Source organism: Nelumbo lutea, chromosome 1 (genome assembly GCF_056320005.1).
Source record: "Nelumbo lutea isolate HS-2025 chromosome 1, American lotus-T2T, whole genome shotgun sequence".
Classification (NCBI taxonomy): Eukaryota; Viridiplantae; Streptophyta; class Magnoliopsida; order Proteales; family Nelumbonaceae; genus Nelumbo; species Nelumbo lutea.
In genome coordinates, this window is record NC_142684.1 from 39,507,954 (window position 1) to 39,751,746 (window position 243,793).

At 40.3% G+C, this 243,793-nt stretch overlaps 4 protein-coding genes across 6 annotated transcripts in view; 2 read left to right on the forward strand and 2 right to left on the reverse strand.

Moving 5' to 3' along the window:
* Positions 1–13,019, reverse strand: part of LOC148874350 (uncharacterized) — a 14,896-nt gene extending 1,877 nt beyond the window's left edge. Inside the window, exons 1-4 of the mRNA XM_088960860.1 lie at positions 12,863–13,019; positions 7,611–7,696; positions 6,184–6,346; positions 1–384 (exon numbers count right to left, since the gene is read on the reverse strand). The exon at positions 1–384 is cut by the window's left edge and continues 1,877 nt beyond it. Of these exons, the coding sequence (XP_088816986.1) occupies positions 1–384; positions 6,184–6,346; positions 7,611–7,696; positions 12,863–13,019 (790 nt within the window). The remainder of the gene's footprint in view (positions 385–6,183; positions 6,347–7,610; positions 7,697–12,862) is intronic.
* Positions 13,020–25,110: 12,091 nt separating this feature from the next.
* LOC148874351 (pectinesterase inhibitor-like) lies at positions 25,111–66,951 on the forward strand. The gene is made up of 2 exons (XM_088960863.1): positions 25,111–25,267; positions 66,464–66,951. The coding sequence occupies exons 1-2, from the start codon at positions 25,111–25,113 to the stop codon at positions 66,949–66,951; spliced, it is 645 nt and encodes a 214-aa protein (XP_088816989.1).
* Positions 66,952–125,075: 58,124 nt separating this feature from the next.
* Positions 125,076–126,898, forward strand: MYB80 (myb domain protein 103). Its single transcript, XM_088963580.1, has 3 exons — positions 125,076–125,395; positions 125,555–125,684; positions 125,984–126,898. The coding sequence occupies exons 1-3, from the start codon at positions 125,263–125,265 to the stop codon at positions 126,726–126,728; spliced, it is 1,008 nt and encodes a 335-aa protein (XP_088819706.1). The 5' UTR covers positions 125,076–125,262; the 3' UTR covers positions 126,729–126,898.
* On the reverse strand, positions 126,755–229,442 carry PA200 (proteasome activating protein 200). 3 transcript variants are annotated; one of them, XM_088963576.1, is made up of 35 exons: positions 229,104–229,442; positions 223,376–223,478; positions 223,155–223,267; positions 216,724–216,846; positions 188,561–188,662; positions 188,243–188,408; positions 180,869–180,985; positions 180,632–180,699; positions 180,433–180,534; positions 180,121–180,337; positions 179,669–179,902; positions 179,450–179,574; positions 179,193–179,310; positions 178,864–179,082; positions 178,631–178,786; positions 177,899–177,975; positions 177,598–177,806; positions 176,134–176,350; positions 175,962–176,041; positions 175,744–175,861; positions 175,483–175,653; positions 171,552–171,720; positions 171,424–171,467; positions 171,254–171,296; positions 171,036–171,178; positions 170,694–170,788; positions 169,659–170,557; positions 154,176–154,457; positions 153,993–154,088; positions 135,755–135,933; positions 134,929–135,010; positions 134,270–134,394; positions 133,747–133,839; positions 127,728–127,881; positions 126,755–126,944 (listed from the first exon to the last, which is right to left on the reverse strand). In XM_088963576.1, the coding sequence occupies exons 1-35, from the start codon at positions 229,262–229,264 to the stop codon at positions 126,903–126,905; spliced, it is 5,442 nt and encodes a 1,813-aa protein (XP_088819702.1). In that variant the 5' UTR covers positions 229,265–229,442; the 3' UTR covers positions 126,755–126,902. The 3 variants fall into 3 exon arrangements, with proteins under 3 accessions (XP_088819702.1, XP_088819703.1, XP_088819705.1); XM_088963577.1 differs by having other exon boundaries at positions 223,155–223,262; positions 229,104–229,406; XM_088963579.1 differs by lacking the exons at positions 223,155–223,267; positions 223,376–223,478; positions 229,104–229,442 and adding an exon at positions 202,354–202,447.
* Positions 229,443–243,793: the final 14,351 nt, after the last annotated feature.

A 243,793-nucleotide genomic window follows, 5' to 3' on the forward strand; every position in this document is an offset into this window, starting at 1 on the left:
GTTCCTCGGTAACACCTTTAGGTTTCATGCTTGAGCATACTACGTGGAATTCTTTGAGGTGCTTGTGAGGGTCTTCGCCTGTAAGTCCATGAAAAGTAGGGAGTAAGTGTATAAGACCTGATTTAAGTTCAAAGGGTACCACTAGATCTGCATATTCGATGCAGAGAGGTTGTTGGTGCAGATCCGGTGCAGCTAGCTCTCTAAGGGTTCTTTCTTCATTGTTGGCCATGACTTCTTCTTCAGAATGGTTGGATGGCTCAATGATTTCTGCAGCCGACTTCACTCTAGAAGTGGGGAGTGATGTTGATTGGTTGCGGCATTGCTTGGCTTCTTTCCTCAAGTGGTGAACTGTGTTCTCGATCTCAGGGTCGTAGTGGAGTTCACCTACATGAGAAGAGCGAGGCATAAACCAAATAAAAGGAAATAAACCTACTTAGGACGTCAATCCCTGGCAACGGCGCCAAATTTTTGGTGGATGCCGAACCCAACCAAAGATAAATATTCTTGCTCTGGGTTAATAATTTGCAGATAGTGATGAGCAAGGTCGTTCTCCACAGGGATTGGGTGGATTTATTTCCGAGTAGATGGATTAAGGGGGGTTGTAAAGCTAACGAAAATAAGAAAATAGCAGAAAATAATAGAAAACAAAGATTAAATCGATGGGAGATGGTTTCCGGTTGAAGGGACATGTTCAGCTTTGATTCATAGCATTGATCCTTGATGCAAAGATAGATTCATATGTTTATGAATAAATTGGTTATAGCTATTAACAAGCTCTAACAACCAACCTCTACTCTTATTATTCGACAACCAAAACAAGCTCTTTGATTGCTTCCCTTATTAATAGGCAGTCCTAAACAAGCTCTTTGGATTTAACCTATTATTAGCATTAAGAAGAGAGAGACCCAATTGTGGTCAGCGATCTCACAAGCTCGGATCGTTTAAACCAGATCATATATTTTCCTAACATAGATCGAAAACTTTTTTTGCAATCAATTTATGTTAACTGCCACCATGATCGAACCTACCAATCATATACGAAACTGGAGGTTTAATCAGCCATAGATTATTTCCATTGAATGAGCAAGGGGCCCTTCTTGCTTAATCAACAAAAATAATCCTCACAGTTAATTAGCAGAAAACATATGAATACCCATAAACAATGAACTAAAATAAAAAAAATCAATTAGATCTTACAATATTACAGAATCAAGGCTTCCCTAACCCTTCAACCAGAAATAAAAACTTACAGACACTTCATGATGAAGACGTAGCTTCTAGATGAGAAAGGGGGGCGAACTCTTGCTTCTTCCTCCTTGGTTGCTGATTTCCCTCTTTGAAGATTGAAGCTCTCTTGGAGGAATTGATGCCTTGGGGGCTGGTCCGCCCCCCTTTATATAGATTTGGGGAGAGGGCTGCTCTCCAACTCCCTTAAGGAGATTATCCTCAAACTGGAAAGTCCTAGTCTAATTTGAACTTATCCTATCTAACTCTTATCTCTTATCTTTATAGGATTATGATTTGAGAATTTAAATCTGGTAAAACTCTTTTATTGAGATTACATTCAACTTCTAATCTAATGGGACTCTTGGATCTTGAATTCTAACTGGGCTTCTTTAACAATTCGGGCTTGCTTCAATACTCTCTGTGAAATGGGCTTCAATTTGTGAAATGGGCATTGCTGCGAAATTGCTCTGACTTTGGGCCCGAATTCTTCTTCGATACGGACCGATTCTGCCAAAACCCAAAACATAAAAGTTGTGGGCCTTTTCCTTATCTTTCCAGTGCTTATTGAAATATCCAAATCAGAGTCCGGAATTGAGAGTTAGACCCATATCACTAATCGGTGCCGAAACTGTACAAAAACATCCGATTAGCCTTGTTTTCTTCCAATCACCTTCTTGTTTGCCCTGAATCGAAATACAAGAGTAATGAGTCCAATTAGGTACCAATTAAGTGTAAAATACTGAATATTGAGGGATAAACATATGGCAAATTTTATAGACCGAATTGAGTAGAATAATGCTGCAGGGTGCACAGTTCTTGGCGCCAATAAAGATTTCGATCTCCACCATAAGAACAACCCAAAAATTAAGAAATAAAAATAGAACAATTCTATAATTATTTCAGATAAATAAAGAATTAATTTTCATACCATATGCCCAAAACTGGGAATCAATTCCCAGAAAAACAACAATTTGCGCAAATCGGGTAGAACCAGTTCTACCCATTTGCACAGGTTCAAATCAGGTTTGATTTGGTTCAAGAATTAAACCCGACTCTGATATCACTAAAAGAATGGGAGATCCATCATATGGATGGCCGAACCAAGTAGGGTGGCTGGGCAAAATTTCAAAAATTTCTTTCTCCCATCCGGGAATCCTATTCCATGATTTAGAAAAGTTGCATTTTTCAAGGTTCGTTCTTGAAACAAACCAGACCAAATTTGAAACCAAGATAAGTGAGAGGAATACCTGATATGGACTTTACGCAAGAAGCTCCTCCCAAAGTAAGTGTTCACACCCAAAGAGGGTACCGAATCCTTCCTCCACTGAAGATGACATAGGTTAGGGTGAGGCAGGATCAGCAAGTGGATTCTTCAGCAAGAATTGTGTAGGGATGTGAGCACAACTTCAAGATTGTTTCTTCTACCAAGAAACAATATCAAGATACAGAAAAGTCAGTCAAACTGTGCCTTATTTCGGTTTGCTCTCCTCCTTTATATAGACCTTAAAGAGTTAATCTCCTAATTTGATTAGGATTTTCTTGATCCAAATCTTTATTTGGATCTGGACTCTTTAAATGATAAGGCTTATCCCTTATCTTATTTGTAGATCAGAAACAACTTCTCCTAATCCAATTAGAAGTTTCCTAATCCAAATCTTTATTTGGATCTGGACTATTTAAGTGGATAAGAGTTATCCTTTTATCCTTATTTGCTGATCCATACCTAGATTCGTCCCTTACTTAATTAATCCAATTAACCCAGTTCGAAATGGGCTTTAGGCCCATTAAGCTTTCAGGCTCACTTCCTTTAATACTAGCTAGCTTGGCCTTCTTTGTATGGCATGGAACCCTATCATTGATTTCCACATAAGCCACATGGGTTTAGCCTAGCCTCTGTTATAAGGCATGACCGAATTCACTATTAAATACAGTGAACCCCTGAGTCCATTAGTATGGGCTCTTAATGGGCCCAACATTTACACTAAATGGTCTTTGGGTCCAGCCATCTTATGAAGGCCCAAGGACTGTGGGTAAATTTGAGATTAGTCCATCAGGTTTATTATGCCAAAATGGTCATACACTTAACCTCTCAGCCCTTAATGATCATACACTACCCAACAAGAGAGGACCTCTCCCTCGGGTGCAAGGTACAGTATTGCACTCTCTAATCACATGGATACCGGGAATTAAAACCTTTTTTTAAACAATTTGTGAAACCATAATATATATATATATATATATATATATATATATTTATATTTATATCTCTATATAAATATATTTTGAAAAATAAATTTCAACAAGTTTGAAATCAACTGCCAGTAGTTTAGGTTTCCATCAGAGAGAGTGCATTCCCCGATCATTCACTTTATCCAACAAAGGGGCTGATCCTGTCATTATAATCACCCACTTAGGTGAATTCTCGGACTGCCCCAACATACACAGGTTTTGACCCTCTCTAAGGATCTCACTGATTGGCATATCAAAGACAGTCCAATCCGGCACCTAGTGCAGTACCATAATCGAGTCTAAGGGTTAGATGTAACATTCCAGTTTTGTCCATCTGTCTCCAAGGTATAGGGCAATACTGGAATTTGGTCTTGTTCAGTATTTAAGAAAACCCACACTGCATGTGCCTCATGTCTCACCCTGGCAGTTAAGACAAGCCACCCCAACCCACTTATCGACACATTAGTGTCAACATTGGTAGGAAAAACCTCCCTAGGTTTATCCAATGATTGTGAAGATTCTAAACTAACACGAGCCTCATTAGTATCCAGTTTAAGGGTATTACATAGAAACACACCATATAACATGAGTCAAATATGTATTTTTATTCATTTACAATAAATGTCATAATGTACATCAAGCTGATTGGAATTAAGGGCATATACTATCTAACATGTGCAAACAACAAAGCATCTCGCAAAGCCAGACATTCAACAACCATATCGAGTTATTGTGAAAATAATTTGTAAAAGCAAATAAAAAGTCACCTCATTCCCCTCTGAAAATCTCACCACTACCAAAAATACCTGGGTTGCCCCTTGCAGCCCCATCCCCGTTTTCTTTCACCCAGCCCCTTGTAAGGGACAACACACATCACAAGGCAGGTTCTCGGTACTTTAGGGTAGGTCACTTTGAGATTCCACACCCTCTAAGGACTTTGTCAGAAAAAGTCAAATCTTTCCTAGGAGATGACCAGTTAAATTCCTGGAGCCAAACATATATATATATATATATATATGAAACCAGCAGTGTGAGCTCTACCCTCCATATATATATATATTAATTATGAAACCAGCAGTGTGAGCTCTACCCTCCATTCTTTTGAAACAACTCTTTCTAGATTTCCTAATAAATAATAATGGTAGTGGTTGTTATTATCTCATTCACCTGTGACGAATGAGTCTGACCAAAGGAAGCCAGAATAACAACCTGGATCGAGCTGTCTGATTCGAAATGGTGGGAACGACCAATAAAGTAATAAACTCACCCTAAGCCTTAGTGGCGAGAGTGGTAAAGATAAATAGATGATCTGTGGTTTCCAAACATCTTTATGCATAATAATTACAAGGTGAGACAAGGGGAATGCCTAATTTTCACACACTATCATCAGTTGGAACATTACATCTAAGACATTTCCATGAAAAGAAAGCCATTTTTGGTGGGATTCTTTTATTCTAGATTGCCTTACACCATGGACAAATAGGAGAAGGGGTTCAGATAGGCTACCAAGCGGACTTACAAGAGAAAAGCCCGTTAGATGTAAGTTTCCAAATCCGAATGTTTTTTCCTTGTCTTAAAGTTATGTTTTGGGAACTAATTTGAGTCTTTACATATTCTAGGATGTTGTTCCCTATTTTTTCCCAATGCTAAGCACCGGTGTTATCTAAAATGCCATTTACCTTAATATCGGGGTCCAGGGCATATCTAAATAAAGGCTCATCACCACGCTAGTTTTCAAGCCAAAATGGAATATTACCTTCTTGGATGTGCTAGGTAGAGTTGGCCATGAGAGTGTTCAAAAATTGAAGATTTTTCGCCAAGAAGAGGAACCTTTATACTCCTAACCCAAGCACCAATGGTTAGCTAATTTGGCTTTAAAGTAAATCGGCTAGCACCCATTCTCAGATAGAGCCTGCCATAAAGCTTTCAACCGAAAGGTTTCACCCAGCTCAACTAGATATTTTAATCCAAGCCCACATTCCTCCAAAGGCTTACAAACCTCTGACTAAGCAACCCAACTATGTTTTCATGTTTCCTCCACTTCGAACCAAAGAAAATGTATGCAAATTTTCTCTAGTCATGTGAGGATGCTCCGAGAGAGGTCAAAAGCCATAATGAGATTGCATAGAAGAAAGGACAAATCTAAGTAGAACAATTCTACTTCCAACAGAGGGAAACCTCCCTTTCCATGATTCTACTTTAGTGGAGATTTTACTGAGAATCTCTTCAAACACATATTGGCGGGCCTTCCCTTTGTGAATGGGAACCCCCATATATTTTGAAGGTAGCAGATGATTTCCAAAACCAAGAGCCCCTTGGATAATATTTATTCTACAAGGAGAGGCCTTTGAGGAAGTATAAAAACAACTTTTCCTTTTGTTGATACACTATCCAAAGTAAATCTCATAAAGATTGAGAAAATTCATTAGCTTCTGTAAAGCACCCCGACCACCATTACAAAAAAAATTATTGTGTCGTCAGCATAAAAGACAATGTTATGTGGATCGGCAACCTCTGGGAACAATGTATAATATATCTGAATTTTGAGAAAATAAATATGAGAGACCATGGCTCAGAACCTCCTTAGCAAGAATAAAAGGATACGAGGACAAAGGGTCCCCTTGAAGGAGACTCCTTGAAGACTTGAAATAATTTTTAGAGAGAACTAGCAGTTATAGACAACCTTACGAATGAAATAAATCCAATCTGTAGAAAAACCAAACTGACCAAGCACAGAGAAAAGGAAATCCCAGTCAAGCCGATCATAGGCTTTAAGCATATCCAACTTAGTCACCACATTATGCCCTTTTACTTTTCTATCAATTTCTTGCATAAGTTCCCCCACAAGGTCTATGTTATCCAAAATGTTTCGGCCTTCAATGAAGGCCACCTGATGCAGAGATACAAGTTTATGGCAAATACCGACAAGTCTACCAACTAAAATTTTAGCTATAGCCTTGCAAAAGAAGTTACAAACACTTATGGGCCGATAATCTAAAAAGGTTAGAGGTTTCTGACCTTTAGGAACAAGAGATATATATGCTCAAGAATAACTGAGAGGAAGCTCACTCCCCATGAAAACTCCTACACTACAGAGATGACATCATCCTTCACAATATCCCAATGGTGTGTATAAAAATATTTGATGAAACCATCAGACCTAGGGCACTATCCTTTGAAAGTGAGAAAACAACAATTTTTTATTTCTTCCTTGGAGGGAAGAAGAATCAGAATATCATTATATGATGGAGAGATAATTGCTGGAATAAGATTCAGTAAATTAGGATTTGCACTGCACCGCTCAGCTCTAAGGATAGAACAAAAGTACCGAATGCCTTCCTGAATGATTTAGGGGTCATCTATGATCATTGAGCCATCATCCAAAGATATCTTAGAAAGAGTAGAAAATTTTTTGTTCACCTTAATCGTAACATGAAAAAATTTTGTGTTTCTATCTCCATCTGCTAATCATTGAATCCAGTATTTCTGTCTCCAAAAAATTTCCTATTGCAAAAGCTAGTGATGAAGATTCAGCTTGGCGTTTCGAAGAGTTGTACAACTATCAATGGAGTTATGCTGTGTGTGAGCAAGCTCCTTTCGAAGGATTTCATCTTCGGCCTGCTTGACATTTTGAAACAAATCCCTAAACACATCCTTGCTCTAGGTACGAGATTAAACTAGTGTTTAGAAAACCAAACCAGACCGGCCGGTCAGACCGATTGAACCGTGACCTAGGACCTTGGCTGGTTTGGTCATTCACCAATAACTTCTTTGGTTAAAAACTAGTGAAAACTGACTGGCCAAGCGGTTTAACTGGAAAACCGGTCCTGGTTTCAGGAAACCGCTCAGGTCCTTAACTAATAGAAAGTTTAAAATGTTCTCAATAAGATTCAAACCTATAGCCTCTTATGTTCATATATTACTTAATTACCATTAGTCTACCTCTTAACTTGTGTTACTTAATGACTTTATTATACATATTACTTTATTACGCATGTATTTAAAGAAAATGTAAATTAAGAGACTTGAACCCTAATCATTTACTTTAAAAATTAAAGAACTTGCCATTAATACACCAGATTTAAGTATATTAAAAATTATAAAATGTATTATATATAATATTTATATGATCTTTAATATATATATGTATATGCCACATCATCATGGTTCAACCTCTGATTCGACTCTGGTTGAACCTCTAACCCATGAACCTTTTCCCTCTCTAGTTCTATGCTTGGTCCTGTTCTCAGAACATTGGATTAAACATTAAAGTCTGGACAAATTACAATACTTTTGAAAATAGGTAGTAAAATCCTATTACTGAAAGAGGTGGTTGAATTTTAACATGTTTTTTGTTTGTTGTAGGATCTATTGTGAATGCCAAACAATACATTTTTGGCGTAAATAAAAATCAAATTCTCTATTGAAGTTAGCTCTTACTCTTAGAGCAATAGACATGTTTAATATATTCAGTTAAAAAGGAAAAGAAGCAAAAACTCTTTCTCTCTCCCCCATTACATGCCATGATTTTACTTGTGTTGACAATTGACTAATTAAGGCACATGTTCACCATAATCATTTTACTTACATTGAACAATTATATGCCATGATCTCATGATGTCAACTTTTTATATGTTCTTTGGATTCATTCTTTAACACCACAGTTTTAGTGGAATCTATAATATGGGGTTCATCCTTCACGATTCCACCTAGATTGTAATAACCATGCGAACAAGACAACTCCATTGTTCCCTCTACTTGTCTTTACCATCTTGCATGTTGTTGGAAAGTAAGAAGGGAGGTCATTCCATGGAGTCAAGTAATAGTTGATGAAAATAAAATGGACAACTGGATTGTCATAAATGCAACAACTATGTATAATAAAAAGAATAACAATTCCAAATACCAATACATCTTTGCTCGCCTAAAAATTTCAATCTCCCTATTTAAAACTTCAACTTGTACATGTAAAACCTGAAACCACTCTTCCAATACCCTAAGTACTTCACGCTTCAACCTCTTCATCAAATGTAATTGGATTGCACCAAGAAAAAATTGCACCCCTCATTTTTTGTAGGGCAAATTTTTTAAAGTATTCCTATGGTTTAGGAAATTGACTAATTATACCCTTATTATTTACATATTGCCTTAAAAGGTACCTTAAGTTTTCTAACAATTATCTAAAATATTTCTTATCGTTAACTTTCCGTCACACTCCATTCACATGTGATGTCACATAACTGATATATTTTTTGAAAATTCCTAAAATATCCTTTCTTGGCATTTTCTCAGAAACTAGAAAAGCGATGCACCTACCAGTAATGTGAATCTTCTGAACCATAAACAGGGGAACTCAATCTCCTTCCCCCTTTGTAACTACAAGAAATGATTATATATGTTTTTCTTTTGTAAGAAAGAAATGTTTATGTTTAAGTGCTAAGTAATGTTCAACATTAACTATTAAAATCTTTTCGTTCTTTGATATGGGTTTGCATTTTCAGATGGTTGTCCTCGCCACCAGAATATTGGTTTTGCGGAAGGTGAGTCGTAAAACGATGCTGGTTATGCATCTATCAGTTTCAATTCTCCTTGTCTCAGTGAAGAAAAAATCGTTTGTTAATGGCATCAGCTCCTGACTGAAGAAGAAAGGGCTAGGATTTAATCTGCAATCCGGTTACCCTCTCCCATCTCTCGAACTAGTAGTCTTTTTCTTTTTCATTTTGTTTGTTATTTATTAAATTTAAAAAATAAGATATGAATAATAGAGAGATATATATTTAGGACTTTGGTTTAGGATTTTGATTATCAAGAGAACTTGGCTATAAATTGAAAGACATTTTTCAAACAGTCAAACAAAGGAAGGATATAAAGAAGAGATGTGCAATAGTGAAAAAATGGAATGATCTCTTGCAAATGGAATGGATGAATATTGGAGAGAAAATTGAAGAAGAAAAAAATAATTAATATGGTCTAAGACTACTCTGCCTTCAATCGGTGAAAAACACAATGGATTAATTGCTGAGTCTAAAACCATTTTCTGTCATTAGACTACCACCACTCATGGATTTGAACCCTCTCATGAGTGTTATTTCAGCTCCCATTGTCCTGACCCCACAATAAAATATTTGCAGTAAAAGTGGTACTAGGTCGAATTCCACAGGGAGCAAGTCAATAATCTCTTAGCCGAACGATTAATATAACTGAGTGGGAAAATAAAATAATTAAAATTAAAAGAATAAGAAAGCAATAGCAAACTAAACAAACAAGAGAAAATCAGTCTTACCGAATTTTGGTTCAAGGGTTCGGGTTGAGTCGATTGGCCATCGATCCTAGGTAAATTTCAGCATTCTTGCCATTCAAGCATTTAACCTTAAATTTATTAGGATAGCCATGATAAACCTTGTGTTTTTCTAATTCAGTTGACCAAACCCAGCATTCGATCAACACTTATCTTTAATCAACTGGGTATGATAGCGTTCCATATTAATTAATGATAGCATTAAGCTTTGTGAAAACAATTAAACCAAAATAACAATAATTGAGATAGCTGCAATTATTGAATCTTGTTCCATCAATTCCCTTTAGGTTAAAACATGTCAATACATTGGTCAAAGACTATCACGAACAATTGACCCAGAAAGATATTAACATAATAGCTACTTGTACCACTATTCATGACAATTATGGATCACCAAAATCATGGATAGTAGTAGGAAAATCAACATTAATTTAGTTTGTCAGACTAATTAACATTAACATCCAATAAAAATGTGCAAAAGAACCAATGAATACTTGAATTAAAAAGCAAGAAAATAAATTAACAATAGAACCTCACAATGGCACAATCGAACCTCCCCCCTTGAACCAGAAAAGAAGTTTAACTGCTAATGATCTGCACAATTTCCATGCTTTGCTTCTCCATGGCCGAACTGCTCTCTTGAGTTTCTTGAGTTGCTTGGTGATCTCTTGAATCTTGGAGTGAGTGATGCTAAATCTGGTTTTCCCCCCTCTTTATATAGCCAAAGGAGAGGGCTGTTTTCCAACTCCTTATAGGAGATCATCTTATCTTTAGGGAGTCTTGATCTTTCTTGAAATAATCCTATCATATCTATCTGATGATCTAATTTCAATCTTCTTATCTCTCTAGGATTACATTAAAGACTTTAGATCTGATAAGACTCTCTCTTTGGAGATTACATTCGAGATTTGGACTCTTGACTCTTAAATTCGAGTTGGGCTGCTTTAAAACTTGGGCTGCTTCAAGGTGCTTCTGCGAGTTGGGCTTAAGTTGTGAAATGGGCCTGGCTGTGAACTTGCTCCGACTTCGGGCTCGTTTTAGTACATGATACGGGCTGAATATATGAAAACCTAAAACATAAAAGTTGTGAGCCTTCATTTCATCTTTCTAATGCTTCTTAAATTGTCCAATTCGGAGTCCGGAATTGAGAGTTAGGCCCTGATTACTGGCTGTCGCCGAAACTGTGCAAAATCACCCGATTTGCCTTATTTTCTTCCAATTGCCTTCTTTATTGCCCTGAATCGAAATACAAGAGTAGTGAGTTTATTTAAGTGCAAAAGTAATGTAAAAAGATAAAAATTATTGGACAAAAATAAGGTTCTTTTCAGTCTCATCAAATCCCCCCACACTTAAACTTTGCCCATCCTCGGGCAAGGCAAAAACTCAAGTAACACAAAAGAAACCAACTATTGATTTTCAATCTTTCTTTTTCTCTACATGAGGCTTGGTTCATTGCATGCTTTAGTCCAGACTTGGTAACCTTCCCTCTTTATATCTCTTTCTCCCCTTCTTCTCGTTCAAGAGTGATTGCAAATCACCATTTCCCATGGTCCCAGGTTAAATCGATAGTCTAGGAGACAAGCCTCCCCGGTTGAAGCATCCTTGGCTGAATGGGTACTCATTGCTTTAACAAACCAATACAGCCAGATTCACTTACATTTCTTTGTTTCTTAAGCCAAAACAAGGTGTGCTTATTGCCATAAGCTTTATATATCATATCTCCACCACTTAGTATGAATTCCTAGGATCTGAAGGTGAGAATGGGGTTGGGGTCCTAGGGTGAGTGCATTTTATGTTCCATCTCACCCTTGCCTTTGTTTCAAGATGTGAGTGCATTTTATGCTCTATCTCACACTTGTTTTTGTTTCTAGATGTGAGTGCATTTTATGCTCCATCTCACACTTGTTTTTGTTTCTAGATGTGAGTGCATTTTATGCTCCATCTCACATTAGTCACAATTTCATTTTTTTTTCTCAAGAATCAAAGGGTTTTACCACCTGATCCATGAATTCATTGATCGTGGTCTCTATATGCCTAACACAACAAGTTCTAGATCAACCAACCCATGTTTGACTGATAATTATGTGAAAATCAATCAAACCCTTATACATCTTGCCTATTGATCGATTAAAATCATGAGGTACCATATGCAGCCAAGGAAGATTCAGTTAGTCATGCTTGCATCCTATCCTATCCATTCAGCCTAAATACATGATTCCTGATAAGTTGAAATCGTTCAAGGATAAGTTTCTAGGGAGCAGAAATTTCAAGAAGGTAAGGTATCCCGAATTTCCATCAAATTTCCCTAATCCCCCCACACTTAAGTTATACATTGTCCCCAATGTATGTGATTATGCATAAAGTAGAAGGGTTTGGGGGTACTTCCCTATTTGTCTTGTTGGATTCCTGCTAAACACAAAAAATCAAAACCAAAATAACAAAATTAGCTAAACACAATGGGTTGCCTCCCACAAGCACAATTGTTTAACGTCATTATGCTCGCTGTCCTCCTTTGCTATTTTAACTCTCATGGTTGTAGCTTTCGGTGTGCTCCCCTTCCATCCATCATGGGCGGGTTCAAATCTGGAATAGGGGCCTTCATATCCAATTGTGCACTCGATTCTAGCACCTCATTCATGTATTTTTCAAAAATTTCCTACACAGTTGGACCAATAGTGTCAACCAAATAGATCAAATGGTCTTCATTTGGGTACTTCATAGCTTCAAAAATATTAAATTTAATAGTCTCCCTGTCACATTCGACGGAGAGGGTGCCCTTATCCACATCTATTTTGGTCTTAGCCGTTTTCATGAATGGCCTGCCTAAAGTGGGGTTGAACCTTTGATCGTGTTCTCCTCCATCTTCAGAATGTAAAAATCAGCTGAAAAAATTAAATTGTTAAACTACACCATTACATTCTCAACAATCCCTTCTGGGTAGGTGTTAGAATGATCAGCTAATTTGATAACAGCTTTAGTTTCCCTTAAAAGGACCTAATTTCAAAGCATAGTAAATTGAGTATGGAATGACATTGATAGATGCACCTAAGTCTAGCATGGCATGCTTGATTTGCTTATTGCTAATCACACAAGGTAGGGTGAACATACCAGGATTAGCATGTTTTTCTAGTAAGGTCCTCTTGATCACAGCTGAAATGTTCTCTCTAACTCTTGAGTCCTGTACTGCCTCTTCTTCCTGTCCTTTATCCACCTTCCTTGGTGAGGTAGGTTCTAGCTGTAGTTCCTTCCTGTTTCTCAGCACCATTGCACTTACATTCTCCTTGGGGTTGACTACCATTTTTTATGGTAGTTTCCCGGAGCTCTGCACCTCCAACTTGCTACTGGCAGTGGCAAGTTGGCTGATTTGGTTCCCCAAATTCTGAATGCTGGCTCTTGTTTCCTATTGAAATTGCTGAGTATTAGTAGTTAGAGCCTTAACTATATCTTCTAATGACATACCTGAATTCGGGGGTTGGCCATGCACTGTGATGGGTGCTGAATACTGGGACTGTCAACTGAAAAAATGGGGCTGATATTGCTACTATCCTCCTAGGTTCTTGTAGCTTAGATTTGGATGATCTCTCCACCCCTGATTGTAGTAATTGGAGTAGGGATCATACTTTCATTGGGGCTGGCCTGGGAATCCTCCTACGACATTCACTTGCTGAATCGATCCATCCTGTAATGAAGGACACATGTCCGTAGGATGTCTAGGGATCGAACAGATACCACACACCCTAACAATTTGTAATTGTCCTGCAATGAGTTTTCTTACCAATGCACTTAACTCAAAAATCTGATTTTCTAAATTTACATGGCTTACCTCATTTGCATGCCTAATGGGACCATACTTCTATGAGGGTCACCAAGGCTCCTCCACTGGCTGCATCGACCATACTTCTATCCATGGGCTGCAGCCCTTCGTAGAAGTAATGGATTAACAGTTGTTTGGGTATTTGGTGGTGTGGACAGCTAGCAACAAGTTGTTTTAATCTTTCCCAATATTCATATAGCGTCTCACCACCAAATTGCCGAACTCCACATATTTCTTTTCTTATGTTTGTAGCCCGGGATGCAGGGAAATATTTATAAAAAAATATCCTATTCATCTTATCCCATGTGCGTATTGAACCTGGAGGAAGAATATACAACCAATCCTTTGCTTTATCACGCAAAGTAAATGAAAAGACTATAAGTTTTACCTGGTTCTCGATCATACCATGGGGTTTCATGCTTGAACAGACAACATGGAATTCCTTCAGATGCTTATGAGAGTCCTCACTTGGAAAATCATAAAATAGAGGCAATAATTGTATCAAACCAGATTTCAATTTAAAACCTACCTCAAGATTGGGGTACGTGATGCATAAGGGCTGTTGGTTCATAATCGGTGCAACCAACTCCCTCAATGTTCTCTCTCTGCCAGCCATTCTTTCTCCTTCTTTGAAGATGGAAACATCACAAGTGGGCAATTCGCAATCTGAGTTCACCATTTTTGGTGAACGATCCTTCCTTTGCTTAGCCTCTTTCCTTAAATGATGGGTGGTCCTCTCAATTTCGGGGTTGTACTTGAGTTCACCTCGTTGAGAAGCATGAGTTATAAACAAGAAGGGGTTAACAAGAGGAAGGTAATAGCTAAGAAATTAAAGTTGCTCCCTAGCAACGACGCCAAAATTTTGACGGGTTGTCGAAGCCCTCAAAATTAATACTAGTCCCACAATAAAATATTTGCAGTAAAAGTGGTACTAGGTCGAATCCCATAGGGAGCAAATCAATAATCTCTTAGCCGAACGGATAATATGAGTGGGAAAATAAAATAACTAAAATTAAAAGAATAAGAAAGCAATAGAAAATTAAACGAACAAGAGAAAATCAGTCTTACCAAATTCTAATTCAAGGGTTTGGGTTGAGTCGATTGTCCATCGATCCTAGGTAAATTTCAGCATTCTTGCCATTCAAACATTTAACCTTAGATTTATTAGGATAGCCATAATAAACCTTGTGTTTTCCTAATTCAGTTGACCAAACCCAGCATTCGATCAACACTTATCTTTAATCAACTAGGTACGATAGCGCTCCATATTAATTAATGATAGCTGTAATAATTGAGATAGCTGTAATTGAGATAGTTAAACCAAAATAATAATAATTGAGATAGCTGTAATTATTGAATCTTGTTCCATCAATTCCCTTTAGGTTAAAATATGTCAATACATTGGTCAAAGGCTGTCATGAACAATTGACCCAGAAAGATATTAACCTAATTGCTACTTGTACCACTATTCATGACAATTACGGATCACCGAAATCATGGATAGTAGTAGGAAAATCAACATTAATTTAGTTTGTCAGACTAATTAACATTAACATCCAATAAAAATGTGCACAAGAACTAGTGAATATTTGAATTAAAAAGCAAGAAAATAAATTAACTACAGAACCTCACAATGGCACAATCGAATCTCCCCCCGTGAACCAGAAAAAGAAGATCAACTGCTCATGATCTGCGCAATCTCCATGCTCTGCTTCTCCATGGCCGAACTGCTCTCTTGAGTTTCTTGAGTTGCTTGGTAATCTCTTGGATCTTGGAGTGAGTGATGCTAGAGATGGTTCACCCCTCTCTTTATATAGCCAAAGGAGATGGCTGTTTTCCAACTCCTTATAGGAGATCATCTTATCTTTAGGGAGTCTTGATCTTTCTTGAACTAATCCTATCCTATCTATCTAATGATCTAATCTCAATCTTCTTATCTCTCTAGGATTACATTCAAGACTTTAGATTTGATAAGACTCTCATTTTGGAGATTACATTCAAGATTTGGACTCTTGACTCTTAAATTCGAGTTGGGCTGCTTTAAAACTTGGGCTGCTTTAAGGTGCTTCTGCGAGTTGGGCTTAAGTTGTGAAATGGGCTTGGCTACGATCTTGCTCCAACTTCGGGTTCATTTTCGTATATGATGCGGGCCGAATCTGTCAAAACCTAAAACATGAAGGTTGTGGGACTTCATTTCATATTTCTAATGATTCTTGAATTGTCCAATTCGGAGTCCGGAATTGAGAGTTAGGCTCAGATTACTGACTGTCGCCAAAACTATGCAAAATCACCCGATTTGCCCTATTTTCTTCCAATTGCCTTCTTTATTGCATTGAATCGAAATACAAGAGTAATGAATTCATTTAAGTGCTAAAGTGATGTAAGCAAATGAAAATTAGAGGACAAAAATAGGGTTCTTTTCAGTCTCATCACCTCTATGACGTCCAGTAAGTGGGCACCAAACCTCCTTCTCGAGACTGCTAGAGCAATCATAGATAAGAACTGTTCCCGTTTCAACAACTAATGTGGATGCTCAATGAACTCAGCTCCCCATATGGTGACACTGATCAGAAGCAAGCTTCATTCTTCCTCTAGGCCTTGTTCAGTCATATGATCGATTCAGGCGAGTCATGCTACTGGACCTTAGCATCAGCGTTGAATAAGACGTGTTCTTTTGTGTTAGACAGTCATTGTATGCCCTTAGCTCCAATCAGAATGATATACTTTTGACATTTATTGTAAATGAATAAAGTGCATATTTGATTCATGTTCTTGTGGTTTGTTTCTATGTTATACCCTTAAACTGGACACTTAATGAGACTCGTGTTAGTTTAGAATGTTCACAGTCGGTGGGTCGGTCTGGGGAGACCTATCCTAATAAGGCTGACACTGATGTGCCAGCAAGTCGATTGAGGTGGCCTGTCTCAGTTGCCAGGGTGAGACCCAAGGCACATGTAGTGTAGGATTAATTGAACCTTTGAATCGGACCAGATTTCTAGTATTGCCCTGGACCTTGGAGATTAATGGGTAAAACTGGAAAGTTACATCTAACCCCTAGACTCGATTATGATACTGCACTAGGTGTTGGATTGGGCTGTCTTTGATATGCCAATTAGTGAGATCCTTAGCGGGGTCAAAACCTAGGTATGTTGGGACAGTTTGAGAATTCATCTGAGTGGGTGATCATAGTGACAGGATCAGCCCCTTTGTCGGACAAAGGTAATGATCAGGGATGCACTCCCTTTGATGGAAACCAAGATTGCCGGCAACCGATTTCAATTGTTGAGATTTTTTTTGCAAAATATATTTTATATGAGATATAAAAGTATATATATTACGGTTTCTAAAATGTTAGCAAAAGTTTTTAATTCCTGGAATCCATATAAGCAGAGAGTGCAGCACTGTTCCTTGTAGCCGAGGGAGAGGCCCTCTCTTGTCAGGTAGTGTTTGATCATTATGGGCTGAGAGGTTAAGTGTAAGTCCACTAAGGGTCATGCCTGATGGGCTAATCTTGCATTTGCCCACAGTCCCTAGGTTTTTATAAGGTGGCTTGGCCCAAGGACCACTTAATGTAAGTGTTGGGCCCAATAGAGGCCCATGTGATGGGTTTCAGGGGGTGCACTATCCACAATAGTGTATTCGGTCAGACCTTGTAACAAAGGCTGGGTCGAACCCATGTGGCTGATGTGTATAGATCAATGCTTAGGTCCCACACCATACAAAGAAGCTCAACTAGGCAGCAATTTGGAAGTAGTTTTGAGCACATAGACTTATTGGGCTTGAAGCCCATTTAAAACTGGCCTAACTTGATTAGTTAAATAGAATGAGTGGATCTGGGATTAAATCAGCAGATAGGATAGAGTCCTATCCTATCCACTTAGAGAGACTAGATCTGAATACAGATCTGGAAACCTCCTGATATGATCAAGAGAAGGCTGATCTAATCTGCAGATAAGATAAGGGTCTTATCCTTATCACTTAAAGAAAGTCCAAATTTAGATAATGATCTGAATTAGGAAACTCCTATTAGGATTAGAAGCGGGTCTCTTTAAGCTTGTAAAACACGAAGGGGGCGAACTATCCAGATCATCCCAGAAATTCCAAAGATATCAGATCTCGAATTACAGAGAGAAGAATATCCAGTGTGACTGTGCCCTCTCCCTGTAATCCCTTCCTTCCGTTGCCATACTGCCAATTCATTCTCCAACATTGTAGGAGTGGTCAAGATTGGATCTTGACATGTGTCTTTGCTGAAAGGCTGATAGGAGTCGTACTCACTGCCTCCATTGGGTTCTTGCTGAAGAATTCGATTCGTGGGACGGACCCTGCTGATTCTACTCCTCCATCCTCTGTGTCATCTTAAGTGGGAGCAATCTTTGGTGATCTTCTTTGGGTGTGAACACCTCCATTGAGAGATATTATTTCTCTGTATCAAGTATATCCCTCTCCTACTATTTTGTTTCAAATCTCGTTCGGTTTATGGTTCAAGATTGATCATTGAAAAATATGATTTTTCTAAAATAGGGAATGCGATTCCCAATTGAAGGGAGAGAAAATTTTTGAAATTCGCCCACCCTATTCTGCAAGATTTGGGCATCCATGTGATGGATCTCTCATCCCTTCATTTTGATCATTTGGTTTATTTTGAAAATTTGAAGAATAGTGAAGGGCAAATTGGATATTTTTCTTTTTTTGTTAGTTCTTAACAATGATGTCAATTGTCAAAAAATTTAGGAGGTAACTTAAGACAATATTTAAACAGTAGGGGTAGAGTTAGTCAATTTCCTAAACCACAATGGTACTTCTAAGAAATTTGTCCTTTTTTGTATTTCTTTGACAAATAACAAGATACTCAATATTTAATAATAGTAAATCCACCCTATAAATTGCAAGTAAAAATGAACATATTCCTATATTCTACTCAAGAAAAAGCAAGAAAGTTTAAGCTCAACAACAGTTAGGACTTACTTATGCACATTTCTTACCTTTTCATTTGTTAATTTGCATTGATATATATATATATATATATATATATATATATACATATATTATTGGTCTAACAAATTTTCTATAATAAATCTCTTATACTGCAAGAAAACTTCAACATTATTTGTGAGATTGTATTATTTCATGTGGAAAATATTTTGACATTAAATTTGATTTGCAACATAGAACATTGGTTTCCAAAATTGAGCAAAATGACTTGGTGAGTAAAAATATCATCATTATTTTAATACTCTAAAAGTAGTTAATAAAGAAAAAAGAATAGGGAAAATTAAATTAATCTAGAGAAAACTAGATGAAATGTCAAAATCAAGAAAAAATATAATATAAAATAGAAAGAAGATGAGATGAAAGAACGGAGACCACCATAAGTTGTTTGTAAAAAATTTACAAATTAAGAAATCATTGACAAAATATTCCTCAACATATTCAAGATCTAGGGGTGTGTTTGGTTTGTGGACATGACCGGAATCGGAATCGGAATCCACAAGAATCGGAATCGGAATCACCTATCCTTGGCATCTATTTGGTTCAGTTACGAATCGGAATCGGATTTCAATTGTTGCTGTTTCGTTCAACTAGAAGCTGGAATCGGAATCAGCTAAAATTTCCAATTCAGCCCCTGTTAAAAGAACCTCAAAATCATCCACTAATTATATTTTTTCAACACATACACACATTGGAAATCTGTTACCAAGTGCATATATGGAGAAAATATGAAAAAGAAAGAAAAGAAAAACACAAACAAAAAAAATCACAAAAAATCATTCTTCATAAAAATGAAAAGAAAAACACATAAATAAACAAAAATCTCTCATAACGGTGGAAATATTACTAGTACAACATGAATGTTGAAAAGCAAAAATCTTGCATCTATAATATAATGTCACTCCTACATTTCATCTTCTACAAATGAACTTAAGCTCAAAAGGTTAGAACTTCGTTGTAATTTGGTGATTGGTGAATAAATCCTAGCCTTCTAGCATCTGAACCCATATTTTTTACAGTGAGTTCCATCTGAACCGTCTAACCTCATGAACCAATTGTGGGTTGAGATAAGTAAGAAAGTGTATAAACTGAAAGATGCATCTGGGTTCCATGATTTTCACTTCTAAAATCCAAAGTCAAGATTAAGAGCAACCCCTTGAGCGAACATTTTCTGCAACACTAAACTGCACAAACAAACTAAACAAACCAAAGGAACCTACCAATTAGACATGTATACATCAACCGTCAGAGCAAAAATTGAACGGATCATACAACCAACAAAACAAATAGAAAAGCATCATGTAGATAAGGGCATCTTACCAGCATGTCTGTAACAATTTATCAAACAATTCAATGTTCTTCTCGTAATACAAGGCCATTCACAATGAAACTTCCTGCTCCATCCAGTAACAAAATCTTAGATGGGTTCGAGCTTAGTCCAGAATTCAACTATGCTGATCATTGGCTAATGTTACTCCATTGATTGGTCGGTCTATAAATTCAACTAGGCTATTTGATTTTGAAGGTTCTATCTGGTTTTTGGTACAGATAGGATAAAAGAGTAGACTGAATTACTGAAATACTATTGGGAAGTGCGAACCATCCTTTTAGGTCTAAAAACATTGTCATATTGAGATGAATGTAAAGCATTGAAAGAAGTCAAAGCAATGGGGCCCACACTTTTATTTTATTCGGACTGCGAGACACATGGCCTCCCAACTATTGCCTAGTCACGTTATCCTAGGTCGGCCATGTTGACACAGTTCAATAATGTCGGCATAGCTCGGCCACATGGGCCTAACTCTGCCACGTCGGTCTAGCTTTGCTGAGCTATGCTATTACTGTGTCCCCCCATCTTATCCTTCCATCCATGTCAAATGGATGAGCACACCTACAGATAAGGAAGAATGAGGAAAGACGACTCCACTGGGGAATGGGACTCTCCCGAATACCTCGGTGATTAACCTCATCCAGCAACCCCAGAAGCCCAATCCAACTAGGACATGAATCTTTGGCTATAAAAAGGTACTCCATGCTCGAGGTATGTGATTCAACTTTTGAGACCCGTACTGCTACTTATCTTGGATCAGCTTCATCATAACTCGGCCCGACCACCCATTACCTCTACTGACTTGAGCGTCGGAGTACTTACCCAGGGATAATTCCTCGGGCCTCTAACTTCTTTCTTGATCACAGGTCTTGAAAAGTGGCCTCGTCCTTGTAGCTCAGCCTCATCCTATCAACAAGGACTGAGTTGGCTGATATTTTGGGTTGCAAAGTTGGATATTTGTCTTCAAAATACTTGGGTTTTCCATTAGGGACTGTGTACATCAAAAGCCATTTGGAACCCAATTCTTGAGAGGATAGACTTGAAGCTGGCCGCTTGGAAATCTTGGTATCTTTCTAAAGGAGTTAAGGTGACTTTGATAAAAAATGTGTTGGCAAGCATTCCAGCTTATTATATGTCCATGTACTCGATCCCCTTACAGATTGATTGGAAAATGAGACCTGTGTGGAATGGTTGGAAGGGCTCAACCAAATATCATTTCATGAACTGGGATCAGGTTTGTAAACCACTATCGAATGGAGGTGTAGGAATTAGGAAGGTAAATCTCTTTAACAAGGTACTTTTGGGAAGATGGTTTTGGAGGTTCTCTACAGAACCCAAATTGTTTGGAGGAAGGTCATAACTGAGAAGTATGGAATAAGTAGTAATGGCTAGGAGCCTAGGATGAAAAAAATTCTCAATTATCCTAAGGGTGTGGGGTGTGGAAAGGCTTTCAGCTTAGGGTCTTGGGGTCTCAATTAAGATCTATTAGTATATTTGAGATGTAATGTATGCTGAGAGGCTGTTCTCAGCCTTTGCTCCCTTCTAGGTGTTTTTTTGTATGGTCAGGCAAAGGTAATGATCGGTGATGCACTCTCTTTGATGGAAACCAAACTGCTGGCAGCTGATTTCAATCGTTGGAATTTGTTTTGCGAAATTTTTATATATGATATATAGATATGTACAGTTTCAAAATGTTTGCAAATGGTTTTAATTCTCGGGATCCATGTGAATAGAGAGTGCAACACTGTTCCTTGTAGCTGAGGGAGAGGTCTTCTCTTGTCGGGCAGTACTTGATCATTATGGGTCGAGAGGTTAAGTGTAAGGCCATTTAGGATAATACCTCATGGGCTAATCTTGCATCTGCCCGCAGTCCCTAGGTTTTTATAAGATGGCTTGGCCTAGGGACCACTTAGTGTAAGTGTTGGGCCCATAGGGTCCATGTGGTGGGCTCAAGGGGTTCACTGGGTTCATTGGGCCGAACCCATGTGGCTGATTTGGAGATCAATGCTTGAGTCCCACACCATACAAAGAAGCCCAACTGGGCAGTAGTTTGGAAGCTTATTGAGCACTATTTATTTATTGGGCCTAAAAGCCCATTTTGAACTGGGCTGATATGATCACCCACTTAAGGGAGTGAATCTGCAGATAGGGTTAAGATTAACCTCCTGATGTGATCAGGAATGGGTTGATCTAATATGCAGATAGGATTAAGATTATCCCCTATCCAAATACATATTTGGATTGGGATAACTCCTAATAGGATTAGGAGGTTTCTTAATCACCAAGAAAGGAGAAAACCCTAATCAAGAATTACAAGAATTTGACCTAGGGTTTTGCAGAAAACACTCTATGCAATCTGAGATAGGATCTCATCTTCCCTAAGCTAAAAACTACATTCATGCCACTTTCAGCCTTATGGATCTCCTCTAGCCACCGCCACTCCATTGAAGGGAGAATCAAGAAATTTGTTCTTGATATCGGTCTTTGCTGAAAGGATGATTTGGTTTGGTCCTCTAAGCCTCCAACGAGTTCCCGCGAAGACTTCAGTACGTGAGACGTACATTGTTGGTTCTGCCCCACCATCACTGCATCATCTTCAGTAGGAGAAGATCTTGGATCTTTCTTTGGGTGTGAACACCGACGTTGGGAGATTTTGATTCTCCGTATCAGGTATAGCCCTTCCCTTGATCTTTGGTTCAGATTTGGTCCGGTATGGTTTGAGTATATCCTTGAATATTTGATTCTAAAATAAGGGAATGCGATTCCTAGTTGGAAGAAAGGTAGAATTTTTTTTTTGAAATTCACCCACCCATTCCGCAATCTTTTTGGCGTCCATATGATGGATCCTACCATTCTTTCACATCCACACTAAGTTTACAAGAGAAGAATGATTCTCATGTCTGAACCCTTCTAATGGAGATGACGAGAATGGTGATGGAAGTTGAATGACCACCACTGGTTGAGGTGGTGGAGGTGATGTTGGAGGTGGAGAAGAGAGAAGCTACTGGAGACATAGAGGTAGTGACAATAAGAAGGTGGGGACACTACTGGAGGGGGTGGTGAAGGCATAGGGGGTTGAGGAGAAAGAGGTGAAGGAATGGAAAGATCCATCGTAAGGACGCCCGGATAAAGCGGAACAGAATGGGCAAATTTCAAAAATTTCTTTCCTTCCTACAACTGAGAATCGCATTCCCTACTTTATAAAACTAATTTTCAAGGATCAATCTTGAATCAAGAACTGAACCAGATCTGAAACCAAATAGTAGGAGAGGGAAATACTTGATACGGAGAATTAGTATCCCCCAATGAATGTGTTTACGCCCAGAAAAGTTACCAAAGACTGCTCCCACTGAAGAGGGCACAGTGTAGGATGGAGCAGAATCAGCAATGTTCTTCACAAGAACTGGATCCTTCACAAGAACCCACTGGACGACAGGTGAGCACAATTTCTTTTCAATTCTTTCACAAAGAAATGAAACCAAGAATGCTTCTTGATGACTCCCACGTGAATGGAGATGAACTGCTAATGGTGGCGGCGGTAGGAAGGAGGCGATAGAGAGAAATTGGCACAGTCTCACTGTATGCTGATTTGTCTCTTCTGTGTTGTATCTGTATGAGGCTGCCACCCCCTCCTCCTTTTATAATGCTAAAGGGATCAGCTCCTAATCCTATTAGGAGATGTTGATCCCCTAAAGTGATAAGGTAGAGTCCTTATCTAATCTGCAGATCATGATCAACCCTCCTAATCTGATTAAGAGTTTCCAGTTTTGAATCATATTCAAATCTAGACTTTTACTAAGTGGATAGGGACTTTCCCTTATCCTTTAAGGCTGGTCCACATCTCAGATCCACCTCATTCAAGCTAATCTAATTAGCCCAGTTCGCATTGGGCTTTTGGCCCATTAAATGTATATGCTCACTTAAGCCTTCAAAATTGCTGCCTAGTTATGATTTCTCTGTATGGCATGGGACCCAAATGTTGATCTATACATCAACCACAAGGGTTCGGCCTAGCCTCTACCACAAGGCTTAGCCAAATTCATTGGAAAAACCACTGAACCCCTTAAGCCCATCATATAGACTCTATGGGCCCAACACTTACACTAAGTGGTCATTGGGCCAAGCCACCTTGTAACACCCATTGACTGTGGGCAGATGCAAGATTAGTCCATCAGGTTTAACCCTCAATGGTCTTACAATTAACCTCTCAGCCCATAATGATCAAACACTACCTGACAAGGGAGGACCTCTCCCCCGATTGCAAGGTACAGTGCTGCACTCTCCTCTTACATGGACCCCAGGGATTCATACCTTTTGCAAACAATTTTGGAAACCTATATATATTATATCACATAAATATATTTTGCAAAACAAAATTTCAATGGTTGAAATCTACTGCCGGCAGTTTTTGTTTCCATTAGTGAGAGTGCATTTCCCCAATCATTACCTTTGTCTGACAAAGGGGCTCATCTTGTCACAATGATTACCCACTTAGATGGATTCATGAACCATCTCAACATATCCAGGTTTTGACCCCCTCTAAGGATCTCACTGATTGGCATATCAAAGATGCCCCAATCCGCCACCTAGTGCGATACCATAATCGAGTCTAGGGGTTAGGTGTAACATTCCAGTTTTGCCCACTAATCGCCAAGGTCAAGGGCAATACTAGAATTCTGGTCCGGTTCAAGGTCTCAAGCTCATCCCACATTGCATGTACCTCGAGTCTCACCTTGGTGGCAGAGACAGGCCATTCCAACGGACTTGGCGGTACATCTGTGTCAGCCTTATCAGGATAGGTCTCTCCAAACCGATCCACTGGCTGTGAACGTTCTAAACCAATACAAGTCTCATAAGTGTCCAGTTTTAATGGTATTACACAGAAACACACCACATAACATGAATCAAATATGCACTTTATTCATTTACAATAAATGTCAAAAGTACATCAAACTGATTGGATCTAAGGGCACACAAAATTGTCTAACAGCTCCCACTTGCACTTAGGTCCAATCTGGAATAAGACGGAGTCCCATACTTTCTACGTGTTTCTCAAACACTTTCTGTATCAGTGGCTTAGTCAATGGGTTTGCAACATTCTCTGCTGAAGTTACCTTCTAAATCAGGACATCCTCTCTACCAACAATCTCCTGCAGTATGTGGTACTTCCTCTCGATGTGCTTGGACTTCGAGTGGGCTCGTGGCTCCTTAGCCTAAGCAATGGCCCCATTGTTGTCGCACAGCAATGGGATTGGTGATGTGCTGGATGGAACTACTCCCAACTCTTGGATGAACTTTCTCATTCACATGGCTTCCTTGGTAGCCTCACTTGCGGCAATGTATTTGGCTCCGGTTTTGGAATTCACCGTGGACCCCTGTTTGTTGCTTTTCCAACAAACAGCACACGATCCTATCATGGAAACATAACCAGATGTAGACTTTCTATCATCTGGGTCTGACTAGAAATTGACATCAATATACCCTTGGATCTGTAGTGATGTACCATCGAATAGTAGACAAAACTCTTTTATCCTTCGAAGGTACTTAAATATGCATTTCACAGCGATCCAATGCTCTTGCCCTGGGTTGGCCTGAAATCTGCTTACTACACTCACTGTGTGAGCAATATCAGGGTGGCTTAACAACATGACATACATGATGCTCCCCACGACTGAGGCATAGAGAACATTCTTCATGTCCTCGATCTCCTCAGATGTCTTGGGAGACATTTTCTTGGAGAGAGTAAATTCGTGCTTGAAAGGAATGTTTCCCTTCTTGGAGTTCTCCTTGCTATACCTTTTATCGATTTTGTCAATGTAAGTAGATTGGGATAATCTTAATATTTGCTTTGATCAATCTCTATAGAGTCGAAGACCCAGTATATAGGAGGCTTCTCCAAGATCTTTCATGGAGAATTGCTGTGAAAGCCATACTTTGACTGAGGTCAACATTCCCACATCATTCTCAATGAGTTGGATATCATCCACATACAGAACCAAGAACGTAACCTTATCCCCACTAGACTTCCTGTATACACAGGGCTCATTTGGGTTCTGCTCAAAATCAAACATTTTGATGGCAGAGTCAAACCGGATATTCCAACTCCTATAAGCTTGTTTAAGTCCATATATGGATCTATTAAGTTTACATACCATGTGTTCTTGACCAGCAGCAACGAAGCCTTGCAGCTGCTGCATGTAGATATCTTCAGTAAGATCTTCATTCAGGAATGCTACAGCTAGCAGAATCCTAATGGATTTAAGCATGGCCATGGGCAAAAAGGTTTCCTCATAATTGATGCCCTCTTTCTGAGTATACCCTTTTGCCACCAAGCGAGCCTTGTAGGTCTCAACATTGCCATTGGGGCCCTTCTTCCTCTTATAGATCCATTTGCAACCAATTGCTTTTACCCTGACGGGCGGATCTACTAGAGTCCAGACTCCATTGGCCTTCATTGATTCCAACTCAGCTCTCATGGCATCTACCCAATTCTAGGATTCTATGTCTAATATAACTTCCACATAAGTTGAAGGGATGAGAGATCCATTGTATGGACGTCCAAATCTTGTGGAATAAAGGGGGCGAATTTCAAAAATTTTTCTCTCCCTTCAACTGGGAATCACATTCCCTATTTAGAAAATCATATTTTCAAGGATCATTCTTGAACCATAAACTGAACCTGATCTAAACCAAAAGGAGTAGAAGAGGATTATACCTGATATGGAGAAATAGTATCCCCCAACAAAGGTGTTCACACCCAAGGAAGGATCCAAAGACTGCTCTCATTGAAGATGGCGCAATGCAAGATGGAGCAGAATCAATAGTATTCTTCTCCAAGAATTCTGTCCTTTGCAAGAAATAGTAGGATGGCAAGTGAGCACAGCTTCCTATCAATTCTTTCTCAAAGAACTGATGTCAAGATTGAACCATGACTTCTCCCACAACTAGAGATCGAACTGGCAAATAGGGCGGCAAGAAAGAATTCTGCAGGGTTGCTTAATTCTTTCTTCTGTGATTTCAACTCTGAAGAGGATCTGATTGTGTGTCTTCTCAAGGCTGCCGCCCCCTCCTTCTTTTGTTAACCTAAAAGATCAGCTCCTAATCCAATTAGGAGCTGCTTATCCAAATCATATTTGGATCAGCCCTCTCTTTAGATGATAAGGATAAACCCTTATCTTATCTGCAGATTAGATTAAGTTTCTCCTAATCTCATTAGGAGGTTTCTAGATCTGAATCACATTCAAATCTGGACTCTTTGAGTGGATAGGGTCAAGACCCTATCCTACCTACTAATCCATCTCAGAATTCGCCCCATAATTAACTAATTAAATATCCCAATTCAAAATGGGCTTTAGGCCCATTAAGCTTATGTGCTCACTTAACCTTCCTAACTGCTGCCCAGTTGGGCTTCCTTGTAGGGCATGGGACCCAAGCATTGATCTAGGCATCAACCACATAGGTTCGGCCTAGCCTTTGTTACAAGGCCTGGCCGAATACATTGTTATGGACAGTGCACCCGCCGAAACTCATCAAATGGGATCTATGGGCCCAACACTTACACTAAGTGGTCCCTGGGCCAAGCCACCTTGTAACACCCAGGGACTGTGGGCAGATGCAAGATTATCCCAAAAGGTATTACCCTTAATGGTCTTACACATAACCTCTCAGCCCATAATGATCATACACTGCCCGACAAGAGATGACCTCTCCCTCGGCTGCAAGGAACATGTTGCACTCTCTACTTATATGGATCGCTGGAATTAAAACCTTTTTGCAAACATTTTAGAAACCATAATATATATACTTTTATATCTCATAAAAATATACTTTGCAAAACAAATCTCAACGATTGAAATCGGCTACTGGTAGTCTTGGCTTCCATCAATGAGAGTGCATCCCCGATTATTACCTTTGTTCGACAAAGGGGTTGATCCTGTCACTATGATCACCCACTCAAATGAATTCTTAGACTGTCCCAACATACCCAGGTTTTGACCCTCCTAAGGATCTCACTGATTGGTACATCAAAGATAGCCCAATCCGACACCCAGTGCAATATCATAATCGAGTCTAGGGGTTGGGTGTAACATTCCAGTTTTGCCCATTAATCTCCAAGGTCCAGGGCAATACTGGAAATCTGGTCCAGTTCAAAGATTCAATTTATCCTACACTATATGTGCCTAGGGTCTCAACCTGGTAGCTGAAACAGGCCACCCCAATCGACTTGGTGGCACCACTGTGTCAGCCTTATTAGGATAGGTCTCCCCAGACTGACCCATTGGCTATGAACATTCTAAACTAACATGAGTCTCATTAGGTGTCCAGTTTAAGGGTATTACACAGAAACATACCAAGGGAACATGAATCAAATATGCACTTTTATTCATTTACAAAACTGTCTAACATAAGTCACGGGATCCTCCTCACTAGTCAAGGCTTCCACTAGGTAACTATCTTGGTCATAACCATAACGGACTGGAGACCTGGATACCTGGGAAGATCTTCTAGGTTGGTCACTACCTGGAACATGTGGGACATCTCCCACTACTTCTAAGCTCTCCTCATCAAGAACAACTTCCTGATGATGATTGTTCAAGATGTAATCCTCCTCCAAGAAATGGGCATTTCGACTACAGAACACCTTCTGTTCTCCTGGGTCATAGAATAGATAGCCCATAGAGCTTTTGGGGTGGTCTACAAATAGGCAACGACTGGTTCGGGATTCCAATTTGTCCAGGCTCATTCTTTTAACATGTGTCGGACAACCCCAAATCTTCAAGTGTCTGGCACTTGATTTCTTTCCACTCCAAAGTTCATATGGAGTGCTCGAAATTGATTTGGTTGGAACCCTATTCAGCACGTAAATCGCAGTCTCTAATGCGTATCCCCAAAAGGGTGTGGGTAACTCTGAGTGTGCAAGAAGTGACCGGACCATATCAAGTTAGGTACTATTCCTCCTCTCTAAAACACCATTAAGTTGTGGTGTAGCAGGAGGAGCTAACTGTGATACTATCCCGTTGACCTTCTAATAGTCCCTAAATTCGTCAGAGAGATACTTGCCACCCCGATTGGATTGACGGGTCTTAATTTCTTTCCCCAACTATTTCTCGACCTCTTGTCTAAACTCCTTGAACTTTTCAAAGGATTCAGACTTGTGTCTCATTAGGTACACGTAACCATACCACGAATAATCATCGGTGAAGGTGATGAAGTATACATGTTGGTTACGACTCCTAACATTTAGGGGCCCGCATACGTCACTATGTATGAGGTCAAGCGTGCCTGTACATCTTTCAGGCTTGCCATCAAATGGCCATTTTGTCATCTTACCATGAAGGCAAGGCTCATAGGTGGGAAGATCTTCTACAGTTAGAAAATCTAAAGGACTATCCTTAACCAACCTTGTGATTCAGTCAATATCGATATGGCCAAGATGGTAATGCCACAGGCATGTGGGACTAACGGTATCATGAGTTCTCTTGGGAACGTTAACCAATGTAGTTTCAACTATGTTGCTTTCTAGAGAAGGATGTAGAACATAGAGACCATTCTCCAGTTCTCCGTATGCGATGAATTTGTTGCTTATAGTAACCGTATTAATAAAGAAAACATAATATCTATCAACACCCAGTTTTGATACAGAAATCAAAATTCTTCTTAAATTTTGTACATAAAGACAATCTTTAAGTACAAGCGATCCTTCTCTAAAAAATAATTCTACGGTTCTGATGGCCATGGCCGCAATGCTTGTAGAAGTTTCGAGAGCGTCACCTCTCCCTTACTCAGTCTTTTGCTTATTTTGAAACCCTGCAATGTGTTACATGCATGAGTCGAAGCCCCAGAATCAATACACCAGGAAGCAGAAGTAACCAATAAATTAGTTTTTATGACACATGATTTGGGATTACCTTTCTTGGATTCCAGGTAGGTAGGACAGTTCCTTCTTTAGTGGCTAGTCTAGTGACAATGGTGACAAGCATCGAATGCTTTGTCCTTCTTCTGTCTCTTGGATTTGTTGCCCTTTTTCTAGGGCTTCTTCTTCGACCTCCTCTTCTTGCCACGCTTGCCTGCTTCTATAAGCATGGTGACGGGCTCATCCTTATGAATCAATTCCTCAGCTCATTGCAACATATTGATGAGCTCTTGTAAGTTGATGTTTAGCTTATTCATGTTATAATTCATGATAAACTGATTGTAGGATAGAGGTAAAGAATTTAGAATGGTGTCTACTTTGGTGACGTGGTCTAGCCCAGACCCTAGGACTTCCAGCTCGTTTATGCTGAAAGAAAGGTAGGTTCCATCATATGGATACCAAAAAGGTTGCGGAATGGGTGGGAAAATTTCAAAAATTTTCCCACCTTCTTCCAACTGAGAATCATATTCCCTAAATTTAGAATGCAATATTCAAGGATCCTACTTGAACCATAATCAAACCAGATCTGAACCAAAAGATAAGGGAGGAATTATACCTGATCCAGAGAAGTAGTATCTCCCAGAGTTGGTGTTCACACCCAAAGAGGACACCAAGATCCGCTCCTGCTGAAGATGACACAACAATATGTGGAACGGAACCAACAGAGTGCGTCCTACACACTGAATCCTTCGCAAGAATCCTCTAGAAACTTTGAGCACCAAATCTTTTCAGTTCTTTCTACTAAACTGATATCAAGAACTGATTTCGCAATTTCTCTCCTTGAAATCAACTGCAAGCAGTTTGGTTTCCATCAGAGAGAGTGCATTCCCGATTATTACCTTTGTCCGACAAAGGGGTTGACCTTATCACTATGATCACCCACTCTGATGAATTCTCAGACTGCCCCAACATGCCCAGGTTTTGACCCCCGCTAAGGATCTCACTGATTTACAGATCAAAGACAGCCAATTCGACACCTAGTGAAGTATCATAATCAAGTCTAGGGGTCAGGTGTAAGTTTCCAGTTTTGCCCATCTGTCTCTAAGGTCTAGGGCAATACTGGAAATCTGGTCCGGTTCAAGGATTCGAGTAATCCCATACTACATGTGCCTTGGGTCTTACCCTGGTGGCCGAGATAGGCCATCCCAACACTTGGCAGCACACTAGTATTAGCCTTGGCTGGATAAATCTCCCCAGACTTATCCAATGGCTGTGAAAAAAGGTAATGATCGGGGATGCACTCTCTTGGACAGGACAACAGATGCTTGTCACTTTTGCAAACAAACTGGCCACTAGAAGAGGAACTGTCCTCAGTACCTGGAATCCCAGAAAGGTAATTTCAAATCTTGTGTCATAGAAACCAACTTATTGGTGGCTTCTGTGTCCTAGTGTATTGACTCTGGGGCTTCAACTCATGCATGTAACTCACTGTAGGGGTTCACGGTAAGCAGAAGGCTGAATGATGGAGAAGTGATGCTCTACTTGGGGACTTCTGCAAGCGTTGCAACTACGACAATAGGCACTGTAGAATTAAAATTTAGAGAAGGAAATATTGTACTCAAAGATTGTCTTTTTGTGCAAAATCTAAGAAGAAATTTGGTTTCTGTCTCAAAACTGTGTGCGTATGGATATTCTATCTTTTTTAGTAATACGATTACTATTAAAAGAAACAATAAATTCATCGCATATGGGGAACTGGAGAACGGTCTCTATGTTCTACATCCTTCTCTAGAAACTAACATAGCCGAAACTACGTCGGCCGAAATCCCCAAGAAAAGAGCATGTGATACAGTTAATCCCACGTGCCTTTGGCATTACCGACTTGGCCATATAGGTATTGACCGAATCACAAGACTGGTAAAGGACGGTCCTTTTGGATTTTCTAATTGTAGAAGATCTTCCCACTTGTGAGCCTTGCCTTCAGGGTAAGATGACAAAGATGCCATTTAACGGTAAGCCTGAAAGATGTGCAGGCACGCTTGACCTTATACATACTGATGTATGTGGTCCCCTGAGTGTTAGGACCGTAACCAACACGTGTATTTCATTACATTCACCAATGACTATTATCGGTATGGTTATGTGTACCTAATGAGACATAAGTCTGAATTCTTTGAAAAGTTCAAATATTTCAGACAAGAGGTTAAGAAACAGTTAGGGAGAGAAATTAAGCCCCTTCGATCAGATCGAGGCGGCGAATATCTCTCTGATGAATTTAGGGACCAATTAAAGGTAAACGGGATAGTATCACAGTTGGCTCCTCCTACTACACCACAACTTAACGGTGTTTCAGAGAGGAGGAAAATGACCCTATTAGATATGGTCAGGTCACTTCTCATCCATTCAGAGTTACCCACATCTTTTTGGGGATACACATTAGAGACTGCGATATACGTGCTGAACCAGGTTCCAACCAAATCGGTTCCTAAGACTCCCTATGAGCTTTGGACCAGAAAGAAACCAAGTGTATGACACTTGAAGATTTGGGGTTGTCTGGTTCACGTTAAAAGAATGAATCCGGACAAATTGGAATCCAAGACCAGTCATTGCCTATTTGTAGGCTACCTAAAGGGCTCAGTGGGCTACCTATTCTATGATCCAAGTGAGCAGATGGTGTTCTGTAGTCAGAATGCAGAATTCTTGGAAGATGACTACATCCTGGACAATCTTCGTCAGGAAATTATTCTTGATGAGGAGAGCTCAGATGCAGTGGGAGATGTCCCACAAGCCCACAAGTTCCATCATTGTGCTAATGACAGAAGGCCTTTAGATAATCCATCATATGGATCTCTCTATCACATGCACTCATATTTGCTGAAGGGAACAAAAAATTACACCCTAGTTCTAGTTTAGGTGAAATCAAAGTGGCTCCCACTAATTTTCATAAAGTCAGATTTTTGGTGGGCCTTAAATGGCTAGGGTTTCCACACACATTCCTTTTCAGGGTTATGGGGCCCACCAAGCAAGAAGGGGTCATCCAATGACCTTATGGGACACCATGGCAATGATGTGCATTCAGCCATGGTGTGCGCAAGAGCCACTAACGAGTCATCACGGGCCAAGTGCTTATGGCCCATGTTTGTAGCACATCAAACATCCACACATCACATGCAATGGAAGAAATTGATCCAATCAAAATAATTACTGTAAAGCCCATTAGCCAGCCCATTTAAATCATACCATTAACTATTAATGTTGTCTAGGTATATGGGCTGAATCGTAGTTAGTAGTTCGGCCCATATAGTTTTTCTTACAAGAGTGGGATTTTGCAGTTTTAACCCTTTAAAACTAGGCTTTATAGGTGGGCCGAATTAATCCCTACAATTGAACATCATATTTGGAACAGAAAGTGTGAGAAAATTGGACTGAAAACAGTCCCCTTCGAACCTTAGATTCGGTCTAAACAGTTTTGGTCCAATCTAGTCCGAAATTGTCCGAAACCTATTTTCAATTCAAGAGTTAATTCATGAAAGATCTGAAATTAATAATTTGATTTTAGACAAACACAAATCAAATATGGATTGTTCGCACCACCTGCAAAACAGAGGTTAATTTCTAGGGTTGCAGTTTCGCAAACTGGAAATCATAGAAAGCGATCTCTTCATCTGCAACTCTCTAGCGTCGCCTTCTTCTTCAATCAAGAAAATAAAAAAAAACAGAAATCCTATTTCTATTAATTAATTATATTCTTGATCAAATCTTATACATACAGTCTAGAAAAAAAATAGTTTATAGACCGAATTGAATGAATAATAAAAAAAAGAATTGCGTAGACCATCTGCGCCAAATCTTCACTTCGATCTCCATGGTTCAAACAGTCCATTAAATCAAAATAAATAAAGAATAGTTCTAAATAAATTTTGGATTTAATAAAAATTAATTTCAGATCAATTGCCCTCAACAAGAAACGATTTCTTGAAAAAGAAAATAATACGCTCAAATCTTGGTAGAACAACTTCTGCCCATCTGCGCAGGTTCAGATCTGATTTTCTTGGTTCAAGATTCGAACCTGGCTCTGATACCACTGAAAGAAAGGTACGTTCCATTGTATGGATGCCAAAAAAGTTGCAGAATGGATGGGCGAATTTCAAAAATTTTTCTACCTTCTTCCAACTGGGAATCATATTCCCTAAATTTAGAATGCAGTATTCAAGGGTCCTACTTGAACCATAATCGAACCAGATCTGAACCAAAAGACAAGGGAGGAATTATACCTAATCCAGAGAAGCAGTATCTTCCAAAGTTGGTATTCAAGCCCAAAGAGGACACCAAGATCCGCTCCTGCTTAAGATGACACAACAATATGTGGAACGGAACCAGCAGAGTACATCCTACACACTAAGTCCTTCGCAAGAATCTTCTGGAAACTCTGAGCACCAAATCTTTTCAGTTCTTTCTGCTAAACTGTTATCAAGAGCTGATTTCTTGATTTCTCTAGAGAATGGCGGCAACTAGAGGAGAATTCCTGAGATGAAGATGGCGAATAATGCTTCTCTTCTCTTTGAAGAATGTATGAGATCCTATCTCAATTCTTAGCAAACTATCTTGCCTAAAACACTAGGTTCAAATTCTGTTGTATCTCTCTTAGGGTTTCTCCTCCTTTTTTTCTTGATTAAGAAACCACCTAATTAGAATTTATCCCAAACCAAATCAACATTTGGATAGGGGATGATCTCAATCCTATCTGCAGATTAGGTTAACTAACTCTTGATCTTATCAGGAGATTACCATATTCAAATCTGATTTGAATTTGGTCTCCTAGAGTGGATTAGGTTAAAGGCCCAATTCTTTTGCTAACCTTAATCTCAGATTCACCCCTTAAGTGGGTGATCATATAAGCCCAGTTTGAAATGGGCTTTTGGCCCATTAAATAATCAGTGCTCAATTAGTTTCAGTCTGATGCCCAATTGGGCTTTTTTGCATGGCATGGGACCCAAGCATTGATCTACACATCAGCCACATGGGTTCGGCCCAACCTTCATTATAAGGCCTAGCCAAATTCACTGAGAAGCCCAGTGAACCCCTGAGCCCATCATATGGACCCTATGGACCCAACACTTACATTAAGTTGTCCCTGGGCCAAGCCATCTTTTAAAAACCCAGGGACTATGGGCAGATGCAAGATTAGCCCATCAGGTATTATCCTTAATGGCCTTACACTTAACCTCTCAAGCCATAATGATCAAGCACTGGCCAACAAGGGAGGACCTCTCCCTCGGCTGCAAGGAACAATGCTGCACTCTCCACTCACATGGATCCTGGGAATTAAAACCATTTGCAAACATTTTGAAACTATATATATATATATATATATGTATATCATATATAAATTTTGCAAAACAAAATTCCAATGATTGAAATCAACTGTCAGAAGTTTGGTTTCCATCAGAGAGAGTGCATTCCTGATCATTACCTTTGTCCGACAAAGGGGCTGATCCTGTCACTATGATCACCCACTCAGATGAATTCTCAAACTGCCCCAACATGCCCAAGTTTTGACCCCCGCTAAGGATCTCACTGATTGGCAAATGAAAAACAACCCAATCTGACACCTAGTGAATCATAATCGAGTCTAGGGGTCAGGTGTAAGTTTCCAATTTTGCCCATCTATCTCTAAGGTCCAGGGCAATACTGGAAATCTGGTCCGGTTCAAGGATTCAAGTAATCCCATACTACATGTGCCTTGGATCTTACCCTGCTGGCCGAGATAGGCCATCCCAACACTTGGCTGCACACTAGTATCAGCCTTGGCTGGATAAATCTCCCTAGACTTATCCAATGGCTGTGAACATTTAAAACTAACACGAGTCTCATTAAGTGTCCAGTTTGAGGGTCTTACATAGAATCATACCAAACAACATGAATCAAACATGCACTTTATTTTTTTACACTAAATATCAAAAGTACATCAAATCAGATTGAAGCTAAGGGCATACAAAACAGTCTAACATATGTATCCCATCATCCGAAGACAATGGTCATGCACTTGCTGTCCCTTGGTCATTTGAGCAGTCGTGAACTGGTTCAAGACCTTCTACCGAGTAGAATGATTCTACTTTTCATACATTATTTTCAGACTGTCCAATATGTCATTGGCCAGTTCGATCTAATCAAACTGCCTCTGTATTGGATTGTCTAGAGAAGCTATGATATAGCAACGGGCCTGGGAGTTCTTTTCCTCCCACTCAAGGTAGTCTCTTTTGTGGGCCTCAGAAGCCCGATCACTCGAACGCTTTGCGGTAGGGTTTTTGGTAACTTTATCCAATTTTTTAGAAGTTAGTACCAGCATGAGGTTACAGTACTAGTCAGCGTAATTAGGTCCTTTAAATTTGTTGTCATCAAGAAGCTTGGAAAATTGTCTGTTAGACAAGGTTCATAACCGTTTACGGGTAAACCTTTCTGTCCAGTGAGTGCTCACCCATCATATTCGACCATGCCAAGGTATCATGAGAGAGTTCCCATTTTCTAGTGAAGCCCCTCCCACATCGGTCTATGACGTCCCTATCATCATATGAAACAATCCAACAGATCCAGCAGCAAATCGGTTGACCCATTTTCTGGTGCTTCCCCTCATCACTTGAAGGACCCGTCTTCATGCTAATGATGGAAGGCCTTTAGAGAGTCCATCATATGGATCTCTCTATCACATGCACTCATATTTCAGGAGGGAACAAGTTATGCCCTAGTTTTACGTCAAACCTGAGTGGCTCCCACTGGCTTTCATAAAGCCAGATTTCTGGTGGCACAATTTGGCTAGGGTTTTCACATGTGTCTTTTTCAGGGGTGTGGGGCCCACCATGAAGGGAAAGTCATCCAATGACCATAAGGGACACCATGGCAATGATTTGCATTCAGCCTTGGTGTGCGCAAGAGCCACTATCATATTTGCCTGGGCCAAGTGCTTATGGCCCATGAACGCATCACATCACACATCCATACATCACATGCAGGAAGAATTGATCCAATCAATTAAATATTTGTAAAGCCCATTTTAAAGCCTATTTAAAGGTCCATAATATTAACATTTAATATTATCTAGGCATATGGGCTGAATGGCAGTTAGCAGTTTGGCCCATATAGCTTTCATGCGAATGGTGGGCTTTTGTAGTTTTAACAATTTAAAACTGGGCCTTTACAGGTTGGGCCGAATTAATACTTGCAATTAAACATCAATCCTTGACCCAAAAGTGGGAGAAATCAGGACTGAAATCATCCCCATCGAATCGTAGATTCGGTCCAACTGATTTGTTCCAAATCTGGTTCGAATTGGTTTGGGTTTGATTTTTAATTCAAGAATTAATTCAAGACTAATGATCTAAAATTAAATATTGATAAAGAAAAACATAAATCAGTAAAGTAGGGCTGTTCGCACACTTATCCTACAAAATAGAGGTTAGTTCACAGTTTGTAGTTTTACAAACTACAAATCACAGATAATGATTTTTATATCTGCGAATTCTTCTTCTAGCACCACCAACTTCGATCCAAAAAATAATATAGAAATAGAAAAACCTAATTTTCTATTAATTATTACATCAGATCGAATCCTATACATTCAATCTAAAAATAAAAAAAAATTATTTACAGACCAAATGTAAAGAATAAACAAGAATCTGCAAATCGCAGATATTCACGTGCCAAGAATAAAAGATTTCGATCTCCATTGTACAAACAGCCCATAAAATCAAGTAAATTATAAAGAACCATTCCATATAAAATTCAGATTTATATAAAATTTAATTCCAGATCATTCGCCCAATTTTATGGGAACAATTTCCCAAAAAACAAAAACTGTGCAAATAGGGTAGAAGCCTTTTGCCAATTTGCGCAGGTTTAGATCTGAACAATTTTGATTCAAGATTTGAACCATGGCTCTGATACCACTGAAGGAATGGAAAGATCCATCATATGGACGCCTGGATAAAGCAGAATAGAATGGGCATATTTCAAAAATTTCTTTCCTTCCTACAATTGGGAATCACATTCCCTATTTTAGAAAACTAATTTTCAAGGATCAATTTTGAATCAAGAACCGAACCAGATCTGAAACCAAATAGTAGGAGAGGGAAATACTTGATACAGAAAATTAGTATACCCCAATGAAGGTGTTCACTCCCAGAAAATTTACCAAAGACTGCTCCCACTAAAGATGGCGTAGTGTAGGATGGAGTAGAATCAGCAACGTTCTTCACAAGAACTGGATCCTTCGCAAGAATCCACTGGACGATAGGTGAGCACAACTTCTTCTCAATTCTTTCACAAAGAACTAAAACCAAGAATGCTTCTTGATGACTCCCACATGAGTGGAGATGAACTGCTAATGGTGGCGGCAGCAGGAAGGAGGCAGCAGAGAGAAATTGACACAATCTCATTGTATGTTGATTTCTCTCTTCTGTGTTGTATCTGTATCTCATATGAGTGTGTTTAGAGGCTTCCGCCTCCTCCTCCTTTTATAATGCTAAAGGGATCAGCTCTTAATCCTATTAGGAGATGCTGATCCCCTTAAGTGATAAGGTAGAGTCCTTATCTAATCTACAGATCATGATCAGCCCTCCTAATCTGATTAGGAGTTTCCAGTTTTGAATCATATTCAAATCTGAACTTTTACTAAGTGGATAGGGACTTTCCCTTATCCTTTAAGGCTGGTCCACATCTCAGATCTGCGTCATTCAAGCTAATCTAATTAGCCCAGTTCGTATTGGGCTTTTGGCCCATTAAATGTATATGCTCACTTAAGCCTTCCAAATTGCTGCCTAGTTGGGCTATCTCTGTATGGCATGGGACCCAAATTTTGATCTACTCATCAGCCACAAGGGTTCGACCTAGCCTATGTCTCAAGGCCTAGCCGAATTCACTTGAAAACCTAGTGAACCCCTTGAGCCATCATATGGACTCTATGGGCCCAATACTTACACTAAGTGGTCCTTGGGCCAAGCCACCTTGTAACAACCAAGGACTGTGGGCAGATGCAAGATGAGCCCATCAGGTTTAACCCTCAATGGCCTTACACTTAATCTCTCTGCCCATAATGATCAAACACTGCCTGACAAGGGAGGACCTCTCCCCTGACTGCAAGGTACAGTGCTACACTCTCCTATTACATGGACCCCAGGGATTAAAACCTTTTGCAAACAATTTTGGAAACCTATATATATATATATATACACATGACATAAATATATTTTGCAAGACAAAATTTCAACGGTTGAAATCAACTGCTGACAGTTTTGGTTTCCATTAGAGAGAGTGCATTTCCCCGATCATTACCTTTGTCCAACAAAGGGGCTGAACCTGTCACTATGATTACCCACTCAGATGGATTCATGAACCATCTCAACATACCCAGGTTTTGACCCCCTCTAAGGGTTTCACTGATTGGCATATCATAGATGCCCCAATCCGCCACCTAGTGTGGTACCATAATCGAGTCTAGGGGTCAGGTGTAACATTCCAGTTTTGCCCACTAATCACCAAGGTCTAGGGCAATACTGGAATTCTGGTCCGGTTCAAAGTCTCAAGCTGATCCCACACTGCATGTACCTCGGATCTCACCCTGGTGGTAGAGACAGGCCACCCCAACCGATGTTGTACAATAGTGTCCGGTTTTAAAGGTATTAAACACACCACATAAATTGAATCAAATATGCACTTTATTCATTTACAATAAATGTCAAAAGTACATCAAACTGATTGGAGCTAAGGGCACACAAAACTGTCTAACAAGAGGAGGGGATGATGGTGGAGGGACTACAAGAGGGGGAGCAGTAGGTGGTGTCTATGATGGTGGCGATGGTGTTACCCGGTGAGTAGTAAAAATAGGTGGTGGGTTAATTTGGAGGAGAAGGACTTGTGGATGAAGGTGGTGAAACTGTTGAAGAGGAAGGTGGTAGGCTAGTTTTTGAAACTATAGGAACTACAAGAGGAGGCGAATTTGGAGAAGGTGACACCATTCCAGCTGTAACTTCCTTCACCAGTCAAGAGATCCAAATTAAGAAAAAAGCAAAATTAGCTTGCCCAAATTTAAAAACCTAGTTCACCATATAACTTTTTGAGTAAAATCAAACCCAACCAAATTTAAAAATAAGCTTCAAGAGTAATAACGTAGACGTCCATGGGCTCATGCACGCCTACGTAAATCTTCAGGCCCATCAAGAAATCCTAACCATCTAGGTTCTCCTAATCCTATCTCAAGATAACAAACTAGGATAATCTTAATCCTACCTCTAGATAAGAATTATCTTAGATAACTGTAAACTAACTCAGATAAGCTTTATCTCTTATCCTTGTTCAGTCTCACTGTAACTCAACCACTGTAACTATAAATAGGGTTGATTCAGCCCTAGTATACTCCAGTTAATCAAATCCTTTTCCTAATATTTTTATTATTTTATTTTCCTATTTTAACTTGGTATCAGAGCCACGTCAATAGAGATAGGCACACATGGTAGCAGCCCAGTAGCATCCAACAATGGCTCAACATCAAGTAATGTGCTCCCTTCAATCCAGAATGTTACCCATTATCTTCCTATCAAATTAGGAAGTGACAACTACCTACTGTGGCATGCTTAGTTCCTTCCCATCCTTCGACACCACCATCTGTTGGAATTCGTAGAAGGGAAGAAGAAGCCACTGCCCAAAGTTATACCCAATCCAAATGGTATAGGGATGATTGTGAACCCTAAATTTGAAAAATGGACAAACATTGATCAGCTTGTGTTGAGTTGGATGTTTTCCTCTCTCACTAAAGGAGTTATGGCGCAAGTGGTAGATCTGTCGACATCATCTGAGGTATGGACTTCCCTTGCTCAAAGTTATTATACACACTCTCAATCTAGGGTATTACAGTTGCGAAGACAATTACAAAATATTAAAAAAGGGTCTCTTTCTGTTTCTGCCTATATATAGCGAGCAAAATCCATTGCTAACAGTCTTTCTATAGTATTTGAACCAGTTCTCAGTATTGCTGATATTATGGGAGCACTTTTGAACAATGGGAGCTGGCTTGAAGACCTAGCTGTTGCTTCAGACACTCGAATTGCAAATCTGGCCGGCATCCCTCCTAAGAAAAATAATCTTTAGAAGCCCCCGCAACAATTCTCTCCAAACTTCAACATCAACAGAGGTAAAGGGCGTGGAGGTGGTGCTCCACAATATAATCACCAATCATTTCAAAATCAATCTCAGCAATTTTGTAGAGGATGCGGATGTAAAAATAATGTCACTTGCTAGATCTGTAATAAATTTGGAATGATCCTTTGGTTTTTCTAATAATTCTTGCGATGATCCTTTTGCTTTTCATGAAGGGGTAAATACACCCTAGAATCAGTATGAAAAATTTTTTGATCCCAATTGGTACATAGACTCTAGGGCTACTCATCACATGACCCCAGATCTAAATAATTTGCAGAATCATACTGAGTATAATGGACCAGATCAAGTGAAGGTTGGCAATGGTCAAGGTTTGAATATTCATCTCATAGGATCTTCTTCTATGATTTTTAATCGGCATGCTTTTTTTTTGAAAGGTATCTGTTATGTTTCTTCTATCTGCAAGAATTTACTTTCTGTCAATCGATTTACAAAATGATAATGATTTGTTTTTTGAGTTTCACTGTGGTTGTTGCTATGTGAAGGATTATATGGGGAGAATCCTCCTTCGAGGGGCCAATAGAGATGGGTTATAAAATTTTCCTGTGTCAGCCACAATCACACAGGAAGTGCTTCTTGGAGAACGTACCTCACTTCGTGGTTGGCATCATCGCCTTGGTCATGAAGCTATGCGAAATGTACAGAAAGTTATTTCCAAGTTTGGTCTTCCGTTCTTTAGATCTAGTGTTAATGAGTCTGTTTGTGAGTCCTGTCAAATGGGCAAGAGTCATAGAATGCTCTTGAAGTTGTCTAGTTCTTAGTCCAAATGTCCATTAGATTAAATCTTTTCAGATGTATGGGGATCTGCTCCTGTTAAGTCCAATAATGGATTTTCTTATTATGTTATTTTTATGGATGATTTTTCAAAATTTTCTTGAGTGTATCCTATGACTCAAAAATCAAATGTTTGTGATTTATTTATTAAATTTAAGAGACATGTAGAGATTTTGTTCGATGGCAAAATAGAAGTCCTTCAATCCGATTAGGGAGGAGTGTGTCGCTCTCGCTCTCGATACTTAGATTCGCAAGGCATCACACATCGATTGGTGTGAAGGGATAAGAAATCCATCACATGGATGCCCAAAGATTGCAGAATAAGGGGGCGAATTTCAAAAATTTTTCTCTCCCTTCAACAGGGAATCAAATTCCCTATTTAGAAAATCATATTTTCAAGGATCATTCTTGAACCATAAACTGAACCGGATCTAAACCAAAATGAGTAGGGAGGGATAATACCTAATACAGAGAAGCAGTATCTCCCAATGGAGGTCTTCACGCCCAAGGAAGGATCCAAAATCTGCTTCCACTGAAAATGGCACAATGCAGGGTGGAGCAAAATCAGCAATGTTCTTCCAAAAGAACTTGACCCTTCACAAGAATCAACTGGACGGCTTCTGAATACAACTCCCACCAATCTTTTCTCCAAAAGATTGATATCAAGATCAAATCTTGATTTCTCCCAAGAACTGGAGATCGAACTACAGGAGGCGGAGCTGCAGGAAGGAGGCGGCTTTTGAATACTGCCCAGTTGGGCTTCCTTGTATGGTGTGGGACCCTAACATTGATCTACACATCAGCCACATGGGTTCGGCCCAACCTTTGTTATAAAGCCTGGCCGAATACACTGTTATGGATATTGCACCCCCTGAAAACCATCTCATGGTCTCTATAGGCCCAACACTTACCTTACGTGGTCCCTGGGCCAAGCCACCTTGTAACACCCAGGGACTGTGGGCAGATGCAAGATTAGCCCATTGGGTATTATCCTCCATGGTCTTACACTTAACCTCTCAGCCCATAATGATCATACACTGCCCAACAAGGGAGGACCTCTCCCTCGGCTGCAAGGAACAGTGTTGCACTCTCTGCTTATATGGATCCCGGGAATTAAAACCTTTTGCAATCCTTTTAAAAACCATAATATATATATACTTTTATATCTCATATAAAATATATTTTGCAAAACAAATATCAACGATTGAAATCGGCTGCCGACAGTCTTGGTTTCCATTAGTGAGAGTGCATCCCCGATCATCATTACCTTTGTCCAACAAAGGGGCTGATCCTGTCACTATGATCACCCACTGAGATGAATTCTCAAATTGTCCCAACATACCCATGTTTTGACCCCTGCTAAGGATCTCACTCATTGGTACATCAAAGACAGTCCAATCCGACACCTAGTGCAGTATCATAATCGAGTCTAGGGGTCGGGTGTAACTTTCCAGTTTTGCCCATCAATCTCCAAGGTCCAGGGCAATACTGAAAATCTGGTCCAATTCAAAGATTCAATTAATCCTACACTGTATGTGCCTAGGGTCTCATCCCGGTAGCTGAGACAAGCCACCCCAACCGACTTGGTGGCAGCACAGTGTTAGCCTTGTCAGGATAGGTCTCCCCAGACCGACCCACTGACTGTGATAATTCTAAACTAACATGAGTCTCATTAAGTGTCCAGTTTAAGGGTATTACACAAAAACATACCAAGGGAACATGAATCAAATATGCACTTTTATTCATTTACAATAAACTCATAAAGTACATCATTTCGATTGATGCTAAGGGCATAAAAAACTGTCTAACAACACCCATTTGCACTTAGGTCCAATTAGGTACTAGCCAGAGTCCCATTCTTTCCATGTGTTTCTCAAACACTTTCTGTGATAGTGGCTTTGTCAATGGGTCTGCTACAATTTCCGCTGAAGCTACCTTTTGAATCAGGACGTCCCTTCTACCAACAATCTCCCTTAGTACATGGTACTTCCTCTTGATGTGCTTTGACTTTGAGTGGGCTCGTGGCTCCTTAGCCTAAGCAATAGCTCCATTGTTGTCACATAACAATGGGATGGGTGATGAACTAGATGAAACTACTCCCAACTCGTGAATGAACTTCTTCATCCACACGACTTCTTTGGCTGCCTCACTTGTGGCAATGTACTCGGCCTCAGCCGTAGAGTCTGTAGTGGACCCCTATTTGCTGCTTTTCTAGCAAACAACATAGAATCCTATCATGAAAACATATCCAAATGTAGATTTTCTACCATCTGGATCCTACTAGAATTGGCATCGGTATACCCTTGGATCTGTAGTGAGTTACCATAAAAAACTAGACAAAACTCTTTTGTCCTTCGAAGGTACTTAAGTATGTTTTTCATAGCAGTCCAGTGCTCCTGCCCTGGGTTGGCCTGAAATCTGCTTACTACACTCACTGCCTGAGCAATGTCAGGACGAGTGCACAGCATGACATACATGATGCTTCCTACGCCAGAGGCATAGGGAACGTCTTTCATGTCATCAATCTCCTCAGAAGTCTTGGAAGACATCTTCTTGGAGAGAGTGACTCCGTGCCTGAAAGGAACATTTCCTTTCTTGGAGTTTTCCATGCTATATCTTTTGACTATTTTGTCAATGTAGGCAGATTGGGATAATCCTATTATCTGCTTGGATCTATCTCTATAGAGTCGAAGACCCAGTATATAGGAGGCTTCTCCAAGATCTTTCATGGAGAATCACTGTGAAAGCCATACTTACACCGTAGTCAACATTCCTACATCATTCCCAATGAGTAGAATGTCATCTACATACAGAACCAAGAAGGTAACATTATCTCCACTGTACTTCCTGTAAACACAGGGTTCATTCGGATTCTGCTCGAAGTCAAACGATTTGACAGCAAAGTCAAAATTGATGTTCCAACTTCTAGAAGCATGCTTGAGTCCATAAATGGATCTATTGAGTTTACATACCATGTTTTCCTGACCCGCAACTATGAAGCCTTGCGGCTGCTGCATATAGATATCTATAGTAAGATCTCCATTTAGGAATGCAGTTTTGACATCCTTCTACCAAATCTCATAATCATGGTATGCTGCTACAGCTAGTAGTCCTAATGGATTTAAGCATGACCCATAGGCGAAAAGGTTTCCTTATAATCGATGCCCTCTTTCTGAGTGTACCCTTTCACCACCAGATGAGCTTTGAAGGTCTCAACCATACCATCGGGGCCCTTCTTCCTCTTGTAAATCCATTTGCAACCGATTGCTTTTACCCCAGAGGGTGGATCTACCAGAGTCCAGACTCCATTGGTCTCCATTGAGTCCATCTCTGCTCTCATGGCGTCCACTCACTTCTGGGAATCTATGTCCTATATAGTTTCCACATAAGTCACGGGATCCTCCTCACTAGTCAAGGTTTCCACCAGGTAACTATCCTGGTCATTACCATAATGGACTGGTGGCCTGGATACTCGAGTGGATCTTCTAGGTTAGTCACTACCTGGAACTTGTTGGACATCTCCCACTTCTCTTGAGCTCTTCTCATCAAGAACCATTTCCAGACGATGGGTGTCCATGATGTAATCGGTCTCCAAGAATTGTGCATTTCGACTGCAGAACACTTTCTGCTAACTTGGGTCATAGAATAGGTAACCTATAGAGCCTTTTGGATAGCCTACAAATAGGCAATGGCTGGTCTTGGATTCCAACTTGTCCGCACTCGTTCTTTTAACGTGTGCTGGACAACCCCAAATCTTCTAGTGTCTAACACTTGGTTTCTTTCCGGTCCAAAGTTCATATGGAGTGATTAGAACCGATTTGGTTGGAACCCGATTCAACATGTAAATCACAGTCTCTAATGCGTAACCCCAAAAGGATGTGGGTAACTCTAAGTGTATGAGAAGTGACCAGACCATATCTAATAAGGTCCTATTCTTCCTCTCTGAAACACCGTTAAGTTGTTGTGTAGCAGGAGGAGCTAATTGTGACACTATCCCATTGTCCTTCAAGTAGTCCCTGAATTCGTCAAAGAGATACTCGCCACCTCGATCAGATTGAAGGGCTTTAATTTCTCTCCCTAACTGTTTCTCAACCTCTTGTCTAAACTCTTTGAACTTTTTAAAAGATTCAGACTTGTGTCTCATTAGGTACATGTAACCATATCGTGAGAAATCATCTGTGAAGGTGATGAAATACACGTGTTGATTTCATGTCCAAACACTCAGGGGACCACATCCATCACTATGTATTAGGTCAAGTGTGCCTATACATCATTCAGGCTTACCGTTAAATGGTCGTTTCGTCATCTTGCCTTATACGCAAGGCTCACAGGTGGGAAGATCTTCTACAGTTAGAATATCCAAAGGACCATCCTTTACCAACCTTGTGATTCGGTCAACACCGATGTGGCCAAGTCGGTAATGCCACAGACACGTGGGATTAACTGTGTCATGGGCTCTCTTCTTGGGGATTTCAGCCAACGTAGTTTTGGTTATGTTATTTTTTAGAGAAGGATGTACAACATAGAGACCGTTCTCCAATTCCCCGTATGCAATGAATCTATTATTTCTTTTAATAGTAATCGTATTACTAAAGAAGACAGAATAACATCTGCACACAGTTTTGAGACAGAAATCAAATTTCTTCTTAAGTTTTGTATACAAAGACAATCTTTCAGTACAATAGTTCCTTCTCTAAAAAATAACTCCACGGTTCCTATGGCCGCAGCTGCAATAGTTGCAGTAGTCCCCAAGTAGAGAGTGACTTCTCCTTCACTCAGCCTTCTGCTTACCTTGAACCCATGCACTGAGTTACACGCATGAGTTGAAGCCCCAGAGTCAATACACCAGGACGTAGAAGCAACCAATAAATTGGTTTCTATAACACAAGTTTCAAAATTACCTTTCTTGGATTCTAGGTAGGCTGGACAGTTCCTTTTCCAGTGGCCGGTCTTCTTGCAGAAGTGACAGGCATCCGATGCTTTGTCTTTCTTCTGCTTCTTACCCTTAGTGGCTTTTTTCTGAGGCTTCTTTGCCTTCCTCTTTCTCTTGCCTGTCTTGCTAGCTTCAACAAGCATAGCTACAGGCTCATCCTTTCTAATCAGTTCTTCGGCTCTTTGCAATATGTTGCTGAGCTCTTGCAAGTTGACATTCTGCTTGTTCATGTTATAGTTCATGATGAACGGATTAAAGGAATGAGGTAAAGAATTAAGGATAGCATCTATCTGGGTCGCAAGGTCCAGCCTGGATTGAAGAGCCTCCAGTTCATTGATGTATCCCATCATCCGAAGACAATGGTCGTGAACTTGTTGGCCCTTGGACATTTGTGCAGTCATGAACTGTTTCAAGACCTTTTGCCGAGTAGAACAATTATGCTCTTTATACATCGTCCTGAGTTAGTCCAATATGTCCTTGGCAAGTTCGATCTGATCGAACTACCTCTGTATTGTGTTGTCCAAGGAGACAATGATGTAACTCCGGGCAAGGGAGTTTTTCTCCTCCCATTCCTGATAGTCTCTCCTTCGGGCCTCAAAAGCCCTGTCTCCCGGATGTTCCGGGGCAGGATTCTTTGCCACTTTGTCCAGCTTTTCAGAAATTGGGACCAACATAAGGTTCCTATACCGGTCGGCATAGTTTGGGCCCTTAAACTTGTTGTCATCAAGAAGCTTTGCAAATGATCTGTTTCCCATTTTCTAATAAAAGAGCAAACATCAGTCCACAACCTAATTTGATTCATGTTCATTTCATAGATATGGATTTTAATCTAGGATCCATTTCCATTTAGGAATCTCTGTGATTTCCCTCTTTTCTCAGTGACAAATACTACGGGTTGTCTCTGAAAATGTGGGAAATCACATAGGTGCACGGAGCCAACAGTTTTAGCTGCATAACCCCACCACCTTTCTATGAAGGATCATATCCACTCATCATATGAGTTTTCCCTTTGGCCTCTGTCAGACAAGGTTCAGAGCCGTTTTTAGGTAAACCTTCTGTCTAGTGAGTGCTTATCTATCATATTCGTGAACGCCAAGGTACCGTGAGAGAGTTCTCATTTTCTGGTGAAGTCCCTCCCACATCGGTCTATGATGCCCCTATCATCTTATGAAACACTTAGACAAGTCCAATAGCAAATGGATAGCCCATTTTCTGGTGCGTTTCCTCATTACTGAAGGACCCATCCTCATGCTAATTATGGAAGGCCTTTAGAGAGTTCATCATATGAATCACCCTATCACATGCACTCATATTAACTGGAGGTAACAGTTATTATGCCCTAGTTTGATTTAGGTCAAAACAAAAGTGACTCCCACTGACTTTCATAAAGTCAGATTTCGGTGGGCCTTTAATCAGCTAGGGATCCGTATGTAACCTCTTGATGAGGTGTGGGGCTCACCACTAAGGGAGGTCGTCCAATGACCAAAAGGGACACCATGGCAATGATGTGCATTCAGCCATGGTGTGCGCAAGAGCCACTATCGAATGAGCATGGGCCAAGCACTTATGGCCCATGTACGTAGCACATCACACATCCAAACATCTCATGCAGCGATAAATTGATCCAATCAATTAATTATCTGTAAGGCCCATTGGAATCCCATTTTAAATCCATAATATTAACCATTAATATTATCTAGGTATATGGGCTGAATTAGGGTTACCCAGTTCGGCCCATATAGCTTTATTCTTTGAAGTGGGCTTTTAGCACTTTTAACTATTTAAAACTTGGCCTTAATAGGTTGGGCCGAATTAACCATTTAATTAAATATCAATCCTCAGGCCCATTAGTGGGAAAATTAGAGCTGACTTTTAGCCTTGATTAAACCCTAGATTTGGTCCAAACAGTTTGAACCAATCTTGGTTCGAATTGGTCTAGGGTTTGATCTTTAATTAAATCTTTAATTCAAGAAAATAATCAGAAATTAAATAATTGATAAAAGAAAATCAAGAATCCGTTAATCAGGGCTTTTCGCATAATCTATCCTACAAAATAGAGGTTAGATCACAGATTGCAGTTTCACAAACTGCAAATTGCAGATTCTATGTCTCCCATCTGCGATATCTCCTTCTTTGCGAAATCTCCCTTTCTGTGCCACCATCTTCGATCCAAAAATAAATATAAATAGAAATCCTATTTCTATTAATAAATACATCAGATCGAATGCCTATACATTGAGTCTAAAAATAAAAAAAATTATTTACAGACCAAATGTGATAAATAAATTAAGAAACTGCAAATCTTGCAGTTCTTCCTGCGCAAACCAAGAATTCGATCTCCTCTTGTACGAACAACCCATAAATCATGAAAATCATAAAAAACTATTTTAAACAATAATCAGATTTATATAAAATTAATTTCAAATTATTTTCCCATCAATTTTTGGAACAAATTTCCCAAAACCCATATCTGCACAAATTGGGTAGAACGCCTTCTCCCTATTTGCGCAGGATTAGATCTGAAAGAGAATGGTTCAAGATTTGAACCATGGCTCTGATACCACTGAAGGGATAGGAAATCCATCACATGGACACCCAAAGATTGCAGAATAAAGGGGCGAATTTCAAAAGTTTTTCTCTCCCTTCAACTGCGAATCGAATTCCCTATTTAGAAAATCATATTTTCAAAGATCATTCTTGAACCATAAACTGAACCAGATTTGAACCAAAAGGAGTAGGGAGGACATACCTAATACAGAGAAACAATATCTCCCAATGGAGGTGTTCACGTCCAAGGATCCAAAATCTGCTCCCATTGAAGATGGCACAGTGCAGGATGGAGTAGAATTAGTAGTGTTCTTGTAAAAGAACTTAACCCTTCGCAAAAATCAACAGGACGGCTTGTGAATATAGCTCCAATCAATCTTTTCCCAAAAGACTGGTATCAAGATCAAATCTTGATTACCCCTATAGAGAGTAGGGGATCGAACTGCTGGAGGCAGCGGCTGTAGGAAGGAGGTGGCAAGAGAGTATTCACAGGGTGCAGAATTCTCTCTTCTTGTGATTTCAGCTCTGAAGAAAGAGTATTTTTGGTTGCATGTCAAAAGGGTACTGCCCCCTCCTCCTTTTATAGACTTAAAGGGATCAGCTCCTAATCCCATTAGGAGTTACTGAGCCAAATCATATTTGGATTAGAAGTCCCTTTAAGTGATAAGGGATAACCTTAATCTTATCTGCAGATAAGATCAGCCATCTCCTAATCTAATTAGGAGGCTTCCAGATCTAAATCTTATTTAGATCTTGGACTCTCTAAGTGGATAGGGTCTAGGCCCAATCCTATCAGCTGATCCATCTTAGAATTCACCCCTTTTTAATTGACTGGTCAAACCAGTCCAGTTCGAAATGGGCTTAAGGCCCATTTAAGGTTATGTATTCACTTATCCTTCTAAACTGCTGCTCAGTCGGGCTTCCTTGTATGGCGTGGGACCCAAACATTGATCTACACATCAACCACATGGGTTCGGCCCAGCCTTTGTTACAAGGCCTGGCCGAATACACTGTTATGGATAGTGCACCCCCTAAAAACCCATCTCATGGACTCTATGGGCCCAACACTTACCCTAAGTGGTCCCTGTGCCAAGCCACCTTGTAACACCCAGGGACTGGGTAGATGCAAGATTAGCCCATCAGGTATTATCCTCCATGGTCTTACACTTAACCTCTCAACCCATAATAATCATACATTGCCCGACAAGAGAGGACCTCTCCCTCGGCTGTAAGGAACAGTGTTGCACTCTCTGCTTATATGGATCTTGGGAATTAAACCTTTTGCAAATCATTTCGAAACCATAATATATATATACTTTTATATCTCATATAAAATATATTTTGCAAAACAAATCTCAATGATTGAAATCGGTGCTGGCAGTCTTGGTTTCCATCAGTGAGAGTGCATCCCCGATCATTACCTTTATCTGACAAAGGAGCTGATCCTGTCACTATGATCACCCACTCAGATGAATTATCAGACTGTCCCAACATACCCAGGTTTTGACCCCCACTAAGGATTTCACTGATTGATATATGAAAGACAACCCAATCTGACACCTAGTGCAGTATCATAATCGAGTCTAGGGGTCGGGTGTAACTTTCTAGTTTTGCCCATCAATCTCCAAGGTCCAGTGCAATACTAGAAATCTGGTCCAATTCATGGATTCAATTAATCCAAAATTGTATGTGCCTAGGGTCTCACCCTGGCAGCTGAGACAGGCCACCCCAACCGACTTGGAGGCACCACAGTGTCGGCCTTGTTATGGTAGGTCTCCCCAGACCGGCCCACTGGCTGTGAACATTCCAAACTAACACGAATCTCACTAAGTGTCCAGTTTAAGGGTATTACACAGAAACATACCAAGGGAACATGAATCAAATATGCACTTTTATTCATTTACAATAAACTCATAAAGTACATCATTTTGATTAAAGCTAAGGGCATACAAAACTGTCCAACAAGATCCTTTTGGAAGCCTCACACTTGGTTCAAAGGTGTGCTGAATTTTAGGAAAACTTGTAATTAGTTTCCATAACTGGTGATTGGTGTCTAAGGAAAGAGGTTAAACAGCTATGCCAAAGCGAGTTTTGTGGTTACTTAATTAAATATGCACTTTTATTCATTTACAATAAATTCATAAAGTACATCATTCTGATTGAAGCTAAGGGCATAAAAAACTATCTAACAGCACCCACTTGCACTTAGGTCCAATCAGGTACAAGTCGGAGTCCCATGCTTAGCACGTGTTTCTCAAACACTTTCTGTGTCAGTGGCTTAATCAATGGGACTGCCACATTCTCCGCTGTTGCTACCTCTCAACATCAACCTCCTGTTGTCACACAACAGTGGAATGGGTGATGTGCTGAATTCCAAATTCAGGAATGAACACTTTCATTCATAAGGCAACCTCACTTATGACAATGTGTTCGGCTTCGGTTGTGGATTTTTAATTTGCTACTTACGACCCCTGTTTGCTGACATTCAAGAAACAACACAATCCTATCATGAAAACATATCCAGATGTAGACTTTTATCATTTGGATCCAACTGGAAATCGGCATCTGTATACCCTTGGATCTGTAGTGAACTACTATCGATACTAGACAAAACTCTTTTGTCCTTCGAAGGTACTTAAGTATTCTTTTCATAGCAGTCCAGTGCTCCTACCCTGGGTTGGCCTGAAATCTGCTTACTACACTCACTACCTGAACAATGTCTGGACGAGGGCACAGCATGGCATATATGATGCTTCCTACGGATGAGGCATAGGGAACGTCTTTCCTGCCATCAATCTCCTCAGAAGTCTTGGGAGACATCTTCTTGGAGAGAATGACTCCGTGCCTGAAAGGAACATTTCCTTTCTTAGAGTTTTCCATGCCGTATCTTTTGATTATTTTGTCAATGTAGGCAGATTGGGATAATCCTATTATCCTCTTTGATCTATCTCTATAGAGTCGAAGACCTAGTATATAGGAGGCTTCGCCAAGATCTTTCATGGAGAATTGCTGTGAAAGCCATACTTTCACCGTAGTTAGCATTCCTACATCATTCCCAATGAGTTACATACAGAACCAAGAAGGTAACCTTATCTCTACTGTACTTTCTGTAGACACAGGGTTCATCCGAATTCTGCTCAAAGTCAAACGATTTGATAGCAGAGTCAAAACGGATGTTCCAACTTCTAGAAACTTTCTTAAGTCCATAAATGGATCTATTAAGTTTACATACCTTGTTTTCCTAACCTGCAATAATAAAGCCTTGCGGCTGCTGCATATAGATATCTTCAGTAAGATCTCAATTCAGGAATGCAGTTTTGACATCCATCTGCCAAATCTCATAATCATGGTATGCTGCTACAGCTAGCAAGATTCTAGTGGATTTAAGCATGGCCAGGGATTTAAAGGTTTCCTCATAATTGATGCCCTCTTTCTGAGTGTACTCTTTTGCCATTTGAAGGTCTCTACCCTACCATCGGGGCCCTTCTTCCTCTTGTAAATCCATTTGCAACCAATTGCTTTTACCCCGGAGGGTGGATCTACTAGAGTCTAGACTCCATTGGTCTCCATTGAGTCCATCTCAGTTCTCATGGCCTCCACCCAAGTCACGGGATCCTCCTCACTAGTCAAGGTTTCCACCAGGTAACTATCCTGGTCACAATCATAATGGACTGGTGGCTTGGATACCCGAGTGGATCTTCTAGGTTGGTCACTACCTGGAACTCGTGGGACATCTCCCACTGCTCCTGAACTCTCCTCATCAAGAACAACTTCTTGACGATGGGTGTCCAGGATAAAATCGGTTTCCATGAATTGTGCATTTCGACTGCAGAACACTTTCCACTCACTTAGGTCATAGAATAGATAACCTACATAGCCTTTTGGGTAGCCTACAAACAGGCAATGGCTGGTCTTGGATTCCAACTAGTCTACACTCATTCTTTTAACATGTGCTAGACAACCCTAAATCTTCAAGTGTTTGACACTTGGTTTCTTTCCAGTCCAAAGTTCATTTGGAGTATTCAAAACCAATTTGGTTGGAACCCGATTTAGCACGTAAACCATAGTCTCTAGTGCCTAACCCCAAAAGGATGTGGGTAACTCTGAGTGTATGAGAAGCGACCAGACCATATTGAATAAGGTCCTATTCCTCCTCTCTGAAACACTATTAAGTTGTGGTGTAGCAGGAGGAGCTAATTGTGATACTATCTCATTGTCCTTTAAGTAGTCCCTCAATTCATTAGAGAGATACTCGCCACCTCGATCTGATTGAAGGGCTTTAATTTCTCTCCCTAACTATTTCTCAACCTCTTGTCTAAACTCTTTGATCTTTTCAAAGGATTCAGACTTGTGTCTCATTAGGTACACGTAACCATATTGTGAGAAATCATTTGTGAAGGTGATGAAATACACGTGTTGATTTTGTGTCCTTACACTTAGGGGACCACATACATCAGTATGTATTAGGTCAAGTGTGCCTGTACATCTTTCAGGCTTACCGTTAAATGGCCGTTTTGTCATCTTGCCATGTAGGCAAGGCTCACAGGTGGGAAGATCTTCTACAGTTAGAAAATCCAAAGGATCATCCCTTATCAACCTTGTGATTCGGTCAACACCGATGTGGCCATGTCGGTAATGCCACAGACATGTGGGATTAACTGTATCACGGACTCTCTTCTTGGGGATTTCAGCTGACATAGTTTCAGTTATGTTAGATTTTAGAGAAGGATGTAGAACATAGAGACTGTTCTCCAGTTCCCCGTATGCGATGAATCTGTTATTTCTTTTAATAGTAATCGTATTACTAAAGAAGACAGAATAACCATCTGCACACAGTTTTGAGACAAAAATCAAAATTCTCCTTAAATTTTGTACATAAAGACAATCTTTTAATACAATTGTTCATTCTCTAAAAAGTAACTCCACGGTTCCTATGGCCAAGACTGCAGCAGTTGCAGTATTCCCCAAGTAGAGTGTGACTTCTCCTTCACTCAGCCTTCTGCTTACCTTGAACCCCTGTAGTGAGTTACACACATGAGTTGAAGCCCCAGAGTCAATACACCAGGATGCAGAAGCTACCAATAAATTGGTTTCTAGAACACAAGTTTTGAAATTACCTTTCTTGGATTCCAGGTAGGCAGGACAGTTCCTTTTCCAATGGCCGGTCTTCTTGCAGAAGTGACAAGCATCCGATGCTGTCTTTCTTCTGCTTCTTGGGTTTGGCAGCCTTCTTTTGGGGCTTTCTCTTTGCCTTCCTTTTCTTGCCTGATTTTCCAGTTTCAACAAGCATGGCAATGGGTCATCCTTTTTAATCAGTTATTCGGCCCTCTGCAACATATTGCTGAGTTCCTACAAGCTGACGTTCAGCTTGCTCATGTTGTAGTTCATGATGAATGGATTAAAGGATGGAGGCAGAGAGTTGAGAATAGCATCGATCTGTGTTACCAGATCTAGCCTGGATCCAAGAGCCTCCAGTTCGTTGATATAACCCATCATCTAGAGACAATGGTTGTGAACTTGTTGGCTCTTGGACATCTACGCGGTCATGAACTGTTTCAAGACCTTCTACCGAGTAGAACGATTTTGCTCTTCGTACATTGTCTTAATACTATCCAATACGTCCTTGGCAAGTTCGATCTGATCGAACTGCCTCTGAATTGGATTGTCCAAGGAGGCAATGATATAGTAGTGGGCAAGGGAGTTTTTCTACTCCCATTCTTGGTGTTCTCTTCTACGGCTCTCAGAAGCCCTATCTCTCGGACGATCCAGGGTAGGATTCTTGGCTACCTTATCCAACTTTTTAGAGGTTAAGACCAACATAAGGTTCCTGTACTAGTTGGCATAGTTTGGGCCCTTAAGCTTGTTGTCATCAACAAGCTTTGCATAAGATTTGTTTGCCATTTTCTGATAAAAGAGCAAGCATCAGTCCACAACATAATTTGATTCATGTTCATTACATAGATATGGATTTTAATCTACGATTCATTTCCATTTATTCATCTCTGAGATTTCCCTCATTTCTCAGTGACGGAGACTACGGGTTGTCTCTGGAAATGTGGGAAATCACATAGGGTGCATGGAGCCAACTGTTTCAGCTGCATAACCCCACCACCTTTCTGTGAAGGATCATATCCACTCATCATATGAGTTTTTCCATTGGCTTTTGTTAGACAAGGTTCAGAGCCGTTTTCAGGTAAACCTTTCTGTCCAGTGAGTGCTTACCTATCATATTCGTGAACGCCAAGGTACCGTGAGAGAGTTCCCATTTTCTGGGGAAGCCCCTCCCACATCGGTCTATGATGCCCCTATCATCTTATGAAACACTTAGACAAGCCCAGCAGCAAATGGATAGCCCATTTTCTGGTGCGTTTCCTCATTACTGAAGGACCCATCCTCATGCTAATGATGGAAGGCCTTTAGAGAGTTCATCATATGCATCTCCCTATCACATGCACTCATATTAGCTGGAGGGAACTTTTATTACGCCCTAGTTTGATTTAGGTCAAACCAAAGTGGCTCCCCTTGACTTTCATAAAGTCGGATTTCGGTGGGCCTTAATCGGCTAGGGTTCCGCACGTAACCTCTTGATGAGGTGTGGGGGCCCACCACTGAGGGAGGTCATCCAATGACCAAAAAGGGACACCATGGCAATGATGTGCATTCAGCCATGGTGTGCACAAGAGCCAATGTCGATTAAGCATGGGCCAAGCACTTATGGCCCATGTACGCAGCACATCACACATCCATACATCTCATGCAGGGATAAATTGATCCAATCAATTAATCATCTGTAAGGCCCATTGGAAGCCCATTTTAAATACATAATATTAACCATTAATATTATCTAGGTATATGGGCTGAAGTAGGGTAACCCAATTTGGCCCATATATCTTTATCCTTTGAAGTGGGCTTTTGGCAGTTTTAACTATTTAAAATTGGGCCTTTATAGGTTGGGCCAAATTAACCATTTAATTAAATATCAATCCTCAGCCCCATTAGTGGGAAAAATATGGCTGACTTTTAGCCTTGATTAAACCCTAGATTTGGTCCAAACAGTTTGAACCAATCTTAGTTCAAATGGGTCTAAGGTTTGATCTTTAATTAAATTTTTAATTCAAGAAAATAATCTAAAATTAAAGAACTGATAAAAGGAAAAATAGGAATCAGTCAAACAGGGTTGTTCGCACAATCCATCCTACAAAACAGAGGTTAGATCACAGTTTTGCAGTTTCATAAACTGCAAATCTCAGATAGCGAATGTCCCATCTGTGAAATCTCCTTCCATGCACCGCCATCTTCGATCCAAAATAAAAATAAATAGAAACCCTATTTCTATTAATGATTACATCAGATCGAATACCTATACATTGAGTCTAAAAATAAAAAAAAATTATTTACAAACCAAATGTAGTAAATAAATCAAGAAACTGCAAATCTTGCAGTTTTCCTTGCGCAAACCAAGAATTCGATCTCCTCTTGTACGAACAACCCATAAATCAAGAAAATTAGAAAGAACGGTTCTAAATAATAATCAGATTTATAGAAAATTAATTTCAGATTATTTGCCCATCAATTTTGGAACAAGTTTCCCAAAACCCATATCTGCACAAATTGGGTAGAACGCCATCTGCCCATTTGCACGGGTTCAGATCTGAAACAAAATGGTTCAAGATTTGAACCCGTGGCTATGATACCACTGAAGGGATAGGATATCCATCACATGGATGCCTAAAGATTGTAGAAAAAGGGGGAGAATTTCAAAAATTTTCTCTCCCTTCAACTGGGAATCACATTCCCTATTTAGAAAATCATATTTTCAAGGATCATTCTTGAACCATAAACTGAACCAGATCTGAACCAAAAGGAGTAGGAAGGGATTATACATGATACGGAGAAACAGTATCTCCCAGTGGAGGTGTTCACGCCCAAGGAAGGATCCAAAATCTGCTCCCACTAAAGATGGCACAATGTAGGATGGAGCAGAATTAGTAGTGTTCTTCCAAAAGAACTTGACCCTTCGCAAAAATCAACATGATGACTTGTGAATACAACTCCAATCAATCTTTTCTCCAAAAGATTGTTATCAAGATCAAATCTTGATTACTCCTGTATAATAGGAGGTTGAACTGCTGGAGGTGGCGGCTTTAGGAAGGTGGCGGCAAGAGAGTATTCACAGGGAGCAGAAATTCTCTCTTGTTGTGATTTCAGCTCTGAAGACAGGAATTGTGTATTGCATATCTAAAGGTTGTCGCCCCCACCCCCTTTTATAATCTTAAAGGGATCAGCTCCTAATCTCAACAGGAGTTGCTAATCCAAATCATGTTTGGATAAGAAGTCCCTTTAAGTGATAATGGAAAACCCTTATCTTATCTGCAGATCAGATCAGCCATCTCCTAATCTAATTAGGAGGCTTCCAGATCTAAATCTTATTTAGATTTTGGACTCTATAAGTGGATAGGGTCTGGGTCCAATCCTATCAGCTGATCCATCTCAGAATTTGCCCCTTTAAATGACAAATAAAATTAGCCCATTTTGAAATGGGCTTAAGGCCCATTTAAGGTTATGTATTCACTTAGCCGTCAAAATTGCTGCCCAGTTGGGCTTCCTTGTATGGCGTGGGACCCAAACATTGATCTACACATCAACCACATGGGTTCGGCCCAGCCTTTGTTACAAGGCCTGGCCGAATACACTGTTATGTATAGTGCACCCCCTAAAAACCCATCTCATGGGCTGTATGGGCCCAACACTTACCCTAAGTGGTCCCTGTGCCAAGCCACCTTGTAACACCCAGGGACTGGGCAGATGCAAGATTAGCCCATCAGGTATTATCCTCCATGGTCTTACACTTAACCTCTCAGCCCATAATGATCATACATTGCCCAACAAGAGAGGACCTCTCCCTCGGCTGTAAGGAACAGTGTTGCACTCTCTGCTTATATGGATCTTGGGAATTAAACCTTTTGCAAATCATTTCGAAACCATAATATATATATACTTTTATATCTCATATAAAATATATTTTGCAAAACAAATCTCAATGATTGAAATCGGTGCCGGCAGTCTTGGTTTCCATCAGTGAGAGTGCATCCCCGATTGAAGCTAAGGGCATACAAAACTGTCCAACACTAACCTCTGTTTTGCAGGATGGATTGTGCAAACAACCCTAGTTGACTGATTCTTGTTTCTGCTTTATTAGTTCTTTAATTTCAGATTATTTTCAGGAATTAAAGATTTAATTAAAGATCAAACCCTAGACCCTTTCAAAACAAGATTGGTTCAAACTGTTTGGACCAACTCTAGGGTTTAATCAAGGTTGAAAGTCAACCCTAATTTTCCAACTAATGGGGCTAATGGTTGATATTTAATTAAATGGTTAATTCAGCCCAACCTGTAAAGGCCCAATTTTAAATAGTTAAAAATGCCAAAAGCCCACTTCAAAGGATAAAGCCATATGGGCCAAACTGGGCAGCCCTAATTCAGCCCATATACCTAGATAATATTAATGGTTAATATTATGGATTTAAAATGGGCTTCCAATGGGCCTTACAGATGATTAATTGATTGGATCAATTTATCCCAGCATGAGATGTGTGGATGTGTGATGTGCTGCGTACATGGGCCATAAGTGCTTGGCTCATGCTTAATTGACAGTGGCTCCTGCGCACACCATGGCTGAATACACATCATTGCCATGGTGTCCCTTTTAGTCATTGGATGACCTCCCTCAGTGGTGGGCCCCACACCTCATCAAGAGGTTTCATGCGAAACCCTAGCCGATTAAGGCCCACCGAAATCTGACTTTATGAAAGTCAGTGGGAGCCACTTTGGTTTGACCTAAATCAAACTAGGGCATAATAATTGTTCCCTCTAGCTAATATGAGTTTATGTGATAGGGAGATTCATATGATGAACTCTCTAAAGGCCTTCCATCATTAGCACGAGGATAGGTCTTCAGTAATGAGGAAACGCACTAGAAAATGGGCTATCCATTTGCTGTTGGGCTTGTCTGAGTGTTTCATGAGATGATAGGGGCATAACAGACTGATGTGGGAAATCTCAGAGATGAATAAATGGAAATCGAACGTAGATTAAAATCCATATCTATGTAATGAACATGAATCAAATTAGGCTGTGGATTGATGTTTGCTCTTTTATCAGAAAGTGGCAAACGGATCTTTTGCAAAGCTTCTTGATGACAACAAGTTTAAGGGCCCAAACTATGCCGACTGGTACAGGAACCTTATGTTGGTCCTAGCTTCTAAACAGCTAGACAGAGTGGCAAAGAATCCTGCCCCGGAGTGTCCGGGCAATAGGGCTTATGAGGCCCGAAGGAGAGACTATCAAGACTGGGAGGGGAAAAACTCCCTTGCCCAGTGTTACATCATTGCCTCCTCGGACACCCCAATACAGAGGCAGTTCGATCAGATCGAACATGCCAAGGACATATTGGACAGTCTCAGGATGATGTATGAAGAGCAGAATCGTTCTACTCGACAAAAGGTCTTGAAACAGTTCATGACCGCACAAATGACCGAGGGCTAACAAGTTCATGACCATTGTCTTCGGATGATGGGATACATCAATGAATTGGAGGCTCTTGGATCCGGGGTGGACCTTGCAACCCAGATAGATGCTATCCTTAATTCTTTGACTCCTTCATTTAATCTGTTCATTATGAACTATAATATGAACACGCTAAATGTCAGCTTGCAAGAGATCAACAATATGTTGCAAAGAGCCAAAGAACTAATTAGAAAGGATGAGCCTGTAGCTATGCTTGTTGAAGCTAGCAAGACAGGCAAGAGAAAGAGGAAGGCAAAGAAGCCTCAGAAGAAAGTCACTAAGGGTAAGAAGCAGAAGAAAGACAAAGCATTGGATGCCTGTCACTTCTGCAAGAAGGCCGGCCACTGGAAAAGGAACTGTCCTGCCTACCTGGAATCCAAGAAAGGTAATTTTGAAACTTGTGTTATAGAAACCAATTTATTGGTAGCTTCTGCATCCTAGTGTATTGACTCCGGGGCTTCAACTCCTGCGTGTAATTCACTGCAGGGGTTCAAGGTAAGCAGAAGGCCGAGTGAAGGAGAAGTCACACACTACTTGGGGACAACTGCAACTGTTGCAGCCACGACCATAGGAACTGGGGAATTATTGTTTAGAGAAGGAACAATTGTACTAAAAGATTGTCTTTATGTACAAAATTTAAAGAGAAATTTGATTTATGTCTCAAAACTATGTGCAGATGGTTATTATGTCTTCTTTAGTAATACAATTACTATTAAAAGAAATAACAGATTCATCGCATACGGGGAATTGGAGAACAATCTCTATGTTCTACATCCTTCTCTAGAAACTCACATAACCAAAACTGCATCGGCTGAAATCCCAAGAAGAGAGCCCGTGATATAGTTAATCCCATGTGTTTGTGGCATTACCGACTTGGCCACATCGGTGTTGACTGAATCACAAGGTTTGTAAAGGATGGTCCTTTGGATTTTCTAACTGTGGAAGATCTTCCCACCTGCGAGCCTTGCCCACAAGGCAAGATGACGAAACAGCCATTTAACGGTAAGCTTGAAAGATGTACAACCACACTTGACCTAATACATACTGATGTATATGGTCCCCTGAGTGTTAGGACATGAAATCAACACGTGTATTTCATCACCTTAACAGATGATTTTTCACGATATGGTTACGTGTACCCAATGAGACGCAAGTCTGAATCCTTTGAAAAGTTCAAAGAGTTCAGACAAGAGGTCGAGAAACAGTTAGGGAGAGAAATTAAAGCCCTTTGATCAGATCGAGGTGGCAAGTATCTCTTTGACGAATTCAGGGACTACTTAAAGGACAATGGGATAGTATCACAATTAGCTCCTCCTGCTACCCCACAACTTAATGGTGTTTCAGAGAGGAGGAATAGGACTTTATTGGATATGGTCCGGTCGCTTCTCATACACTCAGAGTTACCCACATCCTTTGGGGTTACGCATTAGAGACTGTGATTTACGTGCTGAATCGGGTTCCAACCAAATCGGTTCCAAATACTCCATATGAACTTTGGACCGGAAAGAAACCAAGTGTCAAACACTTGAAGATTTGGGGTTGTCCAACACACGTTAAAGGAACGAGTGCAGACAAGTTGGATTCCAAGACCAGACGTTGCCTATTTGTAGGCTACCCAAAAGGCTCTGTAGGTTACCTATTCTATGACCCAAGTTAGCAGAAAGTGTTCTGCAGTCGAAATGCACAATTCTTGGAAACCGATTACATCCTGGACACCCATCGTCAGGAAATTGTTCTTGATGAGGAGAGCTCAGGAGTAGTGGGAGATGTCCCACAAGTTCTAGGTAGTGACCAACATAGAAGATCCACTCGGGTATCCAGGCCACCAGTTCGTTATGGTTATGATCAGGATAGTTATCTAGTGGAAACCTTGACTAGTGACGAGGATCCCGTGACCTACGTGGAAGCTATGTTGGACATAGATTCCCAGAAGTGGGTGGAGGACATGAGAGCAGAGATGGACTCAATGGAGACCAATGGAGTCTGGGCTCTAGTAGATCCATCCTCCGCGGTAAATGCAATCGGTTGCAAATGGATTTACAAGAGGAAGAAGGGCTCTGATGGTAGGGTTGAGACCTTTAGAGCTCATCTGGTGGCGAAAGAGTGCACTCAGAAAGAGGGCATCAATTATGAGGAAACCTTTAAATCCCTGGCAATGCTTAAATCCACTAGAATCTTGCTAGCTGTAGCAGCATACCATGATTATGAGATTTGGCAGATGGATGTCAAAACTGCATTCTTGAATTGAGATCTTACTGAAGATATCTATATGCAGCAGCCGCAAGGCTTTATTATTGCAGGTTAGGAAAACAAGGTATGTAAACTTAATAGATCCATTTATGGACTTAAGAAAGTTTCTAGAAGTTGGAACATCCGTTTTGACTCTGCTATCAAATCGTTTGACTTTGAGCAGAATCCGGATGAACCCTGTGTCTATAGGAAGTACAGTGGAGATAAGGTTACATTCTTGGTTTTGTATGTAGATGACATTCTACTCATTGGGAATGATGTAGGAATGTTAACTACGGTGAAAGTATGTCTTTCACAGCAACTCTCCATGAAAGATCTTGGAGAAGCCTCCTATATATTGGGTTTTCGACTCCATAGAGATAGATCGAAGTGGATAATAGGATTATCCTAATCTGCTTACATTGATGAAATAGTCAAAAGATATAGCATGGAGAACTCCAAGAAAGGAAATGTTCCTTTCAGGCACGGAGTCACTCTTTCCAAGAAGATGTCTCCCAAGACTTCTGAAGAGATTCATGGCATGAAAGACATTCCCTATGCCTCTGCCGTAGGAAGCATCTTGTATGCCATGCTGTGCACTCGTCCTGACATTTGTCAGGTAGTGAGTGTAGTAAGAAGATTTCAGTCCAACACAGGGTAGGAGCATTGGACTGTTGTGAAAAACATACTTAAGTACCTTCGAAGGACAAAAGAGTTTTGTCTAGTATTCGATGGTAGCTCACTATAGATCCAAGGGTATACATATGCCGATTTCTAGTCAGATCCAGATGATAGAAAGTCTACATCTAGATATGTTTTCACGATAGGATCGTGTGTTGTTTGTTGGAAAAGCAGCAAACAAGGGTCCACTGCAGACTCCACGATCGAGGCCGAGTACATTGCCGCATGTGAGGCTACCAAAGAAGCCGTGTGGATGAAAAAGTTTGTTCACGAGTTGGGAATAGTTCCATCCAGCACATCACCCATCCTATTGTTGTGTGACAACAATGGAGCCATTGCTCAGGCAATGAGCCACGAGCCCACTCGAAGTTGAAGCACATCGAGAGGAAGTACCATGTACTGCGGGAGATTGTTGGTAGAGGGGACATCCTAATTCAGAAGGTAGCGTCAACGAAAAATGTAGCAGACACATTGATGAAGCCACTATCATAGAAAGTGTTTGAGAAACACAAGGAAAGCATGAGACTCTGGCTTGTACCTGATTGGACCTAAGTGCAAGTGGGAGCTGTTAGACAGTTTTGTATGCCCTTAGCTTCAATCAAGATGATGTACTTTATGAGTTTATTGTAAATGAATAAAAGTGCAAATTTGATTCATGTTCCCTTGGTATGTTTCTGTGTAATACCCTTAAACTGGACACTTAATGAGATTCGTGTTAGTTTAGAATGTTCATAGCCAGTGGGTTGGTCTGGGGAGACCTACCCTAACAAGGCTGACACTGTGGTGCCACCAAGTCGGTTGGGGTGGCCTGTCTCAGCTGCTAGGGTGAGACCCTAGGCACATACAGTGTAGGATTAATTGAATCTATGAATTGGACCAGATTTTCAGTATTGCCCTAGACCCTGGAGATTGATGGGCAAAATTGGAAAGTTTCACTCGACCCCTAGACTCGATTATGATACTGCACTAGGTGTTGGATTGGGCTGTCTTTGATATACCATTCAGTGAGATCCTTAGCGGGGGTCAAAACCGGGGTATGTTGGGACAGTCTGAGAATTCATCCGAGTGGGTGATCATAGTGACAGGATCAGCCCCTTTGTCGGACAGGATCATAGTGACATGATCAGGGATGCACTCTTACTGATGGAAACCAAGACTACCGACAGTCGATTTTAATCGTTGAGATTTGTTTTGCAAAATATATTTTATATGAGATATAAACGTATATATATTATGGCTTCGAAATGATTTGCAAAAGGTTTTAATTCCCTGGATCTATGTAAGCAAAGAGTGCAACACTGTTCCTTGCAGCCGAGGGAGAGGTCCTCTCTTGTCAGGCAGTGTGTGATCATTATGGGCTGAGAGGTTAAGTGAAAGACCATTGAGGATAATACCTGATGGGCTAATCTTGCATCTGTCCACAGTCCTTGGGTGTTACAAGGTGGCTTGGTCCAGGGACCACTTAGGGTAAGTGTTGGGCCCATAGAGCCCATGAGATGAGTTTCAGGGGGTGCATTGTCCATAATAGTGTATTCGGCCAGGCCTTGTAACAAAGGCTGGGCCGAACTCATGTGGCTGATGTGTAGATCAATGTTTGGGTCCCATGCCATACAAAGAAGCCCATCTAGGCATCAGTTTGGAAGGCTAAGTGAATACATAACATTAAATGGGCCTTAAGCCCATTTCAAACTCGGCAGGTTTGACTAGTCAATTAAAAAGGGGCAAATTCTGAGATGGATCAGCTGATAGGACCCCAGACCCTATCCACTTAGAGAGTCTAAGATCTAAATAAGATTTAGATTTGGAAGCCTCCTAATTAGATTAGGAGATGGCTGATCTGATCTACAGATAATATAAGGGTTATCCCTTATCACTTAAAGGGACTTCTAATCCAAATATGATTTGGATCAATAATTCCTAATGGGATTAGGAGCTGATCCCTTTAAGTCTATAAAAGGAGGAGAGGGGCGGTAGTCTTTTGACATGCAACCAATATATTCTTGTCTTCAGAGTTGAAATCACAAGAAGAGAGAGTTCTACACCCTGCGAATACTCTCTTGCCACCTCCTTCCTGTAGCCGCCGCCTTCAGCAATTCGATCTCCTTCTCTCTACAGGAGTAATCAAGATTTGATCTTGATACCAATTTTTTGGGGAAAAAATTGATTGGAGCTGTATTCACAAGCCATCATGTTGATTCTTGTGAAGGGTCATATTCTTTTGGAAGAACATTGTTGATTTTGCTCCATCCTACACTGTGCCATTTTCAGTGGGAGCAGATGTTGGATCCTTCCTTAGGCGTGAATACCTCCATTGGGAGATATTGTTTCTCTGTATCAGGTACATCCTCCCTCTTACTCCTTTTGGTTCATATCTAGTTTGATAATGGTTTAAGATTGATCCTTGAAAAATATGTTTTTCTAAAATAGGAAATTCGATTCCCTACAAAGATGGGAGAAATGTTTGAAATTCGCCCAGTCCATTCTGCAAGATTTGGGCATCCATATGATGGATATCCTATCCCTTTAGAAAGTTGGGGTCACCAGAATGCCCACTAAGACGTAACCCCAACATTTTGAATAGAAGAAGCAAGGATTTGAGACTTCATTTTTTATCAATATATGGATGGTTGATAAAGAAAATTAGATGACAGTCAAATGACATTATGTCTTTTCAAATGTCACTTAATGGTTGGTTAACAGATTAGTTAATAACAGGTAATAGATTGACACATTTTGAAAATTCGGATACTAAATTGTCGCGTTTTAAATTTCGGGGACCAAAGTGGCACTAAGCCCAAAGTACAGGTACTAATCGAGAAATTTCCCTTTTTCTCTTTTCTTTCTCTTTGTCTGTTGTTTTGGTTTGTTCTTGTCTTCTTTCTCAATTTCTGTTTTCTAAAAAAAACAAACATGGCTTATGGGCTTTGCAGGTGAGGTCCACCTCGCTGCTATGTGAAAGCCCACCTAAAACGAACAGAGACCGAATCTTCTCCTCACACAGGGTACCTCAAACCGACTTCACACGCACATTCTACCATGCATTGGTAACATCTCCATACTTTTACTTTTAAGTTATTATTAACCGGAGATATTCCCGATGCATGGCAGATGTGACTATGAGGCGCCCATTTGTGAGGAGCAGATCCCTTCTCAAACGGACACTGATTTGGATTTGAATCCATGGGAGGGCGTTGTAACTTGCCACCTGTCCTAATCCACGGGTGACGTGTCACCCTAAAGATTAACTTTAATACCTAAATACTGAGCCAATTAATCCCGATCATATTTATCAATTCTCTTCCAAATGCACCGGAATTGGTCGTATTCTAAATTTCTAACTTCTAAACAAAGCAAAAGAAATAACCAACCTGCCAGCCTAATACTGATCCCCTCTTCCAAAACGGGGTAATCAGCAGTTACTTCTTTACTAATTTTTCTTTTTTTTACCATTAAATTTGTAATTAACAGTTATCAGAACGGTTTACTAATTTTCTTTACTAATTTTCTTTTTTTCATGTTGTTGTTGCAACTATTGAATTAACATCATCAATCAATACGCGCCTTTTCCTGTACTAAACAAATATAAATTTAATTAAACTAGGACCTATTGCACTAACAACAGAGAGAGAGAGAGAGCGCCCTGAGCTCGCCCTACATCAGAATTGAGAAAGAAAAAGATCGTATGGCCTCTCTCCTCTATTCTCGTTTTCACCTCCTCCTTCTACATCTCCTTTTCTTCCTCTTCCTCCGAAATTCATCATCATCATCATCATCGGTTTCAGCATTGGGTACAACCATAACCGATCCCCCTTCGTTGGTTGAGAGTGTGTGTACCAAATCTAAAGACTACACATTTTGTACGAAGGCTCTTAATTCTGATCCACGTTCCCCGTCGGCAGAAGTTACAGACCTCGCCCGCATCTCTGTGGAATTGGCTGAGAAAAACGCAACGGAAACCCTAGGATACATAAAGCAATTGCTGAATGGCACTAATAATAACAATAATACTGATGATAACCTGAAGAAAGCGCTCCTCCTGTGTGAGACCGAGTATGAGAATGGCGTTGCCTCCCTTCAGACTGCACTCAACAACCTAGAAACAGGTTCTTATGACGATGTGAACGTGCTAGCTTCGCTTGCCTATGAAGCCATTCAAGCTTGTGATAAGGCTTTTGGGGAAGGAAAAGTTCATGAGCCGACGCTGTCCCCCATGAATCAGAATACGATGCTGCTCTGTGACATGTCAACCGTCATCTCCAGTGTTATTTGATTGACCCACATTATTTGTTTCACCATCTCCACTCATCATGATATATACATATATAATTTTCAGGTTTCTGTCAAAACATTTTCAATAAAGTATCCTTGTTTATAGGCACTAGATGCATTGTGAGCATCCCACAAATGCGTATGTGTTCTTAGAAGCCAACAACCAATATATATAAGATGTCATTTCTCCTCCACTAATGTTTTCAATCCTATACAATGTTAAATTGGGCTTAATTATTGTCAACCGTCATCTTCACTCATCATGATATATACATATATAATTTTCGGGTTTCTGTCAAAACATTTTTAATAAGGTATCCTTGTTTATAGGCACTAGATGCATTGTGAGCATCCCACAAATGCGTATGTGTTCTTAGAAGCCAACAACCAATATATATAAGATGCCATTTCTCCTCCACTGATGTTTTCAATCCTATACAATGTTAAATTGGGCTTAATTATTGTCATCGAGTTGATCTCATTGATAAAGAAATGCTAGCTCGATTTATAAAGAGAAAGAAGAAGAAATTGTACTTTTTCTTCCCTCCATGTGGCTATACAACCTGGGGAAGATAGAGGGGTAGCCCATCCCCAATCTTATAAAGGCAGGACTCGACCCAATACTCCATTACAACCAGCTAGGAACCTTGCCAATTGAGCCAGTTGGCATCTTCATACCAAATTGTACCTCTTGATGAAATCAAGAAATTTAGGGTTGTTTGTTTGTTTGATTCCCCTCAATTCTACCTCCAGCATTTAAGGGTGAATGAATTTTTACTTCCCCAAAGTAATAGCCAATCTCTTAAGCTGCTGAGTGCTGGCCAAATTCCTTACTCTTTGATCCAATGCGTTTCTCTCTTCTATAAGCATTTTTTGTTGGTATTTACTCATTGAAATATCCAAAGGTTTCCTCAGAATATTTCCCTGGCAGTGCATATATGTGTAGGAAGTGTAAAAGGATACTGCTCTTAAACAAGCAAGGATGGAATAATTAAAAAACTTTTCTACATATTGAGAACATTGTAGAATTTCATCTTTTCAAAATCAAGTTAGCATGTATAGGGTTGTAGACATTCGGCTATAGGATTCAAATAATGTTTTCAAAATATTATTGATTCCGACAGTTGAACCATTCAACCCGAGAATCGGTCATCTTATGTATGAAATGCATGGATGCTGATGTTGCGCGATCTAGCTGCTCCCTGCTGGAGGTGATCTGGCTTCCAGGCAGATGGCAAATAGTTGATTTGCAAGAGGATCAGAGAACCCGGGGTTGCTAGCCTAGTGAGGTTGCTCCGATGCTTAAGTCAGTATACTTGTTGCGAGCTAAAAATAGCTTAAGAATGTAGAGAGCTAGAGAGCACATAAATCACGTGTACCTTGAACCACCGGGGGTGGAATCTTTATATAATGGAGTCATCGTAGGTTTTACGGATCGGTTCCAGGATCCTCGTCATGATAGGATCCATTTTCGTGTAAGTTGGAAGATAATGCTAATTGGGCGGGGGGATAATGCTAGCTGTTACACGGCGTGATCTCGTGAAGCCCAGGATCCATTGGAGGGGTTTTCAGGATCACCATGTAGTGGCATGTCAGTAACCCCGAACTGATGTCTTTAAGTCCCGAACTGGGTTGAATGCCGAAGTGCCTTGGCATCGAGGTGTTCTTGTTGCGATCTGGTACCGAGTCGATCTCGTCTCAAGGTGAGCTTGTCCTGAGGTCATTTTAGATCGGGATGGTTGGGTACCCGAGCTCGATCTGCTACGGACTGGCTATGTTAAGCTGAGTTGTCATATCTTGGTCAGGTTGTGTCCATGTGTCCTCTCTTTACTAGGTCAGGCCAAATCACCCTTCATCAATTTCCCCCGCTCCCCGAGTCAGGGGTTTCGACCTGGTGTGGGGAGTTCATGACAAGCGGATTTGGCCCGAATTTTGGGTGGCTTGTTGGACGAATCACTGGTTAGACTTGTTTGGCTATTCGGCTCAACCAGAAGTAACCCAGGTCGCGTCTAGTGTATGTGCGGATGTCACGCGATCTATAAACTCCGCATATGTAAAAAAATGTGCTAAACTGATTTCAACCTCGGGGGTCACACAGCCGGTTTTCCTAGGAGCCATTAGATTGCTTCAATCTCGACCGTTGATTTTTGGACATACTGGCTATAAATAGGGGGCCCGAGGAAGCTTCTTAGCTCGGTTTCTCTAGTCCGATGTCTTCTTTCAGTTCGGTCTTTCTTTGGTTAGTCTTCCCTAGCTCTCCTTTTTTGATTTGTCTTTTCTTCGTAATGTCTAGTTTCGATAGTATTTTAGATGAACGTGGTGATTTCGCATGGGCCGAGGTGGATACCTCAGCTCAGGTCATAGATCGCTTCATCGAAGAAGTTACTTCGGGTCAAGGAGCAGTCCGCGGTCCTCTCGAGGTGGAATCACTTCGGGAGGCGCAAGAGGCCTTAGGTGGTTTGGCGTCCACCTCGCATCGAGGTCGGCAGCCAGACAACTTTGGTCCAACGATGATGACCGTGGACAAGCTCCAGACCTTAGTAGCTCGGTATAGGCTTCCGAGCGATAATGTATATAGCCTTCCCTTGGGTAATTTTCCCTCGGAGCACGGTTACGACAAGATCGTGATCTTAGATGAACAACTCGCGGCTGGCCTTCGTCTCCCACTTCACCCCCTGATCATAGAGGTCATAAAGATCTTCAATATCACCATAGATCAGTTACATCCGAACTCCATTCGTAACCTAGTAGGAACCATCTCGCTCTTCCATGATTATAACATACCCCTTGACCTCGACATCTTCTCTTCCATCTTTTCAATAAAAAGGAATTCCTCCTATGTTCTACCTGAGCACAAGCAAATTTACTACTTGTCCCCACGTTCGGGCTACAAGCTTTTACACGAACTCCCGAACAGAGTCCCGTCCTGGAAAAGGGGCTACTTTTTAGCCCGTAACACTGAGGGGTGGCCTTTCCCGACCCACTGGATATTAGATAGTGTATGCCCTTAGTAGTGCACAACCCAAGCCGAACACATTGTCGTAAGTGATGCTGCCTAATGAATGAAGGTGTTCATTCTGGAATTTGGAATTCCGCACACCACCCATTCCACTGTTGTGTGACAACACTAGATCTACAGGAGATTGATGTTAAAAGGTAGCATCAGCGGAGAATGTGGCAGACCCATTGTCCAAGCCACTGACACAGAAAGTGTTTGAGAAACACGAGGAAAGTCTAGGACACCGGCTTGTACCCGATTGGATCTAAGTGCAAGTGGGAGCTGTTAGACAGTGTATGCCCTTAGCTCCAATCAGAATGGTGTACCTTATGACATTTAATGTAAATGAATAAAGTACATATTTGATTCGTGTTATTATGGTGTGTTTCTGTGTAATACCCTTAAACTGGACACATATGAGACTCGTGTTAGTTTAGAATCTCCACAGTCATTGGATAGATCTAGGGAGATTTATCCTGCCAAGGTTGACACTGATGTGTTGCCAAGTTGATTGGGGTGGCTTGTTTCAGTTGCCAGGATGAGACCTGAGGTACATGCACTATGGGTTTTCTTGAAACCCTAAACCGGACCAGAATTCCAGTATTGCCCTGGACCTTGGAGATTGATGGGCAAAACTGGAATGTTACACCTAACCCCTAGACTCGATTATGATACTACACTAGGCGCCGGATTGGGCTGTCTTTGATATGCCAATCAGTGAAATCCTTAGAGGGGGTCAAAACCTGGGTATGTTGGGACAGTCTGAGAATTCATCTGAGTGAGTGATCATAGTGACAGGATCAGCCCCTTTGTCGGACAAAGTGAATGATCGGGGATGCACTCTCTCTGATGGAAACCAAAGCTGCCGGCAACTGATTTCAATCGTTGAAATTTGTTTTGCAAAATATATTTATATAAATATATACATACATATATATATTACGGTTTCAAAATATTTGCAAAAGGTTTTAATTCCCGGGATCCATGTGAGTAGAGAGTGCAACACTGTTCCTTGAAGCTGAGGGAGAGGTCCTCTCTTGTTAGGCAGTGTTTGATCATTATGGACTGAGAGGTTAAGTGTAAGACCATTGAGGGTAATACTTGATGGGCTAATCTTACATCTGCCCACAGTGCTTGGGTTTTTATAAGGTGGCTTGACCCAGGGACCACTTAGTGTAAGTGTTGGGCCCATTAAGAGCCCATGGTGATGGGCTCAGGGGTTCACTGTTTCCTATAGTGAATTCGGCCAGGCCTTGTAATAGAGGCTAGGCTGAACCCATGTGGCTGATGTGTAGATCAATATTTGAGTCCCACACCATACAAGGATATCCAACTAGGCAGCAGTTTGGAGGATATGTGAGCACATGGAATTAATGGGCCTAAAGCCTAGTTTGAACTGGTATAATATGATTATTTAAAGAGTAGCGGTTCTGGGATTTAGATCAGCAAATAGGATAGGGAGTTATCCCTATCCACTCAGAGAGTCTAGATCTAAATAAAGATTTGGATTATGAAACTCCAAATAAGATTAGGAGGGCTGATCCTTATCTGCAGATGAGATAAGGATCTCCTAAAGAGAGTCCAGATTCAAATAAGGATTTGAATTAGGAAACTCCTAATGAGATTAGGAGAAGCTCTCTTTAGGCTATAAAAGGAGGAAGGGGGTGAACCCCAAACACACAATTCAGATTATAGAGACAAGAGAGAAGACAACTCTAGTGACACTGACGCCGTTTTCTGCTCTTGCCTTCTCCTCCTGCTGCCACCATTGCCAGTTCGTTCTCCACTTATAGGAGCGATTAAGAAGTGCTTTTGATATTAGTTTTTGGTTAAAAACTGATATGAAGTCGTGCTCACTCACCCTCCATCAAATTCTTGCTAAAGAGTTCGATTCTTGGGAAGAACCACCTATTGATTCTGTTCCACCCTACACTGTGTCATCTTTAGTGGGAGCAGTCTTTGGCATTTTTCTTGGGCATGAACACCTTCGTTGGGAGTTACTGTTACTCCGTATCAGGTATATCCCTCTCTTACCTTTTGGTTTATAGATCTGGTCCGGTTTAGGGTTCAAGACTGATCCTTCAAAATGTAGTTTTCTAAAATAGAGAATGTGATTACCATATTGAAGAGAGAAAATTTTGAAATTTAGCCATACCTACCTACAGGGTTCGGCTATCCATATGATGGATCTCTCATCCCTTCACTGGAGGGCGGCCATCTAGGATGAAGGAAAAGGATATCCATCACATGAACGCCCAAAGATTGCGGAATAAGGGGGCAAATTTCAAAAAATTTTCTCTCCCTTTAATTGGGAATCGCATTCCCTATTTAAAAAATTATATTTTCAAAGATCATTATTGAACCATAAACTGAACCAGATTTGAACCAAAAGGTGTAGGAAGGGATTATACCTGATATGGAGAAACAGTATCTCCCAATGGAGGTGTTCACACCCAAGGAAGGATCCAAAATCTGCTCCCACTAAAGATGGCGCAGTGCAGGATGGAGCAGAATCAGCAGTGTTCTTCCAAAAGAACATGATCCTTCGCAAGAATCAATAGGATGGCTTGTGAATACAGCTCCAATCAATATTTTATGCAAAAGATTGGTACCAAGATCAAATCTTGATTACTCCTATAGAGAGTAGGAGATCGAACTGCTGGAGGCGGCAGCTACAGGAAGGAGGCGGCAAGAGAGTATTCGTAGGGTGCAGAATTATCTCTTCTTGTGATTTCAGCTCTGAAGACAAGAATGTGTTGGTTACATCTCAAAAGGCTGCTGCCCCATCCTCTTTTTATAATCTTAAAGGGATCAGCTCCTAATTCCATTAGGAGTTGCTGATCCAAATCATATTTGGATTAGAAGTCCCTATAAGTGATAAGGGATAACCCTTATCTTATCTGCAGATCAGATCAGCCATCTCCTAATCTAGTTAAGAGGCTTACAGATCTAAATCTTATTTAGATCTTGGACTCTCTAAGTGGATAGGGTCTGGGCCCAATCCTATCAGCTGATCCATCTCAGAATTCGCCCCTTTTTAATTGACTGGACAAACCAGCCCAGTTCGAAATGGGCTTAAGGCCCATTTAAGTTTATGTATTCACTTAGCCTTCCAAAATGCTGCCTAGTTGGGCTTCCTTGTATGGCATGGGACCCAAACATTGATCTACACTTCAGCCACATGGGTTCAGCCCAACCTTTGTTACAAGGCCTAGCCGAATACACTGTTATGGACAGTGCACCCCCTAAAACCCATCTCATGGGCTGTATGGGCCCAACACTTACCCTAAGTGATCCTTGGGCCAAGCCACCCTGTAACACCTAGGGACTGTGAACAGATGCAAGATTAGCCCATCAGGTATTATCCTCAATGGTTTTACACTTAACCTCTCAGCCCATAATGATCATACACTGCCCGACAAGAGATGACCTCTCCCTCGGCTGCAAGGAACAGTGTTGCACTCTCTGCTTATATGGATCCTGGGAATTAAAACTTTTTTGCAAATCATTTCGAAACCATAATATATATACTTTTATATCCCATATAAAATATATTTTGCAAAACAAATCTCAACGATTGAAATCGGCTGCCAGTAGTCTTGGTTTCCATCAGTGAGAGTGCATCCCCGATAATTACCTTTGTCTGATAAAGGGGCTGATCCTATCACTATGATCACCCGCTCAGGTGAATTCTCAGACTGTCCCAACATACCCAGGTTTTGATCCCCGCTAAGGATCTCATTAATTGGTACATCAAAGACAACCCAATTCGACACCTAGTGCAGTATCATAATCAAGTCTAGGGGTCGGGTATAAATTTTCAGTTTTGCCCATCAATCTCCAACGTCTAGGGCAATACTGGAAATCTGGTCCAGTTCAAAGATTCAATTAATCCTACACTGTATGTGCCTAGGGTCTCTCCCTGGCAGTTGAGAAAGGCCACCCCAACCGACTTGGTGGCACCACAGTGTCAGCCTTGTCAGGATAGTCTCTCCAGTCTGACCCACTGGCTATGAACATTCTAAATTAACACGAGTCCCATTAAATGTCCAGTTTAAGGGTATTACATAGAAACATAGCAAGGGAACATGAATCAAATATGCACTTTTATTCATTTACAATAAACTCATAAACTACATCATCTTGGTTGAAGCTAAGGGCATACAAAACTGTCTAACACAGGATCCTGATGTCAGGCTGGACTTGAAGACAAGGGAAGCGCTCCAATCCTGGGCAGAGCTCAGTCTCAAGTTCGCGGACTATGTGACTGAGGACAAGCTCGTGTAGGCCGGTCTGAGTCCTTCTAGGTTGTTACTTTTGTACTGCTTTTGTTTTGTTTTGATGTTGTTTGTGACCTTTTGCTTATGTTACAACAACCATGAAGCTTCCTATGAATGACCTCCTCGGAAGGATGAAGGGGTAGAAAAAGTGAGCTGTCAAAAAACCTCACATTGAGTCTCCGCAGGCTACCGTCCCTTAGCCCGAGCAGCCCTCTACTGTGCAACCTCCAATGATCAATCTGATGGAGGAGGAACCTGGAAGGGTCTCCCTGCTCTGCGTGCCTGAGGAGGAAACATCTTTGGAGCCCACCCCTGCTGTTGCCACTTCTTCGGGTAGCAAGGGGGCAGTTCGGAGCATCCTAACTCTGAAGTACAACCTCCTCAAGAGCAAGAGCGTGGTATACACCGAGGAGGTCGCCAACTGGGCCGAGCTATTGGTCGTTCAGCTCGGAGCTCGAGTTGTTAGAAAGTTTTGTATGCCCTTAGCTCCAATCAGTTTTGTTGTACTTTAGACATTTAGTCGAAATGAATAAATTACATGTTTGTTTAATTTTATGTGGTATGTTTCTGTGTAAGACCCTTTGATGAGACTGAAAAGAACCCTATTTTTGTCCCCTAATTTTCATGTTTTTCATTATTTTAACACTTAAATGCACTCATTACTCTTGTATTTCGATTCAGGGCAATAAAGAAGGCAATTGGAAGGAAACATTCCAATTCGGGCGATTTTGCACAGTTTCGGCGATAGTTAGTGATCTGGGTCTAACTCACAACTCCGGACTCTGAATTGGGAAATTCAAGAAGCATTAGAAAGAAGAACGAAAGACCCACAACTTTTATGTTTTCAGAATTGACTGGTTCGGTCCGCATCGAGTACGAAACTGGGCCCGAAGTCGGAGCAACGTCGTAGCCAGGCCCATTTAACAGCTGAAGCTCAACTCGCAGAAGAACCTGGAAGCAGCCCAAGTAGCAGAGAAGCCCAACTCGGATACAAGAGTCTAGAGTCCTAATAAACTTTGAATGTAATCTTATAAGGATAAGAAGGTTGGGGATTAGATAAGAGATATGATAGGATTAGTTCAAAGAAGATAAAATCAAGACTCCCTACAGATAAGATGATCTCCTAGAAGGAGTTGGAAAATAACCCTCTCCTTTGGCTATATAAAGAGGGGGGCGAACCAGCTCTAGCATCACTCATTCCAAGATCCAAGAGATCATCAAGAGGCCAAGAAGCTCAACAAGGTAGTTCGGCTATGGAGAAGAAAAGCATGGAGATTGCGCAGATCATGAGTAGCTAAGCTTCTTTTTCTGGTTCAAGGGGGAGGTTTGATTGTGTCATTGTGAGGTTCTGTAGTTACTTTATTTTCTTACTTTCTAATTCAAGTATTCATTGATTCTTGTGCATATTTTTATTGGACATTGATGTTAATTAGTTTGACAACTGAATTAATGTTGATTTTCCTATTGCTATCCATGATTTCGGTGATCCGTAATTGTCACGAATAATGGTACAAGTAGCAATTAGGTTGATATCTTTTTGGGTCAATTGTTCATGGCAGCCTTTGACTAACGTTTTATCATGGTTCAACCTAAAGGAATCGATGGAACAAAATTCAACAATTGCAGCTATCTCAATTATTGTTATTTTGGTTTAACTGTTTTCACAAATCTTAATGCATTCATTGTTTAACATGGAACGCTATCGTACCCAGTTGAGTGGTGATAAGTGTTGATCGAATGCTGGGTTTGGTCAACTGAATTAGGAAAACACAAGGTTTATTATGGCTATCCTAGTAAATCTAAGGTTAAATGCTTGAATTGCAAGAATGCTGAATTGTACCTAGGGTCGATGGCCAATCAATTCAACCCGAACCCTTGAACCAGAATTCGGTGAGACTGATTTTTCTCTTGTTTGTTTAAGTGCTTTCTTATTCTTTTAATTCTAGTTATTAAATTTCCCCACTCAATTATAGTATCCATTTGTCAAAGAGGTTACTGATTTGCTTCCTGTGGGATTCGACCTAGTACCACTTTTACTGCAAATATCTTATTGTGGGACTAGTACTAATTTAGAGGGCTTCGACAAACTCATCAAAATTGTGGCGCCGTTGCCGAGGAGCAACGTTAATTTCTTAGCTATTACCTTCTTTTGTTAATCTTCTTGTTTATGACTCGTGCTTCTCAACGAGGTGAAATTCAGTACAACACCGAAATTGAGAGGACCACCCGTCGTTTAAGGAAGGAAGCAAAGCAAAGGAAGCATCGCTCACCTAAAAGGGTGAACTCAGATATTGATCTACCCACTTGTGATTTTCCCATCTTCGAAGAAGTAGAAAGAATGGCTGATAGAGAGAGGACATTAAGGGAGTTGGCTGCACCAATTATGAACCAACAGCCCTTATGCATCACGTACCCCACTCTTGAGGTAGCCTTTGAACTCAAATCTGGTTTGATTCAATTATTACCTCTGTTTCATGGTTTCCCAGGTGAGGACCCTCACAAACATCTAAAAGAATTTCATGTCGTCTGTTCAAGCATGAAACCCCACGGTATGACTGAGGACCAGGTAAAACTCATAGCCTTGCCATTTACTTTAAGAGATAAAGCAAATGATTGGTTGTATATTCTCCCTCCCGGTTCTGTACGCACATGGGATGAAATGAATAGGATATTTTTAGATAAATATTTTCCTGCGTCCTGGGCTACGAATATAAGAAAAGAAATATGTGGAGTTCGTCTGTTTGGTGGTGAGACATTATATGAATATTGGGAAAGGTTTAAGCAACTTGTTGCTAGTTGTCTCCACCACCAAATTCCTGAACAATTGTTAATCCAATACTTCTATGAAGGGCTTCAGCCCATGGATAGAATTATGGTCGATGCAGCCAGTGGAAGAGATCTAGTGAACAAGACACCTGAAGCGACCAAGGAATTAATCTCCAATATGGCCGAAAATTCTCAACAATTCGGTACAAGGATAGAAGGTACCATTAGAAGTGTTAACGAGGTAAGCCATGCAAATTTAGAAAACCAGATTTCTGATTTAACTGCTTTGGTTAAGCAGCTCGTAGCAGGACAGTTACAAACTGCTAGGGTGTGTGGTATCTGTTCGATCCCTGGACATCCTACGAACATGTGTCCATCATTATAAGATGGCCCGATGCAGCAAGTCAATGCCGTGGGAGGATTCCTGGGCCAGCCCAAACGAAAGTATGATCCTTACTCCAATCATTACAATCCGGGGTGGAGAGATCATCCAAACTTAAGCTACGTGACCCAAGGAGGACAACAGAAATATCAGCCCCAATTTTTCAATCGACAGCCCCAGTTTTCAACACCCATCACAACGCAAGGCCAACCCCCGAATTCAGGTATGTCTTTGGATGATATAGTTAAGGCTCTCACTACTAATACTCAGCAATTTCAATAGGAAATGAGAGCTAGCATTCAGAATTTGGGGAACCAAATTAGCCAACTTGCCACTTCCATCAGCAAGTTGGAGGCGCAGAACTCCGGGAAACTACCCTCACAAACGGTAGTTAATCCGAAAGAGAATGCAAGTGCGATGGTGTTGAGAAGCGGAAGAGAGTTGCAGTCCCAACCAAGTTCACCATCGAAGGCAACCAAAGAAGAGGAAGGACAAGGGTCAAACAACAGCCCCATTGAGGTAAAATCGGACCCCCCTCTCCCTAAGTTTACTAATGTTGTACCACCTTTTCCTAGCATATTGGCAAGTTCAAAGAAAGAGGAATATGAACAAGAAGTGTTAGAAACCTTCAGGAATGTGGAGATCAACATTCCCTTGCTAGATACAATAAAACAAATCCCTAAATATGCAAAATTTTTGAAAGAGTTATGCACTAACAAGAGGAGGCTACGAATTGAAAAAAAGGTAAGAGTGGGAGAGAACGTTTCAGCCGTGATCAAGAGGACCTTGCCAGAAAAGCGTGCTGATCTAGGTATGTTTACCCTACACTGTGTGATTGGCAATAAACGAATCGAGCGTGCCATGATGGACTTAGGTGCATCTATTAATGTCATGCCATACTCGATTTACTGTGATTGAGACTAGGTCCGTTAAAAGAGACTAGAGTTGTTATTCAATTGGCTGATCGTTCTAACGCATACCCAGAAGGGATTGTTGAGGATGTATTAGTGCAGGTTAACGATTTGATCTTTCCAGCTGATTTTGACATCCTGAAGATGGAAGAAGACACAGCCACGAGTTCAACCCCACTTCTATTAGGTTGGCCATTCATGAAAATGGCCAAGACCAAAATAGATGTGGACGAGGGTACCCTCTCCATCGAGTTTGACGGAGAGATTGTAAAATTTAATATTTTTGATGCAATGAAATATCCTAGTGAGTGTCATTCGATCTACTCTATTGATACTATCGATTCAATTGTGCAGGAAGTTTTTGGAGAGGAGGACATGGACGATGAGTTGGAATATAAGGCACAATCAGACAGGGAGGAGGAGATCAATGCATCCTATGATACTCCGGAACCTGAACAGGAGGTAAGTACTTCTGATGTTCAATCGAAGGTTTCTCATACAAAGTTGCTACCCTCTATTTTGCAAGCTCCGGAGCTGGAACTAAAGACCCTACCTGATCACTTAAAATATGCCTACTTGGGCGAAAAAGAGACATTGCCTGTGATCATTGCAAAAGGGTTGACTGAGGAGCAAGAGGAGAGGCTCATCAAAGTCCTAAAGGACCATAAGGAGGCGATTAGATGGACCCTAACCGACATAAAAGGGGTCATCCCCTCGATTTGCATGCATAGGATCCTTTTGGAAGATGATGCCAAACTAGTTAGAGAACCACAAAGGAAACTCAACCCGGTAATGAAAGAGGTAGTAATGAAAGAGATGCTTAAACTGTTAGATGAAGGGATAATTTATCCAATTTCAGACAGCAAATGGGTAAGTCCTATTCATGTTGTGCCTAAGAAAACTAGGATGATTGTAGTAAAAAATAAAAATAATGAACTAATTCCCATGAGGGTACAAGGTGGCTGGCGAATGGTAATAGATTTTCGAAAGCTCAACTTGGCCACTCGAAAGGACTATTTTTCCCTACCCTTCATTGATCAGATGCTAGAGAGGCTAGCAGGTAAGGCTTTCTTCTGTTTTCTCGATGGATTCTCCAGGTATTATCAGATTGTTATTACGCAGGAGGACCAAGAGAAAATGACATTCACTTGTCCATTCGGTACCTTCGCCTACAGACGAATGCCCTTTGGTTTGTGTAACGCTCCAGGCACTTTTCAAAGATGCATGATGAGCATATTTTCTGATTTTATTGAAAAATGCATTGAAGTGTTCATGGATAATTTTACTGTTTATGGTGATTCATTTGATGACTGCTTGAATAGTTTAAGTAAAATTCTGAATAGGTGTGTGGAAACAAATCTTGTCTTAAACTATGAAAAATGTCATTTTATGGTGAAGGAGGGTATTGTGTTGGGACATGTAGTTTCAGCCAGAGGAATAGAAGTCGACAAGGCAAAAATTGATTTAATTGAGAGTTTACCCTACCCTACAAATGTTAGGGAGGTTCATTCTTTTCTTGGACATGCAGGCTTTTATCGCAGGTTCATCAAAGATTTTTCAAAAATTGCCCTGCCATTGTCCAGTTTGCTGCAAAATGATGTGCCTTTCGATTTTGATGATGAGTGCAAGGAAGCATTTAACAAGCTTAAAAATTTATTAACCACTGCACCCATCATTCAACCACCCGATTGGAACTTGCCTTTTGAGATCATGATGGATGAAAGCAATTATGCAGTAGGGGCTGTTCTAGGGCAGCGAATAAATGGGAAGAGCCATGTCATTCACTATGCTTCCAAAACGTTGAATGCTGCACAGAGCAATTACACAACCATTGAAAAAGAGCTATTAGCTATTGTGTTTGCTTTAGACAAATTTAGGTCATATTTGCTTGGCTCTAAGGTGATTGTTTTTTCTGACCATGCGGCTTTGAGATACCTACTAGCAAAGAAGGAGTCGAAACCGAGGCTGATAAGGTGGATACTCTTGCTCCAAGAGTTCGATCTAGAAATCAAGGATCGAAGGGGAGCTGAAAATTCGGTGGCTGATCACCTAAGTAGGTTGGTGAAAGACGAGGACTCCTCTCCCATCTGTGAGTTGTTTCCTGATGAGCAGTTGTTCCACATGAGAGGTATGACTCCATAGTATGCTGACATTGTGAATTACTTGGTCACGGGAATTTTGCCTAATGACCTTAGTAGACCCATAAAGAATAAAATCAGGTATGAGGCGAAATATTATGTATGGGACAAACCCTACCAATAGAAATTTTGTTCTGACCAAATGATTAGGAGATGTGTCCTTGAAAAGGAGCAGATGTCGATTCTAAGATTTTGTCATAATTACGCTTGTGGGGGCCATTTTGGGCCAAAGAGGACTGCTTGAAAAGTCTTGGATAGTGGGCTTTATTGGGCCACCCTATTTAGAGATGTCTACTTGTTTTGTAAAAACTGTGAAAGATGTCAACAAACAGGTACACTATCTCGCAGGAATGAGATGCCCCAAACCCCCATTCTTATATGTGAAATATTTGATGTTTGGGGCATTGATTTCATGGGACCCTTTCCCCCCTCTTATGGTTTTTCTTACATACTTTTGGCAGTCGATTATGTCTCAAAATGGGTGGAAGCCAAAGCCACCAAAACTGATGATTCTAAATGTGCTGTAGGGTTTATAAAGTCTAACATCTTCAGTAGGTATGGCATTCCTCGGGCCATCATAAGCGATCAAGGGACCCATTTTTGCAATAGAACAGCTGAAGCCTTGTTGAGAAGATATGGGGTGCATCATCGAATTGCCACTGCTTATCACTCCTAAACTAACGGGCAAGCTGAAATTTCCAATAGAGAGGTAAAGTCCATCTTGGAAAAGACGGTGAATCCAGGAAGGAAGGATTGGAACCTACGTCTAGATGATGCTCTCTGGGCATATCGGACAGCTTACAAGATCCCAATAGGTATGTCCCCTTATAGGTTAATTTTTGGCAAATCTTTCCACTTGCCAGTGGAAATTGAACATAGGGCCTATTGGGCAATCAAGTAATGCAACATGAATATGGAAGAAGCAGGGAAGGAAAGGAAGCTCCAGTTGCAAGAGTTGAAAGAGTTGAGGTTAGAGGCATACGAGAATTCACAAATCTACAAAGAAAAGACCAAATCATTCCATGACAATGCACTCTTAAGAAAACAATTTAAAATTGGACAAAAGGTCTTATTGTATAATTCTCGACTTCAACTCATGCCAGGTAAGCTGCATTCCAGGTGGATAGGTCCGTTTACTATGACTAATGTTTTTCCCTATGGTGCAGTAGAGATCAAAAGTCTCGACACAGGTAAGATCTTCAAGGTGAATGGACATCGATTGATGTTGTTCCACGAGGATGCAAATGTCCCCTCTACGGTAGACATCTCGTTGGACATTCCTCGGTATTCATTGGATCAAAGGAGCAAAAAGAGGACGTCGAGCATAACGACGTTAAACAATTGCGCTTGTGGGAGGCAACCCATTGTGTTTAGCTAATTTCATTATTTTGTTTGATTTTAATTTTTTTTAGCAGGAACCCAACAAGACAAACAGGGAAATACCCCCAAATCCTTCTACTTTATGCATAATCACATACATTGGGGACAATGTATAACTTAAGTGTGGGGGGATTAGGGAAATCTGATGCAAATTTGAGATACCTTACCTTCTTGAAAGTTCTGCTCCCTTGAAGCATATCCTTGAATGATTTCAACTTATCAAGAATCATGTGCTTAGGATGAATAGATAAGATAGGATGCAAGCATGACTAACTGAATCTTTCTTGGCTGCATATGGTACCTCATGATTTTAATCGATCAATAGGCAAGATGCATAAGGGTTTGATTGATTTTCACATAATTATCTGTCAAACATGGGTTGATTATTCTAGAACTTGCTGTTTTAGGCATATAGAGACCACGATCAATGAATTCATGGATCAGGCAATGAAACCCTGTGATTCTTGTGCAATAAAAAAAAATGCACTCACATCTAGAAATGAAAGCAAGTGTGAGATGGAGCATAAAATGCATTCACATCTAGAAATGAAAGCAAGTGTGAGATGGAGCATAAAATGCACTCACATCTTGAAAAGAAGGCAAGGGTGAGATGGAGCATAAAATGCACTCCCCTAGAACCCCAACCCCATTCTCACCTTCAGATCCTAGGAATTCACACTAAGTGGTGGAGATGTGATACATAGCAAGCTTATGCCAATAAGCACACCTTGTTTTGATTCAAGGGAAACTAATTGCATCTGGCTGAATTGGTTTGTTAAAAGCTATGAGTACCCGTGCAGTCCAAGGAGTTTCAGCCCTGGAAGGCTTGTCTCCTTGACTATCGATTTAACTTGGGACCATGAGGAATGGTGATTTGCGATCACTCTTGGACAAGAAAAAGGGGAGAAAGAGATGAAAAGGGAAAGATTACCAAGTCTGAATTAAAGCATGCAATGAACCAGGCCTCATGTAGAGAAAAAGAAATATTGAAAATCAGTAGTTGTTTTCTTTTGTGAGTTTTTGCCTTGCTCGATGACGAGCAAAGTTTAAGTGTGGGGGGATTTGATGAGACTGAAAAGAACCCTATTTTTGTCCCCTAATTATCATATTTTTTCATTATTTTAACACTTAAATAAACTCATTACTCTTGTATTTCGATTCAGGGCAATAAAGAAGACAATTGGAAGGAAACATGCCAATTCGGGCGATTTTGCACAGTTTCGGCAATAGTCAGTGATCTGGGCCTAACTCACAATTTCGGACTCCGAATTGGGCAATTCAAGAAGCACTAGAAAGAAAAATGAAAGGACAACAACTTTTATGTTTTGGACATTGACTGGTTCGGTCCGCATCGAGTACGAAACTGGGCCCAAAGTCGGAGCAACGTTGCAGCCAGGCCCATTTAACAGCTAAAGCCCAACTCGCAGAAGAACCTGGAAGCAGCCCAAGTAGCAGAGAAGCCCAACTCGGATACAAGAGTCTAGAGTCCTAATTTGAATGTAATCTCCCAAGAGGGAGAGAGTCTTATTAGATCTAAACTTTGAATATAATCCTATAAGGATAAGAAGGTTGGGGATTAGATAAGAGATATGATAGGATTAGTTCAAAGAAGATAAGATCAAGACTCCCTAAAGATAAGATGATCTCCTAGAAGGAGTTGGAAAACATCCCTCTCCTTTGGTTATATAAAGAGGGGGGCGAACCAGCTCTAGCATCACTCATTCCAAGATCCAAGAGATCATCAAGAGGCCAAGAAGCTCAAGAAGGTAGTTCGGCTATGGAGAAGAAAAGCATGGAGATTGTGCAGATCATGAGTAGCTAAGCTTCTTTTTCTGGTTCAAGGGGGAGGTTCGATTGTGTCATTGTGATGTTCTGTAGTTACTTTATTTTCTTACTTTCTAATTCAAGTATTCATTGATTCTTGTGCATAATTTTATTGGACATTAATGTTAATTAGTTTGACAACTGAATTAATGTTGATTTTCCTATTGCTATCCATGATTTTGATGATCCGTAATTGTCATGAATAATGGTACAAGTAGCAATTAGGTTGATATCTTTTGGGTCAATTGCTCGTGACAGCCTTTGACCAACGTTTTATCATGGTTCAACCTAAAGGAATCGATGGAACAAAATTCAATAATTGCAGCTATCTCAATTATTGTTATTTTGGTTTAATTGTTTTCACAAATCTTAATGCATTCATTGTTTAACATGGAACGCTATCGTACCCAGTTGAGTGGTGATAAGTGTTGATCAAATGCTGGGTTTGGTCAACTGAATTAGGAAAACACAAGGTTTATTATGGCTATCCTAGTAAATCTAAGGTTAAATGCTTGAATTGCAAGAATGCTGAATTGTACCTAGGATCGATGGCCAATCGATTCAACCCGAACCCTTGAACCAGAATTCGGTAAGACTGTTTTTTCTCTTGTTTGTTTAAGTGCTTTCTTATTCTTTTAATTCTAGTTATTAAATTTCCCCACTCAATTATAGTATCCATTTGGCTAAGAGGTTACTGATTTGCTCCTTGTGGGATTCAACCTAGTACCACTTTTACTACAAATATCTTATTGTGGGACTAGTACTAATTTTGAGGGCTTCAACAAACCCGTCACCCTTAAACTAGACACTTAATGAGAACCGTGTTAGTTGAATATGTTCACAACCAGTGGGTCGGTCTGGGGAGACCTATCCTAGTAAGGCTAACACTGATGTGCTGCCAAGTTGGTTGGAGAGGCTTGTCTCAGTCGCTAGGGTGAGACCCGAGTTACATGCAGGGAGGGTTCAACTTGAAACCTTGAACCAGACCAGATTTCCAGTATTGCCCTGGATCTTGGTGATGAGTGGGCAAAACTGAAAAGTTACACCTAACCCCTAGACTCGATTATGATACTGCACTAGGTGGCCGATTGGGCTGTCTTTGATATGCCAATCAGTGAAATCCTTAGAGGGGGTCAAAACCTGGGTATGTTGGGATGGTTCATGAACCCATATGAGTGGGTGATCATAGTGATAGGATCAGCCCCTTTGTCGGACAAAAGTAATGGTCGGGGATGCATTCTCTCTGATGGAAACCAAAACTGCCGACAATCGATTTCAACCATTGGAATTTTGTTTTGCAAAATATATTTATAATATATATGTACGGTTTCAACTCGTTTGCAAAAAGGTTTTAATCCCCGGGGTCCATCCTAGAGGAAAGTGCAACACTGTTCCTTGTAGTCAACGGAGAGGTCCTCTCTTGTCGGGTAGTGTTTTGGGTCATTATGGGTTGAGAGATTAAGTGTAAGGCCATTTAGGATTATACATGATGGGTAATCTTGCATCTGCCCATAGTCCCTGGGTTTTAATAAGATGGCTTGGCCTAGGGACCACTTAGTGTAAGTGTTGGGCCTATAGAGTCCATGTGATGGCTCAAGGGGTTCACTGGGCTTTCCAGCGAATTCGGCTACTAGGCCTTGTAACAGAGGTTGGGCCGAACCCATGTGACTGATGTGTAGATCAATGCTTGGGTCCCACACCATACAAAGAAGCCCAACTGGGTAGTAGTTTGGAAGCCTATTGAGCACTTGATGCACATTGGGCCTAAAGCCCAATTTGAACTAGGCTGATTTGATCAGTCACTTAAAGGGGTGAATCTGATGTTAGGTCATGCCAAAAGGATTGGGTCTTAACCCTATCCACTCATGGAGACCAAATTCAAATTAGGATTTGAATATGGTAACCTCCTGATAAGATCAGGAGTGGGCTGATCTAATCTGCAGATAGGATTAAGAAGACTCTTAATCCAAATACAAATTTGGATTAGGATAACTCCTAAACAGATTAGGAGGTTTCTTAATCACTAAGAAAAGAGGAGAAACTCTAATTTTGAATTACAAGAATTCGAACCTTAAGGGTATTCACAGAACACACTGCATCTTGAGATAGGATCTCAGAGAAAACCCAAGAGAGAAGAAATCTATTCGCCACCTTCTTCTCTAGCCATCTCCTCCAACAGCTGCCGCCATCTACTGCCAGTTCCTTTTCTCTATAAGGGAAAGATCAAGAAAGGTTCTTGATATCAATCTTTGTTGAAAGGTCGATCGTGTGTGGTGCTCATTGCTTCCATCGAGTTCTTCAGAAGGACCTGGTTCGTGGGACGAACACTGCTGGTTCTGCTTCATTATCACTATGTCATCTTTAGTGGTAGCTATTCTTGGGAGTTTCTTTGGGTGTGAAGACTGACATTGGGAAATACTATTTCTCCGGATCAGGTATATCCCTTCCCTTCTCTTTTGGTTTAGATCTGGTTCGGTTTTGGTTCAAGTCAGATCCTTGAATACTGTATTCTAAATTTAGGGAATATGATTCCCATTTGGAAGAAAGGTAAGAAATTTTTGAAATTCGCCCACCCATTCCGCACCCTTTTGGCATCCATATGATGGATCTTACCATTCTTTCACGAGTGGCTACTCGCTGTATGGTGGTAAGTTGCCTTTACTTCAATTTTGTACTTTGAGAAATTTTCTTGTATTAACTGCTATTCTTCCTATGGTAGGTGAACTCCACTGTGCATGCTCTGACATACTAGTTTGAACTGCACCTGAAGTGAGCTATTGCAATTGAGCCCTCATCTCGCAAAGCTCACACCGAGCTGAATCTAGCCCGTAATGAAATCTGCCAGTTGAAGAATGATGCACGGGTTCAGAAGGAGCTGATGTCTGAGAAGGAGGAGCTCATGAGGGAGCAAGCGGCTTTAAAGCAGGAGGTGGAGAACCTCGAGGCCCAAGTCAAGGAGTGAACTGAAATACTCCTCCAAGGAGTGGAGGAGGCCAAGGCCAAAGCCATCAAGGAATATAAGAACTCAGAGGAGTACAACGGAGAGCCGATTGAGGCGGGGATGGAAGGCTACAATAAGGGCTTTAAGCTTAGCAGGTGGATGACCTGACATAAATTTTCTCAGCTCGATCTAGGTGCCATCACTACCTCAAGGGTCACAGATGAGATGGCTGTCGAAGCTACCGAAGATCCAGACTCCAAGGTGGAAAGTGATAGTGAGCTGCTCATCGACATCGAAGAGACCAGTGTCAACGAGAGGGTGAACCCTCTTGCCGAAGCCTCGAGCAAGGGCGAAGAGTGCCTAAACAAATAGACTCCATATTGTATACCCCGGGCCTGCGAGCTCGGTTTAAATGTGCAAATAATTCCCTAACTAGTGAACTAACCAAATAGGTACAGGTTACCGCAACCCGTCGAGCTAGCGAGCTGGACTACTAGTAGAGGTAACTTCGCATGATGTACGCCAAGGTGCGTGGACATTGTAGGTCATACACCTGACCTATCTATACCTTAGGCATGAGATGAGTTATCCATGCCGAAGAGACAATTAGGTCTATGACACATCATATTGTGAATGCCGAGGTGCTTACCCATCATATTCATGAACACCAAGGTACCGCGAGAGAGTTCCCATTTTCTAGTGAAGCCCCTCCCACATCGGTCTATGATGCCCCTATCATCTTATGAAACACTCAGACAAGCCCAACATCAAATGGATAGCCCATTTTCTGGTGTGTTTCCTCATTATTGAAGGACCCATCCTCGTGCTAATGATGGAAGGCCTTTAGAGAGTTCATCATATGAAGCTCCCTATCACATGCACTCATATTAGCTGGAGGGAATAGTTAATTACACCCTAGTTCTAATTTTAGGTCAAACCAAAGTGGCTCCCACTGACTTTCATAAAGCCAGATTTTGGTGGGTCTAAATCGGCTTGGGTTCCGCACGTGACCTCTTGATGGGCCTAAATCGGCTAGGGTTCAACTAGGAATCGCATTCCCTATTTAGAAAATCATATTTTCAATGATCATTCTTGAACCATAAACTGAACCAGATTTGAACCAAAAGGAGTAGGAGAAGATTATACCTGATACGGAGAAATAATTTCTCCCAACGAAGGTGTTCACGCCCAAGTAAGGATCCAAAGACTGCTCCCACTGAAGATGGCACAGTGCAGGATGGAGCAGAATCAGTAGTGTTCTTTCCAAGAACTCCGTCCTTCGCAAGAAACAACAGGATGGCACATGAGCACAACTTCCTATCAATTCTTTCTCAAAGAACTGATGTCAAGATCAAATCTTGACTTCTCCCACAACTGGAGATCGAACTAGAAAACAGAAGCAGCAAGAACAAGGAGGCAACAAGAAAGAATTCTACAGGGATGCTTAATTCTTCCTTCTGCGATTTCAGCACTCTAGAGGATGTGAATATCTCATTCTATCTAAAGGCTGCTGCCCCCTCATTCTTTTGTTAATCCAAAGGATCAGCTCCTAATCCAATTAGGACCTGCTTATCCAAATCATATTTGGATCAGACCTTTCTTTTGTTGATAGGGATAAATACTTATCTTATCTGTAGATTGGATTAGCTTTCTCCTAATCTCATTAAGAGGTTTCTAGATCTGAATCACATTCAGATCTGGACTCTCTGAGTGGATAGGGTCAAGACCCTATCCTATCTACTAATCCATCTCAGAATTCTCCCCATAATTAACTAATTAAATAGCCAAGTTCGAAATGGGCTTTAGGCCCATTAAGCTTATGTACTCACTTAACCTTCCTAACTACTACCCAGTTGGGCTTCCTTGTATGGCATGGGACCCAAGCATTGATTTACACATCAACCACATGGGTTCGGCCCAGCCTTTGTTACAAGGCCTAGCCGAATACACTGTTATGGACAGTGCACCTCCTAAAACCCATTAAATGGGCTCTATGGGCCCAACACTTACCCTAAGTGGTCCCTGGGCCAAGACACCTTGTAATACCCAGGGACTGTGGGTAGATGCAAGATTTGAAAGAATGGTAAGAACCATCTAATGGATGCCAAGAAAGGTGCGGAATGGGGCGAATTTCAAAAAAATTTCCTACCTTCTTTCAATTGGGAATCATATTCCCTAAATTTAGAATACATTATTCAAGGATCCTACTTGAACCATAAACAAACCATATCTAAACCAAAAGGAAACAGGAAGGATTATACCTGATCCGGAGAAATAATATCTCCCAAAGTTGGTGTTCACGCCCAAAGAAGTAACCAAGATCCGCTCCTACTGAAGATGACATAGCTGTGGATGGAACGGAACCAGCAGGGTGCATCCTACACATTGGATTCTTCACAAGAACCCTCTAGAAACCTTGAACACCGAATCCTAGTGTCTTTCTTGCAAGACTATTGTCAAGAACTGCTTTCTTGGCTTCCTGTTAATCTTCCAACAGGTAGTGGCGGCAGCTAAAGGAGGAGAAGTCCAGGGACGAAGAGGGCAAAATTGTCTCTTCTCTCTGGAGTCTGTGAGAGACCAAAAATCAGATTGCAGGATGTGTTTCTTGCTTACTCAAACCCCCTGGTTCAAAATCGGATATCTCTGCTAGGGTTTTCTCCTCTTTCTTCTTGATTAAGAAACCTCCCAATATTTTTGGGAGATATCCCAATCCAAATCAGTATTTGGATAGAGGTTAATCTTAATCCTATCTACAGATTAAGTTAGATAACTCCTGATCTTATCATTACCTTTATTCGACAAAGGGGCTGATCCTGTCACTATGATTACCCAGTCAGATGAATTCTCAGACTATCCCAACATACCCAGGTGTTGACCCCCGCTACGGATCTCACCAATTGATACATCAAAGACAGCCCAATCCGACACCTAGTGCAGTATCATAATCGAGTCTAGGGGTCGGGTGTAACTTTCCAATTTTGACCATCAATCTCCAAGGTCTAGGGCAATACTGGAAATCTGGTCCAGTTCAAAGATTCAATTAATCATACACTTTATGTGCCTAGGGTCTCACCCTGGCAGTTGAGACAGGCCACCCCAACCGACTTGTTGGCACCGTAGTGTCAGCCTTGTCAGGATAAGTCTCCTCAGACCGACCCACTGGCTGTGAACATTCTAAACTAACACGAGTCTCATTAAGTGTCCGGTTTAAGGGTATTGCACAAAAACAAACCAAGGGAACATAAATCAAATATCCACTTTTATTCATTTACAATAAACTCATAAAGTACATCATTTTGATTGAAGCTAAGGGCATACAAAACTGTCTAACATATAGTACGGAGCCACTCTTTGCTGGTAGGCTGCAGTCCGAATGTATGCCAGGTGTCGTACTTCTTCCACCAGGTCGAGGTTGGTATGAAGCTCGTCGTCATTTGCTTCCTCGTTGTAGGCTTCCAAACGTAGTGTAGGCACCTCGATCTCTGTTGGGATCACCGCTTCTGTGCTGTAGGTGAGGTTGAAGGGGGTTTCACCCGTGGCGGTCTTAATGGTAGTTTGGTAGGCCCATAATACACTAGGCAACTCGTCTACCCATAGTCCCTTAGCTTGGGTTAAGTGGGCTTTTAGTCCATGGAGTATGGCTCTGTTCATGACTTCTGCTTGCCCGTTTGCCTAAGGGTGTGCCACCGAAGTGAAGTTTTGTTGTATCCCCATCTCAGCGCACCAATTTTGGAACTTGATGTCCTTGAACTGCTTTCCGTTGTCAGAGATAAGTACCCGAGGTAGCCCGAAGCAACATACTATACTCTTCCAAAAGAAATTTTGTATGTTGTGGGTTATGATCGTTGTTAGGGGTTCTGCCTCCACCCACTTCGTGAAGTAGTCCATTGCTACCACCAGGAGTCTCCTCTATCCTTTCGCTGGCGGGAAAGGGCCAAGAATGTCAACTCCCCACTGTGCGAAGGGCCATAGGTTGGTGAGAAATTTGAGGTCAGCAGCAAGTCGGTGGTGGATGTTGGCATGCCTTTGACATTGATCGCACTTCTTGATGAGCTCAAGTGCATTTGTCTTCATTGTGGGCCAATAGTACCCCTGTCGCAATGCTTTCTGGGCAAGAGCCCTACCCCCCAAGTGTCCGCAACACAAGCCTTCATGAGTGTTGCAAAGAATGAGCTTGACCTCTAAGGGTTGCAAGCAGGCGCAAGTAGGGGAGCCTGAAGGATCTCCGATACAACTGCCCATCTATGATGACGTACTTCACTAACTGGCGCTCTACCCTTCGGGTTGCATTATGATCTGCAGGGAAAGTCCCGTGAAGCAGGTAGCCCATGAGTGGGTCAATCCAATTCGGCTCTACAAGAGCGACCTCTTCTGCCCACCCCCCCCCCCCGAGAATGTTACGCCGAGGTAGGTCCTCTATGTACACGGTCCTCATTGTGTTACTACTTGTGTTGGCTAACCGGGACAGGGTGTCAGCCTCAACGTTCTCAGACCTTGGGATCTATCTGATGAAGTAGGATAAAAAGCTGCACAAAACCTCTCCAACCTTAGCTAAATATGCAGCCAGGGTGGGGTCACGAGCTTCATTCTCGCCGTTGATTTGGTTGACCACGAGCTGGGAGTCACTGCAGATGATGAGGTGTTTAGCTTTTACTTCTTTGGCTAAGGTGAGCCTGGCTATCAACGCCTTGTACTCTTCTTCATTGTTGGATGCTGCAAATCTGAACCAGAGCACGTATTCTAGTTTCACCCCGCTTGGTCCGTGAAGAATTATGCCTGCTCCGCTTCCTTGTTGGTTAAACAAGTCATCAACGTGGAGGATTCAGGGCTCCTCGTCTCAGGTTTGTCTTGCTCGAACCGAGACAGGTGCCACGCTGGTTTCCTCCGCATGCCCGAGCTCAGCTAAGGCTTGGGCCTTAATTGTTGTCCGAGGTTCGTACTGGATGTCGTACTCACTGAGTTCGATGGCCCATTTCGTCAGCCTGCCAGATACCTCGGGCTTGAGTAGGATTTGCCTCAAAGGCTTGTTGGTGAGGATGATGACGGTGTGGGCATGAAAATAAGGACAAAGCTTCCAAGCTATTGTGACTAGCACGTATGCCAGCTTTTTGATCTCTGGATACCTTCTTTCAGCATCCTGCAAAACCTTGCTAACATAGTAGATGGGTCATTGGACCCGATCTACCTCTTTTATTAGTACCGAGCTGACTACCTCATCGCTCGCGGAGAGGTACAAATTTAAAACATCTCCCTCCTCGGGTCGGTTCAGAACCGGATGCTAACTAGGTATTTTTTCAGCTCGTCGAAGGTGAGCTGGCACACTATGGTCCATAAAGTTAGCTAAGGCTTGGGCCTTAATCGCAGAGTTGAACGTGCATTCTGCCACGAAGTCAGCTAAGGCTTGGGCCTTAATCGCCGTCCGAGGTTCGTATCAAATGTCATACTCGCTGAGTTCGATGGCCCGTTTTGTCAGCCTGTCAGATACCTCGGGCTTGAGTAGGATTTGCCTCAGAGGCTTGTTGGTGAGGACAATGACAGTGTGGGCTTGGAAGTAGGGACGAAGCTTCCAAGCTGTTGTGACTAGCACGTATGCCAGCTTTTCAATCTCTAGATACCTTCTACCAGCATCCTACAAAACCTTCCTAACATAGTAGATGGGTCGTTGGACCCGATCTACCTCTTTTATTAGTGCCAAGCTGACTACCTCATCACTCGTGGAGAGGTACAGCTTTAAAACATCTCCCTCCTTGGGTCGGGTCAGAACCGGGATGCTAACTAGGTATTTTTTTAGCTCGTCGAAGGTGAGTTGGCACTCTGTGGTCCACTCGAAGTCTTTACTTTTCTTAATAGCCTTAAAGAAAAGCAGGCAGTGATCTGCCAAATTGGACATGAAATGGCTCAGAGCGGCTACCCTCTCATTTTGTCTTTGAACCTCTTTTAGCTTACGAGGTGGTCTCATGTCCAAGATGGCCCTTATTTTCTCGGGATTGGCTTCGATGCCACATCAGTTGACTCTGTAGCAGATGAGAATAAAAATTATCATATTTTTATCCCTTAATATTCAGTCTTTTATACTTATTTAGTACCTAATTGGACTCACTATTATTGTAATCGATTTAGGGCACGAAAAAAGGCATAGGGTGAAAATCAAGGCTAATCGGGTAATTTTGCACAGTTTCAGCGCCGTGCAGTAATCTTGGCATAACTCTCCCATCCGGACTCCGATTGAGATGATTCAAGATGCATTGGAAAGATAAGGAATAACTTTAAAACTTTCATATTTGAGTTTTGATAGATTCAGACTACATCAAGGTCAAAATCTAGCACAAATTATAAGCCAATTCTTAGAGAAGCCTAGTTCACAACAGAAGCCCAATTCGCAGGGAAGCCTTGCAGCAGCCCAATTCGTTGAAGAAGCCCAATACGAATGCAAGAATAAGAAACATCAAAGATGTTAGATAGTTTTGTATGCCCTTAGCTTCAAACAAAATTGATGTACTTTATGAGATTATTGTAAATGAATAAAAGTGCATATTTGATTCATGTTCCCTTGGTATGTTTCTGTGTAATACCCTTAAACTTGACACTTATTGAGACTCGCGTTAGTTTAGAATGTTCACAGCCAGTGGGTCGGTCTGGGGAGACCTATCCTGACAAGGCTGACACTGTGGTGCCACCAAATCGGTTGGGGTGGCTTGTCTCAGCTACCGGGGTGAGACCCTAGGCACATACAGTGTGGGATTAATTGAATCTTTGAATTGGACCAGATTTCCAGTATCGCCCTGGACCTTGGAGATTGATGGGCAAAACTAGAAAGTTACACCCGACCCCTAGACTCGATTATGATACTGCACTAGGTGTCAGATCGGGCTGTCTTTGATGTACCAGTCAGTGAGATCCTTAGCGGGGGTCAAAACCTAGGTATGTTGGGACAATCCGAGAATTCATCTGAGTGGGTGATCATAGTGACAGGATCAGCCCCTTTGTCGGACAAAGGTAATGATCGGGGATGCGCTCTCACTGTTGGAAACCAAGACTACCGGCAGCCGATTTCAACCGTTGAGATTTGTTTTGCAAAGTATATTTTATATGAGATAGAAAAGTATATATATTATGGTTTTTAAAATGTTTGCAAAAGGTTTTAATTCCCGGGATCCATATAAGTGGAGAGTGCAACACTGTTCCTTGCAGCCGAGGGAGAGGTCCTCTCTTGTCGGACAGTGTATGATCATTAAGGGGTGAGAGGTTAAGTGTAAGACCATTGAGGATAATACCTAATGAGCTAATCTTGCATCTGCCCACAGTCCCTGGGTATTACAAGGTGGCTTGGCCCAGGGACCACTTAGGGTAAGTGTTGGCCCCATAGAGCCCATTTGATGGGTTTCAGGGGGTGCACTGTCTTTAACAGTGTATTCGACCAGGCCTTGTAACAAAGGCTGGGCTGAACCCATGTGGCTGATGTGTAGATCAATGCTTGGGTCTCACGCCATACAAGAAAGCCCAACTGGGCAGCAGTTAGGAAGGTTAAGTGAGCACATAAGCTTAATGGGCCTAAAGCCCATTTCGAACTGGGCTATTTATTTAGTTAATTAAAGGGGCGAATTCTGAGATAGATTAGCAGATAGGATAGGGTCTTAACCCTATCCACTCAGAGAGTCCAAATCTGAATGTGATTCAGATCTAGAAACCTCCTAATGGGATTAGGATAAAGCTAATCTAATCTACAGATAAGATAAGGGTTTAACCTTATCACTAGAAGAGAAGAATGATCCAAATATGATTTGGATAAGCACCTCCTAATGGGATTAAGAGCAGATCTTTTCAAGGCAACAAAAAGAAGGAGGGGGCGGCAGCCTTGAGAGACCAAGAAACACATCAAATCCTCTTTAGTGCTGAAATCAGTAAGAGAGAATTCTGCACCCTGCGAATACTCTCTTGCCTCCTCCCGCTCTTGCCGCCCTGTTTGCCAGTTCGATCTCCAACTGTGGGAGAAGTCAAGATTGGATCTTGACATCAGTTCTTTGAGAAAGGATTGAAAAGGGAAGTTGTGCTCACGTTCCATCCTGTTGTTTCTTGTGAAGGACAGAGTTCTTGGGGAAGAACAATGTTGATTCTGCTCCATCCTGCACTGCGCCATCTTCAGTGGGAGCAGTCTTTGGATCCTTCCTTGGGCGTGAACACCTTTGTTGGGAGATATTACTTCTCCGTATCAGGTATCATTCTCTCCCATTCCTTTTGGTTCAGATCTGGTTCAGTTTAAGGTTCAAGATTTATTCTTGAAAATATGATTTTCTAAATAGGGAATGTGATTCCCAGTTGAAGGGAGAGAAAAATTTTTGAAATTCGCCCCTTATTCCACAATCTTTGGGCGTCCATCTGATGGATCTCTCAACCCTTCAAAAGAGTCCTATCAGATTCAAATTTTTATTGTATTTCTAGAAGGATAAAAGAGATTAAGATTACCGGTTAGGAGATAGGAGTAGATTAGATCTAATCTAGGCATTATCTATTAGAGAACTAAACTTCCAATGAAGAAAGAACTCCTTGGAGGAGTAGGAGACAGCTCCCTCCTAAGTCTATATAAAGGGGGCAGATTATCACCCAAGGCACCACTCAACCTTGGGGAAGAAGAACTAAGCAAGCAAGGAAGAAAGAGAGCAGATTGGGAGGAGCCAAACCTCTCTTCTCTTCTCTTCTCTTCTCTCCACCCATCTCTTCTTCATTCTCTGATTTTCTTGAAGTTTTCACCACGACCATGTGTAGCTAAACTCTTGTACTTGGTTGAAGGAAGCAGAAGCCTCAGAATTCCACCAAACTATGAGATCTAATTTGGTTTTTATTGTTTAATTCATGCTTTGGATATCGAATGTTCTTCTATATTTATATCTATGATTGTTTCGCTTGATTGCTAGGAAGGCCTACTAGTTTATTATTCGTTACAATCTATTGCTATATTAGATATCAAATCCGTAATTGTTTGATCCCTTTAATCTGCGAAGCAACTAGGGTTTAATGATTTGCTGCGTTAGAAATTGTTAGATCCTAGGAAGAACAGTCGACTAAATTAAATGCAACCGCTTGTGCTTGTGCTATTTAGCTTCATCAATCTCTAATGTTTAATGCTATTGCTGGATTAAATCTTTAGTACTTGTTTAGGGGTTGTTCAGTAGTAAGGGTTAAGAGGATCGCTTGTTTTCCGATCAACTAATAGTAGGAAGATGTAGGAAATTAATTCTTACGATGAATATTCAAAGTCTGAATTGATTTATCTTTGCATCGATGAGCAGTAGTGTAATTCTGATGGTGGATGTTATCCTAAATTCTCATTTAAATTGCGTTCTTTATTAATTCTGATTTTCCTTATTTTAAATCTGATTTTCGTTACATACACCCCCCTCCATCTTTGATTCATGTAGCACATAATTTGGGTTAGATACTCTCTGTGGGAATGATCCCTACTCGCACTACTACATTCCATCTTTATGAGTAGAGGTTTACTTTTGGGTGCCTACGACAACACGCCAGTAGCCCAAGAATTTACCCGATGTGACACCGAAGATGCACTTGTTGGGATTCAATTTCATGTTGTACTTACGCAAAATTTCAAAAACACTTTGTAAATCATTCAATAAAAAATTTGAAAACTCGGTCTTTATGACCATATCATCTACATAACATTCGACCTTGTTACGCAAAATTTCAAAAACAGTTTGTAAATCATTCAATAAAAATTTTGAAATCTCAGTCTTTATGACCATATCATCTACATAACATTCAACCTTGTTGCCGATTAACGGATCAAAAATTCTATTTATAAGTCTTTGGAAGGTCGCCCCGGTATTTTTTAGCCCGAAGGGCATAACCTTGTAACAGTACAGTCCAAGCTCGGTTATGAAGGCTGTTTTCTCATCGTCGGCAGGTTCCATCCTGATTTGGTTGTATCCTGAGTACGCATCTAGAAAGCTTAGCAACTCATACCCTGAGGTCGCATCCACTAGACGATCGATCTTAGGGAGTGGGAAACAATCCTTTGGGCAAGCTCAATTCAAGTCGGTATAATCGACGCACATGCGCCATTTACCGTTGGCCTTTTTTACCAAAACTGGGTTAGCTACCCAGCTTGGGTAATGGACCTCTTTGATGAAATCGACTGTTAAGAGTTTCTCGACCTCCTCGTTGACTATCCTCCAGTGCTCCAGGGCAAGGTTGCCTTTTTTTTGTCTAATGGGCCTGACTAAAAGATTAGTATTTAACTTATGAGTTAGGATTTTAGAATCTATACTAGGCATTTTTGCTGTGGACCATGCAAATACATCTAAATTTTCAATTAAAAAGCTTACCAGCTAAAAGAGGAGTGGTTCCTCGATCGACGAGCCAATCTGGAGAGTTCTAGCTAGATCTTCTATTGAGACCAGGATGTGGACCGTCTCTTCTGTTGGCGTAGCTCACTCCTTGGGATACTCCACAGATCGCTCGAGCTAAATAAGCCGCTAGCTTGGCTTTCTCCTTGAGAGTGGCAACATAGCATTTGTGAGACTCGAACTGGCCGCCTCGCACAACCCCTACTCCATAGTTCATCGGGAACATCATGGCCAAGTAGTAGGTGGACACTACCGCATGTAATGCATTGTAATAGGCTAACCTACAATGGCGTTGTACAGGGAGGGAGTCGCGACCACCAGGAATGTGTGCTCGAACCTCGCATTGTTAGACCACGTGCCGACCTCTACGGGTATTGAGACTCGCCCTAGCAGTCTGACCTCTTCACCGCTGAAGCCTACCAATGGTGTATCTATCGGCTTGAGATCGCTTTCTTGGAGTTGGAGCTTGTCGTGGCATCCTTGAACAGAATGTCAGCCAAACTGCCCAAATCCACTAGGATGCACTTCACTTCAAAATCATTCAGTCTCATCTTTATTACCAGGGCATCATCATGGGTGTATTGGATCCCACGTGCATCATCTTCTGTGAAATAAATGGGATCTTCGGTGGATTCTGCTCTTCATGCTCTAGTTCACACACTGAAGCTTTACTCACCGCTGAGGTGCAGCCTGCGATAATGGACCCGCCAGTAATCATGTTTATTACTACGCGGATCAACCTTTCTTTCAGTAATTGTCTTTGTGGCTGCTCATTTTGCCTACCACTGGACTCAGGAGCATTCCTTCTTTGCTCCTCCTACCGATCTGCCTAGTTTTTACTTTCTTTTTGTATGAAAATTTTTAAATATCTATGATGGATGAGTTCTTTGATCTCATCGCGGAGGTTTCTACAACTTTTAGTACTATGACTATGATCTTTGTGAAAGTGACAATATACATTTTTGTTTCTGGTGGCAGGGTCCCCCTCAACCGAGGTGGCCACTTGACGTAGGAGTCCTTGATTGCCATAAGAATCTCTCTCCGTTTTGCGTTGAGGGGCGTGTAGCTTGTTCTTTTGACTGGCGGAGTTTGAGAATGCCGACCTGACTTAGGAGATTGGCTCCCAAACTTGTTTCCTCCCCTGGTCGGGACTAGCTTTTTCTTCGTTTGTTGCCACCGTTATTTGAGTTGTCAACTTCTCTTTTCCTCTTCTCCGCTAGATTTTCGCTCTTCTGGTTCATCTCCTCTTCTATCGCGATGAACTAATCGGTGAGCTTGAGGAATTTAGTGATGTCCTTGGGCTTGTTGGTTACCACGTTCCACTTGAATTCCCTGTGAGTAATTCCTCTTCTTGCTACTATGAGTCATACAGTTGGATCTAGGTCGGGGATCTGTAAACAGGTGTCATTGAAGCGTTTTATGTAGCTTCGGATCGACTCCCCTTCTCTTTGGACTATGCTGAGGAGGCCTTCCTAAGACATCAGGCACTTCTTGCTAGTGATGAAGTGCAAGGTGAATATCTATATGAACTGCGCCCAGCTTTGATCATCCCTGGCGTGAGGTTCCTGTACCATGTGTGAGCAAGATGCAGGACTCGTCAGCCTCAAATAGATGCATTTGGGACTGGAATGAGTCCACGTGATCATTCAGATCAAAGGATCAGTCGTACTGGTCCAGAGGAGGCATTTTAAAGTCTTTTCGCATAGAGGCCGCCAGGAGCTTGGATGACAAAGGAGATGACACTAACAGGAGAGGAGTAGTCTAATAGCTATAAATATATAACCCTAGCAAGTCCACTAGTTATCAAGTAGTATAAAAAATATTGTTCCCACGAGGATTTAACAAAATAAGTATTAGAATCACAATTTTCCCTAATTATTTGGACAACTAAAATTTATGATTGAGCAAGAACTACTGAAAATAAAACTGGAACAAAGAAAATAAAAACAGGGTGATCATTAATCGAATATGCAAATGATGAAATCACTAGGACCTTTGGTCCACCTAACCAATGTAATGGATATTGATGGGTTCAATTAACCAAGACTAATTGTTGTTCCCATAAGCTGAGATTTTCCCAAATTTTTTTAATATTTTCTCTCGAGATATACTAAACCTACATCCATCAGGTAACCCTTCGATCTCTCGAGTAGAGCTCTCAAGATGGAAGTGCATTAAGTCCAAGAAAACCATTAAATTCAAATGAATCATGTATATATATATCTCTATATACCATTCAATTCACACTATGAATTATTCTGTCAATTATGTGAATTCCACTCTCAATTCATTTACATAATCCAAATCAATTAAGAGGTGGCCAAGCTCTTAGTTTCATTAAGCACAATAATTCATAGACTATATGGAAATCACAATCTTGGATAAATCAAGAAGATAAAAATATATTCATTAATAAGGTTAGGCTTTCCATAGCCTTAGCAAGAAACAAATCAATTCATGATGTAAGAATTAAAGCAAACAAAGGGGAAGAAAGAACTCTTGAATTCGCCCATGGTGCTGAGATCTCCTCTTCTTGCCGCCACCTTCTTCTTAAAGTTTCTTGAATTCTTGAACCTTTCTTGAACCATTTTTGACTGATTGCTCATTGTTTCTTGATTCAAATAAAAAATTGACTGATTCAGTGATGCCCTTAGCTGGTCTGCCCCCTCCTTTATATAGCTTAAAGGGGAGGGGGTGGTCTCCTACTTCCTCTTGAAGTTGATCTTTACAAGAATAGAAAATCCTATCCTAATTCTAGTCTTATCTTTTTATCTAATGAACTCAATCCTCTTATCTCTCTAAGATTACATCAAGAATTTAGGTCTGGAAGGACTCTTCTCAGTTTCTTGTTCTTGGATTCGTAATAGACCTCCTCTGCGAATTGGGCTTCAGCTAGGCTTTTCTGCGAGTTGGGCTGTAACTGCGGACTGGGCCTTCCTACGAAATTGCCCCGATTCGGGCCCAGATTTGACTTCGATACAGGCCGAATCAGTGAGTCCAATATACAAAAGTTGTGGATTTTTCTCTTATCTTTCCAATGGGTCTTAAATTAGCTCATTCGGAGTTCGGAGTCGAGAGTTAGGCCTAGATCACTGAACGATGTCGAAACTGTGAAAAATCATCCGATTTGTCTTTCTTTGCTCTTGATGCTTTCTTTCATGCCCTGAACAGAAATATGAGTCCAATTAGGTGCTAATTCAGTATAAAAGACAGAGTAACTGGGGATAAAAATATGATAAATTCTCCTCTCATCAAATCCCCCGCACTTAAACTCTTGCCTGTCTTCGGGCAAGACAAAACTCAAGCAAGAAGTAAAGCAAGAAAAAAACTAACTTTCCTACTGATTTTTAAACTCAACTCTCCTTCCTCTTTCTCCACAAATATTCTAGGTTAACTATTACAAACCATTAAATCAACTCAACCAAGTTATACTCAACTCATATATCAGCCAATCCAATTCTTGCTACTACAAACAAGGTAGTAAATCAGGGAAAACGACTCTCTTTCTTTTTCTTTTTTTTTTTTGGAGTGAATGCATTTCATGCTCCATCTCACTTTTGGATCACTCGGCCAGTAGGTGCATTTTATGCTCCATCCTACTGTTGAATTTGCTGGATAGTAGGTGCATGTTATGTTCCATCCTACTATTGAATTGCCTGGTTGGTAGGTGCATTTTATGCTCCATCCTACCATTGAATTACTTGGTTGGTAGGTGCATTTTATGCTCCATCCTACCAATTGTAGCAATAGTCAAACAACTACCCCATTTACTTAAACCTGAATTTAGGACTAGCTTAACTGGAAATGGCTTTAGATAAGTCACGTACCCCTTGATCATACCTCATTACTAGGTTCACAAACGTTTTCCTAGAACATTGTTTCAATTGATTTCAAAAGAGTTGAGGTTTTGATTTTTTTTTTGTATGAATCATAAAAAAAAACAACCTAAATCAAAAAAATTCTAACCTAAATCCAAAATCCAAAATCTTAAATCCCCTCCCCCACACTTAAATCTTACATTGTCCCCAATGTGAGGTTAAATGTAAAGAAAGGGCAGCAAAACTAAACTAGAAACGTAAAAAACAAAAAGAAAAAGGAAAAAAACAAACTTCCCTATCATGAATCAGATCCTCTAACTCTCGTGGTTTCAGATTTCGGTGTGCTCCCCTTCCATCCATCATGGGTGGGTTTAAATATGGAACAGGGGCCTACCAAACAGAGGGTAACGATCCCTTATTAGAAATCAACAACATATTATAATGAACCTTACCTTGTCTTGGCTTGCACCCTTCCTAGCCAGCCTTCAAATTGTTCAAAACCTCCTTAACTTCCTCATCCAAGTTAGCTTTCAAGACTCTTTCAGGGTAGGGGAGAGGAAGTTTAATAGCATCTGAACTCAGTTTAGGTGTACTCCCTTCGATCTCCTTTTGCAGATCGGCCACATCAGCTTCCTTATCATCCTTCTGGGGTTCGCCAAATGGGGTTCGCCAAATGTCTTCCCACTTCCTAAAGCTATGGCGTTTACTTGCTCTTTTGGATTCTTCTCCATATTGCTGGGCAGTTGTTCCTCTTTTCTTTCCGGCAACAAATTTATAATCTGCCTCACTTGAACTTCTAAGTTCTTAATCGATGCTTCATGGCTTTGGAGCCTTGCTTTAGTGGCATTAATGAACTTAGAAATCATTTCCTCCAGATTGTTCTTTTCTTGTGGGGGTGGCTGTGGTTTGAAACCCATGGGTACCTTTTGCTGATTGTTACTCCATGAAAAGTTCAGGTGATTCCTCCACCCTAGGTTGTATGTATTGGAGTATGGGTTGAAGTTTGACCTGCCAGCATGAGGATAAAATTAGCATTCTCATGGGAAATAAAAGGACTATTTAATTGACAATCAGAATTAGTATGTTCTATTTGACCACATAAATCGCATGAGATGCTAGATGGTGTATTCATGGCTGCAATACTAAAATTATCCAATTTCTTATTTAGGTTGGCAATTTGTGCAGATAGGGATGCAAAGGAATCAGTGTGGTGTACTCCCCTCTGATTGGTTCGATCATTACTCCATTGGTAGCTATTTGATACCATCTCCTCCACTAGGTCAAATGCTTCTTCTAGAGTTTTCCACATGAATATACCACCTATGGCTGCATCAATAATAGATCGATTGGGGGGGTAATGCCATTATAAAAGGTCTGATTTTGATACCAAGCTGGTATTCTATGGGGATGATACTCCCTAAGCATCTCTTTAAATAAAGAAGGGTTCTATCTATTTCAGGATCGAATCTCACTAGTCCTTCTCTTCTAGTGTGTGTCATGCATTAAAAAATCTGAACCAGCAAGAATTCAAAAAAAATAAAAATAAAAATAATAACCAAAAATAGAATAATAATAAAAAATATAAATAAAAGGTCCAAATTAATCAAGGTTAACAAATTCTAATATTATTTTAGGATTAAATCCCTGGCAACGGTGCCAAAAACTTGATAGCTATAAATATATAACCCTAGCAAATGCACTAGTTATCAAGTAGTATAAAAAATATCGTTCCCATGGGGATTTAACAAAATAAGTATTAGAATCACAATTTTCCCTAATTATTTGGACAATCAAAATTTAGGATTGGGCAAGAACTACTGAAAATAAAACTGGAACAAGAAAATAAAAACAAGGGTGATCACTAATCGAATATGTAAATGATGAAATCGCTAGAACCTTTGGTCCAGCTAACCAATGTAATGAATATTGATGGGTTCGATTAACCAAGACTAATTGTCATTCCCATAAGCTGAGATTTTCCTAAATTTATTTAATATTCTCTCTCGAGATATACTAAACCTACACCCATCAGGTAACCCTTCGATCTCTCGAGTAGAGCTCTCAAGATGGAAATGCATTAAGTCCAAGAAAACCATTAAATTTAGATGAATCATGTATATATATCTCTATATACCATTCAATTCACACTATGAATTATTTTGTCAATTATGTGAATTCCTTTCTCAATTCATTTACATAACCCAAATCAATTAAGAGGTGGCCAAGCTCTTAATTGCATTAAGCACAATAATGCATAGACTTTATGGAAATCACAATCTTGGATAAATCAAGAAGATAAAAATATATTCATTAACAGGGTTAGGTTTTCCATAGCCCTAGCAAGAAACAAATCAATTCATGATGTAAGAATTAAAGAAAACAAAGGGGAAGAAAGAACTCTTGAATTCAACCATGGTGCTGAGATCTCCTCTTCTTGCTGCCACCTTCTTGAAGTTTCTTGAATTCTTGAACCTTTCTTGAACCCTTTTTGACTGATTGCTCCTTGTTTCTTGATTCAAATAAAAAATTGAGTGACTCAGTGATGCCCTTATCTGGTCCGCCCTCTCCTTTATATAGCTTAAAGGGGAGGGGGTGGTCTCCTACTTCCTCTTGAAGTTGATCTTTACAAGAGTAGAAAGTCTTATCCTAATTCTAATCTTATCTTTTTATCTAATGAAGTCACTCCTCTAATCTCTCTAAGATTACATCAAGAATTTAGATCTAGAAGGACTCTTCTGAGTTTCTTGTTCTTGGATTCGTAATAGACCTCCTTTGTGAATTGGGCTTCAGCCAGGCTTTTCTGCGAGTTGGGCTTCAACTATGGATTGGGCCTTCCTACAAAATTGCCCCGAATTCGGGCCCGGATTTTACTTCGATGCAGGCCGAACCAGCGAAAGCCCAAAATACAAAAGTTGTGGCTTTTTCTCTTATCTTTCCAGTGTGCCTTGAATCAGCCATTCAGAGTTTTGAGACGCGAGTTAGGCCCAGATCACTGAACGATGTCAAAACTGTGAAAAATCATCTGATTTGTCTTTCTTTGCTCTTGATGCCTTCTTTCATGCCCTGAACAGAAATAAGAGTCCAATTAGGTGCTAATTCAGTACAAGAGTTATTGGGGATAAAAATATGATAAATTCTCCTCTCATCACAGTCTTTGTGGCTGCTGAGCTCGCCTCCTCTTTACCTTTCACTTGTTCTGGTTGGATGGGAACGGTGAGCTGGCTGCGACCGATAGTTCGTCATGCCTTGCGACGCTTTTGTTGCTGCTTCTTGACCGGCTCCGCATTAGTGCTGTTGATTTCTTTATGATCTGGTACCGTTCTGGCACGGAGTGGCTCTAGGTGTTGAGCCTGGCTACCATGCACGGGTGGGCCTTGTTTTGAGTCCCCGGCTAGAACCTCGAACTGATTAACTGCAAGCAAACCTTCATGATGCGAGGGCTGAGGTGAAACGGCTCGGCGAGCTGAGTGTCTTTTGATCTGTTCAAATTTTGCGAAGCGGGAGGAGTGACTTGTTTGTCCCTCCTACCATGGGATGAGACCTGGCTCCCAAGAGGATGCGAAACTTGGGAAGTCTCTCCTTAGTGAGGAGTGTGAGTGTTTTGACGTCGTGACTGATTCTGTTGCACTGTCAGGTGGTGAGGTGGAACTGGTCGCTGATTCTGCTGCATGGAGGGAACAGTTGCTGGTACTGTTGCTAATAGAATTAATGAATTACTTGTTGTTGGTATAGTTGATACTGCTGGACCTACTGCATTTGGACCTGAATGGCCCGAATGTCGAACCAACTACAGGAGAGTGAAAGAATGGTAGGATCCATCTAATGGACGCCATCAAGGGTGCGGAATAGGTGGGCGAATTTGAAAAAAAAAAATTCCTACCTTCTCACAACTGGGAATCATATTCCCTAAATTTAGAATACAATATTCAAGGATTCTACTTGAACCATAATCAAACCAGATCTAAACCAAAAGGAAACAAGAAGGATTATACCTGATCCAGAGAAACAATATCTCCCAAAGTTGGTGTTCATGCCCAAAGAAGAAACCAAGATCCGCTCCTGCTGAAGATGACACAACTGTGGATGGAATGGAACCAGCAGGGTGCATCCTACACACTGGATTCTTCGCAAGAATCCTCTGGAAACCTTGAACACGGAATCTTTTTGGTCTTTCTTGCAAGACTATTGTCAAGAACTGATTTATTGACTTCCTTATGCTGCAAAGGTCCAATCTTGCAACAGGGAATGGCGGTGGCTGGAGGAGGAGAAATCCAGGGACGAAGAGGGCTGAACTGTGTCTCTTCTCTCTGGAGTCTGTGTGAGATCAAATCTCAATTTGCAGGAGGTATCTCTCTTGCATACAAACCCTTAGTTCGAAATCTGATATTTCTGATAGGGTTTTCTCCTCTTTCTTCTTGATTAAGAAACCTCCTAATTTTTTTGGAGTTATCCCAATCCAAATTGGTATTTGGATAGGGGATAATCTTAATCCTGTCTGCATATTAAGCTAGCTTACTCCTGATCTTATCAGGAGGTTACCAGATTCAAATCTAAATTGAATTTGGTCTCTTAGAGTGGATAAGGTTAAAGACCCAATACTTTTACTAACATTAATCTCAGATTCACCCCATGAATAGGTGATCATAACACCCCAGTTCGAAATGGGCTTTTATCCCATCAAGTGTTCAGTGTTTAGTTAGTTTCCAATCTGCTGCCCAGTTAGGCTTCTTTGTATGGTGTGGAACCCAAGCATTGATCTACACACTAGCCACATGGGTTTGGCCTAGCCTTTATTACAAGGCCCAGCCGAATTCACTGAAAGACTCAGTGACCCCCTTGAGCCCATCACATGGACCCTATGAGCCCAACACTTACATTAAGTGGTCCCTGGGCCAAACCATCTTATAAAAACCCAGGGACTATGGGCAGGTGCAAGATTAGCCCATCAGGTATTATCCTAAATGGTCTTACACTTAACCTCTCAACCCTTAATGATCAAGCACTGCCCGACAAGAGAAGACATCTCCCTCAGCTGCAAGGAACAGTGCCGCACTCTCTACTCACATGGATCCTGGGAATTAAAACCTTTTGCAAATCTTTTGAAACCACACACACACACACACACACACACACACACACACACACACATATATATATATATATATATATATTAAGTTTGCAAAACAAAATTCCAACGATTGAAATCAACTACTGGCAGTTTGGTTTCCATCAGAGAGAGTGCATTCCCAATCATTACCATTGTCCGACAAAGGGGCTGATCCTGTCACTATGATCACTCACTCAGATGAATTCTCAGACTGCCCCAACATGTCCAGGTTTTGACGCCCACTAAGGATCTCACTGATTGACACATCAAAGACAGCCTAATCCGACACCTAGTGATGTGTCATAATTGAGTCTAGGGGTCAGGTGTAACTTTTCAGTTTTGCCCATCTGTCTCCAAGGTCTAGGGCAATACTGGAAATCTGGTCCGGTTCAAGGGTTCAAGCAATCCCATACTGCATGTGCCTTGGGTCTTACCCTGATGGCTGAAACAAGCCATCCCAACACTTGGTGGCACATCAGTATCAGCCTTGCAGGATAAATCTCCCCAGACTTATCCAATGGCTGTGAACAGTTAAAACTAACACAAGTTTCTATAAGTGTCTAGTTTTAGGTTTTTACACAGAATTATACCAAACAACATGAATCAAACATGTACTTTATTTATTTACACTAAATGTCAAAAGTACATCAAAATGAATTGAAGCTAAGGGCATACAAAAAACTGTCTAACAGAGGGAGTGGCGCGTTCACTTGCTGGTCACTTGGATCACAGTCAGCATTGGTACCCCATTCGCGGTAACCGGGATGGTGAATTGACCGATGTAGACAAAAGAGAACTGAGGCTGCCCCTAGAGATATTCATCTCGTGGTTTTGTTCGGCGTTACTAGAGGAAGTCATGGATTTGATTCTGTTATTGATGGTGGAGAAAGGCTTTTTGTCGCATTTCCGACAGACGATGCCAAATGATGCCGCACAATCTAGCTGCTCCCTACTGGAGGTGATCTGGCTTCCAAGTGAACGACGGACAGTTGATCTGCAAGAGGATCAGAGAACCTGGGGTTGCTAGCCCGGTGAGGTCGCTTTGATGCTTAAGTTAGTATACTTGTTGCGAGCTAAAAAATAGCTTAAGAATGCAGAGAGCTAGAGAGCATATAAATCACGTATACCTTGAACCGCCAGGGTGGAGCCTTTATATAATTGAGTCCCCGTGGGTTTTACTGATCAGTTCCGGGATCCTCATCATGATAGGATCCTTTTCTATGTAAGTTGGAAGATAATGTTGTTGGATAGTTTTGTATGCCCTTAGCTTCATTCAAAATGATGTACTTTATGAGTTTATTGTAAATGAATAAAAGTGCATATTTGATTCATCTTCCCTTGGTATGTTTTTGTGTAATACCCTTAAACTGAACACTTAATGAGACTCATCTTAGTTTAAAATGTTCACAGCCAGTGGGTCAGTCTTGGGGAGACCTATCCTGACAAGGCTGACACTGTGGTGCCACCAAGTCGGTTGGGGTGGCTTGTCTCAGCTACCGGGGTGAGACCCTAGGCACATAAAGTGTAGGATTAATTGAATCTTTGAACTAGACCAGATTTCCAGTATTGCCCTGGACCTTGGATATTGATGGGCAAAACTGGAAAGTTACACCCGACCCCTAGACTCGATTATGATACTGCACTAGGTGTCGGATTGGGCCATCTTTGATGTATCAATCAGTGAGATCTTTAGCGGTGGTCAAAACCTGGGTATGTTGGGATAGTTTGAGAATTCATCTGAGTGGGTGATCATAGTGACAAGATCAGCCCCTTTGTTGGACAAAGGTAATGATCGGGGATGCACTCTCACTGATGGAAACCAAGACTGACGGCAGTCGATTTCAATTGTTGAGATTTGTTTTTGCAAAATATATTTTATATGAGATATAAAAGTATATATATTATGGTTTCAAAATGATTTGCAAAAGGTTTTAATTCCCGGGATCCATATAAGAGAGAGTGCAACACTGTTCCTTGCAGCCAAGGTAGAGGTCCTCTCTTGTCGGGCAGTGTATGATCATTATGGGCTGAGAGGTTAAGTGTAAGACCATTGAGGATAATACCTGATGGGCTAATCTTGCATCTACCCACAGTCCCTGGGTGTTACAAGGTGGCTTGGCCTAGAGACCACTTAGGGTAAGTGTTGGGCCCATAGAGCCCATCTGGTGGGTTTTAGGGGGTGCACTGTCCATAACAGTATATTCAGCCAGGCCTTGTAACAAAGGCTAGGCTGAACCCATGTGGCTTATGTGTAGATCAATGGTTGGGTCCCATGCCATACAAGGAATCCCAACTGGGCAGTAGTTTGGAAGGCTAAATGAATACATAACCTTAATGGGCCTTAAGCCCATGTCGAACCGGGGTAATATTATTAGTCACTTAAAGGGCGAATTCTGAGATGGATCAGCTGATAGGATTGGGCCCAGACCCTATCCACTTAGAGAGTCCAAGATCTAAATAATATTTAGATCTAGAAACCTCCTAATTAGATTAGGAGATGGCTGATCTAATCTGCAGATAAGATAAGGGTTATCCCTTATCACTTAAAGGGACTTCTAATCCAAATATGATTTGAGTTAGCAACTCCTAATGGGATTAGGAGTTGATCCCTTTAAGTCTATAAAAGGAGGAGGGGGCGGCAGTCTTGAGACATGCAATGCAATCCATAGATCCTTGTCTTCAGAGCTGAGATTACTAGAAGAGAGAATTCTGGACCCTACAAATACTCTCTTGCGCCTCCTTCCTGCAGCCGCCGCCTGTAGCAGTTCGATCTTTAGTTCTTGGGATAAATCAAGATTTGATATTAATACCAATCTTTTGGAGAAAAGATTTGTGGGAGTTGTATTCACAAACCGTCCAGTTGATTCTTGCGAAGGGTCAAGTTCTTTTGGAAGAACACTACTGATTATGCTCCACCCTACATTGCGCCATCTTTAGTGGGAGCAGATTTTGGATCCTTCCTTGGGTGTGAACACCTCCATTGGGAGATACTGTTTCTCTGTATCAGGTATTATCCCTCCCTACTCCTTTTGGTTTAGATCTAGTTCAGTTTATGGCTCAAGAATGATCATTGAAAATATGATTTTCTAAATAAGGAATTCGATTCCCAATTGATGGGAGAGAAAAACTTTTTGAAATTCGCCCCCTTATTCCACAATCCTTGGGCGTCCATGTGATGGATATCCTATCCCTTCAGTGGTATCAGAGCCAGGTTCAAATCTTGAACCATTCTGTTTCAGATCTGAACCTGCGCAAATAGGGAGAAGGCGTTCTACCCAATTTGCGCAGATATGGGTTTTGGGAAATTTGTTCCCAAAATTGATGGGCAAATAATCTGAAATTAATTTTATATAAATCTGATTATTGTTTAGAAATGTTCTTTATGATTTTCTTGAATTATGGGTTGTTCGTACAAGAGGAGATCGAATTCTTGATTTGCGCAGGGAGAACTGCAAGATTTGTAGTTTCTTGATTTATTTATTACATTTGGTCTGTAAATAATTTTTTTATTTTTAGATTCAATGTATAGCCATTCGATCTGATGTAATTATTAATAGAAATAGGATTTCTATTTAATTTTATTTTGGATAAAAAATGGCACCACAGAAAGGGAGATTTCACAGATGGGACATTCGCTATCTACGATTTGTAGTTTGTAAAACTACAATCTGTGATGGGATACATCAACGAACAGGAGGCTCTTGGATCCAAGTTGGACCTTGCGACCCATATAGATTCTATCCTTAATTCTTTGCCTCATTCCTTTAATCCGTTCATCATGAACTATAATATGAACAAGCTGAATGTCAGCTTGCAAGAGCTCAACAATATGTTGCAAAAAGCCAAAGAACTGATTAGAAAGGATGAGCCTGTAGCTATGCTTGTTGAAGCTAGCAAGATAGGCAAGAGAAAAAGGAAGGCAAAGAAGCCTCAGAAGAAAACCACTAAGGGTAAGAAGCAAAAGAAAGACAAAGCATCGGATGCCGGTCACTTCTACAAAAAGACTGGCCACTGGAAAAGGAATTGTCCTACCAACCTGGAATCCAAGAAAGGTGATTTCAAAACTTTTGTTATAGAAACCAATTTATTGATAGCTTCTGCGTCCTGGTGTATTAACTTCGGGGCTTCATCTCATGCGTGTAACTCACAACAGGGGTACAAGGTAAGCAGAAGGCTGAGTGAAGGAGAAGTTACACTCTACTTGGGGACTACTGCAACTGTTGCAGCCATGGCAATAGGAACCGTGGAGTTAATTTTTAGAGAATGAATAATTGTACTGAAAGATTGTCTTTATGTACATAATTTAAGGAGAAATTTTATTTATGTTTCAAAACTGTGTGTAGATGGTTATTCTGTCTTCTTTAGTAATACAATTACTATTAAAAGAAATAACAGATTCATCGCATATGGAGAACTGGAGAACGGTCTCTATGTTCTACATCCTTCTCTAGAAACTAACATAACCGAAACTACATCGGCTGAAATCCCCAAGAAGAGAGCCCGTGATACAATTAATCCCACATGTCTGTGGCATTATCGACTTGGCCACATCGGTGTTGACTGAATCACAAGGTTGGTAAAGGATGGTCCTTTGGATATTCTAACTGTAGAAGATCTTCCCACCTGTGAGCCTTGCCTATAAGGGAAGATGACGAAATGACCATTTAACGGTAAGCCTGAAAGATGTACAGGCACACTTGACCTAATACATAGTGATGGATGTGGTCCCCTGAGTGTTAGGACATGAAATCAACACGTGTATTTCATCAACTTCACAGATGTTTTCTCACGATATGGTTACGTGTACCTAATGTGACACATGTCTGAATCCTTTGACAAGTTCAAAGAGTTTAGACAAGAGGTCAAGAAATAGTTGGGGAGAGAAATTAAAGCCCTTCAATCTGATCGAGGTGGCGAGTATCTCTCTGACGAATTCGGGGACTACTTAAAGGACAATGGGATAATATCACAATTAGCTCCTCCTGCTACACCACAACTTAACGGTGTTAAAGAGAGGAGGAATAGGACCTTATTGGATATGGTCCAGTCACTTCTCATACACTCAGAGTTACCCACATCCTTTTGGGGTTACGCATTAGAGACTGCGATTAAAGTGCTGAATTGAGTTCCAACCAAATCGGTTCCAAACAATCCATATGAACTTTGGACCAGAAAGAAACCAAGTGTCAGACACTTGAAGATTTGGGGTTGTCCAGCACACATTAAAAGAACGAGTGCAGACAAGTTGGAATCCAAGACAGGTCGTTGCCTACTTTTAGGCTACCCAAAAGGCCCTGTAGGTTACCGTTTCTATGACCCAAGTGAGCAGAAAGTATTCTACAGCCGAAATGCCCAATTCTTGGAGACCGATTACATCCTAGACACCCATTGTTAGGAAATTGTTCTTGATGAGGAGAGCTTAGGAGCAGTGGGAGATGTCCCACAAGTTCCAGGTAGTGACCAACATAGAAGATCCACTCAGGTATCCAGGCCACCAGTCCGTTATGGTTATGACCAGGATAGTTATCTAGTGGAAACCTTGACTAGTGAGGAGGATCTCATGACTTACGCGGAAGCTATGTTGGACATAGATTCCCAGAAGTGGGTGGAGGCCATGAGAGCAGAGATGGATTCAATGGAGACCAATGGAGTCTGGACTCTAGTAGATCCGCCCTCTGGGGTAAAAGTGATCGGTTGCAAATGGATTTACAAGAGAAAGAAGGGCCCCGATGATAGGGTTGAGACCTTCAAAGCTCGTCTGGTGGTGAAAGGGTACACTCAAAAAGTAGTGAGGAGGATCTCATGACTTTCGCCTGTGGCCATGCTTAAATCCATTAGGATCTTGCTAGCTGTAGCAGCATACCATGATTATGAGATTTGGCAGATGGATGTCAAAACTGCATTCCTGAATGAAGATCTTACTGAAGAAATCTATATGCAACAGCCGCAAGGCTTCATAGCTACGGGTCAAAAAAACATGGTATGTAAACTCAATAGATCCATTTATGGACTTAAGCAAGCTTCTAGAAGTTGGAATATCCATTTTGACTCTACTGTCAAATTGTTTGACTTCGAGCAGAGTCTGGATGAACCTTGTGTTTACAAGAAGTACAGTGGAGATAAGGTTACCTTCTTTGTTTTGTATGTAGATGACATTCTACTCATTGGGAATGATGTAGGAATGTTGACCACGGTGAAAGTACGACTTTCACAGCAATTCTACATGAAAGATCTTGGAGAAGCCTCCTATATACTGGGTCTTCGACTCTATAGAGATAGATCGAAGCGGATAATAGGATTATCCCAATTTGCCTACATTGACAAAATAGTCAAGAGATACAACATGGAAAACTCCAAGAAAGGAAATGCTCCTTTCAGGCACGGAGTCACTCTCTCCAAGAAGATGTCTCGCAAGACTTCTGAGGAGATTGATGGCATGAAAGACGTTTCCTATGCCTCTGCCATAGGGAGCATCATGTATGTCATGCTGTGCACTCGTCCTGACACTGCTCAGGCAGTGAGTGTAGTAAGCAGATTTCAGGCCAACCCAAGGCAAGAGCACTGGACTACTGTGAAAAACATACTTAAGTACCTTCGAAGGACAAAAGAGTTTTGTCTAGTATTCGATGGTAGCTCACTACAAATCCAATGGTATACAGATGTCGATTTCCAGTCGGATCCAAATGATAGAAAGTCTACATCTGGATATGTTTTCACGATAGGATCGTGTGCTGTTTGCTGGAAAAGCAGTAAACAGGGGTCCACTATAGACTCCACGACTGAGGCCGAGTACATTGTCGCAAGTGAGCCATGTGGATGAAGAAGTTCATCCACGAGTTCGGAGTAGTTCCGTCCAGCACATCACCCATCCCATTTTTGTGTGACAACAATGGAGTTATTGCTCAGGCTAAGGAGCCACAAGCCCACTCGAAGTCGAAGCACATCGAGAGGAAGTACCATGTACTAAGGGAGATTGTTGGTAGAGGAGACGTCCTGATTCAGAAGGTAGCGTCAGCGGAAAATGTAGCAGACACATTGACAAAGCCACTATCACAGAAAGTGTTTGAGAAACACGTGGAAAGCCTGGGACTCCGGCTAGTACCTGATTGGACCTAAGTGCAAGTGGGAGTTGTTGGACAGTTTTGTATGCCCTTAGCTTCAATCAAAATGATGTACTTTATGAGTTTATTGTAAATGAATAAAAGTGCATATTTGATTCATGTTCCCTTAGTATGTTTCCGTGTAATAACCTTAAACTAGAAACTTAATGAGACGAATGTTAGTTTAGAATGTTCACAGCCAGTGGGTCGGTCTGGGGAGACCTATCCTAACAAGGTTGACACTATGGTGCCACCAAGTCGGTTGGGGTGGCTTGTCCCAGCTACCGGGGTGAGACCCTAGGCACATACAGTGTAGGATTAATGGGATCTTTGAACTAGACCAGATTTCCAGTATTGCCCTGGACCTTGGAGATCAAGGGGCAAAACTAGAAAGTTACACCCAACCCCTAGACTCGATTATGATACTGCACTAGGTATCCGATTGGGCTGCCTTTGATGTACCAATCAGTGAGATCTTTAGTGGGGATCAAAACCTGGGTATGTTGGGACAATCTGAGAATTCATCTGAGTGGTGATCATAGTGACAGGATCAGCCCCTTTGTCGGACAAAGGTAAGGATCGGAGATGCACTCTCACTGATGGAAACCAAGACTGCCGGCAGCCGATTTCAATCGTTGAGATTTATTTTTGCAAAATATATTTTATATGAGATATAAAAGTATATATATTGTGGTTTCAAAATGATTTGCGAAAGGTTTTAATTCCCGGGATCCATATAACAGAGAGTGCAACACTGTTCCTTGCAGCCGAAAGAGAGGTCCTCTCTTATTGGGCAGTGTATGATCGTTATGGGCTAAGAGGTTAAGTGTAAGATCATTGAGGATAATACCTGATGGGCTAACCTTGCATCTGCCCACAATCCCTTGGTATTACAAGGTGGCTTGGCCCAGGGACCACTTAGGGTAAGTGTTGGGCCCATAGAGCCCATCTGATGGGTTTCAGGGGTGCACTGTCCATAATAGTGTATTCGGCCAGGCCTTGTAACAAAGGCTGGGCTAAACCCATGTGGCTGATGTGTAGATCAATGTTTGGGTCCCATGCCATACAAGGAAGCCCAACTGGGCAGTAGTTTGGAAGGCTAAATGAATACATAACCTTAATGAGCCTTAAGCCCATTTTGAATTGGGCTAATATGATTAGTCACTTAAGGGTGCGAATTCTGAGATGGATCAACTTATAGGATTGGGCCCAGACCCTATCCACTTAGAGAGTCCAAGATCTAAATAAGATTTAGATCTGGAAACCTCCTAATTAGATTAGGAGATGGTTGATCTAATCTGCAGATAAGATAAGGGTTATCCCTTATCACTTAAAGGGACTTCTAATCCAAATTTGATTTGAGTTAGCAACTCCTAATGGGATTAGGAGTTGATCCCTTTAAGTCTATAAAAGGAGGAGAGCCTTGAGACATGCAATGCAATCCACAGATCATTGTCTTTAGAGTTGAGATTACTAGAAGAGAGAATTCTGCACCCTGCAAATACTCTCTTGCCGCCTCCTTCCTACCGCCGCCGCCTGCAGCAGTTCAATCTTCAGTTCTTGGGAGAAATCAAGATTTGATCTTGATACCAATCTTTTGGAGAAAAGATTGGTGGGAGTTGTACTCGCAATCCGTCTAGTTGATTCTTGCGAAGGGTCAAGTTCTTTTGGAAGAACACTGCTGATTTTGCTCCACCCTGCACTGCGCCATCTTCAGTGGGAGCAGATTTTGGATCCTTCCTTGGGTGTGAACAGCTCTATTGGGAGATATTGCTTCTCTGTATTAGGTATTATCCCTCCCTACTCCTTTTGGTTCACATCTGGTTCAGATTATGGTTCAAGAATGATCCTTGAAAATATGATTTTCTAAATAGGGAATTTGATTCCCAATTGATGGGAGAGAAAAAAATTTTGAAATTCGCCCCCTTATTCCGCAATCTTTGGGTGTCCATGTGATGGATATCCTATCCCTTCAAATGCTGCCAACCGATAAGGTTCTTCAATTCTGCCCTAATCCGGAGGGGAGATAATGCTAGCTGTTACACGGCGTGATCTTGTGAGGTCCGGGATCCGTTGGAGGGGTTTTCGGGATCACCACATAGTGGCATGTCGGTATCCCCGAACTGATGTCTTTAAGTCCCGAACTAGGTTGAATGCCGAAGTGCCTTGGCATCGAGGTATTCTTGTTGTGATCTGGTACCGAGTCGATCTCATCTCGAGGTGAGCTTGTCCCGAGGTCATTTTAGCTCGGGGTGGTTGGGTACCCAAGCTCGATCTGCTGCGGATTGGCTACGTTAAGCTGAGTTGTCATCTCTTGGTCAGGTCGTGTCCACGTGTCCCCTCTTTACTAGGTCGGGCCTAACCACCCTTCATCATATGCAAAAAGATAGAATTACAAAATTAGAAAGAATGCTAATGAGGGGTAATTTGGCCCTCCAATTATGGACTACCACGTGGCAGGCACAAACTATTTTATGACACGTTGACATTACATGTGGCTGAACCTTGTCCGAGCAAATCAGCTTATCTTTCCCTCCTTGAATCCAACCTTGCTTGATGGAAGACCGACAAAGTGCTTAACAGTTGTCCAAAGTACACCACCTCAAGGGCATGAACAAAGGATCTCAATGATTGACCTAGGCAACTGACAACCTAAGGGGCTAGCTGATCTTAGGGACACCGACCAATGTGGCATGGTCTTCCTCATATGCTCCTTATCGTAGATCCTCCAAAAAGCGAGATGGGATCTGCTCCTCACACCGACATGCACCGTGCATTGGGAACATCTTCCGTGAATAATAATTTATATGTACGAAAGATGTGCCCAATGCATGGGAGGATATGCATGTGAGGTCAATGTGAGGCACCCTGTGTGAGGAGTAGATCCGGTCTCCCAAAAAGCATGGTGACGCGTTGCCCACATGTCCGCTTCGTAGGGAACCAAATAAGGGTAAATGTGACGTTGTGTGAGTGTACTCCACAAGCAATGGATGGATAAGACATGTCATCTTTGAACACATCAGACACGTCTTGACTGGACTTCACTGTCTATATAAGGGTAACTCCTCAGTCCTCACCCTCCAACAGTACGCTTACACTATTACTCTCTCTAGCTTTCTGCTCTGAATTCATACTTACCACCTCTCATTCCTTTTAGCAGTTTAGTACTAACTTGACTATTGGAGTCCCCTTTCCCGGGTCATCCTCTTGGGCTTTCTAATGTATTCTCCTCTTATAGAACTGACTTGCCAACCTCACTAGCCTTTATCCGAGCTATCATAGCCAAAAAGGACTCATAACAATTTGAGCATCATCAATTGGCACTGCCTATGGAAAATGAGCAAAAAGCCATTCTTGCACACCTCTTTTCCTCTCACTATTAACAATGCCATCACCAAATGGTAAGGAAACTCAACTAAGCAGATCCTCCTTTGGGGGGCAAGTCTAGCACGTTGAGCACTCGGTGGTACCAAAGGGAGTTGACAACCGACAATTCCAAGACCTCGTAACCCTAGTTAGAGATATGAACCTATGCATGTAGTCCTAGGAGCAACACATAGAAACATTGGGATTGCCTTAGTCCAAAGCACCAACATAGATACCGCCTCCTCGGAACCAAGACAGATAGCCCACACTTCTGGAGAACTAGCAGCCACTGCCTTGTTGCAGGCAAGAAGACCTTGCTTGGACAAGCACGTTGGAGCAGTGAGACCCAACGTATGTCCTTGATGGAGTGAAAAGTAGAGTGAGCACTTCCCATAGGTTCAACAACTTACGCTCTATGGTAGGCTCCCAATAGGATAGGCACAAGAGATGTCCTAATCGAGAATCAGTGAAGAACAATCTTGAACCATGGGAAGATTCTCACATTAGCTCAATCGAGGACCATGAAGCTAGTGTTCTAACTATTAGGCAGTGCATGCCCTTAGCTCCAATCAAAATGATGTACATAAACATTTATTTGTAAATGAATAAAGTACATTATTGTTTCAAGTTAAAATTGGTATGTTTTTGTGTATTACCACTTAAACTGCACACTTAAGAGACTAGTGTTAGTTTAGAATGTTCTCAGCCATTGGATAAGATTTGGGGAGTTTATCCTAACAAGGCTGACACTAGTGTGCTGCCAAGGAGTTGGAGTAGCTTGTCTTAACTGCTAGGGTTAGACCCCAAGCACAGCTAATGAGTGTTTATCAAAAACACTGAATCCAAACCAATTTCTAGTTATGACATGGACCTTGTAGATAGATGGGAAAAATGGGAAAGTTACACATAATCCCAAACTTAATTATAGTACAACACTAGGTGTTGGAATGGGATGTCTTTGATATACCAACCAGTGAGATCCATCAAGCGTCAAATACTTGGGTATGTTAAGGTGGTCCGAGAATTCACCTGAGTGGGTGATCATAGTGATAGGATTGGCCCCTTTGTCAAACAAAATGAATATTAGGGTTTATACCCTCTCTGATGGAAACCTAAACTACCGGCAATGGATTTCACCAATGTTAGAAATCTGGTTTTGCAAAATGTATTTATGTGTTATAGACTACTATTTTATGAAAAAGGTTTGCAAAAGGTTTTAATCCCAAGATCCATCTTAGCAGAGAGTGTGGCACTGCACCTTGCAGCTAGACCTATTCATGGGCCGAGCCGGGCCGGGCTTGGGCCGGGCTTTCACTATGCATTAACAGAATTTTTGTAGGCCCGAGCCCGAGCCTAGCCCGACCAATAATCCTACAACTTGGGACCGAGCCCGGCCCTCATAAAAAGCCCGAAGCCTGGGCCCGAGCCAGAAGCCTGAGAGAGACAGGGAGAGAGGAATCAACTTACATAATAGAGAGAGAGACAGAGAGAGGAACAAAGAGAAACATGTTCGACTTCTATGAGAGAGAGGAAGATAATGAGAGAGAGAGAGAGAGAGAAGAGAGGACCTGGTCACTCCACTTGTCAACACTCAAACGACAAACAATCTTACTCTCTTTTGAGAAACCCATTTCTGTGAGACCTGCAGAAACTCTCTTGTTCTGTTTCCTGCATAGATTTTTTGGGCAGTTTCATACTTTTTCTTATAGATTTTTCTCTTACCCAGTTCCTACACTTTGAATTCTTCTGGCTTTAGCTATTACACAGGTTTAGAAGGATGAATGTTACACTAGGACCGATGTTGTTTCTCTTACTTTTCCTTTCTCTCTTCCTTTCATCCTCTGCTTTGCCATCATGGACAAGTTACACTTTCTGAGAGTCTTCCATTCTTGCAATGATCTTCCCATTTCGAGTTCCTTTATTCACTGGAACTACAACCCATCTTCACCATTGGTCATTGGTGGCATCGATTAGAGTTGAGAGTGAGAAAGAATGAAATATGAGAAGGGTTCGGTTTAGGAATTTAGGGTTTAAAAGCTACAAATATATATATATATATATGTATAATGAAAGAATGGTAGGATCCATCTAATGGATGCCAAGAAAGGTGCGGAAAGGGGGGCGAATTTCAAAAAAAAATTTCCTACCTTCTTCCAATTGGGAATCATATTCCCTAAATTTAGAATACATTATTCAAGGATCCTACTTGAACCATAAACAAACCAGATCTGAACCAAAAGGAAACAGGAAGGATTATACCTGATCCAGAGAAATAATATCTCCCAAAGTTGGTGTTCACGCCCAAAGAAGTAACCAAGATACGCTCCTGCTGAAGATGACACAATTGTGGATGGAACAGAACCAGCAGGGTGCGTCCTACACACTGGATTCTTCACAAGAACCCTCTGGAAACCTTGAACACCGAATCCTAGTGTCTTTCTTGCAAGACTATTGTCAAGAACTGCTTTCTTGACTTCCTGTTGCTACAAAGATCCAATCTTCCAACAGGTAGTGGCGGCGGCTGAAGGAGGAGAAGTCCAGGGACGAAGAGGGAAGAATTGTCTCTTCTCTTTGGAGTCTGTGAGAGATCAAATCTCAGATTGCAGGATGTGTTTTTTGCTTACTCAAACCCCCTAGTTCAAAATCTGATATTTCTGCTAGGGTTTTCTCCTCTTTCTTCTTGATTAAGAAACCTCCCAATATTTTTGGGAGTTATCCCAATCCAATCATTATTTGGATAGAGGTTAATCTTAATCCTATCTGCAGATTAAGTTAGTTAACTCCTGATCTTATTAGGAGGTTACCAGATTCAAATCTAATTTGAATTTGGTCTCTTAGAGTGGATAAGGTCAAAGACCCAATCCTTTTACTAACACTAATCTCAGATTTGCCCTATGAACTGGTGATCATATCAGCCCAGTTCGAAATGGGCTTTTGTCCCATTAAGTGTTCAGTGTTTAACTAGTTTCTAACGTGCTGCCCAGTTGGGCTTCTTTGTATGGCGTGGGACCCAAGCATTGATCTACACACCAGCCACATGGGTTTTGCCCAGCCTTTATTACAAGGCCCAGCCGAATTCACTGAAAGACTCAGTGACCCCCTTGAGCCCATCACATGGACCCTATGGGCCCAACACTTACATTAAGTGGTCCCTGGGCCAAACCATCTTATAAAAACCCAGGGACTGTAGGCAAGTGCAAGATTAGCCCATCAGGTATTATCCTAAATGGTCTTACACTTAACCTCTCAGCCCTTAATGATCAAGCACTATCCGACAAGAGAAAACCTCTCTCTCGGCTGCAAGGAACAATGCCGCACTCTCTACTCACATGGATCCCGGGAATTAAAACATTTAGCAAATCTTTTGAAACCGTACATATACATATACATATATATATCTTAATTTTGCAAAACAAAATTCCAATGATTGAAATCAACTGCCGGCAGTTTGGTTTCCATCAGAGAGAGTGCATTCCCGATCATTACCATTGTCCGACAAAGGGGCTGATCCTGTCACTATAGCCACTCACTCAAATGAATTCTCAGACTGCCCCAACATGTCCAGGTTTTGACCCCCACTAAGGATCTCACTGATTGACACATCAAAGACAGCCCGATCCGACACCTAATGATGTCTCATAATCGAGTCTAGGGGTTAGGTGTAACTTTCCAGTTCTGCCCATCTGTCTCCAAGGTCTAGGGCAATACTAGAAATCTGGTCCAGTTCAAGGGTTCAAGCAATCCCATACTGCATGTGCCTTGGGTCTTACCCTGATGGCCGAAACAAGTCATCCCAACACTTGGTGGCACACTAGTATCAGCCTTGGTAGGATAAATCTCCCCAGACTTATCCAATGGTTGTGAACATTTAAAACTAACACAAGTTTCTATAAGTGTCCAGTTTTAGGGTCTTACACAGAATTATACCAAACAACATGAATCAAACATGCACTTTAATTTATTTCCACTAAATAACAAAAGTACATCAAATCCGATTGAATCTAAGGGCATACAAGACTGTCTAACATATAAGTCGGGTCGGGCCGGGCTCGGGCTGGGCTTTTGTGACAAATCCCGAGCCCAGCCCGTAAAATGGTCGGGTTGGGTGGAGCAGAATCAATAGGGTAGTCCTTCAGCAAGAACCTGATTCTTCACCAAGAATCTGATGGAGGGTATATGAGCACGACTTCAATCAGTTTTTCTCAAAAAAATGATATCAAGAACACTTCTTGATCATTCCTACTGGTGGAGAATGAGCTGGCAATGGCGGTAGCAATAGAGGAAGGCAAGAGCAGAAGATGGCGTCGGTCTTACTGGGGCTGCCTTCTCTCTTGGATCTGAGATCTTGTTGTGTAAAGTAGGGTTCGCCCTCCTCCTCTATTTATATCCTTAAAGAGTGTAGCTCCTAATCTCATTAGGAATTTCCTAATCCAAATCTGTATTTGGATCTGGACTCTCTTTAAGAAATAAGGATAAGCCCTTATCTTATCTGCAAATTAAGATCAGCCCTCCTAATCTAATTAGGAGTTTCCTAATCCAAATCATTATTTGGATCTGGACTCTCTAAGTGGATAGGGATAACTCCCTATCCTATCTACTGATCCAAATCCCAGAACCGCCCCTCTTTAATTAATCAAATTAAACCAGTTCGATTTGGGCTCTAGGCCCATTAAGTCCATGTGCTCATTCAGCCTCCAAACTGCTGCCCAGTTGGGTATCCTTGTATGGCATGGGACCCAAACATTGATCTACACATCAGCCACATGGGTTCAGCCCAGCCTCTGTTGCAAGGCCTGGCCGAATTCACTGTAGGGAACAGTGAACCCCTGAGCCCATCACCATGGGCTCTTAATGGGCCCAACACTTACACTAAGTGGTCCCTGGGTCAAGCCACCTTATAAAAACCCAAGGACTGTGGGTAGATGCAAAATTATCCCATAAGGTATTACTCTCAATGGTCTTACACTTAACCTCGTAGCTCATAATAATCAAACACTACCTGACAAGAGAGGACCTCTCTCACGGTTGCAAGGAACAATGCTGCAATCTCTACTCACATGGATCCTGGGAATTAAAACTTTTTGCAAACATTTTGAAACCATAAATATATATATATATATGTATGTATATCTCTATATAAATATATTTTGCAAAACAAATTTCAACAATTGAAATCGGCTACTAGCAGCTTTGGTTTCCATCAGAGATAGTGCATCCCCGATCATTCACTTTGTCCGATAAAGGGGCTGATCCTGTCACTATGATCATCCACTCAGATGAATTCTCAGACTGTCCCGACATACCCAGGTTTTGATCCCCTCTAAGGATCTCACTGATTGGCATATCAAAGACATCCCAATCTGACACATAGTGCAGTATCATAACGAGTCTAGGGGCCAAGTGTAGCATTCCAATTTTGCCCATCTATCTCCAAGGTCCAGGGCAATACTGGAATTCTGGTCCAGTTCAGGGTTTCAAGAAAACCCACATTGCATCTACCTCAGTTCTCACCCTGGCAGTTGAGACAAGCCACCCCAACCAACTTGGCAGCACATCAGTGTCAGCCTTGGTAGGATAAATCTTCCCAGATCTTTCCAACGGCTGTGAAGATTCTAAACTAACACGAGTCTCATATGTGTCTAGTTTAAGGGTATTACACAGAAACACACCATAATAACATGAATCAAATATGTACTTTAGTCATTTACAATAAATGTCATAATGTACATCATTTTGATTGGAGCTAAGGGCATACACTATCTAACACTTCCGTGTCGGGTAGTGTTATTGATCATTATGAGCCAAGAGGTTGAGTGCAAGAGATCATTATATGGTTGATTACCTTATGGGTTTTACCATACATGAATCCATTACCCTTGGATTTTCATAGGGTGGCTGAATCCAATGATCATTTAGGTATAAATGTTGGGCCCAAATTGAACCAGTGCTGATTAGGTCAGGAGTTCACTGCCTTAAGTAGTGAATTTGGCTTAACCCCTTTTAAGGGTAGGGCTGAACCCATATGGACTCGTGTGAGATCATTGTGGGGTCCCACTCCATACATTATCAGGCCTAAAGTGGCCATGCAACACCTTAGGTCATGAGCCATTAAAGTAAATGGGCATAAGTCCCAAAATTAATAAAATTAATTAAGTTGCCACATGACAACTTAAGTTGCCATGTGCTTTGGGCCAAATCTAGGTTTGGTATTGAGTATGAAGCACATATCCTCTTAAGATGATAAGGCTTATCTGTTAATAGAGAATAGATCCAAATTAGATTTAGATAATCTCCTAATTAAATTAGGATAGTGCTCCATAAGGAGATAAAAGAAAAGAAGGCGAACTAGGCTAGGACACTTCACACTCTTGCTCTCCCTTCTTCTCTCTTTGTCTTCCAAGAAACCCTAATTCAACCTAGGCTTTCAAGAACTGATTTTGATTAGTTTTTCCTTCTAGCTTTTGTAATAAAAACATTGAGGAAGTTCAAGCTCACTCACCCCATTTGATCCAAGCAAGTTGGATAGTAGTTTTGGAGAAAACAATGTAGTTAAATCGGCTTCAACTATTCATTACGCCATATTCAGTGGAGGTTGGTTTTAGGACTGATTTGTGCATAAACTTCCACCTTGGGACATGTGCTTGTGATATCCATATTAGGTATAATTTCCCCTTTTGATATGGTTTCGAATCTAGTCCGGTTCAGTGCAAGATTAATATGGAAAAATATAATTTTTCAAAACACTAGGAAATCGGTTCCCAGAAGGGTTAAAAATTTTTTGTAATTTCACCCAGCCATCTAGCATGGTAAGGCCACTCATAAGATGGATTCTAACTTTTCCAACACCAACACCTTCAACATTTCTCAACTTACCCAAGCCTCGACTTTATCGATTGAGATCCTCGCAGAACTGCACCCAGAAGATTTTAAGGTGCCGAACCTAGAGTCCTATGGCAGGACCACCGACTCGATCGACCACGTGGAGAGCTTCCAGGCCTTCATGCAATTGTGCGAAGCTTTGAAGGAAAGCATGTGCCTAGCCTTCCCGACCACATTCCATCAAACAACTCAGATGTGGTATTCGCGACTTACATTGATCTCCATCTCAAGCTGGAAGCAATTCAGTGAGCTCTTCACGATGCATTTTGAAACCAACTGCCACCACCCAAAGTCTTCCATGAGTTTAATGTCCATCTACTAGTGCTCCAATGATAGCCTCCATAAGTATGTTCAAAGGTTCAATCCGGAGTCATTATAGGTTCTCAATCTCGATCGGATCATCCAAGCAGTAGCGGTCATACACAATGTTTGAGATCGCTTCCTACAATTCTCTTTGGCTAAGAATCCTCCAGCCAACATGGAGGGTTTCCTACTTTGTGCAGAAAAGCACATGGACGTTGAAGAGTTGGTCCATGTGCGAGGAGACTAGGGTGATAAGAAGTGGAAGGATCGTGACAAGGACCGCGGTGGGAGCAGGAGCAAGCGAGGCCGACAATATAGAAAGTCATCCAAATGGACCAGGTCACTTGGCAGACACTCCTGAAAACCCCCGATGAAGTACTGTAATTATTCCCCACTAAAGGCCAAGAGGAAGGAGATTCTGATGCAGATCAAGAAGACGAACTACCTCAAGTGGTTACCGTGCATGAAAGGGAACCCAGTGAATGCCACATCCATCGGGCTGAGGACCATGACACAGAGTATTGTTGAGATCTCAAGAATGAGATCAAGGAGTTGATCTAACATGGGTACCTGAAGTGTAGTTCATCAAGAATGATGACTGACCTGCCAAGTCACCGAGGAACTAGAAGGAGCCTTAGGAAGAAAAGCTCACTAGGGTGATCGCAATAATCACCGGTAGATTAGTAGTGGCTAGATGCAATTCGTCAGCCCGGAAAGCGTTTGTATAGGAGATGCAAAACGACGATGAGAACCCTCCAAAGAGGCTAAGGGCCAAGGATATGATCTCATTTACAAAAGATGACCTATGAGGAATCTGCTTCTCTCACAATGATGCCTTGGTCGTGAAAATGATTATAGCCAACTATGAGGTAAACAATGGTAGTTTGGCCGGCATCCTCTTTGTAGATGACAAAATGAAGTTGGATCAAAAAGTCTTATCCCAACCACTATGCCTCTAATCAGTTTTAGTGGGAAGAGGGGTTGAGGGAATGATCATTTCACGAGGAATAAGAATAGATTATGATTCCACCCAACTAAACTGTTAGAATTAAAATAACCCATTCTCATTCCAATTCCCTACTCCTTTTCTCACGAGCCGAATAAACCCTAATTATTTTTCCCAAAAATAGAAAACGTGGCAGTGTTACCTACCTGCAGGATCATTCCTTTTCTTAAGAGGAGCAAAAGTTTTTCAAAAAAAAAAAAAGGAAAACGGTGAAAATCGTCCACACGTGCAATAATCTTAACTTTCTCAAATTTGGGAACATCTAAGCTGATATTCTGCGATGGAAGTACAAATCTAACTGTCAACCAAAAAGGTACAAAGCTTACCAAACTTTGCGTAACCCCAAGTAGTCAACGAGAGGGAGAGAGGGTTGACCAGGCGTCTTGCGGGTGAGCTACCGGCCCGTCCCTCACGCGCTCAGCAGCGTTGAATTCTTTAATGAAATCATGCACCTTAGATGGCTTAACCCATGCAGTGCGTTCACGTGAACCTCTTTATTAATACCCCTAGTCCATCCCTTGTCTCACTCGAAAACCAAAAATAGACCCACAAATAGGAGAAAAATAAGTTCAGGAAAAAAAATCGAAGCATTACACTAGTATGTATTCCTTTCTATCCGCATTTCCTTTATTCTTCTCCAATTGATTACCTTCTACTGATTCGTAATATCTTATATCTTACTCCACATCTATCTCAGCCTCAATTCATTCAGCCAAGTAGTAATATTTCTATAAGATCCTGAAATATTTGAGATGGGTCGGATTCCGTGTTGTGAGAAGGACAACGTTAAGAGAGGACAGTGGACCCCCGAAGAAGACAACAAGCTTTCTTCCTACATCGCCCAACACGGCACCCGAAACTGGCGTCTCATCCCCAAAAACGCTGGTAACTGTTATATATCTTGTGTTATGTAACGGTGGTGCATTTTGTAATCTGTAAATTGTAATGCATACCCGTCCCCCACCCTAAAAGGCAAAAATAGATGAAAAAAAGGCCAATATTAGCATCTAATATGGATGGCTCCCCTTCTGTATCATCTATTAGGTCTGCAGCGATGCGGGAAGAGCTGTCGTCTTCGGTGGACCAACTACCTCCGCCCAGATTTAAAACATGGCGAGTTCTCGGAATCGGAAGAGCAAACCATCGTCAAGCTCCATTCAGTCGTCGGGAACCGGTATACCATTTTGCTGTCTTGCTTCGTGTTAAGACGTTTCTTCAAGAATCAAGACCAAAAACAATACGTCCATGTCCCCCAACTAAAAAAAATGGGATTGAATGAATGGTCTTCTTTCTTTGGTTTCGTCTAGCTGGATAACGAAATGAAAAGATAAGAGATTGAGAGCAACCCGTGTTAAAAATTTAGAATATAGTAGAAATCTAATTTTTTGTTTTCATGTTTTTTCAAACTTAAGGGCAGGCCTGTTATTCTGACTGACTTTTGAAATTTATCTTTTCTCTAAATTGGTCCAATAGGTGGTCACTAATCGCTGCTCAACTTCCTGGCCGCACAGACAATGACGTCAAGAACCACTGGAACACCAAGCTCAAGAAGAAACTCTCGGGCATGGGAATTGATCCCGTCACTCACAAGCCCTTTTCCCACCTCATGGCTGAGATTGCCACCACTCTACCCCCACCGCAGGTTGCTCACCTGGCCGAGGCAGCACTTGGATGCTTTAAAGATGAGATGCTCCACCTATTGACTAAGAAACGTATCGATTTTCAGCTCCAACGTTCCAGCTCAACACCTGGATATGATGTACCACAACCTGCTGGAGTGAATACTGCAGCCACTTTTGTCACTGGGAGAACCGAAGACAAAGATGACACGATACAGAAGATTAAACTGGGTGTCTCAAGAGCCATGCAAGAACCAGATGCACTTCCCACCAACAAACCTTGGACCATCACTAGTACTGGAGAAACATCTGATGGCTTTGCGAGAGCCCGGAACACATTTCCCGTAAAAATTTCTGGGTTTCAATACGGTCCACCATCTTATGGCAATGAGGGGGATGGATCGGCTTGGAGCCAGAGTATGTGCACAGGAAGCACATGTACTGGAGGGGACCAACAAGGAAGGTTGCATGAGAAGGCTGAGGAAGAGGATGGAGAAGAGGCCGAGGGCGGAAAAGCAGCAAGAAAAGAATCTAGCATGTTCAATTCAGATTGTGTCTTGTGGGATTTATCCGATGATCTGATGAATCCTATCGTTTAAAATCAGCTTACAGTGGCAGGATCATGTTATCCAGAATAATAAAACCAATAGAGGTACATGCAAATGACGGGTGTAAATAAAAGTGATTTACATAGTTACAATCAGTTATATGCCTCGTTTCTTTTATTTTCTCTTTATCAATTATTACCCCTTTTCTTACAGAACTAATACAGCTCAAGCAAAATATGAATACGAAGAGGAAGTGTCGCCCAAAACCTGCAAACATACACAAGCACGCATTAGCAGCACAAAAATTAAATTTAATAGAAACTATAGCTTGTGATAAATGGTGCAAAGTGTACCAAGGGTTAATGGCCAGGTTCCCCCCTTCAAGACCATGGAATTGGAACACTTCATATAGGGGAAATGCCAGGATGGCTGGATAGAATAGTGATGCACATCCACATTCGAATTTAACAGATTATTTAATTCTCATATAAAATATTTAATATTTTATATAATTATATATAATAATTAAATTATATAAATAATTTATATATTTATATACATTATATGAATAAAATATTTATTAATTACCTAAAATACTTAACCGGTTAAATTCGAATCGTATTGAATATTTAACCGAATTCGAATTCAAACATTGATTTTTAATATCCATGGATATTGAATTTTTTATTTGGATCCGAATTTGGATATTGCCTGATTTGGTTCGAATTTGATCCGTTTACACCCCTAAGTTCATCCTTATTAATGCTCCATGTAAATAAATTTCCATCCAAGGAGAAGCCTTCACATAGGGCTATCCCCAAGTTCCTGGGGTTTGAATTTCAGTGAAAAAGAAGAAAATGAAAACGAAGGGGAAAGAAAAGTTTGTTGAAAGGATAAAAGAATGGAATGAGGAAAGAAAAATGGTTGACCCCTTAGTTTTATTAACAGACAAAATTATCATCCTCCAGCGAGGTTACTGTATCACAACCGTCAAGCATTTAATAATATGAAAGTTTCAGCCCTACTAGAGAAAATGTTGTACAAACAAACCTCAAGTTGCTCTTCATCAAAAGAATCTTTCTGAACATTCCATGTATCTGCATGAGTGCGCCTGAACTCTGCAACTGCCTTGGTAACAGTAGATCTCACGGGTGATGGTTCCCCAATGAAACGAGCCAATAAGGTTACATGGTCAGGCAGCCAACTGCAATAAAATGTAAAAACCGTATGTGAAAATAATACAATATCATGCAAACATTCTGCCCTTCAATATATCAAGTACTCCAATTTTATCTAGAGTCAATTACTATTTAACCATATGAACCATGGATTAAAATTTCGCAATGTATCGGAGCATATTGGCCGCATACATATCGTATTAGTGACTCTCTGATACGTCCCTACAGCAATCATTTTGGGGTTCGACCTGTTTCAGGGTAGACAGGCTATACCGACCCCTCCTGAACCAGTTTGGAAAAAAAAAACTAAAAGCAGCCAAAGATACAGGCTGATACACCCCATCCGGCATATTGGCCTGTATCAATATTTGGAACCTTGCTATGAATTACTTCTAATAAAATCAGCTGGAAAAAGCTTTTCTATTGAATCAATCAAGGAAGCTTGCAAGACATAAAATAGCAATATTTATTTCTGCCACATGGTTGAATGCTATGGTGAATCCCAATTGTCTATTAAACAGAATACCTCTGGATTGGCTGTGAATTCATTCCAGCAATATACATCAACCCTACAAATCCACCTTGTATTGGAGTACGTCTCAATTAACTACGAATTGCCCAAACATTCAAGACTTTACACATTGGTTACTTCTTGTGATTGGTTTCTTCTATCAGCATTGGTTACTTCTTGTTTTTAATTTTTCTCTTTTTTGCATGCATTTAAATGGTTCAAACTAGAGGATGAAGCAGCTGAGCCATAAATTTGAATTTGAAGTGGTTTGATTTGATGCCCATTCAGCTTTTGAAACACTGAAAGAAATGAGAAGTTCCAGAATGCCTCACTGCGGGGATTTTGAAAAAACAAGACTTTTACACAACACAGACAACGAAAAGAATTCTAGTTTCTGCCACCTCAAAAATTTCAACTCATTAGGAGACTCCTTTCTTCCCTCTTGCCATTTTAAATAAAAAAAATTTCAAATTAAGTATCTCATAAATATAAAGGCCAATGCAACAAGGCTAGCTCTGCTGGCAGACAGGAGGCACACATAACTAATTTGGAGGACCGTTGGGCTGTCAAGGCTTGCAGGTAAACCTTTTCAATGGGAGACCTCATCCTGGGTTCAGCATTAGGCCCAGCCGTTATTGGTTAACTGGCTGGCTTTACCAGGTTAGGAGTGGGGGGTCCCAACATGTTGACAGTTTTGTGGCAATTTTTTGTCTTCTATTGTTATTAAGCCTTGACTCATAATGTTTTATTTTGCTTTATTATTGTTTCTAGCAGCTGCTGCCATACTAGGGGCATATTGGTCATTGTACACCTTTTGATCTTTAAGTATAAACGATGGAATGATGGAGTGACCACATACTTTTGGCACTCTCTTCTTCTTCCATGTTCCATCCCTTCTTCTCTCACCCTTCTCTCTTCTCTTCTTACTTCCTTTTTCTTTCTCCTATGCTTTCTTTGTAGTTTTCCCTTATTTTCTGAATGAAGTGGTTTTCTACTGAAATCTGTCCATCGTGACAACAGTTGGTTTTTCCTATTTGTCCATGTATCATGTGCCCCAATGAAAGGAAGATCAATCATCTCAAAAGCTTGAATGAATTCCCCAAATTGCTGCATAACTCTAGTAATTCGACCTCACTCATTTTTCTTTTCAGAGAATCTGGTAGTATTAAAGTCACTTGTAGTGAGAATGGGCCAAATGGGCCTTCGTGTTCTTTATTTCTTTTAAGTAGTATTTAAAAGTTATGTTTCTTAGTTATGGGCCTTCTTTTATTTTCTTTAATTATTTCTTTAGTGCTGGCCGCCCCATTAAGGGCGTCTAAGTAATTGTACTCAAACTTAGAATTTATTAATAAAAGTGATGAAAGGGGGCTAGAGAGGTTTGAATTCTTCTTTTCTCTCTTCCCTTCTTTTCTTCTTCCACAACCTATTGCTAAAACTTCTTTCTTCTTTCTTTTTCTCTCTTTTCTTGCATTATTTTAATTATTGTAGGTGTAATTTTCAACTTGGTATCAGAGCCATTTTGACCAAATGGTCTAGTGTTCGATCCTTATTACCCCCATTGTAATTAATTAAGTTTCAGCACAAGGTATGGGTGAGCCTGTGCTTGTTCACACTTCAAGCCCAATGGGCTTTCGTGTGAGTGGGTGTGCTAGAGAATATCAACCTATTCGAGGACCTTGCCTAACAGCTTAAGCTTTTAGGTTGAATGGTTCTTTGAGATGGTATCAGAGACCACTAGTCATATTATGTTATGTCATAGTCGTTTGGGTCGTTTGTCCTTTTATTCATTGAGTCAGTTGTTTCCAGAGTTATTTAAAGGAATTAGTCTATCCAGTTTTCATTGTGAGCCTTGTGAGTTCTCAAAGCATTGTAAGAGACCTATCCTACAAGTAATAAAAGATCGACTATTCCTTTTAATATTGTTCACTCTGATGTGTGGGGGCCTTACCATTTACCATGTATGGGTGCGTATAAATATTTCATCCTATTTATTGATGATTTTTCACGATATATTTGGATTTACCTTATGTGCTCCCGGGCTGAAGTGCCTAAACTTGTGCAACTGTTCTATGAACACATACTCACTTAGTTTAATACCTACATCAAAATATTCCGGTCAGACAATGCTAAGGAATATTTTGAGAAGGACCTTACCTCCTATCTTGAGAAGTTTGGGGTTATTCATCAGAATTCTTGTGCCCGCACTCCACAACAAAATGGAGTAGTTGAGAGGAAAACAGACGCATTATGGAAGTTGCAAGGAGCATTCTTTTTGCTACCCATGTTCCTATGAAGTTTTGGGGTGATGCAGTTTTAACAGCTACCTACCTAATTAACCGCATGCTCTCAAGAATTTTCTCAAATCTGAATTTGAAATTAAAGATTTAAGGGAGTTGTGGTATTTTTTGGGCATTGAGGTTTCTAGGTCCAAGGAAGGTATCTTTATTTCTCAACGGAAGTATGTGCTAGACCTTCTTACTAAGACTAGAAAACTTGGTGCTAAACTTGCCTCTACCCCTATTGATGTGAAACATAAACTCTCGGCTAATGATGGAGAACTTTTGGCTGACAGGGGAGTGCTTCAGAGATTATTGGGAAACTTTTTTATCTATGTATGACTCGTCCAGACATTTCATACGCTGTGAGTGTCATCAGCCAATTCATGCATGCTCCCAGAGACATATGGCTGTTGCAGAAAGGGTGTTATGCTACCTTAAGGGAACCCCTGTGAAGGGTATATTATTTGCTAAACATGGACACATGAAGGTAGAAGCATATACAGATGCTGATTGGGCAGGAAATGTGGATGACAGGAGATCCACATTAGGATATTGTGCTATGGTAGCTGGAAATATTGTTTCTAAGAGAAGAAGAACGCAATTAGTGGTTGCTAGATCTTTAGTTGAGGCAGAGTATAGAGCTATGGCCCATGATGTTTCTAAGTTGTTATGGCTTAGATCTCTCCTTAATGAGATGGGTGTTTCATGTGGCAAGCCACTGATGTTGTATTGTGATAACCAATCCGCTAACATTGCTCACAACCCAATTTAGCATGATAGAACTAAGCACATTGAGGTAAAAAACACTTTATACGAGAGAGAGTGGCTTTAGGAGATGTGTGCCTACCTTTCATTGCATCAGAAGAGCAGCTATCAAATTTTCTGACTAAGGGAGTCCCAAGGCAAACCTTCAACATTATGTAAGCAAGCTGGGCATGATTGACATCTATGCTTAGCTTGAGAGGGAGTGTAGTGAGAATGGGCCATATGGGCCTTAGTGTTCTTTATTTCTTTTAAGTAGTATTTAAAAGTTATGTTTCTTAGTTATGGGCCTTCTTTTATTTTCTTTAATTATTTCTTTAGTGTTGGCCGCCCCATTAAGGGCATCCATGTAATTGTACTGACTTAGAATTATTAATAAAAGTGATGAAAGGGGGCTAGAGAGAGGTTCAAATTCTTCTTTTCTTCTTCCACAACCTATTGCTGAGACTTCTTTCTTCTTCTTTCTCTCTCTCTTTTCTTCTTTTCTTGCAATATCTGAATTACTATAGGTGTAATTTTCAACTTCACTCCCTAACACCTAGGGAATCTGCAAAGCACCACAAGCTTCAGCCAGATCCTTACAAAGTATGCTTCTTTATTTTTCTTTAAATAAGGTAACTTCCATTCAAAAACAAAAGGGAAGGATGTACATGAGGAGATGTACAAACAGGGTCTTCAAAAAAAAAACAAAGAGCCCACTCAAGGCAAGGATTAAAATTTCGCAACATGTTCAGGGTTTGACCTATTTCAGGGGGTAGACAGGCCTTATACCGACTATCCCAAACCAATTTGGAAAAGACCTAAAAAGACTAAAAGTAGCCAAAGATACAGGAAAATATGCCCCATCCGGCATACTGGCCTGTATATAGAACCTTGACTCGAGGTAGCGGATAAAGCATCTTCTGGAAGATTTAAACTCCCCTAGGGATCCATCTGAAGCTGCATTGGACTGAATCCAGGATGTCATAAATTTCTTGCAGAAAGTGAGCTAGCATCCAAGGACCTAAACTTCTCTTTGTAGCCCCTCAATTGTAATTCTAGACTCTCCCATAACTAATAGAGAATCAACCTGCAATGATATGGCTGACCAAAGAATCAACTGCACTCCCAAACTATGCTTCTTTAAATTGTCACTCTGACATATACTTTACTATTAAGGACATTGGGTTTGAGGCAAAGGATATTCAGGATATCTTCAATTATTCGGGCGGGAAAATCAACATGGCAGCTCATTGTTTAGCCCAGAAGGGCCTGAACTGTTAGGATTTTGCTTTTGGTCGTCTTCCTGAATAGCTTTTAGATTATTTTATCTTGATGTTTTGTATCAGTCTATACGCAGGGGAAATGAATAATTGTTGGTGTTTTATTTTTCTGTTTTAGTTTGTTTCTTTTGGTCTAGTTTTCATGGTTGGTGTTGTAGTTTGTTTGGTTGGAGGCTTGTGTGGTTCAGTGTATGGTTGTTATTTCTTTTCTCTTGTTAGTAATGAAAGTTTCTTCTTACCAAAAGAAAGGACTGCCATGTATGTTATCCTTCCTTTTCTCAATAAAATTTAATGTTAATGATTCAAAAAATTTGTCAATATTGATGAGCAAGCAGCATGTGCAGAATGATTCAGTGTATGCTTGTTATTTCTTTTCTCTTGTTAGTAATGAAAGTTTCTTCTTACCAAAAGAAAGGACTGCCATGTATGTCATCTTTCCTTATCTCAATAAAATTTAATGTTAATGATTAAAAAAATTTAACAGTCAGTATTGACTATTGATGAGCAAGCAGCATGTGAAGAATGGGTTCAGATGATGAGAATTGATGCTTCTACAAATAAGAGCTTTATCCAATATGAACATGTCAATATGAATAGTCTGAACTTCATGACTCATAACACAGTTTTCTTGAAACCTCAAATCAACCTTGAGCACAGATGTGACACACAAGGATTAAAATTTTGCAACATATCAGCACGTATTGGCTGATATGTATCATTTCGGTGACCCTCCGATACACCCCTACAGTAACCATTTCAGGGTATGACCTGTTTCAGGGGGGTAGACAGGCCTTATACTGACTCCCCTGAACCAGTTTGGAAAAAAACCTAAAAGAAATCTAAAAGCAGCCAAAGATACTGGACAATACACCCCATCTGGCATATCGGCCTGTATCGATATTTAGAACCTTGGTCACACATAAAATTTGTTGATTTAAACTGCACTACTTAAGATTACAAATATTTTATGTGAAAATTATAGTATCCTTATAAAAAAAAGTTGTTTGAAAAATTATTATTAGATTTTATGTCCATAACAAGATGTACATCATGCAGTACGTATTTCTCATCACATACCTGGGCATGTCATAGGGAACTGATAATACAGAAGCTGCTAATGTAAGGACTGCACCATGTATAGAAGCTATAGACTCGCCAGAGCTTAACTTTCTGGAAAGAAAAGGAAAGTTTCAATGGTTTAGCATTAACAGATATAGCAAGACATGTATTAACTAAGTGGCTTCTTTTCACAAGAGGTCTGTATGGACTACAGATGCATGTCATATGCACCAATTTCACACAGGCAATTCTATATACAAATGTATACAAATGGTGCAGTCGTGTAGATACTATAAATGTGGTACACAAATATAAGCATGAGCATGAGTCACTATTGATACAGATATGAGATTACATCGAATAAATGTAAACAGTATACACTGTTACAAGGAGAACCAATTTATCTATTGCCTGGACAAAAATGGCCTATCTATGTATGCTTTGTTCATCATCACATGCATGTTTTCTTTGTACGAAAGTTTGCAGAAAGGCATGTATGGGCGTGTAGAGACAAGAACACCATAGAAACAGGGAAACCAACCTCTGCCTTCGCTTCATTTGGATAGTTAATGCCTCTGTGAATGCTCTATCACGGAATTCCCTGGCTAGATCTTCATCTCCACCTTTCATTAGACCTGCCAGAACTGCTGCTGCATGCTCCCTTACCTGAGCCAGCAATGAGATAGAGTTACGAGAAACCATGTGCAGAATATAATTACAACTCTAGTATCATCTGACAATCACGTTGTCTCTAAAGCCCATGGCCTTGCATAACAGCACACTGTAATAGCTAAAGAAAACTGAAATTAAATTTTACTGCATAAAAGAAATGTATATAATGGCATATTCAGGAATGACAGAAAAGTTCTTATACTCCAACCACCATTATAAATGCCAGAAAAGTTTGATTTGTACATGTGAGACCAGATTATTAAATAATCTCCTTATATAACATTTCAAATAATGATTAAATGCAAACTAATGTTAGCATGTAACAGTTATACAAGCTGAACGATAATGATTGGTTCATACCTATATAATATTTCATAAAAGTATACCTTCTATCTATATAAAAGAGACCAAAATCGAGCTCATTAATTAATAGTAGCAATAATTAGCTAAACCTTTGATCCATGACACAACAGAACATCACAGTTTACCTAACTATTACTGGAATGATTCTTTAGTCCAGGAACTCACCTCAACTTGGTTGTCTATAAGTAGCTTTTCAACTGTTTTCCAAATTAGGTGTTTCTCCACATTTGACAAAAGGAAAGTATGCCTGAGATAGAACACAGACCTTACAAACTTAGATTGCTTTAAATAGAGGCAAATAATTTCTAATCCTACAAGAGAGAATAAAAGCAAAACTGCAACAATTGACCCAGTGAAGCTGTAAGCCAAAGCATGGAAAAGCATAACATGATGATGCACAGTAAAGAAAAAAGGGCAGCCTAGTGCACGAGGCTCCTGCCAATGTGGGGTCTGGGGAGGGACAGATGTACGCAGCCTTACCCCTGCACATACAGAGAGGCTGTTTCCAAGATTTGGACCCTGGTCACCCAGGTTGCAATGGAGCAATCCAACTGTTGCACCAAGGCCCACCCTCATGCACAGTAAGGAAGAAATAAGTAACAAATCTATGTTGTATAAGTCTCAGGCTGACAATGTGAGAACACGGGTTTGAGACTAAGAGCAGCCACTATGTGCATAAAAAAACGCTAGTATCCAGTCCACCCCTCCCAAGACCCCAGATGGCCAGATAGCTGGTACCAACATTGGGTAATGGCCTTTTTCTGTTCTATAAGTCATACATCATTAATAGTACACCGACCACAGTTATGCAATAAGTAAAGATTTTTTGTGTAATCATTTATGTAAATATACAACCTAGCCTAAATTTATTCTCAAGGGTTGCAGACTCAAAATGATAAAGGATAAAGGAAACCAAGTAAGACAGATATTGAAATCCAGATCTTTATAATAATGGAAAGAACTTGTATGAAAAATCCTAAACACAACATACCTATACATAAATGTTCGCAAATATGTCAGAGTTGCAGATCTAGTTCGCCAGTTGGAATCAGTGGCCATTGAAAGAATCACTGATACAGCCTTTTGAAGATGGGGCTCAAGAAAAATTCTCCATTTTAATAATTCAAATGCCACCTTGGCTAATGTTGATAAATCTTTATTTGAAGTTTCCTTCAAAGATCCAAGAAATTCTTTAGACAAATATGTAAAAACCGACACATCCAGCAGAATAATACTTTCAGCATACTAAAGCTGACAGGCAATCCCGGAAGATCATTTCAGTGCAAAATTATTTTAGCAAATCCAGGTGGATAAAAGGGAAGAAAGGCCAAATGCACAAACTTCAGAGATTGTAACATTTTATCAAATTTAACAATTTTCAGGAACGCCAGGATAGGATTCATGTAGTCAGCCCCAAATAAGGCTGAGTTGAGCTGACTTGAGTATTATTAGACTTAACAATTTTAAAACAACCAGAAAACAAATTCTACTTAGATTTTGGATGGATAACTCATATGAACACATCTGTTTTGATGAAGGAAGCACTCTCCTAATCGTTAAGCAAAATGTGCTTTGAAATAAACATATCCCTACATGTTGACTTATCGTTACAAATAGGGGTTTCCATGTTTTTTTCACTAATGATGTTGTAGAGGTAAAGAGCCAAATGGGCCTTAGTTATGGGCCTGTTTTCTCTTTTTTATTGTTGCCTTTAGTGTTGGACGCCCTACTAAGGGCACTCATGTAATTGTCCTTATTTTTTACAACAAAAGAATAAAAGAGATCATTGGGGACAGAAGAAAGGTTTTGAACTATTCTCTCTTCCTTTTTTTCCATCTTCCTCCACTTCTCTCTCTCCAATCTCCTTTTCTCCTGTTTCTTTTCTTTTAATTCAGATTAGTGCAGGTGTGATTTACAATTTAGTATCAGAACAGGTCTTCACCTTCTTTTCTTTCTTCTCTCTTTGCCCATACATAGTGTGTATGGAGAATTGATCGGCTGATTAGGGAACAGCTTACGTAGCCTAGTTGGGAGAGATTTTGGAGAGGTTTTGTGAAGTTTTTCATCCCCAGTTGAAGCCCAAGGCAAGTTCTTGGGAGTTTTTTCCCAAAAACCCTAGACAACTAGAGAAAACTAGTTACAAGTCCTAGAGACACTTTGAAGCAAGCACTTGAGGATTGGAGAATGGGTTATTTGAGTGTGTCAAGGTTCTGGAACCTCTGGTAGGAGAAGTTGAACTTTTTCCTATTCTCTCATTCAGGAAAGTTCTATGAAACTCTAGATTTCGCTGTTTGAAGAGTAGTTTTTTGCTTGGGATAGCAATTCTAGCTTAGAAATTCTAGCTTAGTTGAGACTTATTTTGGTCTTCGTTTCACTCAATGGAGAAAATTGGAGGAGAAACTAAATATCCCACAGATTCCAGGTTTGGTCATGGGGGGTCAATGGAAAATCTTTTTGGGGTAGTGACCACTGTGAAGTTGGATGGGGTTACATCACCAAGAGTAAGAAGATACCAAGGGAGGATGACCCTATCTATGCAGCTACATAATAGTGGGTTGGAGATTGCCGATACTGTCATTTTCCGAGACTAATGTAAACGCTCGTAATCTCTCTTTCTCTATTTGTTCTCGTTGTGCCAAGTTCGAGGTTCAGACGCCTTCTCCTTCTCTGTGGGGATGCTCAGATCATTAAGGGATCTCGTTGTCCCATCAATCCCATTGCCTATCTACTGCTAATCCCCCACCAGGCGCCCCGACATCGTTTATTAACTTGTTAAGTGTAGAGATGATGTCTCCATGGATGCTCGCTAGATATACTTGTATGCCATGGTTTTACACCGTTTTGCCAAATGCACAAGAGTGTATAACATGCATTCAGCCGGTTTGTTTTTTATTCTGATACATTTGAGCGTTCTTTATTTCCACTGATGGAGTTTTGTATTTACACCTCTTCCAAACGCAGCCTTATGGAATCTCATCCCCTCCCATTCCATCAATGGGTTACACTCATTCCACCACTCCCTTACTCTATTGGTAAACCCGAGATGGAGTAACCATATAATTTCAAATCTAAAAGGGGCAGGTCCTCCACTCCTCTCTTCCTTGCATACCACTATGGACCAATGATCTGAGGTCACCCTAGGTAGAGCTCTAGATGCCAAGTTCCCCCAATGTTCTTCCCAGTTCACAAAAAACAAGAACCTATCCAGCTTAAAGCATAAGGGTCTAGATTGGAGATTTGACCAAGTAAATGTCTTCTGGGCTAGAGGTATCTCCTTAAGCTCAAAGGCATCCACAAACCCGTTAAACTTCCTCATGCTAGTTGTCACCCTCTGATTGGTCTTATTTGTTTCCTTTGAGTATCTAATCACATTGAAGTCTCCACCCACACACCAAGGCCCATCCAACAGCCCTCTTACATCAGACAATTCCTCCCACAATTCCTTTCTCTCTCTATAGTCATTTAGTCCATAGACATTTGTAAGCACCCACACATATCCATCCTCCTACTGTTTGAACTTCATGGAAACTGAGTATTTTCCAATCAGTTCCTCCAAGCCTTCAACCACATCTCTCTTCCACATTGTCACAATCCCCCCTAAAGCACCCCAAGAGGGAACAACCACCCAACTGATCCCCCTAGCTTTCCATACACTCCTTGCCCACCTATTTTTAAACTCCATTCTCTTGGACTCCTATAACAGTACAATGTCTAGGTCATACCTCTTTATTACCTCTTTTATTGTCGCTCTTTTCCTTGCACTTCCTATTCACCTCGCATTCCAACTAAGTATCTTCATTCTCACTTCTTTCTTAGTTCCCTTCTATACCTAACCACTACTTTCCCCCTTTCCTTCTATCTCCTTTTGCCCCAAACTTCTTGTCACCTTCCACATCTCTTTTCAATCTCTCAACTTCACTCAATTTTCTCTTCTTTGTTTTGACCTCCTTCTTCCTCTTCTGTAGACCATCTTTCAGCACATTCAGATCTTCTAATCTGCATCCCAACTTCCCCACAAAATCTGCTATCAAATCCTCTTGCTTAGATTCCCCCCCCCCCCCCCTTGTCCTTCCTACACATTCCCCTCCAACCCTATCCTCCTCTCCTTCCCTCCTCTCCTCTGGTCCCTCCCCTCTTTTCTCCTCTCCATCCTTCCTCCTTATCATATTACCTCCCACCTTCACTGTGCACTCCACATTACCTTTCCAACCCAGCCCTCTTTTCCTTCCCTCCCCTCCACTGAGCCCTCCCCTCTTCTCTCCTCTTCACCCCTTCTCCATATTATATTTCCTTGCACTTATTAAATACTCTCTCAATAACTTCCCACACTTTCTCATTTCTATACCTCCCTTCTCGCACCTCTCCATTGTTCGTCAATCCCCTTTCCAAAACCTTAGGAGCCTCACTACCTTGATTGACTACACATACATGGGCTGCAAGAGATGGAGCGGGAGCAGAACTTGGAACAACGGACGCAGAAAACGCATTAGTAGCATAAGCTGAATTCACTTGGTTACCTGGGTTTGAGAGAGAGGTTGGAATAGGACTGTTCCCGGCCTCCCTTTCTAGTTCCAGAGGTTGGTAAATATCTATCTCCCTAAGTTGGTTTGAAAGTCCTGTCCTTTGGTCAACATGGCGACCTTGCTTTGCTTCATGTTCTCCTAATTTGCCCTTTCTTTTGTGCCTTGCACAATCTGAAGTCTTAGGTATGGGTTATTCCGTTTAATGTCTTCAGCCTTACTTGTTTCATGGAATCCATGGCTTCTTCCTTCCTCTGTCTGACCTTCCTGGTCGTCTATTTCATGACTTCCTTTCTCCTCTAAGTCGCCCTGAAATAGCCTTGCAATGTTCCACCCTCCCATGTCATCTGCACCGTAACCACCTTCATCGTTCACGCTGCCAATACTGGTACCATCATCTGATTCTTCTTCGCTTACACTACACGGTACCCATCCTTCGTCCGCCTCCTCCCTCTCTTCGGCTCTCTCCCTTGCTTACCTTGGGTTTGGCTTCTCTGAGAAACATCGCACAGGGCTCACCTCATCACTGTTTCGGCGAGGGACCCACTGTAGGTTCCCCTGTCTGTCCAATTGCTGCTGCTGCAAAACTTTCCCAACGCTCCTCACCATTTGGGACGATGATAGACCGAAACAATTGTCTATCATCGGTCTTGAAAGCGCCCCTTACCCCGACCACGTGACCATTTAAGTCACATGGGTCACTTAAAGAGGGCCCCGGTTTAATCTTCACCCCGACCGACCCTCCTATCATCTCGACCAGCTCGGACCGAGCCATTCTGCACCCTGGGCCATTCAATTTCTTTGCCACGTCAGCGAAGGACAAAGAGCCCGCCTTGACTTTGTTTATTTCAAAAATATTTGAATTATTTTCTTTAAGTGGATGACCTGTCATTTGGGTTACCCCAGCCACCCCATCAATCCTTTCCTTAATTTCCACTTGCACCCCTTTTTCACCGCCCACTCTCTTCCCTCCACGTGTCCACCACCCTACCAAGTCATCGTCTTCAACCTTGGACCCTCTTCCCCACCACACCTGTTCGACTCTGATGCTACCTACACCTTGTACCAGACGTCATCCAAGCATATCTCGAAGAACCTAGGCATATTCTCATGTTTAATGCCAGCAACCTGTACCTCGATGGCGACCAAGTTACATTTATCAGCTTCCACGAAGACTCCTAAACTCTGCACAATGTGTTCAAGAACAGAATCATGCCAAAGGTGGAAGGGGAGACCTACAAACTTCAGCCGAACACACCCATCTTGGACTGCAACTTCATTACAGATGGGACTCCAGTTCTGGACCTGTATAAGGCCTCTGTCCACAGCTACAGCTTTGAAACTTAGCTCCTGGTCGCCAACATCCAGAACAGCTTTCGTGTCTGCAAATGGAAACAGCATTGCTTCAATTCCAAATCCTCTCTCTCCAGCTACTGCATTCAAGACCTTCCAGTCTGTCGCTCCTTTGTCAGCAACCAGAACCATTCTTTTCTTCCAAACATCCGTCCTTGCTCCCACCAGAATTCTTCGATGCATAGAAGAACAAACCACCACCACACCAGAGGTCGAAGTGTTTTGAGCTTCTGCACTCCCAGTAGTTCCAATCGAAACTGACTCCTCCTGAACCTTCCAACCCTGGTCTTTGGAGTTTTGACCAGTTACCTTCACTCCTTCTACCTTCTTGCTTTCCAAGGCTACAAGGAAGGACTGCAACACCTTCACAAAAGCCATCCACCCTTTCTGCATTCTCCCTTCCGGCACACAGAGCATTTGTTTTCCAGTTATTCCAAAGAACTCCTCCAGAGTGATGAACCACCCTTTCCAATTTCTTTTCAGTTCGATTACATATTTCTTGCCTGGAACTGATATGGATTTTTCCAGCCATTCACCTTGCCGGAGTTGATAGCCCCATCTACAAAACCTTTCATCCATGCAATGACCTCCTTTGGTACTAGTACTGTTGCCCTGCTGTTCTCTCTGATTTTCATTGTTTCCTTAACTTTAATCCATTCCTCTTCAAACTTGAAGGTCATAGCTTTGATCGACACCTCAGACCTCCATTTCCTACGGTTCTGAATCCCCTCTCCCCCTCCAGAACAGCCATAACACTAATTTGCTTTCAGTTAGTAATTTGACAAAATCATTGAATTGCAATCTGACATTTTTCACTTCTTACTGTGTTTTTCAAGACATGGACTCTCAAAAGGTGATTGAGAGTCGCCATGAGGAGAATAATATATACCTACTAGACATGCCTAGACAAAGTCAAGTATCACCTTCGAGAGTAGCTTTATGTTATGTCATTATCATTTGGGACATATTTCTTTTTCTTCGTTGAGTCTTTTGTTTCCAGCTTTGTTTAAAGAAACTAAGTTGTCAAGTCTACATTGTTCACTCTGATGTGTGGGGGTCATACCATTAACCATACATGGGTGGTTATAAATATTTATTCTATTTATTGATGAATTTTTTCATTACACCTGGCTTTGTGTTATGCATTCCCGTGCTGAAGTACCCAACATGTAAAATAGTTTCATGAATTTGTGCTTACCCAATTTGATACCTGCATCAACATATTCCAATCAGATAATGCTAAGGAATATTTTGAGAAGGATCTTGTTTCATACTTTGAGAAGTTTGGGGCTATACATCAAAGTTCTTATCCTCGTACTCCAAAACAGAATGGGGTAGCAGAGAGAAAGAACCGACATGTTGAAGTAGCCAAGAGCATCCTTTTTGCCTCCCATGTTTCGAGATTTTGGGGAGATGCAATGACGAAAGCTACCTACCTTATTAACCACATGCTTTCTCAAGTCTTAGGGTTCAAATCTCCCTTTGTCGTCCTCTTTCCTAAGAGTGAATTGTTTCCTATTCTCTTCAGTGTCTTTGGGAGCACGTGTTATGCTCATGTCCTTAGCTCTTAGAGACATAAGTTTGAACCCAATGCCCGGTAGTGCATTTTCTTAGCGTATGCCTCCACAAAAAGAGCTATTGCTATTTTGATCCCACTACTAGAACTCATTTTGCAAAGTCACAAGTTTCAAAGCGCGCAGCTTCTTCTGGTTCTCGCGGAAGTTTCATGGTATAGTCTGAATTAACAGCTCTGATACCAAGTTTCAAAGCGCTAGGCTTATGAGGATTTAACCAGTTGAGGTTGTTGGGTTTCAAGCATTGAGGCTTATGCGGAAGTCTTATTGAGCAAGAAGCTCTTAAAAAGGGGAATGACTGAAAAACAGTCTCTATGAACCCGAAAGGGGGTTGGAAATATAAGCAGAAAGCTTTAAAGAAAATGAGAGCAGATCTCTCTGAATCCCATCTAAGGGTGTGCAAGGTGAACAATAAAAGTTCTAAATGATCTGAACTAAACAGTTCTATATCAGATTCAGAACTAAACAGTTCTACTATTTGAGTACTAAGACTCTTCGGAAGATAAACAGTGTTAATAAACAACTGCATATTGATGAACATAAACAGTTCTAAATATTTTTTTAAAGAAATAAAGAAATAACCTTCTTTTAATAAATTAGAGGTTCCTATGTACCTTCTTTCCATAAATAGTTAGAGGAAATACTTACAGTGCTTTCTTCATGGTTCGTCTTCACTGCATGTCAAGGATCACTATTCATCTTCTTCTTCCTTCGGCTTTATCAGGAACCAACACCAAGGATCAACGTTTTCCCTAAACGGCCTCCTGCCTCAGCGGTACTCACCAACAGATCCCTTCAGGCGCTCCAGGTTTAATAAAGTAAAGGAAAGAAGAGAAGATAGATGAACTCAAGAACAAGGCTAATAGGAACATAGAAGAAAAGACTGTACTTTATTTCATAACTATCCTCCCGAAGGAGGAGGAAATACAAAGGCTACATAGTGAACCTCCGAAGAGGTTTCTTACTCCCTACTTGGAGGATTACAAGGAGAGGAGAGAGGGCAGAGCTCCTTCTTGGAGAGGATGGACTCAGCCGAGAGTGAGAATGCCTTACAAATGAGACTTCAAGTCTCTTATATAGACTCTCTTCCGGTTTCCCGGTTACAAAGTCATGGACAACTGTCCTTAGAGAATAAGATTCCTTCTTATCTCTTTTGCTTCTTCGCTGGTGGTGGACCATTGACATCTGTCTTCCACTCACTATTGTCGGAAGATGCTTCTCCACTTTCTTTTGTCGTCTTCTGTCGAAGATTCCAAAGTTGACGTGCCCTTTCAACAAGAGTGGTCGTCTCTTTTATCCACGTGTCGATTCTCTTATCGACTTCTTGGATTCTTCTATCGAGGTCGTCCATAATGGAGATGGTGGCCGACAGCTTTTTATAAAGATATAAGATTCTTCTCTATCCCTTTCTTTTCTTCCTTTCCGTCACAATCTTGACAGGTGTGACCTTCATATTTTTGGAGCGAGGCGCACAATAATTCCTTAGTGGCGGGGCTCGCATGGATCTCATTGTCGAGAATCCTTTCTTCGAAGTCTTGCAGCGACTTGTTTTCTTCCTTGCTGAGTGGACTTCCACTAGCACTGGTGATAATGCAGTGTCGGCTGCAATAATTCACTCGGGCCTGTTGCCCAGGGCGAATATTCTGAGTCTTCTTTATAATAGACAACAAATTGTCTACTCTCATTCTTGGAAGACTTCCTTCTTGAAAATCCTTCTCCTCGCTGATGATCCGAGAAGGGTTCATTGTTCTTTCCTTTGCCAAGCCAATCTCGACAAAGTGGTATGCTGGGAAGCACTTGTTCTGCTACCAGTCGGGGATGGAGGACTGGAACTGTATGTAGATGTTGGCTTCTTTAGCCACAGCTACTTTTGCCCTGAACTTCTTCACAACTTTTTTAAATCCTTCCGGGAAGGACTTGATCTCCTGCAGACTTGCCGAAGGATAAATACACTTAATTAAACCAGCTTTAAAAGCCAGTAAAACTAACTGTTCGTCTGCACCGGGGCAGAAGATGAATAGGCTTCTGGACGGTTTGTCGTCGATGAAGACCCGTTCTTGCTCAAAGTCTGCTTGACTTAATGATTTGGCCTTGGACCAAATCTGTCTGAAGGTTCCGAATGGAATTCCTTCGTAGGAATCTTCAATGGTGACCTTGGGGGTCTTTGTTGAAGGTTCTTGGATGACTATTCTCCTGTCACCCTGTTTTTTCTTCTTCAAGATGGGCTCCTGAATAATGGGAGTTCCTTTGAAGATGATCGGAGTACCTCCGTTGGTGATGAAGTATCTTTCTGCTTCCTTAGCCGCTTGGTGAAGGGAGTTGTACTTCTTGAATGTAACGTCTGTTCCCGTTACATATTTTGAGACAACTGACCAGTCGTCGTATATGCCTCTGTGGCTGCCGTCGAAGATGACGAAGAACCGATCCTTGAACATGGCCGGCTGTGCTGCCTTTGAAGCATAAGTTGGTCGGAGAGAGACCGTATCACTTTTTGGCAAAGTGTCAGCCATCAACGGATTTGATGTGCCTTTACCGGAGCCGTTTGCTGCCGGGCTAGATGATGATTCTGGTTCATCATTGACCTTGATCTCTTTTCGTAAGAGTAACGAAATCAATTTCGTTCCCAGAGGAACTAGGACTGATTGTATCCTCTTCTTTGCTTTTTCCCAAAGCAACAGGGATCAACGGAGTTGATTTGTCTTTCCCAGCACCCGTTTGAGCTGGACTAGTTTCTGATTTTGAGCTGTCGCTCTCCTGCTCAGAAATAGCAGTTGTGGCCTCTTGTATGTTCGAACAGAACATGTATAAACTCGACGTATCTGAGTATGCCCAATGGATTGAGGTATATCTCATGAAAATTCCCGTCATAGGAGAAAAAGCCAAGAAGAGATGGAACTTGGAAAAGTCAGCTCTTACAGCTTATTCTCTTGCCTATGCAACGAGAATTGTAAAAGAAGAAATCGCGAGATATTGTGATCAAGCGAAAATAGCTAAAAAACTTAAAAGTTTTAGCAAAAAATGCTGTGACAACAACACAGAAAATGATAAAATACTTTTCGGCTGTAAGCCAGAAAAGAAGGATAAAAAATACTTCAAAAAGAAGTATAAAGATAGGTACAAGAAGAAAACCTATAAAAAACTTTGGAAAACTAGAAAAAGAAAATTTACTCCAGGTAAATATTTTTCTAGGAAGAAGCCAAAGAAAAACCAATTTTGCCCTCAAGGCAAAAAGAAGTGTCATTGCTGGATCTGCAGCGAAGAAGGGCATTATGCAAATGAATGTCCAAATAGGAGAAACTTTCCTGAAAAGGTAAAGTTAATTCTTGAAGCAGTGGACGATGGATATTACCCCATCGAAGATGAATATGAAGGTTCTCTTCAAATTCATACACTGATTCTTCAGGAGAAATCCGATTCGTCGGATTCAGACATCTCTGACTCTGAGTCATCAGATTCAGAATGAAAAGAAACCAACTTTTTAGTTGGGGGGATTGGCAGAAAACATTTTTCTGTCTTAATCTACAAAAAATTGATTCGGAAACTGTTCTTCTTAATAGGACAAGTCCAAACTCAATTTACATAAAAGGGACTCTTAAATTCAAGAGTTACAAGCCAATCAATCTACACTGTTACGTAGATACTGGCGCAGGACTTTGCATTGCTAGCAAGCATGTGATTCCTGATGAAATGTGGGAAAATGCTCCACGTAAGATCGAAGTCACGATTGCAAATCAGGACAAGATCGAGATTGATAAGGTTTGCAGGAATATCACTTTATTCCTCGCAGGAGAACCATTTATCATTCCCACCATTTACCAACAAGAGACAGGTATAGACCTACTCTTAGGTAATAATTTCTGTCAGCTATACGGCCCATTCACTCAGTGGCTGGATAGAATATCATTTCATCTCAATAATGAAATGATACTGATAAGAAAGGTCACCAAGGCCTATAGACTTGGACAACCTGGCTTCTTAGAGTCTATGAAAAAAGATTCTAAACAACCACAGGTTCAGGGTACAAATATCACCCAAGAGGTAATTAACAATTACCTAATTGATATTAAAAAATATCAACAAATCGAAGAACTACTTGACAAAGTATGTTCAGAAAATCCAATTGATCCAGAAAAATCCAAAAAATGGATGACTGCATCAATTAAGTTAATCAATCCTAAAGCTGTAATTAGGGTAAAACCTATGAAATACAGTCCTCAGGATAGAGAGGAATTTAATAAGCAAATCAAGGAATTACTTGATATGAAGCTTATTATTCCAAGCAAATCGCCTCATATGTCACCTGCTTTCCTTGTGGAAAATGAAGCAGAAAAACGACGTGGCAAGAAACGTATGGTTGTCAATTACAAGGCAATCAACAGTGCAACTGTCGGTGACAGTCACAATTTACCTTGTATGCAAGAGTTGTTAACTCTTCTAAGAGGTAAAACCATCTTTTCCAGTTTCGACTGAAAAAGTGGTTTCTGGCAAGTGCTGTTAGATGAAGAATCTCAGCTCTTGACCGCATTCACTTGTCCAGATGGACACTACCAATGGAGAGTGGTCCCCTTCGAACTAAAACAAGCTCCAAGTATCTTCCAAAGGCACATGCAAAATGCCTTACGAGGATTTGAAAAATTCTGTACAGTATACGTTGATGACATCATCGTATTCTCTGATACAGAAAAAGATCATTATCTCCATGTCTTAGCTATCCTCAACCGGATAGAAAAGTATGGAATAATTCTTTCAAAAAAGAAAGCGAATCTTTTTAAAGAAAAGATCAACTTTCTAGGTCTAGAAATAGATCAGGGGACGCACAGTCCACAAAGTCATATCTTAGAGCATCTTCACAACTTTCCAGATCAGCTCGAAGATAAAAAACACTTACAAAGATTCTTAGGTGTTTTAACTTATGCAGAAAGTTATATTCCTAAGTTAGCAGAAATGAGAAAACCACTTCAGGTTAAACTCAAAAAAGACTATGTCTGGGATTGGTCACAATCAGACACAGAATATATTAGGAAAATTAAGAAAAAATTAATTAATTTCCCTAAATTATATCTGCCTAAAGTAGAAGATTATCTGATAATTGAAACAGATGCTTCTAATGACTTCTGGGGTGGCGTACTAAAAGCCAAAACCACAGAAGGGGTTGAAAAAATTTGCAGGTACACTTCTGGAAGCTTCAAAGCAGCTGAGAAGAACTACCACAGCAATGAGAAGGAGTTACTCGCAGTCAAGCAAGTAATATCCAAATTTTCGGCTTACCTAACACCGGTAAAATTTTTGGTAAGAACCGATAATAAAAACTTTACTTATTTCTTGCGTACTAACACTGCAGGGGATAGTAAACAAGGCCGATTGGTCAGATGGCAGATGTGGTTTTCACGTTACTCTTTTGATGTGGAACACCTATCTGGTGACAAAAATGTCCTTGCCGATTCTCTAACCCGAGATCGTAAGCAATGACGTCACACAAGGCACTTTTTTCGCCTATAAAAAACCTTCCATGGGATTCATTTTCTTCATCCCAAATCAGTTTCTTCAACAACCCATCCAATTTTTCAGAAGTGGGGAGTGAGCGAAAAAATGGAAGAAGAAATAAAGGCATTACGCCTTAAGAAAAAATTCCTTGAGATTGAGCTAAGAGCCATTCAAGAGAAGTTAGCACTCTATGACGAAAGTCAAGAGGCCACAACTGCTATTTCTGAGCAGGAGAGCAACAGCTCAAAATCAGAAACTAGTCCAGCTCAAACGGGTGCTGGGAAAGACAAATCAACTCCGTTGATCCCTGTTGCTTTGGGAAAAAGCAAAGAAGAGGATACAATCAGTCCTAGTTCCTCTGGGAACGAAATTGATTTCGTTACTCTTATGAAAAGAGATCAATGTCAATGATGAACCAGAATCATCATCTAGCCCGGCAGCAAACAGCTCCGGTAAAGGCACATCAAATCCGTTGATGGCTGACACTTTGCCAAAAAGTGATACGGTCTCTCTCCGACCAACTTATGCTTCAAAGGCAGCACAGCCGGCCATGTTCAAGGATCGGTTCTTCGTCATCTTCGACGGCAGCCACAGAGGCATATACGACGACTGGTCAGTTGTCTCAAAATATGTAACGGGAACAGACGTTACATTCAAGAAGTACAGCTCCCTTCACCAAGCGGCTAAGGAAGCAGAAAGATACTTCATCACCAACGGAGGTACTCCGATCATCTTCAAAGGAACTCCCATTATTCAGGAGCCCATCTTGAAGAAGAAAAAACAGGGTGACAGGAGAATAATCATCCAAGAACCTTCAACAAAGACCCCCAAGGTCACCATGAAGATTCCTACGAAGGAATTCCATTCGGAACCTTCAGACAGATTTGGTCCAAGGCCAAATCATTAAGTCAAGCAGACTTTGAGCAAGAACGGGTCTTCACCGACGACAAACCGTCCAGAAGCCTATTCATCTTCTGCCCCGGTGCAGACGAACAGTTAGTTTTACTGGCTTTTAAAGCTGGTTTAATTAAGTGTATTTATCCTTCGGCAAGTCTGCAGGAGATCAAGTCCTTCCCGGAAGGATTTAAAAAAGCTGTGAAGAAGTTCAGGGCAAAAGTAGCTGTGGCTAAAGAAGCCAACATCTACATACAGTTCCAGTCCTCCATCCCCGACTGGTAGCAGAACAAGTGCTTCCCAGCATACCACTTTGTCGAGATTGGCTTGGCAAAGGAAAGAACAATGAACCCTTCTCGGATCATCAGGAGAAGGATTTTCAAGAAGGAAGTCTTCCAAGAATGAGAGTAGACAATTTGTTGTCTATTATAAAGAAGACTCAGAATATTCGCCCTGGGCAACAGGCCCGAGTGAATTATTGCAGCCGACACTGCATTATCACCAGTGCTAGTGGAAGTCCACTCAGCAAGGAAGAAAACAAGTCGCTGCAAGACTTCGAAGAAAGGATTCTCGACAATGAGATCCATGCGAGCCCCGCCACTAAGGAATTATTGTGCGCCTCGCTCCAAAAATATGAAGGTCACACCTGTCAAGATTGTGACGGAAAGGAAGAAAAGAAAGGGATAGAGAAGAATCTTATATCTTTATAAAAAGTTGTCGGCCACCATCTCCATTATGGACGACCTCGACAGAAGAATCCAAGAAGTCGATAAGAGAATCGACACGTGGATAAAAGAGACGGCCACTCTTGTTGAAAGGGCACGTCAACTTTGGAATCTTCGACAGAAGACGACAAAAGAAAGTGGAGAAGCATCTTCCGACAATAGTGAGTGGAAGACAGATGTCAATGGTCCACCACCAGCGAAGAAGCAAAAGAGATAAGAAGGAATCTTATTCTCTAAGGACAGCTGTCCATGACTTTGTAACCGGGAAACCGGAAGAGAGTCTATATAAGAACTTGAAGTCTCATTTGTAAGGCATTCTCACTCTCGGCTGAGTCCATCCTCTCCAAGAAGGAGCTCTGCCCTCTCTCCTCTCCTTGTAATCCTCCAAGTAGGGAGTAAGAAACCTCTTCGGAGGTTCACTATGTAGCCTTTGTATTTCCTCCTCCTTCGGGAGGATAGTTATGAAATAAAGTACAGTCTTTTCTTCTATGTTCCTATTAGCCTTGTTCTTGAGTTCATCTATCTTCTCTTCTTTCCTTTACTTTATTAAACCTGGAGCGCCTGAAGGGATCTGTTGGTGAGTACCGCTGAGGCAGGAGGCCGTTTAGGGAAAACGTTGATCCTTGGTGTTGGTTCCTGATAAAGCCGAAGGAAGAAGAAGATGAATAGTGATCCTTGACATGCAGTGAAGACGAACCATGAAGAAAGCACTGTAAGTATTTCCTCTAACTATTTATGGAAAGAAGGTACATAGGAACCTCTGATTTATTAAAAGAAGGTTATTTCTTTATTTCTTTAAGAAAATATTTAGAACTGTTTATGTTCATCAATATGCAGTTGTTTATTAACACTGTTTATCTTCCGAAGAGTCTTAGTACTCAAATAGTAGAACTGTTTAGTTCTGAATCTGATATAGAACTGTTTAGTTCAGATCATTTAGAACTTTTATTGTTCACCTTGCACACCCTTAGATGGGATTCAGAGAGATCTGCTCTCATTTTCTTTAAAGCTTTCTGCTTATATTTCCAACCCCCTTTCGGGTTCATAGAGACTGTTCTTCAGTCATTCCCCTTTTTAAGAGCTTCTTGCTCAATAAGACTTCCGCATAAGCCTCAGTGCTTGAAACCCAACAACCTCAACTGGTTAACTCCTCATAAGCCTAGCGCTTTGAAACTTGGTATCAGAGCTGTTAATTCAGACTATACCATGAAACTTCCGCGAGAACCAGAAGAAGCTGTGCGCTTTGAAACTTGGTATCAGAGCTGTTAATTCAGACTATACCATGAAACTTCCGCGAGAACCAGAAGAAGCTGCGCGCTTTGAAAATTGGTATCAGAGCTGTGAAAACCCTATGCAACCCAATATAGACCGATCCAGTCTGACCCGAAAGTAGGCCAGTCTTGACTGCCCACCTTGACCTGGTTCGAATCTGTCAGCTCAATCCCGAACCTTTGCACAACTTGATATGGACTGATCTAAGTCAACCCGTCATATACTGAACTGGTCTGGTTTGGTACAATCAGGCCAATCCGAATCCAAACGGTTCGACCACTCTTTATGTGATTAGCTCAAAGATAAATCCAATTACATAGTTCAAGTTGGTTTGACCGATTTGGACCTAAGTGGTTCGGTCAAACTCGAAATCCAAACATAGTCAAATGGTTTCAAGTGATAAATTACTTTTTATTCTCCTTGTAAAAATAATATGCATGTAATGTGATTTGAACCTTCACCACTTGTGTAAACAATAGCTTCCATGACCACCAAGCTATGACAAACTTACTTGTCAAAAGGGAGTTAGCTTTTACTTTTAAGTACATAAATATAAGATTAATGGGTTTGGACTGGTTGGATTGGGTCAAGGCGGTTTGGATTGAACCGAACCCATTTAATTTTATATAACTAGGTCATTAATGGGTTGGCAGGTTAGATGGGTTGGGTTAAAGCTCAACCTAAACCAAACCCAACCCAACCCAACCAATGGCCACCACTAACTCCATGAAAGGGTATCCTCTTCTCTAGGCATGGACATATACTTTTCTATAGAAGGATGAATGACAAACTAACTACCTTAATTGTGTATGTTGACGATATGCTGATTGAAAAGTTTTTTGGCTTGAGAATTTGGGATTAAGGATTTAAGCTCTCAAAAGCATTTTCTTGGAATTGAAATGCCAAGATCTAGTGAGGGGATCTACATACGTTAGAGAAAGTATGCTTAAGACCTTCTGGAGGAAACTAGGGTGCAGGCCAGCTGTCACTCCTATTGAACAGAATCATGGCTGTAGGAAAGTAATGATGAGCCATACATTGATAGAGAAAGGTACCAATGACTAGTGGGGCAACTGCTCTTATGTCTCTTAGAAGACCTAGCATTACCAAAGTAGTGCATGTTGTTAGCCAATTTATGTACGCTCCTAGAGTTTCTCGCATGAAGGTTATAGAAAGAATTTTGAGGTATCTCAACATATGTCTAAGAATGGGGTTGTTACCATTTTGCCCCAAGGTGCAAGGTGCAGAGCAAGGGCCACACCTTTTTGAAGCAAGGCACAAAAATGCAAAAAAATAAAAATCAAAAGCATGCAAAATATTAAAAATATTAAACACATTATTAATTAAAAATATAAACTTAAATTTTAAAATAAATGCTTTAAAAACATATCTCAAATTAAAATGCATAAACATAACATGTAATGCATAAACATAAAATCAAGCATAACATATAAAAGATATTTTTAAAAGACACTAAAAGTTATAAAACCTTTTTCTGGAGGGATTAAGGCCATGTTTGGTTTACTGCTTTGGGCCTCATTCTCTTAATTCTTGCCCATTCTAGGCAAGAATGGGCAAGAATGAATAACATAGAGTGCTTGGTTACAAAATTCTTGCCAAGGGCCACATTCTTTTTAGAATGAAAAATTAGCTTCATAGCACGAAAATTGAGTAGCCTGCAGCATGAAAAATAATCATGCCCATCTTGCTCATTTCATTCTAAGGAAACTCTGCCAACAAAACTGTTGCCATAATTGTTTAATTTTGCGAAAGCAATTTTACAAAAGTACTTTCACGAAAACACTTATATAAGTACTTTTACATGAAAGCACTTTTACATGAAAGCACTTTTATGAAAGTACTTTTATGAAAGCACTTTTATGGAAATACTTTTACGATAAAAGCACTTTTATGAAAGTACTTTTACATGAAAGCACTTTTACAAAAGTACTTTTATGAAAGCACTTTTATGGAAATACTTTTACGATAAAAGCACTTTTATGAAAGTACTTTCACAAAAGTACTTTTATAAAAGCACTTTTGCGAAAGCACTTTATAAAATCACTTTTACAAAAGCATTTTTATGAAACTACTTTTATAAAAGCACTTTTAGGGAAGCACTTTTACAAAAGTACTTTTATAAAAGCACTTTATAAAAGAACTTACAAAAATATTTTTATAAAAGCACTTTTGTGGAAGTACTTTTACGAAAGTACTTTTATAAAAGCACTTTTACGAAAACACTTATAAAAGTAATTTTATGAAAGCACTTTTATAAAAGTACTTTACGAAAGCACTTCTATGAAAGTACTTTTACGAAAGCACTTCTAGAAAAGTACTTTATGAACACTTATAAAAGGACATCTACGAAAGTACCTTTACAAAAACACTTTTATGGAAGTACTTTTACGAAAGCTCTTTTATGGAAGCACCTTTACGGAAGTACTTTTACAAAAGCACTTTTAGGCTTTCACGAAAGTACTTTTATTAAAGCACTCTTACGAAAGTACTTTTACAAAACATCTATGTCAACTAGTAAACATTGACTGTTGGAGATCTAGGTTGGTGATTTGTGAATACCAACACGATTTTTTTTCTTGAAGAAAGAAAATGAGCAACATAGGAATGAGAGTTGAAGCAAACATGGCATTAAGAATTTAAGACCTTGATATGGAGTTGTTTGGGCTTGCCTTGAGGGGCTTGGTTGGGGGTCCGAGGGCAGAGCCCCCGGCCCAGCTACTTAACACAAAAAAAAAACCAGAAAAATGCATAGATTTTCAAAAGGCGCACCAAGCACATGCCCTTTGAATGTGTTGTGCCTAGGACCTAGGCATGGTGCATACCCTCGCTTGTGCGCCCAGACACCTTTTAAATCATTGGATATGATCAAGCACATTGAGATTGATAGACATTTTGAAAAGTAAATGATTACTTCCAAAGACTTGTGTATCCCATACTTGCCATTTGAAAAGCAACAAGGTAATATGTTTACCGAAGGATTACCTAAGGCAAGATTTGTTGAATTGTTGAACAAACTAAGCATGACAAACATCTATGCTCAGTTTGAGAGAGAGTTTTGTGAGACTTAATTGTTATTGGGTTGGGTTGTTGGTTGTTTTTTTTTCTATTAGTTATGTTTTATTTCTTAATGAGGCTTAATGGACCAGGGCCATAATGTGTTTTATGAGCTTCATGTTCTGCCCACCCTAAGAGGGGCATTATTGCACTTTCTAATGTTTAAACACTCATTTAAATAATAATTTGAGGCTAAAGAGAGGCTAAGTTTCTGCCCATTCTCTCTCTATCTCCTTCTGCTCAAGTGTTTTTCTTACTTTTCCACTCTAGTAAATTGTTCCATCTTGTTAGCGATCCCACACACACACACCACAAATTGGTACATCACATACCTGCAAAGAAATAATGGGATAAAGAAGACCAACAATTATGTCCAGCAAGAGAGAAGATCTTCCGGACTTCAAAGATGAGATAACAAAATGGAACATCTGCACACGTTAAGAAAGACAGGAAGATCAACAAACAATTAACAAATTTTAAAAAATTCAACAGTAATCCATAGTATAATGAAGTACCGTTTCCAGCCATTTAACATCTTCTAGTGATTCATGATTTGAAAGACTATTTTCATGAGTTGTATCTGAAGCAGTCTCCAAATTGTCAGTCTGACTAGCATTCTGGATATTTACAGCCAATTCAGAAGCTCGTTCTGTCAGCAGCCGATGCCAACTCCCCCCTTTAAGAGAATCATCTGCGTGATTTTCTTTCTCCTTATGAGAATGACAACATGCAAAGAATTTGCAGAGCCGAATGTTCGAACATAACACAGAAAGGGTTACGCCTATAGCTTCTCTGACCTATGCCACACAAAATGTGCAATATAACAAAATTAGGGAAAATAGCTCCACAGTTTAATAGTATATTTACTGAGAAAAAAAGGCTAGGAAAACCATAGCTTCAACCCAAACCATAGCTTCTAAAGGCTAGGAAAAAAAGGAGAAAAATTAACACATCTCATAATCATTAATTTCATTCTTTTGCTATCATTAACTAAAAACATGAATTTCCACATTTCAACCACAAAAAAGGTAAGAAATTAAAATAGATTCCATATTTAAAGCAACAAATGAAAAACATAGGATCACTTTAAGACAGGAAGCACTCAAAACACCAAAATGATTTTCATCAGACAAATAAAAACCAAATGTACCAAAAGGGAAAAGGCATAGCAGACTATGCTTAAGTTGCTTAGTATGAGCTAGATTCATCCCACCCATCCACATACAAGGAAATGCATAAATGCATGCAATAGCAGAGAGAGGCTTGTTTCTCTGCAACTATGAAAACATAAGTGCTTTGCAAAACTTGGGGAACCTAACACAGAACAAATTTAGTTGCCAAAACAAGAAAAAAATCTTGTCATTCATTTAAGAGGGTCTTTCCCTCCCTCCCTCCACTACTTGCTTTCCAGCTCTCTAATAAAATAGTTAAGGTGAATGTTTTGAGGATTATTTAATTGTTATTTTACAGTTGCTGTTAGTGTGCTGTCAACCTAAGATGCTGTCAGCCAGTTAGTTTCTTTCTTTTTTATTAGTTTGTTACTAGGGAATGCCACCAGGGGCATACTTCTAATCTCCCATTCCTTTCATATTAAGTTAATATAAATAACTAAACTGGCGGCAGCCAGAATGGTTTTTTGGTTCATGTCTCTCAATCAAATATTCCTCTTCTCTTTTCTCTCTTCTCTTCTCTTCTCTTTCTCTTTCTCTTTCTCTCCCTCGTCTCTCTCTCTCCATGAATGATTACATGGTATCAGAGCTAGATTCTGGGCTATAAAAACCTGTTCTCCCATCTGAACCTGCTTCATCCTCTTTCTTCTTTGATTTCTTGGATGTGGAAGACAGAGAAACCCTACCAGGTCACTTGTGGCTCTTCCTTTGGGTTCTTCCTTGCTCATAACATCAAGGAGACCCTAGCAGAAGAAGGGCGATGCAGTAAAGTCTCCCTTCCTTATCTGTTCGATGCTGTGAGGATAATTTCTGGGCTGCCACCTTCGTACAGGTGCTGGACAGGGTATGTGTTCTTGTGTTTTTCTATGGCCAATGGTGTGAACGCCTTACTTTTTTGGTTTTATACCTTCGTTTAGATGCTGGACTGTTAGATTGCATGTGCTGTAGTCGAACTGCTAGTAAACTATTCTAACGGCTGGTGTTGGATTGATTACTGGGTTGTTTTAATGGCTGAACCATCACTGAGTTGATTGCAGCAGTTCTTTGTTTTTCCACATTCCAGAAGTAAATTTCTTGGGGGTTGGTATTCTGATTGTGGCTGTTGTGTAGTGTGGGATTTGGTCTGATTCAGCAGAACTCTATGGCAAACTATGATTCAACTTCATCGGGGGTTACACCAACCCGCAGCACAGCTGGTATGGGAAATGAAAACATGATGTTTCCCATGCCCATTACCACTCTAAAAGGTCTAAACTACCTAGAGTGGGCTAAAAGTGTAAAACTTTATGTAACAGCAAGGGGAAAAGCTGGTTACATAAATGGAAGGGTGAAAGAACCCAAGAGTTAGACAGCAGAACATGATAGGTGGGACCAAGAAAACAGTATGGTGATGTCTTGGCTCCTTGCAGCCATGGAACTTAATGTGAAGAAAAACTTTATGTGGGCAAACACCGCTAGTGAGATTTGGGAACAGGCCAAATCCACCTATTCTGAGCAAATGCATTATGCCAAGGTTTACCAATTGCAAGCTGAATCCTCAACCTGGAAACATGATGATGATGCTAAGGCCGACAGGAAGCTGGTTTCTCAGCAGCATGTATTTGCCTTCTTGTTGGGACTGAACCCTGTCTTTGAACCCTTGAGAGTTCAGATCTTAGGAAGTAGAGAGTTGTCGTCGGTTCATGAGGTATATGCCCTTGTTCAATCTAAAGAAAGCAGGTGGAGTGTGATGGTTACAACCAAGGGGGAGCAACAAGTTGCATTGGCTGAAATGAGTAAAAACAACATGGGGAAGAAAAGTGACACCAAGAAGACTGATGGTAAAGACAAGTTTTGTACCAACTGTTGGCACTCACGACATACATGTGACACATGTTGGGACATTCATAGGAAACCCAAGTGGGCAGTGAAAAACCAAGAACAGGGTAAAGGGCAAGGTCAGAAGAAAACGAACACAACACATAATGCAGCACATGTGGCAACCCAAGATACTCAAGTTGTTGGTACTACCCAGGACCACCTTACTAACTCTGACCCCAAGGAAGATATCATGAATTCCTTTAGAGACCACTTGGAGTCATATGGTAGGGCTTTGCAAAAGATGGATAGTTCAGTCACTAGTACTCCTCCTACTTCATTTGCATCTACATCAGGTAATGCGGCTTCTGCATTCAATGTCACTACTACCACTGCTTCCCCTTGGATCATTGACTCAAGGGCCTCTAACCACATGACCGGTAAGCCGAACTTGTTTCGGACTTATAACCTTTTGTCAGGAAGGGATAAATTGAGGCTTGCAGATGGATCATTCTCCTCCATTGCAGGCCAAAGATCAATATCTCTTCCCCATGGCCTTAACCGGAATTGTGTATTGCATGTCCCTCAACTTCCTATAAATTTGCTTTCAATCAGTAGTATCACAAATTCTTTAAAATGTAGTGTAACCTTTTTTCCTGGTTCATGTGTTTTTCAGGATCTAACTTCTAGGAGGACGATTGGTACAGGGAGCCTAGTGGATGGTCTCTACATTCTTAACAACAAAGTTGGTCTCTCGGTGTCATCCTCAAATTTATATAGTCAATCAAATAAGAGTCAATTTTTTTGTGGCATAGTCAGTTAGGTCATGTTTCTTTTAAAATAGAAAAGTCTTTGTTCTCGATTTTATTTAAGTCATGTTCAGTGTCAGAGTTCCAGTGTCAAACGTGTCAGTTGAGCAAACAATGTAGAACAACTTTTCACTCAAATAATAAAAGATCAAGTGTTCATTTTCATGTTGTGTATTCTGATGTATGGGGGCCCAATACCATAACCTCTAAGGGCGGATATAAGTACTTTATCACATTGATTGATGACTTCTCTCGCTATACATGGGTATTCCCTATGCGTAGTAGAGACGAAGTTCCAAAGATTGTGAAAGACTTCCAAATGATGGTATTTATGCAGTTCCATGTTGAAATACAGATCTTCCAATCAGACAACGCAAAAGAATATTTCCATGGTGAGCTCAATGAGTTCTTTGCCTCCCACGGATCTATTCATAGGAGCTCATGCGCAAGAACACCACAACAAACTGGTGTTACAGAAAGAAAAAACAAACATCTCCTTGAGGTAGCTCGCGGGATGATGTTACACATGAATGTTCCAAAAGGTTTTGGATGGATGCTATACATACAACTGCTTATGTCATCAATTGCATGCCCTCTAGAGTGTTGAACTACATGGCCCCTCATCAGTTGTTGTTCCCTCAGTCCCCTTTATTTTCCATTCCCTTGAGAGTTTTTGGTTGTTGTGCATTTTCCATGATTTGTCTCCGTCTCGAGGTAAGTTAGACCCTCGGTCCATTCCTTGTATCTTTCTAGGATATCCCTTCTCTCAAAAACGGGTACCGATGCTTTGATCCCGTTAGTCATAAGTTTTTGTGTCTATGGATGTGTCCTTCTTTGAGTCTGAACCGTTCTTCCCTGCTTCAACTCAGGAGGAGAGTAGTAGTGTGGAAAAGGAGAAGCAGGTTCAGGTCCGCCAAGTCTCTCTTCCTTCTATGTCGGACCTTGCTCCCTTTCGTGCCTTCCAACTTACACGCTGTAAAGATTAGCAATGTGATAGAGATGTGGAGCAGTCAAACATTGAGCAACCAACACTGTTAGACTCCCAGGAGGTAAGTCCAAACCCTATTGCACCTACTAATACTCCTACTCCTACTGTGGATGACCTTGGCATTCCTATTGCTCAAAGAAAGGGAGTCAGGTCATGTACTACCAAACACCCCATTAACCAGTATGTCTCCTATGATCACATTTCCCCCCTCATACCGAGCCTTTCTATCTGCAGTTGATTGCATCACTATTCCTAGAAATGTTGCAGAAGCCTTAAAATGTCCTGAATGGGTAGATGCTATGAAGGAGGAGATTAATGCCCTTCATAAAAATCAAACTTCGGAATTGGTGGATCTTCCAAGGGGAAAAGACCCAGTGGGGTGTTGATGAGAGTAGAATTTATCACATTTTTATCCCCAAATATTCTATCTTGCATACTTAATTAGTACTTAATTCGACTCATATTTCTTGTATTTCGGTTCAGGGCATGAAAGAAGGCATCAGGAGCAAAGAAAGGCAAATCGGATGATTTTTCACAGTTTTGGCACCGTTCAATAATCTGGGCCTAACTCGCGTATCCGAACTCCGATTGGGCTGATTCAAGACCCACTGGATAGATAAGAGAAAAAGCCACAACTTTCATGTTTTGGGCTTTCGCAGATTCAGCCTGCATCGAAATCAAATCCGGGCCCGAAGTCGGGGCAAATTCGTAGGAAGGCCCAATCCGCAGCTTAAGCCCAAGTTGCAGAAAAGCCTAGAAACAGCCCAATTCGCAGAGGAGGTCTAATACGAATCCAAGAACAAGAAACTGAGAAGAGTCTTATCAGATCTAAATTTATGATGTAATCCCATAAAGATAAAGAGATTGAGTTCATTAGATAAAGAGATAAGAGTAGGATTAGACTAGGACTTTCTATTTTTGAGAGATTATCTTCAAGAAAGAGTAGGAGACCACCCCCTCCCCTTAAGCTATATAAAGGGGTAGGGGGCGGACTAGAGAGGCATCAAGAAACAGAGGAGCAATCCAGCTATCAAGCAAGAAGTCTGCAAGAAGGACGTAGCGGCAAGGAGAAGAGGAGATCTCAACTCCAAGGTCAAAACCATGAGTTCTTTCTTTCCTCTTGTTCGTTTTATTTCTACAAGTATGAACTAATTTATCTGTAGTTAGGGTTGTGGAAAGCCTAACCATATCAATGAATATATTTTTATTCTGATTTATTCAAGATCGTGATTTCCATATAGTCTATGAATTATCTTGCTTAATGCTATTAGGAGTGACCATCTCTTAATTGATCAAGCGTATGTAAATGAATCGAGAGAGGAATTCACATAACTAACCACATAATTCATGGTGTGAATTGAATGGTATATAGGGGTATACACACATGATTCATCTGAATATAATAGTTTTTCTTTGGACTTAATGCGCTTCTATCTTGAGAACTCTAGTCGAGAGATCGAGGGATTACCTGATAGAAGTAGTTTTAGTATATCTCGAGAGAGAATATTAAATAAAATTGGAAAGACTTCAGCTTATGGGAATGACAAATTATCTTGGATAATCTCATCCATAAATATCCATTGGAATGGTTAGGTGGACCGAGAGCCCTAGCGAATTCAACCAATCATTACATACTTCAGCATTGTTACTTCTGCTCTTGTTTTCCTTTTTTCTGCTTTTCATTAGTTTTGATCCCCAAATCTGAAATTTGATTGTCCAAATAATTAAGGAAGGTTGTAGTTCTAATACTTATTTTGTTAAATCATCGTGGGAACGATATTTTTATACTACTTGATAACTAGTGCACTTGCTAGGGTTATATATTTATAGCAATTAGGTGTAAGTAGGTGTTTACAGTTAAACACAAGGCAGACGAGACAATTGAAAGGTACAAAGCAAGATTAGTAGCCAAATGGTACACTCAAGTGTACGGGGTTGACTATGATGAGACTTTTGCTCCAGTAGCTAAGATGAACTCAATTAGGGTCCTCCTGTCATTAGCTTCTAACCTTGACTGGGAATTGCACCAAATGGACATAAAGAATGTTTTTTTAAATGGTAGCCTAGAGGAGGAATTATACATGGTTCAACCCCCTGGATTCTGTGGCAAGGGAAATGAAAATAAGGTGTGCAAGTGGAGGAAGTCTCTTTATGGTTTAAAACAATCTCCCAGAGCTTGGTTTAGTAAGTTTCAAATGGCAGTTCAATAGGTAGGCTTCAAACAATGTCAATCTGATCACACACTCTTTGTGAAGAGATGTCAGGAACAGGTTGTTGTATTGATAGTGTATGTGGACGATATCACCATTACAGGAAATTGGAGTTCAGAAATACAAAAATCGAAACAATTCCTTACATCTAAATTTGAAGTGAAAGATTTAGGTCCCCTGAAGTATTTCCTTGGAATTGAAGTCGCCCGCTCAGAAAGGGGTATCTTCATTTCTCAAAGGAAATACACCCTTGATCTATTACAAGACACAGGCAAATTAGGCGCAAGGCCAGCAGATACTCCCATGGATGTTGATCACAAGTTGGGTGACTATGACGGTGAACCTCTGAAAGATGCAAAATAATTCCAAAGGTTATGGGAAAGTTGATTTATTTGTCCATGACCCGTCCAGACATTGCCTATTCAATTGGGGTTCTAAGCCAATTCATGCACTCTCCTAAGAAACCACACATGGAGGCAACAGAGAAAGTTCTTGGATACTTAAAAAAGTATCCCATAACAGGTCTACTATTCAGTAAACATAAACACCTAAAGGTGGAAGTCTTTACAGATGCTGATTGGGCAGGTGTTATGGATGATAGAAAGTCCACGAGTGGGTATTGCACATTTGTCGGAGGAAACCTAGTGACCTGGAAAAGCAAGATACAAAGTGTGGTAGGAAGGTCAAGTGTTGAAGCTGAATATAGGGCTATGGCACATGGGGTGGTTGAAGTCCTTTGGCTAAAAAATCTTCTAGGGGAGCTTGGAGTTGTTGTTCATAATCCTATGTCTCTTTACTGTGACAACAAAGCAGCCAAAAACATCGCCAGCAACCCTGTCCTACATGAGAGGACCAAGCACATTGAGGTGGACAAACACTTCATAAGGGAAAAATTGGAAAAAAGAGAAATTTGCACCCCTTATGTCAACTCCAAGGAACAACTCGCTGATGTCCTCACAAAAGGACTTCCATAATCACAGCACAATGAGTTATGTGACAAGCTGGGCATGATAGACATATTCAGCCCAACTTGAGGGGGAGTGTTGTGAGGATTATTTAATTGTTATTTTATAGTTGTTGTTAGTGTGTTGTCAACCCAAGATGCAGTCAGCCAGTTAGTTGCTTTCTTTTTTATTAGTTTGTTACTAGGGAGTGCCACCAGGGGCATACTTCTAATCTCCCATTCCTTTTATATTAAGTTAACATAAATAACTAAACTGGCGGCAGCCAGAATGGTTTTTTGGTTTGTCTCTCTCAATCAAATCTTCCTCTTCTCCTCTTTTCTCTCTTCTCTTCTCTTTCTCTCTCTCGTCTCTCTCTCCTTGAATGATTACAAGGGCTTCTATGTAACCATTCTGGCTGCCGCCAGTTTAGTTATTTGTATGAACTTAATATAAAAGGAATGGGAGATTAGAAGTATGCCCTTGGTGGCACTCCCTAGTAACAAACTAATAAAAAAGAAAGAAACTAACTGGCTGAAACAATTGGCATCACGCACCCCATGTGATTTCCCACATTTCCAGAGACATTTCGTCGTCTCCGTCACTGAGAAATGAGGGAAATCTCAGAGATGAACAAATGGGAATGGAACATAGGTTAAAAACCATATCTATGTAAGTAACATGAATCAAACTAAGGTTGTGGACTAACGTCTTTGCTGTTTTATCAGAAAATGGCAAACGGACAATTCGCAAAGCTTCTAGACGATAACAAGCTTAAGGGCCCAAACTATGCCGATTGGTACAGAAATCTTATGCAGGTCCTAACTTCTGGAAAGTTAGATAAAGTAGTGAAAAATCCTGCCCCGGAGCGTCCGGGAGATAGGGCTTCTGAGGCCCGTAGGAGGGACTACCAAGATTGGGAGGATAAAAACCCCCTAGCCCGTTGCTTTGTCATTGCCTCACTAGACAACTCAATACAGAGGCAGTTCGATCAGATCGAACTAGCCATGGACATATTGGACAGTCTAAAGACAATGTATGAAGAGCAGAACCGTTCTACTCGACAGAAGGTCCTGAAACAGTTCATGACCGCGTAGATGTCCAAAGGGCAGAAAATTCATGACCATTGTCTTCAGATGATGAGCTACATTAACGAATTCGAAGCCCTTGGATCCGGGCTAGATCTTGGTACGCAAGTGGATGCCATCCTGAATTCTTTGCTCTCTTCCTTCAATGCATTCACAATGAACTACAACATGAATAAGCTGAATGTCTGCGTCCAGTAACTCAGCGATATGTTGCAGAGAGTCGAGGATCTACTTAAGAAGGATGAGCCTATGGTTATGCTTGCTGAAGCTAACAAATCGGGAAAGAAAAAGAGAAAGGCAAAGAAGCCCTAGAAGAAAGCTACCAAAACCAAGAAGCAGAAGAAAAATAAGGCATCTGATGCCTGTCACTTCTGCAAGCAGACCGGCGACTGGAAGAGGAACTGTCCTACCTACCTAGAATCTAAGAAAGGTAACGTCGAAACTTGTGTCATAGAAACTAATATGTTAGTTACTTCTTTGTCCTGGTGTGTTGACTCCGAGGCTTCAACTCATGCGCGTAACTCACTGCAAGGGTTCAAAGTTAGCAGAAGATTGAGTGAAGGCGAAGTGACACCATTCTTAGGAACGACTGCAAGTGTTGTAGCTGCGGCAATAGGAACCGTAGAATTAGTTTTTAGAGAAGGAATGCTTGTACTTAAAGACTGTCTTTATGTACAGAACTTGAGAAGAAATTTAACTTCTGTTTCTAAACTGTGTGCTGATGGATATACTATTTATTTTAGTAATATGATTACTGTTAAACGGAATAACAAATTCATCGCATGTGGGGAACTGGAGAACAGTCTCTATGTTCTACATCCTTCTCTGGAAACTAACTTAACCGAAACTACGTCGGTCAAAAATCCCAAGAAAAGGACACGTGATACAGTGAATCCCACGTGCCTTTGGCATTACCGACTTGACCATATCGGTGTTGACCGAATCACAAGATTGGTAAAAGATGGTCCTTTGGATTTTCTAACCGTAGAAAATCTTCCCACTTGTGAGCCTTGCCACCAAGGTAAGATGACTAAGCGGCCATTTGACGGTAAGCCTGAAATATCTGCAGGCACACTTGACCTAATACATACTGATGTATGTGGTCCCCTGAGTGTTAGGACACGAAATCAACACGTGTATTTCATCACCTTTACAAATGATTTTTCACGATATGGTTACGTGTACCTAATGAGACACAACTCTGAATCCTTTGAAAAGTTCAAAGAGTTCAGACAGGAAGTCGAGAAACAGTTAGGGAGAGAAATTAAGGCCCTTCGACTAGATCGAGGTGGCGAGTATCTCTCTGACGAATTCAGGAACTACTTAAAGGTCAACAGGATAGTATCACAATTAGCTCCTCTTGCTACACCTCAACTCAACGGTGTTTCAAAGAGGAGGAATAGGACCTTGTTGGACATGGTCAGTCACTTCTCATACACTCATAATTACCCACATCCTTTTGGGGATACGCATTAGAGACTGCTATCTACGTGCTAAATAGGGTTCCAACCAAATCGGTTCTGAAAACTCCATATAAACTATGGACTGGAAGGAAGCCAAGTGTAAGACACTTGAAGATTTGGGGTTGTCCTACATACGTTAAAAGAAAAAGTGCAGACAAGTTGGAATCCAAAACGAGTCGTTGCCTATTTATAGGCTACCCAAAAGATTCGGTGGGTTATCTATTCTGACCCAAGTGAGCAAAAAGTGTTTTGTAGTCGAAATGCCCAATTCTTAGAAACCGAATACATCCCGGACACCCATCGTCAGAAAATAGTTCTTGATGAGGAGAGCCCAGGAGCAGTGGGAGATGTCCCACACATCCCAGGTAGTGACCAACCTAGAAGATCCACTCGGGTATCCAGGCCACCAGTCAGATATGGTTATAATCAGGATAGTTACCTAGTGGAAGCCTTGACTAGTGAGGAGGATCCCGTGACTTACGCGGAAGCTATGTTAGACATAGATTCCCAGAAGTGGGTGGAGGCCATGAGAGCTGAAATGGACTCGATGGAGACCAATGGAGTCTGAACTCTAGTAGATCCACCCTCCGGGGTAAAAGCAATTGGTTGCAAATGGATCTACAAGAGGAAGAAGGGCCCCGATGGCAAGATTGAGACCTACAAAGCTCGATTGGTGGCAAAAGGATACACTTAGAAAAAAGGCATCGATTATGAGAAAACTTTTTCGCCCGTGGCCATTAGGATCCTGCTAGCTGTAACAGCGTACCATGACTACGAGATTTGGCAGATGGATGTCAAAACCGCGTTCCTAAATGGAGATCTTAGTGAAGATATCTACATGCAACAGCCGCAATGCTTCATTGCTGCTGGTCAGGAACACGTGGTATGTAAAGTTAATAGATCTATATATGGACTTAAGCAGGCTTCTAGGAGTTGGAACATCCGTTTTGATTCTGCCGTCAAAACATTTGACTTTGAACAGAATCCAGATGAGCCTTGTGTTTACAAGAAGTCCAGTGGGGATAAGATCACCTTTTTGGTATTGTACGTGGACGATATCCTACTCATTGGGAATGATGTAGGAATGTTGACTTCGGTCAAGGTATGGCTATCACAACAGTTCTCCATGAAAGATCTTAGAGAAGCTTCATACATACTGGGTCTTCGACTCTATAGAGATAGATTGAAGTGGATAATTGGATTATCCCAGGCTGCTTACATTGACAAAATTGTCAAAAGATACAGCATGGAGAACTCCAAGAAAGGAAACGTTCCTTTCAGGCACGGAGTCACTCTCTCCAAGAAGATGTCTCCCAAGACTTCTGAGGAGATTGAGGGCATGAGAGACGTTCCCTATGCCTCAGTCGTAGGGAGCATCATGTATGCCATGCTGTGCACTCGCCCGGACATTGCTCAGGCGGTGAGTTTGGTAAGCAGATTCCAAACCAACCCATGGCAGGAGCATTGGACTGCTGTGAAGAACATACTTAAATACCTTCGTAGGACAAAAGAGTTTTGTCTGGTATTCGATGGTAGTTCACTACAAGTTCTAGGGTATACCGATGTCGATTTCCAGTCGAATCCAAATGATAGAAAGTCTATATCTGGGTATGTTTTCACAATAGGATCGTGTGTTGTTTGCTGGAAAAGCAGCGCTGGAAAAGCAGCAAACAGGGGTCCACTACAGATTCCACAACCGAGGCCGAGTACATTGCCGCAAGTGAAGCTGCCAAAGAAGCCGTGTGGATGAAAAAATTCATACACGAATTGGGAGTGATTCCGTCCAGCACATCACCCATCCTGTTGTTGTGTGACAACAATGGAGCGATCGCCCAGGATAAAGAGCCTCGGGCCCACTCGAAGTCAAAGCACATCGAGAGGAAGTACCACATACTACGGGAGATCGTTGGTAGAGGAGACGTCCTAATTTAGAAGGTAGCATCAGCGGATAATGTGGTAGACCCATTGACTAAGCAAGTGACATAGAAGGTGTTTGAGAAACACGTGGAAAGTATGGGACTTCCGGCTTGTACAAGATTGGACCTAAGTGCAAGTGGGAGCTGTTAGACAATTTCGTATGCCCTTAGCTTCAATCCGATTTGATGTACTTTTGACATTTAGTGTAAATAAATAAAGTGCATGTTTGATTCATGTTGTTTGATATAATTCTGTGTAAGACCTTAAAACTGGACACTTATAGAGACTCGTGTTAGTTTTAAATGTTCACAACCATTCGATAAGTCTGAGGAGATTTATCATGCCAAGGCTGATACTAGTGTGCCATCAAGTGTTGGGATGGCCTGTCTCGGCCACCAGGGTAAGACCCAAGGCACATGCAGTATAGGATTATTTGAATCCTTGAACCGAACCAGATTTCCAGTATTGCCCTGGACCTTGGAGACAGATGGGCAAAACTGGAAAGTTACACCTGACCCCTAGACTCGATTATGACACTTCACTATGTGTCAGATCGGGCTGTCTTTGATATGCCAATCAGTGAGATCCTTAGCGGGGGTCAAAACCTGGGCATGTTGGGGCAGTCTGAGAATTCATCTGAGTGGGTGATCATAGTGACAGGATCAGCCCCTTTGTCGGACAAAGGTAATGATTAGGAATGCACTCTCTCTAATGGAAACCAAACTGCCGGTAGTTGATTTCAATCGTTGGAATTTTGTTTTGCAAAATTTATACATGATATATATATGTACGGTTTCAAAATGTTTGCAAATGGTTTTAATTCCTGGGATCCATGTGAGTAGAGAGTGTGGCACTGTTCCTTGTCCTCTCTTGTCGGGCAGTGCTTGATCATTAAGGGCTGAGAGGTTAAGTGTAAGACCATTTAGGATAGTACCTAATGGGCTAATCTTGCACCTGCCCACAGTCCCTGGGTTTTTATAAGATGGCTTGGCCCAAGGCCACTTAATGTAAGTGTTGGGCCCATAGGGTCCATGTGATGGGAAGGGTTCACTGAGCTTTTCCAGAGAATTCGGCTAGGCCTCGTAATAAAGGCTAGGCCGAACCCATGTAGCCGGTGTGTAGATCAGTCTTGCAGAAAAGACTGTAAAAGATTTGGTGCTCAGAGTTTCTAGAGGGTTCTTGAGAAGGATCTAGTGTGTAGGACGCACTCTACTGGTTTCATTCCACCTACAGCTGTGTCATATTCAGTAGGAGTGGATCTTGGTGTCCTCTTTGGGCGTGAACACCAACTTTGGGAGATACTGCTTCTCCGGATCAGGTATAATCCTCCCTTTTTCCTTTTGGTTAAGATCTGGTTCTATTATGGTTCAAGTAAGATCCTTGAATATTGTATTCTAAATTTAGGGAATATAATTCCCAGTTGGAAGAAGGTAGGAAAATTTTTGAAATTCGCCCACCCATTCTGCAACCTTTTTAGCGTCCATTAGATGGATCCTACCATTCTTTCATATTCCACCAAGCGAAGTTGTTTGTGCTTCTTGATTACGTACTTTTGGATGCCTATTCAAGATTTTTCAACTGATTGGTAATGTGCATAGCCTTCTCATTTTCTATTTTAATTGGAAACTGATTAATTTTATCGATTTATAAACAAAGAACTAGTGTTTTCAACATGTTCTTAACCCTGCCTGTTGGTCTATTTAACCTCTTACCCAGCCATGATTCTAGTTCGGGTTAACCATAAACAAACCCTTACTTAAAAAAATCATTGACTTGGTCAACAACCCACTAACTAGGTTGTTGAACCATTTACCCACTTGACTCAGTCAGTGGGTCACAGGTAAAAAATTACATTATATGTTTTTTTATTTTTAAGTAAATTTATTTAATAACACCTATATCTATGTATGCGGGGGCATCCATAAAATTATGTTTATGAATGTACCCAGCCCATCCACACAAAAAAGGGAAAAGGTGCAAAAACTTCCATGGTCAATCTTTTTTTTTTTTTTTTTTTTTGGGGGGGGGGGGGGGGAGTAACTTTTTGCAATCCAAAGCTCTAAAAGCACCTAGGTCCTATTTGCTGATTACTGAACCCAAAGGAAACTTATCCTTGGCTGTCACACCAGTTCCTTTACCTCTCTTATTAACTGTCTGTACTAACAGGCAAATTGCTTTATATTTCTGTCCAAATTAGTGGAGACCAGTATTAAGCCTTCCAACATGAGGCCTTTCAAGAAATCAGATGGAATCATTTCAATGAAGGTATGGAGAATTCCAGTTCAAAATAGTTTTGAGGTAATTGTGTGGCTTGTTTCTTTGCATAGAATTTTGACTCTCAAGCATTTGAAGAGTCAGAGTTTCTAGTTAGCTAGCTTTTTTGTGATGTGCAAGCACCACAAGGGAGATGATATGTAACTTATTCATCTCTTCTAGTGTGGTCCCTTCACTGGACTTATTTCATTTGGTTATTTGTTATTTAGAAAGTAGGGCAGTCAGTAAACAGCATATCCAAAAAATGAGTGTGGCATAAAGCACATGCTTGGATGAGTGATAAAACTAGAAAGGGAGGTTAGAAATGAAGCCACATGAAGGTACCTAGAAGTAGTTCCAGTAGGTGATAAAATAAGAGATAGTTAAGATGGTTTGGTATTGTGTATAGAAGACCATCTACAGAACTGGTTAAGAAAGTGATCTGTTACAAGTTAAGGGGTTAAAAGAGCTAGAAGCGGACCAAAATGGACTTGGGTGGAAGTATTAAGAAACAATTTGAGCACCCAAAATTTAACTATTGATATGTCTCTGAACAGAATGAAATGGTGAAACAGGATTCATGTAACCAACTGTATACTGTTCGGACAAGGCTTAGATGATGATGATGATGATGATGATGATGATTCATTATTTAGGAAAAGCAACTAAGCAAGATGCATCCCTCATCACCACATGAAATTTTTCCAAGGTGGCCATCCTTGGCATGTAGGAAAAATAAAACTGAGATTTTCTCAAATACCAGTTCATTTGTAGTCTGTTGGGGAATTTGTAGGGAAAGGAGCAGGGTCATTACTAAGGGAAGTATAAGAATGAGAGATGTATTTTTGCAATATCTGCTCTCTTTGTTGTACTGGATACTTTCTCATCCAAATTGAGGATGTGACAAGAGCATTTTTGGGAGTCAATTCTGGAAAATCTTGGACTTATTATATATGCTCTATAGACTTGTGGATTTAGTACATTTTGTTTGAAAGATAAACCTGTCTTTTATAGCTGAGTGTTTCATCATACACTATACTTTTAAATTCTCCTTTCCCTTGTTAACAAAATATTTATTTTACTATAAAAAAAAAAAAAAAAAAAAACTTCTAGAAAATGAGGCAGTACTCATTGTAGGCCATTTCCAATATATGCAGTAATATTTGCAATATATCCTTGAAATGTCTAATTTCCTAGGGAAAATATTGCCAATGATATTGAAAATTTGAACCTTATACATCACTAATATAAAATGGTGGTTTAGCCAGAATAAATGCCCAATAAACCATGTATGCCTAAATTAAACAAATATGACAAAAATTGTTTCAAAATCACCAAAATTCAAAAATTATTTCCAACTTACTTGTGCAGATGAATGGCTCATATTGTCCAATAACTCTTCCAAAAGTTTATCATGGAATTGAATCTCCTCCATTAGCATTTTAGGTGGGGAGATCTCAATCAAAACAGCTGAAAGGAAAGCATAGCGCTTAGCAACTACATTGGTAGCCACCATTTGGGGTAAAGGTGTAACCAAACATTCCATGATCCTTTGCCTCAGAAGAGGAATTCTTGTTCCATATTTTCCTTTTCCTGTAACCGCATAACGTATGCATGCTGCCCACTCTGGTGTTGATTCCACAGATGGTGCCAGAATGATCTTCTGAAGTTGGACCATTAGCCAGTTCTCCCATGCTTCCACAAGACCATCAATATCAGAATGCAATACCCCAGCCAATGCTTCAGCAGCAACACACTGCTTTGACCTCTCTTTAGCATTTGCAAACTCCCCTAATGTGTTCTCAAGTGCCAATAAAACTGGCATCCCACATTCTTGAATCAAGCGTTTAAAAATCCGTGCAAAGTTTGAGTAAAAAGTATCATTTCCCAACAAAGAAATCCAACTAGGAGTCCGTGGCCATGAAGCTGAGAAGTCAAAATAGAAACGAGTGATTGACTTATCTGCAAGGCTCTGGAAAGAAGATGCATGACTTCCTCGTGAAGAATTGCTATCAGTGTCAGTGATTATATGGACATGAGAAAGACTGTTCAGTGTATCACTGAAAAATCCCTCTTCCTGAAAAATTTGGCTTAGTGCCCCTTCAAGGGAAGATTTGGTATTCCCTTCTAACTGCCTCGACAAATGTTGCTGCTCTGGAGAAGAAATTTTGTACGGTGACTCTTTCAACAGAGTATTTAGAGCTGAGATTGCGAGTATCCTTGTCTGAGGAAGTTGACTTTTCAAATTCTTTAAGAAATGACCTGAAAAGACATAGTTTCATGTCACAATGTGGAGAAAATAGAAGCAAGAAACAGTTGTAGTCAGCTGCAAGAATGATAAGATGATGCTGATGAGTATGTCGCTCCAACTGGATATCACTGAATGATGTACACTGACCAGCAGTTTCACTGAGGATTTTTGAAGATGAATTTGGGTCACCCCTAAAAGCCATAGTTAATAATAGCAATACTCGGTTAGCCATAAGATTATACCTGGAAAAGAAAAAGAAACTTGTGAAGTAAGAAATAAATGTGCATGTATAAAATAATAATGGTGATTGTTAGTGCATAGATAGAATAACACGTGCATTGAAAGGAGACTTCAGCTTTCATGACCATTGCTTGATACGTTTCCAACCAACTAGACAAATAATCAAAATTGTCACAGAAATGTGTTTGATGCTGGTATACAAACAGTATACAGATTTATCAGGCACGTAAAATAAAATATAAGCATTACCGCCAATGCAAGCCAGTTGTATCAAAGCTCATAGCAATAATCTGAGAAACCAAATCTGCAAATTTTGGTTCATCTGAATTGTCTGGTATCCTGAAAACATTCCTGGAAACTCCGGAGAAGTGTATGTTGTATTTGACAAAAAGCTGTTGACAAATAGATAATATTAAACAACATAAATGTGACAAATATCCTCTCAATCTTTCTACAAGAGATATTACCTCATTGATAGCTTTCTGAGCTTTCAGTGATTCATGATGGGAGCTTAAGAGAAAAATTAACAAATGAAAACAAATAAGTTTTTGGATATGTGTAACTTATATCAACATCAAGAAAGATGCCAAAATGAACCCATTACAAGCAAGGCCAGTGGCATGAAAAAAAAACTCACCTTGCAAGGATGCCTAGGAGAAATGAGGAGAAGGATTTTGGATCCTGAAAATATTAGAAAGAAAACAGGCAATCAACATTTTATCCCTTTATTTGTCGTTGAGAAATCACTTTATTGCAGAGAATTACCATTGTTAAATGCTTAAGAACAGTTTGTGTAGCAAGGACTGCACAAGAACCTAGCACCACATGTTCTGGTGTATTTGGATCTCGTAAATTGTCAGTAAGGGTGATAACACACTTCGAAATCATAGATGGCCAACGCTTGAGAATCTTCAAGAGAGACTTTCCAGCGAGTCTGTTGACCAATTCAACATCATTATCTATAATAAACCATGAATGACACGAGAACATGAAAACAACTGAAAAGGATGCACGTGCATCTTAATTACTAAAATAGAAATATAATGAGTTTTTTCTAATCACAGGCCTTATACAATGAGTTTATTTGGAATGAAACTGAGAGACAAAGATTTCTAATGAGTTTGGCAAAAGCCATTTCCTTGCAAAATGAAAGTGCATCTTTATAGGAGGAAAATCTTGTCTAAACATTGGTATTGAATAACATTTTATCAACTGGTCACCATATCCACCTGATGAGAGCCCTTAAGTACCTTATTAACCTCCTGATATCCCTTACTATGTTCTTGTGCCTCCATGGCACTGGATTGTTGTCTTAACTCTTAAACATTCTATAGTAATGTGTAAGTTATCTTAGGCCAAAAACATTTGGAGACAGATGAGCCTGCCTAAAGCAGAGGCATGCCTTTGGCTTGCATTCTTAGACAAAATGTTGACAGTTGATCACCTGATGGATAAAGACAACTCTATTCCTAACATACGAAGTATGTCAAGCCCAGTTTGGGTTGATTGAGTACCCCTTCTGGCAACAATGAGGTAACTTAGCTGTCTAGGAATTCTTCTGTAAAGGCTTTGGACATTTGGTGGCTTTATCCCTAGAGGGTATCTCCTATGGAAGCTTGTACTTTGTACGGTTTGTTGACGATTCTGGAAAGAGAGAACAGGAGAAGTCTTTTTATTTGCTCAGATTTCATTTCTGTCCTTGCAGATCAGTCTCTCATTTTGAAGGAATTTCACAGGCTTAATAGACTGCATTTTCCTACTAAATGGATTAGTATTTTGGTTGTACAGAGCAGCATAATTTTTTTTTGATAGATAATGATAATGAAAATTTTATTAAATAAAGAACTAAGTATTCATCATACAATTCCCCACAAAGAGTCGCGAGGTGCAGCCTCCAAACTACATCATAAAGCTTACAATTGAGCCCAAAAGAGCTGATTCCTATGTACTCCTTGTTTAGCTAGAAGGTCTGCCAGCCCATTTGCCGATCTTCTTTCCCATTGAACTGTAACTTAAATATTTGAAGTCAGCCACTTAAATCTTCTCAAAGCCCCCCTGTACGGCCAGGCTGCCGTTTCTGGTTCTTTTTTCCATCCAATAACCAATTTGGAATCACCTTCAATCATTAAATGCTCCACTGGCAACTCTCTTGCATATTCTGCTCCTTGTAACACAACTTGGAGTTTTGCATTTACAGAGTCTCCCCACCCTATAGGACCAGAAAATATAGCTACAATCTGACCCTCATCATTTCTGAAGACTCCCCCTATTCCAGATGGACCCGGGTTGCCCAAACTACTGCCATCAAAACTTAGTTTAATGAAGCCTGCATCAGGAGGCTTCCAATCCACCACTGCCTTGCTTCTGATTGCAGAACTTTTAGCTAGTTGTTCCCAATTTCTCCTTATGTCATCGAAAGTGTAGGTGGAAAACAGATCCAAGGATTTTACCCAACTTATGGCCCTGCATAAGATACTTTCTAACACACATGTTTGATTCCTCTCCTTGTCATTAAAGATCCTAGCATTTCGTACCTCCCACACAGTCCACACCAAAGCCGCTCTAACACACCTCCACAAAACTCTTCTTCTTCTCTTTGGCCACCTGAAAGTTGTAGGATCAAAAAAGATTGCAAATCTGCACCGGTTTTGTCCACCTGCACCCAAAAAGATCAAAAAGCCTTTCCCAAAGGCCTACAACAAAAGGGCAAGTGATTAGTATATGGTAGCAACTTTCCTCGTTAGCTTTGCATAGGGTGCACCAGTTAGGAGAGACACAAAGACTAGGCCTTCTTTTTTGCAAAACATCCAAAGTGTTGATTTTCCCGAGGGAGACTTCCCAACAAAGGGCTCCAACTTTAGGAGGGACAAGTTTGGACCAAACTTCCTTGTTATGAAAAGGTTGAGGCAATGGAGAGGAGCACAAGAAAGCAAAGGAGGCACAAGAAAAGGAACCTGAAGGTAATGGCTTCCAAATATGGGAGCAGCATAATCATAAGCTTATATGTCAGAGATTCATGTTCCCTTATTCTTTTTTGTATCTATTTTGATTATATTTTAATATATTTCACTTGTTGGGATTGTTTATCAAAAAATAAAATTAATTTTCATAGAAACAATAAATGTGTAATTTATTCATTATTTTTCAGCTTGTTTATTCTTTGTAGAAACAATAGAAGATGGAGCAGCATGTTTACTTTTCAGCTTCCAATTTTATGGAACTCAAGAACTTGGGACATTTTTGAATCTGACAATAGAGCATAGACACATAATTTATACATGAATCACAATATAGACCCCAAATAAGGAGTGTTTCGCACTTTGACTATTTTCAGGTGGTAGGCATGCTTAAAACCGACCCCCTGATGCAATTTTGAAAAAAAAAAAACAAAAAAGAAACTTAAAATAAGAAAGTTATAAAGTAGTGAAACACTCGATATGCCTGTTCATGTGTATTGGGTGTATCGATACTTTAAACCATGCTTACTACTATATTTTCTCGCACCAAATACAAGCAAAGAGGTGATGAGAGCTCACCAAAACAAGAAGAAAGGAAAACAAAATCCAATGCATCAAACCCTCCATTCCAAATCCAAAGACAAAACTCAGGAAGAATCAATATCCAGTCCAAGATTCTTCTCCCAATAGTCAAGCACAGCTCCTCTTTGGATCTTGCCTTATCCACGAAGATTCTTCTATTCCTCTCCTTCCTGGTCTCCGGAAAAAAAAAAAAAAAAAAAAAAACACAAATGGAATGTGGGATTACACTATTTTTCCTTTTTTTTCATTTATAAATCATACAGGACCATGCAATTTTATCTTTGATACTCCCAGTTAAAACTGAACAGCAAGAAAAAATCTCCATAGGACTTCTAGGAACCCACCTGACTGAACCAAATAAGCTGAAGAAACTCCAAATACATTTTGAGAAGTTGCAGAGCACCAAGAGATGAAGCACTTCTACATAAGTAGCACCTCTTAACAAGCTGCATTCCTCTGCTTTTCAAGTGATCTTGTGCTAGTATACTATCCAATGCAACCAGCCAAACAAGCATTTCCAACCTTAGTGCAACCAAGCTCCCCCTTTTCAGATTAGTTTTTTCCACTTGATTCCTAGTCAAACAGTTGTTATAGGATATAACCGTAAAATATCCATTTCTGCACTCCCTCCACCACCTTAAATCTCCTCTAGGCTCTATCAACCTCCAAACTTCAAAGCTTGAAGTTTAACTTACAACCTCAAATGTTCCACCATTTCCCAATCAAATAGAGGTCTTCTAATGTTGGAATCACACAACTCTTGATTAAATTTGAAACATTGAGCAATTGATATTATCTTCTCACTTAGATTGTAAAGCTTTGGGCAAATATCACACAACCTACCAATCCCCATCCAATCATCTTTCCAAAACCAATCCACTTTTGATTAGAAAATAAAAAGAGAAAAACACAGGTGTACTGCTATCCTCAACCCCTTAACAAAGAAAACACTTTGATATTTGCTGCATCTACCTCCCCAATGGGCTATATAAAGAATTTTCAAAATAGAATAGGTATTGCATGCTAAATAACAGTGTTATTTGAAAATTTTCCTTTGAACTATCATAGTAGACTAACCACTATTGATAATTTTAGCAGAACCATAGAGAAACAAATACTGATCATTTTAATAAAAATATAGAGGAACTGTTACTCACATACGAACAGTTTCATATCTATGCAAAGAAAGGTTCAGAAGGTCATCCAATAAAAGAGCCACTTGATCTGAGGGAGATATATTCTTGCTAGTACGAAACAGATGGTAAGATGATTGTGATGATCTCCATGTATTATGCATGTATGCCTTGTCAATAAGTGCCCATCTGGGCCTGGAAAAGAACAAAAGAAAGCATTCAGAAAACTAAAATAAGTTCTTCAATATGAAAATAAGGACATATACTGATAGGAGGATTCTTCACCTTCTTTTCCCTTGAGAATGAGATGATACAATGAAATTTATTGGAGGCTCTATTATGGCAGCAGATTCCAGTTTCCAGGCTTGTCTGTGATTTGACCACTCATCATATTCCAAGCTCCCTGTATGACAGGTAACAAAAGGTATTGCATGAGAATATGAGCAACTGTGAGTAGCCTGTACTGTACAAAAACGTACTCTATTTAAATGTAGTATCCATACCATAGTTTCCTAAAGCATCCATTATACGAATAATGAGAATCAAAAGGATGCTATCATCTGATCTTTCCTCCAATAAGTATCTGCTCAATGTCCATATATGAGGCTTAGAAAATCAAATTTGGTATAGAAAGGTGGGAAGTTACATGAAAATAAATCCTGGAACTAGAATTACTTGCAAGCCATATGTATTATCTCAGCAGCTTTTTCCCGCAGTTCAGAGCTGCCAACAGTTGAACCTGATGCCCCAGCTATTAGGAAAGAATGGTTGCTAGAATCTTCAACCCTTCCATTGGTAAATGGTGGACGGAAATCAGGCAAACAAGAGAGGACACCTTGCAGTGAAGAATCAATACGTAAAAGTGTAACTTTCAGGTGCTCCTTCTCATTCCCTGCAAGACAAATTATAACCTATTTTCAGGAACTGCAACTTCACATGTGCTTATGGAGAACAAAGTGAAATTGACAGAAGCATGAAAATTCATATGAATTCACAAATTAGAATTGAAAAGAGGAAAGAAAGAAGATGGCATAACCGTGGCAGTCACCATGTCTCTACAGGTCTCCCATACCACCTAAATACATTAAAATGAATTTTGAAGGATGCAGTTTGGGTAATCCAGGATTGGCAGTAGGGGGTGTCATCAGAAACCATGAAAGGGAAATTTAAACAGTTTATTCAGGACCTACAGGTGAAGTTAAGTTGATCAAAGCAGAACTCATGGCATTAGTGCAGGGGTTGAAATTAGGGAAGACATTGAACTATAACAATGTTTTGATGCAAGGCAACTCTCACACAATCAGAGGGTGAACAATTAGTAGGGCTGCAAATGGATCGAATATCAATCTGATTCAAATTTGAATTCAATCCATGCATCTCTGACATGTGTGCGGGCAGGGTGTTCACCATGTTTTCAGGACCTTTAGGATTGTGAGACTCATTAAAGGCTTAACTGATGGCATTGCTGCAAGGATTAAGACTTGCAAAGCAATCAAATTTCCAACATTTGGAAGTAGGAGACTTAAAAATGGTTGTTTCTTGAGTGACATGGATCCATAGGCATGCTTTTAGGGAGAAGCCTGTGGTAGATTGGAGGCACCCTGAAAATGGTTTTATCAAGCTGAATTTTGATGGTTGTAGCCTAGGAAATCCAGGACCTCTGGTACTGCGGGAGTGTTCAGGATAGAGAGCTTGTAAAGCCAGTTCTTGTAATTACAGGATAGAGAGCTTGTAAAGCCAGTTCTTGTAATAGAGAGCTTTCCTCAAAGAGCTTAAAAGCTTAAATGCTTTGTTAATGGTTCCTTGATACCATCTTCATTTTGTATTTAGTTTATCAAACGATATATGCCTTTAAATAGAAAGGATTGGAAAAACAGGATTCATGTAGCCGACCCCATATAGTTAGGAATTTGGGATAAGGCATGGGTGATGACGATGATGATAATTTAAAATTTTTGGATATTTTAAATTTCAATTTCATGAAATACTCCAGCTGTGATACCCAATAAAACCAAAACAGTTTTAAATGAGGTAGCACTGCATTATATAGTTTGGACATAATTACATATTTCCATGAAATTAAAATAGAATATATTAGACTGCAGCACAATGAAGCTTTAGATAGAATATAAGGTTTACCTGGATCAGAGTGAAATTTGGTCTGGCATATTCTTAGAAGATCATCTAAAGCCGATTGAAAATGTAGATTCAAGAGTTCATTTGCAAATAATATTTCATCATCACTGGGGATGTGCCATTTGGGGCTCAATGACTGATCTTCATTTTGATAACCTTTTGCACTGATCCATTCCTCTAATACAGCAGCATCAGGATGGTGTGAGATGCACCTAAAAATCAGAAGATATTTAGTAAATTGGCAGGTGAAACAAAAGTGAGCAATGTTGAGTCAAAAAGACGTGATAATGAAAAGAGAACATACTTATACTGGCCAATAGGATAATAGAGGACCAAGCTTCCAAGGAGGGATCGAAGAACATGATCACCAGCTCCATTGACCTATCATATGGCAAACCTGTCAGGTTTTCTACAGGTAGGAATATAGCAAAAATTTACAATAATTCATAAATATTTCCGTTGCGCCAAAGATCAGCAACATGTTCCTTTTTCCCTTAGAGTCCTCCATCTTGAAGGAATCCAAGGGAATTAGTTCACATGATTCCAGACCCAGTTTCTTTGAAATTTATCTTGTACCCCTCTTTGATGTACTCTGTTTTGTCAATGACTGCTCATAGTTACTCATTGACCAGATATACTCCTACTCTATATATGGACCTTTTGCCCCCTTTCCTCATTTCGTTAAAACAACAACTTTGCTCACCCAAAAAATTACTTGGAAACTTTTTTCCTTTTTCAGCAAGTGGCCATTTAAAGTAAAATAATTGTTTGCAAAGAATTTCACCATGCCATTATCCAACATAAAACCTTCCAAGATGGTGTTTCAAAGGCAGAAACAATTGCTTCTTTCATAGTTATTCACTGACCAGATATACATATGAACCTTCTGTCCCCTTTCCTCATTCTGTTAAAACAGCAATTTTACTTGCCTAAAAAATATCACTCTATAAATCATTTCTTTTATAAGAAAGTGGCCATTTATAAGAAAGAAAATAGTTTGCAGAGAACTTCACTATATCACTAGCCAACACAAAACCTTCCAAGATGGTGCTTCAAAGGCAGAAACAATCGCTTCTTTCAATTGGTCCTTGTAGCGAAGAAGCACAGCACCTCCATAACTAATGGCAACTGATAACAATTTCAATTGATAATCAACTGCTGTTTCCAAAGCTGGAGAAAGTGTTGGTTTTGCCTGCAATACAGTTTGGAATTCATGAAATGAATCCAGGTAATACAGAGAAGTGAATTAGTACTATGAACAAGAGAAACCTTGGTTGAAACTGAGGCACCAGAAATTCCTCTTCCACCAAAACCCGTAGCAGGTGTTCCATTTAAGGAGGATATGATGGACATCAGGATCGGTTCAATGATGTGAATGGATGCCTCTTCTGGACTAGAATGAACACATGCACAACAAAGGAGTCCAACCTCTGAAATAGCTCCAGGAAGAATATTTGTGGTGACAAACTTAGAAATTTTCTTCAAGGCCTGCAAGAATATGATAAAAAGAGAAACCTAAGAGATTGAATCTGTGGAGGGAGGAATAAAATTAAATTTCCAAACAATTGCAACAAAATATACAAATAAAAACTCAAAACCTGGTTATATAAAGGTTTTGACAGTTTTCCTAGTAAGATCTCCAGCATGCAAAAGTAAAAAGGACCATCTTCAACCAAGAAAGTTCCTGATGATGCTGATGTGTGGGCACCTTCATTCCTGCAGTACCAAAAACGGAAAAACATAAACGCATGTGCATAGAAGGACAACCAATGCAAGCATAGATCAACTAAATAATAAATCTATAAAGAAGCTTACAGAGTAAGCAAAAAGAAACAGCTAGAATGTCATTGCTTACAAAACAGTGCTAGGTTCCAAGTGTAGAAGTAAAGAAAATAGGCGACATAAGAACTCATCAAGCCATTCAGAAAAGCTGATGGTTGGCATAAACGATGATCCATCTTTATCATCTAGTGATGCTATCTGCAATGAAAATGCAGAAACAGAAGATGAAAAAGAAGCTTTATAACATTTACGACCTTCTGCAGTCATACCAATCATGAAAGTTGCTGCTTACATTGGAAAATACAGAGCCAATCAATTGCATTGTTGCCAAGGTCTTAGGGGGATCGTTAGCATCCATACCAAGCAATGTATTGGATAAAGAAATCATCAGAAGATCAACAAATCCATCAGTATTTCCAAGATCATCTGCTTTAGATGAAGATGATGAAAATGATGCAAGAAATAGGGCTCTCCCAGCATATGCTACTGATGTAACAGCAGTTTTCAATTGGTGGGTGGCTGTCATCTGAATAGAACAAAAATGGAAGAAATCAATGTGAGAAGACATAAATCAATAGAACTCTTACTTTTGTTCTATTGGCCTGCCAATTAAGGATAGTTTCCAAAGGGAAGAGTTTGTTTTGGCTAAGAGAGTAAATCCCAAATTCCTATAAAACCAAAGAACATTATCAAACAAAATCTAAACCAATTTGAGCAATAAGAAAAGAAGGCAGTGCTACTTACTGTCTCCAAGGCCATGTGGAACCGAGATGCAATAAATGGAAGCACCAAAGAAGGTTCCACATATGATAAAATGGATGTTGCAGCAGCAACTGTCTCAGAAAGAGATTCATTTTTGCTATACTGGCCACGTTCAATTAATTTTAGCACTACTTTCACAAAAGAGGCTCTTTCTGGTCTTCCCAAGTACAGTTCAGCCCGTCTATTGTCATCCTTGCTCCTGTATCAATTTCATTAGGATAAGAACAAAATTGGACAAAAGAACGCATATGATGTGGAATAGATCACATTTAATCATCCAGGTGATAAACTTACTGTTGCTCATGCATGAGGCGTTTCTGGAAAGTGATCACTAGATATCGCAAGAAACGCTCTAGTGAGTAAGTCCAGCGACCTCCATTAGATGGATGATAATATCTGCAGCAATGAAAAACCAGCACAGAAAAGGTAATTCATGAATAGCTCTAATGCATTAAGTCCAATAAAATAAGCTATTAAATGTCAGGAAACAAACTGTTCCAAGAGGTTGACCAATTTCTCAAAGTACTGTTGAGCCGAACTCCCGGGCTTTAAAAGGTACACCTGTAGAGTTGCCAAAGAAATGATATTGAATATAAATACTAAAAACAACCAATGTACTTAAGCCTCTTATAGAGAGTATACTAGTTACAAGACTTGGCATGCCCAATAACACTGAAAACAGATATATACAAAATAGCCATAAAAGAGAATATAGAAAAAGCTTTCTTACAATTGATTTGGCAATAGCTTTAGATGGGGTAATGGCTTTGTTGGAAAACAAGAACCTTGTATTTCTAGGAACATCCACTGAGAAAGGATATGATCCATTACCATTTGCCACAGGAACCTATAACATTAGAACCAAGTAGTGCATTATTATACAAGTTATATCCATATATATAGATGCATACTGGAGAGGTAAATTATTGCATAATGGTTTTTGAACTTCCAACAGAGATAAAAGCGAGATTCCTCTTATGATAAGTCAAAAATTGTTATGCCTCAAAGTATCCTATCAAGATGCTAGATAACTTAATTACCAGTTCAGAAAATAAAAAATAAACCAGGCACAAGCTAGAAAGTGAAACAATAGACCACGACCAATGTACGACTAATTGTTTCCTATTTAAAATATTCCTCTTATTCAATCTGTAATAGTATGTTGTACAAATAAAACTCTAGATCCACAACCATCATTCAAACAAGATTAATGAACTACAGTGATCTGGAACAGAAGGTACTTCTAGGACAGGAAAATTTTAGAAATCATTGGATCAATCAAAAACTTCAGATGCACCAGTTGAAAAACAGTCCTAGAAGTATGGGACTGTGCTAGAAAACCAGAAAAACTAACAAAAGAAGATTAGAGAAGATTAGAGAAGAAGAGAGAGAGAGAGAGCTGCGGCAAGGAGAGTTAGAGGATGAGGAGTTCGAACTTAACCTCCCTCTAACACTCTAATACTCTTTTATTAAGTTAATCTTTTAGTAATTACAAGAGAGGTCCTTAGTTGGACAAGAAATTACAAAAAATGAACATAGAAGAGTATGGGCCCAGAATAAGGTCCATTACAGAGAAGAACATAAAGATAATATACAATAACAGCCTATGGGCCATTCGGCCCATCTTCTCTACACTCCCCCACAAGCTGAGCATAGATGTTAATCATGGCCAGCTTGCCAGTGTCATGCTGAAGCCTTGCCTTGTGAAGTCCTTTGGTGAGAAAATCGGCCAATTGTCCTTCAGAGGTAATGAATGGAAGACACACTTCACCTGAATGGACTCTTTCTCGAATAAAGTGTCTATCAACCTCAATATGTTTAGTTCTATCATGTTGTACGGGGTTGTGGGCAATGTTGATGGCAATCTGATTATCACAGTACAACATCATTGGCTTGTCATAATCAATCCCAAGTTCTTCCACCAATGACCTTAGCCACAACAGTTCAGAGACTCCATGTGCCATGGCCCTGTATTCTGCTTCTGCTGAGGATCGGGCCACACCTGATTGTTTCTTGCTCCTCCAAGAGACAACATTACCAGCTACCAGACTGCAATACCCTGAAGTGGATCTTTTGTCATCAATATTTCCAGCCCAGTCAGCATCAGTATAGGCTTCGAGTTTCAGATGTCCATGCTTGGTAAATAGAATCCCTTTTCCCAGAGAGCCTTTCAAATAACACAGAACTCGTTCTGCAGCTGCCATATGAGTATCTCTAGGTGCATGCATGTACTGGCTAATACAGCTAACAGCATATGCAATATCTGGCCGAGTCATGCACAGGTACAGAAGCTTCCCAAGAAGTCTCTGAAAAACCCCATTGCCTTCCAACAATGTCCCATCTGAAGCAAACAGTTTGTGACTCATATCAATAGGAGTAGCAGCTGGTCTAGCACCCATCTTCCCAGTTTCAGAGAGCAAGTCAAGGACATACTTCCTTTGGGAGATAAGAATCCCATTCTTGGATCCAGCAACTTCTATGCCAAGGAAGTATCTCAATTCCCCCAGATCCTTAATCTCAAATTTTGTACGAAGGAAAGACTTAAGAGCACGAATTCCTGAGGCATCATTACCAGTCACAATAATGTCATCAACATACACAATGAGATAGACTGCTAGGGAATCACCTCTCTTCACAAAGAAAGTATGGTCTGACTGTGTCTGAGTGTAGCCAAATTTAACAAGTGATGTTCTAAATTTCTCAAACCATGCTCTAGGAGACTGTTTGAGGCCATAAAGAGATTTCTTCAATTTGCATACCTTTCCTTGCATCTCATTTCCATACATTCCTAGAGGGAGAGACATATAGACTTCCTCATGTAAGTCACCATTCAGAAATGCATTCTTTACAACCAACTAATAAAGGGGCCAATCAAAGTGAGCTGCTAGAGATAAGAGAGCTTTCACAGATGTCATCTTCGCAACTGGAGCAAAGGTCTCCAAGTAATCAATCCCAAACGTCTGTGTGTACCCTTTGGCAACCAGTCTGGCCTTATACCACTGAATAGTCCCATCAGCCCGGTATTTAATGATAAAGACCCACTTGCAACCAATCAGATCCTTCCCTTCAGGCAAATCCACCACTTCCCAAGTATCATTTTTGTGTAGGACATCCATCTCAGATTGCATGGCATCTCTCCATTCTGGAATCTCAAGAGCTTCTGACACAGATCTAGGAATAGGGTTAGAAGCAACTGAAGAGAGAGAGGCAAAGTATGAAGGAGAAAGTAGGTCATAAGAAAGGTGTTTGGAAATGCAGTGTACAGTGCACTTCCGTTTTCCTTTCCTAACAGCAATAGGAACATCAAGATTCGGGAAAGATGGTTTCAAAGAGGTTAAAATAGCACCTATTGTCTCATCTGCAATTGGAAGTTATGAGACTCATCTGCAGCAAGAGAAACAACTTGCTCATTCCTAGACCTTTGCCTATAATACACCTTGGGATTGTGGGTAGGACAAGGAGGTAAAGAGATAGAAGTACTAGGACAAGAAAAATGAAGTGACTGGTCCCCCCCTGATTCATTTTGTGAGGACACGGGCCCATCAAGAGACTCAACTGGGACAGGGAGAGGAAGACCAAACACTTGTGACAAATTCTCCCCCTGTTGACAATGTCCTTCCTGAGAGGACCCATAAAAAGGAGAAAGTTCATCAAATGTAACATCCATGGAGACATATCGAGTGCCAGTCTTTGGATCAAAACAATAGTACTCCTTTTGTGTGGGGGAATAACCAAGAAATATGCATTTGTGGGCTTTTGGTTCAAACTTATGTCTTTGGACACTTTGAATGTGAACATAACAGGTGCAGCCAAACACAAGGAGAGGAATAGGGAAGAGATCATTGTCTGGATGAAGAATACTGAAGGGGGATTTAAACCCTAGAACCCTGGATGGCATACGGTTTATGAGATAGGTAGCAGTGAGAACAGCATCACTCCAAAATCTTGTGGGAACATGTGAGACAAATAAAAAGCTCCTTGCAACTTCAACAATATGCCTATTTTTTCTTTCAGCAACTCCATTCTATTCAGGGGTTCTAACACAAGAACTTTGATGAACAACTCCCATGTCAGAGAGATGCAAGGATAAACTCTTCTCAAAATACTCTTTTGCATTGTCAGATCTGAAAATCTTGATTCTGGTATCAAACTGAGTTAAAACAAATTCATGAAATTGCCTCACAAGTCTTGAAACTTCTTCACGATATTTCATTAAGTATATCCAAGTGAATCTAGAAAAGTCATCAATAAACAGAATGAAATATCTGTAACCTCCCATAGAAGATAAGTGGTAAGGCCCCCACACATTAGAATGCACAATAATAAAAGGAGAAGAGGACCTTTTATTGCCCAAAGGGTAACTGTTTCTACAATGCTTTGACAACTGACAAGACTCACAATTAAGACTGGACACACTGACTCCCTTAAACAGTTCAGGAAATAGATGACTTAAAGCAGAAAAAGACAAATAACCCAAACAACAATGACTCAACATGATTCGACTGACAGACTCTAACAAGGTAGATCCAAAGGCAGCATTCTTAGGATGACCAATGCATTGTCCAGGAGTGTCAAGCAGGTATATTCCATTCGCTTCATGGCCACTCCCAATCACCTTCCGAGACTCCAGGTCCTGAAAAACACAATGAGAAGGAAAAAATGTTACACAACAATTCAATGATTTGGTTAAGCTACTTACAGATAACAAATTAGTATTCAATCTAGGTACATGAAGGATGGACGATAGGAGTAAGGAGTCCGTAGTCTTGACAGTTCCCTTGCTAGAAATAGGGGCAAGAGAGCCATCAGCTAAGGTGATTTTGTCACGGCCAGGAAGCAAATTATATGAAACAAACAAAGTGGAAAGATTGGTCATGTGATCAGAAGCACCTGAGTCTATGATCCAAGGGATCTTAGGATTACCTGAGGTGGTTGCATGGTTAGCAAAAGCCCTTATACCTGAGTGAGCAAATGCAGTGGTGACTGAATTTTCTGAAGGGTTGGATGATGAGGTCACTCCTTCAAGATGGCTGATCATCTTTCCAAACTTTTCATACTCGGCCTTCATGGCTGCCAATTGTGCACAGGCAGACTCAATTTCAGCATCTGTACTCGTGGCTGCATTTGCACTCCCTGTCTTCCTACATCATTTTTCTTCTGGAATCGAGCAGGAACAAGTCCGGGATATAAATTCCAGCACTTGTCCTTGGTGTGCTTTGGCTTCTTACAATACTCACAGACAACCTCTTTCTTTCCAGTTCCACTGGGTGCCCCTATAACTCCTTTGGGTTTAACCCCCATATTTGCAAATGCATTAGTGCCAATTCCTTGTACCTGTACCCGACTTCTGCTTTCTTCACTACTGACTAAAGCATATGCTTGTGATAGTGAGACACTTTCCTTGGACAAAATATTTTGTTTTGTGATGTCATATTCAGGAATTAGCCCAGTTAGGAACTCAAAAACCCTGTTCCTTTCAACTAATTTCCGGTAGGTCTCTGCATCATTGGGAGTATCCCATGCCACTGCCTCTATTAGATCAATTTCTTGCCATGGAGATTTCAAGGTGGAGAAATATGCTGTAAGGGATTTCTCCCCCTGTCTCAGATTCTTCCATCACTCCTTAGTTGATAGGCTCTAGTTACGTTCAATTTCTGGGAGTACATTTCTGCAACACTATCCCAGATTTCCTTAGCTGAATTCATCTAGAGATAATGCTAACTAATCTATGGCTGCATTGAATTCACAAACCACCCAATCACTATGTAATTCTCTTGCACCCATTTATCATAAGAGGGATCATCCATTGGGGAGCTTTCTTACTCCCGGAGATAAACCCCCACTTCCCTCTACTGCAAATATGAATTTTTACGGATTGTGACCAAGCCAAATAATTGGTTCCATCCAATTTAACTGTAGTTACAGCCGACAAGGAATCAGTTGTAGTTCCCGAAGTATGTCCATATTCAGCAGTACTCTTGTTTTCAATTTCTGAGACTCCAATTAGGGTTTCGGCAAGCTACCAATAGTATACTGATTTTAAAGAACTCTGATTGAGTTGAATCAAACAACAAACATAGCAACTCACAAACTCAGTTCAGGCTTAACAGCCGTGAGAACCAAGTTCGGTGGCAGCACTTTCAAGAAGAAGGAAGCCTGATTCAGCCTTCAATGAACAATCAACCGACTTCCAAACACTATGTATTCTTGGTTCCCAACAATATTTTCCCAAAGAGAACAAAAAATATAATCCATAGTACTTAAGAGGCTTTTTTACAAACACTATGTATGCAGCAGTCAACACTCCACTATTAACAAGTAGGAATCACTTCAAGAACACTCCGTATAGGTCCAAGAAGTAGCTGAACTAAAGTAGAGGCTTGTACCACTTAGTTTAGATCAGTTTTCAGCAGTTTGAAAGTCCAATAACAGTCGAACCACACTTCCAGAATAACCCAGAAATTTCTGAGTAAAATCAGTCTAGCAACAGTGGGCCGAATGGAGGTGTGCTTTGAATGCTTTAACAAACCTTCCAAATAACAAAATAACTCAGAAAAGAACTGAGAAGACAACTTACGGTATCTCTGGTTTGAACTTCAAACCAGGCCGAACACTTTGCTCCCTGAGCTAGCTTCGAAATCCCTTTTTCTCTGATTTCAAATCAGGCTGAAAACTTGCTCTCTGATTCTTCCTGGTCACCGAACCCTTCTCCAAGTGTATAGAAACTTGGGCACCCTCCAATGACCTCCAAGAACCAGGCAAATGACTGTAAACATTCAGCCGTAGAACCTTCTCATGTAGTTGGCTGAACTAGAACCACATGAGGGACACGCCAAGCAGTGACCCGCTCTGATACCAAGTTGAAAAACAGCCCTAGAAGTATGGGACTATGCTAGAAAACCAGAGAAACTAACAATAGAAGATTAGAGAATATTAGAGAAGAAAAAGAGAGAGAGAGAGTTGCGGCAAGGAGAGTTAAAGGATGAGGAGTTCGAACTTAACCTCCCTCTAACACTCTAATACTCTTTTATTAAGTTAATCTTTTAGTAATTACAAGAGAGGTCCTTAGTTGGACAAGAAATTACAAAAAAGGAACATAGAAGAGTATGGGCCCAGAATAAGGCCCATTACAGAGAAGAACATAAAGATAATAGTAACAGCCTATGGGCCATTCGGCCCATCTTCTCTACAGCACCATATCTAACCATGCATTGTATCTGAACACTACCAATATGCATTTGTTATTTGGAAACTCAGATCTATGGTAAGAGATTTATTGGATTCTCTTAAACGGATATAAAGGGTATAGCAATTCTTTGGCTACAATTGGGGTCAGCATAGTGTCTTATGCCCTTTGTAAAGCTCTCTTTACGTTTTGGTCATTTTTTCCTTTAATTATGCATTACTTATCAATATGTGTGTAAACGTATGTGTGCGTATGCAAGTTGCCACTTTCCGGTCAACTATTAACAATTAAATCATAAATAATAGGGGTCATACATTAAAAAGGAAAAAAAGGATATTTAAAAAATCAACAATCATACACATTGACAAACAGATTAAAATCAAAATAATATCCTGCACACCATTTGATGGTAATTTTCCATAAACATGGAATGCATGTTACACCATGTGATCTCAATATGTAAATTGAAACAGCAATACAAGTGTATAAATAGATGCAGATTACACACCATGGGAAACGAATCCTAGAAAACCAGACATTACATATTAATTGGAAATTATCTTTTTCTTATACATGAAAAGTCCATAATAAAGAAAGGTTGTAGCATGGACAACCCAAAAAAAATAATAGATTAAGAAGAAAAGTTGCTCCACTGTTTTACATATTCAACTACGTCTAAAAGTCTAATGCTTTTAATCATGGTGTGAAAGATCAGAAAAACATCAACCACATATTTGTGTAGGTCCCACTTTTTGTTGCACTTCCAAGAAGCAAGAAAAACAAACTGAAGAAAAGCGGGTCATGTGAATGCAAACAGATGATCTAAACTTCCAAACTATAAATACAGAACAAAAAAATACAAAAAGATTTCCAAATACAGTAAGAGCACAGAATTTGTAAAAGAATTCCCGAACTTACCTCAAACATATTCAAATATCGAGTGAAAAGTGCAGGCAAGAAACAGTCCCAGTTTATATAACTGAATTTCTTTATACAACGAGCAATAACTGCAGCCCATTGACTGTCCCAAAACTGGCAATTTGGTATTGAATCCCACTGGTCTATGCATTGTTTAACCCAATCACTGTCATATCAACAGATAGGAAGTTAATCACCCATAATGAGTCTTTTTTTCATAATAAATAAAAATTATTAAAGAAAAAGAGAACACAAAATGATCATACAAGAAAGGTGTGGAGGATTAGTTCCCTAAAAGGATTAGTTTAAAATCCTTACTGTGAAAAGAATTCTTGGTTGTCCATGTTTGTAGGAAGAAATAGTCTGACAAACCCAGCACCTTCAAAGCATGAGTTGTGCCATGGATTTTCCAACAGTGATCTGAAAATATTTTGGTTCAAAGAACAATATAAACCAAGTTACTGAATAACCAAACTGAGTATGGTGCAAACTACATTGACTTCTTAGCATCAAAACCTTGCAAATGACAGTTTAAGGACAAAAGTTCACAGAAAACAAGTTCAAAATTAAATGGGTACTGAATTTACAGAAAGATAGCAATATTATAACAAATATTGGAGTTTTTTAATTTGGTCCAAATAGAAAATCCATATCACCATGGGAAAACAAAATCAGTATTCAAAAAACAATATGTGAACCGTATCGGTGAATCAATAGCAAATCACTTGTCCAATAGAGCTTCCTATCTATTCTATGCATGAATTGGAAAAATTGGAGTAAATGAAATCAGGAAAAGAAAAAATAATTCACAATGAGGTGGAAGGCCAGGTAAACTAAGGAATCAATAAGTGTTTGGGAGAGGGAAAAAGGTAAGTTTGACCTGCACTGATGGACCAAAGAAAAATTAGCAAACATAAGAAGACAAAAGCAGAAATATGTGAATGGTTCTGTCTGGTAGGACAACAAGGTGATGCAGGTGACAGTAGAAAATATAAGAAATAAGCTTTGCGTTAAAATTCAGTAAGCCAATCCCAAGCTAAAATATATTCCAAGAAAATGTTTGTGCATATAATCAGTAACACTCTATAAGAATCATTTCACAAAACATTTCTTCATCATCAATCAAAAGAGAATTATTCCAACAAGCAATTAGATATAAACCACTAGAGCCTTTGTTAGTGTCGGTTATATAGGGGTAGATCAGTCTTTTTGTTTATGTATAATATGAGGTGTAATATTGAGTTAGATGATGTGTCTCATACTTAAGTAGGGGCACAAGAGTCTTTTTGTTCTGTAAAATAGAAAGCTTAATACATCCTGGCCGACTGGAGAGATTTGATTTTTCTTTCCTGTTCGAACCAGATTTCTCTCTTCACCCTTCTTCTTTCTTTCTTCCCTCTCTTTTCTCTTTCTCTCTTCTTTATCCTTTCTTCTCTGATTAATCTGAAACCAACAGGTATACAGATCTGAACTTTATCATGGTATCAGAGCTTGATTAGTTTGGTTCAGACCTGTACAGTTTCAGCACACCCTAGTTGAGTATTGTGCAGATTTCTCTTAGGGTTTTTGGAGTTTGACAAAAAGGCTGAAAAGGAGTGGTCGTTTTCTTCTTCTGGAGATTTGAATGCCTCCGATTGAGTGTGGTGTGGTCGTTTCAGGTCGCTGGTATGAAACCCTCTGATGGACCGAAGAGGTTGCAACAGTAATCTCGTGATCTGTGTTCAGGCGTATGGTCTGTGGCCAAAGGTATGTGGAGTGATGGTGTGATATTCTTGTATGTAGTGGTTTCTTGTGAGGTGCCAAAAGAGGAGAAAAGTGGTAACTACCATTGCTGAAATCTGTGATAGTGCATGTTTCAGTAATGGTCAGCCGCAAGTGTTGGATAATGGTGATTGTTCAACTATAAGAGTGTAGTGTGGTGGTCGTTGGTGAGTTGGGGTAACATATTAGTGTGAGAGAAAAAAAAAATCGGCAGCCATGGGAGACAGCAATGAGCACAAATCTGTTATGATTCCTCCTGACTACTTGAGTGCAAATGACCTACATCAAACTGAATGGAGAAAATTACATGCCTAGGGCCAAATCTGTTGAAGTGTTTCTCAGAGCTAAGAAGAAAGTGAAACATGTGAGAAGAAAACCCCTAGTTGAATCCGAAGAGTACAATGATTGGGAACAAGAAGATGCACAGATTATGACTTGGTTATGGGACAGCATGGAACCCAAGATTAGTGTGAACTTCATGTTTTTAGACACAGCCAAAGAGATTTGGGATCATGCAAAGAAGCTTTTCTCAGGAAAAGACATTACCACTAGGGTATACCAACTCTATCAACAGTATTTTAATATGCACCAAGGTAATCAGAGTCTTGAGGAGTACTATGCTAGTCCGAGGAATCTAAGGAATGAGTTGAATGTGTATCACCCCCTTACATCTGATGTCAAAATTCAGCAACAGCAAAGAGAACAGCTTGATGTTACCAGATTTTTTGTGGGATTTAAGTCTGAATACGAACCGGTGAGAGCCCAAATTCTAGGTGGGTCTTCCCTCCCTTCTCTTGAAGAGATGTTTGCTTGTCTCCGGAGGACTTCCATTGGATATCCGGAGAACCCTACCATATCAGATAGGTTTGCTTTTGCAATGACAAGGGGGGGAAGTCGTGGTGGTAGAGTAGCTCATCAGGGTCAGCCAGACCGTGGTAGTAGAGGTGAATATATGTACAGCTGTTAGACAATTTTGTATGCCCTTAGCTTCAATCAAAATGATGTGCTTTATGAGTTTATTGTAAATGAATAAAAGTGCATATTTGATTCATGTACCCTTGGTATGTTTCTGTGTAATACCCTTAAACTGGACACTTAATGAGACTCGTGTTAGTTTAGAATGTTCACAGCCAGTGGGTCGGTCTGGGGAGACCTATCCTGACAAGGCTGACACTGTGGTGCCACCAAGTCGGTTGGGGTGGCCTGTCTCAACTGCCAAGGTGAGACCCTAGGCACGTACAGTGTAAGATTAATTGAATCTTTGAACTGGACCAGATTTCCAATATTGCCTTGGACCTTGGAGATTGATGGGCAAAACTGGAAAGTTACACCCGACCCCTAAACTCGATTATGATACTGCACTAGGTGTTGGATTGGGCTGTCTTTGATGTACCAACCAGTGAGATCCTTAGCGGGGGTCAAAACCTGGGTATGTTGGGACAGTTTGAGAATTCATCTGAGTGGGTGATCATAGTGACAGGATCAGCCCCTTTGTCGAACAAAGGTAATGATCAGGGATGCACTCTCACTAATGGAAACCAAGACTGCCGACAGTCGATTTCAATCGTTGAAATTTGTTTTGCAAAATATATTTTATATGAAATATAAAAGTATATATATTATGGTTTCGAAATGATTTGCAAAAAGGTTTTAATTCCCGGGATCCATGTAAGCAGAGAGTGCAACACTATTCCTTGCAGCCGAGGGAGAGGTCCTCTCTTGTCGGGCAATGTATGATCATTATGGGCTGAGAGGTTAAGTGTAAGACCATTGAGGATAATACCAAATGGGCTAATCTTGCATCAGCCCACAGTCCTTGAGTGTTACAAGGTGGCTTGGCCCAGGGACCACTTAGGGTAAGTGTTGGGCCCATAGAGCCCATAAGATGGGTTTCAGGGGGTGCACTATCCATAACAGTGTATTCGGCCAGGCCTTGTAACAAAGGCTGGGCTGAACCCATGTGGCTGATGTGTAGATCAACGTTTGGGTCCCACGCCATACAAGGAAGCCCAACTGGGCAGCAGTTTGGAAGGCTAAGTGAATATATAACCTTAAATGGGCCTTAAGCCCATTTCGAACTGGGCTGATTTGATTAGTCACTTAATGGGGCGAATTCTGAGATGGATCAGCCGATAGGATTGAGCCCAGACCCTATCCACTTAGAGAGTCCAAGATCTAAATAAGATTTAGATCTGGAAACCACCTAATTAGATTAGGAGATGGTTGATCTGATATGCAGATAAAATAAGGGTTATCCCTTATCACTTAAAGGGACTTCTAATCCAAATATGATTTGGATCTCCAACTCCTAATGGGACTAGGAGTTGATCCCTTTAAGATTATAAAAGGAGGAGGGGGCGGCAGCCTTTAGAGATGCAACCAACACATTCTTGTCTTCAGAGCTGAGATCACAAGAAAAGAGAATTCTGCACCCTGCAAATCCTCTCTTGCCGCCTCCTTCCTACAGTCGCCGCCTCCAGCAGTTCGATCTCCTCCTCTCTACAGGAGTAATCAAGATTCGATCTTGATACCAATCTTTTGGAGAAAAGATTGGGTGGAGCTGTATTCACGAGCCATCTAGTTGATTCTTGCGAAGGGTCAAGTTCTTTTGGAAGAACATTGTTGATTCTGCTCCACCCTGCACTACGCCATTTTCAGTGGGAGCAAATTTTGGATCCTTCCTTGGGCGTGAACACCTCCATTGGGAGATATTGTTTCTCTGTATCAGGTACATCCTCCCTCTTACTCCTTTTGGTTCAAATCTGGTTCAGTTTATGGTTCAAGAATGATCGTTGAAAATATGATTTTCTAAGTAGGGAATGCGATTCCCAGTTGAAGGGAGAGAAAAATTTTTGAAATTCGCCCCCTTATTCCGCAATCTTTGGGTGTCCATGCGATGGATATCCTATCCCTTCAACAGCTGTGGTGGTGGGCATGTTGGAGGTCAACATTCAAGGGGAGCTTGTGGTCGAGGACGTAATAATGGTTCGAGGAGGTGTACGCATTGTGGTATAAATGACCACACTGTTAGTTTTTGTTATGATCTTCATGGCCCACCTTCATCCTGGGCAAATCATGCAGTGGCTAGTGGTGGTATGGAACAAGGGAGTAAACAGACTGGTCAGACACCTCCACCTACAGATGCCTCCAAACAAGAGATATGAGTATTTCGCGTACTGAATATGAGTGGTTGATCTAGGCTACTTCTCAGCCGAGTACAGCTACGCTTGCCCACTTAGATGTCTTGTCTGGCATCCAAACCCTCCCATTGGATCATTGATTCTGGAGCTTTCGATCATTTGATTGGGACTCCAGGTGTGTTCTCTTCACATTCTTCGTCCTCTACTACCCACACTATCACCCTTGCTAATGGTTCCACTTCTTCCATAAGTGGTATTGGTGATGTTAAAACCGGTTCATTATCTTTGTCTTCAGTTTTGTATGTTCCCAAATTTCCTTTTAATCTTATGTCTGTTAGTAAACTAACCAAGTCTCTTAATTGCTCTATCACCTTTTACCCTTCACCTTGTGTATTTCTGGGTCTCAAGACGAGGATGAAGATTGGTGGAGGGCATGAAGCCGGTGGACTATATTACCTTGATGGTGGTGGTGGTGGTTCATCAACAGCTCTTCAGTCATCTCTCTCCCATCTCCAGTGGCATTAAAGACTTGTCATTCGTCTCTTAAAGAACTGAAGCAACTTGTTCCAGAATTGAGTCATCTTTCTACTTTGGATTGTGAGTCGTGTCAATATGGGAAACATCATCGGGTTTCCTTTAGTCATAGAGCCGAGTGTCGTTTGTCGAGTCCTTTTTCTTTGGTCCATTCGAACATTTGGGGTCCAAATAAAATAGTGTCACACAATGGATACAAGTACTTTGTTATTTTTGTTGATGATTATTCAAGGATGGCATGGCTTTATCTTATGAAAGAAAAAAGTGAATTATTTTTTATTTTCCAAAAGTTTCATGCTGAAACCCGCACTCAATTTGGTATCCATATTAAGATCCTACATTCAGATAATGGTTGAGAATATTTTATACACCCTTTCAACAATATATAGAACAACATGGTGTTATTCATCAAACCTCTTGCTCTTACACCCCTCAACAAAATGGGGTAGCTGAACAGAAAAACCGCCATCTCTTAGAAACCACTCGATCCCTATTGCACCATATGAATGTATCCAAACGGTTTTGGAGTGATGTGCTTACATCCTGCTTTCTTATTAACCAAATACCTATGTCCATCCTTGATGGTTAGTCTCCCTTCTCTTTTGTTTCCTACATTGTTTCCTTTTCCTCTTACCCCTCGGGTTTTTGTGTGTCCCGATGTTACCTTCTTTGAATCAGTTCCTTTCTTTTCTGGGTCGGATGTCTCTTCTCCTTCCACTTTCCTTCTACTTCCAGTTTTCGTTGCGGACCCCATTCCTCTTGTTCTAGCTACGACTAAGTCTTCGCCTCCGGTGCCACTTCCTCCTACACGGCCACCTATCCAGCAAGTGTATACGCATCAACATGCACTGACCCCTCCAGCTTCTTCACCATCGACGGATCCAGTAGTAGTTTCCGCAGCACCATCATCACCCCGTGTCTGACCTTAACCTTCCCATTGCCCTGCGGAAAGGTAAACGTAGTTGTATCCTTCATCCTATCTCCAATTATGTTTTGTTTCTCACCACTCTCCTTCCCATTGACAGTTTTTTTCGTTGTTATCTTCTATTTTTATTCCTAAGGATGTCCAAGAAGCCCTTATCTCTCCGGGGTGGCGCCAAGCAATGGAAGAACTCTCTACTCTGGCTCATAACCATACGTGAGATCTCACCACTCTTCCCCCTGGTAAGCATGTTGTAGGATGTAAGTGGATATACACGGTCAAGTATTTGCCTAATGGTAGTGTTGAGAGGTTGAAAGCTCAGTTGGTTGCCAAGGGTTATTCACGGTTATATGGCATTGACTACATAGAGACCTCTCCTGTTGTCAAGATTGGTTCTGTTTGTGTTTTGATCTCCCTAGCTGCTATGCATGATTGGCCCTTGTTTCAACTTGATATCAAGAATGCTTTCTTGCATGGTGATCTTCTTGAGGAGGTGTATATGGAGCAACCACCCGGGTTTGTTGCTCAGGGGGAGGATGGTAAAGTGTGTAAGCTCAATAAATATATTTATGGACTTAAACAGTATCCTTGTGCATGGTTTGGAAGATTCAGTGAAGTAGTGAAAAAGTTTGGCATGAAACAGTGTCAAGTCGATCATTCAGCATTCAGTTATGATTCTGATGCTGGGAAGATTTTGTTGGTGGTATATGTGGATGATATTGTCATTACTAGCAATGATAAGTTCGGGATTGATAGGTTGAAGACCTTTTTGCATGATCACTTCCAGAGAAAGGATCTTGGCAAACTAAAATATTTCTTAGGGATAGAGGTAGCAAGGTCCAAATATGGTATTAACTTGTGCAAGGGGAAGTATGTCCTTGATCTACTTGAGGAGACGGGGTTGTTGGGTGCCAAACCAGCTGAAACACCCATGGAATTGAATGTTAAGTTGAGTAGTGATACGGGTGAGGAGTTTCATTTGTGGTTGGTGTGGTGAGCCAATTTATGCAGAATCCTCGGGTCCCTCATTGGGATGCAGTTCTAAAGATTGTAAGGTACTTGAAAGGAGCTTATGGTCGTCATTTACTATACAAGAGTGGAGGAAAACTTAAAATAGAAGGATACACCGATGTTGATTGATAGTAGGTCAACTACAGGTTATTTACCTTTCTTGGGGGTAAATTGGTGACATGGAAGAGTAAGAAACAGACAGTGGTGGCAAGAAGCAGTGTAGAAGCTTAATACAGAGCCATGGCACATACAACTTGTGAACTAGTGTGGTTGAGAAACCTTTTACAAGAGATGGGGGTACTCAATTGACACATCGATGAAGCTTTATTGTGACAACCAAGCTACTGTTCACATTTCTTCCAAGACATAGAATTTGATTGTCACTTTGTGAGAGAGAAGGTTCTTAGTGGAGTAATAAGTACAGCATATGTTAACACAGGAAGCCAATGGGCAAATCTGTTCGCCAAAGGGTTGAGTCGGGCAAGAGTAGACTACATATGTAACAAGTTGGGATTATACGATATATACTCTCCAACTTGAGGGGGAGTGTTAGTGTCAATTATATAGAGGTAGATTAGTATTTTTGTTTATGTTTAATATGAGATGTAATATTGGGTTAGATGATGTGTTCCACACTTAAATAGGGGCACAAGAGTCTTTTTGTTCTATAAAATAGAAAGCTTAATACATCCTGGCCGACCGAAGAGATTTGATAAATCTCTCCTGTTTGAACCAGATTTCTCTCTTCACCATTCTTCTTTCTTTCTTCCCTCTCTTTTCTCTTTCTCTCTTCTTTATCCTTTCTGTAGATAAGATGGGCCAAATGGCCCATAGGCTGTTACTCTATGTTATCTTTATGTTCTTCTCTATAATGGGCCTTATTCTGGGCTCATACTCTTCTATGCTCTGTTTTTGTAATTTCTTGTCCAACCAAGGACCTCTATTGTAATTACTCAAAGATTAACTTATTAAAAGTGTATTAGAGTGTTAGAGGGAGGTTTAGTTCGAACCTCTCATTCTCTAACCCTCCTTGCAGCAGCTCTCTCTCTCTCTCTCATTCTCTAATCTTCTCTTGTTTGTTTTTCTGGTTTTCTTGCACAGTCCCATACTTCTAGGGTTGTTTTTCAACTTGGTATCAGAGCAGGCTTGAGCTTGGCGTGGCTCTCATGTGATTATAGTCCAGCCGACTACATGAGAGTGTTCTAGGGCTGGAAGTTTAGACTCATTTGCCTGATTCTTGGAGGTCATTGGAGGGTGCCCAAGACTCTATTCACTTGGAGAATAGTTCGGTGACCAGGAAGAATCAAAGAGAAGGATTGTTCGGCCTGATTTGAAGCTCAAATCAGAGATTCATACAACTATAAGTTGCTTCAGTTATTGCTGAGTTATTGTTGGGTTATTTTTCTGATTTGGGGAGCTGTTAAAGTACTCGAAACCCCTCTATATTTGCTCTATTGTTCGGCTGATGCTGGACTGGTTTAACTCAGAGATTTCCAGGTTATTTTCTTATCTTGTTGGACTGCCAAGTGACCGAAACTTATTTAGGCTCAGTGGTACGAGTCTCTACTTTAGTTCAGCTACTTCTTGGACCTATACGGAGTGCTTTTGAAGTGATTCCTAATAGTTAGCAGTGGGGTGTTGACTGTTGCATACATAGTGTTTGTAAAAAGGCCTCTTAAGTACTGTGGACTGTATTCTGGCTCTCTTTGGGAAATTATTGTTGGAAACCAAGAATACATAGTGTTTGGAGGTCTGCTGGTTGTTTCTTGAAGGCTGAATAAGGCCTTCTTCTTCTTGAAAGAGCTGCCACTAAACTTGGTTCTCACGACTGTCAAGACTGAACTGAGTTTGTGAGTTGTTGTGTTTGTTGTCGATTCAACTCAATCTGAGTTCATAAAAATCAGTACACTAGTGGAGGCTTGTCGAAACCCTGATTGAAGTTTTTTTCCATAATGGACTTCTCAGATATTGAGAGCAAGAGTACTGCTGAATATGGACAAACTTTGGGAAACCCAACTGATTCTTTGTTGGCTGTAACCACAGTTAAACAGGATGGAACCAACTATTTGGCCTGGTCACAATCCGTAAATATTCATATTTGTAGTAGAGGAAAGTGGGGGTTTATCTCTGGAAGCAAAAAAGCTCCCCCAGAGGATGATCCCTCTTATGAGAAATGGGTGCAAGAGAATTACACCGCGATTGGGTGGCTCGTGAATTCAATGCAGCCACAAATTAGTCAACATTATCTCTGGATGAACTCGGCTAAGGAAATCTGGGATAGTGTTGCAGAAACCTACTCCTATAAAATGAATGTAGCCAGAGCCTATAAACTAAGGAGTGATGTGAAGAATCTTAGACAGGGGGAGAAATCCCTTGCAGCTTATTTCTCAACCTTGAAATCTCTGTAGCAAGAAATTGATCTGATAGAGGTTGTGACATGGAATACTCCCAATGATGCAGAAACCTACAGAAAATTAGTTGAAAGGAACAGGGCTTTTGAGTTCCTAACTGGACTAAACCCTGAATATGACATCACAAAACAAAATATTATGTCCAAGGAAAGTGTCTCATTATCATAAGCATATGCCTTATTCAGCAGTGAAGAAAGCAGAAGGCAGGTACAGGTTCAAGGAGTTGGCATTAATGCATTCGCAAATATGGGGATTAAACCCAAAGGAGTTATAGGGGCTCCTAATGGCACAAGAAAGGAGGTTGTCTGTGAATATTGCAAGAAGTCGAAGCACACCAAAGACAAGTGCTGGAAATTACATCCCAGGCTTGTTCCTGTTCGATTCCAGAAGAAAAATGATAGTAGGAAGACAGGGAGTGCAAATGCAGCCACGGGTACAGATGCTGAAGTTGAGTATGCCTGTGCACAGTTGGCAGCCATGAAAGTTGAGTATGAAAAGTTTGAAAAAATGATCAGCCATCTTGAAAGAGTGACTTCATCATCCAACCCTTCAGGAAATTCAGCCACCACTGCATTTTCTCACTCAGGTATAAGAGCTTCTGCTAACCATGCAACCACCTCAGGTAATCCTAAGACCCCTTGGATCATAGACTCAGGTGCTTCTGATCGCATGACCAACCTTTCCACTTTGTTTGTTTCATATGATTTGCTTCCTAGTCGTAACAAAAGGGGTTCTGTTTACCAAGCATGGACATCTAAAACTTGAAACCTATATTGATGCGAACTGGGCTGGAAATATTGATGACGGAAGATCTACTTCAGGGTATTGCAGTCTGGTGGCTGGTAATGTTGTCTCTTGGAGGAGCAAGAAACAATCAGTTGTGACCCGATCCTTAGCAAAAGCAGAATATAGGGGCATGGCACATGGAGTCTCTGAACTGTTGTGGCTAAGGTCATTGATGGAAGAACTCGGGATTGATTATGACAAGCCGATAATGTTGTATTGTGATAATCAGGCTGCCATCAACATTGCCCACAACCCCGTACAACATGATACAACTAAACATATTGAGGTTGATAGACACTTGATTCGAGAAAGAGTCTCTTCGGGTGAAGTGTGTCTTCCATTCATTACTTCTAAAGGACAATTGGCAGATTTCCTCACCAAGGGTATTCCCAAGGCAAGGCTTCAACAAAACACTGGCAAGCTGGGCATGATTAACATCTATGGTCAGCTTGAGGGGGAGTGTAGAGAAGATGGGCCGAACGGCCCATAGGCTGTTACTCTATGTTATCTTTATGTTCTTCCCTGTAATGGACCTTATTCTGGGCCCATACTCTTCTATGCTCTATTTTTGTAATTTCTTGTCCAACCAAGGACCTCTCTTGTAATTACTCAAAGATTAACTTAATAAAAGTGTATTAGAGTGTTAGAGGGAGGTTTAGTTCGAACCTCCCATTCTCTAACCCTCCTTGCAGCAGCTCTCTCTCTCTCTCTCATTCTCTAATCTTCTCTTGTTTGTTTTTCTGGTTTTCTTGCACAGTCCCATACTTCTAGGGCTGTTTTTCAACTCTTTCTTCTCTGATTAATCTGAAACCAAAAGGTATACAAATCTGAACTTTATCAGCCTTTAAGCACAAGAAAGACTTGGGGCTCCATCAAAAAATATTTTTGGAAATGGAAGCACCATATAACCTTCCCTTGGATCCAGAGTTCAGGAAGGAATCTGCAACAACAAAACAGGTGAGCATTGACCAATCACCATAACAAATTTCAAGAGAAAATGGTATTAATAATTTGTGCATGATAGGTTCATAATTTATAAACCAAGGTTCATTACCTAATTTGGTCCCAGCTATTCAAGGTTTTGGGAAAGGTGAACTGGATGCAGGCCAAACCGTAACTTTTGCACAAAGTGGCTGCTCTTGTCAGCGCAAGATTACCATTGCACCAAGCAACGGCCCCTTCTTGAAACAACAACTCTATAGATTGTATTATGTGACAAAAAGAGGATGCAAAAATGGACAAATGAGGTTCCCTTCATCAGCCTAGAAGAAGCCACCTACAGCATTTTCAATCTTTGTGAAGATCAGTCTGTACCAAGTGTGTAAGGCACCACAAAAATTCTGACCTATATCTTGCATACCATTGAACTCTTGACAATCCAAATCAATGAACTCAACTTCTCCAAATGTAATCTATAGCCATTAACAACCTACGCCCTGCAGTTAGAACCTCCAAAGCCTCTATCTCTGAAAAAAGCAGAGGAAGCTCCCATGCCCAAACTTCTGACTGTCAGGTTGGACCCACAAAACCAATAAACCATCAACCAACCTTATAACTTCACATGGCTCTGGATAGCCACCAATAAATCTGCCAACAAGGCTTCTGCAGAGGAAAGCCTTCTTAAATGGCTTAAAGAACAATATCAAAGTTAAGTTCTATGCAAATCAGTGGGTGCAAAGGGAGTTATGGAACATATGGTTACAAGTTTAAAAGATAACAAAGAACGGGGTCAGCAGTATGTCACAGCTTGCCTGAATAGAGCTACAAGGAAGTTGGAGACTAGAGGTTTCATGGGCTTTCTATAGATTTCTAGTCAAGCCAGGATTCTAGAACCTTCCAAAGTCATCTTGAAGAGTATGGAGTTCTGTGTACAGAACTTTCTAGAGTCATCTTGAGTCTTCTTGCATTGTATGGAATGTTGTAGAGTAATGTGGAGTAGTTTTGAGTCTAGAATATGCTACCCTTATCTTGCAAATATCTAGACAAGGAATATTCTAGGAAGATGCCTAGAAGGTTCCACTTGAGGAGGTGCAACATGTGGTTGATATAATAGGGTGGAAATTTGTGGCTAGGATAGGGAGGTGCAATGTTAGGGTAAGGAGGTGGAAAATGAACGGTTAGGATTGCACCCCAAAGAAGGTGGGAGTGCCTATAAATAGGACCCCTCCTCCATTTTCCAGAGTCCCCTAAGAGAGTAAGGAGTCCAAGAGCGAGTCCTGTACCCTTATCGTTGAGTTAATAAAGAGTGCTTTTGAGCTAAACCCTTGTGAGTTCCTTTGTCTCTTAAGTCTTTGGCTTTGCCTTTGTGTGAGAATTGTGAGTGGGCCACTTGGTCCAAGAGCCAAAGAGTGTGCTCAAGGAATTAAGCTGACTTGTGGAAGCAAGGAGTGCGACTCCAAGGCAGACGTGGCTAAGAAGGAGACTAGGCATGTGACAAGTAGCTACACAAGTACCATAAAGAAAATTATCAGCTAGCTGCAAGACCTAACCACATTAAAGTGAAGAAGGAAATGATCCCAATAAAGAAGTTGGTAATTTCTTCTTATAATCTCCCAAGATCCAAAACCCCAACACCATATGGAATATCATTCTGTAAAAAGGATTCACGTCATTTCCAGAACCATTAAATCAATATAAACAGAACTTCAAAATGGAACTTGTGGTGGAGTGTCAACTAACTCAGAATGTAATATTGTTTATCCATTTTGTTTATCATGACTGCAACTAATGTAATAGCAGGAACTCAATTACTTGACGAAGCAAAATATGCATAAAAAATTAGGGCCTTAATGAATTCACTCAGAAAATGACTCTCAAGTAATACTGTAATAGTCAACCAACCAACTAGCCCAGGCATATCTAGTAACACTTTTGCAGGAATGCTTGCAAATTATCAAACATATGGATATTCAGTTTACTCGTACCCATAATCCAATTTTATGTTTAACCTGTTGAGGAGAGTTTCTATGGTGAGATTAACTTATTTTAATCTCAACCAAACAGAGGAATGGGTGTTTTCTCTTCTTCTCAGCCTACAGGTTTTCTTTTTCTTTGCTGAAACTGTGTTCTAACAGGTTATGAAACAATATTGATGAAATTCTCAGATATATCAATTCAATGGATTTTCTAGGCATTTGACAGTGAGGATCTTCTCACAAGTTAGGTCAGGTCAATCTCAACTTAGCCATTGAACACATATTTTGCTCCTGGGCTCCAGGAGTAGGGCTAAAAGGAGGTAACATTTTACTTCAACATTTGTAATTTTCATTGATTTTTTGGACAAGATGAGTGTCAGTCCTGAACTTGATTTGTATTAGGGGTCATGGGTAAGATTCCCCCCTCCCCAAAAAAAGGAGCCTAGTTGTGTATCTTTCTATGGTTTGTGAAAGTTTCCCAGCATGAAGTCTATGTTGAGAAAAGGTGGGAGAGAATTAGAAAAAGTTAATAAATAAACATGGTCATGTGGAATGAAAACCACAAAAAGCACTGCATAAAAAGCTATTTGGTGCAATTCAAGGCTATTAAAGTACAAGATAAAGAACATACACTAGAATTTGGACCCCCACCCCCACTGGCTCTTTCTCTTGTGCTTCTTTCTTCAAAGTTTTAACTCGAACCAGTCCCTTAGGCCTTCCTTTCCCTGCCAAAGAGATTTAATGCAGATCAATTCCTCCTAGGGTTGGTAGTTTTTGTTGGGAAGCATTTCTGGAAAGAATCAACACTAGTGATCCAAAAGAAGAGAACCAAGACATGTTTATCCCCTCACAGATGTTTTCTTTGTAAAGCTGATGGGGAGACTGGTTTTTACCTATTGGTGTCATGCCAGTTTGCAAAGACTATTTGGGAATGGGCTTCTTCCCTCTTCGGGTGTAATTGGACCCCTCCATCGAACCTGCAGAGCCTTTTTCCTTCTTCTTTTTTCAGGTGGCATCGAAAAGGGGTAGGACTATGTGGAGATGCCTAAGGGCTGTGGTATGCTGGTCTCTATGGGAAGAAAGAAACTCTAGGATTTTCTCCGAAGTGGAGAGAAGTGCTGAAGATTTGAGAGAAATGATCCATTTAAGGGTGGTATAGTGGCTGAAATCATCAGAGCTATTAACAGATTATATAGTGGATGATCTGTTAAGGAATGGGGAGAGATTGCTAGATGCGCCCAGGTCAAAACAGGACTGAGCTTGTCTTGGATCCCTCCCCCCTCTGGTTTTTTTGAAACTGAACTTTGATGGTAGTAGTAGAGGGAACCCTGGACATTCAGGGGATGGGGATGTGTTTAGGGCATAGTTGTCAAGGCAACACCTAGGCGACAAGGCACCCTTGGAGGCTCGCCTTGTCTAATCGCCAAGCAGTTTTCTATTGTGTGTTATAAAAAACTTTTATGTTCTTAATTTTTTGGGGTTATAATTATAAAATAGACATTTTTAAACTAAAATATTCATTCTGTGTGTTTATATACTAATTTCTTTTTATTACTTTCTTATTTGTTAGTGTTTAATCAACACAAACATTGTTAAATGCTGTATTAAACCCTCAAAGACTTCAAACCCTGAACCAATAAGTAAGGAAGAAAATAAAATGTTGTCCAATCAACACATTTTCTTCTTTTTCTTTACTAATTTTGTGTATTTGTATACTAATTTCTTCTTCTTCCACCTTTTCTTTTCTTCTTTTCCTATAACAGAAATAGGGGTTCAACCCCTATTTTTTTTTATTTTCTTTTCTTTCTTCTTTTTCTTCTCATGAATATGTTGGAATATGTTGATTTTCTATACTTTAACATGAAGTTTATATTTTTCTTATGAAAATTATGGATATTTATAAGGAAATATGATTATGGAACCTAGGGAACTACCCTAGGATACATGTTTTTACTTAAAAAAAAATCCATCGCCAAGGCGACGCCTAGGCAACTAGGCGACAAGGCACCCCCCTGTCGCCTAGCCTCACCTTGGCACCTTGAAAACTATAGGCAACAAGGCGCCCCCCCTATCGCCTAGCCTCACCTTGGTGCCTTGAAAACTATGGTTTAGGGATGTGAATGGGAATGTTTCAGCCCTATTCTCAGATCCAATTGGGGTGGGTGATTCTCTTAGAGCTGAGATCTATGCAGTTATGGAAGGTGTCCAAAGAGCAAAGGAGATGAATATAAGAAGACTTGTAATTGAAGGGGATCCGGAGGTGGTTGTAGGGTGGCTGAATAAAGACGATACTGGATTATGGAATTACAACAATGAAAGGAGAAAGTTTAGATGGCTGGTTAAAGACATGGAAGTCAAGATCATTTGAGTGAAGAAATCAGCTAACTGGTTTGTTGATGGGTTAGCTAAGCAAGGGATGGCAAGGGAATCCATGTTCTAGGCTCAGTTGAAATTTTAACTTTTATTCTTGGGGCTCAAGCCTCAGTTGGGGAGATAAGAAAGTTTATCTCCTTTTTAATTAATACTTCTGATTGATTAATGAAATGTGTTATTGATAAAAAAAAAAACATGGTTTTAGGTAGTGAGAAAAGCTTTGAAAGTTTATGTTATACAGAAATCTTTCCTGTATATTGAGTGGACTAGTTTTTTTTTCTTTTTTGAAGCTAACTGCAAGGTTGTTTCCTGACCTCTCTACGCCTTGTCAAACCTTAAGAATGAACTTGTTGCTTGGGTTGGTGTGCTTTCAGACTTGGGTCTTTCTTGACACTGTGGTTTCAAAAGGGGTTTGAGAGATAAGAATGTGTTTCCCTAATGCTTTTGATCTCAACCTTGGAGAAGGTCCAATTAGACCAAAATTCAGCTGACAGTAGAATCTGGTCCCCAGCCTCAGACAGTTTATTCTCTTGTGCCTCTTTCTTCAGCCTGCTCACTCACTGTAAAACTTTGGAGGTGAACTCCCCAGTGAGAGAAATCTTGTGCAAACCAATCCCTCCTAAAGTGCAAGCCTTCTGTTAAGAAGTGTTCCTAGGGAAGGTAAACACTTGTGATGTGCTACAGAAAAGAAGCCCAAACAAATGCTTCTCTCCCCGTGTGTGGGTCGTTTGTAAGGCTTGTGGCAAACCCTACCCCATTTACCCTTATCCTACCCTTTTGTTTCTTGTATTTGGGGATATTTTTGTTCTCTTTGGATGCAGATGGGCTCCCCCACAGGATGTGGCAAGTCTTTTTAGGCCTGCTTTCCTAAGGCAACAGAAAAAAAGGGGAAAGTGTTTATGGAAGGCAGCAAGAGCTGATGTGGTGTGGACTACATGGGAGGAAAGAAATCTGTAGAGAATATGGGCCGAATGGCCCATAGGCTGTTTATCTTTTATGTTCTTTGCTGTAATGGGCCTTAATCTGGGTCTCTCCTTTCTTATGTTATGTCTTTTTAATTTTCTGCCCAACTAAGGGCTTCTCTGTAAATTACCAAAGTTTAACTTAATAAAATAGAATTAAGGGAATAAGAGAAGAGATTATGTTCGAATATCTCTCTCTCTGAACCCTAGTTGCCGCCATCTTCTTCTTCATCTTCTCCCTTCTCGAATTCTGATTTCTGCTATTTTCTTTTGACTTTTTGCATCTTTCTAAACAGTCTGTTAGCGTAGGGGTATTTCTGTCTTTATACTTATGTTGAGGTTGCTGATCTGTAATATTATGTTAGAACTAGTGTCCCTTACTTAATAAAGGGCACTTGTGCCTTTTCCATTATATTAATAATATAAAAACATGCCTGGCCGAATGGGAGAGTGATTGTTTCCCTAATTCGAACCAGACTTTTCTTCTCTCCTTTTCTCCTCCTTTCTCTCTCTTTCTTCCTTCTTTCTTCCTCTTTCTTATTGACTGTTAACAGACAAACAGAACTCAAAGGCAGGCCGAATTATAACATGGTATCAGAGCTCAACTAAGCAACTCGGATCTGCCTAGATTTCTGTTCTCTGTGCACTCAATCTAGGGTTTTTCCTTGATTTCCCTGCCATCGATTGGAGATCAGGGAAAGGGCTGAAAAGGAGTGATCGCCCTCTTCCCTTGGAGGCTTCTATGCCTCCAGTTGTGTCTTGTGTTGTCGGTTGCTATGGTTTCTAAGCCCTCCCCTAATCAATGTAGGGCTGATTCGTGTGGTGCAGTGGGTGTCTTGTGTGCACTGATTTTCTTCTCGTGTGGTTGTCCTTCAGGTAATGAGGTAAGAGATTTCTATGCATATTTTCTGTTATGAATCAAATAGGAAGTATGTTTCAAATCGTATGATGGGATTTCAGACTATAGTGTGCTAGGGTTTATGTTTTTTGTGTGATTCAAAGGAGAAGCGGTGCTCATATAGTGATGAGATTTCAGGTAGCCGTAGGGTAGGGTGTGGTGTAACGAGTGCAACTGAAACCAGTGTGATCAGTGTGATCAAGTCATGAGCAGTGTGCAGAATTCAGTGACAACAGAAATCAGCAAATGTGCAGAATTCAGTGACAGAATTCAGCAATGGGAGATAACAATGATAGCAAATCTAATGTGATGATACCTACTGACTACCTGAATGTTCAAATGACCTCCATTAAACTGAATGGGGAGAATTATGTCCCTTGGGCTAAATCTATTGAAGTTTTTCTGAAGGCAAAGAAGAAGGTGAAACACATAAGAGAGGAGAAACCCTCCACTGATTCTCATGAGTATGAAGACTGGGAACAAGAGGATGCACAGATTATCATGTGGTTATGGAATAGTATGGAACCCAGGATTAGTGTAAATTTCATGTTTCTTGACACTGCCAAAGATGTGTGGGACCATGCTAGGAAATTGTATTCTGGTCAAGACAATACAACCAGGGTATATCAGCTGTATCAGGAATACTTTAATCTGCAACAGGGCAATCGGAGTCTCGAGGAGTACTATGCCAGTATGAGAAACATCCGTAGTGAGTTGAATGTTTATCACCCCCTCACTTCTAATGTCAAGATTCAGCAAGAACAGGGAGAACAGCTTGGATGTGACTCGATTTTTGGTGGGGCTGAAATCTGAGTATGAACCAGTACGGGCTCAGATACTATGAGGATCAGCTCTTCCTTCTTTAGAAGAGGTGTTTGCTCAACTTCAGAGGACTTCTATTGGATCTACTGAGAACTCTAACGTCTCAGATAGATCAGCCTTTGCAATGTCAAGAGGCCGTGGTGTTAGAGGTGGAGCTCGAGGAGCTCAGTCTAGCCGTGGTGGTAGCAATGGTCCGGTATATGGCTGAAGTGGCAGTGGTGGACATACATATAACCATGGCGGTGGTCGTACTGGAGGCAGAGATTCAGGGGGAGCCCGTGGTAGAGGACGTGGCTTGGGTCTGAGGAGGTGTACTCATTGTGGTATGGATGGACATACCATTAATTATTGCTATGACTTGCATGGTCCACCCTCATCCTGGGCCAATCATGCCATGACTAGTGATACCAATTCCAGTTTTAGACAGGAGAATCGTTCAGCTGATCAGATGCCTCCTACATCCACAGATGGTCCCGAGAAGGAGATGGTGAGTGTTCCCCGTGATGAGTATGAGAGGTTTGTCCAATCCACGTCCCAGCAAAACACGGCTACTTTCGCACACTCAGGTGTGGCTTGTTTGGCATCCACACCCAATCCTTGGATTATTGACTTTGGAACCTCCGATCACATGACCGGAACTCTAGGTGTGTTTTCTTCCCTCTCTCATTGCTCAACATCACAATCTGTTACCCTTGCTAATGGTTCCACATCCTCCATTTATGGTGTTGGTAATGTTGACCTAGAACCTATATCCCTGTCCTCAGTTTTGTATGTTCCTAAATTTTCGTTTAATCTAATGTTTGTTAATAAGCTGACCAAGTCACTTAATTGTTCCATTACCTTTTACCCTTCTATGTGTGTTTTTCGGGATCTCAAGATGGGGATGAAGATTGGTGGAGGGCATGAAGCCGGTGGACTATATTATCTTGACGGTGGTGAAAGAACATCAATAGCTCTCCAGTCATTTGTCTCTCCTCTTCAGTGGCACTATAGATTTGGTCATCCTTCGCTGAAAGCTTTGAAATCTTTGGTTCCTTCGTTGAGTCAACTTTCTGTTTTAGATTGTGAGTCGTGTCAGTTTGGGAAACACCATCGTGTTCCCTTTAGTTCTAGGGTTGATAACCGTGTGTCGAGTCCTTTTTCTTTGATTCACTCAAATGTTTGGAGTCCTTATAAAGTGATGTCATACAATGGATAGAGATATTTTGTTATTTTTGTTGATGACTTTTTAAGAATAATGTGGCTCTATTTAATGAAAGAAAGAAGTGAATTGTTTACCATCTTCCAGAAATTTTATGCTAAGATTCGCAATCAATTTGGTGTTCACGTTAAAATTTTTCGTTCTGATAATGGCTGTGAATATTTATCTTCATCATTTCAAAAATACTTGGACCAACATGGCATTATACATCAGACTTCATGTACCTACACCCCACAACAAAATGGGGTGGCTGAGAGAAAGAATCGGCATCTCTTAGAAACAGCATGATCCCTCATGCATTACATGAATGTTCCCAAACCCTTTTGGAGTGATGTGGTGCTTACCTATTGCTTCTTGATCAATCGGATGCTCACATCTATCATTGATGGTCATTCCCCATTTAATGTCTTGTTTCCCACCTTGTCTCCATTTCCGCTTTCTCCTCGGGTATTTTGGTGTGTCTGCTTCGTCCATAATCTGGGCCCCGGGAACGATAAATTAGATGCACGATCCCTTAAGTGCATCTTCCTTGGCTATTCCCGGACCCAGAAAGGGTATAAGTGTTACCATCCTAGTTTTCGTCGTTCCTTTGTGTGTGCTGATGTCACCTTCTTTGAGTCAACTCCATTCTTCTTGGGGTCCAGTGGTGCTTCTTCCTCCTCATCGCCTCCTCCTCTTCCACTTCCAGTTGTCGATCCTCTACCCCTTGTTCCAGTCATGACTAAGTCCTTGCCTCCAGTGCCACCACCTATTGAACGCCCACCTATCCGTCAAGTGTGTACACATCGCCCATGTGTACCGGCTGCTACCCCTCTGGCTCCATCACCGTTGATAGGTCTGGCTCCAGGCCCGAACCCAATATCTGATCTTGATCTTCCCATTGCCTTGCGGAAAGGTAAACGCACTTGCACCCTTCATCATATTTCTAATCATGTTTCACTTACTCACCTTTCCGCCTCCCATCGCCAGTTTATCTCTTTGTTATCCTTAGTGGTTGTCCCTAAGGATGTCCAGGAAGCCCTTGCCCCTCCAGGGTGATGTCGTACAATGGAAGAGGAGCTCTCAGCTCTACGTCATAATCATACTTGGGACCTCACCGCTCTTCCTCCTGGGAAGCAGGTTGTTGGTTGTAAGTGGGTTTATACCGTTAAGTATTTGCCTGATGGTAGTGTTGAGCGCCTAAAAGCGCGATTGATTGCAAAAAGGTACTCCCAAACCTATGGTATTGACTACACAGAGACCTTCTCCCCGGTTGCTAAGATAGGGTCGGTTCGTGTTGTGATCTCCCTTGCAGCTATGTATGATTGGCCCCTATATCAACTTGATATCAAAAATGCCTTTTTGCATGGTGATTTGCTCGATGAAGTCTACATGGAGCAACCATTTGGGTTTGTTGCTCAGGGGGAGGAAGGTAAGGTATGCAGACTAAAGAGGGCTATATATGGGCTTAAACGGTCTCCTCGAGCATGGTTTGGTAGGTTCAGTGAGGCGGTAAAGAAGTTTGGTATGAAACAGTGCCAAGTTGATCATTCCGTCTTCAGACATTACTCTCCGACAGGAAAAATACTATTGCTGGTGTATATAGATGATATTGTTATTACCGGGAATGAAAAAATGGGCATTGACAGGTTGAAGACTTTTCTACAGGAAAATTCTCAGACAAAGGACCTTGGTAAATTGAAATATTTCTTGGGCATAGAGGTAGCAAGATCTAAACATGGTATTAATTTGTGTCAGAGGAAATATGTGCTTGATTTGCTGGAAGAAACATGTTTGTTAGGAGCTAAACCAACTGAGACACCTATGGAAACAAATACTAGGTTGAGCAGTGATATGGGTGAAGTGTTTGAAGACCCTGGCAGATACCAGCGACTTGTAGGTAAACTGAACTACCTAACCATTACTCGGCTACACATTTCATTTGCGGTTAGTGTGGTAAGTCAGTTCATGTAGAAACCTCTGGTTCCTCATTGGAATGTGGTTCTAAGAATTGTGAGGTATTTAAAAGGAGCCCCTGGTCGTGGTTTGATATACAAAAGTGGTGGAAAAATTTAAATAGAAGGGTATCGTGGCAAGAAGTAGTGCAGAGGCAGAATATAGAGCTATGGCACATACTGCTTGTGAATTAGTGTGGCTAAGGAACCTTCTACAAGAGATAGGATACGACATTAGTACTCCAATGAAGCTCTATTGTGACAATCACGCCGCAATTCATATTTCTTCTAATCCGGTGTTTCATGAAAGAACCAAGCACATTAAGGTTGACTGTCACTTTGTGAGAGAGAAGGTGTTGAATGGAGTGATAGACACTGCATACATTAATACAGGAGACCAGTGGGCAGGTTTATTTACAAAAGCGTTGATTCGGGGAAGAGTGGACTACATATGTAACAAGCTGGGATTATATGATATATACTCACCAACTTGAGGGGGAGTGTTAGGGTAGGGGTATTCCTGTCTTTATACTTATGTTGAGGTTGTTGATCTGTAATATTATGTTAGAACTAGTGTCCCTTACTTAATAAAGGGCATTTGTATCTTTTCCATTATAATATAAAAACATGTCTGGCCGAATGGGAGAGTGATTTTTTCCCTAATTCGAACTAGACTTTTCTTCTCTCCTTTTCTCCTCCTTTCTCTCTATCTTTCTTCCCTCTTTCTTCCTCGTTCTTCTTGACTGTTAACAGACAAACAGAACTCAAAGGCAGGCCAAATTATAACACAGTCCTTTTCTCTCAAAGGCTATTTTTCTTCTTGGTACCAGAGCAAGCTCGTTTTTTTTTCTTTTTCACCTTTTTTTTCCCATACAATGTTTATGAAGAACTGAATCGTATGAATAGTTAGACACCTTTTTCAGCCCAGTTATTAGTGGTTTCTGGAGAGAGGAGGATTGACTTTGTCGCCCCCCTGACAGATTTAGGGTGTTGCCTGAAACCCTAATTTTTTTGATAAATCTAAATTGTGGGCCCCACAGGGAGTTTGACCTAGGCGCTCAGTGACTGAAGGCTTTCTTATTCTCCTTCTTGAAGATCGAATCAAGTGGTTTGGTGTTCTGTGAAGTCTACAAGGAGCGACTGAATTTTCTTTGTTTCTCCTAGCTTCCAGGTGTGACACAGATTTCTGGTACGACTGCATAGAGGTTGGCTCACAACACAATTTTTGTTCTGTCTTCATTTGGTGTTTTTCGAAGTTACTTGAAATCTTTTTTGAGGTGTTTAAGAAGATGAACCCATCAGACATTGAAAACAAACATGTTGTTGAATCCGAACAGGTTCCGAGAGCCTCTGTAGACTCTCTACTAGTTGTGACCACAGTCAAGCTAGATGGAACTAATTATCTGGCTTGGTCACAATCAGTAAAGATTCATATTTGTAGTAGAGGCAAGTGGGGTTTTATCTCTGGGAGCAAAAAGGCTCCTTCGGAAGATGACCCATCATATGAAAAGTGAGTGCAAGAAAATTATACTGTTATTGGGTGGCTTGTAAGTTCAATGCAGCCACAGATTAGTCAGCACTATTTGTGGATGAATTCAGCAAAGGAAATTTGGGATAGTGTTGCTGAAACCTATTCCCAAAAATTAAATGTGGCCAGAGCTTACAAATTGAGAAGTGATGTGAAGAATTTAAAACAGGGGGAGAAACCATTAGCTGTATACTTCTCAACACTGAAGTCTTTATGGCAAGAAATAGATTTGATAGAGGTTGTAACCTGGGACACCACTAATGATGCTGAGACCTACAGAAAACTGGTTGAGAGAAATAGGGTGTTTGAGTTCTTGACAGGACTAAATCGAGAGCATGATATTACAAAACAAAATATTTTATCCAAGGATAGTGTCTCACTGTCTCAGGCATATGCCTTGGTAAGTAGTGAAGAAAGCAGGAGACTTGTCCAGGTCCAAGGGGCTGGTCTTAATGATCACTTTGCTAATATGGGAGTGAAACCAAAGGGGGTTGCAGGAACTCCAAGTAGCTCAAGGAAGAAAGAGATTGTCTGTGAATACTGTAAAAAGCCAAAACACACTAAAGACAAGTGCTGGAAATTGCATCCTGAGCTACTACCACTTCAGTTCCAGAAGAAGCCTGACAATAAAAGGGCAGGGAGTGCTAATGTTGCTGCTAGTTCAAATAGTGACAGGTACCAAACTAAAGAGGTGTCGGCTAGTGTGCAGTTAGCTGCTATGAAGGCTAAATATGAGAAGTTTGGGAGGATGATTAGTCACCTAGAGGGTGTTACCTCTTCTTCCAACCCTTCAGAGAACTCAACCTCTTCTTCATTTGCTCATTCAAGTATACGGGTTTCTGCCAATCATGCAACCATTTCAGGTAATCGTAGGATCCCTTGGATTATTGATTCTGGTGCTTCTGATCATATGACCAGCCTTTCTACTTTGTTTGTTTTATATGATTAACTTCCTGGACATGACAAAATCACCCTAGCCGATGACTCTCTTGCCACTCCGGCAAGGGAACCATCAAGGCTACAGACTTCTTGGTTCTTCCTTCTGTTCTTCATGTACCTAGACTAAATACAAACCCGTTATCTGTAAGTAGCCTAACTAAGTCATTAAACTGTTGTATAACCTTCTTCCCTTCCTATTGTGTTTTTTAGGATGTGGAGTCTCAGGAGGTGATTGAGAGTGGTCGTGAGGCAAATGGAATATACCTGCTAGATACTCCTGGCCAGTGCCATGAACAACCCGAAAAAGCTGCTTTTTGGTCTACATCTACAGAGTCTATTAGTCGAGTCATGTTATGTCATTTTCGTTTGGGTCACCTTTCTTTTTTTGCATTGAGTCATTTATTCCCATAACTGTTTAAGGGAATTAGTTTGTCCAGTCTTCATTGTGAGTCTTGTGAACTGTCAAAACATTGTAGAAATAGTTATCCTTTGAGTAATAAAAGATCTTCTTCTCCTTTTAATATTGTGCACTCTGATGTGTGGGGGCCTTACCATTTACCCTCTATGGGTGGATACAAATATTTTATCTTGTTCATTGATGACTTTTCCCGGTTCACTTGGATATATTTTATGAAATCCCATGATGAAGTTCCCAGACTTGTGAGACAATTCCATGAATTTGTCCTAACCTAGTTTGATACCAGGATTAAAATTTTCAGATCCGACAATGCAAAAGAATATTTTGAGAAAAAACTTGTCCTGTTATCTCACTGATTTAGGGGTTATTCATCAAAGCTCCTGTGTTAGGACCCCATAACAGAATGGAGTTGCTGAAAGGAAAAATAGGCATATTGTTGAAGTTGCAAGGAGTATCCTATTTGCCTCACATGTCCCTACAAAATTTTGGAGTCATGTTCTCACTGCTACCTACCTTATAAACCGTATGCCATCCAGGGTTTTAGGTTTTAAGTCTCCCTTCAGCCTCCTTCATCCGGACAAGGATCTTTTCCCCATTCCTCTTCGTATCTTTGGTTGCACCTGTTATGTACATATTCCAAGTGTCCAAAGACATAAATTTGAACCAAAAGCCCCCAACTATATCTTCCTTAGTTATTCCCCCACACAGAAGGGTTACTGTTGTTTTGATCCGAAAACTGGCACTCGGTATGTCTTAATGGATGTTACCTTTGATGAGCTTTCTTCCTTTCATGGTTCCTCTCTAGAGGGACATTGTCCAAAGGGGGAGGATTTGTCACAGGAGTTTGCTCTTCCTCTTCCTATCCCAGTTGAGTCTTTTGATGAGTCTATTCCTCCTTCAAATGAATCAATGAAGGATCAGTCACTTCACTCTGATTCCAGTGTTCCTATTCCTCCCCCTTTACCTCCTCACCCTCTTTTTAATCCCAGGATGTATCAAAGGCAAAGAACCATAAATGAGCAGGTTGTTTCTCCTACCACTTCCAGTCATAGATGAGACAACAGGTACTGTTACTGCTCCTTTGGTGCCATCCTTTCCAGACCTTGATATCCCCATTACTATTAGGAAAGGAAAAAGGAAGTGTACTGCACATTGCATTTCCAAACACCTTTCCTATAGTTTGCTCTCTCCTTCATATTTTGCCTTCCTTTCTTCTGTTGCCTCTAACCCAATTCTCAGGTCTGTGTCAAAAGCTCTTAATATTCCAGAATGGAGGGATGCTATGAGAACAGAAATCGATGCCCTGCACAAGAATGACACTTGGGAAGTGGTTGATATTCCTAAAGGGAAGGACCCAGTAGGATGTAAGTGGGTCTTTACTATAAAATATCATGTTGATGGCACCATTGAAAGGTACAAGGCTAAGCTGGTTGCAAAAGACTATACACAGACATATGGGATTGATTATCTGGAGACCTTTGTCCCTGTTGCCAAGATGACTTCTATGAGAGTTCTTCTATCTTTGGTTGCACACTCAGACTGGCCACTTTATCAACTGAATGTAAAGAATGCTTTTCTGAATGGAGAATTACATGAGGAGGTTTATATGTCTCTTCCTCCAAGGATGTATGAAACAGATATGAAAGGAAAGGTCTGTAGGCTGAAGAGATCTCTTTATGGACTCAAACAGTCCCCTAGAGCATGGTTTGAAAGGTTTGGGGCTGCCCTTGTTAGCTTTGGCTATGTATAGACACAGTCTGATCATACACTCTTTGTGAAGATGAGAGGATTCTTTGTTGTTTACCTGATTGTGTATGTTGATGATATTGTTGTGACTGGTAATGATGTCTCTGGAATTAATGATCTCAAAGCATTCCTTCATACAGAGTTTGAGATCAAAGATCTAGGGGAATTGAGATACTTTCTTGGCATAGAAGTTGCTAGATCCAAGGATGGGATTCTTATCTCTCAGAGGAAGTATGTTCTTGATTTGCTCACTGAAACAAGGAAGATGAGTGCTAAACCAATTGCTACTCCTATTGATATGAGCCATAAACTCTCTGCTTCAGATGAAATATTGTTAGAGGACAAGGGAGTCTTCCAGAGACTACTTGGAAAACTTCCTTATCTATGCATCAGTCAGTTCATGCATGCCCCCAGGGATACTCATATGGTAGTAGTAGAGCGAATTCTGTGTTATTTGAAGGGCTCCCCTAGAAAGGGAATTCTATTTGCCAAGCATGGCCATATGAAACTTAAAGCCTACACAAACGCTGACTGGACTGGAAACATTGATGACAGAAAATCTACCTCTAGGTACTGTAGCTTGGTGGCCGGTAACATTGTCTCTTGGAGGAGCAAGAAACAATATGTTGTTGCTCGATCTTCAGCCGAAGCTGAATACCGAGCCATGGCACATGGAGTTTCTGAACTATTGTGGCTTAAATCATTGATGGAGGAACTGGGTATTGACCATGATAAGCCAATGATATTATATTGTGATAATCAGACCGCCATCAACATTGCTCACAACCTAGTGCAACATGACAGAACTAAGCATATTGAAGTTGATAGACACATCATCCGAGAAAGAGTGGCTTCTGGTGAAGTGTGTCTACCTTTCATCACCTCCGCTACCTCACCAAGGGCATTCCCAAGGCTAAACTTCAGCATGATACTGGCAAGCTCTATGCTCAGCTTGAGGGAAGTGTAGGGAAGATAGGCCGAATGGCCCATAGGCTGTTTATCTTTTGTGTTCTTTGCTGTAATGGGCCTTAATCTGGGCCTATTCTTTCTTATGTTATGTCTTCTTAATTTTCTGCCCAACTAAGGGCTTCTCTGTAAATTACCAAAGTTTAACTTAGTAAAATAGAATTAAGGGTATAAGAGAAGAGATTATGTTCGAATATCTCTCTCTCTGAACCCTAGTTGTCGTCATCTTCTTCTTCATCTTCTCCCTTTTAGAATTCTGACTTCTGCTATTTTCTTTTGACTTTTTGCATCTTTCTAAACAGTCATTTTCTCTCAAAGACTGTTTTTCTTCTAAATCAAAGAATTTTCTTTGAAAAAATACAGATCAAAGGAGGAAATCATTGAAGCCATAAAAATCAGAGCTGCTCATTGTGTGATGACCGTGGAACTATTCAAGAACTTCCCCACAAATGACATTCTCAGGAACTAAACTGAAGTGGCACAAACAGATGTACCAAAAGAAATCATGAGAGGAGTGGAAAACACCTGCATTAAATAAACTAAAACTAAACTTTGATGGGAGTTCCTTTGGCAACCCAGGAAGGGCAGGTATAGGGGGTGTGTTTAGAAATCATCAAGGAGAAGTTGCGGCACTATTCTCAGGACCAATAGGTATTGGTGACTCAATTCAGACTGAAACTATGGCTCTCCTACAAGGCTTAAAGCTGGCTGAGTGGATCGGAGCAACAGATTTAGAAATTGAAGGAAATTCACTACTGTTCATTTCTTGGGCAAAGCAAATCACTTCAGCACTTGGAAGCTAAAATTTATCTTTAGGGAATTTGACCTACTTGCAAGGAGGTTCAATTATCAGTTTGTTTGGGTGAAAAGGACTGCAAATGGTTTGGCGGATACCCTAGCAAAACAGGGAGCAGATAGACCTACTTTGTTCCGGGCAATGTTGTAATAGTTTGTAGCTTGGGTTATTGCAGTGCTGATACCTATCCCTTGTACCTTAACATTATCATTGAAATTAATAGTCTTATTTGCTGATCAAAAAAAATAAAAACGGTAACCGCAAGGTTGCATTAAAAAAAGGGAATTTAGGATAACATTCGGAATAAAAGCATTAGCCTTCACCAATTAATTGATTAATCTCCTCAACATCCTTATGTACTAAATGCCACTTCATGCCAATTGAAATATTTTGGAAACAATGATGACAGAATAGTTACCTAAATTCAGACCATATCTCAGATGCAAAGCCTGCTGGAAAGAACTCCCGGCAGGATCGAACAAGGGATGTCACAGTCTCAAAATGTCGTTGCCTCAATCTCCACCCTTCAGGGCCTGTGTTTCTGTAAGAGAAATGCAAATGTCTAGATTAAAATCATATACAACTTCATAAAACTAGGACAGTAAGCCAGAAGAATAAAGGCAATATGATTGCATTAATGATGAATAGATTTTTTGTTAAAATTATATACAACTTAATAAAACTAGAACTAGAATTCAGAAGAATAAAGGTCAAATTATTTTTTTGACAATACTGGTGAAGAAATTTCTATAAATGATAATAAGGCTCAGTTTGTTTGCAATTTGCAGTGCAAATTCCAGTGCTGTTGTGTGAGTAGTCTATTTAATTGAGGGTATTATTGTCCTTTTATATGTTTCTTGTATAGTTGTATTAAGGGGCTTAAATGTAATTGATGCACTCCAGTATAAATACAAATGAAAAGGGGAACATCCCCTTGTGAAGGGAATGATGTATCATATTCTGTAGTCCCTGTTGTATTGTATTTTCCTTCTTGTTATTTTCTTCTTTAGTCCTATGAGGGCCTTTGTGAAATATTTATTTTCTTCTTTAGTCCTGTAAGGGCTTTTCTGTAAATATCTTTTATTTCATATTATATATATATAATATATAGCTGGCTCTTGGGGTGGGGTCGATTGATTCAGTTTTTCAACCCAGAACTGTGTTTTCTTCTCTTGTACGAACTGGTTGTATGGCATGGTATCAGAGCAGGTTGCTCTATAGACTGTATGTGCGACATGTTCACTTACTAATTTCTCAAGCTTGCTGGTCTCTGGATTCATCGACTGAAGATAGGGTTGTTTTGATCAGCCCTAAACCTGGGTTACCCTGTTCTGCAATTTCAGCAAGAGAAGACCTAACAGAACTCTCCGGAAAGGCTTATGTTTGAAGTGAAAATTTACTGGCTGTGTCACCCAGACCAAGTTTACCTATTCAGAAGGTTACAGTGAAAGAGGACAAGTATTGGGGGAGTTCTGTTCTCCTCTCTAGGGTGGCAGTTTCTGAAAACCTGCACACACCAGGTTGGCGAATCCCCTCTTCTGTTCACTCAGATTGTTTTTCTTCTTCTTGGACCCTAGATTTGGTATCGCCCTAGGGATTTGCTACTCCTCAACTGCTCTGCTGAAGTTCTAAATCAGTTCTGGGGTGATTCTATTCCTCTCTTCAGTTTGACAGTCCTGAAACACTACTGAGTTGACTGTCAACACTAGGAACTACCAAGTTGGATCTGCTCTGGCATTTTCTTGGAGGATTTCAATTCCTCTATAGAGAGAAACATTTCTAGACTGTGCTACTGAAGTTGGGTGATTACACTTTACACATATCCTCTGGACCGGTTTTTCTGCTGTTTCTCTGTATTGCTTGCTGTTTTTTTTATGAGAAATTCATTTGTTTGGATGTTGGGGTCTAGATTTCAGCATTTGCATTGTTTCTGAAATCAAGTGTAGTGATTAACAAGCTTGGCAATTAAATACCAGTGCTGTAATTTGTTTCTCTGGACTATTTTTCTTGGACTGAAATGGCTGAGAAGGTGAAAGTTATTACAGTGAAGTTTGATGGAATCAACTACAGAATGTGGAAGTTCCATTTCGACTTCTTTATTGAAGGAAAGGGTCTTGAAGGCTATTTGAATGGAACAGTTAGTAAAGCTGATGAAACAAACACTAAGGCCTTTACACAATAGAAACTTGACAATGGGAAATTAGTCCCCTGGATTCTAAGGTCCATTGTACCTCACATTTCTGTTCCCATGAGAAGATTGCCAACAGCCTATGAGATGTATTTCCTTTGAAGAAGGTCTGTCATCAGTCCAACCTGTCAAGATAATATCAGATTGAGTCTGAGATCTTTGCCTATTGCCAAGGGGATAAAAAGATACAGGAGTACTATGCAGGCTTCATTGATGGGTAGAAGATGAACTGGTTAACACTGATCCCTCTGATACCCCAAAGTGTGTTAAGTATCTACAGAAGCATTGTTAAAATAGAAAAGAACTAGTTCCTTATGAGACTGAGACCTAAATATGAAATAATCAGGTCTAATATCTTGAGTAGAGGTACCCTTCTAGATTTAGACTCTATGATGGAAGAGTTGTTGAGGGAAGAAACCAGACTCATGACTGCTACAAACATAGAGGGGAGGCAACTTGACTCAAGGGCTGAGACTACTTTCATTGCACAAGGGAATAAGAAATCTGGTGGAAAGGATTTTTCAAAGACCCAACGTTATGAATGTAAGGGGTTTAGACATGTAGCTTCACACTACATGAAGAAGAATGTATGCACTTATTGCAAACAGCATGATCATACCATTCTAGACTGCCCAATTCGTCCCTCCAAGGGTACTATGAAGAAGAATCAACCACAAGCTTATCATGTGTCTGAGGGTCAGACAACCGATGCCTCTACTGCCAAAGGTGAATCTTCTACTCCCATGAATAAGGAAAAAATATGGCAACTAGTATCCTCTGCTACCTCATATGCCTTTTCTGCTATTGGCCTATCCGGTGAGTTCTCTGGTTACTACTCTTCTCCCTCTCATGCTTTTGTTTTGTCAATAACACACATTTTTTTAAAATTAGAGAGAAAAAGCACAGGTACAAGAAGAGGGAGATAAACACTCTTACCTCACCTAATCAAAACAACAAAACAAGAGAACAATTACAAGATAGCCCAGAACAAAGAGTCCTTATATACCCCTTGTTTAGCTAACCCATCAGCAAAGGAATTAGCACTGCTTTTAACCCAACTCAACTTCACCTCAATGTTCTTGGTTAACCAATTAAATTTCCTCTTCTCATTGCTGTAGTTCCAAAAATTAGCAGTATCATTTCTCAGCCAATCCACTACCAGTTTAGACCGCCTTCTATGACCAAATTGGTGATATTCAGTTCAATTTCCCTTTGAGTTCCTTCAATAACAGTTGAAATCTCAGTTTTAAGAGAATCACCCAAACCAATTGCCCCCGAAAAGAGAGCAATTATCACTCCCTCCTCACTTCTTAAGACACCCCCAATACCTGATGGACCCAGATTACCCATGCTACTTCCATCAAAATTAAGTTTAACAAAACCACTGGGAGGAGGAGTCCAAGAGGGTAAGGATGTGCCTTTGACCGGAGATGAACTTGCAATTTCCTTCCAATTTCTGAGCAAATCATCCTCTGAAAAGTCTTTAGAAAGAGCCAAAGACTTCAGCCAGTGTACCGCTCTGAGCTGAATCAGCTCCAAAATTTCTAGCAGTCTTCTTTCCCTATCTAAGAAGGGAACTAATCCTTCAAGGAAGAATCCCCAATCCCGACTTCTTCCCAAAATTTAATGAGGTTATCGGAGTGCAAATTGTACCTTGTCCACGGCAGCCATAAACATCGCCAGCAACCCTGTCCTACATGAGAGGACCAAGCACATTGAGGTGGACAAACACTTCATAAGGGAAAAATTGGAAAAAAGAGAAATTTGCATCCCTTATGTCAACTCCAAGGAACAACTCGCTGATGTCCTCACAAAAGGACTTCCATACTCACGGCACAATGAGTTATGTGACAAGCTGGGCATGATAGACATATTCAGCCCAACTTGAGGGGGAGTGTTGTGAGGATTATTTAATTGTTATTTTACAGTTGTTGTTAGTGTGCTATCAGCCCAAGATGCTGTCAGCCAGTTAGTTGCTTTCTTTTTTATTAGTTTGTTACTAGGGAGTGCCACCAGGGGCATACTTCTAATCTCCCATTCCTTTTATATTAAGTTAATATAAATAACTAAACTGGCGGCAGCCAGAATGGTTTTTTGGTTCGTCTCTCTCAATCAAATCTTCCACTTCTCTTTTCTCTCTTCTCTTCTCTTTCTCTCTCTCCTTGAATGATTACAAGGGCTTCTATGTAACTATGTATTTTCTTCTTTAGTCTTGTAAGGGCTTCTCTGTAAATATATTTATTTATTTATTTGCTGGTTCTTGGGTGGGGTCGATTGATTCAGTTTTTCACCCCAGAATTGTGTTCTCTTCTCTTGTACAAACTAGTGGTATGACACCCCTAACCTTTTTTGGCCCAAATCCTCCTCTTACCAACGTTTCCTCTTTTCTTTTCTTTCTTTTCCTTTCTTTTCTCTTCTCCTTCTTTTCCTTCATCTTTTCTCCTATAAATCTTCTTGGTATCAGAGCACTCCCTAGAGGGAGGTTCAACTTTAGGAGCATGGTTGACTGAGCATCATTGTTGCCTACTACTGATGTCAGTGGCTGTACGGTCAGTGTTTCTATCAGTTCATGGAAACCCTAGGGCTTTTTAAGGTATGATTTTAGATAGATTTTGGTGAAGGTTCCATACCTGGTTGCCATTGATTTCATATTTTTTTATGGTTTTTCTTAGAAAATTGGAAAAAAAAATGTCTTATCTTTGGAATGAGCCTTGGTGCTGTTGGAATTTTTTGGACTTGTGATACTTGTTTTGAGTTAGGCGTATGATATTTCTAGACACACTAGAGGTGGTAGCACTTGATTTGGTGGAGTTTTTTTTTTATCAGCAAGAAAATTTCATTAATAACAGAGAAATTCAGTTACAAAAGATAAAGAGATTGCAGAGAGACATTAATCTAGACCTTGATTTGGTGGAGCTTTGAGCTTCCCATAAGTGTTTTTCTTCTATATATTTGCCGCACAAGCCTCGGTTTGTGGTTTGTTTGCTACTGCAAATTTGTACTGGTTGTTGAAAGCCATAGTTGCTGTTTATGTGGCATGAATGTTGTTGGGAAGTTTCAATGGCAAGTACAGAGGAGCCCAAGAGTGGTGATAGTTCTAAGGAAATGTCTGGAAACCAGTTCGAACTCAGTGACAGTCCTAATCTTCAGCTTACCTCAGTAAAACTTGATGGAATCAATTTTTTAGAATGGCCTCAATTTACAGAAATGTATATTGGCAATTGTGGGAAGATGGGATACTTAACTGGAGATGAGAAGAAACCCTCTCCCGAATACCCCAAGTTCCCTAAATGAAAGCAGGAGGACCTTACAATCATGACATGGCTGGTAGGTTCTATGCAGCCACATATTGCTAGGAACTATGTGTTCTTGTCAACTACAAAATACATATGGAATAGAGTTTCTGCTATTTACTCCCAAGTTCACAACACTGCTAGAGTACATCAGCTTCAGAGGAAATTGATCATCTTGAGGCACTTGAGTGAAAGATTCTTTTCATGGAAGCACAATGAGAAGCTCTGGATCTTTGAATTCTTAACTAGTTTGATTCCTGAATATGGGTTTACTCAACAGCATATTCTTAGTAACAATGGTGTCACTCTTCCAGATGCTTACTCTTTGGTTCAAGGTGAAGAAAGTAGAAGGGCAGCAATGTTGCAGCCAATTCACCAAGTATGGTCATTTTGTGGGCTTGCCACACCCCTACAGTGCTTCCATGGTTGTCAAGGCCTTTGTCAAGAAGCTCCATGGAACCCCAAATTCAATTTTTTTCAGATAGGGGCCCAGTGTTTATGAGCAAATTCTGGGAGGGGTCTTTTAGACTGCAAGGCACCAAACCAAAGAAATCCACCAGCTACCACCCGCAGACTGATGGGAAAATGGAAGTCGCGAACAGGTGCCTAGAGACCTGTTTGCAATGCTTGTTAGGGGCCTTCCAGAATCATGGATGAAGTGGTTGCCATGGACTGAGTGGTGATACAACACCACCTATCATGCAGCATCAGGTCCCTTCAAAGCCCTGTATGGGCGAGATCCACCCCCCTATTATTCCATATGAATAGGGCTCTATATCAGTGGCTACCCTAGAAGAACACCTACTGAAGAGGAATTCCATCCTCAAGGAACTTAAGGCAAATTTACTGCGGGCTCAGCAACTAATGAAAAAGGCTTATGACCACAGGCACAAAGATGGGGAGTATCAGGTGGGGGATTGGGTCTTTCTCAAACTACACCCCAACAAGCGAGTTTCTTTTGGCTCGTCGCACCTGGAGAAAACAGGCCCCTAGATATTTTACATTCTTCTTCTTTTTCTTAATAAATTTTCTTTTCTATCAAATCTTGGAAACAGCCTCTCTGTATGTGCAGGGGTAAGGCTGCAGATATCTGCTCCTCCCTCCTCAGACCCCGCATATTGGTGTGAGCCTCGTGCACTAGGCTGCCCTTACCAAAAAAGTAAATTCATATTTTCTTTTTTTTTTTTTTTGAGAAAGGGTGAAGTCTGATAGTTTCTTTAATAGTCTTGTCTGCAAGAGTTGTTAGATTTCAGCATGAAGATCCATGTAAAGTTGCACTTTTAAGAGCATAAAAGAGTCTAAAACAATCTGATTAACTTAGAGAACCTAGTGCAATATACTCAAAGTCAAAGGTAAATGAAAACTCACCTTGTAAAGTGTGTATGCATTAAAGTGTCATAGAAAGGTCGCCATTGAACCTTAAAGGACAACTTCTTTCCATGCTTATTTAGTAACCTCACTAGGATGTTTCCCCATCTAACCTAATCAAAATGAAGTAAATAAAATGCCGGTTTAGCCAATGAATCAACAACTTCATATATAAAATAGCATAAACATATCATGCTATAATATTACTCCCATGGTCTGACCTGAGCATACAGTTTGTTCTGTGATGCAAGAAACAATTCCAACCCAAGTTCCACAAGTGTGGTCACATCCTCCAAAGACACTTCACTTTTTGCCTTCACAAAGCTGCAGGAAAAAAAAATAAACATATACAACTTGGAAAAATAGAAAAAAAAAATGTATGGCTTCAAACTTGGAGATATTAGCAATAAGAACTACTTTGCCTCCATTTCTATAAGTACAAAGTTTAGCAAAGGATGCCAATTATAAGTAGGGATAATTAATTATAAAGCATGGATAATACCAAACAAGCACCACAATAATATACATCCATGAAGGAATTTCTTACTCTAAGGCACAAAGCTCTATGTTCCCAGAATGCCTATGGACTTAACCGGATGACTTTTTTGCAGACAGTATAAAGAGAAGGTAAATACCATTGCATGTCAATCTCCATGTATATAAGCACAGCCAAGAAACCAGGTTTCCCATAAGCATCAAAAAAAATATAGCTTCAATCTAAAGAAACATTCTTTTTTCTGATAAATAGTCTAAAGAAATATTCTGACTTAGTTGGTTGGAACAAGTGCAAATGTCAGGTTTTCCTTTGGCTAGAATAGTTTTTTTTTTTTTGAAGAATCAAAATAAAAAATTTCATTTTAACAAAAAATAAGTCATACAATCGGAGGGGTGTCAAGATAACACCCCACCATAGCCTTAACAAAAAAGCCAAAACTACAATAGACAATTTAAGAAACAAGGAACTGATTGAGATTACAAGTCTATATCTCAAGAATATTCCAGAAATTCTGTCCCAGTTCTGCTCTGCTAGTCTGCTGAAATTCTGGATGCACCAGAATCCAATCAGACACCAAATTCTGAACCATAGATATCAGTTTACCAATACTCTTATGTTTATTCTCAAATAGTCTCCTGTTTCTCTCATTCCAAATGACCCAGCAGACTGCAAAAGGGATACAACTCCACACAATCTTTGCTTTCTTGCAACCATTAATTCTTGGCCAGGAAGAGAACAGCTCTGCTGTAGTTTAGGCTGAAACACACTCATTCCAAACAGAAAGGAATAAAATTTCCACATGAAATTGGCAATCCTGCAAAGGCTTCTTAGACAAAGATTCATTTAATGCACCCAAAACTTCTGATAGATTCTGCCCTCTCCCCCAAAACATACACATAATATAATGGAGAGAAAGAGAGAGAGAGAGAGAGAGAGAGAGAGAGAGAGAGAGAGAGAGACTTATGGGAATGGTTTTTCCCACAAGGACTGACTACCTTGAAAAATCCTTACAGTTAATTACCTAACTTGTGTAAGAGAATAGACGTGCAAAAGACCATTGCTGAGCGTAAGTATAAGTGCGAAACGATTATCTTAATGCCATCACGTGTGCGAAGGAGCAACCTTATTGTCTCCGAACCACACTTAAGATGCAAAAAAAAGGCACTGACAACAGAAATAACCAAATATGTCTACAGGACATGTGGGATTGGGAATGGCACGACCTTGTACTGCATCCCTCACATGATACCTTTTAACCAAGTGAGCTGATGTTAATTGTGCCCTCTCTGACAAACAAATATTCTCGTTATGATACGTCTGTCATGACTTCTTAAAAGACTCTCAAATAAAGACAAAACAAGGAATAAAATAGCATCAGAAGCTTCTGAAGTCCAGAAATTTCCAGGACAGCTATAAATAGGGGACCCTATCCCAAAGACAGGACAAGAGGAAAAATAGTAGAGTTACAACAGGAGAGTTATGACAAAGAAGCAAAGAAAGTTGATCTGAGAGAAAAAACCCAGTTCAGGCACTTGCACCATTTCCAAGGGAGGCTACATGCTTCCTTGACTGGTATTCATTTGCAGACTTCCCTCAATCTTCCCATTAGGCAGGCCAGGATAGTTCCATTGTCACTTCCACCTTTCAAAACCCCAGACCTACAGGACCACTGTGGGCATATCCCTTAACAAAAGTGATGTAGGACAAGAACAGTCTAAGCCTTGGTGTTTGGTTTAGAATGAATCTTAACTAGTTTTAGTAGTTTTAGGGGTCTTAATTTCATCGCTTCTATCCTGATTTTCAGGGATCAAAATATCTGTTAATATATTCATATATTATATGCGTATAACAAATATCCGAATATTCCCTTTCAGGCACTTGCACCATTTCCAAGGGAGACTACATGCTTCCTTGACTGGTATTCAGTTGCAGACTTCCCTCAATCTTCCCATTAGGCAGGCCAGGATAGTTTCATTGTCACTTCCACCTTTCAAAACCCCAGACCTACAGGACCTTCACTGTGGGCATATCCCTAAACAAAAGTGATGTAGGACAAGAACAGTCTAAGCCTTGGTGTTTGGTTTAGAATGAATCTTAACTAGGTTTAGTAGTTTTAGGGGTCTTAGTTTCATCGCTTCTATCCTGATTTTCAGGGATCAAAATATCTGTTAATATATTCGTAAATTATATGCGTATAACAAACATGTGAATACATATTTTCCAAAACAAAACTCAATTGATAACTCCATTATGGCAGAATGGCTGTATTGCAAGGTTTGAGGTTTGGTAAGTCATTACACTATAACAATCTAGTGGTAGAAGAGGATTCCAAAATAGTAGTGTAGTGGTTTAAAAGAAAAACAACACAGACCCATGGATACACACAATAAGGGAGGCAAGAAGAATATATGAGGAGATGAGGGAAACTTTTAATTGGACAGATAGATCAACCAATAATTTGACTGATATGCTGACAAAACAAGGAACTAACAGAGACCAACACTTTTTAGGTGGGTGATTACACAAGGGGATAAAGAAAATAGTAATATACAAATAGGCACCAAGGGCATGCCCATTTGGAGGGGCACCAGGCACACTTATGTATGTTGTATGAAACACTCTTTCATTCATTTGTTAATAAAGTGGACAATTACTAATAAAAAAAAAAAAAACACTTGCAACATTCCACATTGAGAGCAAATATACAAATAAAATGTCTAAATGCATATAAAAGCATTACAATCGTACAGAATAATACATGAGACATATTGAACATTGGAAAAAAATTATAGTGTTCTTGTGCAAAATACAAGTTGTAAGAAAAGAGGACAACCAATACAAAGATTAATAGAAATGTAGAGAAAAAAAAAAAGAAGAAATAGAGAGCAGATTATAAATGTCACTCTGTTTGTTGCTTTTTAATTCCTATTGTTGGAAGAATTTCCCCATGCTAGAATATTCCTGCTACAACTGCTGAATCCTAAACACAACTCTTGTGTAAACCACCAATCCCTCACTGTGTAATTGTGCCATTCCACCAACCAGTCAAAATGCCAAATTTCAACTCAAGCCATCCCCCCTTTTCATGCTTGAGTCCCTTTTTGTTTTCTTGGATGTTAGACACAAAAAAAAAAAATCTATTATTATTCTTTCAGAATTGGTCTAACTAAAAAACAAAAATCTGCCTAATCACTTCATTTTTTATGTATTTAGATTTCCAATTATTAAATTTACAGCTCATGACAAGGTTTTTTTATTATAAGTAACTGAAACACCAACAGAAATGTACATAAATTACATGTGCCCCTTGGAAAGGGTAGAGGATCCTAGTCCTACCCTATCCAAAATGTTTTCTCATGTTACAACATGGCCCAATATAATTGACCCCTATTCTTGCTTGGCTAGTACAATTGCCATCACATTAGCCAACCTTTTTTATGCCTTGAATTTTCACCTAAATACTCCTAGTCAGTCACTTAAGCTTCTTAAGTTCACCACTATAGGCCCACAATGATTTTTTATCATTCTTCACCCCTCTATCACCACCTTTGAGTCTCCTTCGATGAGTAAATTTTTCAGTTTTAGGTCCCTTGCCAACTGCAATCCTTGAAGAAGAGCTAATAACTTCTACCTTTTTTGAGTCCCCTATCACAAAGGACCTAAGAACATTGCCTTTATTTCACAATCTTCATCCCTATGGATTCCCACCCCTTAAGGTACCATGTTTCCATTTTCCAAACACATTGAAGTTGACAAACATTTCATCCAAGAGAGAGTTGCCTCTCAAGAAGTATGCCTTCCTTATGTAAACTCTGATAAGCAGCTTGCTGATCTCTTCACCAAGGCAGTCACTAAAATCAAGCTTGACACAGATTTAAGCAAGTAGGGAATGGCAAATATCTTTTCCCAACTTGAGGAGAAGTGTAAAAAAAATGATTGATCAGCCTGTGGTCCCACATCTTTATTATTTTTTTATGATATATTGCTTTATATTGTTGCTAGCATGTGTTTTAAAGTTGATATTAGCGACAAGGGTATTCCTGTCATTGTACCTCTTTTAAAGCTGATCTCTTCACCTGAGGCGGCAGTTCAGATTAAATTTCTGGACCCCTTTTCTTCTATTCTTTCTTCTCTGCTCTCTCCTCTTCTCTTCCATCTCTGTTCTTTTCTTTCTTCTTTTTCTGGATTTCCTCTTGATTAAACAGGTCTGAACCTCATTGGTTTCAGCTAACTCAAGCATGCCATTCAAGAGGGATGAACCAACGTTTTATCTGATTCATCATTTTTGTATGTAGGTGCTTGTGTATGTGGTGGTTGCTAATAAACATGGTTGTTTGATAACAGACAAAGTGGCTAAATTGAAAGGTATGGTAATCAACACACCCTTCAGCTTCAGCCATCAAGGAGCTTACAATCTCCTTAAAAACTTGTTCACAAAAAGACAAAGCAATAAATCGTTCAGTTCAGCCACTTCAGCTGTAAATCAAATGGCCAGTCTTTGCAAGGGGCTATGTTATATTCCCTTTTCTAGAACAATATCCATTATCTATAAATAAGAAGAGTAAAATAAGATGCTCTAAAATAATGTAAAGGATAACAAGTTGAGCAGAATTTTGAATTTCTCAACATCAGATATGTAATGAATTGAGAATAATATGATTCAGACTAAAATAACATAACAGTTCACCAAAGACAAAAGGCTAACATCGACAGTATAATGTATCAAGATGGAGCAACAAAAGGAAGAAGGAACAAAATAATCGTATACAAGCCACAGAGGACGTAAGAACTGCAAGGATGAAATAAATGAGAGTTCAACCTAATTCTTTCTTCTTCTTTTTCTCCTCTTTTTTCTTTGTTATTTTTGAAAGGTTAATGTAGCTCATGAGCATGTCGTCTGACAAAATATAACGAAGCCTCGTATTGAAATTAGATGAAACCGCATTCAATCATTTGGAAACTCAACCGAAGCAAAGTTTAGGCTCTTGAAAACAGAGTAATTACACATCATTTGAAAAACAAAAAAAGATTTTCAGAATTAAGCGAGAAAGAAGTATGAACTTCTTAAACCCCAACGTAAGTTTGCATTGACACGATATAACCAAACTTCATCTTAGCTTTACTGAATTCCAGAGAATGGTGATCATTATAAGAACTCAGCTGATGGTAATAGAATCGGAGACCAAATAAAAACAAACTTAAGTGGAAGTAGAAAACAAACAACTCCAAATTCAACTTGCATAAGTAAGAGTTTAAGACATAATAACATAAAACCTTAGATCAAAACTCTCCCAAGGATAAGCTATAATATAACCAATCCACGATCAAATCAAAAACGACAACGAGCTCAAAACCCAAAAGGAAGTCAGAATTGAAGCCAATTGCGAAATTTAACCTTCGAATGAACCAGAAGCTAAAATTGAAAGGCAACAGAAAAATTAATTCGAACTCACATGTCGATGACAGAGATCCATTTGAGAGTTGAATAAACAGATTCGGGATCGTCAGGTCGCCACGATTCCTTTACAGACCTCACAACATAAGCAAATGATTCCTTCTCTCTCTTCGTTTCTTCTGCAACTGGTGGAGGAAGCCAAGCATTGTAGAGATGCATATCTTTCGTCCTTTCGAGAATCAAAACGTCCACGCTGTGAAAACAGATAAAAGAGATAGTCCCCCTTCTGGTCCCTTTCTACGCGCTTGTGACTAATTTATACCTACTTGTCATTTGTTTCTTTCTTTCTTTGCAAGAAAGTAGAGTCTGCATAAGGAGCCGATTACAAGATAATGCCGGTGGATCCCGGTCGGAGGTGGAAACTTCTTCTATCCGGCAGGACGACTTTGGGTATTGATGGGTGGTTAGATGTCGATCGTACGGTGTATGTTTATTTCTTTCCATTTCGGGTCAACTGGTGGTGGGGTACCACCGGGTTCAACTGAAGATGTGAATACGGTGATACTTCCGGACCAACCGGTTTCCATCACAAGTTGTTTGATGTTCAGCGCGAATTTTTCTTTTTCTTTGAGATGGGTCCGGTCCGGTCCGGTCCGATCCGATCCGATCCGATCCTCTAGAAAACTAAAAACTAAAGCAGAAGGTATTTCAGCATTTAGTCATTTATAAATATATACAAAATATAAACTTTTCACTCTGCATTTTTGTATTTATACTCTTCCAAACTGAGCCTTAAGTTTTTTGGGCTGTTTCATTTTCATGGCATTTACTACTTACCCGAAGGAAAAGCTAAGCTACGAGAAGCGGTTAGGATGAGCCCACGTACATTGTATTACCGGCTGTTCACTATGAGTCTACTAGTAGTAGACGATCGGTTAGCTAAACAGCAATGGTAGCCACCCAACCGAACCGTGAGCTTAATTTTTGATACAACATGGTTTTAGCACAGGGCTGGGCTAAAAACCGTAGATGATGACCTTCGATCGAAGACTATGGATTTCCTGGTTTTAGGTTTTAGCTCTAAAAGCACGTCGTGGCAAAAGTCGTTCGACAGAATCGTGCTCCGTGCCGTGTGAATAATTTTGATTGCTGCCCCATTTTGAGAAAAAAAACGAAAGGTTATTTACTTAAATATACAGTATATGCCTTATGATCTCATTATTAAATTATAATTTTCAAAACTAATTATCCGGTGAGGTGTTTTTTTTTATTAAAATTCAATTTTGCTCCACTCTTTTTCTTTCTCCTACAAGGGTGGTCACGAGCGCTCGAGCCCAATTTACAGGCTTGTTTATTAATTGAGTCAAGCTCGAGCCTAATAAAGATCAGCTCGAATAGCTACATATATATAATATAAAATTATAGAAAATAATATGTATAATAAAATTATTATATATAATATTTTTATTTTTATATATAATAATTACTAATTATTATAATTCTTAATTTTTTAATTATCAAATAAAAATTATTTTTATATATAATTTTTTTATTTTTATAAAACATTTTTCTCAAGTCGAACTTGAGCTAAGTCGAGATTACGAGCTTTTGGCTCAAGCCAAGCTCGAGCTCAAGGTTCTAGCTCGAACCGAGCTTGAGCTTGAGCCTTGTACTACCTTGGCGAGACGAGCTCGAATAGCTATTCGGATCAGCCCAACTCGAATCCACCCCTACTCCTACTCCATTGGAATAGTGCTTGAAGACCCTTCTTTAGTCATTTAAACAAGCCATTTTTAGCTATGCTATGTGGTTACTTTGAAAATAAAATAAAATTAACGTCAAAAATAGTAATAGGAAATGCAACCCTCAAAGAACTCTCTTTCTATAACTTGGTTGCGTGAAGAAGAGGAGCATTACCCCGATCAACATTACAACTTGTTGCTCCCAACATCCAATTCGAGGCCTAGATGAGAAAATTTATGTTCAATGACTCTTATGAGCAAGAAACAAAACAAGATAACTAAAAAACAAAATATGAATGATATCTAAACATGTTTCAATGAACAAATAAAAGGCCATTATAGTTGGTTCTATGTTCACTTGTGGGTTGTTTTCTGAGAACCATATAGTCTAGTCAGTGATGGTGTTAGCGTCAAAAGACGGCTCACTTGGGCCAAATTTGAGTCATTAGGAAAATGGAGGTGAAGAGACCTCCGATAAGTACATCAAAAACCATTTTTATCTAGTAAGACTCGAATGGGAGAGGGAAGTGTTAGACAATGTATGCCCTTATCTCCAATCAGATTGATGTACATTTGACATTTATTGTAAATGAATAAAAATACATAATTGATTCATATTATATCTAATATGTTTATGTTTAATTACCCTTAAACTGGGCACTTATGAAACACGTGTTAGTTTAGAATGTTCTCAGTCGTTGGATAGACTTAGGGAAATTTATCCTGTCAAAACTGACACTAATGTGTTGCCAAGTTGTTTAAGTGATTTGTCTCAGCTGCCAGGGTTAGACTCGAAGCACATGCAGTGTGGGTTTGCTTGAAACTCTGAACCAGACCATTTTTTAGTTATGCCATGGACCTAGGAGACAGATGGGCAAAACAAGAATGTTACACCTAACCCCTACACTCGATTATGGTACTACATTAGGTGTTGGATTGGTCTGTCTTTGATATGTCAATCAGTGGGATCCTTAGTAGAGGTCAAAACCTAAGTATGTTGGGGCAATCTGAAAATTCATCTGAGTGGGTGATCATAGTGACAAAATCAGACTCTTTTGTCAGACAAAGTAAGTGATTGGGGATAGTACTCTCTTTGATGGAAACCTAAACTGTTGGGAGTTGATTTCAAACTTGTTTGAGATTTGTTTTGCAAAATATATTTATATAAATATTCTTATGTTTTATGAAAAGGTTTGCAAAGGTTTTAATTCACGGGATCCATCCAAGTAGAGAATGCAACACTGTACCTTGCAGTCGAGGGAGAGGTCATCTCTTATCGGGTAGTGTTTGATCATTAGGGGCTGAGAGGTTGAATGTAAGACCATTTAGGACTTTTATACTTGATGGGCTAATATCACTTAAGATCATTAGGTTTGCAAAGGTTTTAATTCCCGGGATCCATCCAAGTAGAGAATGCAACACTGTACCTTGCAGTCGAGGGAGAGGTCATCTCTTATCGGGTAGTGTTTGATCATTAGGGGCTGAGAGGTTGAATGTAAGACCATTTAGGACTTTTATACTTGATGGGCTAATATCACTTAAGACCATAGTCCTTGGGCTTTCATAAGGTCGCTAGACCCAATGACCATTTAGTATAAATGTTGGGCCAGCGAAGAGCCCATACTGATGGGCTCAGGGGTTCATTGTGTTCAGCAGTGATGCCTTGTAACAAAGGATAGGCTAAACCCATATGGCTTTTTTGAATATCAATGTTAGGGTCCCACACCATACAAAGAGAGTCAAATCAACCAGTAATTAAAAGGAAAGTGAGCCTGATAACTTAATGGGTCTGAAGCCAATATCGAACTAGGTTAATATGATTAATCAATATGGGTGAATCTAGGTTTAGATCTGGATTTGGATCAACAAGAGGATAAGATAAGTCTTATCCACTTAAGAGTTTAGATCCAAACAAAGATTTGGATCAAAAGAACTCTTTCCTAATAAGATTAGGAAAGCTGATCTTGAAAGGATATAAATAGAGGGAACAAACTGCATTATTTCTAAATTGTGCTCACATTCCCTTGCATGATCTCTAGTTCTTGGACTGGTCAAGATTAAATCCTGATTCTGATTTTTGCTAGAAAATTCAGATCTGAATTGTGCTCACACTCCTTTGCCTAATCCTTGCCGAAGGATTGTAGTTCTTGTTACAGGATAGCATTATTGATCCTACTTCATCTCAAGCTATGCCATCTTCAATGGAAGAGGGTTTTGGTGCACTTTTTGAGCATAAACACCTACTTTGGGAGATGCACATGTGGATTCCGTATCAAGTATTGCTCTCTCTTATTTTGGTTTCAAATCTGGTCCGATTTATTTTAAAAACGATTCTAGAAAAATGCAGTTTTTTCTAAAATTGGGAATACAATTCCCGGAAGGGAGAAATAAATTTTTTGAAATTTCGCTCAGCCACCCTGCATGGTTCGGCCATCCATATGATGGATCTCCCTTCCCTTCAAGGAGTTAGGCTTAGGCACCCCTCTCCTAGGTGCCTTTTCAAATTCGCCCAAATGAGAAAGTTAAGTCAATTTTTGTAATAAGGGTAAGGGCAATTTTTTAAATTTGGGAAACTATAGGGGTAATTTTGTAATTTTAAAAATCCAAGGGTGTTTTGGTCAACTCAGTTTCAAGGAGGGTTAGACTAAGATACCAAGTGGATGGATGCGATTTTGAATCAAAGATCGAATGGTTGAGATGGATCTAAGTGTATACAAGGTTTTCCATGTGCGGACCAATGAAATTTGTTGAAATGGAATTATTTTTTGTTAGGGGGGAAACCAAGATGTTTTGAGTTGAAATTTGACATGGTAAGGTTTTGGGCACTCTAGATTGAATGGTGAGACTAGATTGGCCCAATTAGACCTAGATCAGGTAGATCTAAACTGGCTTGATTTGACTAATTTAGAGCCTTGAAACGAAATCTTGGTGCGATGAGGGAAAAACAAAGGTATTTGGGGTTGAAAATTTGTTAGTAGGGTTTTTAGGGTGTTTAGGATCTAATGGCAATGTTTGATTGGTTTAGGGGTCAAGATCATGGAAGTCTGGATCTACAAGATGGCTCAAAATATAATCTCGGTTCAATGAATGGGCAAATGGGAGAATTTTGAAGTGAAAATTTATGGGCAGGTACTTGGGTATACCTAGAGTTTAATGGTATGGTCTGACCGGTTCTGAGGTGTTAGGATCAAAGGGATATAGGTTACTGTGTTTCAGGCTAACAAAAGGGTTCAAAAGGGAATCTTGGTTTGATAAAGTGGGAAACAGAGAAATCTTGGGTTGACATTTCATGGGTAGGTATTTTAGGATGTGTTTTCAAATCTAGTGGTCAAGGTATAAATGGGGGTTAATCGAGGTCATCAAGACTAGTATTTGGTGAGATTTAACAGTGGATCTAGGGGATTTTGGGTTGAAATTCGGGATATCAAGGATTTTGGATGTTTTAGAGAGATTGGAATGGTTTGATCGAGCATTTGGGGTCAATTGGGGGTTTAGGTGGTGGAATAAGCAAAAATTGGGTGCTAACAAATGCCCCTTTTTGTTACAAGGTAGCAGACTATGAAACAACAGTCTCAAAAGAAGCATAGACAGAATTTTTGTGAGGGTTAGGATTGGAAGAGGAGCAAGGAAAGAAGGGAAGTTTAAGGTGAGGAAGGGTTAAGGTATGAGAGAAGGGTTGCCATGCAACATTGTTCCATGTATACACCATTTATTCTTGGTAAAGTGAACCCTCTTAGGTATCAAGGAACCTTATGGAATCAACGCATACTTGCCATAAAGAAAAACATAAAAAACAAAAAGAAAACAACAATAAAAGCAACTCATCATGTGAATATTTTTTGCAAAATGACTCCTCCTAGGTATTTGAAACTTTACAAAATTAAGGCATATTTGTCGTAAAGAAACACAACAATTAAAAATAAAGAGAACAATATTAAAAATAACTCAACGTGTGAAGACTGTTTGATTCTAGTAATAGTGGCCTTTCCAACAATTATGCATGATCTTGTGGTGTGACGTCAGCTATATGTCCTAAGGTGAGAAAATATGAAATTTAAATCAATAATGTATCATCTGGAAATGAAAGCAATTATATGGTCTTAGTTAAAATTATTGTGTACTGGCATTGTGAAAAATTCATGTGTTATGTAGTGAGGAAAGTGGTGATTGGGATGTGCCAATGTAGCAAACAAATTATGTGCTGCAAAGCAAAGAAATCAATGATCTGTATTGTTCAAGGTAATAGAAAAATGCAAGTGTTATAGAACAAATGAGAAGATACTAATTTGTGGTGTGTTAATGAGGCGGAAAACTCATATATCATAGAGCGGAGAAAACTCAATGATCTTTAATGTGTTAGGGTAGTGGAAAAACCCATATGCTATAAAGCAAGAAAAATTCCATGGTCCTTGATGTGCTAGAGTGACGGAAAACTAATATGATATAGAGTGGAAAAACTTTGTGATTTCTGATTTGTTGGAGTGGTGGAAAACTCATCTGCTATCAAGTGGAGAAAATTCAATGATTTGCGATGTGCTAGGTTAACGGAAAAACACATGTGATATAGAGCGAGAAAGACAATGATTTGTAATGTACTAGAGTGGTAAAAAATCTCATGTGCTATAAAGCGAAAAAAATAGTGATTCATGATGTGCTAGAGTAGTGGACACTCGTGATATCAAGTAGAGAAAATCTAATTATTTGCAATATGCTAAGGTAGTAGAAAAATGAATGTGTTGTAAAGTGAGAAAGACAATGATTTGTGATGTGCCAAAGTGACGGAAAATCTCATATGCTATAAAGTAGAAAAATAGTGATTTATGATGTGCCAAAAATGGCAAAAATGCATGTGCTATAGAGCAGAAAAAATTCAATGATATGTGGTCTTCCAAAGTGGTGGAAAATTCTTGTGTTGTAGAGTGAATAAAATATTGATTTGTGGTGTGCCAACGAGGCAGAAAATTTATATGCAATAGAACGGAAAATTTTTGTGATTTTTTGATGTGCTAAAGTGGCGGAAATTTATTGTAGAGAAAAGTTTGATTCATAATGTGACAATGTAGTGGAAAATTCATGTGCTTTGTATTAAAGAAAATATTGATTAATGATGTGCTAGAGGGGCAGAAATCTCATGTTCTATGCAACGATGAAAACATTAATTCATGATGTACCAGAAAGACAAAAAATCCATGTGTTATGTAGCAAAAAACACTAATTTGTGATGCACTAGAGGGATGAAAAATCAGTGCTATATAGCGGAAAATTTTGATTCATGATGTGCCTAAAAGGTTGGAAAATCCATGTGCTATGTAGTAGAACATTCTAATTCATGATGTGACAGAGGGTGGAAAATCAATGTACTATTCAATAGAACATTTTGATTCATGATGTGCTAGAAGGGTGGAAAATCCATGTGTAGTGCAATGATAAAAATATCAATTCATGATGTGCCAGAGGGGTGAAAAATCTACGGTGTACTTATAATGTGAATAAAATCTATGTGCTGTGAGAAACTACTAAAATTTAAGATGTACTTGAAAATCAAGTAAATCTATAAAATCAAAGTACTTGTGAAAAACGATGATGAAATTGATGCAATTCATGAAGTGCTTGAAAAACACTTATTCCAATGAACTCGTGCCATGAAGAGATAAGAAAAATCATTAGGACTGATGGTTGCTAAGAATGAAGAAACCAATGACCCGATAAAGCAACAAAGTCAAAGATATGATTAAAAACTACAATTCATGGTGGGCATGTTAGACAATGTATGCCCTTAGCTCCAATCAGAATGATGTATATTATGACATTTAATGAATTGAATAAAGTACATATTTGATTCATGTTATCATTGTGTATTTCTGTGTAATACCCATAAATTGGACACATATGAAACTCGTGTTCGTTTAAAATCTTCACAGCCGATGGATAGATATGGGGAGATTTATCCTGCGAAGGCTGACACTGATGTACCGCCAAGATGGTTGGGGTGGCTTGTCTCAACTGCCAGGGTGAGACCTGAGGTACATGCAGTGTGGGTTTTCTGGAAACCCTAAACCAGACCAGAATTTCAGTATTGCCCTGTACCATGGACATAGATGGGCAATATTGAAATATTACACCTGACCACTAGACTCGATTATGATACTATAATAGGTGTCGGATTGTACTGTCTTTGATATGCCAATCAGTGAGATCCTTAGAGGGGGTCGAAACCTCGGTATGTTGGAACAGTTCAAGAATTCATCTTAGTGGGTGATCATAGTGACAAGATCAACCCCTTTGTTGGACAAAGTGAATGATCGGGGATGCAATATCTCTGATGAAAACCAAAACTTCCGACAGTCGATTTCAACCGTTGAAATTTGTTTTGCAATATATATATATATATTATGGTTTCAAAATGTTTGCAAAAGGTTTTAATTCCCAGGATCCATGTGAGTAGAGAGTGCAACACTGTACCTTGCAGCTGAGGAAGATGTCATCTCTTGTTAGGTAGTGTTTAATCATTATGAGCTGAGAGGTTAAGTGTAAGACCATTGAGGGTAAACCTGATGGGATAATTTGCATTTGCCTATAGTTCTTGGGTTTTTATAAGGTGGCTTGATCCAAGGACCATTTAGTGTAAATGTTGGGCCCATTAAGAGCCCATGGTGATGTGTATATCAATGTTTAGGTCCCACGCCATACAAGGATATCCAACTGGGCAGCAGTTTGGAGGGTAAGTGAGCAGATAGACTTAATGGGCATAAAGCCCAATTCGAACTAACTTAATGATATTAATTAAAAATGGTAGTTCTAGGATTTAGATCAGTAGATAGGATAAGGAATTGTCCCTATCCACTCAAAGAGTCTAGATCAAAATAAAAATTTGGATCAGGAAACTCCTAATTATATTAGAGGGGCCGATCTTTATTTGCAGATAAGATAAGGAATTATCTTTACCTCTTAAAGAGAATCCAGATCCAAATACAAGATTTGGATTAGTATACTCTTAATGGGATTTGGAGATGCTCTCTTTAAAGGCTTTAAATAGAGGAGCAGAGAGAACCTCCAAGACACATTTCTCAATTCAAAGATTATAAAGAGAAAAGAACCTGCAGTTCGACCAGTCCTGTCTTCTGCTCTTTCCTGCTGTTTCCGCCATACCAGTTTGATCTCCACCTGTGGGAGCAATCAAGAAGTGTTCTACATATTACATTTTGGTAGAAAAGGTAATGAGAAATCGTGCTCACTGGCCCTCCATCAGATTTTTGCTGAAAAGTCATCCTACTGATTCTGCTTCATCTTGCACCGTGTCATCTTCGGTGGAAGCGGTCTTTGGATCTTTCCTTGGGCGTGAACACCTTCATTGAGGTTATTGTTACTACGTATCAGGTATAACTCTCCACTCCCTTTTGGTTTCAGATCTAGTATGGTTTAGGATGACGATTGATCCTTAGAATTGTAGACTTCTAAAATAGGGAATGTGATTCCCACGTGAGAGAAAGATAAATTTTTGAAATTTCACCCAACCTTCTTGTAGGGTTCGACTATCGATATGATGGATCTCTCATCCCTTCAATCGACAACCAAATCCGAACACATTGTCGTAAATGAGGCACCCTAATGAATGAAGGTGTTCATTCTGGAATTTGGAATTCAGCACATCACCCATTCGACTGTTGTGTGACTATAGTGGATCTACAGGAGATTGATGTTAAAAGGTAGCATCAACAGAGAATGTGGTAGACCCATTGACTAAGCCATTGACATAGAAAGTGTTTGAGAAACACGTGGAAAGTCTGGGACTCTGACCTGTACCCGATTGGACCTAAGTGCAAGTGGGAGCTGTTAGAAGTTTATGCCCTTAACTCCAATCAGAATGATGTACATTATGACATTTAATGAAATGAATAAAATACATATTTGATTCATGTTATCATTGTGTATTTCTGAGTAATACCCTTAAACTGAACACATATGAGACTCGTGTTAGTTTAGAATTTTCACAGCCGTTGGATAGATCTGGGGAGATTTATCCTGCCAAGGCTAACACTGATGTGTCGCCAAATTGGTTGAGGTGGATTGTCTTAGTTGCCAGGGTGAGACCTGAGTTACATGCAGTATGGTTTTCTTAAAACCCTGAACCGGACCAGAATTCCAGTATTACCTTGGACCTTGGAGATAGATGGGCAAAACTGGAATGTTACACATGACCCCTACACTCGATTATAACACTACACTAGGTATCAGATTGGGTTATCTTTAATATGCCAACCAATGGAATCCTTGGAGGGGTCAAAACCTGGGTATGTTGGGACAGTTCAAGAATTCATCTGAGTGGGAGATCATAGTGACAGAATCAACTCCTTTGTTGGACAAAGTGAATGATCGAGGATGCACTCTCTCTCTAATGTGTGTGTGTGTGTGTGTTATGGTTTCAAAATGTTTGCAAAAGGTTTTAATTCTCGGGATCCATGTGAGTAGAGAGTGCAACACTGTACCTTGCAACCGAAGTAGAGGTCATATTTTGTCGGGTAGTATTTGATCATTATGGGCTGAGAGGTTAAGTGTAAGACTATTAAGGGTAATACCTGATGGGCTAATCTTGCATCTGCCCATAGTCCTTGGGTTTTTATAAAGTAGCTTGACTCAATGACCATTTAGTGTAAATGTTGGGCCCATTAAGAGCCCATGGTAATGGACTCAGGTGCTCATTATTTTCTATAGTGAATTTGGCCAGGCCTTGTAACAGAGGCCGAGATGAACCCATGTGGTTGATGTGTAGATCAATGTTTGGGTCTCACGCCATACAAGGATATCCAACTAGGTAGCAGTTTGGAGGGTAAGTGAGCAGATGGAATTAATGGGCCTAAAGCCCAATTCGATCTGGCTTAACGAGATTAATTAAAAGGGGGCGGTTCTGGGATTTACATCAGCAAATAAGATAATGGATTGTCCCTATCCACTCAAACAGTCTAAATCCAAATAAAGATTTGGATTAGGAAACTCATAATTAAATTAGGAGGGCTGATCTTTATCTGCAGATAAGATAAGGGATTATCCTTATCTCTTAAAAAGAATCCAAATCCAAATACAAGATTTGGATTAGGTTACTCCTAATGGGATTAGGATATGCCTTTTTTACAGGCTTTAAATAGAGGAGCAGGGAGAACCTCCAAGACACAATTCTTAGTTCAGATATTACAAAGAGAGAAGAACATGTAGTACGACTGCTCCTGTCTTCTGCTCTTTCCTACTCTTTTTGCCATACCACTTCGATATTCACCTGTGAGAGCAATGAAGAAGTGTTCTTGATATTACATTTTCGTAGAAAAGGTAATGAGAAATCGTGCTCACTGGCCCTCCATCAGATTTTTGCTGTAGAGCCATCCTACTGATTCTGCTTCATTTTGCACCGTATCATCATCGTTGGAAGTAGTCTTTGGATCTTTTCTTGGGCATGAACATACTCATTGGAGGTTATTGTTACTTTGTATCAAGTATAACCCTCCACTCCCTTTCGGTTTAAGATCTGGTCTGGTTTAGGTTCAAGATTGATCATTGAAAATGTAGTTTTCTAAAACAGGGAATGTGATTCCCACGTGGGAGAAAGAAAAATTTTTGAAATTTCGCCCAACCTTCGTATAGGGTTCGGCTATCCATATGATGGATCTCTCATCTCTTCAGTGAGAAATTAAACAAGAAATGACAAAAGTAGTCAACATATGAACAAGAGTTGTATGCATTTATCTGAGCACTTAAGAATTGGGAGCATTATTTGATTCAGTAAGAGTGTGTGATCTATTCAGACCAACAATCATTAAAGCATTTCAAAAATTTACGGCACTTGAACAAACTCTCCACTCTACTAAAGTGTTGAGCAAACTCTCCACTCTGCTCATCACTGTAAGTAATGTAGTTGTTGGGTTTGAGTGCTTGAAGAAGCCTTATGAAACCGATGAGACTTTGGCAACATATGGGAGATACAAAGCACTAGATAGCCTATGAGTGATGTTCTTGTCCATGATGCTTTTCTGTTCAAGGGAAACAAGTTGTGTCTCCCTGGAACATCCTTATATGACAAAGTGATTAATGAATTACAAGTTGGAGGTTTAGGTGGCCATCTTGGCAGAGACAAGACAATCAATAGTGTGGAATAAAGGTATTATTGGACACAACTGAAAAAGGATGTCAAAAATTATGTGACAAAGTGCCCTATCTGTCAAATCACAAAGGGGCAATTTCAAAACACAAGTCTTTACATGCCTCTTCTAGTGCCGTCAAAACCTTAGGAGGATTTATCAATGGACTTTGTGTAGGATTTCCCAGAACTTAGAAAGGGGTAGATTCTGTGTTCGTGGTAGTCGATTGGTTTTTAAAGATGGTGCATTTCATTCCTTGCCACAAGACTACTGATGCAACGCATGTGACAAAATTATTCTTCAAGGAGATTGTGCGCCTACATGGAGTGTTTAATTCCATCACCTCAGATTGGGACATTAAGTTTCTAGCTCACTTCTAGTTAACTTTATGAAAGTGGTTTAATATTGAATGGAATTTCAGTAGCATGGCACATTCTAAAACAGATAGACAGACAGAGGTAGCAAACAGAACTCTGGCAATTTTGTTAGGAGCATATGTTGTGACAATTCTAAACAGTAGGACAACGCTTTGGCTCTAGTAGAATTTGCATTTAACAACATTGTTCATAGTTCAACAGAGAGATCTTCATTCTCCATCTTCTACACGAAGGAGCCCAAGCATGTTCTAGATCTAGTAAAGTTGCCTAATTTTTTAGTAAAAGTGTCGCAGTTAGAGCCATGGCTGAACATCACCAAGCTACAGTAGCAGAGGTGAAACAAAAGCTAGAAGAGTCCAACGCCAAGTATAAGCCAATAGCTAACAAGTGATGACAAGCAAAGGTATTTGATGTAGGAGACTAGGTGATGGTGTTCTTGAATAAGGAGTGGTTTCCTGTTGATACCAACAAAAAATTGATGCCGAAGAAGTACGGTCCCTACTGAATCTTAAGGTAAATCAACAACAATGCTTTTGTTGTTGATCTTCTTGAGGATATGAATATCTCTAAAACCTTCAATGTTGTTGATTTGTATGAGTACTTTCCATTATTAGTCCATCTTATCCAGAGATTAACTCAAGGACGAATTTCTTTCAAGTAGAGGGGGATGATGTGGAGCAGCTTGCAAATAAATACATGGAGCAATTGGATAAGAAGAAATTGCCCAAAAAGAAATGAAAGGATGAAAACGCACAGTCCTGCATAAATACTCAACTTTCTTATTTGTTTTATTTTTTATTTTTGAGTCTCCTAGTCTTAGTAGAGTTCTTATTTGTTTGTTTTCTTTTAAATTTGTTAGCAAAGGTGTAGGAGTTGTCTTATTTCCTATTTGTTTCCTTGCGAATTGGATTCCTAGTTTGAGTAAATTTGTAATAAAAAGCCTATAAAAGGGATCCTAAGCCTTTGTTTATAGGCAATGATTTTCAAATACAATTCTTCAGAGAGTTTCTCTTCATTTTTGGTGCATTATTAAAGTTTCAACCTAGTGGATTCTAAGTCTTTTTTTATCAACGTGTAGCTTGCATGATATCAAGCTCAACCAAGGTTTCCATCTTGCGTCACTATGTATGTAGTGTGCTAACATTTTTTTCTTGAAGGTGGCATTCTTGTTTTTCTCTTACTAATATTGAAACATGTATAGCTTGTATGGATTCTTTTGGTTGATCATTAGTCAATTTTCTAATGATCCTTTTTCATGTTTTCTCACTAGTTTATTCCATGTTTCTTTTCTTCTCTTACCTTTCCTTTCCTCTCTTAGTTATTCCAATAAATGATGTTCTTAAATCAATATTTGGTTGTAATAATTTCTTCATATTATTGAGTATGTTTTGTAAGTTTATTGTTTTAATTCTGTTCAAACACATCATCTATCATAACACAAATTTCTTGCTCTCTTAACAAGCTAACATTTTCCAGTTGGGTATAGATCAGCATAAAGCTAATGTACTTGCAAGAGACTACTGCGATGACATCAAGAGGAAGAACATCACAATAATCTTGTCACACCGTACTTTCTAACTACAACTGCACTGAGTTTCTTAATTATTCTCTAGCTGTAATCTCTTCTCCTTAATTACTATTGCTGGTGACTTTCAGATATGCTGCCTAGTTTACAACAAGGGTAAGAGTAGATGTCAAAAAGTGATCCCACATCCTCCATATTTATGGAAGATAAGGAGGTAGATGATTGCTAACCACAGAGAGTGGTGATGAGAAATCAATTTTTGGTTGAAATGGGTTATCACTTACATACATACATAACAAGTATATCAACATACAAAAAACCTACTCATGTTGTCAGCAATTAAGCAACAAAATTAGTTTCTCTAGATGCCAAATGAATTAGATGTTGTCTCCCTAACAACAAAAATAACTTCTTTTGGCAAGGAAACACTTTGCAAGTGCATCCAAAAGCACTTTGGAGACATGACCTTAGGCTTGTAAAGGCTACGATAGTATTGTTAATAACTTCAACCATGCCCATTTTAATGCCTTTATGAATGAGAATTTCTGCACGTCAATAATTATCCGCAATGGCTACTATCACATTTGAGACCTCACAAGCTACTTCACTGACTCTCTAAGGCAAAAATTCCTGCCCCTCTTACAAGATTTCAGACTTGTAAAGCAACTCAGGTTTTGACAATTTAAGGAGGAAGGGGATTCTAAATAGGTTGTAGGCAAGATGCAAATGAAGAAGTTGGGGGTTTGGCAAACGCTCTAACCACATAAGGCTGTATTTGGATGCGATGTAAATCAAGAACCGATGTAAAATTTATATTGGTTTACTTTTGTACACGTTTGGTAAACAAGCGTAATCATTATCGACGTAAAACTACACTCTGGTTCAGTTTTGCGTGCGTTTGGATGGAGTGTAATTTTACATCAATGATAGATATAAAACATCATCAAATTTAAAGTTTTACATCGATAAACGATGTA

What these genes read in the sequence shown, in the direction of transcription:
- LOC148874351 (XM_088960863.1), top strand. Translation starts at nt 25,111, where the DNA reads ATGGCCCCATTGTTGTCGCACAGCAATGGGATTGGTGATGTGCTGGAT. An exon ending in GGAATTCACCGTGGACCCCT is followed by an intron (nt 25,268 to 66,463) that starts GTTTGTTGCTTT and finishes CATCGGTTTCAG; the next exon opens with CATTGGGTACAACCATAACC.
- MYB80 (XM_088963580.1), top strand. Translation starts at nt 125,263, where the DNA reads ATGGGTCGGATTCCGTGTTGTGAGAAGGACAACGTTAAGAGAGGACAG. An exon ending in TCTCATCCCCAAAAACGCTG is followed by an intron (nt 125,396 to 125,554) that starts GTAACTGTTATA and finishes ATCATCTATTAG; the next exon opens with GTCTGCAGCGATGCGGGAAG. An exon ending in CATTCAGTCGTCGGGAACCG is followed by an intron (nt 125,685 to 125,983) that starts GTATACCATTTT and finishes TTGGTCCAATAG; the next exon opens with GTGGTCACTAATCGCTGCTC.
- PA200 (XM_088963576.1), bottom strand. Translation starts at nt 229,264, where the DNA reads ATGCATCTCTACAATGCTTGGCTTCCTCCACCAGTTGCAGAAGAAACG. An exon ending in TTGAAGCACCATCTTGGAAG is followed by an intron (nt 177,976 to 178,630) that starts GTTTTGTGTTGG and finishes GCCATATGATAG; the next exon opens with GTCAATGGAGCTGGTGATCA. An exon ending in AGATATGAAACTGTTCGTAT is followed by an intron (nt 171,721 to 175,482) that starts GTGAGTAACAGT and finishes ATTGGTCAACAG; the next exon opens with ACTCGCTGGAAAGTCTCTCT.